Source organism: Pongo abelii, chromosome 5 (genome assembly GCF_028885655.2).
Source record: "Pongo abelii isolate AG06213 chromosome 5, NHGRI_mPonAbe1-v2.0_pri, whole genome shotgun sequence".
Taxonomy (NCBI): Eukaryota; Metazoa; Chordata; class Mammalia; order Primates; family Hominidae; genus Pongo; species Pongo abelii.
Window position 1 is genome coordinate 323,059 of NC_071990.2, and position 288,358 is coordinate 611,416.

Here is a 288,358-nt window from a genome sequence, read left to right on the forward strand (position 1 = left end):
TCAAAATATCTTTTTTGTGCTATACTCACCCTTCTTGTGATGAACAAAGGCTGGAGTGGGACAGCAAGAGATTCATCACACTAGTGAGAATGACATGCAATTTAAGTCTTATAAGTTGTTTGTTTCTGGAATATTCCATTTAATATTTTCAGACCGTGATTGACTGCCAGAAAGGGAAACCCCTACTGAACAAGTTTCACTGTATTGTCTTTGGCCTGCATAATTTTAGATAAGAAATCCGTAATTCTATACATGTTTTTTTCTACAGCTGCCTTTTAAGATTTCTTGTATATCTTTGCAAAATACTAGTTGGACTGTGTGTCATGTGTGTGTCTGTGTGTCGTGTATGTGTATAAATGTATTTATATTGCTTAAGGTTATTGCTTAAGGTTCTCTTAGAGCCTCTTAGATCTGTGGTTTGTTGTATTTCATTAATTTTGGAAAATTTTCAGCTACTATCTCTTCAAATACCTTCACTTCATTTTGTCTCTCTTCTTCTGGAGGTCCAAATAAGGATATGTTAGACCATGTGGTATTCCACATTTCTAGGATGCTGTATTCAGTTCCTGCCATCCCCCCAATCCCTGGTCTTCTCTTTAATTTCCTTTGGATGGTTTCCACTGACTTCTTTACTACATTGTATTCATTCTGCTAAAAGCTCATTGAAGGAATTCTTTGTATCTGACACTATTTTCATTTCTAACATTTCCATTCAACTCTTTATTGTCTCCAACTTTCTGCTAAAATTTTCTATCTGTCCATACATGTTGTTCACTTTTTCCACTAGGTTCTTTCATAGATTAGTCAGTTATTTTAAAGTCCTGTCCAGTACTTCTAACATTTGGTCATCTGTGTGTGTGGTCTGTTGATTGCTTGATTTCTTGAAAATGTTTTTTTTTCTTAAATCTTTATTGTGTCTCAATTTTTGATTGAATGGCACAGATATGTGTAGAAAAGAATTTACTGAGTTAAATAGCATATACATTTGGAAATACGCAGGCTCTTCATTAGGGTGGAGGGTAGAGTCAACTGAGTCAGCAGTTGAGCTGGGTTTGTTTTTTGTTTTTGCTTTCATTACTTTTAGTGACTGTAAAAACCCTCTAGCAGTGGGCTTCTGTAGATTTTGCTTGGTGGGAGCCTGGGTGGTAGAGAATTCCACCCTCACCTTTCAGCTGTCTCTGCAGCCCCCCTCCCCACCATAGAGGGGGGGCTATATTTATGCTTGTTCTCCTTCCCTGAATAGACTGATGCTGTTACTCAATGTTAGGCTCATATCAAGCCTAATATTAATGATGTTAGGGACTTTTCAGTTCTCCAGGTCCAGCCTCAGTCTCAGGCAGGATCTGTGCACTTGGGTCCTGAGAGTGGGGCCGTCTAGTGTACTTTGCGCTCTCACCACTGTCTCTATTGATATTCCAGGACCCATCTTTATTAAGGATTTAGTTAACCCTTAGAATTAGACTCTCGGAGCTGTTTTTAATAGTACTTTCAGCTTTATTGAGGTATAATTGACATTTAAAAATTGTATATATTCAATATGTGCAATGCGATGTTTTGATATATATATATATTGTAATGATTTCCACAATCAAGCTGGTTAACATATCCATCAGCTCACATGGTTACTTTTTGTGGTGAGAATACTTAAGATCTACTCTCATAATGAATTTCGAGTATACAATTCACTATTGTTAACTACAGTAACCATGCTATACATTAGGTCTCCAGAATTTCTCATAACTGCAATTTGTGTCCTTTGACCAACATCTACCCCTTTCCTCCACCAGACCCCAACCCATGATAATCACCCTTTTACTCTGTTTCTGAGTTTGACTTTTTAAGATTCCACATATACGTGAATATGTGGAATTTATCTTTCTCTTGCTGAGCCTGGCTTATTTCACTTGGCATGACATCCTCAAGGTTCATCCATGTTGTTGCAAATGGTAGAATTTCCTTCTTTTTGTGGCTGAATAGTATTCCATTGTGTAGATATACCACAGTCTCTTTCCTCATTCACCTGTTGATGCACACTTGCACTGTTTCTGTATCTTGGCTGTTGTGAATAGTGCTGTAGTAAATATGAGAGTACAGATATCACTTTGAGATAGTAACGTATTTCCTTTGGATAGATACCCAGTAGTGGGATTGTCAGATCATATGGTAGTTCTATTTTTAATTTTTTAAGGAACTTCTATACTGTTCTCCATAATGGCTAAAGCAATTTTCATTCCCACAGTGTACAAGGTTCCTGAAGAGGAACTTCAAGGCTAACTGGTCCAACCATTTACCCAAATTCTCTATCTAATTGTCTGGCCTGTGCATTCATATCTCCTAGAGATAATGGGACTCTCCAGCATTCAGGGCAGCCTATTTTATCTCTGGGCAGCTCTGATTGCCAGAAGATCTGTCAAGTTTCAATTGGTCCTTTCATAATTTTCGCTCGTTAAAGCTATCTCTTTCAGCTAAATGTAAGCTTATTACATGTTCTAATGGCAGCTCTTTTAATATTGGAAGACAAATATTACTCACCCATATATTTAAAAAATTGAGTGTCAATGTGCCAGATACTAGAATAGAAAGCAGGGAATCAGACATGGAACAGGCATAGTCTTGCTTTCCTAGATCTCAGTCTAGTTGTAAAAGCACATAACTGCAATGCAATGTGGTAAGAGTAATGGCGTACATTTTCAAAGCATTTTGGGAACATGAACAAAAACATCTATTTGTGGGGACAAAAAAAAGGAATGGCTAAGAGAGCTGAAACTTATGGAGAGGTCAAATTAGTCACATCTATGAGAGAGAAGCAGGCAAGGTGGTCGGGAGGGTACATCCTGCAGGGGCTGTGTGCTGTATCCCGTATGCAGTAAGAGCATTGGAAAGTCTTGGTGGAGAGTAGCATAGGGTATGGTATCCAATATCCAGATATAGAAATACTTATCTCACTGTGCTGCAGAGGTTGCATTTGGGTCGGAAAAGGGTGGTGGGAAGCAGTGAGGCCACCTGATAGGTTTTCCTGGTGGCAGATGGCCAGGGCCTGCATTAGCCAGGGCAGTGATGATGTAGTCGTCGCCCATTGAACAGGTTGCTCCAGGGTGAAGTTGGTGATGGGTGGTCGTTGGCCAGCTGGGAGGCATGAGGGAGAAGAACACAGGGGAACAGCTGGGTTTGTGGATGATGTGCTGGGTGGACAGCAGTGTACCCCCTGACACAGCTCAGGGAGCCCTGATTGAGGGGCAGGGAGGTGAAATCCACTTTGAGCCCAACAACTTTGAGATCCATAAGTTACACGGGTGGTTCTTGGCAGGCAGCTGGGCAGGTGAATTTGAAGTCTGAGAGAAGGGGTCAAGAACGTCTTAGTGGCTAACACCTTAAAAGTGGGTTGGACCGCCACCCCACCGTACAGGCACAGCGAGTGGGGAGCATAAGCAGAGGAGTGATTTCTGGGGGAAAGCCTGGCGATTGTTGGAATTTAGGGGCTGTGTGGAGGAAGAGAAGCCTAAGGAGACGGAAAGATGAGGAGGAAGGGCTCAAAGGGAAACAGGAAAGTGTGGTTTCACTGAAGCCATGGGGCCAGAGCAATCTCAGGAAGCAGGAAAGCATGGACTTCACATTCAAGATGTCAGTAGCCTTGCGTGTCAGACTTCTTACTAAACCGCTGACCCAGAAGTAAAGTCTCACCGCACCAGCAGCAAAGGCCTGCAGGGAACATAATGCCGGACGCAAGAGGACGCAGTGATGGCCCGGAGGCAGGAGTATGCCGGAGAGATACCAGCTCAGGCTTCCACTTTGTTTTCCAGGCAGAGAAGCGCTGCCACCCTCCCCGGCACCTGTCTCCAGTCCTAGTGCCCGGGTAGGCAGACAGATTTCCCTCCTTCATGGAGGAGTCTGATACTTGAAACCATGTCGCAGCTCTTCCTCCTTCCTTTTCTGCATTTAGGAAAAGGATGCACTCCTAGGAAACAACCATGCAGAAAGGGGATGTGTGGGGGCTAACAGCTGGCAGTGGGGCTTTAACTTCTAGCAATTTTTTCTAAGAAAACAATGAGAGTGAATAGATATGAAGTACTAATGAGTTCATTCATCACAAGATTGTTCTCCAACAAGGAAAATGGGCAACTATCAACATTCCCAAAGGTAGGCGAGTCCATGCCCTGCAACCCAATGCAGCCCCTAAAATGAATGTTTTCATATTCTTAAATACGGCAAGATGATCATATTTTAAAGGTGGTTGCTACATGTTATGTATTATTAATTCCTTAATGTAATCCATTTAATATATAAGCACAGAAGAGTCCGGAAGGCTATTAATAGTGGTTGTTTCTAGGTAGTAGAACTGAGTTTTTCTTTTTTTTGCTTATCTTTATTTTAGCATTTTCTTCAATATTTACCAAAACAACTTTGGTTATGAAAAATTATTTGAAGGACCGATCAAAATGTCAAAAAAGCCTCATGAGATAAGATCTGAAACATGGGTAGGATCTGGCAATTTGGAAGCCACTGGTCATCTTAGTGAGGAGACTTTCGTTAGTGAGCAGAGGGTGGAATACGGGGGATTCCGAAGCCAGTGGTAGGTGGTGACTGACTGTGGGAGGTGTCCAATCTTTTCTATTTTTATTTATTTTATTTTTTATTTTATTTTTTGAGACGGAGTTTTGCTCTTGTTGCCCAGTCTAGAGTGCAGTGGTGCGACCTCGGCTCACTGCATCCTCTGCCTCCCGGGTTCAAGTGATTCTCATGCCTCAGCCTCTGTAGTAGCTGGGATTACAGGTGTGCACCACCATGCCCAGCTAATTTTTTATATTTTTAGTAGAGACGGGGTTTCATCATGTTGGCCAGGCTGGTCATGAGCTCCTGACCTCAGGAAATCCACCTGCCTCAGCCTCCCAAAGTGCTTGGGATTACAGGCATGAGTCACCGCACCCGGACTCTAATCCTTTTTAAAACAAACTTAGCAGAGAATGGGCTGAACTCATCAGCGGCTGGGGTGGTCAAGCTGCCCCTAATGCTTGTGCACCCCTAAAGCTGGGGTCAGAGGTTGGGAGGTGTCTGAGAATAAAGAAGAAGATTGAGCCGTGGCCTGAAGACAGAGGTGAAGGCTACCATGGACACTGTGGGCAGGGCAGGAAGCAGGCAGGGACAGGGCTGGCCTGGACTTAAACATCCAGCTGGAAGCTGATGGGATCCAGGGATCCCAGGCAACATCTCACCAGGAATCCATCCGATGGTACCCACAAACTCGGAGAATTCAGCAATGGTTTAAAAAGGTGGCTGTTTGCAGAGGTGAGAGAAGGTCTTGTGGAAACACAGGACACAGCATGGGGGGAGCTGCAGGCTGCAGAGCTCCTCCCACCCGAGGGCCTGGAGGAGGAAAGTCAGGGGCAGACTCCCCTCCAGTGCAGAGGCTGACTGAAAGGACAGGTGGCCTTCCAACCAGGGGCACGGCTGCTCACGCCACCTGCCCCATCCTCTTTCTTTCTCCTGCCAGGTTCCTGTCATTCACAGGCATCCAGGAGCCAGAATGCTGGGTGCTGGTTTCTAGCATCCACTGTTCGCTGGTTTGCCAAGGCAGAGGTCAGAGCAGGGAAGCCTCGGGGCACAGATGGAACATCCAGCTCCTAGAGCCCGGTTTAGGACTGGGGACTGAAAACTGGGGCTGGTGATCCGGTATTGATGAGACCCAGGAATCTCGATCTTATGTTGCTTGGTGGGTCTTCAAAGACATTCGAATGGCAAGGACTAGGGTAGAAAACGTGACAGTAACCTGTGGAAATCTATGTCTCGTATCCTCTGAAGGAAGGAAGTGAGGCAAGCTTGGCAGTTTATGGTAGAAGAGAGGAGGGTTTCTGTGTTACGAACTGCACGAGTTGGCTGAGCTTGCAGTCTATCACGTGCATGGGGGGCACATGGCCAGACTCCATGTGCCCCGGACTTCAGTGCGGGGGCATGGGGCGGAGCCAGGCTGAAGGAATGTGGACAGGAGGACCATGTCCTGGCCTGGCCCTCACCAGAGAAGTCCTGCCGTGCAAGCCTCAGGTTTCCCATTTCCAGCTGAGGACTGGGTGGAGAGCGCGCCACAGGCCAGTCCAGTGTGGAGCCCCGGGAGAAGGGAGCTGTTATTGAAAGGGGAGCCTCCAAGGAATGACCTGACCAGGAACACCACACCACGTTGGACTTCGTGGGGGCAGGTTATAAACTCGTATTGTGTCAAAGTCACCACGATTTTTATGTTGATACAATAGCTGGATTTCCTTTAGAATGTTATTCTTCCTGGGTCAGGTGAAGGGAACAGTGAGGAAAGGGCTGGATCCAAGAAGCCCTGTTGGAAAGCATGCACAGGACAGGAGGCTGGCCAGGGAGGAGGTGCGGGATGGAGGCGAAATAATTCAAGAAGGTTTCAGGGTGAGTGTGGGGGATCTTTGAAGAAGAACGCTATTCATGGCAACAGGAAAATGAGGAGTGAAATGAATCTGAGGCTGAAGAGCTTGGCTTTGTCATTCGAGGCCGCTGCATTCTGGCTGTCCATGGAGATAGCAGGCGGCATTTGCAGATGAGACCGGAGGAGGTTAATTTGGTCTAACCTGCGTTCACTTGCTTCCTGACAACAAGGAGTTCACCGAGGCACAAAGGGTTCTCTGAGTCACAGGGACATGCCTGCCTATGGTGAGGGGATGGTGGGAGGGGATCAGAATGACAGTCGAGCCTGTACCAGCAGTCAGGGACCCGCGAGACACGGTGCAGCCACATGCTGGCTCTGGACCAGCCATTCGTTTCTGACTAGCAGGGCACTTCACATTAGGAGGCATGCAATAATAGTTGTTGGAAAAAAATGGATGAAAAAAAGTTAGAAATTAATCTGTTTCCTCAGAGGTTTTTTGAGGTATTCTCTCTGGTAAAATTCTGACTCAGGGCACAAGGCTGTCTGTAAGTGGGAAACGTATGTCACCTGTCCTCGAGTCCGGAGATCCATCCTGACCCCAGTCCCATTTGGAGACTGTCAAACCAGGGACAGCAAAGAAGAATGAGGGGCTCTGGGTGGGCTTAGTCGCACAGCTGACAGTGGCGAATGGGAACAGGGTCACAGTCTTTGTGGCGAGGGTCCTAGAGCTAACTGGAGACCGGACCAGCCAGTGTGCAGCTCTGACAGCCGCTCCAACCACCTCCCTGTTCTCATGCTTGCTCCAAACCTTCTGTGGCAAGGGCAAGTGCTGTTTGGGTGTTACTGGAACTTCTAACAGGTCTGGAAAATGGCCCTCAGGTTTCTCCCCAACTATTTATTTTGAAATAATTTCAGACTTAGAGTTGCAAAGTTAGTGCAGAGAGGGTCCATACACCCCTTCATCTAGTTTCCCCAATGTTAACGTTTTATAGAAACAGTACAATTAGGAAAATGATGACATCAATACTACTAAAATACAGATGTTTATTCAGATCTGAATGAAATTAAAATAGAAGTGATTCTTGTGCCATTGGGAAGGAGCCAGGCATTATCACAGTGGCCAGCAAGAGCGCGTCGGGCACCACGCCTTCCTTGGGGACCACGGTGACTTTCAGCTCCTGAAGCTCCAGCTGCAGCTAAGCAGGATGGAGGGAGAAGCGGAGGGGCTTGGTCTGCCACACAAAATGGAGCCTATAGCCGTTCTGGAAGGGATAGTGCAGGTGCAGGGAGTGCCCACCAGACACCTCCGTCCCCACCCCTTGCTCAGGTCCCTGCCCCGAGGGTGAAAGTGCCAGCACACCAGTTCTATTGTGGCTTATTGTGGGAAGAGACCAGCTACCTGATACAGAGAGAGATAATGGTTGTGGGACACTTTACAGTTTACAAACTTTTTCACAAAATGACTAATTGGTGTCCAGAATCCGAGCTTGGTAACCGCAAGTTAGTGACAGAGCTGAGAGGAGCCTTGGGATGCCTGGGTTCTGCTCCACTCGCAGAGGGGAGGACAGCAGCTTCTGTTTGTCCTACCTGGCCGGTGGATGTTCCAACTCCAATCTCCAAGGCACCCTGCTCGTGTGGTAAAACTCACTTCTGAATAAATAGAAATGTGATGGCCTGCTCTTCACGGTGCCTTTTCCATGAAGAGTATTAGGTAGCTGTAATCCCAGCACTTTGGCAGGCCGAGGGGGGAGGATCACCTGAGGTCAGGAGTTCGAGACCAGCCTGGCCAACACGGTGAAACCCCGTCTATTAGAAATACAAAAATTAGCCGGGTGTGGTAGTGCGTGTCTGTAATCCCAGCTACTCTGGAGGCTGAGGCAGGAGAATCACTTGAACCCAGGAGGCAGAGGTTGCAGTGAGCGGAGCTTGCACCACTGCACTCCAGCTTGGGCGACAGAACGAGACTCTGTCTCAAAAAAAGAGTGTCAGGTAGGAGGCAAGGAAATCGGAGGCTTTACATCAGCTCAGCTGGAACAGACCAGTCCAAAGGGAAGGAGAATTTTTGTTTTGAGCCAAGAAGGGGAGGGCTTAGGAAGCTCCTGGTTTTAGAATGTGGAATGTTAGTTTCTTACATTGACCTAAGGCCACGTGCTCGGAGACACTGACTTGGAGTTTTATAAATTCTGCAATGCTTAGGAAGTCTGAATGCCTAATGACTTTCACGTCACTTGTTTTTTGTGTGTTCTTTAAATGACTATCTTCATGTTTTAAAATATCCAAAATTACATGAGTTTATTTTGTGAGCTGAATTATCAAAGATATTGCCTGCTTTTATAAAGAAACACATTTTTTGGAATGAAAGCATTTATGGGATTTTCTTACAAATGAAAGGGTGTTGAGGGTTCCTGAAATGAAGTGTAGCAGGATCTCATTCTGACCTCACCTTGGTGAAGCCTGCAGGGAGTCTCAGTCTGTCTGTTTCCCTCCTGTCCCTGTCTCTCTTCCTCTCTCCTGCCCCTCCCCTCTCCCGCCCCTCCCCCTCCCCCTCCCGCCCCTCCCCCTCCCCCTCCCGCCCCTCCCCCTCCCCCTCCCGCCCCTCCCCCTCCCCCTCCCGCCCCTCCCCGGCCCCTCCCTCCCCTCCCCGGCCCCTCCCCCTCCCTCCCTCCCTCCCCGGCCCCTCCCTCCCTCCCTCCCCGGCCCCTCCCCCCTCCCTCCCTCCCTCCCCGGCCCCTCCCCCCTCCCTCCCTCCCTCCCCGGCCCCTCCCCCCTCCCTCCCTCCCTCCCCGGCCCCTCCCCCCTCCCTCCCTCCCTCCCCGGCCCCTCCCCCCTCCCTCCCTCCCTCCCCGGCCCCTCCCCCCTCCCTCCCTCCCTCCCCGGCCCCTCCCCCCTCCCTCCCTCCCTCCCCGGCCCCTCCCCCCTCCCTCCCTCCCTCCCCGGCCCCTCCCCCCTCCCTCTCCCTCCCCGCCTCCGCCTCCCTCTCCTTCCTGCCTCCGCGTCTCTGTTGTGCGAAGGTCACAACATGGCTTCTGTAGAGGCTGCTCTCATAGGGTCTCCCAGTGGTACATGGAAAATCTGGGGCCCAGAAGAGCAGTTTCATTGTGGCCCCGCTTGTCAATAAGGGAATATGTTTCCCAGGGATACCTGAAACCATGGAGAGCCCTAAATCCAGTAGCTGTCAACCAGGACACGTGTCTGTTCGTTTTCCGCCCATACGTTTAATGCCTCCTCCTTAACTGAGCACTTACCAGGCCATGTGGCCATAACTTTTGCAATTTGAGATGTGATAGCAAAACGAGCGCAAATTTCCTTTTCCTTCATCACGTTTTCATGAATAGGTTTATTTGTACTGTAGATCTTAGCAAGTTCAGCTTACAAATCTTTTTTTTTTTTGAGACAGGGTCTGGCTCTGTCGCCCAGGCTGGAGTGCACTGGATCAGTTAAGGCTCATTGCAGCCTTGACCTGTGGGGCTCAATCACCCTCCAGCCTCACCCCCCGTACTTGGGATTACAGGCATACCACCATGCCTGGCTACTTTTTGTATTTCTTGTAGAGACACGGTTTTGCTGTGTTGCCCAGACTGGTCTCAAACTCCTGGGCTCAAGTGATCTGCCCACCTCAGCCTCCAAAACTGCTGGGATTACAGTTGTGAGCCACCGTACCTGGCAGCTTTTGATTATTTTCTTAGTCAAGAACGTTCATCTTTTCATGTAAAGAAAATAGCATCACCGCTCTTGCACCTTGGTGCTGTTATTAAGGAAAATACGGGTTCTTTGAACACAAGCACGGTCACCTGGAGAGTCGGCCTCATAAGGGACAGGGCTCCTCAGTGGCTAAGGGACAGACAGCACCTCCATCGTGGATCCCCTGGGCAAAGCGATGAATCACGTCCCAGTGCAAGATCTCATCACACTACTTAGAGCTGTGCACCTTTTAAAACCCAGGAATTATGTATTTCTAGAATTTTCCACTTAATAGATTGGACCATAGTTGAGTGTGGGTTACTGACACAGTGGAAAGTGAAAGCAGGGATAAGGGGGACTGCTGCAGATGCATTTCCTCTGGGTGTCAAGCAGCACACCTCTCCCCCTGCCCCGCCAGGTTGCGGAGGCTGGGCGGTGGCCTCCATACCAAGGGTAGAGGGGAGTGGCCAGGCCACCCTGCCTGTCCCTGTGGGGTGGCCAGCTCAAGGGCCGGTGCACAGCCAGGGGTGGCCTTCTACTGCTGAGGGTTTAACTGGGCACACAAAGACAGGGCAGGCGGTGCTTACTGAACTGTGATCTTTAACAGCAGCATCTTAGCCCGGGTGGGAGAGCCCCAGGGGGACTGGAGGCTGCAGGTGGGGCTTGCACACTCCCAGAGGCTGCCCCACCCCCAGCAATGGGGATGTCTGGGCTGCCAGTTCCGCAGTCGCTGCTTATAAAAAGGAAACTTTAGTATATGGTATTTTCCTGAATAGTGAGGAAAAAACCCATGATAGCTTACAGTAGAAAATCTCTCCCTCACCTTAAAGAAATCCCTGAGGGTTGGGTGTGGGAGAGCCTAGCCTGACAGATGCTTTGGTTATGTAGTTTCCAGTCATCGGCTGTGGCATTCTCTGCAACACCTCGTTGTCCAGATTGTTTCCAGGCACACCTCTTAGCACCTCGCTCACTACCATGCGCTCAACAAGCCAGGCTTCACCTCTGCCCACCTGCCTTTACTTCCTCCTCTTCAGTGAGCTGTGCCGTCCCTGTCCCACCTGGGGACGTCTTTCAACCATCAGGAGCCCCGTCCTCAGTCCCATGCAGCAAGGCCCAGGCAGTGGGCTGGTGGTAGAGAATCGCCCTACTCTCTGTAAGATCTATACCCGAAGCCTGGTTGGAGACACTTGGTTGCAGCCTTGGCCTAAGACTTGATCGTGGAACTTAAAACAACTGAAGATCCCTGCACAGGAAGAAATCAAACCGCCAAGTCCCAGTGTCAGGATTTGCTGTCTTCCAGACTGTCTCCCACATCACAGCTCGAGGCGGGAGTGGAGGGAGGCGACAAGCATGGGCTATGGCGCAGCTGTTCAGGCCCGACGTCGGGCAGGTGCTCAGACCTTCAGAGATAATTCTCTAAAGCAATGGGACTCCACTTCTCTGGGGTTTGCAAATTGGTTCTGAGGGCATTGCTGAAAATTCAATAAATAGATAAACTCCCAGACGGAATGTTCTGACGTCCAGGCGGCAGAGCTCTCGTCTACTCTGAGGATGTGTGATTCATCTACATAAATGTAATGCTGCCATCCTGCTGCAGAAGTCCAGCCCAAATGCCACCTTGTTTTGAGCCTATGTACATCTCCAGGCAGCTTTAAAAACAAGGCCATTTTCTCTCATAGGCCCAATACCGTCCCCACACCTACCAAAACTAACTTCTAAATCTCATCCAATACCTGGACCATATTTAAGAGATCTCTGAATATCTTCAAGGTGATGTCTGCACAGTTGGTTTACCAACTGTTGCATATTAAAATAAATTACATCTAGGGCAGAATTCATTTGGATGTGTAAGTTTTTTTGTTTTTAGTTGGAGTCTTACTCTGTCGTCCAGGCTTGAGTGCAGTGGCTCAGTCTCAGCTCACTACAACTTCTGCCTCCCAAGTTCAAGCGATTCTCCTGCCTCAGCCTCCCGAGTAGCTGGGACTACAGGCATGCACCACCACGCCCAGCTAATTTTTGTATTTTTAGTAGGGACAGGGTTTCACTATGTTGGTCATGCTGGTCTCGAGCTCCTGACCTCATGATGCGCTCGCCTCGGCCTCCGAAAGGGCTGGGATTACAGGCGTGAGCCACCGCGTCCGGCTGGTTGTGTAAGTTTTGATGTGAGTTTAAAACAAGTCTCTCTGGAAAAAAAAAACCATTCCCTTTAGGGCAAGGCCCTGGCGTTTCTAGCCCATAGGTGGAGGGCATTTACTTAGCACTCTGGAGCAAGAAGCTGATCCCAGCTTCTTGAGAATAGTGGCAGGAGCTGCGATATTTCCTGAGGTCACACACTGTCTTCATCCCCACGACCAGAGGCGTTTGCACTAGGACTTGGTGCGTCTTGGTTTCCTTTGCCTTCCTGTCACGAGCTCTTTCGTGATTATAACTAACGCACTAAAGGTCTCCTAGCCTCAGCTTTCTCCTTGGTAAAGTCCAGATGTAAAAATATTCTGTTCACTTCACAGGAACTCAACAATCTTATACATGAAGTTTCTTGGAAAAGCACCGCATTCTATGCCTATGAAAGGCGATGTCAGGGTTAGCAGGAACAGTTAAATATAGGCACACCTGTGCAGACATGCGGGGCAGGAGCTGAGGACATCATTGTGCATGATGATACCAGTTTTGTTATTGGCACAGCTGAATAATTACCTTCTTATATAACAGCACATAGACATCACACCCCTGGTGTCTCCGTGAATGCAGTATTTCTCCCATCAATGCTAGGCGGCATATGTGAAGATACAGGGGCAGCGGGTAGAGAAACTGCTGTGTAGGATTTCCTTGTAAAAACTCTAGGACACTGGTCAGTTAAATGGCTGTTTGAAGATATTTTCTAAACAGTAAACTGTGATGTATCCCTTTCCTTTTGCTTTTGGCCAGACCCTCTGTGCTCCCGGCTCCCTCCTACAGCCCCATCTTTGATCTGCCCTCAGCCCTGGTCCACCTCGTGGTTCTGTCCTAACTTCATCTCATCCCATATGATCTCATCCACCTGCTCCATAGCTGCAGTTCACATCTCTAAGCCCACTGGTTTCTTGCCATCCTCACAGCCATGGGGGTCTCTGAGTAGCACACCCAGCACGTCCAATTTCTTCACACCTAAACAGAAGTCTCAGGGAGTTGGGGAAAATAATCAAACTCATTCCAAACTTCTGTCAGTCCAGCTGTTTTTGGTTAAATGCTTCCCTCTTTTGTGATAATAGATTTGCCCATGGCAAGCAAGGAGAGGGCCAAGAACAGCCCTTTCGTTGCTTGGTGCTTGCACGTCTGCTTGGCGGGGAGCACGTGGGGTACCCCTTCTGTTTCCCCGGAGAGCCTGTGCACCCCCTGAGCAGAACTATATGCCCTTCAGCTCCACAGCCTCCCAGGCCTAGGACTCGCCCGCACCCCGGGGCTGCTCTCAGTTCCCACTGTGGAGTCCCGCAGACTTGAGCATGTGCTTCTGCTATGTGAGGGCTACTCTGACAGTGGGCTCACTCTCAGGAGAGTCTGCTGTGCATGAACAGTGCTACCTCCAGGCACGGTGGTGAGGGGGATGGGTGCTGAGCAAGACTGTTCCAATCTGAGCTGTCTACCTAGTTACGTGACCTTGGGCATTATTTGACCTGTTTACTGCAGTTTCCTCCTGTGTAAAATGGGGATAGTTATGCAGATCTGAAAATGCTATTGTGAGAGTAGCTGCTAATCCATGTAAACGCCGGACGGTGTCTGACAAACAGCCCAGGGGCACCATGACTGAGCCTAGGAAGCACAGATGCTGAAGCTGTTAGCTGTGGCATGCAAGCCTGGGTGCACCTCGGACCACCCGGAGTCCGTGATAAGCGCAGATGCCTGGGTCCCCGCCCCGCGCCGGCTGTTACTTGACTCTGAGTCCAGCAGGTCACTCCAATGCACCGTAAGGCTGCAGAGCCACCTCCTCAGACGAGATTAAGGGTTATCCGCTCCACACACACAACAACTAAAAAGGGAAAAAGCAAGTCGCCAAGGCACTCTTCCCTCATCCTCTGCCTCAGCGAGTCTGTGGAGGAGTTAGCTGTGGGCAGCCTGGCTTTGCACAGGTGTGGGGTAGGGCGTGAGGCGCTGGGCTCCCGCGTGGCTGGGACACCATCATTTGTGTGTCGGCAAGCAGCAGCAGTTTTATTCTCGGTGGCATTTTTCAAACGTCTGATCAGGAACCTACATTTTCAAAACCTACTTGTCATTCAAAATGTCTTCGTGGGTGATATATCATCCATCAGCCTATACACACAATGGGATTCCATGTTATGACTTGGTATGTCAAACCTAGGATAATAAACCTGAAAAAACTCTGTATGTTAGTGTCCCCACTCTCAAAAGAATTTTGTTCTTTTCTGATGAGGATGTGTGTAAGCCGTGTGTGAGTGACTGACGGGACTCGGGGCTGGGGGAGGGCTGGCTTGGTGCTGTTTCCCCTGTGGTCAGGTCACAGCTTCCCGCTCATCCTCCAGCCGAGGTCCCGGTCCCCAGGCTGCTGTGTTCAGGAACTGTTTCATCATAGATACATCTATATTTTCAAAAGCGGGTATATGGTTCCTTGTTTCCCTCTGTATTCCTAACGTTTCTTCTGTATCTCCTCTTTTTCTCCTTTGATAGGATGTGACTGGGAAAAAGAAACACAGGACCACAGGAACATCTGTGATCCATGCTTTCTCTAAAGAAGGCATCAGGGCTTCAATATTTAGAGGGGAAAAAATGGGCAGGAGAGGAAAGAAAAGGGGAGGATATGGTCACCTTCTTGTGAAGCTCTGATTAGGGCTCCATAAATCCATATGCTGCCTGTGAGAACGGGGCAGAGGGACAGTCAGCTGCGTTCCTCCTGCTCAGCGAGTGTGCTTTTGACATGAGACAGCAAACGGGGGGCAGTCACACACGCATTTGTCTCAGGTGAGGGAGAAATGCTGCCCGGTCCTGCCTTTGTCCTGTGCCTGTGAAGATAAGCTGTGAATTCACATTATCAGAGTGAAATTCCACAGAACATTGTTTTAGGGTAAAGATCTTGGGGCCCATAGGGAGGTACCTTGTGAGAAAATTGTGAGGGAGGCCTCCTAGGGAGGTGTGTGGCCTTCTGTCTATCTACTTAGGAACAAAACAGGAGGCAGTTAACCCAAGGTTAACTTTCCCCAATGGCTTAGTGAGTTTTTGGGGTCCCCAGATTTTGATTTTCTGTTTACATGTTCTCAAAGAACCAGCTATTGGCCTTATTGATTTGACTATCTCCATTGCATCTTTGTGTTCTCTTTCATTTGTTTTTATTAGCTCTTTCCCTCTACTTTCGTTGAGCTCATTCTTTTGAGTTTCATGCATAGCTCATGTTCAATCTGTTTTCCTCTTTAACACAGGCACTTAAACTCTACATTTACCTTGAAGTGTTTCTTTAGCTGCAAGCCACATTTTGATATAAAATTTTTCATTACTGTTCAGGTATCAGTTTCTCTAATGTTTAATAGTTTCTTTTTTGACCTATGTGGTATTCAGAAGTCTGTTTTAAAACTTCCAAATGTTGGCCAGGCATGGCTTACACCTGTAATCCAGCCACTTTGGGAGGCTGAGGCGGGAGGATCGCTTGAAGCCAAGAGTTCAAGACCAGTCTGGGCAACATAGTGAGACTCCATTTCTACAAAAAAAAAAATAAATAAAATAAAATTTCCAAATATATGCAGGGTTTTAAAAGTTATCTTCTTGTTACTAATGTCTAATATAATTTTACTGTGGTCAGATAATTTGATACTAATTTTTTATTTCTTGAGACTTGTTTGTGGCTAGAATGTGGTCAGTCTTCTAACTAAAGTCAGAAGGTTCTACAAATTTCTGCCAGATTAAGCTTGCTTATAGTGCTTTTCAAATTTTCTATACATTTGATAATTATTTTGACTGTTTAATCCATCAATATTGAGAAAAATGTGTTAAAAATCTAGTATGTTTATGGATTGCAAATCCCAATAACTAAAAAATTATATCTATTGAAGTGAATATATTATTTACTTTTTTTTTTTTGAGACGGAGTTTTGGTCTTTTTGCCCAAGCTGGGGTGCAATGGCGTGATCTCGGCTCACTACAACCTCTGCCTCCTGGGTTCAAGTGATTCTCCTGCCTCAGTCTCCAAAGTAGCTGGGACTACAGGTGCCTGTCACCATGCCTGGCTAATTCTTCTGTTTTTAATAGAGACAGGGTTTCAGCATGTTGGCCAGGCTGGTCTCGAACTGCTGACCTCAGGGGATCCTCCTGCCTTGGTCTCCCAAAGTGCTGGGATTATGGGCGTGAGCCACCTTGCCCGGCCTGAAGTTATTATTAAATGTACCTAAGTTTAGAAATCGTTTTATCTTCCTGGCAAATTATTACTTTCATCATTACACAATAGCCTTAATATGGTCCTAAATAACATTTTGCCATCAAGTATATTTTGTGTGATATCAACTTAGCACCATTAGCTTTCTTTTCATGAATATTTCCCTAGCAAACATTTTTTTTGGTGGTGGGAGTGGGGTGGGGCTGGCATTCTTTTGCTTTCAATTTTTGAGTCCTTTTATTTAGAATCCAGAAATAGCATATATTTAGAAATACCATATAGATGAATTTTTTGGGGGGGGGGTGGGATCTAATCTGAGGATCTATTTCATCTGAAAACATTAGTTCATTGATATTACTGTGCTAATCCATTAGAAAATATTTTTATCCCTTAGTTTGGATTTTCTATTCACTTTGCTTTTTGTGTGCTTCACCAATCCCCCCCTTCCGTGTTAGTTACTCCTACCAATTTTTTAATTCCTCACCAACATACACTGCTTTGAAAGTTTTCTATTCTACATCTATTCTTCTTTAAAAATTAAAACACAATTTTTCATTTTAAAAGAATTTCAGACATAAAAAGTTTCAAAAATAGAATGAAGAATTCCCATATTCCTTCTCCTCTCCCAGCTTCTCCAAGTATTAATATCTCATAATAGCCACAACACAATGATCAAAAGCGGGAAATTAACATTGATATAATATTATGAGCTAATTTACAGATCTTATGAAAATTTCACCAGTTGGCTCATTGACGTCCTTTTTCTGGTTCAAGATCCAATCCAGGACCACACATTGCATTTAATTGTCACATATCCAATCTGGGGTAGTTCCTCAAGTCTCTGTCTTCTGTGACCTTGATAATTCTGAAGAGTATTGGTTGGGTATTTTGTAAAATGTGCCTCAATTGTGTTTAATGTTTTTGGGGATTAAATTCAAGTTATGAGCATCCTTTCTCTGGTATTTTTGCCAAAAATGTAAGTTAACACTGCTTGTTCTAGAAGAGTGGAATATTAGCAAACTGGAGATGTCTCGGTTCCAATTTGCTTTTTCCTCCAGATACTACGCTCACCACATCCTGTCCTCCTATTCAAACTTCCTAATTCGTGGGCAGGAGGAGACTTAGATCCAGGAGGCCTGACAGCTTCAAGAGGTAGTCCTAGACTGTGATGGCCACGGGCCAACAGCAGACCCCCGTTGACGGCTGTTGGGTGCAGCGGAGTGTGCCGACTCTCCAGAACGGGTCTGGAGAGCATCAAATTAACATTATGTCCCCCACAACCTACAAGGAACAGCAGGGGGCTTCTTTACTCCCTTTAAAGTGTAGAGTTTTAGTGTCGTGCTTCCTCCTGAACCTTACAACCATATTCTCAACTGTCACTTTAAGAATCCAAGTAACTTTAAGGAAGAAACCTGATTTAAAGACAGCTAAGGGGTAAATCAAGGATGGGCCCTCATAGCAGTCTTACCAGAACTTATTTGCATCAGGAAACAATTTGGCTTGCTGAGTGTCTGATTAAGTCTCAAAAATAATGCAGATGGCCGGGCGTGGTGGCTCACGCCTGTAATTCCAGCACTTTGGGAGGCTGAGGTGGGTGGATCACGAGGTCAGGAGTTCGAGACCAGCCTGGACAACATGGTGAAACTCCGTCTCTACTAAAAATACAAAAATTAGCCGGGCCTGGTAGCACATGCCTGTAATCCCAGCTACTTGGGAGGCTGAGGCAGGACAATTGCTTGAACTCAGGAAGCAGAGGTTGCAGTGAGCCAAGGCTGTGCCACTGCACTCCAGCCTGAGTGACAGAGCAAGGCTTTGTCTTTAAAAAAAAAAAAAAAAAAAGCAAAAAAAGCAGACAACTCATATGGGGAAATAGACCCACAGAACAAGGACAATGATTATCCAAAGGCTTCAGGAGACAGTCAAACAGAACACGCTTGGGACCTCTAACTTCTGATTTGCAGTCTGAAACTCTAGCTTGCAGCAGAACAACACTGTTTCTGTGAGTCGTATCTACGCTCATGGTATCTATTCCTCAAGTATTAAAACAGAATGCAAATTAATCGATGTTACAGATTGTGAAAATAAATAGTTGGAGAAGTGACCATAGCCTTTAAGGCTTCATGTACTCATATGCTCAGCGTATTTACTAAGCAATGGCCAGAACAGGCTTATTCTAGAAAATTCCACTATTACTCCTCTTCTGCTTCTACAAGCACCAATTTAGAGCACTTTGTGTATCATTTAAGTCCAACCACCCTTATTACACGCAAGGAAACAGATACAGCCAAAGGCCATGTGACTTTGCCAGCACTGCACAGAGCTGATGACAACTGAAAGGAGAAACCAGCCCATTGTCTTTTGATCTCATTTTCTCTATTATGCATTTTTCTATTTCCTTGACTTCTGCCCTTTCCTTTATGACTTCCATCATTCTACTAACTTGGGGTTGGGGTTGAATTTGTTCTTTGTTAATATCTTAAGATGGAACCTTAGATCACAGAATGTAGATCTGTTTTCTAACGTAAGCATGAAGTTTTACAAATCTCTTCCTGTAAGCACCCTATAGCTGCATCCCTCAAATTTTGATGTTTTAACTTTTCATTCAGTTCAAATATCTTCTAATTTATCTGGTGTTTTCCTCTTCGATTCCTGGGGTATTTGGAAGCGCACTTTTTAACTTCCAAATATTTAGGGCTTTTCTTGATATTTTATTGTTACTGATTTTCAGTTTAATTCCACTGTGGGCAGAGAACATACTGCATAATTTTGAAAATTTTAATTTTCTTTGAGATTTGTTTCATGACACAGCATATCAATCACTATTCAGATCTTCTATGTCTTCAATGATTTTCTTCATCTAGTTCTATCAGCTGCTAAGAGGAGCTTAAAACTTCCAATCTGAGAATGATGATACTGCCAATTTTTCCTTTAATCCTGTAAATTTTGTCTTACGTATTTTAATGATCTTCATGCTTTGTTACTAGATACATACCTGATTGTTATATCTTTCTGAGTGACCATTTTATACTTATGAAAAGTCCTTCTGTTATGACGTTTTATCTTAAAATCTCCATTACCTTATATTGATATAACAACTCCAGCCTTCTTTATGCTTACTATTTGCATAGTGTATTTTTTTCCATCCAGTTCCTTTCAACCTATCTGTGCCATTTTAAAATATAAAGTTCATCTCTTGTATACAGCATATAGTTGGGCCATGCTTCTTTATTCATTCTGACAATCTCTGCCTCTTAATTGAAATACTTAATCCATTAATGTTTAATGAAATTATTGCTATGGTTGTGTCTGGACATATCATTCTGTTTGTTTTCTATCTGTTCTGTTCCTCCTTTTATGTCTTTTTAAAATTACATGACTATTTTAAAAATGCAATTATAATTTTCTTACTGGCTTTTTAGCTATACGCCTCTACATTATCGTTTCAGTGATTGTTCTGGGGACTACAACATGTATCCTTAACTTTTCACAGTCCCTTTACATGTAATAATATTACCACTTCATGTAAAATGTAGAAATCTTGCACCAATATAGGTCCATTCCCCCCCCCCCTTATTTTACATCTATATAGGCTATAAACCCACAGAACAATGCTATACTACTTTATAAACAGTCATATATAAGTACCTCGCGCTAACTGATTGTGCCGCTGGCGCTCGCAATCATATATTATAAAACCTTTAAGGAAAAAAAGCAAGAAGAATTCTGTATTTACCCAGCTGTTTACCATCTCTAATGCTCTTCTTTGCTTTATGAGGATATGCAGTCCCATCAGGTACCATTTCCTTTCCGTTTGAAGAACTTCGTTTAACATTTCTTATATTGCAGGTCTGCTGACAAATTGTCTTAGTTTTATCTAGAAATGTCTTTATTAGCTGAAAGAGTATCTTCACTTAGAAAGTGAAGAACTCTGGATTGACATCTTTTTTCTTCTATCACTTTAAAGATGGCTATTTCACTCTCTCTGGCCTCCATAAATTCTGATGTTAAGCCAGAAGTTGAGTCCAATGTTCTCCTATATGTAGCAGGTAGTTGTTCAACTGCTGCTGACTAGATCTGTTTTTTAGCTTTGGCTTTGACAGTTTGTGGCAGTGTGGCATTTTTTGTCTTTATCTTTTTTGCTGTTTGTTGAGCATCATGAATCTGTAAACTTGCATCTGCCATAAATTTGGGAAATTGCCATTATTTCTTGAAATATTTTTTCCTGCCTGATTCTTTGCTTGCCTTCTAGGACCACAATTATCCATGTTTTAAGACCATTTGATTATATTGAACAGGTCTCTATAAAACTTGCCCAAACATTTCCCTCTCTATTCTTCATATTGGATAATATTCACTGATCTATCTTCAAGTTCCTTTACTCTTCCCTCAGTTATCATCACTGTGCTATTTAAGCCCAGTCACTATTTTTGCTTTATTTCAGAAATTATATTTTTTGGTTCTAAATTTTTCATTTTAAAAATTGTTTCTATGTCTCTGCTGATATCTCCTATTACATTGTTGCTAACATATTTTATTTTACTTCAGTGTGGATAAAGTGCATTAAAACCTTTGTCTGCTGCCTAATTGCCCTGGCCAGAACTTCCAACACTATGTTGAATATGAGTGGTGAGAGAGGGCATCCCTGTCTTGTGCCAGTTTTCAAAGGGAATGCTTCCAGTTTTTGCCCATTCAGTATGATACTGGCTGTGGGTTTGTCATAGATAGCTCTTATTATTTTGAGATACGTGCCATCAATAACTAATTTATTGAGAGTTTTTAGCATGAAGGGTTGTTGAATTTTGTCAAAGGCCTTTTCTGCATCTATTGAGATAATCATGTGGTTTTGTCTTTGGTTCTGTTTATATGCTGGATTACGTTTATTGATTTGCGTATGTTGAACCAGCCTTGCATCCCAGGGATGAAGCCCACTTGATCATGGTGGATAAGCTTTTTGATGTGCTGCTGGATTTGGTTTGCCAGTATTTTATTGAGGATTTTTGCATCAATGTTCATCAAGGATATTGGTCTAAAATTCTCTTTTTTGGTTGTGTCTCTGCCAGGCTTTGGTATCAGGATGATGCTGGCCTCATAAAATGAGTTAGCGGGAGGATTCCCTCTTTTTCTATCAATTGGAATAGTTTCAGAAGAAGTGGTACCAGCTCCTCCTTGTACCTCTGGTAGAATTCGGCTGTGAATCCATCTGGTCCTGGACTTTTTTTGGTTGGTAAGCTATTGCCTCAATTTCAGAGCCTGTTACTGGTTTATTCAGAGATTCAACTTCTTCCTGGTTTAGTCTTGGGAGGGTATATGTGTCGAGGAATTTATCCATTTCTTCTAGATTTTCTAGTTTATTTGCATAGAGGTGTTTGTAGTATTCTCTGATGGTAGTTTGTATTTCTGTGGGATCAGTGGTGATATCCCCTTTATCATTTTTTATTGCGTCTATTTGATTCTTCTCTCTTTCCTTCTTTATTAGTCTTGCTAGTGGTCTATTGATTTTGTTGATCTTTTCAAAAAACCAGTTCCTGGATTCATTGATTTTTTTTTTTTGAAGGGTTTTTTGTGTCTCTCTTTCCTTCAGTTCTGCTCTGATTTTAGTTATTTCTTGCCTTCTGCTAGCTTTTGAATGTGTTTGCTCTTGCTTTTCTAGTTCTTTTAATTGTGACGTTAGGGTGTCAATTTTGGATCTTTCCTGCTTTCTCTTGTGGGCATTTAGTGCTATAAATTTCCCTCTACACACTGCTTTGAATGTGTCCCAGAGATTCTGGTATGTTGTGTCTGTTCTCGTTGGTTTCAAAGAACATCTTTATGTCTGCCTTCATTTCGTTATGTACCCAGTAGTCATTCAGGAGCAGGTTTTTCAGTTTGCATGTAGTTGAGCGGTTTTGAGTGAGTTTCTTAATCCTGAGTTCTAGTTTGATTGCACTGTGGTCTGAGAGAGTTTGTTATAATTTCTGTTCTTTTACATTTGCTGAGGAGTGCTTTACTTCCAGTTATGTGGTCAGTTTTGGAATAGGTGTGGTGTGGTACTGAAAAAAATGTATATTCTGTTGATTTGGGGTGGAGAGTTCTGTAGATATCTATTAGGTCCGTTTGGTACAGAGCTGAGTTAATTCCTGGGTATCCTTGTTAACTTTCTGTCTCGTTGATCTGTCTATCTTCAAGTTCCTTTACTCTTTTCTCAGTTATCATCACTGTGCTATTTAAGCCCAGTCAGTATTTTTGCTTTATTTCAGAAATTATATTGTTTCTAAATTTTTCATTTTAAAAATTATTTCTATGTCTCTGCTGATATCTCCTATTAAATTGTTGCGAACATATTTTATTTTACTTCATTGTGGATAAAGTGGTCTTGGTTCTCAGGGATTTGTGTCTGGCTAGAGGGTTAGTAGGAAGGTTGGTACAAGAATCTTTTTTTAACATGTGAAGAGATGATAATGATAACAACCATGAAAATATCAACAGTGACCACAAGAACAAAACCAATGGGTTCCAGTCATGGTAAAACACTGTTGAAGGCACAAGACAAGCTTAACTGCCCACTTTGTCTAGGATTTTCTGTGCCTAGACAGGAGAAAGACACTGATATCCTACTGCCTTTCATTAGCCAAACTGCAAACAAGTTACCCAAAGACCCAGGTCTTGTCTGTAAGATGTTTATTGCTATATATTTCTAACCTGGCCAGGTACAAAAAGGCTTTCCAGTAATACATGTAATAAACCTCAATGTAATAAGTCCTCCTCTGGGGGAGCAGAAATGAGATGAGATCAGCACACAAAAAGCATAATGGCCCTAGTATAGAGTAATATGCAACTGTGTTTAAAGCAAAGCTAAAATAATTATGGCTGCTGCTCTAATTGAGGAGTGATATATTAAATATATCTTTCAGAGCAGTTCACAGATCTATATGAAAATGTTTACAATAGAACCAACAGATAAATGTTTAGTGACAAAAATGTATGCAAGTTTAGTCTATGCATAATTATTTTATGAATATTACATAAAAAATATTTGACTTTATTTTAGAAATCTAATCTTGATTTAATAACTAGTTAAAATATGTAACTTTTCTGAAAACATTACACAACACTCTTATGAAACTAATAGCAGAATATCCCATTGCACATGATCAAAACAAATACACACCACCACCTTGTACCAAATCCAGAATAAAAATATCATCTTTTCTATTTCTTCCCTTTAAAAAAATCTACATGCAAAGATGACAGAGACAGGAGAATGAGTCAGTGTGCTGAGCCTAAGGCAACGATGCTTGTTTTGCAATGCCCAAATCATTTCTAGAACACGCTCTTTCATGGTACACTGATATAGAAAGTCTTAGTAAAAAACCAAGTGATTTCTAATAGCTCTTTACCATTTCAAGTGAGGCCAACTTAGCTAACTCACATGAAGCCGTGCTGACCCACAAAGAACATGGATGTGCTAAAAACGAAATGCCACCGGAGCATTAAAGTACCTTGAACCTAATTTGTTTTCTCAGCTGCCTTGTTAACTTGCTCCAGGTCCTGGTTTATCTCTCATCATTCATCTAACTTATTTCATATTCATCCATCTCCTCTTACCCACTAAACCAGGGTTCTGTAACTCAAGTAGCTCTTGGAAGAAAGGGGGATTTCAAGAAGTCCCCCCTGACTTGTTGGAATAGTAGTCCTTGAACTCCCTTCACTTGGGTATGGGGTTTTTAGGCCTTCACCTTCCACTCTGAGCCGTAAAAGCACTACCGGTTTCTGTGTTCTACTGTTTGTTAGCCTCTGGAATTGATGAACTTTCTCTGAGCTGTGACCCAGGTGGATGGATGTCAGAAAGCATGTTCCGCTGGAAGGAAGAGCTGAGCGGTGGTGAAGTCAAGGACATACGGAGCCAGAGTGGGAACATGAGTCCTGCTACTCACTGCCTTGCAGTCTTAGAGAAGTCACCAACCTTTCTCTAAGCCCTGATTCCTTCCTCTGCTAAATTGACATGACGGTAAGCTAGCCCACGTGTATCATAAGGCTGCTGTGAGGATTCAACAAGGCACTTCATGGTGTGCCTTGCACATGGTAAGTCCCCAGCAAACAGAATTAGCAGGACCTGACAAATGGTTTCTGACAATGTGTTTACCAATACAGGGTTAACCAGAATGTAAGTATTTTGAGTGTTAACAGTAGAAATATAAAAAGTTATATAGCAAATGAAAATGTTGAAATAAAGACACTTAGGGAAAAATGTCTAAATTACAACTTACATCAAAGGCAGATTCTTTATTGGCTGAATGTGCTGTACTAGATATTTAAAATAACACAAACATTCATGATTGTGGTTTTTAAATGTAGCTCGCAGTTGAGTTAGATACAACAGTTAACATACTTAGGAAAGACAATTCTTAACAGCTTTATCAAGCACATTTGTAAAAGATTAAACTTTCATTTCCAGTTAACATGATGTCCCCCCATACACCAAATGAACCAACACATTTATTTATTTTAAATAATGAAACTGTACATGGTTACACTGCTCTAAAATTACTTGCATTAATGAGGACATTAATTTTAGCATTTAAAAAAGGAGATTTAAAAATAACCATACAAAAATTTGAAAACCCTGAGAAGCTGACTACAAAGAGAATTCCTCAGTTTTCAGATGCAACGGTGCGATGGAGTTGGGTGCGCAGCTGACTGTGAGAGAAGTCACGGTGACCTGAACCTATTCCAGGAAAGCCAGTCAGCAGTGAATATGGGGCAAATGCACGCGGCTGGTCTACAGCTCCCACTGCCTGGTGACCAAGGAGCATCCTGAAGTTTCAGAGAAGAGACTGTGACAGCAGCATTGTTCCAGCTACTGAGCAAGATCCTTCAGCAGGTAAGAAGTGGCAGAGACAAAGTCACCTGCTGAAGGAGCGGGCAGGGAGTTGGCCATCCATGCAGAGCCTGGCCTTTCCTTTAGGCGACCCTGAAGTCTGCAACCGCCCCGCCAACACCTGGGAGTGTAACACAGTGCCTGTAACACATTCACACTCCATCACAGATAACACACAGAGCCTCAGGGACTGCCACACGTGGATGTGAAGTGGCGCACATCAAATTAAGAGTGAGTGAGAATGAAAGCTCGTGCTTAGCTCTGTGAAAAATAAAAATCAGACAGCAAAATGCCAAGTTAAATCACAGACACCTGGACCACAAATAATCTACCCCAGTTGTAATATGTATTTTAATGGAGACCACAAATTTTTCCAAAAACATGCTTGAATTAGAAAACTTAAGGCCATTTATATGAAATAAGGGTTTTAAGCACAGCTGTACAGTTAAGGACAGTAAGAGCTCCAAAGATGTCTACATATAACTTTCCAAATCTCTTATCAGTCTCTCCGTGTGTCGTGGGAGCTGCCTGCGCTTCCGTGAATGGGACACTGAGAAATGGTTCAATATGTGCCACGCCGTTCCAGAACACTCTCTGCAGAAGCAGCTCTTCCCACAGCACTCAACCTTCTGCTGAGATGCAAAATATATTTTAAAATGAATTTTAAAGTCATAACAGGGTCTGATCTAGTAAGAATGGCAAAACAAATACTTCTTGGGCATTTCAAATGAGGTCATTTTAGTTGAAATGTATACAACAATTTTTGAAGTCAGGAAGAAACGAGAAAAATGGCAAACCCAATGTTTAATACACCAAATACCTTTAGGGTACTTAGAAAGTGAACAGTCTTATTATTTTCCTGGACTTCCTTTATTTGGCAGATATTTATGTTTTCATCATGGTTGAAGAAGCTGCTTGGAAACAGGTGAGCTGCAAGTGCATGCTACTCTTGAACTTGTTCAGGAGCTCTTCCAGTAACCTGCAGGAAGGAGATGCTTGTTTTACAGCCTGACAGATGGGGTGGCCTAGCAACGCAAGAAAACACCAGGGGAGCCAGTGTCCGGCTCTGCCTGTGCTTGCTGTGTTGAGAAGGCAGCTGAAAAGTTCTATCTATGGATCCTTAACTCAGCAAAAGAAACATCAAAGAAGTTGGTCAAATAAGATATACTGATATACGTATTTATGTTTGTATAGAAACATCTCCTTCCTATCCCCTCCCAAGATTAATTAGATTCCTCCCTAATACAGACTGATGTTTGGGCCTATTCTTTTTTAGAAATTCAACTCTAAAATAATTTACACACCTTCAAATTCACTTTTTGTTAGACGGTTCCATGAACGTTGGCAAAGCCATACTGGAGTGTAACAGGCAGCACGTGGCATGGTTGCACCCTCTCCCCTGCTGCCCCTCTAGTCAGCCTCTTCCCTAACCCCATCTCCCAGCAGCCACTGCTGACTTTCCCTTCCTCTTATTTTGCATTAACAGATATTAGAGAGTGGGGAGCGAAAGCAGTGAGTTAACCACCAGGGGAAGCAGGGTTACGGCTAATTCCACTAGGCAAATCACTTTGCTACCTGATATCTCAGTCTATTTCCCCGACTGATCTGGATGTAGTCATCTAATTTTTTTTCCTTTTCTTTTTTTTTTTTTTTCAGATGGAGTTTTGCCCTTGTCACCCAGGCTGGAGTTCAGTGGCATGATTTCGGCTCACTGCAACCTCCACCTCCCAGATTCAAGCACTTCTCCTGCCTCAGCCTCCTGAGTAGCTGAAACTACAGGTGCATGCCACCACAGCCAGCTAATTTTTGTATTTTTAGTAGAGACAGGGTTTTACCATGTTGGCCAGGATGGTCTTGATTTCCTGAAGTCGTGATCCGCCCGCCTCAGACTCCCAAAGTGCTGGGATTACAGGCATGAGCCACCGCGCCTGGCCCTAGTCATCTAATTTTAAAGCTAGAAAGGATCTTAGAGTTTTCCTGGTTTGGATGCAGCAACCAAGAACTGGGTTTAACAGTACTGAGGTCAAGAGATTATTTCACGGTTTAACAATGTTCAATATTAGGTTTGCTGTGGGGATAGCATTCTAACATAGTCCTGACCTGGGGCTACTTCAGGGTGTGTATTGTTCTTGACACGCTACCTTTTGAGCCCTGTTCACATACGAAACGTAGCAGTGATTGTTTTAATCTTTTATCATATTTAAAGAAATGAACAGGGTTTGGAACCACTTCAAATAGAGGCTGGAAGTTAGTGAGAGAAGCAGCAAGAAAATGGAAGAAAGGGCTGACTGCAGGCACTGTCTGCACAGCTGCCATGCGCCCACGTCAGACGTGCGTGGGGTGGGGCGGTGATGCCCCCCCCCGGGACTGATGGGCTGGTCGTCTGCCTGCTCTGTGTGTCGATGCCATGTGACAGCTTCCCGGCATCGCCAGCCCATGCGCTCTCGGCCGAGTCTGCCCTGCATTCACGGTGCCAGCATTTCACCCTCAGTGCACCGCATGTGCCTGTCTATGGGCGCCCCATAGCCACGTGCAGAGGGGGTGGTGAAGGAATGAAGACTGCCTCAGCTGGGGGGAGCCTGGGCATTTATGAAATTTACCTGGCCTGGATTTTCTCCTAGGTCCGTTTCCTGTTCTATGAGTAGTAAAGTTTAAATTCAGGTTGAGATCATCAGTGTGGGCTAATGAAATATATATGTATATATAAAACTTAATTATGCCATATGTGCACATCTACTCTTTCATAACATTTTATATTTTATAGAACACAAATACTACTGAATTACTCAAAGATAAAAAAAAATCACTGACTCCTGTGTTTTACTATGCTGTCTTTTTTCCATTACTTCTTATTCAGTAAACTATGTTAGTAGCATACACAAGTCACAGATAGCGTTCTTTAAGACCTTTTCTGTACTAGTCAGTTGAAACGAGAGCCAGCTTCTAAATTCTCCTAAACCCAGAAGAAAGGTCTTACCTTATTCTGTCACTCGGAAGACATGCAAGTTACAGGTGACGAGATGTACCTACTAACGCTATTAAGTAGGTACATCTGCTTATTCTGATTATTTGGATTCTGCTCTTCCTAGAATCCAAATCATTATTATTACTTTTTAAAAGGTACTCTAGGTAACAAAACCTTGTTGAGCACATTCAACTGGCTCCTAAGAACAGCACACAGGACTTACTTTTTATCTGCTCCACTGGAAAGCTGGGGCAGGGCTTCCAAAGCCTGCTTAAAACTTGACCTGGAACACACACAGCCACACTGAAGTTGAAGCCTTGCACAGGAGAACTGCTGACAAATTCTTAAGTATCCCTTAATTATTGAGAAGCCAATAAAAGCCAGTGAAGCAAGGAAATACAAGAAAAAGTAAAAGTGAAAAACAATAGAAAAAGTAAAAGTGAAGGTGTAGCTACCAGGTGGAGGCTTTGTAGCAGCAGGGTCAGAAAAACTCAAATAGGAAATGAAACGCAACTTGAAAAGCTAAAGGAAAAACAGATCATCTCTGAAAGGATGCTACTTGTGATAGAGGAGCGCTTAATGTGAACATGTTTAATTTAAAAGGAGTCTTTCAAAACAAACTGGAGATAGTTTCTTTCCTTTCTTACCAGTTAGTTACTCTAAGAAACGGGGATGACCTTTTGAAAGATGACACACAGTGGGGTGTTTGTTTACAGTATTTGGCATGCACAGGGCCTGATCTACAGCCAATGTCTTATAATAATTAAATACAGTCTACTTAAAACTTGCAGAAAAATGGAGAGCTATATAGATGCTTTAAAAATTCAACAGAAGTTCTTTACATGAAGGTAAAAGGAAAGAATTTTAAAAAGATAACTTTGGGATGTTTAGCTTTTACAAGGAGAAAGTATTAGAAAAATTACCAAACCAAATGAAAAGCATCACAGGGAAGACTGTGTGGTAATAACTTGTACCATTCACAAAGGAACAGTTAACTTTTTTATGATTGGTTAAGGTGAAGAAATACATGTAATTATTCTTGACTTTAGGGAGTCGTTGCTTTTATACTGTAAAAACATCCTCCTCAATCTACCAAGAAATACGTTTTTGAGCAACATTCCTCAAATCAGGGGCAAGTGTCACAGCAACAGGGAGAAAGACTAAAAAGTTCCAACAGAGTCATAAAACCTGGTGCTGGGCATCTCCAGCTGCTCCCAGGAGGGCGCAGTGGGGTGTGGGACGGGTGGCTTGGCACACTCAAGTCCCTTCCCACATTCAGCGGGCTCTTTCCTGGCGTGGAAGCCACTGCCGCTACCTCCACTATCAGCTTGTTTCTTATGAACCTCTTTTTGATTAATTGAAAGATATGTGATGTAATTGTTTTGACAGTATGACGATAATGATAAACACTACGTATTACTGGCAGGGTACTGAAAATTAAAAAGTGATTTGGCACATTTTCTCATTTAACACCCTCAAAAGCTTGCCTAGAATACTTTAATCTTCCTCTATAGATGAGTACCTTATACTCTGTAAAACTAAGTCAGCAGGAAGAAAGAGTAAGCATTTACATGAAGTGTGCACACATCCAACATGGGCTGGGTGCTTTCCATCCTGTTAGCATGTCATGCAGACAAACGATGGCTGGGAAAAGGTGTGGCTAAACAATGAACATGGGGGCCCGCTAAAAAAATGGCTGCTGGTGAGCTGTGACCAACGGGAATGAAAGGCTAACTTCATTTGTTAGGAAAAAATGGAAAAAGTCTTCCATTGCAAAGGTGACAGTAAGAATGATAGCAAGCCATGTTATCAGATGCTGGAAATGAGTGAGTAAGCATATTACAGTGTCCTCAAACATTTCATTTGCATACTACTTGGCTTCTCAGGCACATCAACAATATAACCCAGTATTTCCTAGGTAATGTTGCCCATGTAGTAAACAATTTTGCACAGGCAAACAGTAGTTCTGCTTCACTTCACCTACTGATACTTCAATGGTAGGAAATCCTGACTTTCATTCAAAACAGCTAAAAATTATCAAATTTCCACTACAAAATTTTGCAGAGAAACCACAAGGCTTCCTCTTATACTGATATTTACAGCACTTGAGCTGTCCTTCAGAATCTGCTATGAACAGATTAAAACTCAGTTCTTATCCTCTCTTTAAGAAGTATGTCATACTCTGCTGTATTATAAGACTAAGATTTGTCAGTAGTAAATGAAAAAATTATATTAAACCCCTTTCATTTACATTGTGTTACAAAGTGGCCTTGATATAAACTTTATCACATCACAAATTCATGAGCATGTGCTCTGATCAGTCATCTTTACAGAGGACAGAATTGAATAGTAAGACAACCTTTATTTTTAATAGAGCACTCAACTAAAGAACACTGCCACTTACTTGCTTTCGGGTGTCAGGTAAACAGCCACAGTGTCCCTCAAAGCACAGATTTCAAGTCTCGCCTGAAAATAAAAAGTGACAACAGGAAAATTTATATTATCAAATATAAACAAGTACTGAGGTGAAGGGTCTCCAGTCTGCTCATCATAGGATGGGGTTGGGGTAATACCACCATGGTGACTGCCAGTCATGAGTAGAGTTTCTAAAACAGTCCGAAGAAATTTGCTACCACAAAATGTTCGTTGACTGAAAATTAACTTGTAGTCAAGGATGACTGTGTGAGGGCAGGGAACTAGATATCTCACTATGAAAAGTACAAACTGTGTCATGATTTTCCAGCCATCTGTATTTACTCTCTAACCACTAATTTTTCTTTTAGTCTTGCAAGAGGAAAGACACTTTGAAACACTGCCCTGAAAGGGCCCGTGCCCCACAGAGGTAAGGATGTGGCTTGGTATGCTTCCTGACACCTATGCCCTTCCAGGCACACTGCCTTAATCTCAAAAACTTAACTATGCTCTATGGATTCAATGCAATCTCTATTAAAATCACAGCTTTTTTTTTCCTTAATGGAAATTGGCAAGCTGATTCTAAAATTCATAAGGAAATGCAAGGCAGTCAGAACAGCCAAAACAATCTTAAAAAAGAGTAACACATTTAGAGGCCTCACACTTTCTGACTTCAAACATACTCCAAAGCTAAAATATATTTAAATATTGTATACCCTCATATTTATGATCAACTGCTATTCAACAAGGGTGCCAAGACCACTCAGTGGGGAAAGAACAGTCTCTTCAACAAATGGTGCTATAGGGCAACTGGATATCCACACGCAGAAGAATGAAGTTGAATCCTTTCCTTAACACAAAAATTAACTCAACACGGATCACAAATCTAAATGTAAGAGAAAATTATGAAACTATCAGAAGAAACCCAGTGTAAATCTTTGTGACCTTAGGCTAGGAAACCCTTCTTAGAAATCATGCTGAAAGTATAAACAACAACAAAACAGATAAAGTGGACTTTATTAAAATTAAAAATCCAGTGCTACAAAAGACACCATCCAGAATGTGAAAGGACGACCCACAGAATGAGGTATCACTTCACACCCACTAGGATGGCTATAATCAATAAGAGAGACAATAACAAATGCTGGTGAGGATGTAGAGAAATTGGAACCCTCAAAAATTGCTGGTAGGAATGTCTGCCACTTTGGAGAACAGTCTGGCAGTTCCTCAGAAAATTAAGTATAGAGTAACCATATGACCTAGCAATTCTGCTCCTTTGTATGCACGCACGAGACATGCAAACAGATGTCCACACAAGAACTTGTACAGGAGTGTTCACAGAAGCATTCTGCATATTAATCAAAGGTGGGAAAAAAAAATGCCCATCAACTGATGAATAGATAAATAAAACGTGGCATATTTAAAGTGGGATATTATATGTAAAAAGGAGCGAGGCACTGGCACATGTCACAACATGGATGAACCCTGAAACATTACGCTACATGAAAGAAGCCAGTCACAAAGGGTCATATTTTCATGTTTCCATTTATATGAAATTTTCAGAGTAGACAAATCATAGAGATAGAAAGCCAATTGGTGGTTGTCTGTAGGGGGAAAGGGTTGTTTGGGAGGCAAATGATTAGACTGAGTCTAATCTAGCTTTGGGTCAGGGGTTTCTTTTGGGATGAAATGTTCTAAAATTGATTATGGTGGTGACTGGACAGCTCCTTGAATATACTAAAAATCACTGAATTGTATATTCTTTTTCTATTGTAGACAGATCGTATGCTATATTAAATATTTCATAAAAGTTTTAAGAAAAAAGTTAACCTTTCACTTCTACGCAAGCATGAGTAAGTGTGATCTGACATACAAGTCAGTTTCCTGGGAGCTCCAGCAGACCCACTGATGATAACTTGATTTTCTGAAGTAGGTGCCCACAGTGAGTGGGACACACAGGAGAACATTTAAAAGAAATATCCCTTATTCTCAAGGAGTGGACAAAACATAAAACAATGATAAAAGACAAAGCCAGCTCTTCACAGTTTATTAGAAATTCTGTAAGCCATCTAGATCAAAGCAGATATATATGACACAGGATATTCAGTGACCTTTTCTGTTTGGAAGGCAATTGTTTGGTTTCATTTTTTCAGTCCCTTAGAAGCCTGAAAAACAGTATATAACTAGAAAGTTACAAATGCTAGAAAGTGACAATTTCTGTCTCTATTTTGTTTATGTTCTAGTATAGGTAAAAACAGACCTACCAGGAAAAAAGGTAGAACTTTCAGCTGACCATTTTAGGAGAAAGATTAAATTACTACAAAACCAATCTTCTGGTAGAAATTTTATTCAATCAAGGTGATAGAGTGTTTTAATTAACCTGTAAGTTATGCCAATTATAAAAACTGTGGTTAGCTATATAATACCTACAAAATTGTAATCCAGAAAACATCATGCTAAAAGATCTGCCAAAATCACCAAACTGTCACTCCCCTTTTCACCAAGCTCTCAGGACAGTTCTGGAGTTTGGCACCTAATTGCCTATCAAAGGTTAACCTGCCATCCCTCTCAGAGTTATGGCGTCAAGGAAGGAAGCTCTCAAAGTCATTCTTAGTGGGAGAGTGAAGTGGGGAGTTTAGACTCACGACCTTTTTCAAAATACACGTCTGTCCAGGCCCGAGGAGGTCTCAAAAACTAGAGGCTGGAACAGTTTGGTGGCCAGTAGTTTCTGGACATGTGTATGTGAAAAAATTTTCCAGCTAATTCTGAGATCACTTCCCAACCTCTCCCTGCTGGTTTTGAGAGTGGTTTAGCCATCAGATAAATGGATTACGGAGGTAATGTGTAGAGACAGCAGATGCCTGTTAAAATTCCAAGACTGCCAAGGCCCACAGTAGCCACTGCAACTGCCTGTTAATTCATCTGTAGTATTACACAATTTACACTACTCATCTCCTGTGATGGAACTATTATAATAACCATGACCTTTCAACTTAAACTATAATATCAAAGATCTGATAAATCAATTTTCAGAGAAAACTGGTGGCAAATGGAAATACAGCAGAAGCTTTTGTAACAGATTTTCCCCTAACCAAATTGTCAAGTGCTCTCTGCTCTTTTTTTTTCCCAAATATGTATTTTGAAAAAATTTCAAATGTATGGAGGCTTTGAAAGCACTTTACAGTGAATGCCTGTTTACTCACAGGCTCTCCCAGTAACACAGCCTCACATGACCACATGGCTTCCATCCGTCACTCAGTCCTGTAGCTCTGCTCCACTCAGTGTGCATATCATTAACTACAGTGGACTATTTGCACCATTTTTTTTTAAAGTTAGAATGTACACACCACACAACAGACAAATCTCGAAGTGTGGTATCTGATGAGTTTTGACTGATGTATACACCTGTGATGGAAACCCAGATCACAATACAGAATCAGCACCCTGTGACGATCCCTAAGGCCCCACCCTAGGAACCCCCACCACCCAGAGGAAGCCACTGTTCTGAGTTTCTCAGCACAGTTAGTTTTATTTGTTCTAGAACTTCATGTAAACGGAAACTATACAGTATACGTATATGTCTGTGTAAGGATTCCTTCATTCTGCATAATGCTCCTGGGATTCACTGCGCTGTATCAGTAATTCTCTTTAATGTGGAATAGTATTTAATTGTATGAATATATTAGTTTATTTACTGTATTGATGGACACCTGGGTTTTCAGTTTTTGATTATGAATAAAATGACTACGAACATTCTTATTTTTTTGAGAAAGGGTGTCACCCTGTCGCCCAGTCTGGATGCAGTAGTGCGATCACAGTTCACTGCAGCCTTGACTTCCTAGGCTCAGGCAGGCCTCCCACCTTAGCCTCCCAAACAGCTGGGACCACAGGCACACAGCACCACACTTGGATAATTACAACAATTTTTTTTTTTTTTTTTTTGTAGAGACAAGGTGTTACTATGGTGCCCAGGCTCCTCTGGAACCCATGGTGAACATTCTTTTTTTTTTTTTTTTGAGATGGAGTCTCGCTCTTTCGTCCAGGCCAGACTGCAGTGGCGCTATCTTGGCTCACTGCAGGCTCCACCTCCCGGGCTCACGCCATTCTCCTGTCTCAGCCTCCCGAGTAGCTGGGACTACAGGGACCCACCACCGCGCCCGGCTAGTTTTTTGTATTTTTAGTAGAGGCGGGGTTTCACCGTGTTAGCCAAGATGGTCTCGATCTCCTGACCTCATGATCCACCCGCCTCGGCCTCCCAAAGTGCTGGGATTACAGGCATGAGCCACCACGCCCAGCCTGAACATTCTTATAAATATGTTTTGTGTCTCGAACCCATGGTGAACATTCTTATAAATATGTTTTGTAACATTTATACAACATATACGAAACTGAAAATATGTTTTCAGTTCTCTTGCTTAAATAACTAGGATTGGAATAGCTGGGTCATAGGGTACATATGTGTATGTTTAGTTTGAAAAGAAAGTGCAGGAGCTTTTCCCTAAGTAGTTGCTATATCACGTCCTCAGCGACGTGTGAGAGCTCTAGTTCCACCGCATCTTGCCAACGTCTGCTAGAGTCAGTCTTTAATTTTTATCCTGATGGATGTGCAATGGCATCGCATTGTAGTGTTAATTTTCATTTCCCTGCTAACTAACGATGTTGTTCATCCTTTCATGTGGCTGACGGGTCATTCTTACACTTTTGAAAATCTAATTACATGCATGCTGGATATTGTGACATTGTCCCACGGGTAGGGAGCTCCGCTTATTTTTTTCCCCCAATTATCCTTATTTCTGTTGTCCATACTGGATAATTTCTATTGGTTTCAAGTTAACTGACTTTAAAAAAATTCTATTATTATCATCTAGTAGATTTTTAAAAATTCATCTACTGTGTTTTTCCATTCCAGAAATTCCATTTAGTTCCTGTTTTAGGGTTTCTATTTCTCCGCCGAGATTTCCCACCTACTGATTTATGAGGAGCGCAGTTTCCTTTACATCATCTGATGCAGCTGTGTTAAAATCCTTGTCTGCTAATTCCAATACCTGGGTCATCTTAAGGGTGGCTTCAGGTGATCATTTTTTGTATTAGGAATGAGTCATGTTTTCCTGGTTATTTGTGCATTTCAATTAAATTTTAATTCAATTAAATTTGTATCCCGGACATTGTGAATGTTATGCTGTGGAGGCTGGATTCTGTAATATATCTCTAAGGACTGTTGATTTTTTACTTGTTTGTTTTAGCAAGCAATGAACTGATTTGGACTCTAATAACTCTTGGCTCTTGGGCAGCATCCAATTCTTACTTCAGTTCTTCTAGCCTTAGCTGGGCTGGTTGGAGTGGAGTCTGACCATGCATATGGAGAGACTCCTCTCTGGGATACCTCTCTCACCTACCTGTAGTTGTGGCTGCTCCAAAGCCTGTTTTTCGAGCCAGAAAGCACGTTTTGTATGGAGTTTTAGGCATTCCTGGACCTGCCTTTAGGTTAAAATCCATAAGAAATAAGAAATTCACGCAGGTGCCATTTCCTCTAGAATCTGCCCACCAATGGTCGTTCTCTGGTGTCTTCAGGGATTTTTTCAAAATTAAAAAAAAATTTTATTTTTTGATATTTAAGTTTACAGTTGTTATCTGTGGAGGGCTGGCCTGATAGAAGCTTCCTCAGCCATGACTGGAAGAAGAAGGACACTGCTTTTTGAAACTCACTACCACGCTGCCAGCCATCACATGAGGAGCTCCCAGGCAGAAGTGCACTCTTGCATCTGCAGGCACGCCTCAGCAACTACCAGCTGGTTATGTGCATGCCAAGGGCAACTGGTGTTTATGGCAGTTATAATTACGTAATTTAAACAAAAGAGACAGTTATTTGTTGTTTCTATGCAAACTGCACTGCATGCTTTCAAAAGACTTATTAAAAGCAAGTTGTTAAAAATTTCCTGTGGAACGGAACGTCATGAAGATAGTTGGCAAATAAAAACAAAAATCACAAAACTTTTGAATGATTCTGCATTCAGATAATTTGGCAGAAGTCTTTAAGGTCTTGCTCTACTGTAAAGAAACAGAAACTCTGAAACTTGTAGACAATGCTTCATGGGTATGGCTTATGCAAGAAAGAATATGAACTTCTTCAATCAGTAGATCCATTAAAAGAAGCCTGTCATATCATAAGATTGATGACTAAAAACATTTTATATGCTTTAAATAACAACAGAAGTTCAATATTAAATTGAATGATTTTGTTACCTGTAAAGCTCCATTTTTGCTGAAGGATGAAACACACTGCATCAGTCGACTGAGCTCTTCAGAAACTGCTTCTATCACCTTGGATAGTACCCGAGGGACCAGTTCTTTGGAAATAGTGAACACCTAGTTTGAAATAGGAAGACATGGTGCTTTGTGGGGCTTTCTGACTTGAATTTGTTAAAGACAAAGTAACATTCAAAACAAAAGAAAATCAATAGGACTTCTAAGTCATTTTTAAAAGGCCAAAATTATAAATGAAAGGAAGATACAGACTTATATTTAAATTCTATTGACTGATTAACAACAAAAATTCTCTTAAAAATACAGTATTGGCAAATATAATTTTGAAAGGGATTACTCATGTTGATAAAAACTGTTTTGAACATTTCTTTTTCCTCTTGCCCCTTTCACTGGAAAGAAACACCTCTAAAGAAGAAATTAGAGAAATAAAAACATACTGGGTCAATATTTTACCACAATTTAAAAAAATACCGTGTCAGACTCTTCTTAAACTCTGACAAACACCATTTCATATGGGGTACCCCATTCTGTATTGGACAACAAGCCCCCCCACACAATTTTACACATACTGTACTAAATATGTATTTCATTTTATTTGACTTACATTATTTTCAAACCTTAAAGTTTGAGACTTTCAAACTGAGAGTTACTGTCTTTGGAGATTTACTGAAACATCTGACTCTCCTGATTCATAAATGAAAGTAAATCATATTTTCTTTTTAAGCTTTTCCTTTTTTCAGATTAAGCCACTAGCGTTACATATTTGGATTAACCCAAACATATTGAGTGTCCAAGGACATTTTTGGCAATTTAAGATTATGTAGCAAATAGTAAATATTATGAATGAAGTTCTCCTTTCAGTCATTATAATCCCATGGCAATTGATAATGGACATTAACAAAAGCTGCCTCACTAGGAATCAGCACCATCACTACAATTTCCACAGATCTCACAGTTGTGCCCACCTACTGAAGAAATGCTTCCAACAACTGCACCTAAATTTGCACTTTGGGCTCAAATTCTATAGGATGCTAACATAACAAAAACAGAATTTTTGTATTTTTTATAAGATCACAATTAAAAATATTGCTCATTATAGAAAGATCCATGTGGTGACTTCCTGCCTGAGTTAAATCCTATAAAAACTCTCTTGTTAGAGATGAATTTCTATGTTTCCCTTTCATAAGAACTGGAAACTGTAACGTTCAATAGTTTTCTTTCTGCTCTTGGCGCTTCAAACTTCTAGCCAAATTTAGGAACCGGGTAGTGTTATCTTTGTTTTCTCTGATCATATTTGGGTTTCACTCTTAATTAACCATGTTTTTTCAGTTTACCTTGATGAGCAGGCAGCACAACCCTAAAAACACCCGTCTTGGATGCTTGTCGCCCAAGAGGCACCCGGGCAACAGTGGAAACGATTGAATGGTAGCCTCTTTGATCTGCCCCACTTTCTCTGGTCCCCCATTAGTCTGTGAGCCACAGCCACTCTTAAAGTGTTGGCCAAGCAGTGAGTAACAAATCCTGAAATTACTGAATGAAAACAGGCAGTCATAGATCATGGTGGTAGCTCTGGTCTCTTCTTTCAGTGTTCCTCAGAGGAGTCCTCCTAACCAGGATGTTCACTGAGGATGTTAGCACAAAGCTTAAGATGAAAGCGTGTCAAGTGAGAGCAAGTTTTCACATGGCCCAGAAGCAACAGTACTGTCTGCACAACCCTAAGTCAACCACAGACAGGAAACCACGCATCTGTTCCAGTGTCGGCCTGCCCCGAGTCTCTTCCTAAGCAGTGTCTGCCTTTCTGGAATCCCAGCCACTGCTACAGGAATCAGATACCAGTGCTTATTTGTACACTGGCTAAAAAGAGGTTAATGCATTTTCCAAGATAAGGGATTTACTATTCTTTGAAGGATAAACATCCTTGCAATCTATCTTTACCTTTCAAATATTAATGAATTTAGCTGTAATTATCAAAGAAAACATACAACTTCAGAAAAAGACTCACAGTTAAACACACACACACACAGATAGAGAGACAGACAGAGAGAGACAGACAGACAGTGTGAGCAAGAGCTGAGCTGTATCTTATTTATACCCAAGATACATTCTGAGGGAAAAAAAGACCACCATAAAAATAATCAAATTTGCATCTTTCTTTTTTTTTTTGGTTATCTGTATCTCTTGGGAACATCTAATGATACCTTACCTCTGCATGCACGGCAATTATATTCACCAGTGCTTCTTTTAAATAGTTTCTGACACCTGAAATTGAAATAAAGGAGAGAAAGAAGGCATTAATAACAACACAAGCTCCCCTCCCCTGCTGGCAGGCCCATACCCCATGCCTTAGAGTTTTCTGAGGAGAAACAGAAAGTAACACCACCACTATTTCTTTTCGAGAATCAAATGGTGAAAGGAGTATTTCCATACAGGTCAAAAAGAAAAAAAAAGAAATGAGTTTTCTTTTATTGTTTTTCATTTCTGTCACTGTTTATGCTCTCTATAACTGGCGCTCAGTCGGCCTCAAAATGAAAATTTAAGAATGTTCTTCAATTTCTTCACGCACACACACACAGAATATATATAGATATGTATCTATATATACCGTAAAACATATATGGTAAAACATATATATGCTGTAAAACATACACACACACGCAGTATAAGCAATAACAGACGAAATACAGAGGGTGTTTAACAATGCTTATAAAATGCACATTAAATATCAATTATAGCATCTTACTGCCAAAGGTAAAAGTAAGTTATTGAGCAGAAGGACCATTTTCATCCTAATGAATCACTTTTAGGAGAAACTTCTTATAAAACCACACTGAATTTGATTCTGTAAGCAAGTTAAAGGCTGGACAAAATAAAATATCAGATTTTAGGTACAGGTTGAATGACCCCCACTTTGCTCAAAAGCAGAAACACACAGGATTTAAGAATGCGGGGCCTGAGGTCTGACTATTGGGGACCAAACCCCAGTTTCGACAACTGCTAGCTGTGACTTTTGGCAAGAAGGCTGTGAGCCTCAGTTTTCTCATCTGTCGCAGGAGAATAATAATTGTCCCACCCTTGGGGGGTTGCAGTGAGGATGAAAGGGGATGCATGCCATAGGTCCTGGCATTCACAGGGTTCACTAAGAGCTTTCATTATCATCATTTTGCAGGAAAAAAAACCCCATAAAAACAAAATACTGTTTTATTGTGTTTCCAAAACAATTCCTTTCCCTTGGAGTGGGAGATTCCAGATGCCTTCTAGAGCTGCACACACTGAGAACATCTTCTCTATAGAACAGGGAAAATGCTGCACTGGAAGAGCATGGATGTTCCCAGTAACAACATTAAGGAAAATACTCTCCCAGAGTCTCATCCACGCTACTGGTTAGTTGGGAAAGTTGAGATAGAGATCAAGAACTATAACCAACCTTTTGAACAGGCATTTGCATATTCTAAATATAGAACTAGGTTTTGATTCTGTCACATACTATGGTATACAAATAAGCACACAGTTTTTCTTTTGAGGAGCCAATTTCATATATAGATCAATATCAAGGGCATAGATATATATATCGATATATATATAGGCATATATAGATATATATATGCCTATATATAGAGAGATATATATATGCCTATATATAGATATATAGAGATATAGAGATCTATATATGCCTATATATATAGATACATAGAGATATATATGCCCATATATATATATGAAATTGGTTCCTCAAAAGAGAAACAGTGTGCTTATTAAGTCTATTTTGCTGAGACGGCTGAGTGAAGAGTAATTCAATATAATCCAGAAATTAATGGGTTCTTCCTGAGAAAAAGGGTAATTGCAAGGTAAGAAGTCTTATCTGGGAGGCAGGAGAGAAGAACAGAAAGAGCCTGTTGTAAGTGAAAGTGAAATAAACGAACTTGTCTGGAGACCAGAGAAGCTTTCTTCCTGCGGGAGGAAAGCCACACCCCCAGGTGTCCCCAGACTGCTCCCGCTGCTGTCGGGGGCACTGGGGCCTGGGCTGCGCCACTCATACCCTCCGGGCAGCCCCACCCAGGGGCTGAGATCGACGTGCTCAGGTCTAGAGTCTCTAAGCCGCACGCCATGGAGGACCAGGTCATGTAGACACACAGGTAACATACATACTTACTGAAAATCGAAGCACAATAGTAAGCTTCTATTTTCGATGCTCTAAGGAACAGAATAAAAAGTTCACAGCCTCTGCCCTCAGTGAGAACCGGGGTCCTGTCAACACTCCTGCAAGGACAAGTGTCAGGATTTGGGGCTCTAACGATGTGCTACGGTGCAAGGATGACTGGAAATGCAAGGGCAGTTTTTAACTTTTGAAATTCCTCAGTGTAAAAGAAAAGAGTGGGGGCCAGAGTGCTGACTAAAAAGCAGAAAATTATACTTAGAGTGAAGCCAGGCAGTGTCACATGCTCAGTGACAGCCTGCTGTGAACTCGGCTCCCACTGGGACCCCGACAGCATAAACACTTCCTGGCAAGAACCCACTCGCCTAAGCATTACTAAGACGACGCCCCATAAAAGAGGGTAAGTGTAAACTGCTCAATGCAATTCTGAAGACAAAGCTATGAATGGAAAGAATAAAGGCACAGGACCCTTTGAACCAAAAGAACCATATTTTTGTGGATAGAAAATTTGAAAAAAAAAAAAAAAAAAAAAAAAGCAAGCTTCCTATTTTGGGTTGAGCACAGGTTTCACATGGATAATATAAGGAGCTCAAAGACATAACCTTGGACAAGAAAGAACTTTTGTATTTCTAGGAGATTTTATCTTTTTGAATGAAAAAAAGGAAATAATTGCCTTCTTTCCCCTCATACAAAAAAAACGAAATAACTGCTTCATACAAATAACTGGTAATGTTGGAAAAAGAGAAGGGAAAAATGTGTGGTCCTGGGTGGACAGGAAATGGTGCCGCTAGTCAAACCACACATCAGGCCAGTGAGGTTCAAAGAGACAGCATTCAACTGGATGCATCAGAAAGGGCGGGAGTGAGGCGGAGCTCTGTGAGCTGCCATCATAACCTCCCAGTGCAGTGCCTGTGCTGGTATTATAATTTTTGGTAACAAAAACTTTAATATAAAAATAAATCATTGATTGTCTCTCTCCAAAAAGCTAATCACTGAATTAAATACAGGAGCAAGTACTTTTTTTTTTTTTATTACCGATTGGGCTGAAATTGTTCATTCTAAGGGAATGGCTGAAAGTTCTCATTCATTCAAGTAACATAAATTTATTGAGATCCTACTACATGGAGGATGCCAGTAGGCACATGGCAGAGGTGCTCAAGGCATATGGTGCTCCAAGTAGAACACATATATCTCTCCAGTATATGTAAGACCCCAAAGTGCTTAGTTATCACAAGTTTTACCTGCCAATATATGCAGGATGGTCATATGAATTTTATGTTGTAAAAAACATCTTTGCCCCATTTACCCTGACGTGGTATTATGCATTTGCGAGCCTGTATCAAAATATCTCTTGTAACCCCTAAGTGTATACACCTACTATGAACCCACAAAAACTAAACATAAAAAAATTTATACTTCAATTTAAAATAATTTGTTATATGTTTGGTTGCTATATTTATTATGTGAAGTCCTTAAATGGTTAAAGAATAGTACTGGATAGGAACAGAGGAAGGGCAAAGGGCCTAGAGACCAGATAGTGTCCGTGTCTGGGAAACCGGTAAGATCTCTGTGGTCCTCCTCGTTCAGAATTTCGCTCCCTTTCTCTCTTCACTCCTGCCACAGCTGGGTATCGGCCTAGGGAGGGACAGCCGAGTAGCACGCCTGCACCTCGCCCTCCTCCTCAGCCCGTCCCACGGGCTCTTGGGTCCAAGTAAGACTTTGACTCCCATGAAGCACTCACTTCCAACTGCTTGTTTTCTGTTTCAAAATGTTTCCAAGATCTGTCTGTGGGAGGATGTCAGCTCTTTCAAACACCTGTGTCCAAAGAAGCCCGTGTTGGGACAGGCGCTGGGGTGGCCTGGCTCGTTGGCTCCATGCGGCTCTGATGGCCAACGCCGTTGGCAAGCGGTAGCCATGTGCTTTCCTGACTGAGCAGAGGAAGGTGCTGGGAGCCGGGGCAGAGGCTTGGACATCCACACACTGAGAGGAGACCCAGACCAGGCAGGGGCTGGGAAGGTGACGTGGGGCTCGCCTGTGGCCTCGCAGTCTCTTCCTTAAATGGGAGGTCAGATGCAGAAGGTGAGGGAGAGGCCGTCAGAGAGGGGCTGTGTGTGCATCCGTTATGGAAGCGGCTGAGGCTTCGCAGTGATGGCAGAACAATGTGTGGGATGAGTTTCAAAGGACCTCAGTTATGGCTCCTGGCGGCAGGACCAGAATCTGATTTTTGGTGACAGAACTTTTTTCAAAGGGCCAGTGACGGTGACAAAGGGGTCATGCTGCAATTATTTTTGGTGGTGTATGTTCTCCTCCCATTGAATTTCATTCTAATGTCACTATTATTAACGCTAGTGCTTGATAATTCCTTTTATTTTTGGTGGTGTATGTCCTCCTCCCGTTGAATTTCATTCTAATGTCACTATTATTAACGTTAGTGCTTGATAATTCCTTTTATTTTTGGTGGTGTATGTCCTCCTCCTGTGGAATTTCATTCTAATGTCACTATTATTAACGTTAGTGCTTGATAATTCCTTTTAAGTTTATTGAGGTGACAGAAAGAACACTTGAGATGGAATTTTCTGGCTAACCCATACACCAATTGTATGCCTTTCCACAACTCAGCTTATCTTTCAGACAACTGCCTACTCTGGGAAACGGACAGATCACGAGACCCATTTTGCTAACAAAGCTGTTATGAAAATGCCACGTATGTGCAATTCCCCCATTCTTCCAACACGTGCTGTGTATCTATCACGTGCTGGGCATCAACAGGTGGTGATATAAGAAAGTGGGCAAAACAGACAGGACCCCCCACCCTGAGAGCTTACAGTTCAGTGGGGAGGAGCATCTTGTCAATTCTAAAGTAGTACACATATTTCAGGTGTTAATTTAAAATTAAAGACATAACAGTTGACTAAAAAGCATAATGACTAGAAAAAGCACACTGATTTCTCTTTCTGAAATACAAGGTATTAAGTTTGGACAATGGTCCTGCCATGACTGTCTTTAGCTGCTGCAGATCCTAGCTGTACATTAATTCTTTTGAGTGGTACAAGGAATGGCTAACAGTTGAGTTTGCATATAGGAACACAACAATGGCAAAAAAAAAAAAAGATGAATACAACATGAAATATGGCTGTGATGTGCTAGAACTGGAAACATTTGTCCTTGACAGTACTCCTCATTTTGCTGGTTTCATACATAGTCCTCAGAAGTCAGAATTTCAGTTCAACTCTTGCCATACTTTGCACTGGTGTTGAGGATGGCTCGATGTCAAATGCCGGTGATGGCTGGGGAAGACTTTGCTTCTGTGGCGACATCTGAGCCATGGCCTGAGCGAAGACGATCGGGGGACACTGACAGAATTAGACTGGGCCTCAGACACTCATTACTGAGTAGTCACCTGGGAGCAAGTTTCTGAACTGCTCTGACTTGTAGCTTTCTCCTTGGTAAAACAGAGACAACATTTAAGTGGAATAACGTTTTTAAGAAGCTAGGGAGGCATCTGCCAGACAGCAGGCAGTCAACAAATGGGAGGTGTTCGGACGACCCCGCCCCACCCCACTCTGCATTCCCAGGTGCTGCCTGGATCCACCATTGTCCTCGCGGGCACTGTGTCCCCGGTCCCACTGGGGCAGCTCTGCAGTCATTTGTGTGATCACTCAGTTAACCACTGTCTCCCCTATTGGACCGTACACTCCACAGCACAGGGATCATCTGCCATTCTCCTTCTCATCATAGCCTCAGCTCCCATCTCAGAGGTTGGCACATAGATGGCACAAGATGTTCAAAAATATCCATGAATGACAAAGGAAGGCAAAGACCATGTCTGTCTTGCTCACTACTAAGTTCTGAAGACTTACGCAGTTGATAAGTGAATGAATGAGGGAATAAATACATCAGAGAAACACCTAAATATATGTAGAATTCTATAATGCTCAAGTCAGAAGATATCTGAGTCATCTACTAAAAGCGCCTTGGCATACATGGAAGGAAGGTATTCCTTGGGAAAGCATGCAATCTCTCGCTTCTCATAGGATTTTGGAAAACAAAGACAGTCCTTTTGAGCATCAGGATCCATTTGAAAAATATAGTTTGAATAAAGTAAGTACAGTAGTAGAGAATATTGCTGAGGCTTAATCTATTTGCTTTCCAAAATATGCTTTATTTTTCCAGCAATATACTGAAATAATGTCATTAGGTATTTGCTGAATGCTCCCCACGTACTGAATAGTAGGAAGATGTCCAGATATATTAGGACAGAGTGAACACATAAGTGTGTAAGGAAACCTGAGTTTTAGTTTGTGCTCCAACAACAGTGGGCCATAAAATGCCAAATTTATGGTGCACACAATATTAGGGAAGGGGTCATCAATGTGGACAGTGTGCCAAGAAAAATATAAGGCAAACTGATCTGCTCCTTGGAGTTAAAGGTTACATTATTATGGTGCAGTAATAAGTATTGTTTTTAAAAAGGTTTCCCTTCAATAAACCCCCACAACTTTCCATGTTATTTAAGCGAGGGAATGAGAAACAGTTTCTAAGCATTTACAACATGTATCTCCTCCACTGTCTGAATATGAAATTAGAATGTGTCATGATATTTGACAAAAAGTGTCCCCACCCACACAGTATCAACCTAGACTACCACTTAGCAATTAATCTAGTAGCCCAGTGTGGAAATTCCCCATGGAGAAAACAAGGCTCATCTCTACTGAGCAAGAACTTGTAGGCTGTTTCCTGTAAGCCAGCCGGTATAACCCAGCATATTCTCCAGCAATGAAGATCTTGTTTTCATGCATCAAAATAGTAGAGCAGACTTCTTTCTTGGTATATTTGTCAGTTTCCTCTTTTAATCATACAGGAAGGTCACTCGATTTTGGAACAGGCAAACCGGCACACTATTAAAAATACTTATTGAGTGTCCATTATTATTACATGCAGGACACTTTTCCAGGGGCTGGGGATATAGCAGGGACTACACACACACACACACACACACAGAGCAGTGACTACACACACACACACACACACAGAGTGCTCCTCCACTCACAGGGATTGCACTCTAGTAGGGATATGCCCAGGTTTAATACGACAAATGACCATCTTGCACACGGGAGAGAAGAACCTTACACTGTCTTTAAACAGTGCAAGAAAGAAAGCAAATGCATGAAATACAATTGTTCAGGCAAACAATAAAGCTTACATGAGAAAGAGAGGGCTTTTGCTTGATGAGAATCATTCATGAAAAAATAATCCCCTTTGCACGTGGATGCCCGTGTTCCTTTAGTGCTGATCTCATGGGAATAATGCCCAGCAATACCTGATACCACATAATGTTCAGCTGTGTATTGGAACGACTCGGATTTAAATCTTAGCTGGAAAATCAGTTAATCTGAGCTTCTAATTTTATGGGAAAATGCTCTGTAAAATAAAAAGTGTTCTACAGGCAGACAGGATTCTTCTTCTTAATAATTTGGAGAAACCTCATTAGAGAAGGTAGACATTAAAGAATAAAATATTTAACACTTTGGATTCACCGAGTCTTCGTCCTTAATTTTTTATTCAGAAAATTAAGTAATTAAGTATTTGTTGTAAAGAACACAGTCGCCCAATAAACTTCTCTTTCATCCTTCTTAGGAATAACCACTACTGGCAGGTTAGTGTATGTTCTTCCAGATCTTTTCCTATGAATATATTTTTTTTCCTAAAAAATGAGATGTTACACATTCTCTTCTTGAAAGTTGCTAAATTTCATTCTGTCATCTATAATAATTTTTTAATTGACTATACTTTTTAGAGCAGTTTGAGTTTCACAGCAGAACTGAGCAGAAGGTGCAGAGATTTCACATATGCTGCCCCGCCTGCCACCACATACACACAGCCTCCCCAGCTGTCAACCTCCCCACCAGAGGGGTGCATTTGTTACAGTCGAAAGACCTACACTGACATGTGTCACTATTACCCAAATTCCACAGTTTACATTAGGGTCAATTTTGGTGGTGTAGATGTTACAGGTTTGGACAAATATATAATGACAGGTATCAACCATTACGGTAACACACACACAGTAGCTTCACTGCCCTAAAATTCCTCTGTGCTCCCTCCTTCCCCAATAACCCCTGACAACCACTGATCTTTTTACTCTCTCCATAGTTTCTCCTGTTCCAGAAACTGTCGTATGGTTGGAATCACACAATATGCAGCCTTCTCAGTTTATCTTATTTCACTTGGTAACATGCATTAAGGTTCCTTCCATGCCTTGCTCATTTCATCTTAGTGCCGAGTAGTATTCATTTTCCGGATGGACCGTAACACAGGTATTCACCTACTGAAGGATTACTTGGTTGCTTCCAAGTTTTGGCAATTATGAATAAGATTGCTACAAGCATTGGTGTGCAGTTTTTGTGTGGATGTAACTTTTCCACTCCCTTGGCTAAATGCCAATCATGGATTTTATGGTAAGAGTATGTTTAGTTTCATAAGAGGCTGCCAAACTGTCTTCCAAAGTGGCTGGGTAATTCTGTAGTCCCACTAGCAATGAAGGAGAGATCCTGGTGCTCCACATCCTCACCAGCAGTTGGTGTTTTCAGTGTTCTGGATTTTGGTCATTCTAATAGGTGTGCAATGGTATCAATGGTATCTTACTGTTGTTTTAATTTGCAATTCCCTAATGACACACAATGTGGAACATCTTTTCATATGCTGATTTTCCATCTGCGTATTTACTTTGGTAAGTTGTCTGTTAAGGTCTTTGACTTAAGCAAACAACCTGTTTGCTCTTCAGTGCATACGTATCTGCCTTATAATTTTTGATGGCTGCTTAGTATTCTAGCATGGATGTATCATAATCTATTTGACCATTCTACTATGGGGCACTTATGTTGCCTTTTAATTTACTACCATAAATAATGCTGCAATAAACATAGATTCTTGGATTCTAATACAACAGTTTACGTAAGATATCTTCCCAGAATGCAAAGGTATTCAAGCTATTCAGTTTTCATGGATTCTGCCAACCTATCATACAAAAGGCCACACAAAATTATACTCCTATTTCTTCATGCCTTTTTATTCTCTTAACTTGGATTCTCTGATTACTGTAATTAATAGTATCCCTAATATATGCTCCTCCTCAGCTATGATAGTCTATTTTAAAACATTCTTAACAGCTATTTGACAAAACTTTTCATGAAAATAAAATAAAATTTTAATACGAAAATTGAAGGAAATTTACTAGAAGTTACACAAGATTTACTCTGACTGTATAAAGAGTGTCTGAAAAGTGTTGGAGAGGAAGAACGTGTTGTAATTACAGAAAACAACTGCTACGCCATCTTAACCTATACCAAGAATGCAAACTTTTCCATGAAGTACTTCCTGTCATAATTGGAAAGACGGCTCCTTTAAACACAGGCGGGTTTCAAGGTACTCAGCCTAATGTTGTTTTGATGCATAACACTCTTCATTCAATACTATAAGAAATCAACCCTGGAAACTCTGGAGATACTACCTACTGTATAAACCACATTTCCTGTTTTTAACCCCTATGCCCCAAATCAGTTATCACTCCCAGTCTACTGGTAAAAATAGATTCAAAAATACTATAAATATCCCACAATGTACTTTTTTTTATTGTCAAACTGAAACACTACTGAAAAAACTTCGGTGTATTTTTTTCAAGTGAATTATCTATTCAATTACACTCTGAATACACATTATCGAAATTACTGCCTAATTAAAAAAAAAAAAAAAGATAACCAGAAACTGTATCACTATTAGTAGAACAGAGAGAAAGTCCTAACCATTCTGCAGCAAAATCAGCTCTTGTTGGACTAACGAAAGAGTTTTAAGTTCCACTTCGTCAGGTTTTAGTGCCCTCATTCCCAAATTGATAAATGTCTTTTGCCCTAAAGTGGATTTTTTCAATGACTATTTGAGGAAAGGACAGCCTTCCTATGTAGCACATGAATGGGTACCTTCACCCTCTCCTGCTTTCTATTTTCCATCCCAGGATATTTTTTTTTCATTGCTTTCATCAGTAGGATCTCCTACTGATCAACGTGATCAATCTAAATAGGAAAACTCTTTCCTTGAGAAAAGAGAAAACATTGCCAACAGTGAAAATAACAGTGAAATGGTTACATGGCTTATTTTTTCCCATCTGTAAGAAAGACTTTATATTCATAAGAGTTTAGATTCATAAACTTCATAGACAAACAGCTTTCAAGACTCAAATATACGCAAGTGGAAAAAACTCTCCCTTCCCATTTCAAAATGTAAAGTCTGATGCGTAAAACAGACCATTATCCTAACATAAGATGTTACATAACTCATTACATATTTAGCATAGAATACATTTCACAAACTTGATACACTGAATTTTAGACATAAAGGTAGAAAGTTAATTAACTTAATATAAAGTGACAAACCATTTGTTTGAATTTAGTTTTTAGTCAGAAATTTTTTTTTCATTACAAGGAAACTTCAGTTAGAAAAGTGAAAGTGACAAGAAAACAGGATTCATTCTATACATGCAGATCAATGTGTTTGTTTTATACTGTGAGGTGTTACTTCTGGACATACTACTTCATAAACAGGCTTGGGTTAACTGTTTGATTTCACAATTTCAAGAAGGTGTTTTGTTTTTCTTTGTTGTTAAAGATTTTAATGAGCTGAGATCCAAACCAATGACTGCTATGAGAGAAGCAGGTCTGGAAGCAGCTGGGGTCCTGGCCCCTATTTTCCTGCATGGTCCCTGTGGCTCAATGAGTGAACGGTGGGAAGGGTTCCTGCCATGGCCTGGCACGCGAGATGGTGAAAATGCCAGGCAGTGCCGTGCCTGCTGCTGAGCGGGTGCTGCATCCCTTTGACTGCAGTCATTACCGTGCAGCACGGGAAAGAAGTAATAGGGTATAGTTTCTATTCTCAACATGGTGGGGGTCCATATGCAATTGAAGAAATAGTTGTAAAACCTTCCAAAAAGAAAACACCTTGAAATTAAAAACAATTTTGAGTCATAATAAAATGGAAGGCAAAAAAAAAAAAATCTATGAAAACCCAATTGCTAACTGGGATTTTAAAGTCCCATTTACAGAGTAAGAAATCCAGGTAGAAATGCGTATCTTTTAGAAGACTGATTTTTGAACATGCAACACATCTGTTCAGATAACTGAAACCACGAAGCACTGGCTTTGCACCCTGTTGGGACTGATGACTTTCAAGTGTGAGGCCAAGAGAGGGCCGCACAGGGGCATCTGGATTGAACCCAGCCCGAGCTGGGCAAGCCGCTCACCAGCAGGGGCCTGCATTTCTAAAGCTGCAATGCCAGCTCCGAGTGCGCTCCAAGGATGCCACCAACGAGGCACACAGGCTCAGGGCAGCAAGGGCAGGAACAGTGCCTCGTTTCATAGACTTGTTTCTTTTTCTAAGAAAATCTCATTCAAATAGTGAATTCCACGTTGCTTATTATTTCTCTTGAGATTTTATTAGCAATTACTCATCTGTTCTTCCATCTTCAGTATCAATGATCGCTTGCATCACTCCACCAAATTTGTTGCTTATTATTTCTCTTGAGATTTTATTAGCAATTACTCATCTGTTCTTCCATCTTCGGTATCAATGATCGCTCGCATCACTCCACCAAATTCATTGCTTAGTGCCTGGTACACTGTTGTGCAGATCCTTTACCCAAAACTAAGTGCAACCCCTTTACTCTTCCTGGTATCTTTATCGTTCATTAACAGCTTTGCCATACTTGGAAACTCTCCCTCATGGGTCGGTGTTTGTCAGAAGGGCAAGCTGCATATACACACACGGTCTTCTTCCTTGGGGTTAAGCCACTGTCCTTTTGTCAGCAGGGGAGGGCCACCAGGCCATGGTCCTTGAGCCCCTTCTCAGTTCTGTTAACAGCACCTGGGACTGAGGAAGGCCCACAGTACTTTGCAAACTCAATTCCAGTTGGTCCATGAACAGTACGGGTTTGAACTGCGTGGGTCCACCCATATGTGGGTTTTCTCGTGCCTCTGCTGCCCCTGACACAGCAAACCCAACCCCGATCCTCCTCTTTCTCCTCAGCCTACTCAATGTGAAGACAACAAGGATGAAGACCTTTATGATGATCCACTTCCACTTCATGAGTAGTAAATGTATTTTCCTTTCTTATGATTTTCTTAATAGCATTTTCTTTTCTCTAGCTTAAGAATACAGAATATAGTATATACATAAAATATGTAACAGACTGTTTATGTTATTAATAAGTCGTCTGGGCAACAGCAGGCTATTCCTAGTTAAATTTTGGGGGTGAACAAAGATTTCAGACTGTACAGCAGGTTGGCACCCCAACTATCTGTCGCACAAGGGTCTACTGTATTTACAAACATTAAGATATATAAAACGACACCGTATTGTTAACCCTGTGGTCTGACCCATGCCCTGTACATATGTTTCTTGGTAAGAGTGATAAAGTTAGAATTGGAGATGAACAGTTGGGCCTAGTTCCCTTATTTGAGCAAGTTACACAGCCTTTCCTGATTCTCCAAATTTTAAAAATTTGCCACATGGGGAAAACAGTATCTAACCCCAACATGGTCGGTGTGAAGATAAAATACAAGAATGTATGTGAAAACAGTAAGTAAACTGTAAAATATTTTCATTTGAAAATGGACCAAATGAAACACCTGAATAATCCATCAGGTTTTCTATATGAACCAAAGCAAAATGTCGTCTGGCATTTTATTTTCAACAACGGATGCTTAAACCCCACAAAATAGGCCGGCTCTGCGACTCTGTTTCCCAGCTCCCATTTTCAGGTATTTCCAGCAGAGCTGTTATGAATACAGGGGTGCTGTCTTTTGGTGGGCACAAACACTCATTCTCTTGGGTCACAGGCTGGAATGGAACTGGGTCACTGCATGTGTGTTATCTTCAGTGTGCTTCAGTCCCCGTGGGGAAGAGCCAGACCGTGTGCGTACCAAGAGCACGGCGTGGTCACCCACGGTTTACGTGCAGTGGCTGCACACGGCCCACGAGTCCACGAGCAGCACAGCTCCAGTGAAGCAAAATGATCTGCCGAGCCTGTTTTCCTCAGCAGAATATGAAAAAGGAAGCCACAGCACAAAACAAGGAGGAAAATGAGAAGAAACAAAAGTCCAAGCACACACACCAATTTTTCTTTTCATTAATGCAGCCCGACCACAGAGCGCAGGAATATGAGTTTCTTTCACGTCCATCGTATTTAAAGCCCACGAAGGGAGATCTGTGATTCCACAAAGCCTCTTATTAAATCCCTTCAATACACAAACTTGCTAAAAGTGCTACGCGTTCTATGTATAATCCCTAAAGTCCCTATTACTGTAATCATAGGCTGCCACACCATTTGCAACCAGAAATGACAGCAATTTCAAAAAAAGAAAAATGGGTTTTCAGATATCTTATATTTATGAACTTACTCTGGTTGTCACTCAAACATTTTGATTATTAGTATGTGATATTATGAGAAAATTGAAGTAAATTGATCCAAAAAGAATCTAAGTCCCAAGTAAATATCCTCTGCAATATAAGGATTTTAATAACATTGTCTTTAATTTGCTCCCATAGACACAAAGTGCTTTGTTGATGTCTCTTGCTCCACACACTTAAAAATCTAGCCACAAACTGAGCTTTTTATGCTAATTGTACTATTTTTAGACTCTTGATACAATGTAGAGTTTAAGCACATTGATTAGCTTGCTGAAAAATGATATACTTTTGAAAAGTGTTAGGAGGCAGAGGCAGAAGTCCCAGTTTGTCAACCAAATGCTCCTTGACGGCTGTAGACAGTGTTTCGTCTGGACTTCAGTTTCCTTGGCTGTAAAAGAAAGGGGTGTGATAGGTCTTCTCCGCCTCATCCAGGCTGACAAGTAACCCTTTTACTGTGGTCTTAGGAAATGTTCAAGTTGTTTTCAGTAAACACTCAAAATTTTTCCACCTTGAAGGTTTAGAACAAATAGTAACTATTTATTAGTAACTACTAAGCTGCCCTGTAATTATTTTGGGGTTAGTTTTTGCTGCTTACTAAGAGAAGGTGGTTAAGAAAATTGGAGATGACTACCCAATATTTACCAAGTACCTTTTACCTTGAAGGTTCTATCCTGGTTTTGGGAGAAAGTCACAGAGACGGCATTTCTGACCTCAGAGTAGAAAACAGGAAACATAGAGAGGGTTGCTCTGTGGTTTAACTTTCTTAACAAATTCTATCAGATGCTCATTTTCTACTAAAATGAGTAAATCCATGCGCTGCTCCCACTTTCCCATGCCCTGAGCGCGTGGTTTGCAGCCCCTGGTGCGCATGTGAGGCTTTCCTAGGAGCTGCAGGGCGAGGGCTGTGAAGACACAGATGCTCCAGGGGCTCCAGGGAGGCCAAGGGGGTCGCCCACGGGGCAAATGTCTATGGGAGAAGCCCAAGGGACGCAGAGGCAGGGGAGGAGCACACACCACAGGCAGATGTGTGGGGGAGGAGCCCAAAGGACGGAGAACCAGCAGGCCCTGGGTCAGGCCCGGTGATGTCCCAGGAGGAGCGGAGGAGGGCGGAGTCGGAAGGCAGCGAGGGAGCCAGGGAGGCGGGGCCCTCTGAGGGCAGAGGAGTTCTCAGTGAAGCTCCAGAAGCCAATGACCAGATCAGTGCACGTAAACCGCTTAAAAGAACACGTCAGGAACTGGTGGCTTCGCTCTAACCTAACAGTTCTTAAAACCTTGCTTTCAGTTCTAGCCATAATCAAGGCATTTGAATTATGTTGCTTTTGATGAAACTATAAAGATACTGGCTTTTATACAGTATCATGCCAGAAACAAATTTATAACATTGTTATGGTATAACAGCAGGAACACTTGGAATACACATTTTTCAGCTGAGCTCTAAGAATTACTTTTCCCTTGCCCCAGGTTGGCAATTAAGAACTATAACTTACTTCCACCCCACTCCACCTCACCCTACCCCAGAGACAAAGAAAACAAAGACACTGAAAAACAAACAAGCAAACAAAACCAGGAAGGTAGGTTAGGAAATGTGGGCATTGAAGGTAAATGAAAATATATGAAAAAAAGTTCATGTCTTAACATCTCTCCGTCCTGTCCACACAGTCTTCGGTCCTCCCCATCTGTCCCCTGCTTTCCTGTCACGGCTGTTGCTCTCTACAATCCTTAGAATGTCGGCACCACAGCAGGAGGCAGGCTTACCCAGGGACTGATGCCCTGACGCCCTGAGCACAGACAGCAGGTTCAGGGCTGAATGCAGCCAGTGTGGCTCCAGGGTGCTAGGGTGACAGGGCACATCACGGTCCTGGGAGGGAGCAAGGAGCCAGAAGGACTGTAATCATACAATGATTTCCAACAACAAAGGAGAGACGCACACAGCTGGTGGGTATCTGCAGTGAGCACAAAGTGGCTTCTGGGGGTTTCTTTTAGAAAACTTGCCTGTCCTTAGGTTCACCGTTGTGATTTAATCCCTTAGATTCTGTTAACCAGCAAGTAAACTACCAAGGCGTATGGTGACTTAGTTTGTTAGGAAGTCCAACTATAACATTTGGAAATCATCGGAGCCTCAGCTGTCTACTGTGATGCATGTTATAAATAACTGGGAAAGCACAACATTTTTCACAGTTTTCCAGTTCAAAGGAATAATTTGGAACTGTCTATAACCCTACACTACTCCAGTGCACTCCACCCATCCAAATACTGAGACAATCCTGAAAGTGTTTCATTAAATCTCACCTTACTGCAGAGTGCAAAGATATTAAAGTTAATCAAGTGGTTTTGCTCTAGCAGGCCATCTTTGTTCTTAAGGCTAGGAGAATACGCATTTCTAACTGTGACGTAAGGCTCTGGTTCTGGGGCGGCATTGGAGGAGAGGGAAGACAGCTGCTAGGCCACACGTATACGAAGATGATCCAAACTGCAGCACTCGCTGTCAACTTTCAATGTTCCCACACACAGAGCTAGCTCGTCTAGCTCCATCACTGGACCCCTAGCCCTGGCCCAACAGAGCTGTGTGGCACAGCTGGCTGAGCTGTCATCATGTGTGCAGACACCAGAGGCTCTGCAGGGCAGGCCTGAAGCCAAGGGATCAAAACAAAGGCAGGTTTTCCAATGCCCCACAGTCTTCAGATTAAACTGTTTAAGAAAAGCAACAAATTCAGGGCTAACATTCACACCAAATGTAGCCAAGACCAGGAGGAAATAATAGCTGGGCTGGGGGAAGAGGATGCCAAGACGATAGCATCTATTCAAGTATCTGTCACTATCTGTGTACCACAGGGCACACAGCTGTGAAGCGTGTAAATGAGTTTTGGAGAGAGTCCCTCCATAATTAGATAAACAAAACCAGGTCAAGTGAGAAAAAATCCCTAATGCTTCCCACAGCACCTTAGAAGCCTAAATTTTCAGAGTTCCTAGTACAGATATAGAATATGACAGAAGAAACACGCACACTTTCCCCAGCGCCTCACTGATGGAGGGACCACGGTAGAGGGTAGGCAGGCAGCCTTTCTCGCCTGCCTGGTGGAAGCGGGTCCAGCTGGCAATGACTTCTGAATGGAAGGGATGGTGCTGCTGGAATATGAGAAGGGGCCACGACTGCTGCTGCCACAGCCCATCCAGCTGTAGAACTGACTTTGGGGTGAGACTGAACGAGAGCTATGGGGTTAGAGAAAGCCAGGGCGTAGATAGGGTGGACAGAGACACAGTGTGGAAAGAAATAAAAGAGAAGGAAGATGTTCACATTTCATATTCCATCAATTCCTCCCAACGGCTGATTCTACGAAGCCAGGAAACCACCATGAGTGTGGAACATGGCACCCTATGGCGAGGCTGTACTGTCAGGGCCCAGGGCCCACCTGAAGAGACTCCCCCAAAGAGGGCACAACTAAATTAAAAAAAAATCAACTACAATGAATTGAAGCTCATCAAATTATGTTTACATGACTTCATAAAGGTAATCAAAAAATAAAAAAAAACCTTAGTAATGACCTTTGAGAAATACTAGGAAACCAACTCATTCTGAAAACTGCTGACGAATCAGGCATCTATCCTGCCTCTCCTGTATGAACTGTACTTCAGAGCTTAATGAAAAGAATTTAATTTATTTAGTGTTCCAGCTAACAATTATTATTATTTTCAATTTCTAATAAGGAACAGATTATGAAAACAATTACCAATGGTGCTATAACCATTAGATGACAAGTTTATGGTGAACTTTTAAAGGGTATACCAAGCTGATAACACTTGAATTCAGTTTTCAATCTTATCATCAAAAACAGAGACAACCAAACATAAGGTATCTCCTGATGGAAGTAAACAATATAAAATCAAACCTCAAACTGATAGCTTCCTTACTAACCACAAATTTACAGGAAACACAAGGGACAAAGGAACAGGTTAAATGACACCATGAGGAAGCTATCTGAAAAATCTAGAATGTGAGAAAATCTATAGAACAAAAAACCCAATTTATTCAGCTAAAGATGGGTGGGTAACAGGGAAACAACCACTTCACTGAGCACCAAAAGTGACTCAAGAGAGGTTTATTTTTCTTAATTAAGAGACCTATCAACCAAAAGTAATGTGTAGACCTTGACTGAATCCTGATACAAACAAACTGTCTAAAAAGCTTCTACGAGAATTTGAACATTGACTAAATATCTGATAAAATTAAGGAATTACTGTTAACTTTTTCCAGATCTAATAATGGTATTATGATTATGTTTCTTTAAAAAAAATCAGTCCTTATCTGATGTGTGTATGGATGAAATGATCGAATATCTGGAATTTACTTCAAAATAACAGATCTCAGAGGTAGTGGGGAGCCCAGGGGCACAGATCAGACAAGACTGGCCGTGAGATGATTGCTGCTCAAGTCGGCTAACAGGTCAGCTGGATTTGTCAGACTGTTCGGTTTGGATATATGTCTGAAAATTTCCATAACCAAAAGTTTTTAAATGACTGGGACTGTTTATTTGTACAACAGTATGTTAGTTTACCCTGATGCCAAACAGCATAGTTTACAGCTATCAGTTTAACACATAATAAAATAAATACTTTAGCAGATAAAACATGCAATGAAGAAAATATGTAGGCCACGGGTCATCTTGAAGTTAATAAATTTCACATTTAAGACCATTTGAGCCAACATCTAGCTTTATTGAAAAATGCTTGGCAGACAAAGAAACTATAACCAAATGTCTAAAGCATTGTACAAATGGTTTTACAGCACTGACTCTAATATATCAAACAGCTTATAAAGAAGAAGAAAATGTCTGAAAACAAGCAAGTTTAATGAAACTGTGTTTTTTTTAAAAAAAGATGACCAATGAAAATTATACTCCTTTAGAAAATGTAAAATTGCTTTTTGCTTTAAAGAGATTAAATACAAGACTATTAATATCTACCTCCAAACTTTGTAAATGTACTTAAGAATAGTCCTAGGGATTGACAGTTTTCCATCAGAGTTCAGTAAAGAAAAAAAGATTATTGACTTAGGCTTCTCTCTTCAGAGATGAAGTCCACTCAATTGGTATCTGTTTTGATCAAAAGCAGAGTCGTAAAGTGCCAAAGTACTCAATGACAAGGACACAGAACCCCGTGAGGGATGGGTGGGTGACAGGGAAACAACCACCCACTGAGTGCCGACACTCACAGTCCACACTCGGAGATGAAAACAGATTCTGAAAAGTGTCCCAACAAACAGCACTAGGAATATGATGTTCATGATGGTACCCTTAAAATTCTGTGGGGCTCAAAGAGTCTTTAGAATAATGAAGAAAGGTAGAACTGCATTTAGGAGATCTTTGGTGTTACAGTATTTTATAGTATTTGAATTTTTTTTTTTTTTCTTTTCTGAGACAGGGTCTCAGTCTGTCACCCAGGCTGGTGTGCAGTGATGGGATCTTGGCTCGCCACGCCTTGACCTCCCAGGCTCACGTGATCCTCCCACCTCAGCCTTGAGTAGCTGGGACCACAGGTATATGCCACCATGCCCAGCTAATTTTTGTGTTTTTTTGTAGGGATGGGGTCTCACTATGTTGCCCAGGCTGGTCTCTAACTCCTGGGCTCAAGCGATTCACCTACCTCAGCCTCCCAGAGTGCTGGGATTACAGGTGTGAACCACCATGCCTGGCCTTGAATTCTTTGTAAATGGGGTGTCCATGTTATTTTTGGTTATTTATCCTAATTAATAAACCAAAGTTCTCTTTTTGACATTTATTGACTAAAAAATAGTTGACTCAATTTGACTTTCTGTTGAAAATAACTATTAATATAAAAAACCCAAGGGTAAATTTGGTATTTTATAGATGTTCATTTTCACCTATCATCTATGGCTTGAGTAACCCTTACCAAGGCATTAACCAATCAACTAGTAACTGAATAAATCTATTACTGGATGCTTACTCCAAGGCAGGTGCCTTGCTAGTCATGGATACAGAGAGGAGACACAAGCAGGAAGGTTCACATCCAGATAGGTGGACCAGCAGAACAGTGTGTGGTGAGCACTGTGAGCTGGGCTGGGCTCAGATGAACTGATGGGGACAGCAAGGTGTCTCCAGGACTCAGCCAGGTCTGAGGGGATGAAAGGAAGGTCGCGTGAAGGCAGCAGTGTGCTTAAGGGCATCTGGGAAAGGGAATGGTGGGTCTTTGAGGACTAGCAATGGCCCAGTGTGGACTGAGTATAGATGACCAGGAATGGCTGGTATGAAGAGATGAGGCTTCAGAGCTAAGCAGGTCAGCACATGACCAGTACTAAAGCTGTTTTCCTCCAAAGGCTAGGGGCCATTAAATGACTGTGAGGAATGAAGAAACCTGAACAAAAATGAATTTTGAAAGAATATTTCAGCAGGATTTGAGGGTGTGAGACTGGAGAGGAAGAGATCAGATAGGGAAAAAAAAAATCTGTTCTGATAGGTAATATCTGAAAATCTAAATCTGATAGGTAAGATAAAGAAACCTGAGATGGGATGGCACTATGCAGAAAGGGACATTTAGAGCCTCTGCTGGCCAAGGGGGTGTGTCCAAGTGCTACCAGTCTGGTGTCCTTTAAATGGAGAACATTCAGGGCACACTCTTGAGATCAGTACCCTGGCTCGACAGATGCTGAGGGAGAACACGCGTGCTTACCATCTTGGTTAAGTGAGAACGCAATGCTTCCACCTCCTGCGCAGTACTGTCGGCTTCTCTGTTTACGCTTTAAACCTGGAAATCAGAAACTGCTATTTGAACAACTTGGAAAATTTGGACAGTGCCTTGTATAGTATAGACTTGGTAATATTTGTTGACTTTATGAATGAAAAATGTACTTTCTACCTGTACATGAAGTATTTTATAGACATTGAGTATACAGATTAAGAGATCAATTTCACTTTATTCTACTCTTGCTGTTCCAAACATGTATATTTTCATATCCATGAATTCAAGTTAGACTACGTTTAAACAGGGCAATGAATGTATGGTTTATTTTGGCAGGTGCCAAAGTATAATTAGGTCTTTTAAAAAAATTGTTTGTTTTTGGAGACAGGGTCTCTCCGTGTTGCCCAGGCTGGAGTGCAGTGGTGCAATCATAGCTCACCATAACCCTGAAGCCCTGGCCTCAAATGACCTTACTGGTGATATCACTAACTCACACGATTAAAATGCAGCTTTCTAAATTCTTCTTAAAAGTGTACAATCGGGAATGGAAAACTACCTCTATTTTCCGCTGAATTGATAACGTGAATACAATGTTACTATTTGAAGGTGATGTTTGGGGTAATATGAAGGTGTGGGTGGGGTGCAGAGCTGAACTAAGACATTACAATATAAGTGTATCTAAATGCTTCCACCAAAACTGAAAAAGCAGCAAAGGGAGGAGAACTTGAAGTTTGATTATGTTAAACAGAGGGGGTAGCCCTGCTTATGGATTTATTTTTTTATTGATAGAAAAGTAAGAGCAATATATGCTGAGTGGAAAGAAAAATGTCTTATAATCCTTATTCGGTCATTCATTAGGACATTTACATATGGGGAAGAACCACCAGACCCGGCAATGACTGTAATTACGTAGAGGTGTCATCTTGGGAAGAAGTTACCATGGCTCCTGCCTCTGGTCATCCAATGACTACCAAACGCTACGGCACATCTATATCTATGCAACAAACCTGCATGCTCTGCACATGTGTCCCAGAACTTAAAGGAAAATGAAATAAAATAAAAATAAATAAAACAAAAATTTCAAACATAAAAAGAAGAAACCCTACTTAGTCATAATGAATTAGTGTTCCACTCTATGGACAACAGTGCCTTGATCTGCTAAAAATAATTGTTAGAATTTTTTGTTCCAATGTTCATGAGGGACACTAGTCTGTAATTTTCTTTCCTTGTAATGTTCTTGTCATATTTTTGATTTGGGGTTATGCAGGTTTCATAAAATAAGATTGAATATGCTTCCTATTATATTTTCTGATAAAGTTTGTATAAAATTGGTATTATTTATTCCTTAAATGTTACATAGAACTTATTGGTAAAACCATTTAGACTTGGAATTTTCCACAAAGAAAGGTCTTTGACTGTGAATTCTACTTAATAAATATAGAAATTTTTCTATATTTAATCATCTTTTAAAAAATCAAAAGTCAAAACCCAAAAAGTTTGTCTTTTCTATTTTCCCACATATCAACCATTTCTGATACTTTTTATTCCTTCCTTTAGATTCAAGTTTCCATCAAGTGTGAGTTTCTTTGGCTGCATCCCTCTGTGCCTTCTGCAGGAGTGCTGGGCACCTGCTGCAGCAGTCGTGGACAGCCCTCAGATCGGGCTGGTGCAAGCTCCCCTCCTGCAAGGGTTCAAGCGCCCCCTCCAGTCTGTCTGCTTTTGACGGCTCTCCAGTGCTTCTCACAGCTGGGTTTCTATATTCTGTGCAGAGTTCAATTTTTAACTGTGGAACGGTTAGTCTGATAAGTTCTTCCTCTATTACTGAAACCAAAATTCCTCTGAAGCTTGTACTTTTTATTCTGTGGTAGTTCTAATTAAGAAAGCATGCTACATTTTGTCATTAATTTTAGGACAGTTCCATCACAGGCTTACATAAAGGCATTGTAGAAACTTTCTAAGTGTAAGACAGTGCTACTACTAAGCTAACTTTACTAGGTTTTTCTTCATAAATTTACCCAAAGTGGAATTTATTCCATTTTCAAATGTCTAATAAAATGTTGAACATCATTCAATGAGTGTTCTTGCAATGACTAGAGGCTTTCCTCTAGACTGACATGAAGACATGATGGCAATAAGTCAGCAACTAGGATTCCTGAAAATATCAGGAAAAACTGTCAAACGACTTGCTGAAACCTAAATTCACCATGTATGCCATTTCTCTATCAAACCAAGTGTGTGTCCAAGAAGAAAACAAGTTAGTACCGTATGTGCCTGTTCTTTGTGGGTATGCTGTCTCCATAAAGTTTTTCATTTCTTTAAAATATAGAAATTTCTTTTTTAAAAATAAAAATACATCTATTCCTCCCCAATATTTTTAAAAACAAAATTTTAAAGTAGAAAATTAAAGTTTTCTAGCATGCTCCCTCCTATCCCCTTTCAAGATATGTTTATACATGTCATATTGTACATATGAAATTGATACATTGTCTTTTTCAATAAAAATGAGGAAAGAATGAATGCATGTTTCCTTAACCAACATTTTCTACCAATATATGGACAGTCCCCCACATATAGGTATGCATTTACTTATCCATCTATCCATCTCATCCATTATAAAGAAAGCATAGTATTTGTTTAGATATATAATAAATTATCTAACCAATTCACTACAGATGGGCATTTAGTTTTTCAGATTCTACATATATTAAAAAATGTTTCAATAAACATCACTGTACATAATTCTTTAGTTACTTCTGTAAAACTTTCCTTAAGGCAAATTCTTAGAAACAAAATTTCTAAGTAAATTCTATACATATAAATGCGTGCATACACACACACACACACACACGCACGCATGTATGTGTATAGATGGGCCAATTTACACTCCTAGAAAGATGACAGAGTAGTTTGTTTCTCTGTACCTTTGCCAAAAAGCAGGTATTATCAAGCTTTACAATATGTGTCAATCCAGAGGCTTTTAATAAAATGATACCCTAATGGTATTTTAAATTACAATCTGAGAATTGATGAATTTTATCCTATTCTTATATTTATTGGCCATATTAGTTATTTTGTGAATTTCATGAACTTGTGTCTATTCTACCAGCACATCTGCCTTTTTCTTTGTGGATTTCTTTTTTTTTTTTTTTTTTTTTGAGACGGAGTTTCGCTCTTGTTGCCCCAGGCTGGAGTGCAATGGCGTAATCTCGGCTCACGGCAACCTCTGCCTCCTGGGTTCAAGCGATTCTCCTGCCTCAACCTTCCGAGTAGCTGGGATGACAGGAATGCACCACCACACCCGGTTAATTTTGTATTTTTAGTAGAGATGGGGTTTCTCCATTTTGGTCAGGCTGGTCTTGAACTCCCGACCTCAGGTGATCTGCCTGCCTCACCCTCCCAAAGTGCTGGGATTACAAGAGTGAGACACTGCGCCCGGCTCTTTGTGGATTTCTAATGGAGGCTGTTTATTGTCTAGCAACACAGCACAATGCCTAAAATTAAGGGCTGCCTGGATTTGAACTCGGAACCCCTACCCCACCACTTCCTAGCTACGTGACCTTAAGCAAGTCACTTAACCTCTTTGTGCTCAGTGGCTTCATCTATAAAATGAGAATAAAAATACTGCTTACTCCTTGAGGTGCTGTTATATAGATTAAATCAGGTGATTTACGCAAAGCCCTCTGCCTTGCACATGGTATATATGCAATAAATGCTGACTACGTTACTAAACGTGTACATAGTAATGTGTGTGTATAAATGCATGTATAAGGAATATATGTATAAATTCACATATACATGTAACATACAACTTATTTTATAAGGACCTGAAAACATTTTAATGGTCCATTTTCTCAGAGAGCTACATTAAACTTTGAGGTCTGTCTGCAGTTTTCCATTTTTTTGAAAATCAAACAAAAATTACAATTTCTCCTTATCTCCATTCTTGTAGTATTTTTCTTATTCTCTAGAAATTCTATGCTGGACCTGAGCTTTGAATGATTTAAGTTGCAGGATGCAAGAGATAACCTAATTGTGCAACGTCTCTCGTAAAATTCAGTGAAAACATCTGCAAGATACATTCTAAAAGGTAGAGATCTTAAAATAAAATTCAACAAGCATAGACTCGAGAAGAGCTGTGCTTCTGCCTCTGTCTCCATAATTAGATTTACATTTTCTTTCTCTTCAGTTTGTTGGAATATGCTGCTTGGCACACTGCTTGGACAACACACTTACAAGTCTCTCCCACTGATGGACTGTGCACCCCAAGCCCGTGCTCTGGCACATCACTGACGGGCAGAGGTTACTCTACTCTAGGTTATATGCATCATACATGGAAGCAACCAACTCTGCTGTTATTTTTAGAATGGTCCTAGACATTTATATAATGTCACAAATTATATAAAGTTTTCCCCTTCCCATTATAATTTCAATTACTATAATTAATATAAGAACATTTGAATCAAAAATCAGTTCACTATTTACCTATAGAAAATGATTAAGTTTAGATTCACTTAGTAAATACTTTTAAATAATATATATTAATTTAAATTTTTATGACTTTTTGATAGAAAAAATAAAACCAGTATTCAACAGAAAACTTAAAATACTTTTTTCTTATTTAATGTTCCAAAGACGTGAACTTCAATGTGTATTTGTAAATAAAGACCAACAGTATTCTTAATTTATTTAAAATTTATAAAATTCAAATACTAAGAACTCTTAATAATTGCAGATAACAGAACAATTAAAATCTTAACAGCAGTTTTGTGACTCAGAACTAACCAGAATAATCTTTACTGACATATACACAAATAAAGAGGTGACACCAATTTAAATACCCAACGGTAAGATTTAAAAAAACATAGCTATGGCTTTAACGGATATCTCTTGTTGAATCATGAAATTAATCAACTGGATTTTTTTTTTAATCACTACATACAGTATCGGAAACTAAATTTATTGGTAACTACAGCAATAAGTAATCAGTTACCTACATGATTTGCAAAATTCAGTTTCTGAAGAAGTAAACTCTGAAGATAATACTAAAGTTGTTAATTGAAATTATTTTGGAAGATTAATAGTCAAACTATTTTGGCTGCTCACTTTACACAAGGTCTCAACTTAAGTCAGCTTTAAACAAACTAAAAATCACTATATGACTATGCAAGGCTGAGGTTCAGTTAGTAATCATGAAGTCAAAACTACAAAAAGAACAGAATTAAATAGAGTTTATACAAGTGAAACGAGCACCGACGACTTCTACATGTTTTTGGAATCTGAGAAAGAGTAAATAAATTGCTGATAGTATGGTGCCGTGTGCCATTTGCTTATGAAAGAAAGTTTGTCTTAGGAAAAAAACAAAACCAATAAACGAAGCTATGTTAAAAAAAAAAAAAAGCCTCACCACTTAATGTCACACAGCCAGAAGAATCTTAATTTTGTATTGAAGATTATCTGAGGTTACAGACTCTTATTAAGATCAATCTCAGGATTACATTTAGGCTCTGATCCTAATTCACAACAGAGGTTTGTCTAGTTCAATGTCATGGCTGGAAAATATGAAGGTCACAGAGACGGGACTCTGGGTACCTTAAATAAATCCAGTGAGGACTCTGAAATTCCAAGTCGTGGTAACTAACTGGATGCAGTAGAAACCTAAGATCCCTGTTAGTCTGGCATTGCCTGCCATTTACCCCCCGCGCCCTGGTTACTGCTCACTGAAGTGCTGTCACAGGATTCACAGCCTCGTGATAATGGCCAGCAGCCCCTGCACTTGAAGTACTGCGACCTAACGACGCCCTTCAGGGAACAGGCCTTCATAGATGTCTGTTTTCCAAAGACACCTTGGAGTGGGTGGATGGGAAAGACCTGCCTTTCACCTGACAGACATTCTCGACTGCCCCTGCCTGTGTTCGGCATACACTAAAGATACCTCACTGTTTGTTAAGGGAGGCAGCAGGTCTGAGAGACGGCTGGCAAAGAAAAGTCTTCCTCTGCATCAGGGGCAAATAAATCCTCTTTCTTAGTAACAATCGGAGATTTCAGTGACGACAGAGAAGAATCACTTTGTTGAGACTGAAACTCGGTGGCCCATTCTAAATTTTTATAGTAATCACTGAAGCGCAGGAAACTCAGAGGGGCTGTGTCATGGTTTTTTTCTATTCTCAAAGAAATATCACAAGTGATTTAATAGCCTTGAACATAACCAAATAAGATAAGCATGATTTCAGAGTGAACAGTTAATGTACTTACATGCAAATCACAGGGGAAGATACGAACTTTAACGAAATTCATTTTAACGATTACTGAACAATGTGTTACTTTTTCTGTGGTGATGCAAGGTAATACATTGTTCGGTAAGAGTTTAAATAGTTAAACAGATAGACTTGCTGATGTGTTAGATATACTTGACAGTTGCATTTTAATTGAAATGCAGTTGCTCAAATTTAGCAAGTGTACACAACTACCATATGAGAATTCACAAAGGACAAGAAAATGAGTACTCTAACTCATTTTCATTCAGCAAATATGAATATCCACCATGTACTGTTTATTAAAAAGCGAATCAGAAGAACAGTGGAAGCTAAAACACTGTATAATGTACTTTCCTACTGAGAAAATTTTGAGAAAAATCAAAGGCGTATGGCAAACACTTGGAAGAGAAGGAGCAACTGGCACATTTAGGAAGATGGTATATTATTATAGAAAATGCCAATCTTCATTTACTCCACAAACACACACACAGCATCAGCTGAGTGTCACAAACTGCACTGTGCTAAAAACTCTGAGAACAAGACACCCAAACGACGGCCTTGTGCTGAGACTGTCCAGCAAGGAGGTAGATAATGACAAAACATTTCCTGCGGGCACAGAGAGTGGTAAGAACTGCTCTGGGAGCATCACGAATGGAGGTAGGCCAATTCAACCTGGAGACATGCAGGGGATGGGCTGGGTGAGCTCCCAGAGGACACAGGGCCTGGAAGGGCAGGAGAGGTTAGGAGAGGGGCAGAGGTGAGAGGGACTAGGCACAGGGTTCACAGTGCACAAAGCACCCAGCCTGCCTCCTGCCTGGGGGAGCCCATGGAGAGGGAAGTAACTCATAGCAAGCACAGGGAGTACTGCTGGCCCTCTGCATTTGTGGCCTCTGCATTTGTGGCCTCTGCATCTGTGGCCTCTGCATTTGTGGCCCCCCACAACAGTGGCTTCTGCATCTGTGGATTCAACCAACCATGAATGGAAAATATTCTGGGGTGGGGGGACCAGATGGCTGCATCTGTACTGAGCATGTACAAACTTTCTTCCTTGTCATGACTCCCTAAACGATATAGTATAACAACTATTCACAAAGCATGGGCATTGTATTAGGTGTTATAAGTAATCTAGAAATGATTTAAAGCATACAGGAGGATGTGCATAGGTTACATGCAAATATGACATTTCACACCAGGAACTTGAGCGTCCGTGGAATCTGGTACCTGTGGGGATGCTACCTTGTCTGAGAAGTCTGGGGTTAGCCTCAGGGAGAATGAGCCTCCTGGAAGGTTTTTCAGCAGGGGATTGACAGGATCCAATTTATATTTTAGAAGGATGAGCTTTTCAAAAAGGCAGAGGTTGAGTCCAGCTGGAGAGGGGCTGTGGGGTGGAGCACTGGGGCAGTGGGCAGGGTGCCAGGGCAGAGGCTGGCACAGCACAACTTCCCAGGTTTTACTATCATGAGAAGATGTTGTAAGAATTTTAAGTAAGATACTGATAGAACCTGCCTTAAACTTTAAAAGGATGTACTTTGAGGGTATGAACTGAATGTGGTTTGGGCACAGAAAAGCGTGTGTTCAGAAAAGCACAGGAGGAATAAGGGCTGGCATGACTGCCATGACTGTGAGCTCAGGAAATTCAATAACTGTGGTCACATTAAGTAACCGTGGCTAATTTAATGATCCCAGTTTTTAATTTAGACTTTGGGCATCACTATATGTGAACAGTATACAATAAAAACCAAAGGTGTTTAAACAGTAAACAATTTTATCATCATTTAGTGTAAGCGCTATACGATAAAAACAAAAGGAGGTTAAAGTGATTAGTTAAAACAATGAAGTTACCAAACCTGTTAACAACTCACTGGTGTGTTGTTATATCTGCATATATACACCCATGAAGAACCCGTGTCCGATACCAGCAAGACCACTTCTACATAAACTACTTCTCTACAAAAGTGCCAACGGGCAGCTTGGTTTTAGGTATTCCACACTATTTCACACAAAGAAACAACTATTTGATCAATCAAAAGTTTACTTGATTCAGAAAGCAATAGTTATTTTAAAAATATATATTTTGAAGTGATTCAAGTGACTTTCATTTGAGATCACAAAGATAATACTTGAACTGTGTCATTCACCCTTCTGTGACTCAATTCTCTTTGCGAAATTCCTGTAATAATCTCACTCCTACACGCCTTTCTCCTAGCCTTTGCCTTTACAGCATCACTAATCAGGTCTTACATAGAAGTGACCAGATTTCTTTAACACATTTTTTGATGATGTACACAAGGTCATTGCATGAAACTGTCACTCACAATCACTCTATTATATCTATGTGAAAAGATCATAGGAAGCAGGAATGCATTACTAAAACGATTAATTATTTTAAGTTATAATTAATGATTCTCTAGAATTTAAGAAGAGCTTTAATCCACTGAGTAATAATACAAAGTGTCCAATTTCCAAACTATCCAAGAAATGGGTTTAAGCAAACAAAAAGTTAAAATCAAATTAATCTCTCACTCTCAGCAGATATGAGAAAAATGAGAATAAAATGAAAAGAGTTCAAGCAAGTATCAATTGATAAAAGTATATCCACATCTATTACTCAAGAAACTTTATTACTTACCTGTTGGAGGCAGGCAGTCTTTCCAATCAAAATATCCTGCATAAATTCCAGGTTCTAAGGAGCCAACGATGGGATCTGCCTTCAACTCGATGTAATTTTCAAAGAGTCTTTGATCTAGTTCTTTCAATGAGGCCATGCTAACCTATAAACACATAATGAAGAGTATGAGTTGCCTATTTCAGGGTGATGGAAAAAGTAAAATAATGTTAACCATAAATACTTCAGACTATAATAAAAGCACTTCTCAATTTTCCTACAAAAACTCGTGACTTTTATTTATATATTTTCAGTAATAAAGATCTCTTTTAGCATAGCTATTTTGCAGGAGAAAAAATAATCTCCATATATGGACTATAGGTCATTGTATTAGTCCGTTTTCATACTGCTATAAAGAACTGCCCAAGATTAGGTAATTTATAAAAGAAAGAAGTTTAATTGACTCAATTATGTTATGCATGGCCGGGGAGCCCTCAGGAAACTTACAGTCTTGGTGGAAGGCAAAGGGGAAGCAAGGCATCTTCTTCACAAGAAGAAGGAGAAGGCAGCCAGAAGGAGAAGTACCCAGTGGAAGGGGAAGAGAGCCCCTTATAAAACCATTAGATCCCACTAGAACTTACTATCACGAGAACGGCATGGGGGAAACGGCCACTGCGGTTCAATGACCTCCACCTGGTCTCCCTTGGCACGTGGGGATTGTGGCGATTACAAATCAAGATGAGATTTGGGCACGGACAGAAATCCTAACCGTATCATTCATTTTTGAAAATACTAACCTCTCATTTCTGTACACAGAGCAAGAGGTATTATAAATACTAAATTGTAATAGCCAGTAAACTACAATTAAAAAGGAACCATTTAAAATTATGTTATGTTTCTTCATATTAACTAATTCATTTGAAAAGTGTTACCAATAGAAAATAAGCCTGCTCTGACACTCTAGCAATCCCAGTGCAGCTCCCCTGGATTCTCCCTCCAGTTACAGCTCCACCTGAGTGGTGTGCAGGTCAGGCCTTAGATTCTAAGGCAACTCCATAGGGAGGCCAGACACACGCTCGCTGTCATGGGCAAAAAGAAACAGGAAAGACCCCTATTAGAAAGTCCTGTCCTTGGCACAGTTCAGCTGCATGGACTGTGGGGGCTCCTGATGGGAGTGGGAGCAGAAGAGGGTAAGGAGGCTGGCATCAGCCCTACATGAGTGTGCCTGGTCTCACCAGCAGGCAGGAGGCCAGAAGTGGAAGAGAGGGGAGGCAGAGACCCAAGCATGGAGGATATGGGAAGTCTGGGGTGTGGAGAGTCTGTGGGCCCAGGTCACTCTGCAGGGGGCTGGTGGCCGTTCTGCTTCTGCAGCACTGGCCTGAGAGGGATAGGCTTCTCTCCAATGCCAGGCCTGAGCTGCAACGAACTACAATGAAAAATAAACACACATCTAAGGGAGTCCGCTGCTACGCACAGGAACACCCATCGAGCAGCGAAACTCAGCTGCAGAAGAGACAAGCAACAACTTGAACAGAAAAAAGAAAGAAAACCCTCATGAAGATTAAAGTATAATACAAAACAAGATTTCCAGAGGTGAAGCATACAACTTCCAAAGCTAACAACTGAGTAGATTAACAGAAGAAACTCCTGGTCACTGTTGAGACTGATCTGAAGTGCAAGAACTACTTCAAAGCATAGAATAAAAATGTAAAGACATGAAAATTATGAAGAACAAGACTAGAAGATAAGCCCAGGAGCTCTAACATGCAAAAAATAGAAATTCAAGTAAAGAAATATAAGCAGCTAGAGAAAAGGTATTAATTAAGCAAGCAATAGGAGAAAATTTAACTGGATCTAAAGAAAGACCCAAGTTTGCAACTTGAGTAGGCTTGCAGAGTGCCAGGCTAGACTGGTAAGACAGCCCACATATCTAGGCAACTACTGTTAAAGTTTCTAGTTTCTAATACATTTATTCTAAATGAGAGAGAGACAGAGAGAGAGAGACAGACAGAATGACTTTCAAGCTTCTAGATCAAAAGAATAATTTACTTACAAAGAAGAAAGAACTGGTCTGACGTCAGATTTCTCACATGCAGCTGAAATCACTGGATTAAAATCTACAGGAATGAAAGAACAGAACCCAAGAATCCTGTATTTAGCCAGCGTGTCATTCTCTTAACAGACTCCGAGAAAGATATTTTTGGATATGCAACGGTTCAAAGAGTATTTCACCCATGTAATGAGAAAGGGCTCTAACCTAAAATCAAATACATCAGAACGAAGAAGATGAACTACTGAGGAAAACGGTGACAGGCAATAACTCTGAGTTCCCTCTCGCCCTTCTTTATCTCTCTCTTTCTCTAGTATCTCTAAACACAAACTGAAATAGATGATTAGAGACTCCCTGGGCATGTGAAATACAAGTGCTAAGTAAGATTTCTTCAAAGGAAGGAGGCATCCAAAAGGGAAATACTAATAACACACAATGAAGAGATAACATATCAAAATCTGCGAGAGAGAACCAGTGGCTAGAAATTTATAGCTGAAAATATTTTAAAAGAAAAGTTTAAAAGGAGAAAAACTTAAATTACTGCTCTAATTTTCTGCCCCAAGTATCTAGAAAAAGAGAAAATTAAACCCAAAGAAAATAGAAGGAAAACATAAAGAACAGAAATCAATTTTTTAAAAAGGTAAATATTAAAGAAAACCACCAATGCCAAAAGTAGGTTCTTTGAAAATAATGATAAAAATGATTAGCCAGGCATAGTGGTGCGCATCTGTGGTCCCAGCTACTTGGGGGCTATGGTGACAGAATTACTTTAGCCCAGGAGATTGAGGCTGCAGTGTGGTATGATTCAACTACCGTACTCCAATCTGGGTAACAGAGCAAGACCCTGTCTCTTAAAAAATTGGAGATTTTTTAAAAATTAAAAAGGAGTAATGACAAAAACAATAAGCTCCTGGGCAAGACTGATGAAGAAATAAAGAAAAAAACCCACATATTGCCAAGAACAGAAATGAAAAAAGAAACATTCCTATAGATCCTGAAGACATTAAAGGATAGTAAAAGGACATTACAGTTTTATGCCATCAAGTCTTCACAACATAGAGGAAATTGCTAATCTGCTGAAAAACACAACCTTCAAAAACTGGCACAACTAGTCCTATATTTATTAAACTAATTGAATCCATTACAGGCAAGGGTTTGACAATGAAAACTTCGGGTCCAGGTGGTTTCACCTGTGACTCTACCAAGCATGTAAGGAAGAAATTACAGCACACACAAACACTTTCATAGAATAGAGGCTGAAAGCATTTCCTATTTTGTTTAATGAAGCCAGTATAACCCTAATATCCAAACTGAGCAAGATATTATAAGAAAAAAATCACACGCCAATAGCCTTCATGAACAAAGACATAAAAATCCAAACAAACTATTGGCAAATAAAAACTATAAATAAATTTTAAAAACATATCACGCAGAGGTGGTATTTTTTCAACAGATGAAAAAGCACTTGAGAAAATTCAGTATACTTTCATGACAAAAATTCTCAGTAAACTAAGACTAGAAAGAAAATCAGCTGTGTAAAGGGCATCTACAAAATGGTACAAATATAGAATGCTTTCTCCAGAAGATCAGGAATAAGGCAAAGTTGTCCCCTTTCACCACTATTTCAAGATTATACCAGAGGTCCTAGTCCATGAGATCCAGCAAGAAATAATACCAAAAAAGAAGAAGTAAAACTGTTTTTATTAACAGAAGACATGATTACGTATTTAGAAATTCTAAGCAGGTTGACATACTAATGGAATAAGTAAATTTATGGAGGCAGCAGAGTCAATAACAAAAATCAATTATATTTCTATATAATAGACACAGAAGAATTATAATACAATACCATAAAAAATAAAATACCTAGGAATAAACTTAACAAAAGACATGGAAAATCTCTAATGGAAACTACAAAACATTGCTGAAAGAAATTAAAGATGGCCTAAACAAATAAATAGGATGATCAATATTGGTAATTTTCTCCAAATTCAATGAACTCCTAAAAGGCCTTTTCTTGGTAAAAATTCACAGGCTAAAATTTATATATAAATGGAAAGGAACTAAAATAGCCCAAACAATTTAAAAAGAACAAAGTTGGAAGACTCATACTACATGATATCAAGACTGACTATAAACCTATAATAAATAAAACAATGCAATACTGGCATAAGGGTGGACATCATAGACCTAAACATAAAAGTTAACGTTACAAAACTTCTGGGAAAAAACATTCAGGACATTGAAGCAGGTAAAGATTCTGACAACATATGAAAGGCATTAAACATTTTAAAAGCTTGATACAGTGGATCTCATCAAAATTAAACAGTTCTGCTCAAAAGATATTATAAAAACAAAACAGCAAGCCATGCACTGAAAAAATATGTATGAGTGACAAAGTACTTATTTAGAGCCTTCTAAAAATCATCAATAGAAAGATGACTGATCCAGTTTAAAAATGAGCTGGGGTTAAACAAGCACTTCAAGAAACAAGCTACCTGAATGTGAGTATCTGAATATACAAGAAAAGGTACTTAACATCATTATTAGGGAAAGCCAAATAAAGCAACAATGAGATTGGCTAAAATAAACAAGATTGGTAATATTAAGTGTTGGCTAGGATGCAGTTTATAACCGAGTTTATAACCGACGGAGCGTACACTCAAGTTTATAACCGACGGAGCGCACGCTCGAGCTGATGACCGACGGAGCGCACGCGCGAGCTGATGACCGATGGAGCGCACGCTCGAGCTGATGACCGACGGAGCACACGCTAGAGCTGATGACCGACGGAGCGCACGCGCGAGCTGATGACCGACGGAGCACACGCTAGAGCTGATGACCGACGGAGCGCACGCGCGAGCTGATGACCGACGGAGCGCACGCTCGAGCTGATGACCGACGGAGCGCACGCTAGAGCTGATGACCGACGGAGCGCACGCTAGAGCTGATGACCGACGGAGCGCACGCTAGAGCTGATGACCGACGGAGCGCACGCTAGAGCTGATGACCGACGGAGCGCACGCGCGAGCTGATGACTGACGGAGCGCACGCTCGAGCTGATGACTGACGGAGCGCACGCTAGAGCTGATGACCGACGGAGCACACGCTAGAGCTGATGACCGACGGAGCGCACGCTCGAGCTGATGACCGACGGAGCGCACGCTCGAGCTGATGACCGATGGAGTGTACACTATGGAAAACTACTCAGAGTTCCTAATCAGCTTGCGCCACGACCAGCTATTGCACTTCAAGGTTTATATCCAAGATCAGTGAGTACAAACGTCCACAAAGAGACTTGCAAGAATATTCACCGCAACTTTATCCATAAAGGCCTAAAACTGGAGACAACCCCATGTCCATCACCATGAGAATGATTAAACAAAATCTGGTTATCCAAACTCAGCAATAAAAGAAAATGAATCACTGGTACACACAATTGGATGAATCTCAAAAAATTAATTTGGAGCAAAAGAAGCCAGATACAAAAGACAACAAACTGCATGGAATTCCACGTAAAGTTCTGGGACAGGCAAAATGATTCTCTGCAAACAGCAGCTGGAACGTTGTTGAGAAGGGAGCCTACTGAAACAGGGCACAAGGGAAGGTTTTGTATTTTCATCTGGTGGTGGATACTGGAACGTGTGCATATGTAAAAAGCCATCAATCCATAAGCTTAAGATTTATGTCTTTTACTGTAGGTAAATTACACCTCATTTTTTAAAAAAAGAAGGGAAAAGAGGAGTTGAAAATAAACAGATGTGCAAACAGTTAATAGGCAAATGCTACAAAAAGAGAGTAGAATGGCAGTATTAATGTGTGATAAGGCAGGACCAATGTCAGGAGTACACAGCTCATACTTTTTGTTACAAAGATTTAAACAGATAATTCAGGAAACTTGCATAGCACACTGAAAGCAAATACATAATAAATGCTAGCAGCTATTTCTATTAACTCAACAGCCTCATTTTCACTAACACCCTGTTCATACTGGCTGCTGAACATAGATGTTAACTGGGTCTGCTTGATTCCTGCTCAAAAAGCAAGGGTCAGATCCATCTACCATTAATCACCACCTGAGAGTGAGGAAGAAAGATTAACTTTAAAAACATCCTGACACTAAGGAAATCAGTCTAATAGGAAAGGAAGAAAAGAAAGCATTTATAAAACGATGTGTTTAAGGAATGCAGTGGTTAAACGGAAAGGGAGTGCTGAAGGGTCACTGATGGGGGCGAGAAAGGCTGCAGAGTGGAGATGCCTGAGGGTACAGTGGCCTTTTAGGGCAGGTGTCTCTAACAAAAACACAGTGCCTTCTTTAAAGAAGGTAACAATTTAATTGTTTACAGACAGTCCCAACTTAACGATAGTTCAACTCATGATTTTCCCACTTCACCAAGGTGTAAGAGCAATACGCATTCAGTATGCTCCCCGGCTTATGATGTGCTACATCAGGTTAAACCCACTGTTAGCAGAAAATATCTGGCCGGGCACGGTGGCTCACGCCTATAATCCTAGCACATTGGGAGGCCGAGGCAGGGGTTCAAGACCAGCCTGGCCAAGATGATGAAACCCTGTCTCTACTAAAAATACAAAAATCAGCTGGGTGTGGTGACGGATGCCTATAATCCCAGCTACTAGGGAGGCTGAGGCAGGGAATCGCTTGAACCCGGGAGGCCGAGGTTGCAGTGAGCCAAGATCGCACCACTGCACTCCAGCCTGGGTGACAGAGCGAGACTCTGTCTGAAAAAAAAAAAAAAAAGAAAATATCATAAGTAGAAAATGTGCTTACGATTATTTTCAATTTTGTAAGGGTTTATCTGGAGGTAGCCCCATCATAAGTTCAGGAATATCTGTATTCAGAAACAGACTTACTCACTGAATTCATACATATTAGCACTGAGGAGGGTCTTTCGAAGCATTAAAAAACTGTTGGTAATAACTTACAGAAGTAAGGCATATGCTGGAGGCAGAATTTTGGTGTAGTGGACAATACTCCCAAGATAAGCCACCGTTCTACCTTTCTTAGCAGCAATCATGTATATTCAACAACATTTTCATCTCGCGCACCAGGCATTGATTCCAGCCAGTGCTCCCAACGGACAGTCCTGGAGAAGAGATGCCTAAGTCGATTGTCATATTTCTCTAACTTCTTTACTGTTGTCTTCAACACAGTCACGATAGTTTAAAAGGTAACATCATTATTTTGATGTATTTTAATGTTTCCAATTTAAAATTTCCAATTTGTGATTTTAAAAACTTTTTGGTAATAATGCTTTTTAAAAATTATGCTTCCAAGAAAGAAAATAAACAACAAACAATTATTTTCATTCCAAACATGACAGAAAGACTGCCTTTAATTTGGCCATCTGTATAGAAATAAGGTCATCAAACTATCATCAGAACATCTATCCAAGTGAATCTGGATAACTAGATTCAGACAAATTAATTTTTTTTTAGCTCTTTTCAAATGGATGGCAGGACAGGTGGCAAACTGACATTCCTTTGTATTACTGAATCACAACTTGTCAAATGTGGGCAAAATAAATGCCAAGTAAATAACTAATTAAAAAAAAACTCTTAATTCCTAGGAGAAGTATTAACATAAAAAAGAAAACCACAGATGAAACAGGATATACTGTCACCTGAAACAGAAGGACAGCCCATGTCTCCAGGACTTGTTAGTGAGGGCTTCCAAGCCACACATGCGCACACCATGCCCAGCTAATTTTTTTATTTTTAGTAGAGATGGGGTTTCACCATGTTGGCCAGGCTCGTCTTGAACTCCTCACCTTAGGTGGTCCGCCCACCTCAGCCTCCCAGAGTGCAGGGATTACAGGCAGGAGCCACTGCACCCAGCCATGAATTTTTAATAATCAAGTTAGTCACCTCACATCGTATATATGAGGCTTCACTTGTTTGCTCCACTATTCTCAATAGGATAATCTTGTACTTGACGATAGCTTGTATTTGCTTTTCTATCTATACAGAATAATCGGTGAGACTTTGGAAAGAACTTTGCTGCTACTACAATCTCCTTCCCTGATCTCTGAAATTACACCATGTTAGAGTAAGTTAATAATTCCCCCTTACTTAGTAACAAAAAACAAAGTTTCTGGAGAAGAAACACAACTGAAATAACATTTCAATACACAGTAAATTTCAGCAAGATTAGACACAACTGAAGTAACAAGGGACAAAAAGAGAGAGCTGAGGAGATTACCCCAATCAGTACAGAAAATTAAAGATGAGGAGGAAAAAAAAAAGAAAAAATTAAGAGATGTGAAGAATAGAGTGAGAAGGTCTAACATACGCCCAATAGGAGATCCTGAAGGACAGAAAAGTGTGAATGGAGAAGAAAAAATATTTGAAGAGATAATGGCTTAGAAATTTCCAGAGTTGATTAAAGACATCAATCACAGCCAAGGGAACAAAAAGGCCAAAAACATAATAATACCAAGACACATAATAAAAATACAGAACAGAAAAGGCAAATAAAATATCTAAAAAGGAGCCAAGGAAAAACCTTACTACATTTTTCTCAGTAATCAAGAGATCAAAGTCCAAACCAAACAAACAAAAGGAATGGATATCCAAGACTGAACAACATAATCCACAAACCCAGTGTGATAGACATCTGTGGAATGTGGTATCCAAAACATAAGGACACGATCTTTTCAACTGAGGTAGGGTTTCACAAAACTGTCCACATATGAGCTTACAAAGCAAGCCTCAGCAAACCTAAAAACATGATATTCTCTGACCTCAGAACAATGATGTTAGAAATCTCCAACAAAGAGAAAACTAATTCCAACTACTCCTCTGCTCCCTTAACTTGGAAATTTAAAATCATACTTCTAGCCAAGGCTAAAATAGGATATTAAAATTCAAAACTAAAAAAACTGAAGAATAACTAAAATACCACTTGTTAAAATATGGGAAACACAGCTAAAAAGACACTTAGAGGGAAATTCACAGCCTTAAATGTTCATATTAAAAGACAGAAAGGTTTAGAATCAATGAACTATGTAAATAAACAAGATTAGAGTCCAAATTACTGCAAGAGAAAGCAAGGATATAACGAGAGAGCACTACTAAAGTCAAAAGTTGATTCTCTGAAAAAGACTCTGGCAAGAAACAAAGAATAAAAATACAAACAAGCGATAGTAAGTACAAATAAGGACCACATCGCAGCTGAGGTTGAAGTAATGAAATAAAACTATTATAAAACAATTTTACACCAACAGATTTGAAAATTTAAGCAAAATGGGCAAAGTCCTAGAAAAATATAGATGACTACAACTAACATGAAGAAATAAAAAAGCTGGATGGTTCTATAACCATTAAAGAAATTGGACCAGTCATTAGCAATCATCTCACAAAGAAAATACTGGGCATACAGAAAATACCATTACCAGAGCGTTTTTCTAAATATTCAAAGAATAAACAATTCCAATCTTATGCAAACTCTTTCAAAGAAGAAAAAGGAACATATTCTTTAATTCATGTTACAAACGAGCATGACCTACATGCTACAACATGGATATATCTCAAAATAATACTGAGTGGGAAAAGAAAGTCACAGAAAAACACACACCATATAATCTTATTTATGCTAATGTAAAAGTCAAAAAAGGTAATTTCAAACAAAATATTGTTTAGAAACCACACAGTTCAGAAGCAGTTCTCTATAGGAGAAGGTGGGTGGCATGGCTGTGCAGGGGCACGAGCGGGCATAAGGCCTCTGGGATGCTTTGTTCCTTCAGCTTGGTGGCGTGGGAGCACGTGGGTTCATTTTATCACTCTCTTACCTCCTACATTACGCGATATCTATTCTATTATATGGATAAAATATTTAACATGAAAACATTTAAAAATAATGTACATCTAGAAAAGAAGTGCATCTCCATTAAACTAATCATAATGCAATGTGTGAAATGCTGTTCTAGTGCCGACAACAAAGCATCAAAGGAGAAAGACAACGATATGGTGCACTCTGCACTTTGGGAATGGATGAGGAGAGGCCCTACAGCTCAACACAGGATGAGACACCTGCGTCTGAAGTGGGCTTTGGTGGAGGATCAAGATTCTGTGAAGTCCAGATTGACTGAGGAAAAGGCAGTCCTAGAAAAATATAGATGACTACAACTAACAGGAAGAAATAAAACAGCTGAATGGTTTTATAACCACTTAAGAAATTGGACCAGTCATTAACAGTCACCTCATAGAGAAAATATTGGGCCTAGAGAGTACAACACAAGCTACAGATAAATGTTCCTACAATAGAGCACCTTAGTAAGCTGGCATTGAATGTGTATTTATTGAATGAGTGAATCAACAGACAAAGTATATGAAATGTTCAAGGAAAGATGAGCAGGTGCCCAGGCTAAATGATAAGGTGTTGGAGTAGAGGGACAAAAAGCCATGAGAGAAAGACAGATGAAAATTCTACACAAACGCTAGCCTACGGAGCTTAGCTCTTCAGGCAGTAAGGAGCCCTGAAACTCAGGAGGAGGAAGAACAAGAGCAGCTCTGGGTTTTTGAAAGCCCATCCTGGACACTCTGGATGATACGCTGGAGAGTGGAAACATTTAGACATTAAGCAAAGCACCCGCTAGGAAGGTTCCTACAACACCATGGCTGTCGGATGACGCAAAAGGGCTAAGCTTGGACAGGAACAGCAAATTAGAGAGGTAGAGAAGGGATTTGGAAGATGGTTCAGGGGTTGAGTTGAGAAGAAAGACTTGGCAAAAACCATCATGAAGAATGATGTCAAGAATAATTCCCAGTAATGGATGAATGCATTTTTAAAATGTGGTGAATATATACAATAGAATACTATACAGCCTTAAAGAAGAAGGAAATTCTGTCGTCTGCAACATGGATGGTACTGGAGGACCTTATGCTCAGTGAAATAAACCAGGCACGGAAAGACAAATACAGTGATCTCACTTATATGTGCAATCTACAAAAGCCATTATCATAGAAACAGAGAGTAGAATGGTAGTTACCGGGGGCAGAGGGCAGCATGGGGCCGGGAAAGGGGAGGTGTTGATCAAAGGGCATGGCATGGTAACCACAGTTAATAATAATGTATATTTCAAAAGTGCTAAAAGATTTTTAATGTCCTCAACAAAAAGGTAAGTTGGTGAGGTGATGAATATGTTAATTAGTTCGACTGACTCTTTCTATAATGTATGCATAGATTGAACATTACATTGTGCACCATAAATATGCATAATTATTATTTGTCAATTAAAAATAAATTAAAAAAAAACAGAAAAAAAGGAGCCATTCCCAAGTTGTGGCTGAGTGATTCAAGTGGCTACTGACTAAGTCAGGGAACACACAAAAGAGAAGCTGTTTTGAAGGAGGAAGATGACTGGTTTGCCCAGGTTGCTTTGAAATCTCGATGGAAACTTCCAGGGAGGATGTCTGGTAGGCAACAGATCTAAGGTATCAGAATGACATGCAGGTCAAAAATGAAGAATTTGGGAATCACGGGCATCCGTCAGTGATGGGTAAAGCTGCGGAGGCAGATGAGGTTGTCTACAGAAACTACAGATGAGGTCGTCTGAGTATGAAGAGGAAGCAGACAAATCAAATGCTCAGAGAACAGAAATACAGGGGATGGTAAAACAATTATTTACATTTTACTGGCTTGGGTTCAAGGTTTTTGGCTTAGGAATGCCACACCCTACCCAACTGGAGAACCAGCTGTTTTACTCCTGATTTCCTGCACTTTCCAGCTTTCCAAAGAGATGTGGTGCCTTTCCTCTGCTCTCTGAAACAGCATCTGGAATGTGAAATCTTACGTTCTTTCTTGCTTTGTGAAACCTTTTCTCAGGTACTTTCTGTATTGGGGAGGTAACACTTTGTAAATTACAAGGTCTCTGAGTCCTTCTGATGGTGTATCTCTCTAAGTATGTATGTTTATTCTTTCCCTTCCTGTTTGTACAAGAAACTCAAGGCAGCCAAATAGGGTCAAAAATTAGGCTCAGTGTTTTGAAAGCAGAAACACATCTGATCAAGCTGTAATTTCTGTCTGTAAGATCTTAAACTCTGAAACAGATTAATTTACAACTTATTTATTACATAAAATAGCCTCTAAACAAAATTTAGCTGATTTTGTTTATATGTATAACACAAGGAAAATGAAACACATAGATATAGAGATAATACAGTAGTGAAGACACAAAACTGTACTCATTCACATGTAGGTATTCAAATGGTTTCCAACTTGAAATTTAATTATATTCAAATAAGCTAAAATAATCAAATATGTAAAATACAGTATATGCAGTTAAAGCAATGCAAAACTCTTTAGATAGAATCAGCTGCTCCGTATAAAGGAACTTCCCTAGACATATAAGAAAAAGGAGCTGCCCCTCCACACCTTTCACGCTGGAGTTTCTGAAAAAGATTTACAGGCTTAAAATAGAACTTCAATTAAAAATTTAATGCCAGGCTTGTTTAATGTCTACAGGTTTCATCAGGTGAAAATCTGCAAGTATACAAATTCTGAACTAGATGCTTATTTTTTAAAGACTGGGACAGATTAAAAAAGTATTTTATATATGTAAAAACACTGCCTGGAATTATGTAATTATACCTACCACAATAAAATTATACGCTGAGTTTATTAACCATACAGCTCTGGTTTTCCTTTCTCAAAGGTATGAAAGAATTTGTTTGGTGGCAAATTTGGTTCGCACACTTAAATTGCAACTTACTTGCAACATATTAACTCTCTAAGAGCCTTCAAAATTAGCTCTTCTAGAATATAAACAGTCAATAAACAGAAGAAAAAGCGCTAACCTCCTAAATAGAAAAAGGCATGCAAATTAAAATACAATGAAAGCCTATTTTAACCTATTGAATTAAACATCGTAATTAAAAAGATGACAGAAATGTGATGAGATCAGCTTCCAAAAAGCTATCTGGCAATATTTACCAAGTATCTTTGGGGCTGTGAATCTACTTCAGGATTCTATCGTGAGGAAGTAATTAGACATGTGATCAAAGATTATCTTCACTTCTCAGTAACAACAACAAAAATTAAAAATAACCTTAAGGTTACTAGTATGAGAGAGGTTAAAAATACTATGTATACCCATATTATCAAATGTTATAAAGCCATAAAACACATTTTACAAAAATATTAAATAAAAATGGAAAAGTACTCACAATAGAATATATTCAGTAGAAAAATACAATGTCAAGTGAATTCAGAAAAATGTTTCTTTTTTCTCAAATTCCTTTTCACCATGTTTCATATTTTTATAACATATAGATAAGATATATAAGGTCATGGTTACTATAAATATTAAAATAGTAGTGTCTACCTTTGGTTGGTGCATTATAGATTATTTTAATTTTTATTTTTTTTTAAGACTTCCCAATACTTCTCTTTTTAAAAATAACGGTTGGGTCTTACTTTTATAAGTTGAAAAAAAAAATGCACGACTGGAGAAAGACATCTCCAGGACTTGAGCAAAAGCTAAATGGTACGGGCAATATTAATGAAAATGCATGCACATGGCAGGACGCTCCCTGTTGGCACATACTGTCTGGATTCAAACAGCACCCGAGTCCACCAAAGGTTTATAATGGGGCTTATTTTTAAGGAGGAACCTTGTAGAACAAGATGATTTGGATACCCTGATCTCATGAATTACCATTCAATGTGGTTTCATAAAGGCCAAAACAATTTACACTAATCAACCAGCTTCATGTCCTATTTTCACTTCTTTGGTGTACAGGTGACCCTTGAACAACATGGGTCTGAAATCCTTGAACAACATGGGTCTGAAATACGTGGGTCCACTTATACATTTTCTTCTGCCTCTGCCACCCCTGACACAGCAAGACCAACTCCTCCTCTTGCTCTTCCTCAGCCTAGTCCACATGAAGATGAGGAGGATGAAGACCTTCATAATAATTATTCACTTCCACTTCATGAATAGTGTTAATATATTTTCTCTTCCTAATAATTGTCTTAACATTCTCTTTTCTCCAGCTTATTACAAGAATACAGTATGCAATAGATACACAAAATACATGTTGATGCGCTGTTTTATTCACAAGGCTTCCAGCCAACAGGAGGCTACTAGTAGTTCGGTTTTGGGGTAGTCAAAAGTTATACTTAGATTTTCGACTGCACAGGAGGTTGGCACCCAACCTCTGAGTTGTTTAGGGGTCAACTGTATTATCATGAGACCAATTTTATCTTTAAGATGCGTGGTGCTGGACCAGAAAGCATTCTGGATTTAGAATGAGAAAATGTAACTTTGAGTCCTGCCTTGCTGTGCTCTTACAGGTCAAGTCCTTGACCTCTCTGGGCATCTTTCCCTATGAAGATTATGGAGCTGATGATACCATCCCTGATTTCGTGCACCAAATAAAAGTGTATGTATAAAATCATTCTAGCTTCAAATGTCACCGATCATTACATTTTAATAATCCCCTAAAAACATTTATTTGTCTCCTGTTCCTATATTAAGACTAATTTATCTCCATGTTCCAAGGTGAGGAACAGGTGAAGAGAATGAAAAACTGGCCGTTTCATGCCTCTCCTGGCATAAGTACCAGTAAGAAAGCAGGAGGAAATATCCCCGGAAGAAACACTTGGCCATCCCTGGCTCACACCAGAGGAGCCTGAGAGGAGGTCTCACGCCCAGTGACATGAGGACCCCCTATGAGAGACCCTCATCTTCAAGTGTGGAAACAGAGAGGGAATGAACAAGCCATCCACTGTGACCTGTACCCTGTGACTCTTCTGGGATCGACGTCCCTAGAATTATTTGTCTTTTGGATGGAAAACTATGAAAAACAGTGGCAGAGTCAGCAGACCTTTCCTTTTGATGCCAGAAATAGACTTTACTTGGTTGGAATCATGAAATTAACAGATTCATAAATTAATAAAATCAGTGCAAATGTTATCTAAATCTAGTCTACTATCTATTCATTTTAAACACAACTGAATTTCAAAATATTCAAGATGGTCGATGAAAAAAAAATCCGAAATCTGAGTGGGAAAGAGCCTACCATTTATCCTGCTAAATCTCCAGATCCTTTGTATTATCTCGGTCTCAAAATGATCTGGACAAAGACAAGGAAAGATATGAAAAAAATCTTTTTAAAAATTAATTTAATTCTACTTCTTAATGATATAAAGTGAAGCAACAGTTCCTACTTAGTACTGCAAAAAACCTAGAGAAAACCAAACTTGCTTCTTTTACATGCAATTCCTAATCATTTCACATATTTTAAAATGATAAATACCATTTCTCCAATAAATATATTCATGTCATTATTGTTGTTACATAAAAACAGAGCAACCGCCTTCTACAAACAGCCACTTTCTTACTGCAAGACAGCACCTTGCAATTCTTAACACAAAAATTTCTGGAAATAAACTAGACATTTGGCCCCAAAGGCTTAAGTCACAACATTTCTCATCAGGATGATTAATCTTTACGAAAAGGCAGGAAAACAAGACAGGGCCGCCCACTTTGACATTTTCATTCTTTGAAAAAAAAATCCCAATGTAGTTCATGAACTGGAACCACCATTTATAAAAAGTAGGTAACCCTGAGTGCATGTTGATTATAAGATTAACCAGATCACTATCGTTCTCATTCTTCGCATTGAGAAAACTGTACTGACATTAAAAAGTGGTACTAGCATAGTTTTACTGAGAAATCTGATAAACCTTTGCCCAGGAACCAATTAACCTTAATAACAAGGTGACTTCATTTTTTCCTTTTCTGCTTAGTTGAAAAAAATATAAACAACAAAGTGTAACATTAAAAAGAAAACTCACTCCATTAATTTCTACTGGACTCCCTTTGGCCCAACCTTTCTGCATGCAGTGATTGGAAAGTGGGGAGGACGTATTTTTCAGGTAGGATGCAGAGCACCCTGCAGCTGTTCTGAGCCAGAGGGTGTTTGTGCACGTGTGCATGCGCAAAGCAGCAAAGCAAAAGCATCCTTGAGGTCATACAGAAAGGGAGAGAGGAAGGAGAGGTGTGAATAAGCAGGAAGAGGTTTTTCTGCAGGCTCAGGGAGTTTGCTGCTGGCTGTATCTAAAGCGTTCACCTAAAAGAAGTCAAATATGAGATAATTCTGAAAGATCTGGGTTTGCTGCCTTTCCCTCCTTATTTTCTTCCCTCACTTTTGAACAGCTCAGGTGAGGAGTAAACCAGCTCTAACCTTGAGGGAGCTCTGCTCTAGAGAAAAGAAAAGAGTATTAAATTAACCATTCAAGGTGAACCATGGGAAGGAAGGGAATCATCCAAAGATGGAGCAGGGTGAAGGCGGGGAAGCAGTGTGGGTGTGGGGGCGGCACGCAGAGGGAATGGGCACTGACAGCAGAAGAACACAGGCTACAGCTTGAAAACTGAGCTAGTAAAACCACCAACTTGTGCGTTTTACATGAACTCACTTACCTGTGTGATTTTTTCTATTCCCTGGAAGTTGTGCTTTTCAAAATGTTCTGCGATATTTAGGAAGGTGTGACGTTCTAGATAGCAGCAATTACTTAGGACTATCAAAAGGCGCTGTTCCTAAAAGCAAAACAGATTTTTAGAAAATCACCTTTACAGTGCCAGAGAGAATAGCTGATTAACACTTGTCAAGTTTAATTATAATCTCTGCTCTTTGACGTCAACATTCAATGCTTTGCTTTTCTTGGCTGCTTCTTTCCCAATATTATAAAGAGAAACACAGTAAAATCCTGCAACTCTACTATTTGCTTATAATTACATGTAATACACTAAAGAATCAAATATTTCCTTAAGACTTAACAGCTTGGATGGAAAAACAGACTGATAAAATCCCGTTAACTAGGATCAGCTGGGAACTGGGATCAGCGTTTCTTATGAAAAGTGTTCTACTATATTGTTTACTTAATACTTTGTATACAAGAAAAGGCTACAGGAATATTTTTAATAACTATTTACATTTAAAATGTAGACACTGTTATAAAATAGTTTATAAATTTTTATAACCTGGAAGAGAATTATACTGCCATACATCTGTATGACGGGCTCCTTTAAATACCTTAGGGCATTAAGAATTGTTTGTGTTTGCAGAAGAAAACAAGGAATAATCTCCCTCTAATGGGGAGTGAGGGTCCCTGAGGGTGGAGGACTCCACCTTAGGACGTGGTCAGTGTTGCCAAGAGGAAGGGGTACAAGCCAGTTACTTCTACATTCTCCAGGGTTCTGTCCACCTAAAGTAATTTCTTACGAAAACTACCAGACACAAATGCTGATAAATACAGTATCCTTTCACAGTTCAAAACTACCTGGTAAATAAAATTCCAGGAATTGCCCTTATGCTGCTGGTGTGGTTCACGGAGGCACCGACCCACCGCCCGCTGGGTTCTTCTCTGGAACAACTTTGTTCTCCCACCAGCGGGCGGCCTTCTCTGGAACAACTTTGACTAATCTAGAGCCTTGAGTTAGATCCTTTGACTAAACCTTTGGCAAAAAATACTTTCCATCACATACTCCGCATGCTCTTTCTGTGCATAACCAGAATAACTTACAGGGAAGTAATTCCATATAGTAAATGTGGAAAGAGGTTCATATTTTTTTGAATATGTGAAAAAAAGATAACATCCTTGAATTTAGTTGCCGAGTATTTTATATCTCCCAATAATTTCATTTAGCTCAGCAGTTTCCAAAAACTTTCTAGATTCTTTTATTTTGAATGTTCCCATCTTTATTCTGGCAGAGGGTGTAGCCTATTCACTGCCTGTTTTTAGGCATCAACAAATGTAAGTAAAAGGCTTAGGGAGTATTAAAGGGTCTTCAAACAAGTGAATGGCCTTGAACTACTCTATAGCTAGGAAACGGGGCACAAGACAAGGTAAACAGGGTTGTATTATGCGTAATACTCCTCCACGTTTCGTGAATAAACGGCCAGAAGGATAACAGTGAATAAGCACTGGAAACTCGCCCAGGTGAGGGAGGGACGAGGACACCACATTCCCCTCCAGTCCCTGGGCCTGGAGTCACCATGACGTAGTCCCTGTAAGGACAAGGAGGAAGTAAACCTCACATTTCATCAGCTGCCCTCAACACGCTGTTCGCCTCAAAAACCTCAGCTGGTTGCTCAGTTTTGAAAATCAATCCTTAGTTACTTTTTTTCCTTCCAGAGTCAAGCCTCCTTATCTAGCAGAACTGAGCCTGCCACATCTTCTCTGCCCTGTTAATTCTCTTTGTTTTTCCCATTGTAATTTGCATGGCTCTTAAAAAACAGAAAAGCTATTTGAGTGATTTAAAGTCGTACTCCTATAAGTACATTTGTTGCTCAAATGTAATCATTCAGATGCAATAAAGTGGAAAGAAAAACTGAACAGCACAGACTCTCAACCGTGGATGACTAATCAAAAGCTTATTAACAACTAAGATGGAGACGCACATTTGAAAACAACTCCACCTATCAAATGTAGCACGTGCAGGTGACGAATACGGTCTTATATTATTTCAGTGATCCCCCACAGCATCTCTGTGATGCAGGTGTCACCATCACAGTTTTGTTCAGGAGAACCCGCTCAGTGATGTGCCTGAGGTCACACAGGATGCGAACCAGCGTCTTCTGACTCCGAATCTAGATATCTTCCTTACCACAGCTGCTTCCCTTCTGGATAACAGAACAAGACCCTAAGAAGATTGCACCAAATCTAACGAGATAGCTTTCAATGGAGAAGACAGAGGAACTGAATTTGGTCACAAAAAAACACTGGAGAGTAAGGCAGGAGAGAGGAGGCCCTGCAACCTGCAGAGGCACATGTGAGGTGCCTGGGGGGATAGCTGAGAACAGGCTCAATGGGAGTCAGCTGAGAGCTGCAGCATCATGGGTCACAGGGAGTCCAGGGCTGACTCCTGTGCTCCACCCACTGGAAGAGGCACAAGAGCAGGACCACCCCAAGTGCAGGGACACAGCACACCAGGAGGGAGTGCCCAAGGATTCAGAGTGCCAGCAAGGGGAAGACTCCAGCAGTCTCCATTCGGGAGGCCCTCTCCTGCAGCCCTGTCTCCACAGGACTCCCCTAGCCCGCTGCATTTCCATCCTCCACAAGGCCCTCAGCCCTTGAGGCTGCTAAGCATTCCTTTGTTTAAATGAGATTTTCCATCCCTCTCAGGAGTGCTGCTCTATCTGGATTTCCTTCCATCTCTCTGATTAACCCTTTTCAGGGCAAACTGAGGCTCTCTGCTACTGGTGAGCCCATAAATACTGGCACCCTCAACATTATTTTTCTCTATTTGGCCCTTCTCTCATCCAATGAGGGTAGGGTTCCCCAGCTTCCCTCGCTTCCTCTCCGTGCCCTGCTGGAGGAGCACAGAGTGCCTTGGTGGCTCTGACTGGGCCAGCTGACTGCCTTCCCCTGCAGGCTTGCACCCAGGTGGGGACCCTGACCTCCCAGGCACTGATGAAGCTCTTTAAGCTATAGTGGAAAACATTGAGAGATCAACCACGTTGCTAAATAGCAGAAATCAGCCTCGCCCTGAGGCAAACGCTTTAAACCCTCCTATAAAGTCCACACCCAGGCCCCCTCATTGCCGACATACCTAGGTAGGACATCGCTGCCTGCTGTTCCTTGTGAGGACTGAGTGCCGCCCCCTCTGTGTGTCGTTCCCTAATGCTTTGCACCGATCACCCTGCATTTCACGCTTCTTTCTTTGGAATGCCAGCTGACCTCATTTCGGGATGGCTCGGGATGGCCTGCCACCACTCTTGGGGCGACTCCACCTGCAATTCTGGCTGAACAGAAGAACTAGCATTTTTCTTTTGTTCAGCCAGAATTCTTAGTGTTCTTATCTACTCCCAGGCCTTATATATTGCTTATGTACTGCTGATTCACAAATCTGTATCTAGATTTCTCTCCTGGGATCTAAACAAGGACATTCAATCACCCACTGGATATCTCTACCTGTACGTCACCCATTCAACAACAACAACAACAACAACAACAACAACAAAACCCAGGTTCTCTTGAACCTGTTTTTTCCCTGAATTTCTATCTCAGTGAATGGTATCATTCTCTACCTACTCATCCAAGGAATTGAATCTAGAATAATTTTTTAAATTACTTTGACCAAACTATATTTTTTCTAACATACCAAATCCCTTATTTAGGTATTCATACTTACATATATAGTAGAAAATTTGGGTCAAACAGTTTTACCTTGAGACAGACAGACACACAACACAAACACACACACACACACACACACACACACACACACACCCTTCAAACTCATGACAAACCAGAGAGGGTTATTTATTATTATTATTATTTTTTTGAGATGGAGTCTCACTCTGTCACCCAGGCTGGAGTACAGTGGAGCCATCTTGGCTCACTGCAAGCTCCTCCTCTTGGGCTGAAGCGATTCTCCTGCCTCAGCCTCCCGAGTAGCTGGGATTACAGGCACCCGACACCACACCAAACTAATTTTTGTACTCAGTACAGATGAGGTTTTGCCATGCTGGCCAGGCTGGTCTCGAATTCCTGACCTCAAGTGATCCACTTGCCTCGGCCTCCTAAAGTGCTGGGATTACAGGCATGACAACCATGCCTGGCCAGAAAGGGTTATTTTATTTATGATAGCTAGAGTTTGAGTTTCAACAGATGAATTTCTACACGTGATAATATATGTTTGTGAATCTCCTTAAATACATGTATACATTTTAAAAAGTATGTGTGTATATTTACATATGTATATATGCAGTGTATGCATACATCTGTTTGTGTATAAGTGTGTGTGTGTGTGTGTGTGTGTCTATTTGAGGCTGTGCCCAAATAAAAGGCTATGAGGGAACTTATAAAACAGAGAAAAGCAGAACTACTCTGGTTGAAGGGGCAAGAGCTGTGAGGGGGATGGGCACCCTTGTCCTCTGCCTGCTCCCCAACCCATCCTGGCAACTCTCAAACACCAGGGAACTACAAGGGCACCCATTTAACACTCGGAAACCACACAGATGCAGACAGTATATGGAATGACTGAAATTGCAACTCCAGCTAAAAATGTTAATTGTGAAATTCATATAAATTATACTTTCCTGAAAATTTCACATAATAGAGCTCCAAAGCACAGCACAGTGTCCTATACCACATGCTACAACAATGATGCAGGAACACAGTCATTAGATTTGTGAAATTGTTGTTACACAGTTTTAAAATGGTTTACTTTCTAGTTATCGTCTGACTTACTGAGGTCAAGCTGAAGTCTTCATGGATACTTCCAAACAAGTCAGGGGAAGAAACATCAACAGAGAGACTGAACATAGAAGCAAGTAGGAAGAGTTACAAATAAAGCACTCAAGTTCAAAAATGCAATGAACTATACGCAAATTTAAAAGTGCAATGAATTATATGGAAAACATTTGGTGAAAGTCACATAACTTTGTTTTTTTTCTGAGATGAAGTCTTGTTCTTGTCCCGCAGGCTGGAGTGCAATGGTACGTTCTTGGCTCACTGCAACCTCCTCCTCCTGGGTTCATCCCATTCTTCTGCCTCAGCCTCCTGAGTAGCTGGGATTACAGGCGCCTGCCACCATGCCTGGCTAATTTTTATATTTTCAGTAGAGACAGGGTTTCACCATGTTGGCCAGGCTGGTCTCAAACTCCTGACCTCGTGATCCGCCTGCCTCGGCCTCCCAAAGTGCTGGAATTACAGGCATGAGCCACCACACCCGGCCAGAAACTTTTAGTAAGTGTTTTAGACTTAACAGTTAACAGCTCAAAGAAGGTACTATGGATAATCTGTTAACATGGGCAACATGAAATTTAATCCATAATATTAGGGATCTGACTAACAACAAATTCCTGGTGAAATAATGAGCTAAAAATATGAAATCAAATAAAAGAATACCTAGAAGAATTAAAAACTTATTGGGTCTCTAGGGAGGTGATAGTTTTATATACTGAAAAGCAAAAGCCAAAACCAGTAAACAGACAAACATGGATAAATTCCCAAATTGTCAACTGAAGATATAAGAGGCATTTATTTCAGTATTATCTGTGTCAGAGCATAAAGTACACAGAAGTTACACATGCCAAGTATAATTCAGAAGGAACGGATTTCTTAAAAAAAAAAAAACAGCACTTTACAATGCTGTTCTATACAACAGCATTATAAAAGAATTACCATATGGATTTGTAAACATCAAGAGTTAACATGTGTCCACTGGAGCTCCAATAACTAAGCGTGACCCAGACATAATTCTACCAACATTCTTAGTCTCTAACAAGAGTAATGGTGCCTTCCCCTAACACCAGAATTGTAAAAATAATCAACTAGGAGTTATATATTTACATTTAATACTTTATTATTTATAAAACCTGTTCTTTGGATAATTAATAAGCTAATCATGTCTTCAATTTGCTTGATTTGTCTCTAATAAGGCAAAGATGAGTTGAAAAGATAAACTATGGAAAGAATATAGGTCAAATATAAAAAAAAACTATTACTTCGATATGAACAATCTTTCTTTCTTACTAGAAGTCTTAGGATATAAGATCAAGTATAAAACTTGAGCCTGTATTTTTAATTCTCCTAAATGCATTAATGAGATTAATTTAATTTTTACTTACTGTGTAGTATCTATATCTGCATCAGGCTTGGTGCTCAACTGTTCCAGACAGTATATAAAAACCTAAGTGAAAAAATAAGTTTCAGGACTCTCAGAGGAATGAACTCCTAGATATTAATCTATTTGGACATTACAGATAACTTTACATAAAGTAGAATTATATATCTCATTAGTGGTGTGGTGTTGTGTGCATGTATGAATATGTGTATATATTGTATATGCCCCATTAATGACACAAATATATATCCCATCCATATCTATCACATAAGTAACAGAAAATTAGAAGTGCCTACGTTTTGATCAATTATTAAGTTTGTAAAGATATTTTCGGAAAAAGACTTTCTCTCATTCATTCACCCACATTCTCAACTTTATGTGCCTGCAAAGCACTGGTCCCAATAACAATACTTTATACCCTAGATATAATGTGAACAACTAATTATCATTTAATTTACGTTGTGCTCTAACCGAATACATAGAAAGTACCAAGAGAACACAAAAAAGGGGAGCATAACATAAATGAAACATTTGGGTATTGCTAAAACAAGATGGAATTAATCTTACATTAAACTTTGTTACCCACTTACCTTAAACTATTATGTACACAGACAAGATGAAAAAAGAATACATATTTGGTGAATGTCATCTGCAGATTATAAATAGGAGAGGGGTTGACTGATAACTTAGTATTATTTGAGGCTTTGGGCATTACTGCTTTCTATTATTACCTGCATTATATTGATGCTTAGCTGGCAAACCTCCTCCTGTGTTTTAGGTTGTTGGAAGACCTGTAAGGAAGAATTTTGATTAAAATTTTTGGACTTTGCTAAGAAAACAAGGCTTTTTGTGTATGAAGTTAGATATAAATAGTTAAAACGTGGAACACTGCTGCAGGAGTGGTGTCCTTACTCTAAAAGAAGGGTATGCGTGAAGAGTGGGCCTATTCGGGCTGGAGAAGACAACGCAGTCCTGGGCTGATGGTCAAGAGCCAGGCCCATCAATCGCTGTCCACAAAGTGCTATCACTGTGACCACTCCACCTGCAACACCTGCACTCACACTTTAGCTTGCGTCAGCCTGGCTTGGAATCAGAAATCAGCACATCTACGCAGTTAAACTAAATGGAACAAGCAAGCAAAGAGGGAGAAAAGGTCTTGCAATATGATGAGTCAAAAATTTACAAGTATGATTCCCAAGGCTCCCTGGGAAACTGGAGTCCAGGTGGAGCTGGAATACTTACACTGGCCTCTCCCGGCTTGCACTCCAGAACCCCCTTCAGTGACTGCAGAGAACACACGATGCACTGTTCAAACTGACATGGCTGAAGGGAAAACAGCATATTGTAAAATTCAAAAACAAGCACTGGCTATGAAGACATATTTAACACAAGTGAATATGGCCCCAAGCTCCACATTTTCCAGATTAATGGAATGGAACAGAAACACAATCTGAAAAGTAATCTCCCAGTCATTGAGTTTCAGGTTTGGCATATGTTTTGTACTTCGTATTTTAGAATGAATCAATCTTGAGACTCCAAAGCATATCTAATTCAACTAAAATAAAACTCAGATACGACTAAAAATTTTCTTCAAAAAATTCTAGTCTTCTAAGAGGCCAATATACAACGAGGAGCAGATATAATGAGTTTATATTTTGAATGCTAATTCTGAAGTATATTCTGGGATGAGCTGAGTCTCCTAGATCTTCCACATCTCTGGAACTATTAAACAAAATTTAATGTTAATAATAATGACCTAGAAGATGTACAGGATCTTTATATCAGATAGATTGTAAACAGTCATTTTCTATCTACATTAAGTCAGAAAATGAAACTTGAAAATATGCCCAACCAATGGCATTTCAAGAGAAGCTAGAATGAATCTTAGCTCCTAAGGGTGTTTAAGTTTTCACTTTGTGCCAGGAACTACTCTAGGTTAAGGAAGATACAGGAGTAAGTAAGACAGAATTCTCATTATGTGTATATTTCAGGCAGGAGACACGACCATGAAAGTCAAAGTTGACAAAATGGTTTAAAACAGTATAGAAATAAAATAATTAAAATAGTAAGTGTCATGAATAAAAGAAGTAGAACTTGGCCGGGCGCAGTGGCTCACGCCTGTAATCCCAGCATTTTGGGAGGCTGAGGCGGGTGGATCACGAGGTCAAGAGACCATCCTGGCCAACATGGTGAAACCCCATCTCTACTAAAAATACAAAAATTAGCCAGGTGTGGTGGCACGCACCTATAGTTCCAGCTACTCGGGAGGCTGAGACAGGAGAATTGCTTGAACCCAGGAGGCGGAGGTTGCAGTGAGCCAAGATCGCGCCACTGCACACCAGCCAGGGTGACAGAGAGAAACTTCGTCTCAAAAAAAAAAAAGAAAAGAAGTAGAACTGAGAGAACAATCATGATGGGGGATCTGCTCTAAATAGGATGGTCATAGAAGGCCCCCAAGACTGTGAGAACATTGATGCTGAGACGGGAAGGGCAAGGGGGACCAGCCCTTTGAAGGAACAGGGAAGGAGAGGAGCAAGCTCTCAGAGGACAGTGCACACAGCCCGCAGAGTGGGTAAGAAACCACCGGAAAAGCAGGACCAGAGGAAAAGCAGCGCGTCACAGCCACCAAACATGAGCACAGGTCTTGAGAGATGGGGTAGGCGGCCGGGCTTCATCCGGAGCAGCGAGACATGGAAGGCTCAAGGCTCAACCAAGCAGTTGTGTGCAAAACACTGGGAGTGAGAACCTCTCTTCAACACATGCATTAATTTTTAAAAGACTTTGGGAAAAAAACTGAAGAGAAGAAAGGAAGTGACATCTATATACATCTTTTAAAAAGACAAGTTTATTTTCTTATGGAAAGGAACCCAGACTTAATGAAAGCTAAAACAGTGCCTCAGCTTTAATGTTATTACTGCACTTTGAAACCACCAGAGGGCATTATAAAGAATACTTGAAAGTACAACAACAGTAATAAAATAAGAAATAGAGAATGAAATACCAACTGCACAGAAAGCATTTAAAGAGGCAAAATGTTTGTTAGGTTACTGACCTTACTCATCTAACCTACCCACCTCAGAAGGTATGAAAATTTAAGACGTTACAATGATAATTATTACTATAATATTGACAATCGAATCTGAAATTCAACCGTGGGCCATTAAATGTTGATGTTTGGCCGGGTGCGGTGGCTCACGCCTGTAATCCCGGCACTTTGGGAGGCTGAGAGGTGGGTGGATTGCTTGAGGTCAGAAGTTCGAGACCAGCCTGGCCAACATGATGAAACCCCGTCTCTACTAAAAATACAAAAAATTAGCTGGGTGTGGTGGTGCATGCCTGTAGTCCTAGGTACTCAGGAGGCTGAGGCAGGAGAATCACTTGAACCAGGGAGGCGGATGTTGCAGTAAGCCGAGATCATGCCACTGCACTCCAGCCTGGGTGACAGAGCAAGACTCCGGCTCAAAAAAATGAAAAATTAAAAAAATAAATAAGTAAATGTTGATGTTCATGTGTGGTTGTTTAGATTTGTTCTATTAAAATTTGGACTCAACTTTCTTATTAATTTTATTTTTATACCCATACTAATATAATAAGTAGAAACAGAATACTAGAAAGTTCAATGAGTGCTTTCAGTTGAACCGGGAGTAGGTGATAGTCTACACATTCACTATTTCTTTTTTCTCAAAAGAAAGAAATAGTCCTATCTCTGTGTATTGTCAGTGAGTCATCCAATTTAGATGACTGTCAAAAGTTATCACAAATCATTCCAGTTCTTCTGAAAGAAGAAAATTCTCAGAATCTCAGAATTATCCAAATTGAAAAAAGGCAGAAACCATTTTCAACATGAGAAGAAAACAGGATGCTTTCGAGTGAGCTGTTTCTGAGCTCTGAAGCGAAGCTCTAATCAGAGAGAATGCCTCAGCTGAGGGACAGTCATAGTGAGGCAGTGCTTGACCCTCATGTCCTTAATGGGATAAGCAGCATTTTCCTATCCCAGTCACAAGGAAAGAAAAAAGTTTTCTCGTCTCAAACACATGGGACTGGCACTATGGAAATCTTAAGAAAATATACATTTTCTTATATTGGTATGTGATAAGAGGTTAGGATTATACAATTTAAGTCCTTGTTCAAAGTCTAAGAATTTTATATACACACTGGATTAAAATACTAACACTCCAAGCTGGAATCTAGACTTGTGCTCTAAACATTGATTCACGTTTTCTCTTAAGAGGTCCACGTGGAATAGCTAAAAAACTGACTCAGTGTTATCAAGTCTATTGTGGTAGGACACTTCTTCAAGGACCTCTGGCTAGACAATGTCTTGGCTGACTCCATACGTGCCATTTCCTAGGGCTCATTCATTCGCAAGGTGCACTGGGGGTCAGTTCTTTCGTCCCTGCAGATAGTTATGTGGCTTGTGTGAGAGATCAAACATGAAATCAGTTATCTTATGGTTGCAGTTGCACTAGTTAAAGTTTAAAAATAAACTACAAAGAAGCTTCTGAAGTAACTATTTCAGAGCATTTTCACAGAGGCTGATGTACTACAATCAGGCAAACGAGGTCCGGAGGCTTCCAGAGAAGCACACACTGGCTGACCACGTGTACCTGAGGCACTGACCTGAAGAAGGACCTGAAGCCAATCCCTGTTTTTATGGCTCAGAGTTACTGAATTTATGGCAGATTTTAAGAACGAGGAATAGGACCTTGACAGCAGACTCTGCCTTCTCAAACTGAACATATAATTTTTTTCCATTTGCACGTAACTGATTTGAGGCAGGTATGTCTAACCTGCCTGCACCTGTTTCATCTCGGGCAAGTGATTCAGTGGACGGTGGCCCAATGATCCCTTTTGGCCTGTCTTCAAGGCTTGCTGTGATAATTAAGATAGGTCTATATAAAAGAGCTCTGAACATAGTAAACTTAATGTATTATTATCATAGTAGCCCAGTGATCACAAGTATTAATTTAACAAATAAAAATCCTTTATGTTTGTCCAGAGCTTTGCAGTTTCCAGATGCTTTGGTCCACAGTATCTCATTGTATCCTAACCCACATCACTGTGAAGATGTGTTCTGCTCCTTGTTTACAAACTAAGACTCTAGGGTCAGACAGACTACATGGCTTCTTTAGGATTGCATGGAAGACTGAACTAGGTTCTGATTCCAAATCAAGTGCAATAAATTTTCACTTTATACCAGTGCTGTCCAATAGGTGTATAATGTTAGCCACAAACATAAGCCATGTAAGAAATTTTAGATTTACCAGTAATCACATTTTAAAAAGCTTTTAAAAAATAAACTCATAAAGTCAATTTTCATATAATCTATTTAATGCAATCTATCCAAATATTATTATTTCCCATGTAGTCAATATAAAAAGTGGAGATGGTTTACATTCTGTCTTTTTGTGCAGTGGTGCAGGTCCACACCTTGCTCTAAAGATTTAGTGTGGGGGAGAATTAGCTATAGACTAGTTACTATTTAAATACAAATAATTGTGACGAATAGAAACCCAATCAATTAAAATTTTCTTTTTTTTTTTTTTTTTTTTTTGAGATGGGAGTTTTGCTCTTATTGCCCAGGCTGGAGTGCAATGGCGCAGTCTCGGCTCACTGCAACCTCTGCCTCCCAGGTTCAAGTGATTCTCCTGTCTCAGCCTCCCAGGTAGCTGGGATTATAGGCATGTAGCACTGTGCCTGGCTAATTTTTGTATTTTTAGTAGAGACAGGGTTTCACCATGTTGGTCAGGCTGGTCTCAAACTCCTGACTTCAGGTGATCCACCTGCCTGAGCCTCTCAAAGTGTTGGGATGACAGGCATGAGCCACAGTGCCCGGCCCAATTAAAATATTTTTATAAAAAATAAGGCATTCAAAATAGAATGTTGATTGACTTATTAAAAATAATAAACTTCCCTAACTCATTTCAAGCATGATTTAATTTGCAAAAAACTGTTAGTAAGCATTGCTTTTCTAAATCACCTTGTTATATATCAAGTAAGGTACAATGATGTATTAACTTAAGATAGGACCTTGAAGTTTGGAGGAAGAGAATGAGTCAAAAATTCCCCAGCCCCCAGAGAAGACGGTCCATGAGAAGCACTGTCAGCCCTTCATGCTCCCAGGTTCTGCATCTGTGAACTCCACCAGTGGAGGACCTGGCTGGATAGAGTCCAAGGACACAGAAAGCCAACTTTTAGGGGCTTGAGAATCCTCAGACCTCGGTATCATGAAGGGATCTGGAACCAGCCTTTGCTGAGGATACCAAGGGATGACTACATAGAAATTCAAGGGAATTTAAAAATACTGTGCAGGATCATTGTTTCCTGACAGCCTGACTCATCACTGGTTTGTAAATCTGGGCAAGTCAAGACCATTTCATTCTAGTTTTCTTATCTGAGGCAGAAACTGCTAGTTGCCTCCTAGGATTGCTATCTTTTTTTCTTTCTTTTTTTTTTGACAGTCTCACTCTGTCACCAGGCTGGAGTACAGTGGCGCGATCTCGGCTCACTGCAACCTCTGCTTCCTGGGTTCAAGCGATTCTCCTGCCTCAGCCTCCTGAGTAGCTGGGATTACAGGCGCCCACCACCACGCCCAGCAAAATTTTGTATTTTTAGTAGAGAGGGGGTTTCTGCATGTTGGCCAGGATGGTCTTGATCTCTTGACCTCATGATCCGCCCGCCTCAGCCTCCAAAAGTGCTGGGATTACAGGCGTGGGCCACTGCGCCCAGCCTATCCTTTTTTCTTAATAAGGTAAGACAGAAAACAGGAGCAGCCACGTGCTCTCCTGGCTTCTGTTGCCGACAGGGACAGGCATGGAATGTGTTCCGACCAATTAGATGGAGGAGAGTTGCAAGCTATGGCTCCTGGGAGGGGACTGGACTTTCTTCCTGACAGCAGCCAGGCCACGAGCGACCACGAGGCCAGCCTGAGCAGAAGGCAGTGTGAAGGGTCACAGGGAAGAAGGAGGGAGGCAGCCCTGGGCACTGACTGTGTGACCACGCTGCCAGGCTGCTGTGAGAGACAGAAGTCCCTCCCTGGTGAAAGCCACTGGGATGTGTCGGCCGCTGCCTGGCCATCGTCACTGGCACAGCTACCCACAGGACCGCGAGGAGCACCCAGAAACAAGTGTGAAAACCCGTGAAATCATGAAGATGATTTTCAAACCTAAAAGTCCCAGCTGAAAAGATGAAGATTCTAGAAACAGGTCACAGTTGGCTGCCCGGCCTGAGAATGTATCTGTAGTGGTCTGTGGTGGTTGTTTTTGTTTGTTTGGCTTGTTTTGGCTTCGGAGCCAGCAACGTCATCTCTTCTATCCTGCTTTTTGGACAAGCTCAAGTTGCTGAGTAATTTAGAATTAAGCATACTCTGTTTTCAAAAAAGTAATTCAAACAAAAATCATAAGTTACACAGGATGAAAAAGGTCAAGTCTAAAAGAAACGCATTGTTTTAATTTTTTAATATTTATGGTTAGTGTTAAGCAAAAATGTCTCTGAGAAGAAAAACTTTAAGAAGCTTACATTTCTCTTTAGAGCTGCAACATATGGAGCACATGCTCCCTATTAATATGATAAACCATTTATTTTAAATATACACTAATGACTAATAATTGAAAAGAATTTAAACTTACTAGAGAAGTCAGTCCTTCATTATCAACAACCCAGTCTTCTTTTTCAGCTAATCTCTTTATTTCTATATGAAAAGAAGCACACAAATACTTTATAATTATCTCACTAAATTTTATACACATTAAAAATTTATACAGGTTATGGTTTTTCATTGTTTTATATAGGTTTGTAAAAACTTGATGAAAGTAGGCAAAGAATATAATTTTGGTAGACTTGATGACTTAACTACATATTGTTCACTGGATTATTCTAATAAGATATTAATGTAAATAAAAGTTTTTACTGCATAGCCCAATTTGGGGAATTCTAGGTTAGATTTAATGACAACTTGAGACAATGATTTATTACTTATTCAGGATTCTTCACAACACAAGGCATGTACAAAATAAGTCATACAGTATTTTTTTTCCTAAAATTTCTGATGAATAATTTGGCTGTTTTTTGAATCCTATAGATTCCTGACAAGGGCAATATGATTCTCAGTTGGCTAAGGGAATGCCACCTGCTCAAATCTTCAGCGTTGGGGCAGACTCAGGTTCCTAGGTGAGGAGGAGGTAATCAACTAAGAGGGGAATATCCCACTTCTCACCTGGGTTCCATTCCCTTCCCATTTACACAGCATCGCCCACCAATTTTGCAGAGATGTAAGCTTCCTATCTAAAAAGCCTGGTAGTAGATAGTAAACGCCTGTGCCATTTTAGCAATGTTCTTGATTGTTTTTGAAAATATTTAATAACCAAAAGGCTGCTTTGTAAAGAAAACCTTTATGGTTTTTTTATGATTTTATGTAGAAAAGCCTGAAAAATTTAAAAAGTATAAAGAAAACAAGAATCATCTATAATTTCTGGAATCCAGAGAACCAACACTAACAGAGTTTCCTTTGATTGGACATTGATTTCTGTAAATTAAAATTTAAAAATATACATCCATATATTTTCAAAACCGAGATCAGACTTTATGTACATTTTATACCCTATGTTTTCTACTTAACATTTATCATAACAATATTCTTATATCTTTAAACATTTTCAAGTGTATCCATCTTAGTTTCTGCATGGTCTTAATTCTCAACTAAATTGATTTGAAAATACATCACAAGAAGAAAAAACACTCTATTGAGCAGCTAGAAATAAGATGAACTAATATATTCAAATTTCCAGAAGAGTAATTTTCCCTTGTTTTCAGGGATTTGGACACTGAAAGGAGGTGGCACATTCAGTTAATCGTTGCACAGTAAACGCCACCGATTTATCTAAACACACCTTCCGCCGTGTGCTGCAACGTGACCATTATGCAACGTACTCGGAGATCCAAGATGAGATCCTGGATAGTCTGTAACAGGTCATTAGGAATTTCAAGGGCAGTCAACGATTCATGAGTAAGTCTGCGAACAAACACATCCAAACAAAAGTGAGCAGAGTGGGATCGCAAAGCTATTCCTAGCATCTCTTTCACTGTATAATCATTCCTCATGGAGCTTACAAGCTACAGCATTAGGCTGAAAACAGAAACAGACCACAATAGGGATTGTACTGTAAGAGTAATACTGAGTTAAACAACGGAGAAGATGCGTAAACACAAGAACATTCTAGTCCAACATAAAAACCAGGAACAGTGAGGAGCTTAGCTGTCAGATGATGAACAGGAAACAGTGGAGGCAAAAGGACAAAAAGAAGAAAAAGAAGAATTTCTTCTTCACTGAATGTATTAACTCTTTCCAAAAAGTTAAAAAAAAAAAAAGTATGCCTTTCTCTGAGAATGTGTCCATACTCACCTTACGGTCTGGATGGCATGAGCGAGCCACTGTCCGGAGAGCTCGCACTTCAGCTCCCAGCCTCCGTACTGCTTGGCTTCCCCATCCCGGATGCTGAGGGGAAGCAGGGCTCCACGGGTCAGCTTCACCAGGGAGTGCATTACTTCTTGAATCATTTTCTAGAAAACCAGGAACAAGCATAACTGTGTTCAAATGTAATTAATCGGGTTACATTAACTAAAAGACGCTGCCTGGGCAATAATGGATGTCTTGAATACAAAGTGAGAAAGGAAAAACCCTAACCTGTGAAAAAGTCTACATACTTATTACTACTTACTCACCTTAAAATCATTTTGTCTTTGCCTTACATTCTTTGATCTTTCAATCTGGCCTGACTTCTCAGCAGTCTTAAAAATTAAAAAAACAAAATAAAACATATTAGAAATAATTTATAAAAATAAGAAATGCTTTAGCACTTGTACATCAAGAGAACATTAAATATGGTTATAACTTGATTAAAAGAAATGCTTAAGACATAATCTATGTTTCTGATTAAAGAATGATTAATTAGAAAACCTTTCTTATCCCAATGAGAAGTTATTTATCTTTCTAAAACCTTTAAGTACAATTCCCATGAATGAATCTAAGAATTAAGTTGAAACTACCGATTTTATAGGTGAATTTCATCTGCCATTTTCATCAACGATGTCGTATGGTTAAACCATCAAGTATCATACCCAAGACAGCACTGTCAACATCTTTTCTCATTAGCTAGTAAAGAAACCAAAGGAAGCCTAAGCTCTGAAATCTGTCATTTTAGTTTTAAATACTATAAACTGTGGCTCTTCCTTCAGAGATTTCAGTGTAATTTAGGATAAAATACATTCTATCATTCTAGAATTAATTTTTGTTTGTTTACTGATATAACTCATTTTTTTTTCCAATGTCTCTTTCTCCTTAATGTATGGAAAACTACTTTATATTGACTAAAAGAGAAGCCTGTTCAATTGGATTTCAGAGAACTGTTTATTAACACATTTTCTAACTAAATATTATTATATAAAATACCCTAGAAGGACAAGCCTAGGAAGCTTTCTAAATAAATAAGCATTAACAAAATCATACAATGTAAAATAAAATTCTGACACTTCATTGACATAATGCAAAAGTTACCCTTTAAGGTTAAAATGCTCATGCACTATTGGTTAACGCATGACAAGTCAAGAGAACTTTCAAGTTAAGAAGAGTTGCATTATAAATTATCATGATATTGACTTTAAGTTAGTTTTAAAATACAAGCAATGTTATGTGCGTTGTATATATATTTCTGTATAAGCTATAAAAACTGCGTGTAGGGTTAGTTTATATAATGAACATGTCAATGTAAGTAAAATATGAGTTAGGATTGTCGGGTGTTTTCAATGGAACTATCAGACAAACCTGACAAAAAAACAGGCAGCACATACACAGACCAACATCCTTCAAACTGTAGTTTCCATTCATTTTTAAATTTTATATTAAACTATGCAGCTTTTATCATTTTTTTCTTTGTAGAAATACATTTTTGTCTTGAAAGAATTAAAGGTATGTATAAAAACTAAACCTGCAATTCATCTCAATAATCATTCAAAAAGCTAGCTCCTGAGTTCACTGGTCAATGACACTTAAAATTCATCCCAATAATCATTCAAAAAGCTAGCTCCTGAGTTCACTGGTCAATGACACTTAAAATTCATCCCAATAATCATTCAAAAAGCTAGCTCCTGAGTTCACTGGTCAATGACACTTAAAATTCATCCCAATAATCATTCAAAAAGCTAGCTCCTGAGTTCACTGGTCAATGACACTTAAAATTCTTTGTATCCCAGGGTTAAACTCATACGTTGATTTTTCCTTTATTTTTAAGACAAATGAGAAGGAACTGAAGTGTTTTAAGCAGCGGAGTGCTGTGAGGCCTACGTTAAGAAGAAGGAATGAGGGGCCAGTGTGCGAGTATGACCAGCCAGCAGGATGTTGCAGTGGCCCAGGTGAGCACAGCCACACTGAGACAGCAGCAGGTGAGCCCAGGTGGCTGAGACAGGCCACCTGAAGGAGAACGTACTGCCCTGGTGCTGCAGTGAGGAAGGAGGCATGCGCAGAGGGACCCCCACCTAATGCGTGCCCACTCGGCTAACACCAGCGGCTCTGAATGTCTGTTCAGCTGCTTTCTGTATGCCCAGTGTGATGATCAGAATCAGAACACGGTTGGTGGTGTGGGGAATGGGCATAGAGCAAATGAATGCCCTGCTCACTGAGGTGACAAAGAGCTCTTTCCTACATGTCGCAGTTTGTTAGGTCTTAGGCTTGGGTACTTTTTTCTTTGCTGTCTACACTGTCTAGTTTGTTCCCATGGCTTCAAATATCATTTCTATCTCATGCCTCCAAATGTCTATCTCCAGCCCGAATATCTCCTCTGTGACCCAGATGTAAATACTGAATAACTCCCAGGAATCTCAATCTACCACATTATCCATGGAAATCTGAAGCTTCCTCCAAGCATGCTCTCCCTTAGGTCTTCCTGGCTTGGCAAATGGCAACTCCCGCTCACTCAGGAGCCCGCTGGGAGCAACATCAGAAGCCTTGCTTTCCTCTCCCTCACTTGAACACCACTTCCAAAATACAACCAAACCTACCCACTGCTCTCCAACTCCACTGACGAAACCTTATCCAAACCACCACCGTTTCCTGCCTGGATGACCTCCATGGTTTCCCCCACATTTGTCCCCCACCAATTCATTCTGAACACACCACCAAGGTGGGTTTTTTAAAAGTGGAAAGCTGGTCTGTTCCCCGCCCCATGGCCTGGGATGAAGCCACTGCCAGCTGGGCCTGTCCGTCCCAGCCCTCCCACTGCTCAGGACGCCTCTTCCTTTTCTGATAAGCTGAGCTGCCCTCCTGGTGCTGCAGGCGTCCTTCTCGCTGCCTGGGGCCTGCTTCCCCCCATCCTCTGTGTGGTTGTGTCCTTCTCTTGTGCCACGTGTCAGTTTCAGTATCACCTCCAGGGAGAGGCCTTCCCTGACCTCCAACCTATTGCTGATATTCTATCTTACAACCCTATTTGTTTCTTTTATAGCTGTTGCCAGAATTTTTAAAATAATAATTTAAAAAAATTATTTGGGTTCTGTCTCTAGAAGAGGAAAGGTCATGCTTATTTTGGTGACTTTTATTTATATTGTAGATATGTATACGTGTAAATTTATGTGTATGTCTACATATTGAGAGTATATGCATGCATTTATATGCATGTGTTATATATTGTTTCATATATGTCTACATATGTGTACATGATGTATTGTGTGTGCATCATGTATGTGCATGTGTATATCATGTGTGCATGCATGCGTGTCTCAGTACCTGGTCCCTGGTGAATAAATGATCACCTAGTGTTAGGGTTCCCCAAGACCTTCTTGAATATACTTAAGAAAGTGTAACTGCCCCGAATACTCTGGGTCCCGACGTGAGAGTGGCCCTGGGAGGCAGATCTGCCAGGCGTAACCCTATGATTTGCTCCTGAAAAACCTAACACGCCCAATTCTTCTCCCCGAGATGTCAGATGTCAGCAAATGGGATGAGCAGAGGTTGGAGAGCTTTGTGTGACGGTCGGGGGTCAGGAGGACTGCTTTGCTTGTTGAATTCAGACACTGCTGCAGAGCCCAGCACCTACTGGAATGTCAGGAGCTAAATCTTTGTTAAGGACCTGTGATGGTTAATTTTGTGTCATCTTGGCTGGGCCACAGGGTGCTAGACATTTGGTGAAACATTACTCTAGGTGTGTCTGTGAGGTGTTTCTGGATAGATTAACATGCGCATCAATGCACTGTGCATGGCAGAACCTCTCCGGGATGTGGATGGGCCTCACTCAATCAGTTGAAGGCCTGAACAGCACAAAAGAGCTGATCCTCCCATGAGTTAGAGGTACTCCTCCTGTCTGACTGCCTTCAAGCTGGGACACTGTGGGCTTTATGTGCCTTCATAGTTGAACCGAAACATCTGCTCTCCTTAGGTCTTGAGCCGGCTGGCATTCAAACTGGAACTTACAGCATCGGCCATCCAGCTGCGCAATGCATCCTGCAGACCCTTGGGGCTTGTCAGTCTCCATAATGACATGTGCCAACCCCTTAGGATAGATCTCCTCGTGTATGTGTGTGTGTGAGTGCAGGGATATGCATACACACCCTATTGGTTCTATTGCCCTGGAGCACCCTGATTCCTGCACACTTGCTCCACCATGCTGTGGAGGGAGGCACATGCCAGTATAAAACTGCAAGAGTCTTGACTGTCAAAGGGCATCTCCTTTGCTTGTATCCTCCACAGTACCTGATACCAAACTTTGTACATAGTAAGACTGTGCAATGTGAAGATTATTTCAGTCATTTGTTCTATTACATATTTTTAAATCAAAGAAAAGCGTAAAATCTGTTGTTAAAAAATATACAAAAATTAAGGCTAAATTTTGCCACAATTTTGCCCAACAAACAGGTGTTCATGAGTGCATGATGAAATCTACTGGACAGTAATTTTGTAAAATTCAAGGATTTGTCTCCAAATACATGAAAAGTAGAGGGGGAAGGGAATTAGTTGTGGGGCAGACCCCTTTCAGTTGTTACTTACTGTTTTAATTTAATAGAGTTGAATATCTCCAACACAATGGATTATGTAAAGTTTGCCCTATTTTTAAAAGAAAATCTAATTTTGGAATATGTAAGGCATTTTAATTTACATATTATTGAGTTATGTAACTTTTTAAAATGCTGACTTAATATTTAACAATTATTTGGCTGTTTTAAAGATTTTTATCTAAAAATACACTATATTTAAGATATATCTAAAGGTGAGATCTTAACCTACCATTAACCATTTCGTTAACTAGAAACCTTAACTCTTTCCTGCACACACAGACCAAAACTGCTTTGTGGTGAGAGCAACGGCTGATTTCACTGTTTTGATTCACATTTGTTACTTCACATGGCCTTCACTGGCTTGAAGAACTGACTATTTTTTAAACTGTTGGAAACTTCATCTAAATTTTTAACGGATGGGTTCTTAATACAACAAGACAGTTTTATAACAAGAAAAATAAGAAAATTCAAATAAATTGTGTTTAAAAACTATCATGCTTTCTTCTGTGAGATTAAACAGCTACCGAAAGCCCCAGAACTCTTCCCAGAATTCAATCCAGCTTCTGGGTTTCACTTGCAGACCGGCAAGGGGAGCAAGTGTCCCCAGCTCCTCTGCTCCTTCCTACAGCCCTGCGCTGTCCTCTAGCTCTTCAGAAGAGCGCACATAGTTTCAAAATATGCCCCAATCTGTAGAGCAAATTACACGTAATTAATAATTATTGCTATAAGCTTTTAAGTTTATAAACACAGATAGGTAGACATATAGGCATATCCAATTCAGCACAACCAATTAAGAGTTATTTTTTCATTTCAACATTAACGTTGTGCATGAGTTCTCAAGTAGATGATTTATTTCTCATCCACAACCAAATATTTCATTTATATGTTCGGTATACAATCTGTAAGAAAGCAAAACATACCCCCTTTTCACTAAAATATCCTAGATCAAAAATTCTTAGGAATCTTATGATTCAAAAAAGACTCCAGGGAAGGTAACTATTGTCCATCTGTGGTGGGCCACTTGTAGGAACTGATGCAAATGAGGGAAAAACACTTGGCTGGAAACAAACACTACGGTTTAAAATCCATGTCCTAAAAGACTAATCCTTTTTTTTTTTTTTTTTTTTGAGACGGAGTCTCACTCTGTTGCCCAGGCTGGAGTGTAGTGGTGGGATCTCGGCTCACCACAAGCTCCGCCTCCCGGGTTCACGCCATTCTCCTGCCTCAGCCTCCCGAGTAGCTGGGACTACAGGCACCCGCCACCACGCCTGGTTAATTTTTTGTATTTTTAGTAGAGACGGGTTTCACTGTGTTAGCCAGGATGGTTTCAATCTCCTGACCTCGTGGATCCACCCGCCTCGGCCTCCCAAAGTGCTGGGATTATAGGCATGAGCCACCGCGCCTGGCCCTAAAAGAGTAATTCTAATTCTTTAGATGAGTTGATTCAGCTTGACATTATTCAATTCTACTCCAGCAGTTCATCAGTCTACTATTTTCTAATGTTACAAAATTTTGTTCACCGAACACCTATTGTGTGCCAGGCCGATGAGATTTCAAATAGTGGAAATACTGGAATAAATTTTATTCCAAATAATAAGAGCAAACTCTTACTTATCTGTCAGACATTATTATAAGCACTTCACTTATGCTAACTCATTGAATTCTCAAACCAGCCCTATGGAAGTAGGTGCAGAGAAGTAATTTGCCTAAGGTCACAGCTAGTAAGTGATAGACACTGGATGTTTCTATTACGCTCCTAGTGTTCTGCGCGAAAACCTATGAATGCCATCTGTCCAAAGGCATGACAGGGGAGCATCTAATCTTTCCTGCCCACGTGAACAATTTGGTTTAGGGACAGAGCAGACACAGACAGGAAGCTGGTGCCTGCGGTGCCACTGTCACTGTGCAGAGGGCAAGGGACCCAAGGCTTGACCTCAGCATGGTGAGCCCCACAGCTCACCCAGCTGAGATCACAGAGACACAAACTGATGGTGACACACAGAAGCAGAGCACTGGAAAGACTTATCCAGACAAAACTGAAATTATTCTCTTCCCAAGCCAGCAATAAGCAACTCTCATTATGTAGACCTGCGAAACCTGACGTTCGTTTCCTGAAGAACTTCCTCTGTATAGTCAACTTTTCAATAGAGTTTATACATAACTAACAAAGAAAAGAAAGTTGTGTATTGCTTTAATATTTGAATGTTCACTTATAAAGTAACTGATTACTGAAATTAAAGAAAAAATGCATTGATAAGTTGTGCTTACACGATTTGTTTTTTCTGCACTAAGGAGTTTGTGTTCATGCATTACACATTTCTGTTTTTACGCACATAGTAAATTTTATAGGTTAGAAAACCAACCATTCATATAAACGAGGCTGCAGGAATCCAGCGGGTTTACAACAGAGATAGTAGGCACTTGGAGTTCAAATATACAAAGAAAAAAGTTCCAGAGCACATCTCTATTTCCTTAATATCAGCATGAATTTATGGCCATGGCCAAATGAAACTCCAAAGACACCTGAGGTACTCCGATACTTAGCCACTTTCCGCCGAGGAGAGGTTTAAACCACAAAGGCTGTGCCTTTGTGCAAAAAAACCAAAAATGGTTTTAGCCTTTGTCCATGTCCATTTTGTGTGTTGCCAAGTTAAAAAGAAGCAGAAAGTAGCCTTTACTCTAAGAAGACCCCTATCTCCCCCAGAGCCCTTGGTGTAGAGTCGGTCTCCTGCAGAGACAGGAAACACCTGTCTTCTCAGTCTCCCAGGTGGGTGCCCTTGGCATCCTAGGACAAAGGGCGTTAGAATCTATGTCTAGGAGCTGGAGGCCTTTCATGGCGCACTTGAGGCGAGGTTAGAAACTGACTGACTTCCATGTGCCACACATAACAGAGTCATTCCTTTATGTTCCTGCCTTCTATGCTATCAGTCATATGATGATGAAGATACTAAAGCATTAATAAATGTGTGACCACAGAAGATGGACGGGCTTATAAAACCTTCTGTAAGCTGATAACAATGGGGCTAGATTGCAGAATGTTTACATTCTTTCCAAGGGAAATTGCATACTCTACGGATGACTTTGTTCCGGGTGCCGGCTGCCAAGGTGCTATCCTTGTTTCATCATTTGTTCACAGTCTACCGCACATCACCCAGAATTTGGCCTGAATGGCAATATCTCAATTCGGAGTCCCTGAAAAGAGTTCGAGCTTTCTTTTTTCTTTAATTGCCTATCTCATTTAATCCCTACAACCACCTTTTGAGACAGGTGCCCAGACTATTCTCTTTTTGTACATGAGGAAAAGTGACTTGTTCGAGGTCACACAGCTACTAAGTGAGAGGGCTTTATAACGCTTTAACTAATCTTAAACTATGACGATGGCTAGAGATGTTGGGCCTCTACATTTTAAAAAATCACTTAAATCTAACATTTTTAAGACCAGAAATGCACAGTGAAAATGCACAGTCAGTCAGCTCCACCTCTAGCCGAGTCCGTATACACACCTCACTGAAGAGGCTTCCATTAACGTAGGAGATCCAGAGTTTCCAGAAGTTAGGCAGCTGGCTCAAGACGAGTTTGGTCAGTTTTTCAACAAAGGCCACCCTATGGGGAGTTTTGTATCTCCATGCTAAGGGGGAAAAGAATAAAATACTATGATTATACTTTTGGATCAAGAAAACATCTTTGAGCACACTGGTGCACCCCCTCCACCCCTGCAAAACTCAAACATGCACTAAGAATAGCCTGAGTCTGCGTGGAAGCTCGCGGCCCACCTGGCTGACACCGGCAACGGTACGCTCGTCACCAGACACCCCCACATTTCTCCTTGCCCTCTGGCAAGGAAGACCCCCTCTCCATCATGGCTGACCAGCAAGCCAGGGTGAGGGACCGGGTGGCCACAGCCTCAGTACTGGGAGGGCTACCAAGAGGAGGTGGCTTTGACTTGTCAGCCTTGTCCTCTGGATAGTATACGTCTCTTCAAAAAGTCATGCCTTCCAACAGCAAAGGCAGGGGCTGCTCTGCAGCCAATTGTGAAATTCCAGCTAATACCAGCCTGTGAGAAATGCCATCATACACCCTGGGAAGTGAGAATGCAGGAAGGAATCCAGTTGTCACAAGGAAACATTCTAGTGCAATCACATACTAAATAACCCCGCCTAAAATAAAGAAATTTAAGAAAAACTAGAAACATTGAAACCTCTTTGGCTATATATCATTTAACACAGCTATTGCTGTAACTGGGAAATAAGGGCTTAGAATTCTTGTGGGAAGAACAGGTTCACGGGAATAAAGCAAGTGTAGAAATTCAGGACCCATTAACCATCTCCTCTGTCTCCCTTCTTTCTTTTCACCCCCAGGGCCATGCCTTCGCCCTGCTGCCTCCTACCTGCCTCCTGCCCTGCACTGCACTCGGTGGCCACGGCAGGGGCGCTGCAGAGTCCACCCCGCCCAGTCCACAGCACAGCGACGCTGCGGATCAGGCTCTAACTCCTACTCAGCAACTTCAGGGGCAGGCGGACCCCCATGAGAACGTTTATTCCCTCGCCCAGGCTAACTGCTAGCTTCCCTTCCAAATACCCCCAAGCAAAAGGATTTGCTGTTGTTAGTCCAGTGAAGGAGGGGCAAATTTTATAAACTGTATTAATAAAATATCTTAATTTTATTAAGAAATTTTATTAATAAAATTGTATTAATAATTTATTAATGATTTAATCATTTAAATAGTTATTTGATCAGGTAATACATGGTTAGAAAATGACACCTGAAAGGTACACAGTGAAAAGTCTACCTCCTGCCCTGCCACTCCCACGTGCCTAGTTCCCAGCCGGAAGAAACCACTGTCACTAGTTACTTGTGACTCTTTCTGAAGTATTTTTTATATACACAAGCAAGTATAAATGTGTTTTTCTCCCTCCCAACTGTTCTTTACACGTTTTTGGTTTTTACACAAACGAAAGGCCAAACACACTCTTTTGAAGCTTGGCTTCTTCCATTTAGCGATGGATCCTGGAGTTCTTCTGTATTCAAACATAAGGCAAAGGCTTCCTCTTTTTCTCCCCACAGTTACACTACCTTTCACATTTTTGATGTATCGTAATTTAACAAGTTCCCTTCCAATTGACAAGACTGTCTTCAGTCTTTTGCAATTAAAATTAATGTTTCAACCAATAACTGTATACCTATATCATTTAGCACATGCTCAAGTGTAAGCATAGAAAACTTCCAGAACAAGAATTGCTGGGACAAAGAGCACCTCTGGTTGTAATTTTGATAGATACTACTGAACTGCCCTCTAAAGGGGTTATTTACACTTCCACCGGTGACATGCGCAAGTAGTGGCCTCATCAATGAACAAACATAGAAAACCCAAAACAAAATGATAAACACTCAGAGTTTTTGCCAACCTCATATCTCACTGCAGTGTTACGCGACCTTTCTTCTTAGTATTGTGAGGTTGAGTGTCTATTCACATGTGTAAGAACCACTCATACTTCTTCTGTGTAGGCCATAGAGCCTCTTTATTTATTAGGCATATTAGCCCTTTGTCTGTGCTAGGAGTTGCAGGAAAAAGTTTTAAACTCATTTTCACAGGTATGAAAGGAATGGTTCTTTACTTAAGGGCACACTGTAAACTTTTATTTTTCATTCAGCCAATATTTATTGAGGATTAACCATGTGCTTATCATGTGGCTCCACCCAAGATCAAAACTCACTCTGAATGCTGAACACAGCAGGCTCTGCCTTCACAGCTTACAATCTAACAGAACAGTCAATTAACCAATTGAATACATCATGATGGTAATCTGAGGTGAGTGGGTTTCATCTGGAGACAGCAGTTACAGACTCTTCTCCCCAACAGTAGTTGGTAATGCCTGTTTTCCAGATGGCAGGTGGCATGCCACAGGGTGAGGCCATGGCCAGCTGCATCAAGGGTCCAATGACAAGGTGAAAGACAAGACAAGAAAATCTAAAAATGGAAGCACTGAAAGAGTTGCCTTTGATCGATTTGGATGTTTTGTCCCCACCAAATCTCATGTTGAAATGTGATCCCCAATGTTGCAGGAGAGTCATGGGGGCGGGCCCCTCATGAAGGGCTTGGTGTCCTTGCAATAATGAGTGAGTTCTTGCTCTATGAGTTCACACAATATCTAGTTGTTTCACCCATTGCCCGTGTGCCCGAGGACACTCTTGTCTCTAATCCTAATGGAACACCATATACATTTCTATTACATTAGGATTAGAGACGAATTCTGTTTAGAAATAATTACAAGAACAGTTTTTATATTTTGTTTTCACACTGAAAATCAGTGAGATTTGCTTCAGCCTCAAAGAGCATGTTTATGTAAATTAAGTGAGCACCAGCAGTGAGCTGCACCTTTTTTCCCTAAATGGGAAACGGGTTACAAGAGCCTGGTATCTCCATCCTCTCCCTCTCTCCCTCTCCGTCCTCTCCCTCGCTCCCTCTCCGTCCTCTCCCTCGCTCCCTCTCCGTCCTCTCCCTCGCTCCCTCTCCGTCCTCTCCCTCGCTCCCTCTCCGTCCTCTCCCTCGCTCCCTCTCCGTCCTCTCCCTCTCTCCCTCTCCGTCCTCTCCCTCTCTCCCTCTCCGTCCTCTCCCTCGCTCCCTCTCCGTCCTCTCCCTCTCTCCCTCTCCGTCCTCTCCCTCTCTCCCTCTCCGTCCTCTCCGTCCTCTCCCTCTCTCCCTCTCCGTCCTCTCCCTCTCTCCCTCTCCGTCCTCTCCCTCTCTCCCTCTCCGTCCTCTCCCTCTCTCCCTCTCCGTCCTCTCCCTCGCTTCCTCTCCATCCTCTCCATCCTCTCCCTCTCCATCCTCTCCCTCTCTCCCTCTCCATCCTCTCCATCCTCTCCCTCTCCATCCTCTCCCTCGCTCCCTCGCTCCCTCTCCGTCCTCTCCATTCTCTCCCTCTCCATCCTCTCCCTCGCTCCCTCTCTGTCCTCTCCCTCTCCCTCGCTCCCTCTCCGTCCTCTCCCTCGCTCCCTCTCCGTCCTCTCCCTCTCTCCCTCTCCGTCCTCTCCCTCGCTCCCTCTCCGTCCTCTCCCTCGCTCCCTCTCCGTCCTCTCCCTCTCTCCCTCTCCGTCCTCTCCCTCGCTCCCTTTCCGTCCTCTCCCTCGCTCCCTCTCCGTCCTCTCCCTCTCTCCATCCTCTCTCTCTCTCCCTCTCCGTCCTCTCCCTCGCTTCCTCTCCTGCCATGCGACACGCTGGCTCCCCTTTTGCCTTCTGCCATGACTGGAAGCTTCCTGAGGCCTCCCAGTAGCAGACGCCGGCGCAACACTTCCTGTACAGCCTGCAGAACTGTGAGCCAATAAACCTCTTTTCTTTATAAACTACCCAGTCTCAGTGTTCCTTTATAGCAACACAAACAGATTAACACAGCTTAGTATGGCAGCAAATGGATTCTTACATGGTATATTTCCCAAGAATAACGTTTCAAAAGATCTCAGCTCCTCTGTGCAATTACACTGAACATTATATAATGTTAGCTGCTGTCCCACAGAATGTAGGAGCAAACAGTTCTGATCTAACATTGTTTATTCTAATGTTTGGTAAGCTGGGAGAGGAATGAGAATCGGACAAGAAGAAGGAATACCAACAGTTACGGAAGCCTTTCATTTAGTACAAATGAATCATCTAATTTTAAGGTGCTCTTATGATGAACATTCATTTATATTAATAAAACCTTAGAAAAATTCTCTACTGCAATGCTTGTAAGAATAATATAAGACATTTTAAAACAACTGTAGAGGTATCTGAATTTAATATAATGTAAGGTATTTCTATTAGTCTATTTGGGTTTCTTATATCTGTTATTGAGATCACAAATGGCTCCTGACTAGTGGCATCTAATCGATCATGTTGTATCTCAAATAGGGAAATGGTAAATATCCACTCCAGAAAGTTCAGAAATGCAACATACTTAAAATTTTAGATTCTTCGTCTTAGGAAAAATTATTAGCAAGTGTTTTATTAACAGCCAATCCCTCTTTCCAAACCAAAGTTTAAATTTCATCAAAAAAGGTATACTGATACTACTTTTGTTGCAAATTCCATCTTAATGAAGTTCTCACAGAATTTTTTTCTGTGGCACTTTAAAAAAATTCAACCACAGAAAAAGTAAAACTAGACTTGAACTAAATTTGTTTAACAAACACTGACCTGCACCCAATGACTTAAAAATCAAATAGCATTTCTTTAAATGTAACATATATTTTAATTATTAAATTACTGGTAGTTACTGTAACAAGCAAAAGCGATGATGGCTGATAATACTTAGCACCAGTAACAACACAAATTGGGGAATTTTCCAAGAGAAGAATGTTTGAAATTACACAAGTACAAATTTAAAAGACTCAGTGGCAGTGGAGGGAGATACTTACTGTCGTCTCGACCAGACTGAAAGCTGCTGCCCCTCTTCAGGGATGCTGTCTGACTGAGATGGCCCAACACTGAAGGACGTGTATCATTATCGAGATCCAACATGGGACTGTGCAGGCCTGGGTTACCTGGGGAAGAAAGGAGAGATACACAGAGTATATAGCATGCTCTATATACTCTTGCTTAGTTGATTTAACGGTCTGCTTCTCTAAGGCTATTTCTTGCTCAATTGCTCCACTCTTAAATAAGGCATTTATTAAATAAAATAAAAACTATTTTCTCTAAATAGATTTTAAAAGTTATTCTCAGTTCAGCAAAACTGGGTGGTGGTGGGAGGATAATGCTATAAACACAAAAAGTAGCAGGAAAAAATCATATTTTGCAAAACAACTTTTGGCACTAGGAAAGACAATGGAGTTCAGACTCTTCTGTTTCTTTAAATGTAGGGGACTTACACATTTTTGTAGCATAAATCTCCTGTGACTTCTCCCTTAATGCCACACTTTACATTTAAATCCCCAAATCCCACCATTTGTTTCCTGGACACATGGGATTTCACTCCCTATCGCTTTTCTTGATGCCAGTCATCTAGTGTGGATCCTTTTCACCTCACACTTCATATTCCAGAAGCCAGAACATTCTATCACTATCAAGAAATGGTCTTTATTGTCTCACACTCAAATACTGCTTTTCTGATTCTCATCTGAGAAGTCTTCCAGAAAACCGGCAGGATAAAGTCTACCCCAATGTTTTCGAATCCAAATTATGCTGAGAATTAGGGAACAATTTTTCTAAAATGGATCACAAAAGCCATTAGGAATAGAATTCCATGTTGCCAAACACGTTAGTAAGGACATTGGCTTGAAGAGGTAAAATTGACCTTGTTAGTCTGAAACACCACTCTAAGCTCTTTAGCTGAGTATTCAAAGAGCTTCAAAATAAACTGAATTCAATGTGCATTTACAGAGTACTTACAGTACTGTGCACGGGACACTTAAATACTCTCCCTACAGAAATGCACCTTACATTTTGCTGCCTTATTTGCTATCCTCTCTACTGGAAAGGCCTCACTCATTTTTTCCTCTTCATCCATTTAAACCCACATCCTGAAAGATGCCACTTGAAATACAGCTATTACACAAGGTCACCTCTTACTCTTATCTACCTAAATTGCTACCTATCTTTTCTGCCCTCTGACAGCAGTGAGAACGTATATAATTTAATCGACTTCACATTCTACCGTCTGTAGTTCATTAACAGCTAGGTCTTGCCTATCTCCACCAAAGACCGCTGTTTTCTCAGGGATAAGAAGTAAATATATCTCCATGTTCCCCATAGTCATTGGACCTTACACGAGTAACTCTCGCCACATGTAGTAAGTGACTAACACTAAAAAATATATTTTTTATTTTATAACTTAATAGAATATTAAAAGCCTACAGAGTTGTTTTCAGGTGCTAATATAAAATATATTTACAAATTAAAGTAATATTTTGGTGCCTCTGATAATGCAAACTATTCAAGAATATTTAACAGGTATTTCCTGAGCTCCCTCCCGCATGTGAGGAACTGCAGGCCTGGGGGATAAAGTGATGAATAATATCTAAGGCCATGCTCTCAAGACATTTACATTCTGGTAGTGGAGGCAGAAAATAAATCAACAGATAAATAAACAACAAAACTATAGCAAAAACCCGCTAAGCAGAGGAGGTAAATAGTGATTGTGTGGTGAGAAAAGGCCTGATCTGACTGAGGCCCTCCTATCGTGTGCCCCTGGACATGACACACTATCACCTCTCTCTCCGCATCCCCACAAATTCTAGCCAGTAGGTCTTAGATAAATAGAAATTAAATCATTTGAACAAATTTTTTAGTGCAACAGAAATTTTTTTGAAGACTTATTATGTTTTGGCCACTGTGCTAAATAAATGCTGTGCATACATTTGTATTTTGGAAAATATTAAAGCTAAGAAGACTTACATAATCCACTATGCTACCAAAAAAATGTGATACAGAGTAAAAAAATACAGTGAAGAAAGTATTTTTTTCTAATTGACTTTTTCTCATATAAAAATATGTTTGTGTGTGGATGTTTTAGTGATTTATGACATTTTCCTTCGAAGTTCATACAGCTGTCACTTCTATCAATTGTGGAATTCAGGAAACGAATATCAAAATATGAATTTTCTAACATACTTTAAAGAGAAAAATAAAGGGTCCCAAACTCGGCATCACATTAAAAATACATATAAAAACTTATAATTTATATTAAAATGTACATTTTTAAAGTATAAAAGAAGAATGCTTTAAAATGTTATATTTCACTTACTCTTGAAGGTTTTAGGACTATGAATTTATGATTAAGAAGGGAAACACTTCCTAGTTTCCTGAAAATATGCATATACCGTTCCTGCAAAAATACAATTATTTCAGAAAAAGTTTTTTCCTCATAACTGGTATTTTTATAACTTTAAACTGTTTAATATTAAACCATTTGTATAGTTTAAGTACATCTTGAGTTTTGTAATGGTTAAAAGATTGACTTATCTTTTCCTTTAATAACAGAAACTGTATTACTATGCTTTTGTTCTATTAGAAACCACATCATCAGTTTTCTATATCAGGAAAAGAAAGGTAACCGTGAACGAATTTTCCAATTGGTACCCTGGCATTACCAGAAGTACAACACAGCAGCAGGGAGCTAGAACAGCACATGCCCCTCCGGACTATCGGCATCTGGAATACATTTGGAAGATGTATTTCTGCTGGGTGTCCAGAAGGTGGCGCTTCACAGCTGCACACAAATGCATAATATGTCCTGTCAACTAAACAGTGGGCACTAGCTTAGAAATGTATTTCTCTCCCTAACACTCATACTTTTCTTACTGTCAAAAAATAATCTCAGAACGAGTTATTTTATAGAGAATTAGAAAGCTTATGTTTTGAAGAGAAAAGCATCACAAACATTTTAAATATCAGTTGTCACAAATTATGTATGACCAAGTGTCAAAAAAAAAAACACCTTGATAATTCTGACACTCCTTTTAAATTACATGACTTAATATTTCTAACACACAAAATTATTACAAGTATGAACTGGTTTCATGAGTAAGCATTTCTATAAAAAAAAGAAAACAGTTTCTATAAAATATAAAATCAGCAAAAGGCTTTAAATATTTCACGTATCAGTCTATTTTGTCTTGTTTCACCTTACAATATGATAGCAATATCTCATTTAAAAAACTATACACATTACATAAAGCATATGGTGGCCGGGTACAGTTTTTTTTGTTGTTGTTTTTTGTTTTGAGATGAAGTGTCACTCTGTTGCCCAAGCTGGAGCCCAGTGGCACGATCTTGGCTCACTGCAACCTCCAACTCCCGGGTTCAAGCGATTCTCCTGCCTCAGCCTCTCAAGTAGCTGGGACTACAGGCATGTGCCACCATGCCTAGCTAATTTTTGTATTTTTAGTAGAGACAGGGTTTCACTATGTTGGCCAGGCTGGTCTTGAACTCCTGACCTTGTGATCTGCCTGCGTCAGCCTCCCCAAGTGCTGGGATTACAGGCGTGAGCCACCACGCCCAGCCCCGGGTGCAGTTCTTAACATCCCGTAACAACATAAAACTGTGTTTGACTCTGCCCTTTTCAAACTAATGCTGCATTGATGGGAGTTTTCAGAGGTTACTTGTTTTCTTGGCAGTAAATTTTCTCTAAAAATTAACTGTTCCTAGAATTTTTTTTCTGGATGAAAATTTTTAAAAAGCCTTTTTTTCAAGCAGGAAATCATTACCTTGGGCCCTGATGAAAAGGTTATAACTATGTTTTCATTTGGGCCAATACTACCAAATTGTTCCCTAAGTTTGAAATTGAGGCAGGGACTAATTTTATTAAGAATTTCCATGGTCATGCAGTTGTATCAGGTTCGGTGGCAGCTCACGGAGCCACTGACCTACCCTGTAAGATATACCTGTAAAGATTAGGGCTTTATACTACGCAATTTTAAAAGTCTTTTTAGCTATAAAACTCTGACTCTATGATTCAAAGTTTAAATCAGAACCTTCAACACCACTGAGAACAACACAGAAAAGACGTTTATTCCGATCACTGTTCATACAGTTTAGGACACTGATCAGTGGTGGTGTCATTTTAAATGTATAAAAAGTTTGCCTCTACACATGGAGCAAATGTGAAAATTATGTGTTAAAATGGAAATTACATCACAAAAATACTAAAAGCAATAAAAAAGTAACAGTGTGGCCAGGCGTGGTGGCTCATGCCTGTAATCCCAGCACTTTGGGAGGCCAAGGTGCGCGGATCATTTGAGGTCAGGAGTTCGAGACCAGCCTGACCAACATAGTGAAAACCCCATCTCTACTAAAAATACAAAAAAATTAGCCAGCGTGGTGGCACATGCCTGTAGTCCCAGCTAATCGAGAGGCTGAGGCAGGAGAACTGCTTGAACCCGGGAGACAGAGATTGCAGTATGCCAAGATCACGTCACTGCACTCCGGCCTGGGAGACACAGCGAGACTCTGTCTCAAAAAAAAAAGTAACAGTGAAAACTGTATCAGAATTTTATAATATTTGTTATGGACTTCAGGCTGGCTATTTTCAAGATAGTAAGCACAGTAATAAACATACGCAAATGAGTGAGTGCTTGTAAGATCAAAAACATTTGGTTGTATCTCTCAACATTACCTGAGGAATAACTACAGATTACTCTGAATACAAAATTGCAAACAGGCACATCACCCTATAGTGTGGGAAATCATCACCGTAGTATTTCTAATTACAAAATTCTATGTGATGTTTGCAGGAAAAATGATATAAAAAAAATTCTGGAAATAAATATTCTTAGGATCTAGCTATATCTTTTAACTTCCCCACATTAGTATTTGAGTTATTATTTTGTCAATATATCAAAGAAAAGATACATATGTTATCACAAATGCCTGGAATTAGTATCTTGGAAGGAAAAAAAAAATCCTTTAACCACTTAACATTAAAAAAAAGACACAACTGTTTGTAACTACTGGAAGTCAAAAGTTAGTATTTATTTTTCCAGTTAAATAATGCTTCTATAACATATGCTTGCAACATCCTCAAAATTCTTTTTCTAATTTTAAGTATGCAGATACATATAACAAATTATAAACTAACATAAAATTAGAAAAAAATACCTCTAGAAATTTTAACAAGAGAAAAACAGTTGGAAATTTGTTTTCAGAAGTTGCAGAAATAATTTTCTTCAGAAAACTAATGAAACAATCCTAGTCACTTCACTAGAAGTGTAGAAATAATCAAAAATTTAAAATTTATTATTTTTCTAAAAGAAAGTAAACAATCTTTGACAATTGAGACTCTATAGAAAATGCTTATTATACCTAGAATTCTGTGGGACTTCCAGGAAACCATATCAGTCAAATCCTTTCCACTCAAAGCTGTGCAAGTCTTTCTGATTTTAAATAGTCAGTATTTTTTTTTTTAACAGACTCTATACCACAAAAAGGGCAGAAGAGACCCTTCTTAAGGGAAGCCTGCAGATGCGAAGCCAGGTCAATAAGATTACTGTATTTTCTCATCCTTCATGCCTACTACAGCCAGTTTTCTCACAGTCTACAATAGTGTAGGGAACACTGATCTGCAGCCTCAGACTCTCAGAAGGGTGGCTGACTTCCTCATGGCCCTTAAACACCTTTGAACACATTTCCCTGCACACAGCGGGCCCTTGTCCTGCGCAGCAGCCCGACCACCCACTGTTGCTTGTTGACTAAACACGGGCCGGGAGCCTCCGCAGACACAGGCAGGATGGGATTCCTTTCAAGCACACCAGACACAAGAATTTCAGTGCCAAAGCTGGGGGTGGGGGTGGGGGTGGGGTGGGCGTATCAAGGCAGAGTTACAAATTCCTCAGGAATTAGACCTGTGTCAACAGATAAAAATGCTTTTTGATCTTCTGATTATACATGTATACATACACATATATATGTGTATATATATAACATTTTTAAAGTTCTGACAGGGGTATTTCCTTAATTTAAAGAGAATCATTTAATCCAAATTAAACAAAGGGAGGCACAGTTAAGAAGCCCCTGTTAACTCACTCACTCAGGACTGTCCTTCACAGGCTCCAGGCAGCATTTCAGATGTGCATTTCAGCATCATTCAAAGCAAGAGTTCACAAAAGGAAATGTAAATTAAAAGCAAAACTACAGGTATAAACTTTGAAGAAGCATTTATTAGCTACCATTGGCCAGTTACGCGAGAATCATATATTTGTAATAAGTAAGCTGGATAAGTGAATAACCAAAATGAAATGTATGTTTTTGTCAAAGTCCTATGTCTTTTAGCAGTTTCATATAGATTTACATGCAGAAAAATGCTTAGAACATATAAAGGAATTACAAAAATAACAGAATACAGAACAAAAATACTTATAATTATCAGTATTTTTAAATTACCAAGTAAAGTTAGCATTCAATGTGTGTTTGACATTCATCATCAAAATTTTTTTTCTATGAAGGACGGGGACAAGCTTAGACATGAAATGACTTCCGGCTGCCAGAAGTCTTCTTCCAGATGCACAGTAAGCCAGGGCAGTAGAAAAGAACCAGCTGCTACAATCACAAATTGAAAAGGTCCTTTTCACATAGCCTTTTTGGCCTGTCTGATCTAAAAAAGATAGATTATTCATTGTAAGGTGAATAGAATCTATTATAAAACAGGAGACACAAAAAAAAGAGACCTTAATCCAACCTTTTCTTGTGATATTCAACAGCTGTTACTTTACTACATGGGGATCTACAAATGAGTGCTATGCTGTTCCAAAAGAAATCAAATTCTCAAGTCCCAGGTTACTGACTTAAAAAAAAAAACTGCTTAATAATTACAAGTATTAATTATTAGTCTTAATTTTAATTTGGGGGATAAATTGCTTTCAAATTAGATTTTAAATCAAATCATTATGTAAAATGATTATGTAAAAACTTGCTGATCTGCATTCTGGTAATTAAAACTGCTTATATAAACGTATACTATTCACAAATAACAGTAACCGTTTCTAATGATATGCATTTCAAGTCTAAGTTGTGGCATATGAAATACTACCTGGGTTTTTTTCTTTCTCTGAAAAAGTGACAAAAGGAAAAGGAAAATCAGATCACTGGCTTGCCAGAGGAAAGATAATTTTGATTGCAATCATAAACTGGTACTCTTCTTCCACTTCCCTCTCCTGAATCTACTTTCTCACTGTGTGCATATACACTGCATACATAGCACAGCTTACACATCTTAAAGCAGGTAAATAAAACCCCACTAAGCATTTCATCTTCTAAAGACAATTTGGAAAAACTCTGTCATCACAGCATGTAAACGAACAAGTGCATAGCAGAAGCTTTCCCTGGAGGTCAGCCCACTGGCAGCTGCACGCAGGTCACAAAGGCACCACCCCAGCGCTGAGCTGCAGGGAGGAGAAGACGGGAAGAAACTAGCATCTCATGTTTGTACTTGCTGCAGTTGTGCCTTTCCTTTTTTTAAACCAACCTCTCTCATCCTGGGTTCATGCTGTGATAAATATTCAGGAGAGAAACCATTTTTTAAATCTCTAGAAAATTAACTCCATAAAAAAAGAAGCTTCCTAATGTACAACCTCATTATGATAACTTTAAAATTAAAATTATAATTTTATTAAAAGATTTAGCATATATACAACAATACACTTATACTGACTTTTTAACTGTGAAAATATTTGCATGGTTCCATAGAAAATTCAATGAATCTGCTAGCGGTTTCCTAATGGAGGCTGTAATTTAATCTCGCATACAGGAAGTCTACCTAACCCTGCATTATGGTAATACCAGAATTATATGTAATATTAACCCCAATAATATTTGTAAAAATGATATAAAATATGTACATAAAGGTCCTAGCTGTATTTTTTTAAATAGCAAGATATGACAGTTTAATTATACTATGTAAATTCAAAATCATAAATTGTAATACTATGATTTATGCTTGTATGTTATGAGCTTGTGTTGAAAATACGGACTTTGTGTATCTTAAGGTTCTTGGAGTAACATAAATGTTTTTATTTCTGTCAGCAAGTAATTACTACTCTTGTGAGTGTTAGAAATTATTAAAAGGGTAGATATTTAGCACAGCCTGTTATTCAGTTTTCTTTCTATAATAGCTCTACCGCTGTGATGACTCAAAATAAACCACTCGGATGGAACAGATCATCTCTAAGTTTTCAAAGAGAACCTGAGCCAGGTATAAATGTCTTTTCTTCTGCTCTGTGAGTTTCTGGAGAACTTACTGCTTACTTAACAGTGTGGCTCATGTTCTAAATGTTGCCTATTGAACCCTAATTCTAATTATGTCCTTTTGAGAAGTTCTAATTAAGTATATCTCTGAAAGAAGGTAACACTTAACTCTATGAGTAGCCTGATGCCTTCTCCCTTAAGTTATCAGACATAGCCAGCATATATTTTAACTCACATTCAGAACAAAGAAAAAAACACCTTTGAAGACCACCTTTAAAAATCCTGTTTGTGAATGTCAGTAGGGGGTTAACCAAAGGCTTTTCCTGGCAGGAAACCTCTGAAGACTCAGTCTAATTTTGGACCTATTTCACAGGAATTTTAAGAGACGGGTGACACTTCTTATAAGGTAGTAAAAGTTTAACATGTATAACAATTCAGAACACAAGGCTGCTTTGAACATAGGGGAAGAGAAGCAAAATGGTTAACCTGTTCAGGCTGGAAAAACACAATAAACTCTTCCATCAGTATTTAAAAGGTTTCAAGATGAGTTTTTAAAATATTAACCTTAGTTTTGCTCTTGTTTTTCCCATCTTTTTTCACCCTTAGAAAAACCTAAATGATCATATTTGGGCTACAGAGTTAGAGGATGGAAGAGGCATGTGGAGCGTTTGGGGGAAAGGACCAGGTGTGTGTAAGGTGCAAGGGTAAGCTCCTGTCCTGGCCTCGTGTTATACTCCGAAGAGCACCATCTGCTAGCACCAGTGTATATTATTACTACAAAAACGAGTCCAGAGAAGGATCTAATGCAGGACTCATAGAAATATCAATTGTACGGCAAACTCTGCTGCCAAATGCTTCATCTACAAAAGGATCTTTCCTGGAAAAAGGCAGCTTTGTATGTAGGACTGCTGTCTCTGAAAATCTACCACCATCTTTGCTCATAAAATTTTCTCTGAATACCACAGGGCTACATACAATTAACATTTTTTTCCCAAACCATCAAAGTGAAAAGCAAAAGTCTTTGCTTTAAAAAAGCAGACTTAAAAAAATATTTATATGTTAGATTTCTTAGATTCATGCACAAAGACCACATTTACTTTAAAAAGACCTCAAGAATTATTTTTGTTTGAAATATTTATAGTCTATCCATTTAAAATTACATTTCATTTCACAAAGCTATTCTTGTTCTTATCCATTGTTCTGCTAGTGGATTTACTTAAACAATTTTACAGTGTTAGTAGTCTAAGTACAGATATTACAATAAAGGAACTACTTACAACTTGTTTTCTTTACACTGGAATGTAGTAAGCTTTCATTTTAAAGGCAGGTTCCTGAGAAAACCCGCATAAAAACAATGCAGCTTTATAACAAAGTACCAGATAAAATGTAGGCAGTCCTTTTACGGCAAATCATTTCTAAGCAATTTCTTACTGTAGTAATTGCGTTTTCAAATGCTCTAGCCTTCAGTGGACAGCTATAATCAATTCAAGGAAACAGCAGGTGCCAAGCAAACAAGTAAGTACTCTGTCACCGAGCCCTGGGCATCAGAAAATAACCAGACACACTCGAGTCAAGAGAGAGGTGGCATCTGCTGCAGGCTGCCGGCTCCTCAGCTTTACATCCAACTTATGTGCCATGAGTTCCTTTGGCTCTGATGGGGGCACTGCAGGCCTTCCCAGGGACAGCCTTACATTTCCCAGGATCCCTCCTAGGTGACTGGATGCTCTCTCACTCACCTCCATCTTCTTAACTTGCTCATTCTCAGAGCATTTATTTACATTGCATATATAATTTTAGAAGTGAGTGATGAGGTCTATGTAAAATTCCCTTAATAGAATTCACCTATGTATAGCAAAATAGCATAAAAGTAATAAAGACCAGAAGCACTTCATCTAGCTTGGTTAGTTTCAGGTGCAGCTCTTCATGAATCCCCAAATACCAGCCAGCCTTCCCTTACCAGGGGAATGCTCATCTGCTCTGACATCACATTGAGAAATCCCGTTTGATGCAATATTTGCTCCAACAATGTAACTCAGAGGGAGGTGTTCAGTAACCTATTCCATAACTCACTGGTCTGGAGGGAGTGTGATCAGGTGAGAGGAGGAGCGATCTGGACACCCACTAGTCCCACCCCTACTCAGGATACGGAGGACGTGGGTCTGTCCTGTGGCTTCTCTGAGACACCTTTGTCACATGCGAAATAGATCTAAAGGCATCCACAAAACTAGACAGTTTCCCAGATTTCTTCCACATCTAAAATGTCACAATTATGAGAGGATGCTCAAAGGAAATTCCAAACAATATTTAGTAGGCATTCCCCCATATTACATTTATATTATATATAATTAGGACAATAATAAAACATCCACCAAGGGTCCCTCGTCAACAACAGTTGTAGATCACATAAAAGAAAATTTGTGTGTATTCCCAGCAAACTTATAATTAAGGCAAATATTTTATATAAACACACGCACACATACACATACATAGATATGACATTACCTGTAGATGTAAATGTAGATATGTGTATTTTCTTTTCTTTTTTTTTTTTTTTGAGACCAGAGTCTCGCTCTGTTGCCCAGGCTGGAGTGCAGTGGCACAATCTCGGCTCACTGCAAGCTCCGCCTCCCGGGTTCCTGCCATTCTCCTGCCTCAGCCTCCTGAGGAGATAGGACCACAGGCACCCGTCACGCCTGGCTAATTTTTTGTATTTTTAGTAGAGACGGGGTTTCACTGTGTTAGCCAGGATGGTCTCGATCTCCTGACCTCATGATCCACCCACCTCAGCCTCCCAAAGTGCTGGAATTACAGGCATGAGCCACCGCACCCGGCCATAGATACGTGTATATTAAAGTTAACATGTGTGCAATGATATACACATATAGAAATGATCACATACAGAAAAACATCGAAGTGCAAACTGGCCAAAGCACACTCTATTTCACTAATGGCGAATTCTCCTTCCATTCGAGGAAACGTTCTGTCCGCGTCTGTGCCACATTTCATTTATCATTTGCCTATGCACCGAGTATCAGCTCAAAGGCAATGCTATTGATGCACTCAGAAAGATACTGAAGAAATTAAACTTTCTGAATTTGAAACTGGAATATTTCATATTTTAAAAATATTCATATTTTAGGTAATGGTCATGGTATTTTGGCTACAGTTTTTAAAAAGAATCCTTATTTCTAAGAATTACATACTGAATTAATTATGGATAAAATGATGTGATCTGTTTTAAAATAATCCAGGGTGAGGAAGGGGAGAGAAGCAGGTAAGACTGGCAATGAGCTGATAAAATGAGATTGGCTATGAGTTGGTAACTGCTGAAGTCAGGGTGAGTACATGGGGTATTGTTACATTATCCTTTCTGCTTTTAAATATAAGTGGGATTTTCCAAAATTTAATAGTGAAAATCGCTTCTGACCTAAGTTCAAAAAACCACCCCAGTTTTCCAGTTAAAAGCCTCTCATGTGCTAGAATTACCTACATTAGATTAGCAGTGTTTACTGACAACGACAGAGGGAGCAGTTAAGCATGTTCTGAATGTCAAAAGAAAAAATAAAATGTGAATTTAAGACATTTATATTGCATTGTCATTAAAATTGTAAAGTTCAAAGAGTTGTAAGGAATTGTTTCCACTTTTCTTTTTTTTTTTTGAGATGGAGTGAGTCTCCCTCTGTTGCCCAGGCTGGAGTGCAGTGGTGCGATCCTGGCTCACCATAACCTCTGCCTCCTGGGTTCAACTGATTCTCCAGCCACCATGCCTGGCTAGTTTTTGTATTTTTAGTAGAGACAGGCTTTCACTATGTTGGCCAGGCTGGTGTCGAACTCCTGACCTTGTGATCCACCCGCCTGGGCCTCCCAAAGTGTTGGGATTACAGGCGTGAGCCACTGCACCGGCCCTCCACTTTCTAATGAAAAGATGAAGTAATGAAAGTAACCTGAGGCACTGCTCCCATTCCATGCACATTCTTTCGATTATTTCCCAAGTGATGAACAAGGTGCGCAACAAGCTTGCTCAGAGTAAGTGAGTTACACAAAAGCTTCTGTCACCTTTTCTTTTTTCAAAACGCTGATTTTAAGCAATTTAGAATGAACATATATATAGCCATAAATTAAGATGTCAGGGAAGGAAAGATGACGGTGTGTTTCCCTCTATCTTTGAGAAAGATTCAGACCTTTGGTGATGGAATACTGGTTATCAGATATTTGAAGTAAAGATATGACAAGATAGATGAAATTTTCTGGAATTTTTCCAATTTCAAAAAGTCCATATGTTGTCTTCATAAATTACACACATATTCCAGAAATTCAAATATTTTCATACCAAATTAGGTATTCAGTTTGTTTCCTGAAAGTATAAGTAGGAAAATCCTTGGTCAGACCACATATCCTATCTGTATCCAGTGAATATGGTGACTGCATTCATCACCACCTTTGCTGGAGAGCAGTGACATTTGTGGAACACCTGCAAAGTGTCTAGAACGCTTCTCAATGCTGATCTAGAGAACTGACTGTCAAGCACCTGCAAAGTGTCTAGAACGCTTCTCAATGCTGATCTAGAGAACTGACTGTCGAGCACCTGTACGGTGTCTAGAGAATGCTTCTCAATGCTGATCTAGAGAACTGACTGTCGAGCACCTGCATGGTGTCTAGAACGCTTCTCAATGCTGATCTAGAGAACTGACTGTGGAGCACCTGCATGGTGTCTAGAACGCTTCTCAATGCTGATCTAGAGAACTGACTGTCGAGCACCTGCACGGTGTCTAGAGAACGCTTCTCAATGCTGATCTAGAGAACTGACTGTCGAGCACCTGCACGGTGTCTGGAAGGCTTCTCAATGCCTATCCAGAGAACTGACTGTCGTTGTTTAGGTTCAACTGAGATTTCACCTCCTCTAGGAAACTTCCCTGGACTTCCCCTCAACCAGACTGCACCCTCCTATCATACATTTTCATACAATTTTGTACTCCCCACTTCCTCACACTTTTCACTATTCCAACTGAATACATGCCTATGTGATTTTTTAGATGGTGTGTTTCTCACTAGACCACAAGCTCCAAGAGGCCAGATCGCACTGCACTTCCTGCTCCTGGCACAGCACCCAGCACCTTGGTGATCAGCCCTGGCTGCACCTGAATCGCCCGGGAGCTTGAAAATGCCTACGCCTGGACTCCAGCCACAGAGATTAGAATGTGCTTGGCACGCAGGGAAGGGGTAAGGCCAAGAATTGATAACTGGTTGTTAAAAAGCCCCGGTGGACACGTGGTGGTTCACGTTTGTAATCCCAGCACTTTGGGAGGCCGAGGCAGGTGGATCACGAGGTCAGGAGATCGAGACCATCCTGGCTAACACCCTGACGGGGTTTCACCCCGTCTCTACTAAAAATACAAAAAAATTAGCCAGGCGTGGTAGCGGGCGCCTGTAGTCCCAGTTACTCGGGAGGCTGAGGCAGGAGAATGGCGTGAACCCGGGAGGCGGAGCTTGCAGTGAGCCGAGATTATGCCACTGCCCTCCAGCCTGCGTGACAAAGCGAGACTCCGTCTCAAAAAAAAAAAAAAAAAAAAAAAAAATTCCCCAGTGGACTCTGATGGGCCCTTAAGGTTGAGAGCTCTGCCAAACAGAGTAGACTCAAAAATTATTAGTTGAATCAACAGAGAAATAAATATGTAAGGCTTTCTAAATATTCCCAAAGACTGCAGACTGTGTGTAACATTTGCTGTCATCTTCACTTGCTAAAAATACAAAATAATTAATGACATTAATGGGGATGTTGACACGGCTTCAGCAGAGATACTTGGGTTTTCTTAAATATCAAACATAGAAAAAAATGGAATCAGAGCTGGAAAGTACTCAAACCCAAGCCAACTAATTCATGACAAAACTATGCTAGAAAGAAACAACGGCGACCTCTCCATTGTACTTCCTTCTCTACCGAGACTGCTCTCCTGTTACAGCTCCTGATCCTCCCCGGGACCTGATGAGGCCATTACTCCTTTTCATGTCATCCAGTTAGGGGTTCAGGCCACCGGCCCTGCATTTGCCAGAGTCACCACCAACAGCGTAAGAGCAATCCTAAGGACATGTCTCTTCCATCTTCTGCTTCGTCTTGGAAGTTCTGCTGACTACTCCCTTCTGTTTTCCTCCTACCATGGACACCCCGTCTTCGTTTCCTCTGCAGGCTTCTCTTCTTCCACCAGCCCCTAAAACTTCACTTGTCAGGACTCTTTCCTGGGTTTGCTTCTTTTTTCATCTTCTTGGGTAAATGCACGAGTTCCAAGGGACCACCTGTACGTCCACCATGCTCAAATTTCTCAGCCTCTAAATCCAACTACTTCCATCTCTATTTACATGTCAGACAACCCCAAGTCAAGCTGTCCAAACAAAGAGGCGGAATCGCTTTTCTCCCCGATGTTCCCTAACTCAATGGCACCATCACCCTAACTAGCTGCCAGTCAGCCACCGGAAATCACTGCCCATCCCTTCCTCCTCTTCATTTGTCCATCATCCAGCCCTATCAGTTCTATTCCTGAACAGCCCTGGAGTCCATGCTCTTCTTCACATTCCCACTACCTCCACATCGGGTGGGGTGCCTGTCTCCTCACCAGCTTCACTGCTCTGGGCTTGCTCCCTCTCATCCACCCACTATGGGCGGCCAGAGTCGTCATCTTTTCAAAAGTTAAGTCTGAGCTTGCCTTCCCCCAATCCACCGATCCCCGCTTAAAATCCGTCAGCGACTCCCCATCGCACTCTGGGTGAAGTCCAAACCTGTCATAGCGGCCAAGAAAGTTCATCTCTTCACTCCACCTCCACGCTCTAAGCTCCAACCACACAGGATTCGGAGGCCTTCTTGTGCTTGTAACCTGTGCACATTCTCCCTTCCTGGGACAGTCTTAAATGCTTTCCTCCTCTATTTCAACTGGCAAGTACAGACACCCTTCTGATCTCAAAAGAGATGTCACTTCCTTCAGCTCTCCGAATGTCACTCCCCTGACCTCAAAACCCTGGATCAGAGGCTACTCCTAAGCACTCCAATGTCACTGAGAACTTCCCCAGTCATAGGAAACAGCACATAATATTCTAACAGCTGGCTGGTTACCTGTCTACCCTACTATTTTGTGAGCTTGCATGAGCCAGGCCCTTGTCTGTTGTCCTGACTACTGTGACATTAGCACCCCAACAGTGTCTGGAGCATAGCAGGCATTCAATATACTCAATATTCTCCAAATGATAGTATACAAACAAAAGCCAATACACCTGCATGCAAATAGACCTTTGACTTCCCTCCCCCAGCTTCCCTCAGGGCCTCCACGCAGGTGGTCCCTTTCTCAAGCTGAGGTGGCTAGTAAGCTACCTTTCATCCTTCCCGTTCTAATATGGAGGCTTCTCTGAGACATTCCCACACCAGCCATCTAAAGCATTCTCCTCAGTTACTCCCTTTTGGGACATCCTGATTTTCTTTTTTCTTTTCATCACCTGTCCCAGCATTTTATTTGGTTAGTTACATGTTTAGTGGCTTTTCCTTCCTCTAGCGGTAACTCCGGGAGGCAGCGGCTATGTCTTGCTAGCGATGGGTGCAGTGCCTGGCACAGAGCAGGACTCAACATACACGTGACGAGACGATGTGCAGACCGATAGTCACCAAAGACCAATGTCACTTCCTCGGCATCACGCTGCCTGCCCTGAAATGTCAACACTGTCCACCAACCGCAAAAACACACATGATAAAAGAGTTGTCCCTTTTCATTAGTACAATGCTAACCAGTGGCTAAAAAACCACAAAACAAGCAAAAGACAATAATAACAGATACCAAGTAAATTAGGTAGTCAGTGCCTTCATCATTAAACGTTCCCAAAATGTATCAAAATGACACGAAGGAATCACATAACACATTGGAAGAGAAATCCTTGCCTTTCAGTTCTTTCACATAGCCCTCTTTGCAACTGTGCATGAGCTGAAGGATCCACTTGTGTTGGGCTCCAATGCATTGCCAAGCGGGGTCACCAGGGGCGTGAAGGTCAGACAGGTACCTGAAAAACCAAGTCCAAGGTTGAGGCCAAAGGGAAATGCTGGCATATTTTAAAATCATTACTTTTTAAAGGCTAAAATTTTATCAACTAGTCTTGTCCCCTGTCAAATATTAGTCTTTAATATTTAATTCTCAATAAAATATATTCGAATTTCTTGGCTAGGTGAGATGGCTCCTGCCTGTAATCCCAGCACTTTGGGAAGCTGAGGTGGGTGGATCACCTGAGGTCAGGAGTTCGAGACCAGCCTGGCCAACGTGCTGAAACCCTGTCGCTACTAAAAAATACAAAAATTAGCCAAGTGTGTTGGTGTAAGCCTGTAATCCCAGCTACTCGGGCGGCTGAGGCAGGAGAATCGCTTGAACCCGAGAGGCAGAGGTTGCAGTGAGCTGAGATCTCACCACTGCACTGCAGCCTGGGCGACAGAGTGAGACGCCATCTCCAAACAAACAAACAAGCAAACAAACAAACAAAAAAAAAACAAACAGCAGAGCGTGAAAATTTTTTCATATAAATGATAAAACTATTAAAAACAGCTCTTTGTAAAAAGATAAGGACAATTTGCAGTGACCCTATCTACTTGATGAGCATTTTTCTTTATATTTATATTTAGTTCACAAGAGTTTTTCTACTTAGTTCAGAGTCATGTATGAGACACAGGTGGGAGCCAGCAGATACTGGGCAAATATTTTTAAAATTTCAGATGTTTTTTAATTCCTTTCTGATATGAAATATGGCCACGAGATGGCAGTATGGCACCGCTTTCTAAAACTAGCTAAATGAGGGCTAACCGAACTGTGAAGAGATTTGGTGACAACACTCACCTCTAAAGTCTACACTCATGACTGAGAAAATATTTCTCTAGGAAATATAGTATAGTTTGGTGTTTTTCTTAGTTTCTAAATATTCTTAAAATATATCAAGTCTTTGTCTATAAAACACCCAAATCCATAGAGACTATTTAAATATATTTCCATAGAAAAATTTCTGTCAAATATTATTTAAGATTTGGCCCTCAGCCCTCACAAAATATATAAATATAGCCAGCTAAATCCAATTAAATCAACTCCAAAAGCATGTCCAGATGAATTTATTGTCTTAAAACTGTTGTTCAGCCATATGCCATTCTTTGTCTCTGGGTTAGAGGTTTTTGTTCAGTGGTAAATCATCATCAATGTCTCCAGGCTGACCTTGGGCCAGACCTCAATCCCTCAGGGGTGCACCCATGCTTCCAGCCCATTCCTCCAGTAGTGACTGTGTGTTACTCAGGTATCTCAATCAGCAGCCAATCAGAGGAGAAACAAATCCACTTTGTAATATGTTAGCAACAAATAAAATGCTGAGAACACTGACATTCCCAGCTGACGGGGAGGGACTGGGTGCTGTGGAGAGCCGGATATCCAGGCATCTGCAGAGGGGCCACACTCAGGCTGCCCAGAGGTGGCCGAGAGCTGCCATCTCCTCCTCCTTGTGACCACCTACAGGTTGCAAACAGGATGCGTCTCTGTGCTGAGAAAGTGGCAGGTCAATTAGAAGGAAGAGCTTTACTCAGATTAAGAAGTCACCAGCACTCCTCCTCATAAATGAGAATAGTATCCTGGGAAGAAAACTACAATCTAACAAGTTACATTTAGCTTGGCACAGGGAATTCATTTCAGATTCCAAAATGCAGTCTGATTCTTTCTCTCACACAAGGCTTTCTTCTTTTATTACCTGAACGATAAATATAACAAATAGTACACTGTGTCTTTCTTCCCAAAGAACGTGATTCTATGCTTTCTTGCTGGGGATGATGCATTTCAGCGTTCTCCCTAAATAGGCTTGTTTTGCCTCCAAACACCTCTGCAACGCTTTTTCCTAACACTTTCACTCATGTAGCCCTCAGATTCGGTGTTAATAGTAAAATAAAGAGATACTCTTTTAGGGACGGTGTTCCTTTTAATGTTTAAATTACTGAATAGGAATGTACACAGTTCGGTACAAGGGTTCTTTCTCCAGGAGTACAGCAAGAGGAATCAATAAGCTTTGCTTAGTAACTTTTTACATTATACGTCTCTTTAAAATGTTGACTGCGTCCTTGCAAAACCTAATAACAAAAGACTTTTTCTATCATCTTATTAACGGGTATTAAAGTAAAGGAGTTTATAAGAGTTTTACAAAGCAAGATAAAGTTGTTCTCTTAGAAATTCTAGACTCAGTTCAAAAGTATGACAACTTGTGCTAGGCTCTTCAAATAAGTTTCTTGTTTCCTTTTAGTATGCAGCTAAAAATAAGTAGTTACATTTCAAAGCTCTTTGTTTAGAATGATACATGTTATTGCCATTTCTTTTAAAACTGCATATTGAGAACACTCTTTAAAAAGGCTTTTTAGATTAAAAAGCAATGTAAAGAATGTTAATTATGATGAACACAGGCTCAGTATTTTAAAATTTAAGAATAAAGGAAGTTTTTAGTCATATTTTGACATGATCTTCTCACAGCTACCAGGGATAAGATCATACTGCTGTGGAAAGGAATATGCAGAGCTTTGCTTCCTGCCAACATCAAGACAGAAATAAGGAGAGGGAGAAGAATCGGGAAGGTTTAAATTAGATAAAATAGTGAACGATATTAGAAAAAATTGTGACCAAGAGTAAGACAATACAGTGGTAATCTGATTTTCCCTTCTCCCATATGCATAATCTGGACCATGTAAGAAAACTAATACATTTCGTTCATGATAAAGCTATCTCTATTCCTGCTTGATGTTCCTAATTTCAAAGTCCAACAGGTATTTGACCTGGTTCTGATCTTATTTTTCTATTTCTTAGTGACTAAAAATTTAATTTAAAAAGGTAACAATTGCTCAGTATTTTCTCAAAGCATCATAAATAAAATAATCATTAATGAATACATAAACTATTGTTGACTTGTTTATATTTTTGCTCTTTTGCCTTTAAGATGACAGGAAAAATGGTAATTAAAAGGCTCCTTAAAAGAATCTTTTTTGGCACCACCACCTTTTAAAGGATATCCAGTAAGTTATATACTCATAAAAGCTGCACGAGTTATCCATATAGATGGTAACCCACAACATAAAGAATTTGTACACTCAACAAGATTTAACACATTACTATAGGCAAGTTTAACATAACAAATGTAAACAGTCCAGAAATACACAAAGCACACACAGTGAAGGAGCAGGGCAGGAAACAGCAGCCTCAGGACGTCTGGCGCTACCCAGCTGCATGTCCTGGACACGACGCTCAACCTCCCTGCAACTCTGTCGCTTTCTAGGTAGAAAATACAGCAGTTGGATAACTAATGTGTGGTTTATTTCCAGCTTTACATTTCTAGGATTCTACAAACCAGGAAAATCCCCCATATACATTCTTTCTTATGGAGGCAGCTTAGAGAGAAACAAGGGTGGGCTCTGACGCCAAACAGGCGTCCCGTTCCCCTGGTCACTGTGTGTGCTGGGCAAGCTTCCGTGTTTTCACCTGTACAATGGGCACCACACAGGCATCCTTTCACGGTGGTGATCAGGATTAGAGAGGACACGTAGAACACACCCCGCACAGCGCCTGAGCATGCTGCACACATGCGGGGGTGGCAGCATGCAAACACAGCACCCTCTCTTCATCCCACCGCCAGTGCCTCTGCTTGCTTCCTCCTGGGCAATACTAGTGTGCTGCCAGTGACGACGGCTCCCGCTCCCGCCGTACGCCTCGTCGCTAGGACGCAGGTCCAGGTGCGGATCTTTTCCCCGTTCACACCTGCACACACAGCAGCTTTCAGGCCAGACCCTCTTTCCAAGACAGTCTTTTCTTTTCAGAGACAGGATCTTGCTGTCACCCAGGCTCGAGTGCAGTGGTACGATCACATCTCACTGCAGTCTCGAACTCCTGGGCTCAAGAGATCCTACTGCCTCAGCCTCCTGAGTGGCTGGGACTACAGGCATGCATCCCCACATCTGGCTAATTTTTGATTTTTTGCAGAGACCAGGTTTTGCTATATTGCCCAGGCTAGTCTTGAACTCTTAGACTCAAACAATCCTTCTGCCTTGGCCTCCCGAAGTGCTGGGATCACAGGTCTGGGCCACTGTGCCTGTTCCTGAGACATTATTTTCAAAGGCCACAGCTAAATTCATAAATACATAGTCTATCATTTTACAACCACTGAATATTCAACAAACTTCACTAATTCAAGTGGAAAAACCATTAAATTTGGAAAATAACTTATTCTGAGAACAAAGGCCATACTCAAAAAACCCTAGCAGAAAATGAAGTTAATATTTTTAATCACAGATACAAAAAACTTAAAATTTATATGCTTTATCTCCAAACCCTGACATAAACCACATGTACATAAAATTTACTGACTACTTTTTATGTGCCGGGTGAAGTATGAAATCCTTAAATGTATTTCTGATGATCTTTGCAACCATCCTGAGATGCAGATTTGATTACCATGTCCGTTTCACAGATGAAGGAACCGAAAAACAGAACTCAAGTCGGTTGCCCACAATTAACAGCTAGTTTCCATTATGTGATACTGTTTCTCTCTAAGGCCTTCTCTTCATAGCCTGTGAAATTCACCTCTCTTAATACCACTGCATTTTTTTTTTTTTTTTTTTTGAGACAGAGTCTCACTCTGTTGCCCAGGCTGGAGTGCAGTGGCGTGAGATCTCGGTTCACTGCAACCTCTGCCTCCTGGGTTCAAGCGATTCTCCTGCCTCAGCCTCCTGAGTAGCTGGGATTACAGGCGCACATCACCACGCCCAGCTGATTTTTGTATTTTTAGTAGAGATGGGGTTTCACCACGTTGGTCAGGCTGGTCTCCAACTCCTGACCTAGTAATCCGCCCGCCTCGGCCTCCCACAGTGCTGTGCTGGGATTACAGGCATGAGCCACGGTGCCTGGCCCAATATTACTGCAATTTTTTTAGAAAGTATGCTCACTTAGTGACTTTATTTCTCTTTCACTGACCACTAAAGGCTTGGAAATCAGAAAGCTATTCAAGGCTAAAACCTTCCAGAACTTACTCTACTGTTAAGCAGCAGCACATTCTTGTGGCATAATGCATTTCCCACCCAGTGTGTGACAGTATTCTGCTTTAAGCCATGCAGGGAGCCCCTCCTTCACAGATTATGGGTACCCACACCATCCCACTAGGCAAGGTACCCCTTGCTCAGCAGGAGGAAGAGGTTGAGACTACCTTTCCTTTCCCGAAAATGGCAGAGTTTTCTCAAAAAGTAACTCCATAACTACTCCCAAATCTATTAGTATTCAAAAGAATTTTGATGTCCTACACCAGATAACCCTAAATTTCTGCTATTTGTCTTCCCCTTCACCATTTCATCCATCTCCTAAGTCCCTCAAGTTAGCCTTAAGGGTTACAAGATGCAGACAGTACCAAACAGATATACACGTGATTCAACAAAATGTTTGCAGAAGATTTACCTTATGTAACGTTTTTGGTCATGTAAGGTTGATGGTGTCTCAAGCAATTTATCCAGAAGTAATTCTCTTAAAGCTTCAATCCTTGTTTCTACTTCAGCATAATCTATTTAAAAAGAAAAGAATACACAAGATTTACAGAATGAAAATTTAATATCAAATTTCAAAAAGCAGAATAGTAGTTGCTTTTGTGGGGTGAGGGCTGACTAAGATAGAGGCACCAGGGCCGTGTCTAGAGTGATCAGAACACTATCTCCGGTGTACGTTACAAGGGTGTATATATTTGTCAAAACTCACTGACCTCTAACACGTAAGGTCTGTACATTTTACTGCATGTATATTTTACCACAATAAAAAAATAAATTTAGTTTTCTGGGTCCTTACAGATTTCATTTTTAAATTTAATAAAGCCCTGTGATATTTCTCCTGGTGGATAAGGCTTAAACCAAAGAGCATTTTAAACTTTCATATTTTTCTGTAACTCTGGCATTAGAAATAATTTCAAAAGTTGTTGAGTTTCCTTTAAATGAGGTTAGAATTCTTAAGTCTATTGGTCTCTCTGAAGACGGGAAGATTAAAATGTAGGTTTCCATCTCTATAAAATACTTGTCATTGATTCTTTCCAGTAAACTAAGACTTTCTAATAGCGTGATGGTTAACAAACGGCAGAGAACGTCTCAGGCGAACAACCTGGAGTGGTGGTTGCTCATTTTCACTGCATATCAAATAAGAAAAGTCATACTGTTATTTTTGAAGTAATTGCTTTACATTTTAAAGAGAGCCTCATATAAACAAAAACTAAAAACTCATATAACATTCTTTGCAGAACACATTCCACATTCTTCCTATAAAAGGAAAGGAGAAGATCTAAAAGTAATACATGAATCTTACATTTCTTGAAAACTTGCACCTCCGTTTTCCCAAAAAGTGACTTGGCCTTTTCATAATCATTAATAACCACATCATAATCACCCTTTAAAATAAAGAAACATTTTGAAAACTGTCAGTAATGCAAAATGAAGACATTTGGTTAATATAAAAAACATCTTAAAAAACCTTAAAAATGTATGACATCTATAACCATATGTACATAAATAAATATGTACTCTACCTTTTGAATATTCCTTTCAATATTTAGAGGAAGGTTGAAAAGAAACTTAAATCGCTGAAGCACATTGAGTGCATTTCTAGTAGAATCTGCCTTGTCCTTCCGACCTAATACTTCTTGAAACAATGTGTCCGCAGTATTACTTGCTCCTGTTTTAAAAGGAGGAAAGGAAACTTAGATGAAAGCTGATTTTAATCAGAAAATGTGTAACTGGGCACTAGAAACAAAACGTTAATACTGCTATTGTAGTTTTACATTAAAACTCAACAGACTGTTTTTCAGGTTAGGGGATCTTTTATGGTTTGCTAAAATAAAATTTCCATTTTGCCTAAGTCTTTTCATATGTTAAGAATGGTATCCAATATAAAAACAACCATATTTACCATGCCCAAATAAATTCTCTAATGTGAACCTACATTTATTTTCATTACTCTTCTAAATTTTGTAGCAATTATGGGCCCTTAGGTTATTTCAGAACTTCATACAATAGGGTAAAACACACACATACGCATGTGTGTGCCACACACGTGTACACTGGCTAAATTCTGTGGACTCAATATCTACATATGGGATAATAAACAAAACAAGGAAATCATTTTCAGGAAAGTTGCTCAAAAGAAATATTTAAAACGAATTCTATTCCTTGGCAGAATTATCTCTACGTAGCAGGCAAAGAAAATTATATAAGTAATTTACAAATGACAAATGTGAAGGCAGCATCACGAATATTTCTTAAATCAGCTAATCTTATAAAAGTATACATGAGCTGCACATTTCCTAAGTTTTTTTTGTTTTTTTTTTACCTAAAAGACCCCAAACTATATGAATCACTGTAATTAAAGAGCTGCTTTATCTAAAGCAAAATTTGCTGTGTACAAAAATAGTTTAAATTTTGCAACTTGTGAATTAGTTTTAATTAACCACAACGAAAGGAGAGAGAAAAGATAAACTGTTTTTGGCTGTGTGATCGCTGCTTGTAAAAAGTTTCTGCATTATCTGGTGTAAAGATGAAAAAATTGCCTGAGTCTCACTGGGTGGCTCGCATGCAATATTCTCTAGTGCACACTGTGGGTGGCCTGGTCCTGTTAAAAGTCATCTTCGTAACATGATTGTTTTATCTAAATAATGTTTAAATTCTGTTGAAATTTTAAAGGCCTGATATAAAGACTTTGTTTTGTCAAGATAACTGTTTTCACCACATGCTATTTAAGTAGAATGCTACATTTCTATTATAAGATGAGAAAAAATATATTTCCTTCTTGCCACCAAACCACATAATGGAGGCTAAATTAGTATTTGAAATCTGATTAGGGTCAAAACTTTTGGTCATCAAAGAAAATTATTTTAAAGTATTTATCACTTAAAAAATATAAATTTCAAGGATTGAGGCTCATAAATGAATAGATATGTAAAGGAAACTAAATCTTTTTAAAAGGTTAATTACTTATATGTTAGGTTTGGATGTTAAATCAATCACCAAGCACTGTTGTTTTACATTTTTTATTAGTTTTTGGTATAATGAAATTTGGGGCAAAAAGTATGAGTTCAAAATTAGATTTTTCTCGTCTTAAAGTTGTAAAATATTATCAACTAATAATTTTAACTCCTCTAAAAAGTATGAAAACAGGTACAGGAAGAAAACTCACTTATAATTAAATAAAATAGAGACATAGAGAAAAATTTATATGTAGAAATTATAAACTATAAAATTATGTTTATTTATGCCAAAATACATGTGCTTTATATGTTGAAAATTTTATGTGAATACTGAGAAATTATAAGTTATGAGATTATAATTTTTAATTTAGATAACTTCTGTCTATAAATTATTGTTCTGCTATAAATTTTATTGTATTCACAATAAAACTGAAGTTCCTAACTTTGATTATTAGATAATATATTCGGTAATAAAATACATGAGGGCAGTGAAACCAAGATCTGTGCAAACAGATAAAAATCACCAGTAGCTCACAAAATGCATTTTATGTCTTTCTTCTCTAGGGCTACTAATAAGAAAACAAAACTATTAAAGAAAAGGGGTGCTCTTCACATGTGAGGCTGATGTCACAGATAACGCTACCAGGAAGGCATCAACAAAGGTCATCCCATAAAATCCCCTTGTGCTAATCCACAATGCATTCTCACACCAAGAACACCCTGTGTGCTAATCCACACACATTCTCACACCAAGAACACCCCGTGTGCTAATCCACACACATTCTCACACCAAGAACACCCCGTGTGCAAATTCACACACATTTTCACACCAAGAACACCCCTTGTGCTAATCCACACGCATTCTCACACCAAGAACACCCTGTGTGCGAATCCACACGCATTCTCACACCAAGAACACCCCGTGTGCTAATCCACACACATTCTCACACCAAGAACACCCCGTGTGCGAATCCACACACATTTTCACACCAAGAACACCCCTCGTGCTAATCCACACACATTCTCACACCAAGAACACCCAATTTTAAGGCAGCTGGTAGGGGTTTGAACATCAGTGTCCAACCACAGAACAAGTCTAACTGGAGTGGATGGCCATGACTTTGGCCTCATAGGCTGTAGAACAAACCCTGATCTACATTTGCCAGCCTTGGGCAAACCAAGGTCTGGAACTCCGTCCTTTCTCCTCACCCAAAGATGGTCTCCAGCACCAGTGAATTTGGACAATGCCTCTCACTGTCTCAGTCACACAGGAACTGCAAGAACTAACAGCAATGCTGTTGTAAAAACCACAGCATGGTTGCCACCAGTGTAGTGGGGTCTGTGGAGCAGTAAAATTTTCCTACAGTGCAAGATGGGAAGGAAAGTCCAGGTAGCATTACACACCAGTCGGTGGAACTCATACCTGCCCAGTGATCTTACACCCTTAACAATGGAACAAACATTTGTATATGTGCCAGGAACTCCGGTCATCTAGAAAACCTAGTCCTGTAATTCTGATGGTGTCTTATAATTTCAAGCATGTTTATTTAAAGTAAATATTATGCTTTCTCTTATTTTAAAGTGACCATTTGGTCCTTTCCTTGGTATTGACACTTGAGACAGATCACGGAAGTGATTTCTAATCTGCTCTCCACTTGCTGGGAATTGGAGAGGTCAGAGGCAGGACAGAAGGAACGCCCCCTCACCTGCTGCCCCACCCACCACAGCACAATGTATCCCAGGAATAAGCAAGTTAAATGAGATCAGGAAGTGAAACATTACGGCGCCTGGAATATCAGAGTAACCCTAAAATGTACAAATTCACAAAGAGACCTAACTACCTCAATTTCAACAGGCTAGAAAATGACGAGATAGGCTGCCGGCTATACCATAACGATGCTACACGGACAGGATCATTAACAGAACTGAAAGCCTGTTCACAGCACCATGCCTGACACTCTATGTGGAGTACACGGAACTGGAACCTGGGGGATGAGGAAAGAGCTGAAGTCAGCACGTGCCCCTCTCAAGAGCAACTGTCAGCATCTCTTCACCTCCAAGCTGAGTTGCCAGCTTGAAACCAACCCCAATGGGAGTATTTACACCTTGGAAATTGGGAAATGCTAATATTAGGTTAATTTTTTCTATCTTCTTCTTCTTTTTTTTTGAATGCCTGTTGTGAAATATTTGCCAGCCAGCCACTGAGCAAACATCAGTTTCTTTTCCACATCCTGGCCCTTCTGGATATGCCCTAATGTTCCAAATCCTTAGCTTTCTTCTTTCATTTTGCACGTAGTACTTGGGTTAAATCATTCAATCCTGTTTGTCCAACTACCATCTTTATGCTGGTGACTCCCAAATCTGTGTTTCAAGATGTGTCTGCGAGCGTAAGGCCCATCCTTAAAAATATTTTCACTAGACATACAATAATGATAGCTAATAACGACAGGAAGCACTGATGCTATGCCAGGTGTGATTCAAAAACCCTCATGGGTATTAGTTCACCTGCACACGGTTATGTCGCTGTAAGACAGGCACTGCTTTTACCCCCGTTTTATGGTGGAGGCAACTGAGACACAGAGGTTATTCAACTTGCCCAGCGTGACATCGTGGGGACATAGCGAGAGCTAGCAAAAGCCATCCGCATGACCCTCAGGAATCTCAAATTCAACATGTTGAACTGAATGTTCTCATCTCTATGCCTCTCCTTATGCGCTAAACATGCTCCTTCATCCATCTGAGGCCAGACATCTGTAAATCACCAATGACTACTTCCTTTTCCCTACGTAACATACCAAACCTTCCCTGTCCCTTCACCTTTCTCACCTGCCACTCGCTCTACCTTCACTAGCAGCCACGTCACCCTTACATTACTTCATTCCATTACTACACACATTACTGCTGACACGGCTTAACATGCCTACCGTCCACTTCTGGCTGCTCTCCTCTTGCCTCTGGCGTACCTCCCTTCTCGTCCATTCTCTATACAGATGGCAGACTGCTCTTTAAAAATCTCCTGTCGTTCGTTAAACTCCTGAGATGGCTCACTATTTGTCTTCAGAATAAAGACAGATTCCACACTACTGCACAGCAAGTTCGTCAGGGGCAGACCTCGTCTACCCTGCGGCCACACCTCTCCTATCTGCACACAGCCACACTGGACCCTGCTTCCTGGGCTGCGGCCTATCTCCTCTCTGAACTCACGCACTGGCCCTGCGGGGACACACCTGCCTCCCTCCACTCAGCTGCCCACCGCCGGCCTCTGCTTGTCTCTGAACTCACGCGCTGGCCCTGCGGGGACACACCTGCCTCCCTCCACTCAGCTGCCCACCACTGGCCTCTGCTTGTCTGGCTACTTCCTGCTCCTCTCTTAAAGCTTCTGTGATCTCCCCTGGTATTCTCTGTACTCAACTTTTTGGCTTCCTTCCCCTTTTGTGGGCTCTAGCCACACCTGAGGACTCCCACCAGAGCAGTATTATCACACCATCATTTGATCACCTGAATATGTCTCTGTATTTTCCATTCAGTTATAATCTCTAGAAGTAAAGTACAAGTTTTATTTTTATATCCCTAGGATAAAACAAACATGTGCTCAATAAATGCTCACAGAGGAAGGACTAAAAATTGCTGTCTGAATCAATGACCAGTATTCTGACTACTCAGAGAGGTGGTGCAACACCCCATGGGCAGGCCTGGCTTTGCACAGCATGCAGGACTGTGACAGGGGCTGTGCAGGCTAAAACCCAGCAAGATCATCTAATAATCAATGGGAAAATTAATTTGTTCTGTGATATCCAAAAATGTTTGTTGAAACATTAAAAACTCACTTATTGTTGGTTACGAATGAATAACAACATTTTTTAAAGTACAACTAATATTTAATATACAATTTAAAACATCAGAGATTCAACTTCTTCCTGGTTTAGTCTTGGGAGAGTGTATGTGTCCAGGAATTTATCCATTTCTTCTAGATTTTCTAGTTCATTTGCATAGAGGTGTTTATAGTATTCTCTGATGGTAGTCTGTATTTCTGTGGGATCGGTGGTGATATCCCCTTTATCATTTTTTATTGCATCTATTTGATTCTTCTATCTTTTCTTATTAGTTTTGCTATCGGTTTATCAAGTTTGTCGATCTTTTCAAAAGCCAGCTCCTGGATTCACTGATTTTTTGAAGGGTTTTTTGTGTCTCTGTCTCCTTCAGTTCTGCTCTGATCTTAGTTATTTCTTGCCTTCTGCTAGCTTTTGAATGTGTTTGCTCTTGCTTCTCTAGTTCTTTTAATTGTGATGTTAGGGTGTCAATTTTAGATCTTTCCTGCTTTCTCTTGTGGGCATTTAGTGCTATAAATTCCCCTCTACACACTGCTTTTAAATGTGTCCCAGATATTCTGGTATGTTGTGTCTTTGTTCTTGTTGGTTTCAAAGAACATCTTTATTTCTGCCTTCATTTCGTTATGTACCCAGTAGTCATTCAGGAGCAGGTTGTTCAGTTTCCATGTAGTTGAGTGGTTTTCAGTGAGTTTCCATCAATGACAGACTGGATTAAGAAAATGTGGCACATATACACCAGGGAATACTATGCAGCCATAAAAAAGGATGAGTTCATGTCCTTCATAGGGACATGGATGAAGCTGGAAACCATCATTCTCAGCAAACTATCGCAAGGACAGAAAACCAAACACCATCTGTTCTCACTCATAGGTGGGAATTGAACAATGAGAACACCTGGACACAGGAAAGGGACCATCACACACCCGGGACCATCGTGGGGTGGGGGGAGGAGGGAGGGATAGCATTAGGAGACATACCTAATGTAAATGACGAGTTAATGGGTGCAGCACACCAACATGGCACATGTATACACATGTAACAAACCTGCACGTTGTGCACATGTACCCTAGAACTTAAAGTATAATAATAAAAAAAAACTCCACATCACAAGAAAAAAAATAAAAAATAAAACCTCAGAAACATTTAAAGTGTTATATTTCTTTGTAGAAAAACTTATCAAGAGTGTTTGCCTTTGTAAAATTTGCAATATGAATCAAGCCTCTTTTCTGTGCTCTGACAGATTATCCTACTCCTTTCTAAGCGTGAATCAACTTCTGATATTTTTTCCTTTGCACCGTCCACATCACGAAACATCTCTGAGATTCTCTGAGCATTGCTTCCTTTAAGACATCTCATGCTTTTCTTCACATTTGCTCACCTTTGTTAGGAAGTTCCCCTCCACCGAGTTACTCTTGAGTCTCCAACAGCAACAGGACCTACATTCCCCACAGCCAGCTATTCCTTCCGTCACTCTCCATTTGTTGGATTTGCGTTTCACTTCCAGTGTCAGAGCTTCCTGGTTTTTGATGCACTTTCATCTTTATCAACCGATCCCTTCCCGATCATCCATTTTTGTAAAATGTCAGGAGGGTTTGCCACTGGGAGATAAGGAGGTAGCACAACTGCACACTTTGCTGTCTGCTGAGAACTGGTAACAGACGTACAGTGACTATTGCTGGTGGCCTTGAAGGAGGCAGTGTGGCTGATCATCTAGAGCACATGTCATTTACACAGTGACCTGTGAATTAAAGAGCTAGAGGGGAACTGTACTTTATGCAGCTATGGTGACTGCCCTGTGGGAACTGCAGTTCTGCACGGTGTTGCTGGGGGATGGCTGTTATGAACTGAACCGTGATGACTGAAACCTGTGCCTATCAAAACCACATACACAGCACGGCCTGCCTGCAGTTCAAAGCACAAGTCTGGAGCCAGATTTCTGGATATAAATTGCAGCTCTGCTACTTACTATTTATATAACCTTACGTGGCTCAATTAAACTTCTGGGCTTTAGTTTTTTCATCAATAAAGTGAAGATAATAGCACAAACCTCAAAGGGTTGTTGTGAGGACTAAACATACCTAGATAGTTTCGAGCAACACCTGCCCTGCAGTAGGCCCTCCACAAGTGTGAGCCATGACTGCCACAGCTACTACTACAAATACTTACACAGCATGTCTACACCTGCACTGTTTAACACAGTAACTACCAGCCACACGGGACTATTTCAATTTAAAGCAGAATTAATTAAAATCAAATAAAAATTTAAAATTCAATTCCTCAGTTGTACTAGTCACATTGGAAGTGCTCAGTAGCTACATTTTCATCATTGCAGAAATTCTATTGAACAATGCTGTTCTATATACTTGAAACAGGTAAGAACACAGAGTTGAATATGCAAATTTGATGTAAACAAACTAATAGTCATCATTGGCTTGAAATCAAGAATAAGTTATTAAGTTCATACACAGACATGAGACACACGTATCATGAAAATAAAAAAACAATTTCTTTTTTTTAACAATTTCAAAAGAAAGTGTCAAAACTGATAAACTCTGAATAAATGACCTAAGTTTCTTGCAGCCAACAGTATCCTTTAGAAACTTAGCTTAAAAGTCAGAAAGATTGGCCAATTTAAAAATATATATATTTTAAAACAACTAAAGAAATATCCATATACATTAGTATATAATTATACATAAGGTAAAAAGCATTAGTAATAATCTAAGTGAACTAAATTATGCTCGTACTCATTTATTCTTTCCTTCCTTTCTACAATAAAATAAATTCAATTTTCAACAGAACTGACTGAATTTTTGTGACATTAGTTCTGTGTTTTCACCAGTTCTGCAGTACTCAAGTCCCAGATAACTACAAACCCGCCTGGGCAGGACTCTCTCGGGGCCAGAGCTGCATCCCCTCCGGCTTTGTTCCCAGGCTGGCTTAGCACGGGACTTGACACAACCAGAGTTAAATAAACATTTGTCAAGTTGACCTGAATTAGGAAAAACATATCCTAAGACAGCAATCAACATCATGTTGTTAAAAAATGTTTCTGGAAAAGGGGGAATTGTTATAAAGAAATATATTTTAGGGAAATTTTAATAGCAAAAAGTCCTGACAGATGGTCTCATAAAGAAGTGACCATTTATATTAAGCTGAACTTTATCCAAAAAGAGCAAACTTCAATAGAAAGATAATATGACACTTTTCTGGAAAAAAAATTCATGGTTATAAAGGAATGTATGGAAAAAGGCAATTTTTAATACCCCAAGTCCCAAGGGACACTTTCTCAAACTACTCCTTTAAAGAAAAAAAAAAATCACATTACCACACTATGCTAAGCCTAACACATGAAACACACCCTAGAATTTCCCAAACCGGAACAACGATCTCCTTCTCTGATACCATCATATACTTACTATGTCAACTGTTCCTATAAGCCACCTTTTTAAAGTTACTGAAGTAAACGTGTTTTTTACACAGATATCATAGTTTGATAACTTCTCCAGGGCAAATAACATCCTTGAGTAGAAAATATCCTTCCAAGATCTTAAAATGTCTGACTATGCTAATATAGAAAAGCTTCAATAAGTGTTTGTGTTGAATTCAGAATATCTTCATTTTAACAAAATCTGTGACTTAGTTCTCAAAGATAAAAACAAGGGAAAATCTCAGGGCAATTAAGTAATAATAATCAGAGGAAAAAAATTAAGTGCTGTTAAATTCCTAAATTTAGAATGAAATCCAAGTACTCAAATGCTACTACCAAGAGAACACTTCTTTCTAGAAAATGCTTTCTTTTAGGGATCACTCAGGTTTGTGAAAAGACATTCACATACAGGCTCAGAACATTCCACCCACGGGACTCACTTAAGCTGGAAGGGCAAAACTAGCTTCACGTCACAGCCTTACATTCACAGAATCTTTAAAGATCTGGTGTGAGGTTTCTTCATTCTTCCAATGATTCTTAACTCTACTTCATGATGAGATCGTACATTATATTTAAAACTAAGCAGATTCCCATGGGCATTCCTATCAAATGTAAACTACAGGTGTGAAAAGATTTATTTTAAATGATTTATTTTTAAGCCACTAATATCATAGTAAGGATTAATTCATCTGATCACTTTCTTCTAAATCAACAGGATAAGTAGCTGGGACCTAGGATGTCAGAAAAAAGATAGACAAGAGAGGTGGACAGAACTCAAAACTTTGCACATAGCCATTTTCCCCGGGCCTATAATTTTTACAAAATATCTCAGATTTAGACACCTTAAATAGCCAGCTGCCTTAAATTCTTTTTTGGAAAAAGGCAAGTTATACACAAATAAATGACCCCTAAGAATCTGTTACTCTTGTAGCTGAGGTTATTTGCATTAACTCTGGGAGACACCTGATGATGGCTCCTCCATGTTGCTGGTCAGTGACAATCCTGGCTACTGCTTCAGTGCTTTCCTAGCTTCGAAGATGCTGTTTATATGCTGGTTGGTTTTATGGTAGGAAACTTTATTTCTTAAGAAGTATACTGGATTGTTTTCAAATTATGATTTCTCATAAATAAAATGCAAGCAGAAACAGAACATTCATTTTCAATGTTTCTATTCTCCTTTGTGTTCATTAAATCACTACTATTTTATTTATTTAGAAATAAATACTAAAATGCAACTTACTGCCTTGTCCCGCGATATCAGGTCCAAGAACTAATTTTAAAGCATGTTGTAAAGTCCATAAATAGTTCTGGGTAGTAGGACAAAACTTACTGTTCAGAACATTCTCCAGTTTCTGCGTCATGGATCCTTCTACTTTTTCCGTTCCATCTGCTTCTAGTTTTTGATGGATGGCTAGAAAAAAAAATCTAGTTAAAATGTGGGCCATTTTAATGGGTGGAGACACATTAAATCAAAATGATATTTTTAAACAGCTTTTTAAAATGGTCATATTATTTTCACTGCTGAAAAGGAGCAAAAACATGCTCCCCTGTACAAGGTACCCAGCAGACACCAGTCTAAGTTATTCACAGTTTAACACTATTAAAATAGTACCTAACACACATAATCATCTGTCTTCAAGAACAAGTAGTAAAAACAGTTGAACTGAAAAAGAAAAGGGAGACTTGAGGCATCCTGGGTCTCATTACACAGGTTGAGTATCTCCAATCCAAAAATCCAAAATGCTCCAAAATCTGAAACTTGAAGCACTCACATGACATTCAAAGGAAATGTTCATTGGAGCACTTCACATTTCAGATGTTCAGATTTGGGATGTTCAACCAGTAACTATGTAATGCAAATATTTAAAAATCTGAAAAAATCTGAAATCTGAAACATTGCTGGGTCCCAAGCATTTCAGATAATTGGTCAGAAAATTCTGAGTAAACTCCGTACTCAAATGCACTATGAATACACACTCAATGCCTGCTAATATCTATCTCTCTGCTCCTTTTAGTTTCTAATTATGATCTTATTATTTTTCATCTTTTTTTTCTTTCTGTAAGCCACCTCAAAGTTTCTTTGAAATTCTAAAATAAACAGACTGCTCCTCTATCAAAGAAACACATTCAGAGAAAGAAGGAGTATATTTGGGGAAGAACCCAGCTACTGCAGTTGAATTGTCTTGGTTGACTCCGAGTGAGGAGAAAGTAATTTCTGTAATGTTTCAAAATTTGAATTGTGTGGTAACAGTGACATAAAATGTTTCTACATACCAAAGCTGAAACTGGGGTTCAACTTACTGAGTGAAACGGAAAGGAACTTCCTTCCCTCTCTGTAAGGGAAGGAGACGGACTATGCCTAAGCATTAGAAAGCTCAACTGGAAAGACTTCCATGCTGTACGTGTGCAGATCTGCTCTCCCTCTTGGTTTAAATGCTGCTGTGATGTTCTGACAGTCCTGGCTGAGAAGGACACCTGGCACCCACTGCAGCTGCACCGAGCGGGCACCCACTGCAGCTTCACTGAGTGGGCACTGCGCTGAGATGTCACACCCCACAGTAGCCCTGCTCCACAGGTTGCTTTCTAAGTCAAAATTAGCTTTAAAGGAAATTATGTAGCCACATTTTCTGATGCTGACAAAACCCATCACTGATGAGCAGGTCAAGATGAGGTGACCCTGGTCCCCCGGCTCAGTTTACAGCCCTTTTTGCTGACAGACTAACTTCCTCCACCCATCTCCACCACAGCAGAGCCACCGTCAAGCTGTCAGCCAAGCATGAGGACTGAGAGACACTGGGATCTGATAAGGCAATCCTATTTTCCAGAAAATTAAACCAAATAACCCAATGTCTGGTTCACTTGACCTTTTATTTTCTCTGAAAACATCTTTAAGTAGAATAACTCAATAAGCAACTTGGTACATGATCATAGGTTTGTTATTATTTCTAATTTATTAAAACTTAAATATGTGAAGCAGTTGAACATTATGTTTGTATTTGAGAAACAAAAAAAAGTATGTACAACAGTACTTCTCAAAGAAAAATCAAGGTTATAGAAAGACTGCCTATTAGTTCACTACAATTATTTGATCATTTTAACACTCAAATAAAATGTAGACATCAAATTTGCAATTACAATAAGAAATTCATAATATCTATCCATGCATTTATGTAAATACCATTGTTAAACGAGGCACCAAGGAATAATGTCTGTGTAGGGCAGGATCTAAAGGATCCAGTGTTGGGCACAGAAGCATGTATATGCTCTAACCAATCTATGTTAATGCTAGCCTGTGTGAGACAGGAATATTCAAGCCAGATCACAGATGAGCAAACTATTGCTATGAAGAACCAAATAGTCAATACTTTAGGCTTTGTGGGCCACATACGGCCTCTATCACATATTCTTCTTTTTTTGTTTTTAGTATGGGAAAACACAGCCATGCTTAGCTCCCGGCCTGTACAAAGGCTGTGGCCTAATTTGGCTCACATGCTGACCTCTGAGTAGGATTATATTTACTAAAGTAGGAGAAGAGGAAGGGTTAGTGTAAGATGCATTAATATTTTAAATTGATAAAGAGCTCTTCAAACATTTAGTTTCTGTTTCTTATTTTACCAAACTTTTATCAGAGTAGACAAATCATATATAAATTATATTTAAACTGGTTAAGTAATCTGTGGTTCCTTTTCTTCCCAAATTATACTAAAGAAAATCAACAAACAGTAAAATAATTGCAACTATTACACAGAAGACTAACAGGAATGATTCTCACTTAGATAACTGAGTCCTAGAAAATGATACCTACCTGAATTATCTTCATACATCAATAGACACTAACAACAGAATGTGTCAAAAAATCAATTACGGCTCAAGCCACACAGAGTTAAGCAGCAGCAATAAAAGGAACAGGGGAAGGAAGACAAATAAGACAAAGAGTGCAGGGAGCAACACGTGTAATTTACTCTGTTTCAGCTTTTTACTCTAGTGTCCCATAACGAACATTCGTTCACACAGTTCTGACCCACAGTTGTTCTTGAAAGGAGCAAGTGATAATGCTGGACTTGCCGCTAAAAACAAGAGATTATACAGGTCACTAAATACACAAGCTCAAGGGGTATTCAGGGAAATCGCTACCAAAACAAAGGAGGTGCTCAGAGGCAGGCAGGAGCTCAGGAAGGCCTTTCACACTACAAACAGCTCCAGGAACCTCACCACCATGCAGGAGGACCAGCGTGAGCAGTATCTGCTAACAACCCACAGGTCACTCCCACTTCAAGGGAACAGAAGGGAATGGCAGAGGGAAGGCCATGGCAAAACGAAGTCTGGTGCTAGAGACATTTTTGCAGAATAAGGAAAAAAACTGTACTAAACAGACCAAGGCTGCTACTGGCAGGTGTCAACAGATACACTTTTTGTCAAGTTCTAATTAAAATACCTGTGGGGACACACAGGAAGAAACAAAACTGACAATGGCATAAAAACTTAAGGATGAACAAAAGCTACTAATGGCATACCGGGTTGGGATGGACTGAAAAAAAAACAGACTTGGACTGGGTATGAAATAGTCCACTGGATGGAACTGAAGAATGCAGATGATGTAAAAAAAAAAAAAAAAAAAGAAAAGAAAAGAAAACCAACAACAAAAAAAGAGCAGAGAAAGGCTCTGATTTGTACCTGTCCCCTATGCCCAACTCTGGAACACAAGGATGGCACAGACCAGAAACATCTTCCAATGTTTCCGTAACTATCTTCAGAACTACAGTTCTGTTCCCCCATTTTTCTTAACTACACAGCTCGTTTCCTTTGATAACCATTTAGAGAACAATTCCCCACATCCCAGAATGGCAGGAAAACAGAAGGAAACCAGGAAGAGGCATCCACTGCTGGTCAACTCAGAGCAAAGGCTCTCAGAATAGTATTTGGATAGCATCAGGAGATACACCTAATGTTAAATGATGAGTTAATGGGTGCAGCACACCAACATGGCACATGTATACACATGTAACAAACCTGCACATAGTGCACATATACCCTAAAACTTAGAGTATAATAAAAACAAATAAAATAAAATAATAAAAAATAAAAATCCTGCCACATGTAGCAACACAAGACACATGCCAAAAGAAAAATTTCTAAAAGGTTACAAAGAATATTACAAATAATATATTAAGCAAATGCATATAAAAGGAAGCATATAAAATGTTAATATTATGTTATTGTGCATCAAAGAATTTAATCTTGCCCCCCAAAAGGTCTGGCCTTTGCCCTTAGGTCCTGGGAGGTAATCTCTAAACTCTTGAAATGTTCTGCCTGATAAGAGTGTCTTTGTTTGCCTGTGGACCACGGGCCACACTAGATAATCTAACAATGGAATTTACGGTGAGGACTTAGGGTCACTCAATATCAGCCTGATCTGAGGGAATGAAGATTGAAGTCAGCCTTGACCATGTCCATGTGACGGGGCCCTACTAAAGACTCTGGATCTGGACAACAAGGTTTGGGTAGCTTCCTTGGATAGAAGCACTCCATGTGTGTTGTCACGCACTGTTACCAGGAAAGTCAGTGCTGCCTGCAATTCCACTGGAAAACTACTGGAAGCTCCATGGATGAAAATTTCCTAGACCTGCTCCATGAATCTCTATCCCTGGCTGACTATAACCTGTAATTTCCCTGTAATGAACCATAACTCTGAGTACAACGGCTTTCACTGAGTTCTGTGAGTCCTTCTAGCAAAACACCAAACTGAGGGTAATCTTGGGGACTACTTATAAATATATTATCATTAAGAGAATCTAAACCATCAAAAATGACAAATTAAATACATGCTTTACATATGAAGAAAAGCTGACAGAATCCAAATTAAAGAAGGAGATTTGTCTGTCATGTTAAATATAAATAAGCTATACTTAAATAATATAATTAATCAGGCATTGATACTATATCAAATAGTGGACCCTGAAGAAAACACATCCGTCCGTCCTTTTTAACTTTCGGCATACTTACAAAAACTTAAATATATATTAAGAAACATATTCTCTGTTCACAATACCATAAGAACAGAGACTATGAAAACAAAAATTTACTAAAAATTACTAAGGAGGAAAATTAAAATTACACATTTTAAAAACATAAAAAAGATATCTCTGAAGAATCAATGTTAAAAAAATCACACAGAACATACAAATACTAAACAGATAATGAAAGGGCCTATAACATGAATTTTAAATGATTTAAAAATTAGAATGCAATGCTAATAAAACATGAAAATCTGGATAAAATAGAGAATTTCAGGGAAAACAAACCAAAATAAAGCAGAGACAGTAGAGGTTTGAAAAGTATACGTGTGTGTGTGTGTGTGTGTGTGTGTGTACATACATATTTATCTATCTGTCTCACCTGTTCGTTCCCAATCCCCCCTTGAAGCTACTGATCCACTGCAGTGTCTCTTCAGGAGACCCCAGACACTAATGCACTCCTGCCTGGTGTGATGAAATAGGAAGCACAGTACTATCCGTGCCTAAAAGTGTTGAAAGTGAATCTTATCTAATATCCAATTAGCTGAGTCGAAGCAATTTAATGGCAAGAAAAATAAATTAAATGACACCATGAGGAAGTCATCAGTCAAATTCAGAGTGGGGGATATCTTCCAGGACAAATGACCTTGTTTCTTCAACAAATCAATGGCATGAAAAACCAGAAACAGGCTGGGCGTGGAAATTAGCCGGGCGTGGTGGTGTACACCTGTAATCCCAGCTACTTGGGAGGTTGAGGCAGGAGAATCGTGTGAACCCAGGAGGCAGAGGTTGCAGTAAGCTGAGATCGCGCCACTGCACTCCAGCCTGGGCAACAGGGTGAGACTCCAACTCAAAACAAAAAAAAAAAGAAAAACCAGAAACAGGGTAAGAAAGGTGAGGGGATGGTTTTAGTTTAAAAGAGGCTTAAGAGATTTAAAAATTAAGTGAAATGCCTGAATTTTATTTGAATCTTGATTTGGACATATCAACTATAAAAAAAAAAAAAGTTTGGGGGTAATTTGAGAAATCTGAACTGGGAATGAGATGATATTAAACAATTACTGCTAATTTGGTTAACTATGATAATATCATTGTAATTATGCACATAAATGTCCTTACCCTTACTTGGGAGACTGACACTCAGGTATTTAGGAGGAAATCATGCTGCTTGAGATTTGCTTTAAAATACATCAGCAAAATGCAAAAAAAGCAACCTCAAAAGCAAGTATAAAAAAAGAGTAATAATTGTTAAATCTAGGTGATAGGTATACAGAAGTTGATTATACTTTCATCTCCACTTTTCACGTTTGAAAATTTTCATAATAGAAAAGTAAAAACAACTTACCCGAGCAACTTTACATATCAGCTCTGTCAAATTTGAACCATGGAATTCCTAGTCTACATAGTCCACTGACAGCACACAGAGCAACACAGAGAGATCCACACGTTACCATGTAACAGTAACACTCAAACCTGACCAAAAAAGCCTTTTACAGAACTACGGATCAATTTCATTTAAGGCTACAGTTAGAAAAAGTTATAAAAAGCTATTAGGCCGGAAGCGGCAGCTCTCGCCTGTAATCCAGCACTTTGGGAGGCCAAGGATCATGAGGTCAGGAGATCAAGACCATCCTGTCCAACATGGTGAAACCCCGTCTCTACTAAAATACAAAAAATTAGCCAGGTGTGGTGGCACACGCCTGTAGTCCCAGCTACTCTGGAGGCTGAGGCAGGGGAACTGCTTGAACCCAGGAGGCAGAGGTTGCAGTGAGCCGAGATCGTGCCACTGCACTCAAGCCTGGTGACAGAACAAGACTCCTTCTCAAAAAAAAAAAAAAAAAAAGTGTTAATACTGTAGTAAATTAACATACTCACTTAGAGGCGTGCAACAGGTTTTACCTAAAGAATAAAAGGTTTCTAGCACACACTATTCTACATACGATATAAACCCAACTTTGTCATAGGTACTCATATAAGCTAAGAGAAGATAAAAGGAAATACATTAAAATGTGAATGTGATTATATCTATAATAGACGTTCTTGCTAATTACCTGTTTAGTGTTTTCTATAATATGCATTTCCTTTATTTCAAAAAACATAAAAGCTAAATACACGTGTCTAAAGTTTTCAAATTTACTATTATAATCACTTCCTATATGCCATAAGGTCATTTGTTCATTAGCAGCTGGTCAGCATTATCTTTATTAAACTTTCAGTTGCTAACATATTTCTAGGGTGAATGACTAATAAATGTGACTACATAAATTTAGTGTACCAAATAAAACTTCTTAAGATCTGCCAAGAGTGAAGCCATTTACAGAAGCAAAAAGCATAAAAACAAATATATATGCATATGTAAATATATTTTTTAAAAAGGGTGGAGAGAAAAGTCAAACCTGTCTTGTTGCTAAGTTAAATCATTTTAATTACAATAATTTGTGGGAAACATTTGTGCAGCTACTGGGCATATGACTAACCACATTTACTTGATTTATACTAAACTCTGTTCACACATGCTCAGGTCTTCTTCCTGACATGGTAAGATTAACTATTGGTAATTTAGAGACAACAGCAACAAGCACAAATAAAGAATGGCACACCATCAAGAAACATAAGGCACACATATTTATCAGGAAGAGCACCTACCTTCTCTGTTCCCTCTTAGACACTCACATTTTACCCCTTCAAAAACCTAACTTCTACCTGCAAGGAAGAAGCTGCATCATGGGACACACATTTAATGTATTGGAGGTCAATTAAGTACATATGGCACAGGAAGAGGCGGGCTTATTTATTTATTTATTTATTTATTTATTTATTTATTTAGAGACGGAGTCTCGCTCTGTCACCCAGGCTGGACTGCAGTGGCGCGATCTCGGCTCACTGCAACCTCCGCCTCCCACGCTCAAGCAATTCTCCAGCCTCAGCCTCCCAAGGAGCTAGGACTACAGGCACCCTCTACGCCTGGCTAATTTTTTGTATTTTTAGTAGAGACGGGGGAGGGGGACTTTTAAAACAATAAAAGAAGGTCTATACTTTAGGAATAAAAATAATTTTTAAAATTTACCTTCCTGAATTGAAGAAGATGTGGCCTCAATGTACGGTTAGAGTTATGGATACTTAAGCTATATGGGTACTTAGTTTTAAGTATCTTAGCTATTAAAAAGAATTGAGTTAACTTTTATTAAAATAGATTACTTTTTACTAAATAGCAATAATTAAACTTTCATTAAAAGCAGTTTTATAAAAAAAAAAACTCTACCAACATCTTGCATTAAAATGTCTAAAGCTATGACATCTGTACTCCATACAACGTCCCTCCCATACACAGCACAGTGACAGCTACCTGCGTGCATGTGTGGGGGCCTGTGCGATAAGGGCTGGAGACTGGTATCCCGTCATCAGCCTTTCCAAAGTGAACACACAATGGGTCGCATTTATAGAATTAGTCACATATGTAAGATACTGGTGGTTGTGCATTGGGATTTAATTTCGTATCAGCCCTGGAGTGTGGACATCACAGAGAGTTAAAGTACTCTCCCATTTCACACATGTAAGATGGGTTAACAAAAGCCTCAGAGATAAATTTTTAAAGTACCAAGTCTTCAAAGAGATGCCAGCCTACTCTGCAACAAATATTTATAGCACATTTTAGATCTCTACTTTGAAAAAAAACAGACCGAATGTCACACCCTGTAAACACCCTGCAGGCAGTGGCGGGTTTCCATGGCGGAAGCTGCCAGCAGATGGCTCTGAGGATCGCCTTACCTGAGAGGGCATCCTGTGCTTCAAAGAAAGTACTGAGACCGCCTTTCACATAGGCCAGGCTGCCCTCGCTCTTCTTGTTAGCCTGTCTCTTTAGGTTGGTGACTGCCATTTTGAGCTGCTCAAAACTGAAATGAAATAAAGAAACCAAAGTTTGACACTTCCAACATGCAAGAAAGAAAAAAAATTCCTTCAGTGGAAAACACCTAATATACTAAAACCGATGCTAAGTAGCACACGATTAATATCACATGAAGCCAGATGAAATCAAAACGCTTTCAAATTGTTACACAGATCTAAACCTTTTATTTATTATGAATGCCTAAATTACAACAGCTATTAAGACTTTTGGAGCCCTCAATGGTAATTCCAAATACATTAGACCCCTAAGAAGTAAATGTGTAGATGTTTTTATAACCTATATATAACATATACAATTTACCAGATAAAGAGTTTTGAACATCCTGTACTAGATAAGAAGACATAGATCATCCAGTGATAGCCAACATTTCAAAGGTGTAACTGCTTTGTACATTCACTGAAGCATTGTGGAACACTGAGCATAAGGTTATACTTATCAGTATCCAGTCCTCTGTCCTTAGTAATAAAATACATGAATCCTGTAGGTCAATTCACAACTTAAATAACTAGGAAGACCACAATATCTTATCTCAATATCTAAAGCAGAGAAAACTAAAGACAGTCCTCTGTATTTCAGAAGTTTTATGTCCATTTGAGCTAAGAAAATCTGGCTATAAAACTTTAAACGTAGTCTTGATAGACCTACACAAGAAACAGAGCTCAATTCTGACTTATAATAAATTTTACATTTGTAATGTAAAATCAGAATCATCTTCTACAATGAAAAAATTCACCTTGGACATTTGCTTTAAAAAGCCATCAGGTTAAATTTACCCTGTGTATTAAAATGCCAACTTTTCCTCATGTTTTCTAGTAATGCTTTTCACCCTAATAAATGAATGAAACATTTATATTAAGGTACATTTTAACACACTAATTTATCAATAATTTTAAGTTTTAAGCAATAAAACATTGATTTATCCAAACATTTTTTGCTGAATATAATTATTTTAAATCAATCTTGCAAATAAGCTACAAACCTGCTCTTGTACAGAGTAAAATGTAATTAGAAGACAAAAGGGAATCTTCAAATTGGATATATGACCTAGTCTACTTTTTTGCTAATTTTAAGCCAGGTCCTTACATGATGATAAACCAACTCATCTTCCTTTGCCCTATGGTCAGAGAAGGCAGTGTGTTCCATGTTTTACACCAGAACTTAAAATTTTTATGTTATTTCAGTAGGGAGAGATCACATGCATACATGTCAGTTTAAGTCCCCAGCTAAGGCTCCATAAATTTTTAATAACCTGCACCAATAATGAAATATATTGAACACAAAATGACAGTAGGAAATGAGAGACCTCTAAAGAATTATCCCATTGCACAAATAGGGAAACAGACACCCTGAGATGTTCACGGGCAAACGCAAAGTCAAAGAGCTCACAGACCTAAAACGATGTAACTGTATGCAGAGCCAGATCTAAAACTCGAGTTACCGTGTAATTCCATCTTTAGCATCTGAGTGAAACCCTTCACAGTTGACAGTCCCATATCCACTAACCTGGTGTTTGAGTGATTCTCTATAAGATACCAGGCAGCTGAGAAATTCTCACTTGTAAAATCAGCACTCATTCCATGGAATAGCATTTCTAAGTCCTTCTGCGAAAATTTACTTCTGAGGGGAAAAAAGGTTTAAAATATATTTCAGTGGTTATTATGACAAAAATGGAACAGGTATCACTAAGTATCCGGTATAACACATATGAATACAAACCATTACAATAATACATATTAATCATACATTATCCAGAACATGTTTGTATATATGTAGAAAATATATTTCCCACATTATGGCTGATTTTTCTGTCATGTAAACTTTGATTTTATATAGAAAAGATAGGAAACTAGTTGAAATACAGAAATTACATCAATAAAAGAATATAAGGTTTAAAGAGGATTAAGACATCAGGCTGAGTTGACGGTTTTATTAAACCTATCAAAATATGACATCAATCCCCATTCAATGTATAAAAATCAAAATTTGAATACAGTGAAATTCTAAAATGTTAAATCACTTTGTTAAAATGATTTTTGTTAAAACCTATATGAAAGTTGTTTTAAGACATACTGTCTAAGAAATCATCAAAGTACTAATAAACCCACATCTAATCAGAAAGCACTCACATTTGCGTCCGTGTCTAGAATGACTTTAAGAAAAGCTTGTGATAACAACAGGGTATATACATGATCTGCTGCTCCCTCATCTTGCTTACATGTTTAAGACTGACTTCTGCATCAATTCATTTATATATTCATTCGAATACCAATCAAGTATCGACTATAGGTCAGGTTCCATGCTGGGATGCCAGATGTGCCAGGGAGGCTCACAACCTGGCAGCCTTTGCTGGCCCCCACTGCCCCATTTGCAGGATGAAATCCAAGCATGTCTACGAACTGAATCTGCTTATCTCTCAGGGCTCATTTCTGCCACTCTAGGCATGAAACCTGACGCTTCGGCAGCCTCAAAGGGACTATACTGTCCCGCACGTTGGTCTCCACCATCTTGGTGTTTACTTTGTCCGTCTGATTTGCCGTCCCCTCTAAGATGTGTCCCCTACCCCAAAACACTGGACAAGCCCAATTCATAAGGTATAAACCAGACACAGATCATCTGATAGGGTAGTATCTCTTTAACACTTATGCAGTGGGGAAAACACTCCTACCCCAAAAGAATTTTAAAGTGGGTAGGTCCAACGACTTTCGTACTCTCTGGGAGAGTCTTGCTGTCTCCTCATTATAAACACAGCCTCAATTCAGAAATTAGGCAGCTTAGTTTGTGATCCACACCCCACCTTCACCCAAAGGTAACAGTTTTTTCTTCCCTCTTCCCAGCCAAGGTCAATAGTTAATAGGCTGCTTACTCGTTTGGGGGAAAAATGGCAGCTCTCTCATAGAGGTTAAGGGTGGGATGGACAGAGACAAGAATGGAAGGTCCTTCGGGGCCTGTGCCTGGTACTGCCACAGGTGGCCTGTGCTCTCTGCCTGCCAGGTATTCGAACCTACTTGAGTCTTGTGGGCATTTTCACGGGTTCCCTAAAGGGCTCTGGAGGACTCCTCCAGCCATGACTCATGGATGCATCTGCTTCCTTCTGCCACTCCTCAGCCTCCAGTGGTCTCTCAGTCTTACTGCAGACACTCCCTGCTGGAGCCCCTCCATGTTCAGGTGGCCAGTGCCCGTAGGCACAACTTCCAATGGCCTGGAGCCCACTCTCTCTAGCAAGTTGCTTGCTCACCTGGACGTGGAGAACACGCCTAAAATGCAGCCACCTCTACTGTCCATGCAGGCTCTGGGTCTCACAGCTGCAGGGAACACCGTCACCTGGAGGTCCCACTCACCAGGCCTCCGTGAAGACGGTCACATGCTCTGTGTCCTGCCACTTCATGGTCCAGCCCCGCCCTCCCCACAGACATCTCTGCACAAACCCTCCTTGCCTCTCTACACATCCTCTCCCTCTGTGGTCCCTAGAAGAACAGGGAATGTGAGCTGCAAAACCAGATCTCACGGAGTTCCTCTATCAACCCTGCACAGCGAGACGCCACTCACTGTAAAGTCTAATGACTACTGCGCGAGCATCTCAGCCAGGACAGGGCGTCCCGTTCACGTTCTGTAACGCTGCCCTTCTTCACTATGTTCCTTTTTTGACTGGGTGGGGGATGCCTTGCTTAGAATTATGATAACAGAAAAGAAGACAGATGAGATTTTAGGAGGTGGCACCCTTCCACTGAGACTGAGTTGATCTTGCATCTTTTCTCACTAGCTTCACAAGTTAAAAGATTTATAGTCTGAATCTTCCTGATACATGCGTGTGGCATTCATTACTTGCTGGTCGTTTTCACCGGTCAGCAGTCTCTGGGAGGGAGGTGGAGAACTTTGAGTTTTTAGAAGTTTATTTTGGTTTGGATTCTTCATGCTGATTCTCATACTTTACTTAGTAAGAAAATCCTTTCACCTTTGGAAGTTTTTCTCACTTTATTTATTTGCACCCCATGCCTCCAAGTTAGAGCTTTGGGGGAATATAGAGACTGAGTGGAGGCTTAGGCTAAGCTGTGACATGCTGAACCCCAGCTAAGTGACCCAGAAGTGCCTCCTTCTGCAGTCCTGCTCTAACTGGCAGGCAGCATCTGCCTGGAGTACTGTGTGAGGGATCACGGGCTTTGTCTCAACTCGGCTAGAAAGAATGACATGACCAAGTAGTAAGGCGTGTCATCGCGGGCAGGAGAAGTCATGGTGGCTGCAGACCATATTTCTGTCGACCTTCCTTCTAGACATGGCCATTCAATGTGGTGTCTCACACTTCACTTGGTCAGAGTTAAATGGTCCAAACGGAATCAAAATGCACTACTGATATCAACTAAATTCCTACCAACAACAGTCTTTACACATTGTTTAAGTACAAGAAATCCTCATCGAGCAGGGATCAAGTCCAAGTAACATAAGGACCCAGCTGAGAAAAAAGAAACGAAAGAAGGCTGAGAAGTCAACCAGCGTCTGTGCCCTCCCCCATGCCCGTGGTGCTGCACTGTGCCTCAGTGTTCCTCTGCCCATAATCAAACAGGGAATGAATGGAGGATGCTAGTGTTAAGAGCTGACGACGTGAAGAAAGGATCTGTGACACAATGGTAGCAAGTAACGCAAGAAAGTATAAATGCAGACACAAAACTCAAAAATACAGCAGCTGCACACCCTGGAGACACAGTTAAGAACACACAGTCCCCATGGGTCTGGCAGCTAAATCATACTCCACGTGTTTAGCCAAAATAAAAAATGTTTTAAAAAATAGAATGTACACAGCACATATAGAAAAGGGCTCTGTCCTAAGCAGTTACAATGCTTAAATGGGTGGTACTGATGGTACTGAACAATGTAAACCAGCAGCTCAAAGCTTTCCATTCTGTACTCCATTTTTAAAATTCCCCTGATACTTAAACTCTGGTAACATCTCACTTACAATGCATTACTAAATTGTTATTTTTACAAATCTAAACTGCTCTCAGTTATATCTTAATATAAAGGCCTGATGTCTAGTGGAGGGCTCCAGGAAAGGGATTGTTAAGATTTTAAGAAACTCTCCTACCCCCAGGAGTCCCTCCCTCCCTCATCCTCAGAAGGAGCAGGGATGGGTCTAGCCAGTCCCTAGCAGTGGGGCCCCTGGCCAGAAAGCAGTGGGTTTGGTGAGGTCCCCACTGGCCCTGCACTCCCAGCTCTTCAGCCATGAACATCCCGTGCACCACAGGCCACTGGGAGGACATGGGTGGCAGAACCTGAGACTCGGCTTCTGCATTGGAGTGAGCTGGGAGGCCCAAGCTCCCAGAGCGGGATGCTGAGATTTGAGCCCCACCCGCCAGCACCCCTCCCGGCATGCGTCGTTCCTTCAGGCCCCTAAAGTGGGCCAGGTGCAATTTGAAAAGCACTACATCTCTTGGTCAAAATACCACCTCCCCTAAGACGGAGCTGATTATTCTGAGAGTTCTTACTCTTTCGCTGATCTTAATTGGAAGACATGTATTGAGACTTATAGCAGAAATCAGCCTTACAAGAACAAGACAGACATTATTTTCAAGATGGTGAAATTCTAACACAGATGTCAAATAATCGTCCCCAAATCACACAATTAAGGCCAGGACTAACCTTGCCTGAACACACAGAGCCAACAGTGGACCCTGTTGGCTATGACCCACCAATCACCCTGGATCCTCTCTGCTGGAACACAGCCCACCACTTGCCCCTTAACTGGGGAGGGATCAACCACCATGAGCCAACCGCGTTTGTCATATTCCCCCTGCTCTTGATTGGGTAACCTTGTTTTTGAACAGTGATGTCGGAGGAAAGGTCTGTTGGAGCACATCTGGGAAAGGTCTCCATACTTTCAAGAAGGGAAACCAAGAAGACACAGCATCTTTCTGCCTGAGAACATCATTATGTCCAGTTTCTACCACAATTGCTAAGGAAATGTGTTTTACGCTAAGGGCAACAGAACAGCCAGCAAACTCAGGCTCCTCACATCTTGGTGACACGACTGACTCAACCCACCTTTGGAGTCTGCCATCAATGAATATTGTATATTATCAAAAAGTAGATTTTATTTTTGTTTAAATCAAATGATTCATTTTCTCTTAACTGCAGGTGAAGGCATCCTGATTCCATATTCTATTAGAAAATATACAAACACCTCACAAATGTGAAATACCAATGCCAGAGTCCATGAAGCTCCGTGGGTAACACAGCTGCAAAAGTACAGGTGGCTCATCTCAGTATTCCCAACGGGAGGCAGCAGTAATGCGCAGTGGCTAAGAGCACAGGCTCTGGGTTGAGTCTCAATGTTTGCTCAATCCGCCTGTATAATCTCGAGAAGTTATTCCATTATGAAGGGGTCACCACACACCTTCCTCCTAGGAATGTTCTGAACATCAGAGGAGATAATGCTTGTGGAAGCCTAGCAGTTTCTGTCACATGATAAACGCTCAAAAATGTTATTTGCTATTATTTTTATTATTTATACTTATTTATATCTTACAGACTAATTTCCTAAGTATTATTTGATTCTCATGACAATAACTGAGTTAAATATTTCCATATTCCAGATGAGGAAGTGGCCTCTGAGAGGTTACATGTAAACAGTCGAGATTCGAACCTGGTACTTCCATTGTCAAACAGAGAACCAGAGGGTCTTAGATAGGAAATACAATCATAACTACAAATCCGTAAAGATGACAATGCAGGAGAGTGTGAAAGGGAAGCTGCTTGCAAATGAAAAGAATTGCTAATACCCTTAATAACAGTAAGAGGAAAGGAAGAGGTAGTATATCAACACAGCTAACGAAGCACAGAGTAAAAACTCTTATGTTTGTTCAGAATAACTGGATTTCGGACTCTAAATTTCCAAGTGAAGTGCTGGCTCAGACACATCAGAAAAAGCAACATACGCTCTGAGTAATTCAAACCAAGCCTGCATTCTAAATCCACTAGCACAGAGTTAGAGACTGAAAGTGACAGAGATCCTACTGTGTAAACTCACGAAATGTTTTCATCGAGGAATCGAAACACACAGTTTCAGTCACTAAAAATTCCTGCCACCCTGAACAGATATGTTTTCCATTAGATGGCAGCGTAAGGTCAGATTTAAACCTTCTAAAAAACAGCTAGCCCCAAGCCAGGAGAAGACCCAGGCCCGTGGACTGAGCGAAGAGACACAAACAGGCACGTTCTTCACACCTCAGCACTCACTTTCCAGTATGAGGACTCTGCAGCAATGACCCATGTAGCATGCAAATCAATGAGACTCCTTCGGAGACCGCCCCAGCCACCCCACACACAGTGAGGCCTGGCTGCAGTTGTGTTATTCTGCGTTTACGTCAAAGAGAACACACTTTCTTGATTTGGCGGACGGAAGACGGAGCGGGGAGGCCAACAGTGAAAGTGGGCATCGCTAGTTCTTTGTGTGCATGCTATACATATCTCTTGTAGCTTTAAATTTTTACCAACATTGTTTACACTCTGTTGTATTACGTATTATAAGTTTGTTTCCGTTCTTTTTTTTTTTTTTGTCTGACCCAGTTTCTGGACTTGAAGGCATTCTCACTGCCCATCTATTTTTACACGAGTTCTAAAGGTAAAGTCACCTAAGGCTCTTTTCTTCTGCACTCATATTAAGAATTAATTTGCTGTCAGTTTTCCTGTTTTACAATACAGTCTTCTAAATTTGGTGGGAAAATTGAAATTGGTCTTTTCTTTCTGTTTGAAAGCCAGGCCGATTAGAAGAAAATCAGGTTTGCATTGCCCATAACACCCATGTAGAAATAAAAGATACTAGTGGTGCAACAACTGACTACTCTAGACAGCCATTCCCAGGTGATAATTCACAAAAACAGCTGAGATCATATAAAAACAGTACAAAGCTCCTGTTTTCTGCCCCTGCGCCCATATACAGACTGTCTCCTACAAATTACCCATAAATACCCTCTTGTTAGGCAACTGAGTATTGATTTCAAGAAACAAAGCCTAGCAAAGGTTTTTACTTAACATGAACCTGTTTTTACCTTCCTTTTTGGTTTAAATAGCTTGTCATCATTACAACTGAAGTCATGCAAAGACCACATATATTTGTGACAACTGCCATTGTAAATCAGAAATATAGACCTTTTACAAGCAAATCCTAGTCTCAATTCAGTGAAGTTATTTTTTCTGAGCAATTAGTAACATTTTTATAAGTATCATGACACCCTGTGTGCAAAAACGTCAGTTAAAAATTTAGGAATATGAAGGGTCTTAACAGTCAAAGACAGCCAATAAACGCCAAGTTGTTAAACTTGTAGGCTGAAAGAAAAAAATATGCATGCTGGGTCCACCGGTAAAATATTTATTAAACTCTGACTCACCCCAAAGACCCATAAGGCAACAGTACTGTGTTACTCTCACTAGCTTTGCCATCTTCAGCTGAACCGGACACCACACGCAAGGCCCCTCAGGTTCCCAGTTTGCACACTAGACCATCAGCTGTCGAGAATTTATCACCACAAACTGACTTATCTCCTGAAGGTTGCCTCCCCACTGCAATCTGATAACTCACTAGAACCACGGGGGAGCATTTGATGACCAGCACTCACAATTCTTCAAACCTTTTTTTTTTTGAGACAGACTCTCACTCTGTCACCAAGGTTGAAGTGCAGTGACCCAACCTCTGCTCACTGCAACTTCCACCTCCTGAGTTCAAGCGATTCTCCTGCCTCAGCCTCCCAAGTAGCTGAGATTACAGGCGCCTGCCACCACGCCCAGCTAATTTTTTGTATTTTCAGTAGAGATGGGGTTTCACCACGTTGGCCAGGCTGGTCTCGAACTCCTGACCTCAAGTGATCCGCCCGTCTCGGCCTCTCAATGTGCTGGGATTACAGGCATGAGCCACCACGCCCAGCCTCAAACCTTTTTAAATATGTTTCCACAAACAAATAATACTAAAACCCTATTATTCCTTCAATATTGACATTTTCAAAAAGTAGGTGCTCTCTAGGTTTTTAATTATTTTTTTAAAAACCCCAAATGACATTAATAAACAGAACTAAAAGATAGTATGGATCCTGACCTGAGTACAATACCATCCTCTACAAAGACCAAAGCCTTCATCTGAAAAATAGTAAGTAAATCAGCAAAATAAAACCCACATCAACATTTTACAGTCTGCCTTTCCTTCCTTTTATCTTTCTCTAAAATAAGATTTCTCTAACAGAGGTCAAAGAATTCAGTAAGATAAACACAGCTTTCTTGACAGTATCCCCCCCCAAAAAAAAAGGGAGCCTGGAAAAGCATTTTTCTGGCCAAAAGCATTTTCTTCTCTTGGTTTTCTTCTCTTGGTTTCTATACCTATTCTTACTTTCATCTTTCATTTTCTTGCTTCCTGGAATCTCTACATCTAGCCTCTCTTTCTTTTGAAAGTCTTTTGCCAAACACTTTCAGACGGACAGAAGGATGACTGGATGTTTGTTCACGCCTACAGGGCCCTCCCCGTGTTGCCTGACGCTACAGGATCCGTGCCTTTCTCTGATCATTGGCTATTCTGAGTCTCTATTAGAAAGACAGAGCTGGCTTGCGGAGGGCTAATGGCGATGCCAGGGATTCCTGTCCACGGAAATGCACGTCAGGTGAGTATACCACTGGCTTCTCCGAGACGGAGTGATGGTCTTGCATCTTTTGGCATTTCTCATTGTGTATGTCTCCCCTCTGGACTTTCCTTTGAGCTGGATTTAACATCTTATTGGTTCTTTCCTTAATTATGAGTTAAATAAAAGCTCTGACATCTATTTATTTTATATTTGTATAAGAATCATGATTTTCCCTTTTTCAAAAATTATCCTTTAATATTTTACTTTATCCCATGGCTGAGCAAATATTTCTGAAACTTAAGTAACAATCTGTACAGTAACATCAAAATCTGTTAATTTTATTCCCACTGAAGTACTTATTGAATAAATGTACATAATGTTATTTTAAAATTTTAAATCACTTTAGTACCCTGGAATCTTAAGTCATTCAAAAAAAACTTTTCCTATGTGGCAGAACAATGAATGGTATATATCCAAGAAGAGCAAAGAATCCTGTAAGGATGAACACTTGTGAGGCACTTGCTATGCTCCAAGTTGTTTACCTCCTTACTCCCTGATTTCTCACGTCGACCCTAAGGAACAGGTACTGCATTGTACACCTGAGGAAACAGAGGCAAAAGGAATCTAAGTAACTTACTCAATGTCATATTGCTAGTAAGTGGCAGAGTCCAAGTTCAAATTGAGAGAGTTCTGCCCCACACAAAACCAAACTACCTCTCAGAGAAGAAAAGAACATTTTAAGAAAGCTAAGTACTTTTAGTGCCATTATTCTTCACTGCCATTACCAATGTTATCAATTAACCTGAAACTTATTAGGAACACTGCTGTTAGAGGCAGTTCACGCCAAACCACATTGTGGGTAGCAGCAACAGGAATAATAAAGACAGTCAAAGGCTGAGAAGGTGTGAGGAAGTAGAGAGAACAGGGGTGGGGGGTATACACCAAAACAAAAGTTGAAGAAATCACGTTTATGATAGTAAACATCTGAATGAATCCTAACTTTGATAATTTTGTCCAAGTCTCATACAAAATATATTTTGTATATCTCCATATTCCTTTTGCCCATGTATAAAACTGGCTCTTGGTTATGAAGAGCAGCTCAGAGGGCCTCCTGCTCCACACTTCTGAGGCAGGTTGGAAAGAGACTGGCTTTCCAGAGCCTTGAAGCGCCCATAAGGGGCTTACTATCAACTAACTGCAAGTCTATTCATGCTTAAAACTGTGCTCAAATAAATACCCAACTGTTACCATTCTTTTCGAAACCTTCTCAATCTTTAAACTCTTAATTTTGGAGGCACTGGAATCCTTAAACAGCTCTAGAATGACACATACTGCAAAAATGTTTCAAAGATGTTACCTAGAACAGTCCAAGCTCACCCGAAGCTGCTAAGCCCCAGACTTTTTCAACACACGCTACTTTCCCAAGACAAACATGCTGCCTCCCCTCAGCCAGGGGCAAACCCCAGCAGGTGAAAATCAAACGTGCTATCTGAATTACTAATGATCTTCAAGAGTAGGCTTGAAGATTATATAGAGAGAGATTATTGGAGAATTTTCCCCATTCCTCAAAAATCCTAAACTAAAACCATGGTTAAAGTATTAACAGTGCTAATTTGTCACTTTTGGTAAGAGTTTACAGAGCAATACTCAGTATACAATTCCATAAGCAGAATCACTAAGGTCAGAAGACAAATTAGCAGCGACTAACACATTAGGTGAATTGTTTAAGTAGAAAGGCACTAATTATAAAAGTTACTAAAACACTGTACCAGGCATTTGGAAAAAAACTCTAGATTCAGTTATAAGGCATCTTGAAAGTTATCATTTACCTGGCAGAACTGTGATGATTAAAGTTAAATAAGTCTGGATTAAGCAAGAATGAGTAGACATTATAGACAAAATTAAAGACCAGATTAGACCTGGCTATTCTAAAATAGTTCTAGAAAAATCAAGAAAACAGATAGATTATATATTCCATTTTGACTTCAGGTGCCATCTACCTATTTAAACTTAACTATCTCTAGATAACATACTAAAGACTTTTCTTTTTCACAAAATGCAAAATCAAAAAACTAAAGAGGTAAAAGTAGTTTTAGCCACAAGTTTTAACTAACTGCAAAGTTTACTTGTAGCATAGCTAACCAGGCTTCATAAAAAACACCCATCTCCAAACAACTGAGGTGTCCTCAACTGTGCTTCCTGGGATATTTCTGGAGTTGAGTCCCTTTCCTGTAAGTATGTAAAACTTTTCAGGAACTGAAAAATAAAGAAGACTGAAAGCAAGATGGTACTCACTTTTCAATCTCAATGCCAAGCGGGTTAGCAGGACGTAAGGACAAGGGCGGAATTCCTTTGTTCCTGTCAGTACGCATATCATAATAATTCATTTCATCGACCCACACAGCAGACTGATCCAAAATGCCTACAGAAATGAGGAGCATATGCTTAATAAGATGAAGTCCACCCCAGGCACCTTCTACGTCTGGCCTATTGCCTGACTTCTTAAAGACCTAATACAAAATGCCTGTTGGAAAATCTTTAAGAGATTTGAGGACATAACAGCTAAATTTTTAAAAAATGACTAGTAGTTTAATTATAAGCACTCAAAAAATTTATAAAAAGGCAAAAATAACACCTCTTGGCTTATGGTTTCATTGTACATTACTCAACAGAGAAGAAAAATTAAGCTGCTTAGACAAAGTTTTGCAATAACAAACGTATTTTACAAATAATAAACACTACAATTAAACGTTGTTAAATGTAGCTGATTAAATCTGCACAAAAAATTCAGAAAGTCAGTAAGATGAAATAATATGACCTATAATATCTGTTTATTCAAGAGAATATTCTGAAATCATGTAAACTCTTAGAAAATGTCTGGGAAATATCCAAGCACAAAACATTTGAGTTAAATGTTAGCTCAGTGGAAAGCTTCTGGTTTATGATAAATGCCGAAAAACCATTATGCATATATGATTTTATATTTAATACTGTGAGTTTCTGCTTCTGGGTTCCATAAGCTACCTAAGGACATTTCACTACAAATGAAAACCAAATGTTTTTTAAATGGTTCTTGAAAGCTCTCAAGAAACATCTTTTATTTTCTTTTCCTCTACAAACACTGGCATGTTTCCATGAATAGTTATGCAAAAATAATATGCTACTTGCTATTTCTCATTCTTTTTGCTGTTATCAGTGCTGGAAATGTCCTAGATGGTAGAAACAGCAGGGTTTTTTTTTCCGTATTAGGCTGAAATCAATTTGGTAAATTCAATAAAATATCTAACGATTAAATCAAACGCCTTTCAAGGAACGCATGGCTTGTGTAATGGAAACAACCAGGTTTTTCAGGGAAAACTGACTGGGTGTGGATCCTGTAAACAGGACAACACAAGCTCTAAAAACAGCATCTTCCTTTATGGGACTGAACTCCTTATCATTCAACCTAGCACAGGGCTTACCAGCTAGGCCTCCAAGGCCCTGGGCTGCAACCGAAAAAGAGCCAAGTGCCAGGGAGCACAGACAAAGCGCGCCTGCCTCCCCAGGCGAGGATCAGAAGGCTTCATGGGAGAAGGCTGTCTGAATACCAGGCAACCTGTAGCTGCAAGGCCCTCTATGAACCCACTCATTCTCTCAGCACTCGTGGTTCTGCCAGCATGCAACAGGGGCTTCTGCTCAAGTCCAGACACTCTTGAGTTCAGTTCAAGAAAGCTTTACTGGCCAGGTGTGGTAGCTCACGCCTGTAATCCCAGCATTTTGGGAGGCCGAGGTGGGCGAATCACAAGGTCCGGAGTTCAAGACCAGCCTGACCAACATGGTAAAACCCCGTCTCTACTAAAAATACAAAAATTAGCTGGGCGTGGTGGTGTGCACCTGTAATCCCAGCTACTGCAGAGGCTGAGGCAGAATTGCTTGAACCTGGGAGGCGGAGGTTGCAGTGAGCCGAGATCAAGATTGTGCCATTGCACGCCAGCATGGGTGACAGAGCAAGACTGTCTCAAAACAAAAAGAAAAAAAAAAAGAAACCTTTACTAAGCCTACTATGTGCTAGGTCCTGGGCTGAGTATTCCAGAATAATAAAATTACCACTTTTGCCTAAGTTTTCTTTATCTGCTATATAAATAAATCATATTAGATTTTTATCAAAATGTTTAAGTCCCTCTAAAAAACTGTACAACAAGTTCCTGCTTTAGTTTCAGTTTAGTTTTTGAAGACACTAAATAAAAAGAGTAAACAAAAATAGAAATGTTATATATGTATATGTACACATGCATGTACGTGTACATACATAAAGTCCACTCTGAATTTTCCCTGAAATTCCCTGAATTTTTATTTATAAAAATAATCTACGAATTTGTGGAGAAGAATGCTGCAGAAAGCCTCTATGCTCTAAGAGTAAAAAAAAAATTTGCAAAATTATTTATTTTCTTTATAAAGAGAAGTACTGGCTGTGTTTAATTATGCCTCTGATATTCCTACATTATACAAATATTTATCAAATGCTGACCATGTGCAAGACATTACAGGACCACAAAGATGAATCTGACATTACTCTTATTCTAAAAAGGGAAACAGACATGCACAGAAATAGCTACAAGAAAGATCATCAGAAATTATTAATTTGCTGGGTAAGGGACTACGCTAAGCACTTTACATTTATGTTCTAACTCACCCAATCCTATGAGGTAGCCAATATTATTCCACTTTTGCTCATGGATAAACAAGGCATTAAAGTTACATACTCAGTCACGGTAAGAGTCCAGGTTAGAATTCAAAGAGCATGACTTCTCAGACCAAGTTCCTAACGCTGCTAACGTAAGGCAGCCAGTTGCTAACGCTGCTAACGTAAGGCAGCCAGTTGCTAACGCTGCTAACGTAAGGCAGCCAGTTCGTAACGCTGCTAACGTAAGGCAGCCAGTTCGTAACGCTGCTAACGTAAGGCAGCCAGTTCGTAACGCTGCTAACCTAAGGCAGCCAGTTCGTAACGCTGCTAACCTAAGGCAGCCAGTTCCTAACGCTGCTAACGTAAGGCAGCCAGTTCCTAACGCTGCTAACGTAAGGCAGCCAGTTCCTAACGCTGCTAACGTAAGGCAGCCAGTTCCTAACGCTGCTAACGTAAGGCAGCCAGTTCCTAACGCTGCTAACGTAAGGCAACAAGTTGCTAAAGCTGCTAACGTAAGGCAGCAAGTTCGTAACGCTGCTAACGTAAGGCAGCAAGTTGCTAAAGCTGCTAACGTAAGGCAGCCAGTTGCTAAAGCTGCTAACGTAAGGCAGCCAGTTCCTAACGCTGCTAACGTAAGGTAACAAGTTGATAAAGCTGCTAACGTAAGGCAGCCAGTTCCTAACGCTGCTAACGTAAGGCAGCCAGTTGCTAACGCTGCTAACGTAAGGCAGCAAGTTGCTAAAGCTGCTAACGTAAGGCAGCAAGTGGTCAGTGGGTAAAGAAGGAAAACAAAGTGCTATGTGGTTCAAAGAAGAGTGAGTATTACTAACAGGGGGGTTAAAAGCAGCCAAGCTAGGAAATGTATCATCTGGGCCTTGAAGGACGGATAAAATGAAGGAAAAGGGAATCTTATTTAGATATATTATTACTAATTTGGCCAAATCAGGATTTTTCACCTCAAATCTTGTTTAAGAGTCTTAAAGCAATGTCATATTCAAGATCAAGGAACTGAAACTGGTTTATCAAGTGAACGAACAGATTTTAAGAACTGAGAAGAGTAGTTCTCATACAATTGTCACCCTTAGGCTTCACTGACTGTTACTTCAGCACACTGCCCTCCCGAAAGTAATACAAATATTAACCAACATCCCAACCCTGTCAAAATAAACATAAACTCAATCTAAGTTGAGATATGCAAGTAGGTAAGTTTTACACGAATCTACCAGTTTTACAGCTTAAAAGACAAACTCATTTTTACTTTCTTCTTTAGAATAAACCCATGAAAGACTTTACCTATTTTCTCAGGTCTGAGTAGCTTGAAAGAGACTGTTGAGGTTCCTCTGCCACCTGACTTAGTGGTGACAATAATGTCTCCTTTGTCATTTTTGGCTTGTCCCACTCGACATACTATTTTACTTGCAGACATCCATTCTGCCGTCAGGAGGCAATTATGTCCACAAATTGTCAAGCCTGAAAATAAACGCATGTGCAGAACAAAATTCAAAGACAAGAACAGTAAGACCTTAATCGTGTAGATTACATTTTTTAAATCTAGTCTTGTTCAATAATGACATTATTGAATATACCCAATATTATTTGCAGATACACTGTTATCTCTATTGACTTTTCCTCTTATCTATTTTTTTCTCTAATATTTAAGACTTCTTTTAGGCTAGATTTAAGTTTCTTCAAACATCAGTAGAATTAGAAAACGAACAACCACAATAACTATGTTCCAGGAATTCCAGATTACTTCGATTATGAGAATCTTAAAGTGCTTTCAGAGGTAATAAAAGGGAAACTACTGCTATTATTTGAAGTCTCAGTTATTAACGTAGAATTTTAAAGTGTATTAATACATGTATGTATCATTTTCTAAAAACATTCTATATTCACCCATCTTCCTGAGAAAAATCTTCATGTACTTTTTTTAGTGTTCACTTACACATGGTATTATAGAATGAACTAAAGTAGGTTTTTTATTTAAGCATAACCAAGAGTATGGTAATCTAGTGAAGTGTGCTCAGGCATTATGGGATTACTATCTCACTTTTACATCGGTGTATCAGCTGCTGGCATGGTAGTTCCTCCTGCCCTAGTGCCTTCCTAATGAAACTGTCACTACGCTACATTCTGCTCTTACAGAAAACCTACACTCCCAAAAGGTCAACTCATGATGTCACCTCCCTCATACCATGTAAAACAAAATTTAGGTGATGAACAGAGAGGCACTGAAAGATGCAGTGAGTAAGGCACACACCTCAGGGGGAATACCAGCATGGCACCACACTGGTCAGCTAGCCTTCCAACTTACTTCCTTTAGATTTTCCGTTTCCACAAAACAAAGACCAATGTAATTAATATTTATGGAGAAAAGAAATCAGAATGTATGTGGCACAGACACAGGCACTTGACGTTTTCTTTTTTTTTTGAGACAGGGTCTTGCTCTGTTGCCCAGGCTGGAATGCAGTGGCGTGATCTTGGCTCAATGCAACCTCCATCTCCCATGCTCAAGCAATTCTCCAGCCTCAGCCTCCCAAGGAGCTGGGACTACAGGTGAGCGCCACCACGCCCGGCTAGTTATTTTTTTGTTGTTGTTTTTGTTTTTGTATTTTTTTTAGAGACACGGTTTCGTCATGTTGGTCAGGCTAGTCTCAAACTCCTGGCCTCACGTGATCTACCTGCCTTGGCCTCCCATAGTGCTGGGATTACAGGCGTGAGCCACCATGCCCGGCAGAGACTTCATACTTTCTTTTCTCATTATTTAACTTTCTATAATGTTCAGCAGTAAGGTTTAGCAATTGCAATGTTTTCTTTTGGCTTTTTTTCAGATACCAGAAATACATCAACTAATGCCAAATCTGACTTTTAAAATGGAGGCACAAAGTCAAATCATCTTTTGTCCCAACTTAAAGAACTATTTAGTAAGAATGTTAAACCATAAAGGAATAAAAGCAACTACGCTTTAAAGATACATTGCTTGAAATAATGAATTTTAGGGGTTTCTCTAAAATACCTATAATTCACTACTGTCTGCAACTTTGTTTTTCTAATAATGGCATTTAAAGGTTTCCTTGGGACTATGGTTTCTATTGGTATATTTTAATTATAATAACACATTTTAAAATATATTCATTATTCAAAATTATGTTTTTCAAAATGGGCATGTCTTTGATATTTTTTCTAATAATTTTTGTTATGAAAAACTCAAATATCCTAAGAGATTGAAAGCCTCTCCAAACTCCACCTTGCAAGAGAAATACTGCTAACATGTCGATGTTCACTTGCTCAAGTGATTTTGTGCATATAAAAACCAGTCTGTATGTTTTCTAAACAACTGTTTCAATTTATAACCTGCTTAATTATCGACAGTAGATATTTTGGTATCACTCCAGGTCAACAGACAACTTAATATTTTTAAGTATTTTAATATCAGATTTTTGTGATTTTAAATATTAACTCACTTCAGAATGAAGAATAACCCAACAATTAATGTCAGGTAGCAATGTAAAAATACAAATAGTATCTTCATTAAAAGAAAAAAGTCATCCCTAATGAAATTTCCTTGCTAGAGAACTACCTTATTTTTAAAACTGAGGAATAAGAGCAAATTTCTGATATAAAGTATTAAAACATGTTCACATGAGCAAACCTGAATGATATGCATGGAGGTCCACGTTGGCACAAAAGTGCCCCTAGAACAATAGCTGATTCATTGGGTCTCAGCTGCTTTCACGATTCCTCTGATTTAATATCTGTTGTGCATTTTTACTCCAAAAAAATGAATAATCAGCAAATAATTTAAACATAGATTCAAGTAGATCATTTTAAATGTTATGAAAAGAAAAAAGATCGTAAGACCTATTTCTTGATTTCTTAAGCACATGTTTGCTAAGCTACGCTAAGAAATCTGCTTCATGAAATATAATAGCACCTTTTTGAAAAAAAAAAAAAAAGTAACTCATAGAATTCCAAGTAAAGTACTTTTTATAGTGCTTTGCTTGGCTAGTGTAGATATCATCTGAGTTAAAAACACTTAAATTATTTAGCAGGCTAAGTTTGCTTTTTTAAAAAATGGTTTCTTGGCAATATATAAGGCAGGTTGAAAGCTGAACTAGCATGGTTTAGAAAAGTAATACACAGGCCAGGCAAGGCAGCGCATGCCTGTAATGCCAGCACTTTGGGAGACCAAGGCAGGTGGATCACGAGGTCAAGAGATTGCGACCATCCTGGCCAATGTGGTGAAACCCCATCTCTACTAAAAATACAAACATTAGCTGGGTATGGCAGCGTGCGCCTGTAGTCCCAGCTACTCGGGAGGCTGAGGCAGGAGAATCGCTTGAACCCAGAAGGCGGAGGTTGCAGTCAGCCAAGATTACGCCACTGCACTCTAGCCTGGCAACAGAGCGAGACTCCGTCTCAAAACAAAAAACAACAACAACAAAAAGAAAAGTAATACACGCTTGGTCAAGTAAGAATAGCATTGCCTGAAGCTAAAACAAGATTAAAATTTACCTAGACTATTGTCATGTTTGGGAGCTCACAATGACTGCCAGCAAAAATTCTGGACAGAACCCCTACCTGTATGAGTAGATTTCTATGCATTCTGGGGATTTTTCCACTTAGGTAAAGAAACGTCTGGAATGAGCTTTATCAAAAACCAAGGCATAGGATTAGGTAAGACTACTTTTGCAGGAATAAATTGATGTTTACTAAACAATCAAAAACTACCCAGGTTTTCTCCCGATTGTAACCTTTGTCCATGGTATCCCTTCATTTGGAGAGATGCCGGTCACAGTTAGAGAAAACAATATCAAATGAGACATAACACTAGCAAAAAGAATTGGCTAGGCAGTGCAAAACTCAGTCACTAAACACAGTGCTGAGCTCCCGTTCACTTTTTCTTTTTAAAGAGTTTTCTGGATGGCCAAAAACCAATCTATCAACCAGCAGTCATAATGCAGGAAAAGCAAGTTCCAACTCGTGATTTCAGAACCTTACTAACAGGTCTGTCATCAGTGCAGAAATGAGTCAAGAGAATGTCTGAGTCCAGAAAAAATGTATATGGGAAGCCAGAATATACATTCAGTAGCCCACAGAGGGGTCTTTCCCTTCCTCATTCTGAATGCATCTGTATACCCACCCGAGCAGTTCACAGGCAAGTAATCGTAACTGGCCATACAATTATATTTAAAACTCTCTACCCTGGCTGTCCCTAATACCCATGTATATTTTTAAAAATAATGTTTAGGCTCCATCTTTAGAGACTGAAACTTAGTAGGCCAAATGATTTACGTTTAAAGTTCTAGAGAGATTCAGAAAAGCCAGGGCTGAGAAGCACGGGCAGACCTGAGAGCTTCGAGAACACGCCATGAGTAAAGGTCGCCACCTCATGGAAGGGCGAAGGCTACCACGCAAGCCAACATCCAAAAATACTTCTAGCGCCCCAGCTGGACGTGTGGTGTCCTAACCATTCATGACCTTGAGCTTAAACTCTGCTAGAAAAGATAAAAAACATAAACTGCCCCTAAAAACTAAACTTTGGCTTGCTCCAGATAGGATCCACAGATCACGATGAGGACACATGCCCGCCAGGTGGAGTGAAGACAGAGCCAACTGCTGCCCGTGTCACCAGGAGACAGGGCTGAGACTTGCTTTGAAGAGCAATAAGGAACAGAAAAGGTGTAATTCACAGAGCCCCTGAGAAGCAACAGACAAGTCAGACAAGGGAAGGAAAACTAATGAGAGCAAAAATATAAAAGCAGCTCTTTTGACAATCAAGGCATCAAAGCTGCGGAAAATTCAGAGGCGAATCTCAGCCCTGGGAAACCTTCTGAAGGATTTGAAAGACAATATAAGGCAAGATTTGACAAAATAATGATTTTCACACAAAACTCAGCCAGATAATTCTTTCATCTTTTTGGAGCATTCTGTAGAGATCACACAGATGTTTGTTCTATCACCTTCACTATTTGAAAATTACATGTCTTGTCTCCCTTGTCCACATAAAAATCCGATTAGCAGGGTGCATCGCAGGGCCGCTGCCCTTACCTATGAGGTCGGTGGGGCCAGTCCCCAGGTTTTCACCCCTGATTGTAACCTTTGTCCATGGTATCCCTTCATTTGGAGAGATGCCGGTCACAAGGGGGGGCTGTCGTGATCGAGACATTGTGCTTCGTGGAGCAAACTGGTGATCCTGTTACAGAAGTAATCTGTTAAAAGAGAAAGAAAAAAGGATTAGTACCAGCTGAGATAAGCATTGACTGCTAGGCAGTCAGTACCAAAATATAAAAAGTATTCTTAAACAGAGTTTTGAATTTTTTAGGGGTCATTTAGCCAATCAGCCAACATCTACTGACATTAAGTTACTAAGGACACTTTGGTTAGTATTGCAAGAGAGACATAAGAATAACAGAATGCTAAGCCCTGGGTTCTAAATAGTTTCAGCACAAGGGCAGAGAGAAACTAATGTCACCACGTAGCTCCATGACTGCCTCTGCTGAATCCTAAATTGATACTAGGAACTATTCTACTGTTCTACCCCAGGGCTGTTTAAAGGAGATATTCTGATTAACTATACTCACAAAATAAAAACACACTTACATTCCCAGGGGTGTACTGAATTTCACTTTACTTTTGTATTTATATAGTATAGCAACTCTTTTTTAATATGCTCAAATCAATGCAATATACTGACATTTCTACAAAACCTAGAATGTAGATACAGGCAGAAGCATGAATTTGCTAACTGTTGTGAGTATAACAGAGGAGGGAAAAGTGTAGTTTCTGAGACCAGGTAGACTTGTGTTCAAGTACTGTTGCTCCCATTTACTAAATCTGTTCTAAATCTCCCTCTTCTTGGATGTAAAATGGAGCTAGAAACAGAAAACATTTCATGAGGTTGTTGTAAAGAACATACAGGATAATCCCTGAAAAGCCCAGAACCTGGCATACAGGAGGCAAGCAATAAATAATAAAAGTTGGCCGGGCACAGTGGCTCACGCCTGTAATCCCAGCACTGTGGGAGGCCAGGCGCGGTGGCTCACCCCTGTAATCCCAGCACTTTGGGAGGCCGGGCACAGTGGCTCACGCCTGTAATCCCAGCACTGTGGGAGGCCGAGGCGGGTGGATCACAAGTCAGGAGTTCGAGACCAGCCTGACCAACATGGTGAAACCCTGTCTTTACTAAAAATACAAAAATTAGCCGGGCATGGTGGTGCACGCCTGTAATCCCAGCTACTCAGGAGGCTGAGGCAAGAGAACTGCTTGAACCCAGGAGGCGGAGGTGGCAGTGAGCCGAGATTGCACCACTGCACTCTAGCCTGGGTGAGAGTGAGACTCTATCTCAAATAATAATAATAATAATAAAATTTCACTAATAAACCCCTAAAAACTCAAGTGTCAGGGCTTCAGATGCCCCAGAAGGTGGGGTGAGGCTACAGCAAAACAGTGAGACTTGCTGGTGACCTTTATGGACTAAAAAGTTAGACGCCCTGGCCCCTGACTCCATCCTTCACAGTCAGGAGAACAGAAGTTTAGTCTTTTAAGAAACCAAGCAAGAGCACCAGGACTCAGAGGCCCCCAGCACAGCAGAGGTGTGGGAAACTTGGGGGCAGGCTGACCAGGGATTTCGGGTGAAACTGTGCAGCAATTCCTGGGACTCAGGCGGCCTCCCTTCTCCTGCCCTTGCCACTGTGAGCAGGTGTGCAAGCCCCTCCTGCCAATCCCACCCTGTCCACACAACTGAAGCATTATTCCCTGCAGAAACTGGAGAGTCCTAGGAAAATAAGACCCAAAGATCCTGATACCTGAGTGTCTTCCCTGCAAAAAGGGAAGGGCTGCTTGTCCTCCCATCACCTGAGGGAAAAGCCGCTCACTGTAAACTGCCCACACACAAACTCAATCAAATCAGTGGTTAATAGCCTCACTCTAAGACGTGGGAGGTGTAGGGGCCATGAGTGAAAGCTTCCCCTCTGCCATCTAAAGGGTTGCTGGAGATGAATGAGGCTGGCTAACAGGAGCAAAGGGCAGACACATTTCTTTAATGTGCACGGACTCGCGGGAGCACGGTTACCTATCAAACCGGTGAGGTCCAGATGCTTACAGACCCTTCTTCGAAGGGAAAGGCAGGACAGGCGAAATGTGGCCATCTGGAGGGTAGTAAATAATTTTTAGGGGGGATGAATGGACCCAATGCTCAGATGGTAGTTAATAAATAATTCTGAGAATTAAATGGGACCTGAGAACAGGCAACAGTTTGGACAAAGCCCATCTGGGCTCCAGGTGTAGTGTTTGATTTTCAGTCTCTTTTTCTATGATATGAGTTTTAATCTTCTCTGATTAATGACATTTCAGGGAGGAAATTGAAGGCAAATGTGTTCTTCTTTGGTCGGTCTAGTTTCTCCGTAGGTAAGGGAACTTCAGATAAACAGCCTCATCCTGCGCTTTGGGAGAGACAGAAGGGGTGCGGGGAGACCTTGAGGCTGCTTCCTTAGCACAGAATATCAAAGCACCATATTTTAGGGTATCGTTTTCTGACCCCCAGCATTGTACAGCCAAAGGGAATGAAGAAAGATACATAAGACAGAGATGGAAGAAAGACAAACAAGAAAAAAACACAGAACAAACATATTGCAGGTGTTGTATGGCCTGAATTATGCCCACCCACCTCACTCCGCCACAGCCAAATTTCATATGTTAAACCCAGCCCCAGTACCCCAGGATGTGGCTGTATTTAGAAAGGGGGCCTTTAAAGAGGTGACAAAGGTGAAACGAGGTCACAGGGGTTGGCCCTAATCCAGTATGATTGGTGTCCTTATTAGAAGAATTTGGACAGAGACACACACAGAGGGAAGGACGTATGAAGACTCAGGAGAAGACGCTGTCTACAAGCCAAGGAGAGAGGCCTAAAACAGATCATTCCTCACGGCCCTCAAAAGAAACCAACCCCACTGACTCCCTCATCTCAGACTTCTAGCTTCCGAAAGGGTGAGAAAATAAATGTATGTTGTTTAAGCCACTCGGTCTAGCTTACTTTGTTATAACAGCCCTAGCAAACTACTAACAGCAGGTACAGAAAAAAAAACTTCGAAATCATTCTGAAGTTTGATCCCAAATCAATATCTAGAGAGAAATTTTTTACCCCTAAAAGAACTAGATGCCACGAAAATAAATCAATCCAAGAATAAAAGCTCTTGAAATTTTCAAAAAGGTCCAAAGAAACACGACTTACACAGTCCTAATAATGTAGTAAATGTAGTAACTGACCACCGGTTTAAACAAAATTGAAATAAGGCACAAAAGGCGGATGTGTGTTTGGAGGCAGGCAAGACAGGTAAACCAGGGAGTGACCACCTTTTATCTCACATAATGGGAGGCTGACAGCTAATGTCTAAAACGGACCAGCAGGAAATGGCTGATTAGAAGAATCTGGAAATGTTGCAGTGGATGGCAGGAGAGAGTGGAATGAGTCTGGGGTATGTTGTATAATAGAGTATTTGACCTCTGTCCCTGGTTTCTGGGAGCGAGTCTTAAATCCTTGGTGTTTTCCCGGCAATAGGAGTGTCTTTGTTATTCACGATCCTCTCAAACCACGCTCTAGTATAGGCCAACAAGATGACTCAACAGCAGGACTGGCCATTCCAGAGAGACCATGGGATTAGAGGGTTAGGGTTTTGAGCAAAGCACCAGCAAACCAACCTCCTGTGGAGAGGCGGGGCTGCAGATTAGGTTCAGTCCAACACGATTTAATCAATCATGCCTATGTAACTTATTTAATACAAATAAAATGGCAAAACAATGAAAAAGGAAGTCCAGAAAAACATTATCATTCATCCAATAAACCCAATGAGACAACTCAAGGTTACCTTGAGTTCCTCTCCTTCCCTCTGGCACCCCCTGAATCAAATAATCAGTATCTTTTGTCTGAATCAAAAATCAACTATTCCTCTCAATCCTACTATTTCCTCCTGTTGCTCTCCCACTTAAGACCTTCGTCTTCTCCCCTCAATGCTGCAACAGACATATAACTGGTAACTCTGCCCCATTTTCTCTCCACTGCAATCCACCCTCAGCAAGTGCTAGAGTTAGTTCTCTAAAATATGGAGCTAATCAGTATTATCCCTACCTTTAAAATAATCTTCTATGAAATCCACTGTTTTGTGGTCTGCACAGCCCACAACCTCCTCCACATCCTGTTCAAAGCCTGTCACAGCTAGACCCGTCCACACTGTCTACTTCATCTCCACCATTCCTCTCCTGACACTCCCCACATGAGCCCATTCACCTCTTATGAACCTGCCATGTGCTTGTATTCATGTAATTCAACCTCTTTCCACTAAAGAGAAATTTCCAAGTTTATTAAATCTTTACCAATATTTCAAGTCATGCTCAAATGTTATTTTAATCTCCCTGATCCCTCCTTCTATTAAACTTCTACCACATAATATTAATATTCACTGTGTTAAATTTTAGATATTTTGTTTGTTTCTTCTTTGAAAACACATCTTTAATCAATTTTATATCCCCACTCCTCAAGCTGTGGGATCTGACATGATCATGTCAGGACTGAACTGAATTAGAGGACATCTAGCTGGTGTCCGCTGGAGAGCTGCTTGCTTGGTGTGTGGGGAAAACTTCACACACACCTGGTATCAGGAGTGTGTACCGAGTTAGTGGCTGTGTGAACGTAGAAAGTAGGAAAAACACTTGGATTTTTTCCTATCTCTTTATAAGCAAATAAGCAGATAACCGAAACGGACCCCAAGATGAACCAGACAGAAGGATTAGTAGATAAGAACTTAAAAGAGTCTATAACAAATGTTAAAATACATGTAATCATAATGAATAAACAGATGGCTATTCTAAACAGAGGAATTAAAATTATAAAATTATTTTTTAAAAAGAAATGCAATGCAAATTCTAGAACTGAAAGGTATACTATCTGAAATGAAAAATACACTGATCAGGCTGCACAGTAGGTAGAAGATATTTGAAGAAACAGTGAACATGATTATAGGTCAATATAGTTATAGAAATAGATTTATCTAAAGATATATATAGTTCTTTAAAGTACTGAAAGAAAAAAAGTCCAAAATTAAAGTTGTAAAAGGCATTTCCAAGTAAAAAAAAAAAAAAAAGTTCATTGCAAACAAATCTGTATGACAAGAAATGCTGAAAGAAGTTCTTCAATCTGAAGGGGAAGGGATACCACAAAGCAATTTGGTAGAGAGTTTATAATGATGAAAGGACAAATTCATCAGAAAGACATAACAATCAAAACTGTATACACCTAATACAATAGCTTCAAAACATTAAACAAAAACTGATTGATAGGGAGAGATAAATACACAATCATAATTTGAGGTTTTAATATTCCCTTTCAATATTAATAACTAGATTTTAAAAAACAAGCAAAAAACATAGAAGATATGCAGAGCACTGTTGGTCATCCTGACCTGACATCTATAAAACTCCTTTTCAGGTGTCCATGGAATGTTCACCAAGATAGACCATATGCTGGGCCATAAAATAAGTCACAGGCAATTCCAAAGACTGAAATTCCAAAGATTACCAAGGAATTAAGTTAGCAATAGCAATACAATATCCAGAAAAGTATCCAAGTATTTGGAAATTAATATACTTCTAAATAACCCAACATTCAAAGTAGAAATTAAGAAGGAAACAAAACATTTTGAAATGAATGATAAGAAACATATATCAAAATTTGTGGAATGCCACCAAAGCAGTAACTTAAAATCTTAGGGAAAAAATATTTAAAATTAAGAATCTACGTTTCCACCTTTTAAAAAAAACTAGAAAAATGAGGGTTAAATAAACTCAAAGTAAAGGGGAAGGAGGACAGGAAAAGGAAGGAGAATGACAGAAACAGGAAAAAAATAAAAGTGGAAACCAATAACGTAAGTAAAAAGAATTTGAAAAAAATTAAAGCCAAAAGTTCTTCACCAATAATTAATAAATTGATGTTTCAAAAAAACTCTCTAGAAATGAAACAAAAATTATCAATTTCAGTAATGAAGGAGGGAATAACCATAGATACTAAAGACATTTAAATAGCAATAAAGAAAGACAATGAACAGCTTTATGCCGATAAATTTTACAACTTAGATGAAATGAATTCCTTGAAAGACAAGTTACCCAAACTAAACAAGATGAAATAGAAAATCTCAATATCTTCATAAAGATTAAATAAATTAAATTCATTATCAAAACTTTCCTACAAAGAAAACTCAAACCTAGATGCCTTCACAGATGGATTTCGTAAAACATTTAAGGAAGAAGAAATATCAAGCCTGTATGAATTATTTCAAAACGCAAAAAAGGAATACACCATGATCAAGTAGAGTTTATTCCAACCAAGCAAGGCCAGTTTTTCAAATATAAATCACTGTAAATTACCATGTTAAAAGTAAAGGAAAAACCGTATGTTACTCTAAATAGATGTCAAAGAAGCCTTTGACAAAACTCATGGTTAAAAACTATTCATGATTAAAAACTCTCAACAAACTAAGACTAAGTAGCATCTCCTCAATCTAATAAAGAACTATTTGAGTGGGGAGGATCACCTAACATCCTACTTAATGGTGAAATACAGAATGCTTTCCCTCTTTCGAACAGTAACATAGAAAAGATATCTCTCTTTCCTTGCCTATTCAACACTGTTCTAGAAGTTCTAGCAGTGCAACAGGGTGAATTAAAGAAATAAAAAGCAGAAAGATGGCAAAGGAAGAAGTAAACATCTATTTGCAGATGACATGATTGCTTATATAGAAAATCCTAAGAAATCTACTAAACAACTAACAGCACTAATAGCTGAATTTAGCAAAGTCTTAGTATTCATGGTCAATATACAAAAATCAGTTATTTACTTATTTTAGTACAAAATGATTAGAAAATAAAATTTTTTTAATTCATTTTGAAAATACCATTATAAAACCAAATACCTAAAAATACACTTAATAAAAGAAATGTACAAGACTTCTACATTAAAAACTACAATATACTGTAGAGAGAAAATAAAGACCCAAATAAGTGAAGATCTATATCATGACCATGGATCAGAGGACTCAATGTTGTTAAAGTATCAATTCTCCCCAAACTGATTATAAATTCATGCAAGCTTATATAGAGATATTGTCAAGGTCATTCTAAAATTCCAGTAGATATATTCAAAGGATTTAGAAGAGCCAAACCAATTTTAGGAGGAAGAAAAAAGTTGTAACACAGTACATGACTTCAAGACTTACTACAAATCTACAGTAATCAAGACAGTGTTGTTGACATTAGGATAAACTAATGGATGAATGAAATAGACTAGAATCCAGAAACAAACACATATGATTACATGAGTTTTGACAAGGCACCAAAGTAATTCAATGGGAAAAATATTTTAAATGGTGTTGAAAAAAACTGGATAACTACATAGAAAAAAAAAAAGGAATGTTAACTGCAACCTCACATCACTTACAAAAATTATTTCAAAATGGCTCATAAACATAAAAACTAAAATTATAAACTATAAAGAAGATAACATAGGAGATTATCTCCATTACCTGGGCATAGGTAAAGACTTGTGTTCAATATGACAAACACAAGTACAATGAAAAACACTAAATTTTCTGACTTCTTCCGAATTAAAATCTTCTGCTTATCAAGAGAAAATAAATAGGCAATTACTGCCTGGAAGGAAATATTCACAATAGATACAAATGACAAAGGACTTTATACAAACAACATATAAAGAACTTTTGCAATTTGATAACAAAGGAAGCAACCCTTTTTTTTTTTGAGCAAAAGATTTGAGGAGACTCTTCATAAAGGCAGATATATGAACTCAGTTTTTAATATGGTATGTGACGAAGTGTACTGGTAGATCTATGTGTGTGTGCAAGTGTGTATTTTCCAGCTTTGTACACTGAGAGAGGCTAGAAGCAATAATACAACAGTAGCAATGAGCATATCTAACTCCCAAATACCATTTTTCAATGAAAGGAACCAGTGACCTTGGAGAAATGGCTGACTGCAGGGCTGAGGCAGGGCAAGGACAAGATAAGCCTGAAAGATTCTGCTATGCCAGTAAGGAAGTGTATGTCAAAAGGCCACAGAGCCAGACTGAAGCAGTGCCCACTGTCCAAACCAGACAATCTGAGCACCAAAAATTAGTATTTTCTTGACCTTGACATTTTCAAAGAGTACAGGTTATTTTATGGAATGCCTATCAATTTGGCTTTGTCTGATCATCCCTGTTGATTTGATTCGGGTTATGTATTTTTCACAGGGACTTCACAGATCCTTCTCAGTGATTCATATCAAGAAAGGCTCCTCATGTTTGTCTGTTTCAACTTTGGATTAGACAGTATGGTACCAATATTTTATTTCCTGATTTTGGTAACTGTACTATAATATAAGAGAATGTCCTTATTCTTAATAACTACATACTAAAGTATTTAGGAGTCAAGGAATGATGCTTCATCCCACTTTCAAATGCTTCACAAAAACATATGCAGACAGATGGACAGAATGATACAGAAATTGGGGAAAAAGGAAACAACTGGTGCGCGTGGTTAAAGGGCTTACTGGAGTTACTATTCACCAAAATGAAGGAAGGAAGTAAGGGGTTCATAGGAGTTACTTTTACTACTCTGGAAAGTTTTCTATAAGTTTGAAGTTATAGCAAAATAAAAAGTTATCAAATATAATGCTTTGGTAATATTTTGAAATTAAACACAAACACATCCCATTAACATTAGCCTGCTAAGCTAAACAACATATTAGGCTCATTGTTCCTGAAAATTGAAAGATAAATATTTATTTTCACATCTGACATCAGCAAAATGCACAAATAAGCAATGAATAAACTGATATTACATAAACATACTAGGTAACTTAATAGTTAAGTTTATATAAAATTATATGTTTTAGAATTATTATTTTATTGGAATATATTATTGCTACCTCTTTAAACATGCTTCTAAATGCAGACAAAAGTGTGGAAAGCTTGTTTTGCCAATGTGCTAGAAAACTATTATAAACTGATAAACATGAGATTTAGTATGGTAGCATATTAATAAAAAATTATAGGACAGCAAAGATATATTTCAACACAAAGTTCTTTAACAACTGCTTCAATAAACAGACATCATGTTGCTCCAAAGATACCAAAACACTGCAGGGAAAGCAAATATTATGAAAAATGTGGATAATTAACCCACCACATTAATTAATGCTTACAAACCAACTTGTGAGAGGAAAATACTTTCTTCAATTGGCACGAAAATTAGGCTGCCACTGAGTGGTGATTCAATTATTTTCTTGACACTATTAAGGTATGTCCTCAGTATTACAGCACAAATTAAATAAGCATGTGGTTAAAAGTGAGTACTTTCAGATTCTGGTCTAGATCACATAAAGAACCAAATTTTTAAGTAGAAATACGCTGCTCTCCTTGTTTCCAGAAAAACAGTAGTATTAAAACTTAATAAAAATAATTACCATTGACATTAATGGTACTGAAAAGATGAGTAGTAGAAACATCAGACTGTCAGAGATCCTTAGCGGTTTTGATTATCAGCAGGGGTGGTATTTCACAGACCCAGAGACAAAAGAGACCTGACCCAACTGGTATCTAGTCTCTTCACCTGAAGACACTGTAACCTAGAGATGCTGAGTGTCTTTTTCAAGAGCACACACCTGATGAGTTGTCAAACAGACCAGATCCTTGGTGCCCTGATTTGTAAGAGTCTAGTATCCTCTTCCTCCTATACCACCATATGTCCTGTGAGGTCATTTGTGAATGTGGACCGCTCACCTTCTAAGAACCTTCACTGTGTCTCCAGTGACTGGGGCTCTGGCTCACTCTGGTGTGAAACATAACTGCAATTAGAATACCTCTGGTCTCAAAGAAAGCAAAACTAAAAAACGAGGACAGGGCAATTCCAATTTACTCCCACTATTTCAAATCCATTTTGAGGTCATTTACACAGGGCTCTTAATCTTAACTATGTTACCCTCAAAATTTGTCCAACTAAAAGTAATGTCTGGTAATAAAAGGTAATGTCCGAGCCACCATGGATAGTCATGAATCAAAAAGTCTGATCTATTTTCTTATTTATGACTGAAGAGTACAGGTAGGTGTCTTCCAGATGCACAAAGCAGACAACTGAAAAGCCAACAGGCATTACACTGGTTCATTTGCAACAATCCTATTTCCTTACCATGAAGAATTACCTACATATATCCAAACCAGAACAGACCATTATGCCAGGAAGACCTGTCATTTAATTTACAAATATAAATACCTGCTTTTCACACTGCAGTATCCGTAGCACATACAACAGTGCCTGCGACATAATATACACTCAGTAATTTGTGAATGAACTATAGGAAGAGATGTCTCTTCTCAACCTGCTTTCAGTTAAAAACATACTACAAGGTAGTATGTTCTTATGTTTGTTGATATGTACTTATCAGTAAGTAATGCTCTTATGTTTAAAATCACAAATAAAAGAAATAATTTCTTATCACTTTCAGGAAAGAGTCTAAGGCTTTAAGGAAACAGAATTCAGTTTCTGAACATTTTCAGTTTGACAATCCATGCCAGACTCCCTTGAGTTTAAAGGAACGCTCTAGTCTACAGTTGTCATTGTCTACAAATTTTCCTCACAAATATTCCAATTGCCATAAAACAATGACATAAAAAATGTGTCATAAGGTCTTTCTTATATAAATACACTAAACGGAGGTCAACAAAAGTCTGACTTTGCCTGTCATAAACCTCATTTGTTTAACTAAAGCAATATATAGTCTTTTATTTTAACTTCATAGCCATTTAAGACAATTAAGAAAGCACTAAGGAATAAAGTGAATAAGCCTATCCTAAAAGCACATACCACGAACTTTTAAAAACTCTTCTTTTCTTTTTCTTTTTTTTTTTTTTTTTTGAGACAAGGTATCGCTCCGTCAACCGGGCTGGAGAGCAGTAACGTGACCACGACTCACTGCAGCCTTGAACTCCTGGGCTCATGCAATCCTTCCACCTCAGCCTTACAAGTAGCTGGGACCACAGGTATGCACCACCATGCCTGCCTAATTTTTGTATTTTTTTTTTAAATAGAGACAGGGTCTTGCTCTTGAACTCCTAGGCTCAAGCAATCTGCCCGCTTCCGCCTCCCACTGTGCTGGGATTACAGGCGTGAGCCACTGCACTGGGCCCTAACTCTTTTCATTTTAAGAGACGGAGCCTCATTGTGTTTCCCATGCTGGAGGGCCGTGGAAATTCACAGGTGTGATCAGGGTGCATTACTGCCTCCAACTTCTGGCTTCCAGTGATCCTCCTTCCTCAGCCTCCAGAGTAGCTGGAACTACAGGCCCGCACCACTGTGCCCGGCCACAAACTAATTTTATCTCTGGAAAGCAGAGGGATAAAGAGGTATAACAGCTATTATTACTCATGTAAGGAAAGTTACTACAGATAAGAATCAGGAACTTGTATTAGGTCAGACTCTGGCACAAGAAAACTAATAATATACAAAGTACGAAATAATGCAAATGGGCAAATAATAAACGTTGGGAGAATGGGAGTACTTACTGGGAACTGCACATATATACACAGGTATATAAGATGGGCTACAAATTATTACTTACTGGCTCCTAGCCTAAGAACCACACTACACACTTACATACTATCCATTACCAAAGAGAGTTACTGGTTTGCTTAAAAAAAAAAAAAAAATCATAATTCTGATGTGTTTCCAGACTCATGTTAATTCACCAAGTATTTCTCAAATGCCTGGACCCGAATGGGGACAACCAGAACTAGGAGGGTCCTTATGGAAATTAACCAGGGAAAGAGACACTTGTCTGATTTCTTTTGATAATGGCAACCTATTCACTGAATAAATATACACTCGAGTAATTTCTTTTTAGCAGTAAAATGTTTAAAAAGTACAACTCTGTCATATGAATAAGCCAGTTTAGCTTTCAGCAAATGGTATCTAGTGGGACAATAAATTCTGGATATAAGAAAGCACTTTAATACATTTTCCAATGATTTATTTTCTACAGATACAGTGAAACATAAAAGGCATAGTGTTTTCTTGCTTCTCAGTAGTCTCCCTATGAGGAACAATGGAAGATGCTTAAATAATTTGTAAACTTGAGACTTTGACTTTTTTTAATGTTAAGACTTTATTTTCATTGATTATCATCTTGTGTGGCAAATAAATTCCTTCCTGCCTGCAAGAGCAAAGGACATCTTCAAACAAGGACAAAATGACAATGCCCTTCCAAAAGGTTTGAGATTTTTTAAATTTAAATTTTATCTTTATAGATTAAAACATTCATATGGTACTCTAGATTTATTGTAATGAACAAAAGTATATCCAAGCTGTCAGTCTATTGAAACATTTATGAACAGTCTGGAGACTGGGTTCTAAACTGAGTTCTGGCATTAGGAAATAAAAACGCTTGTTGACTTTTACGCACTGTGAAACTTTTCTTATCTATAAACAAGATGATTGGATGAGATCAGCTCTAAGGCATCTCTGAGCTCTTGTTCCTATGAGAGTCCTTTACAAAGCTTTTAAATTCAGCAACTAATGCATGACTATAGAAACAGGCACTCTCTAGTTTTTCACAATTAAACTAAAAACTTTAATAATAGCTTGCTATTCATTTTAAAATTTCTGTATTGTAAAATGTTTTTACTGTATAATTATACAATATTAGTTAAAACATTATATTTAGATGGTCTATTGATGTTTAATATTACAGGCAACGTATCTCTGCAGATTAGGGAATAACCTAAGTAGAAGAATAAATTATCTTTTCCATTTTCAAAAGCTACACTACAAAACTAGGCTATAAAACTTTTGATAGGTACTCCTTGTTAATGAATTACTAAAAGTAAACCATAATAATTCATGAAAGACTAAACTGTAAAATTATTTATGTTCTAAAACAAACCATTAGATTTTTCATTTCTGTTGGTTTTATTAAGTATATAAAGACAAAGCAACAGAACTAGAGACAGACAACTGGAGGAAAGAAGAGGAGGGTATGAAACTAGTAAAAAATATCTTTTATTATAGCTTGAAAATTTTCATTTAATTTTTCTAAAAAGGGAAAAAATTTGGAAGAGATGCCTGAAACAAACATGATAAGGAATTTGTTATATCAAAATCAAAACCTGCAGATCTTACAACTTCCTCACTGTAGTAAGGCATGTGTTCTCCCTTTTTTTTTTTTTTTTTTTTTTTCCAGGCAGAGTCTTGCTCTGTTGCCCAGGCTGGAGTGCAGTGGCGTGCGATTTCAGCTCACTGCAAGCTCTGCCTCGCAGGTTCACGCCATTCTCCTGCCTCAGCCTCCTAAATAGCTGGGACTACGGGCGCCCGCCACCATGCCCGGCTAATTTTTTTTGTATTTTTAGTAGAGACGGGGTTTCACTATGTTAGCCAGGATGACCTCGATCTCCTGACCTCGTGATCCTCCTGCCTTGGCCTCCCAAAGTGCTGGGATTACAGGCGTGAGCCACCACGCCCAGCCATGTTCTCCATTTTTATCTTGCATTTAAAGTCAACAAAAGGCCAGGCATGGTGGCTGATGCCTGTAATCCCAACACTTTGGGAGGCTGAGGCGGGCAGATAACTTGAGGTCAGGAGTTTGAGACCAGCCTGGCCAACATGGTGAAACCCCATCTCTAATAAAAATACAAAAATTATCTGGGTGTGATGGTGGGCGCCTGTAATCCCAGCTACTCGGGAAGCTGAGGCATGAGAATCACTTGAACCCAGGAGGCCGAGGTTAGGGTAAGCCACTGCACTCCAACCTGGGCAACAGAGCAAGACTCTGTCTCAGAAAAATAAATAAATAATAAAAAAATAAAGTCTACCAAAGTGCTCATGAAGGCAGATTTTTTAAATGAACCAAAAAATGGCTTGATTAAAAATCTTCACAGGCTGGGCACAGTGGCTCACGCCTGTAACCCCAGCACTTTGGGAGGCCAAGGCGGGCAGATCACAAGGTCAGGAGTTCGAGACCAGTCTGATGAACATGGTGAAACCCCAAGTCTACCAAAAATACAAAAATTAGCCAGGCGTGGTGGTGCGCGCCTGTAATCCCAGCTACTCAGGAGGCTGAGGCAGGAGAATTGCTTGAATCCGGGAGGCGGAGGTTGCAGTGAGTCAAGATTACACCACTGTACTCCAGCCTGGGCGACAGAGTGAGATTCCACTTCAAAAAAAAAAAAAACTTCACAAACAGCTCTGAAAATACTCACCAAACAAAATATTTACATATTTTTGTATGTAACTCAGAAGATATAGTTTCAAAGAGCGTACACTATACCTCCAAAGTAGTTATTAATAATTTTTAAAGACTACTTCAGAAATACTTTTGAAAACAACTGTTTAAACTTCCCATGTTATAACTTTAATAGCATTAAATCGGAATCTAGCCCATCGGAAACAGATCTTAATAAGCCAGAGGGTTCAAGTGACTTGCCTGGGTCCAATGTTTGTGTGTTCTTTCCACACGACCACAGGTGGAATTTAGAAATCATCAAAACAAAATAAATTAACAAGTTTAAGTGTTTTATCACCAAATCTAGTAGGAAACTTCATTACTGATAAAAATGTAGTCATGGGAATTTACTAACTATGCAAATATAAAGGTTGCCAAGTTAATGGCTTATCTTACTGCATAGGCCACCAAAAAAACTAAACTAAAATTTAATATAAAAGAATATAAGCTACTCCTCTCCCTGAGACTGTTCATCACTATACCATCCTTTTATAACCTCTCTTCCTTTTTTCTCAAAACAATGAAACATTAAGAATTATTTTCTAAGTAAAGTACTGGAATACTGGTGGGGCTGGGGGTGGGGAAGGGAAGAGGATGAATGGAAATCTGATTTATCCAAAAATTACCCTTAAAGCAACATTTTGGTTAACATGAACTTGACTACAGTTTACCTCCTTTTATTGTGCTTCACTTTACTGTACTACTCAGATACTGCACTTTTTACAAATTGAAGGTTTGTGGCAACCCTGCATCAAGCAAGCCTATCAGTGCCATTCTTCTAAAAGCATGTGCTCACTCCATGTCTCTGTGTCACATTTTGGTAATTCTTGCATTATCTCAAACTTATTCATTATCATTATATCTGTCATAGTGATCTGTGATGAGTGTTCTTTGATGTTACTATTGTAACTGTTCCGGGACACCACAAACCATGCTCATATGAGACAGGGAACTTAATTGATAAATGTATGTGTGACTGCTCCACCAACCAGCATTCTCTCTCCCTCTCCTCAAGCCTCCCTATTCCCTGAGATATGACAATATTGAAAGTAGGCTAATTCATAATCCTACAATGGCCTCTAAGTGCTCAAGTGAAAGCAAGAGTTTCAAGTCTCTCACTTTAAATCAAAAGCTAGAAATAATTAAGCTTAGTAAGGAAGCCATGTCTAATGACCTGACATCCTAAAGCCAGGCCTTCTTGTGGCAAACAATTGGCCAAGCTGTGAATGCAAAGGAAAAATTATTGATGGAAATTAAAAGTGCTACTCCAGTGAACACATGAATGATAACAAACTAAAACAGCCTTATTGCTGATATAGAGAAAGTATGAGTGATCTAGATTGAAGATAAACCAGCCACAACATTCCGTTAAGCCAAAACCTAACACAGTGTAAAGCCCTAACTCTCTTCAATGCTATGAAGGCTTAGAGAAATGAGGAAGCCGCAGAAGAAAAGGCTGTAGTTAGAGGATGGTTCATAAGGATTACGGAAAGAAGCTATTTCCAGAACATAAAAATGCAAGGTGAAGCAGCGAGTACTTATGCAGAAGCTGCAGCAAGTTATCCAGAAGATCTAGCTATTATAAGATCACTGATGAAGGTGGCTACACTCAACGACACATTTTCACTGAAGACAAACAGCCTTCAATTGGAAGAAGATGCCATCTAGGACTTTCATAGCTAGAGAGGAGAAGTCAATACCTGGCTTCAAAGCTTCAAGGACAGGCTGACTCTGTTGTTAGGGGCTAATGTAGCTTGGTGATTTTCAGTTGAAGCCAACGCTCACTTACCATTCTGAAAATCCTAGGGCCCTTAAGAATTATGATAAATCTACTCTGCCTGTGTCCTATCAATAGAACAACAGAGCCTAGATGACAGCACATCTGTTTACAGCATCTGGTTTAGTGAATACTTTAAGCCCACTGTTGAAACCTAATCCTCAGAAAAAAAGATTTCTTTCAGAATATCACTGTTCATTGACAATGCACCTGGTCACTCAAGAGTTCTGGTGGAGATACAAAAGGAGATGAATGTTTTCATGACTGCTAACACAATATCCATTCCGCAGTTCATGGATCAAGGAGTTATTTCATCTTGCAAGTCTTATTATTTCAGAAATAAATTTTGTACATTTATAGCTGCCATGGATACTGATTCTCTAATGGATCTTGGCAAAGTGAATGGAAAACTTTCTGGAAAGGATTCATCATTCTAGATGGCATTAAGAACACTGATGATTCATGGGAAGAGGTCAAAATATCAACATTAACAGGAATAAAAAAGAAGTTGATTCCAACCAGCACGGATGACTTTAAGGAGTTCAAGACTTTGGTGGAGGATGTCACCGCAAGTGTGGTGGAAGTAGCAGGAGAACTAGAATTAGAAGTGGAAGCTAGGCAGGGTGGCTCATGCCTGTAATCTCAGCACTATGGAAGGCCAAGGCGGGAGGATTGCTTGAGGACAGAAGTTCAAAACCAGCCTGGTCAACATAGTGAGACTCCCTCTCTACAAAAGAAAAATTAAAAAGTTAGCTGGGCATGGTGGCATGCGCCTGTAGTCCCAGCTACGGGGGAGGCTGTGGCAGGAGGATCATTTAAGCTCAGAAGTTTGAAGCTGCAGTGAGCCATGATTGTACCACTGCATTCCAGTCTGGGTGACAGAGTAAGACCCTGTCTCAAAAAAAAAAAAAAAAAAAAGTAGAGCCTTAAGGAATTGCTACACTCTTAAGATAAAACAAACAGATGAAGAGTTGCTTCTTATAGATAAGCAAAGAAAGTGACTTTTTTGAGATGGAATCTACTCCTGGTGAAGATGCTGTGAATACCGTTGAAATAACAACAAAAGATTTAGTACAGTGTATAAACTTGGTTGATAAACCAGCGGCAGGGTTTGAGAGGACTGACTGTTTTGAAAGAAATTCTACTGTGGATAAAATACCCAAAGCATCCCATGCTAAAGAAAATTCTTTCATGGAAGTCAATCGATCCAGCAAGTTAACTACTTTAAGAAATTGCCACAGCTACCTGAGCCTTCAACAACCACCACTGGAATCGGTCAGCAGCTATCAAGAGGGAGGTAAAGACCTCCCACCAGCAAAAAGATTATGACTTGCTGAGGGCTCAGATGATGCGCAGCATTTTTTACCAATGACGTATTTTAAAATTAAGATGTGTACATTTTTTAGACATAGTACTATTGTACTCTCAACAGACTACAGTATAATGCAAACATAACTTTTATATGTACTGAAAATCCAAAAAACTCATCTGTCTTTATTGCAATATTTGCTTTTTGCAGTGGTCTGGAACCAAACTTGGAGTATCTCTGAGATATGCCTTTATTTCCTTGATTCCTAATGTGAATATGATACATGTGAAAAATGAACCTAATAAATAAGCAATACAAACTATGTAGATAATAAATCTAAAAACCATGTACACTGATATATTCTTTGATATATCCTATGACAAAACACGGCTTAACAAAGAATATGTAATGCACACACATGCTAAATATCTTTTATCTTACAGATATATTTAGCTCTCTACATAAGAAATGCCCTCGGAAAACATTTATACATATTTTAAAAGAAGAACTTTCCCGCTTTACACAGCAGCATTTTATAATAAAATACTGATGCAATTGTTTCAGGATTCAAAAATACTTATTTCATTACAACGCTGTTTTACCCCCCCCAGAAAAAAAGAGTTGAAGAATACCTTTCTTGATAGAATCTTAAGCAGGAAAAAAACCTCACAAACCTAATAAACAAAACATGAACTACCCAACTGTTTTACCAATGCTTTAATATAAATTTTGCAAAGGAGGAAGGGCTCAACAAAATATACGCCCTGCATAAGTCAATGAAGGTGCAAACTTTCAACCCAATTAACTCAGGGTCTGTTTTAGTTTTGAAAAGATCATAAGCTTTAAAAAAAAAAAAAATCTAAGCTGGCTGAATTTTTACAAGGCAGGAATGAAATACTGAAGAGAGACATCTTCTTGAACCAAAACAAGCTGAAGAAGAGTATTGTCCCAAATATTGCACAGGGCCGTCGTAGGATGTATTTGCTGTCCCTCCAAACACTGCAGAAGCTTCCGATTATCTACCCGCACTTGCACCATGCTCTCCAGGTCTCTGTTTTGAGGCACACCCACAGCCGACTTGGGAGGGTTTCCAAGATTTTTAAAATAACTTTGAATGGACACCACCTCCGTCTCTATACTCAGGGTCATCCTGCCACTGAGGTTTGCTTCCACCAGCACGTGATCGCCCACGTTCGCCATCCTCTCCACGATGCTCCTCAGCGTCCTCCAGCGCGGCAGGTAGATGCTCGCGTCGGAGGCGCGCAGGCTGGGCGGCAGGCAGTCCCGCCACACTCTTCTGGGAAGCACCCGCACGGGCAGATCGTGCAACACGCTGCGAGAGCGGCCCAGGGACGAGACCAGCTCCACCGCCACCGTGAGGCAGGGGCGCCGCTTGTGGGTCAGCTGCAGCTTCAGGGAGGACGCGCCCGCTGCGCTTCTCGCCGCCCGGGACAGGTGCTCCGCCGTCAGCTCCAGGTGGATCTCATTGAGGTCTTCCGAGACACCTTCCATGCGAAACTGCTGGAAGGCCCCCTGCCGCACCTCGCACCACAGCCTGGCCTCGCGGAGGCCGCCGGAGCCCGCGGGGCCGAAGCACAGGCTGTCAGGGCACACGCGGAGCACGCACACCTTCGCCAGCCTCGCGACGGTGCCGCTGACGTGGATGAACAGCTCTAGACAGCCTTGGCCGGTGATCTTGGCGCGAAACTTCATGATGCCACGCGGAAGGCAGCTCTGGGCCCTCTGACGGGGATTCCGCGTGCCACAAGCCCTTCCGGTCCGCTGGGGTCCGCGGCGCTGCCCTCCCCGCCCTCCCTCCGGCCCCCAGCTGGGCAGGCACTTGGGTTCCGGGTTGCGGGTTCTGTTCTGGGTTCCGCAGCCCTAGGCCTGGAGCCACGGAAGGGCCTCCCAACGCCCGTTCTCACCTTCCCTCCAGCCCTCTCACAAAATGCTTCCGTTTCCACTCTGGTTAGAAGAAGAGTAGGCATTCCACTGCTGAAACTTCTTAGTATTCTAAACACTATGAAGACAAAATCATCACTCAGATAAATAACCACTTTTAATCTCTTTGGTATATACACTGATACCATCTTCATCAATCAGCATATAAGAAGATATGGTTCCACGTGTCTTATGAAATCATAGCATACTAGGCATACATTTTACAACCTCATCTTCACACTTAAATATGTAACAGGCACCTTTCCATGCTGGTGAAACAAATCTACATCATCTTCATGGCTGCTCACTTTTCCAGTGTATGGAGTTATAACACAAGTGACGTTTGGATGATTTCCAACTTTTTGCTATTATGAACACAATGAATATTTTTGTATAAAATAGTTTTGCCCATTTACCCAACTATTTCCTTGCGTTAAATTCAGAAGTGAAGTGCTAGTCAATGAATGCACTTTTAAAATCCTAATATTCTCAAACTGGCCTGCAGAAAGCTACATGAACACTCTAGCCCACCAGCAACACTGGGTATTAGCAATCTGTTTTATCTGTAGCACTCTGGCAGGCAAAGAAAAAAAAAAAAATTCAACTTGCACTGTGTGAATTCCATCTTATGCCCTTTGCATCTTTTTGTACTGAGTTTATTTTTCTTGATTTTAAGTTATCTAGCAAGAACATTAACCCTCTGTCCATTATATGTACTGTAAATATTCTCCCCAGTTTATCATGTGACTTTTCACACTGTTTTTGGTACTCTTTGTCCTTGGGAAATATTGAATCTTTTCATGTCAAATCTATTGACCTTTTCTCTACTACTTCTAGGGTCATGCTTTCAAAGTCCTGTTTCTGGTACTTTAATATTATCTGTTTTTATGACTTAGTTGTTTGACTCAGCTGAAATCTTTTTTGAAGTACCGAATACCTAGCTGATACACATAATTCACTAAACAATCCACTTCTCCACTAACCTGAAATGTCAAATTTTATTTTAGACAAAAATTCTCATTTTTGCCTAAATGTTTCCTGACCCTCTCTATATTTTCTCCCACTGCCCTATCTTGAACCTGTACCAGTGATTTAATTTCTGTATTATATTTCAATATCGAGTAGGACAATCTTTCAGAACTTCTCTCATTCTCTCACAGATACTGCTCCAGATGAATTCTGAAGTATTTTGTCAGAGTCTAAAAATAATCTTCCTGTAATTTTGATGGGAATTATCACCAGCCTGACATAGTACATACTTACACTTCTTTGTTTGCCGTCTAGCTCTAACCACAATGATGTAAATTAGAGGAGTTCTTATCTGTTCCATATACTGCTGTACACCCAGCATTTAGAACAGTATTTGCCATGCAACTGGTGTTCAACACAAATTTTTAAATGAATGTATGAAATGTATAAATTTCAAGATAATTTCAGGATATTTTATATATATATTTTTTTTATATATATATATATATTTATTTATTTATTTTTGAGACGAAGTCTTACTTTTGTCACCCAGGCTAGAGTGCAATGGCGTGATCTCGGCTCACTGCAACCTCCACCTCTCGGGTTCAAGCGATTCTCTTGCCTCAGCCTCCCGAGTAGCTGGGATTACAGGCGCCTGCTACCACGCCCAGCTAATTTTTGTATTTTTAGTAAAGACGAGGTTTCACCATGTTGGCCAGGCTGGTCTTGAACTCCTGATCTCAGGTAATCTGCCCACCTTGGCCTCCCAAAGTGCTGGGATTATAGGCGTGAGCCACCACGCCCAGCCAAGATATTTAAAATATTTACATTAAATCCTTCCACTTATTCAAACCATTTTTTATGACTGTCAATGAATTATTCAGTTCTGTTCTTAGGGAGTTCACATAATATACAGTATCTTGAAGTCAGTCAAGTCACTGAGCTCTCCTGAAATCGTTTTTCAATTGACCTTTTATGTCTCTAATGTAGAAAATCTTACTATCTTCATGTACTGTAATTATGGCTTTTACTCTTCAAGGTTTATGTCATTTATTTAACTGACATTGCGTTTGCTGTAATTTTCAAAACACTGCTGAATAACAGTGGTGCCAGCAAGCATCTCTGTCTTATTTGTAACTAATGAGGAATCCTCTAGAGCAGTGTTTCCCAAAACTGTCATTAGCGCCCCCAAGAGTCTTTTTAGGTGTTTTCCCTAACTGCCCTCCATGGAATTTTAGATCACAGGTCCAGACACAGCAGCATGCGAAGGCTCGCATTGTGAATTTTAGCCCCAGATAGACTGCAAGAACAAACCAGCAATCTCAGACCCTCTGAAGGAAGTAAACTGCTCTTGCAGGACCTGGGAGACACTCCAAATACTGTGAGTGCCCCAGCTGTGGAAGTGGGAAAAAGAGCCCTTCCTCTCCCGAACACACACTCCCACTGGAGAAGCTGAAGGTCTGTATGCGGGAGAAGTTTCCGACTTTACCTGGAGCTGAGTCAGTCTGGAGAGGTGAGCAAAACACAGGGGTAGAGGAAGCAGCAGAAAAGCCCTGGGAGCTCACCGTGTCCCCTTGCAGGCCATTCCTGCCTGGCACCACAGGGATCCATCCGGAAGGTGGCCTGAGGAGCAGGGGGTACAACTCCACAGGGAGAAGGAAATCTCTAACTGAACTTTGTAACAATTTCAAGGGAGTGAGAAGCCTCCTGGCCAGAACTTGGGAGAGGACACAAATCCGGTGTGCAGACTCCACCGGCGGGGATAGAACCCAGCCTTTTTAGTTCGCAGCTGGGAGGCAGGTAGCCTGGGGCAGATTTTCAAGCCGTCTTGCCACTCGGGGCAAGTTGTCGGGGGGGCACGGTGGTTGTGAGACCGGCCCTTCAGTCTTGCGTGGGAGCTGGGTGAGGCCTGTGACTGCAGGCTTTCCCCCACTTCCCTGACAACCTGCATCACTCAGCAGAGACAGCCATAATCCCCCTAGGTACAGAACTCCACCCCCATCCCCCAAGACCCACCCATCCCCCCCAACCTGATGATCCTTCCCTATCCAACCTGGTAGCGGAAGACAAAGGACATATAATCTTGGGAGTTCTAGGGCCCCGCCCACTGCCAGTCCCTCTCCACACTACTACAGCTGATGCTTTCTGGAAAGCACCCCCTCCTGGCAAAAGGCCAACTAGCACCAAAATAGAGCATTAAACCACCAAAGCTAAGGACCCTCCCTCACGGAGTCCACTGCACCCTCTGCCACCTCCACTGAAACAGGCTGGGAGACCACAGATGGTTCACATCACAGGACTCTCTGTGCAGGCAACCCCCAGTACCAGCACAGAGCTGGGTAGACTCGCTGGGTGCTAGACCCAGAAGAGAGACAACAATCATGCAGTTTGGCTCACAGGAAGCCACATCCACAGGAAGACGGGGAGAGCACTACATCAGGGGAACACTTTGTGAGACAAAAGAATCTGAACAACAGCTTTCAGCCCTAGATCTTCCCTCTGACAAAGGCTACCCAAATGAGAAGGAACCAGAAAACCAACCCTGGTAATATGACAAAACAAGGCTCTTCAACACCCCCGAAAAAATCACACTAGTTCACCAGCAGTGGATCTAAACCATGAAGAAATCCCTGATTTACCTGAAAAAAAAATTCAGGAGGTTAGTTATTAAGCTAATCAAGGAGGGATCAGGGAAAGGCAGAGCCCAATGCAAGGAAATCAAATAAACAATACAAAAAGTAAAGGGAGAAATATTCAAGGAAATAGATAGCTTAAAGAAAAAACAATCAAAAATTCAGGAAACTTTGGACACACTTTTAGAAATGCAAAATACTCTGGAAAGTCTCAGCAATGGAATTGAACAAGTAGAAGGAAGAAATTCAGAGCTCGAAGGTCTACAAATTAACCAGTCCAACAATGACAAAGAAAAAAGAATAAGAAAATATGAACAAAGCCTCCAAGGAGTCTGAGGTTATGTTAAATGACCAAACCTAATAATCAGTGTTCCTGAGGAAGAAGAGAATTCTAAAAGCTTGGAAAACATGGGGAATAATCATGGAAAACTTCCCCAGCCCTGATAGAGACCCAGACTCCAAATACAAGAAGCACAAAGAACACCTGAGAAATTCATTGCAAAAAGATCATCACCTAGGCACACTGTCATCAGGTTATACACAGTTCAGACTAAGGAAAGAGCTAAGACTAAGAGCTGTGAGACAGAAGCACCAGGTAGTCTATAAAGGAAAACCTATCAGATTAACAGCAGATTTCTCAGCAGAAACCCTACAGGCTAGAAGGGATTGAGGCTCTATCTTCAGCCTCCTCAAACCAATTATCAACAAAGAATTTTGTATCCATTGAACCTATGCATCATATATGAAGGAAAGATACAGTTGTTTTCAGACAAATGCTGAGAGAATTCACCATTACCAAGCCACCACTACAAGAACTGCTAAAAGGAGCTCTAACTCTTGAAACAAATCCGGAAACACAACAAAACAGAACCTCTTTAAAGCATAAATCACACAGGACCTATAACAAAAATACACGTTACAAAGCAAAAACAAAACAACAAAAAAAGAAGTACACAGGCAACAAAGAGCATGATGAAAGCAACAGCACCTCACATTTCAATACTAACATTGAATGTAAATGGCCTAAATGCTCCACTTAAAAGATACACAACCACAGAATGGATCAGAACTCACCAACCAACGATCTGCTGCCTTCAGGAGACTCAGCTCACACATAAGGACTCACATAAAGTTAAAGTAAAGGGGTGGAAAAAGGCATTTCATGCAAATGGACACCAAAAGCGAGCAGGGGTAGCTATTCTTATAGCTACAAAACAAACTTTAAAGCAACAGCAGTTAAAAGAGACAAAGAGGGACATTACATAATGGTAAAAGGCCTTATTCAACAGGAAAATATCACAATCCTAAACATATATGCACCTAAAACTGGAGCTCCCAAATTTATAAAACAATTACTAACAGACCTAAGCAATGAGACGAACAGAAACACAATAATAGTGGGGGACTTCAATACTCCACTGACAGCACTAGACTGGTCATCAAGACAGAAAGTCAACAAAGAAACAATGGATTTAAATGATACCTTGGAACAAATGGACTTAACAGATATATACAAAACATGTCATCCAACAACTGCAGAATATACATTCTATTCAACAGTGCATGGAACTTTCTCCAAGATAGACTATATGATAGGCCATAAAATGAGCCTCAATAAATTTAAGAAAATTGAAATTATATGAAGCACTCTCTCAGACCACAGTAAAATAAAACTGGAAATCAACTCCAAACAGAACCTTCAAAACCATGCAAATACACGGAAATTAAATAACCTGCTCCTGAATGAGCATTGGGTCAAAAACAAAATCAAGATGGGAATTAAAAAATTCTTCGAACTGAATGACAATAATGACACAACCTATCAAAACCTCTGGGATACAGCAAAGGTGGTGCCATGAGGAATGTTCATAGCCCCAAGTACCTGTATCAAAAAGTCTGAAAGAGCACAAACAGATGCTCTAAGGTCACACCTCAAGGAACTAGAGAAACAAGAACAAACCAAACCCAAACCCAGCGGAAAAAAGGAAATAACCATGATCAGAGCAGAATTAAATGAAATTGAAAAAACACCAACAAAATACAAAAGATAAATGAAACAAAAAGCTGGTTCTAAGAGGCTGAGGCAGGAGAACTGCTTGAACCTGGGAGGTGGAGGCTGCAGTGAGCTGAGATCATGCCACTGCACTCCAGCCTGGGTGACAGAGCAAGACTTTGTCTCAAAAAAAACAAATCCTGGTTCTTCGAAAAGATAAATAAAATTGACAGACCATGAGCGCGATTAACCAACAAAAGAAGAGAGAAAAGCCAAATGATCTCACTAAGAAATGCAACAGGAGATATTACAACGGACACCACTGAAATACAAAAGATCCCTCAAGGCTACTATGAACACCTTTACACACATAAACTAGAAACCTAGAAGAGATGGATAAATTCCTGGATAAATACAACCATCCTAGCTTAAATCAGGAAGAAATAGACACCCTGAACAGACCAATAACAAGCAGCAAGATTGAAATGGTAATTAAGAAATTACCACCAAAGAAAAGTTCAGGACCAGAGGGATTCACAGCAGAATTCTACCAAACACTGAAAGAACTGGTACCAATCCCTTTGACATTATTCCACAAGATAGAGAAAGAAGGAACCCTCCCTAATTCATTCTATGAAACCAGCATCACCCTAATATCAAAACCAGGAAAGGACATAACAAAAAAGAAAACTACAGACCGATATCCTTGATAGATGCTAAAATCCTTAACAAAATACTAGCTAACTGAATCCAGCGACATATCAAAAAGATAATCTACCATGATCAAGGGAGTTTCATACCAGGGATGCAGGGGTAGTTTAACATACACAAGTCAATAAATATGATACACCACATAAACAGAATTAAAAACAAAAATCACATGATCATCTCAATTAAGACACAGAAAAAGCATTTGACAAAATCCAACTTCCCTTTATAATTAAAACTCTCAGCAAAATTGGCATACAAGGGACATACCTTAATGTAATAAAAGCCATGTATGACAAACCCACAGCCAACATAATACTGAATGAGGAAAAGTTGAAAGCATTCCCTCTGAGAACGGGAACAAGACAAGGATGCCCACTCTCACCAGTCCTCTCCAACATAGTACTGCAAGTCCTAGCCAGAGCAATCAGACAAGAGAAAGAAATAAAGGCATCCAAATCGGTAAAGAGGAAGTCTATCTGTTACTGCTGAAGATATTATCGTTTACCTTGAAAACTCTAAGGACTCCACCAGAAAGCTCCTAGAACTGATAAAAGAATTCAGCAAAGTTTCCGGATACAAGTTTAATGTACACAAATCAGTAGCTCTTCTATATACCAAAAGCGACCAAATGGAGAATCAAATCAAGAACTCAACCCCTTTTACAATAGCTGAAAAATAAAATAATAAAATACTTAGGAATACACCTAACCAAAAACTTATGTCTTTCGGAAGACCTCTACAGAGAAAACTACAAAACCCTGCTGAAAGAAATTGTAGGTGACACAAAAAAATGAAAACACATCCCATGCTCATGGATGAGTAGAATCAATATTGTGAAAATGACCATACTGTCAAAAGCAATCTATAAATTCCATGCAATCCTACCACCATCATTCTACATAAAATTAGAAAAAGCAATTCTAAAATTCATATGAAACCAAAAAAGAGCCCGCATAGCCAAAGCAAGACTAAGCAAAAACAACAAATCTGGAGGCATCACACTACCTGATTTCAAACTATACTATAAGGCCATAGTCACCAAAACAGTGTGGTACTGGTATAAAAACAGACACCCAGACCAGTGGAACAGAATAGAGAACCCAGAAATAAAGCCAAATACTTACAGCCAACTGATCCTTGACAAGGCAAACAAAAACAAAGTGGGGAAAGGACACCCATTTCAACAAATGGTGCTAGGATAACTGGCTAGCCACATGTAGGAGAATAAAACTGGATCCTCATCTCTCACCTTATACAAAAATCAACTCAAGGTGGATTAAGGACTTAAACCTAAGACCTGAAACTATAAAAATTCTAGAAGATAATGTTGGAAAACCTCTTCTAGACATTGGCTTAGGCAAGGATTTCATGCCAAGAACCCGAAAGCAAAGACAGTAAAAACAAAGATAAATAGCTGGGACCTAACTAAACTAAAGAGCTTTTGCATGGCAAAAGAAACAGCAGAGTAAACAGACAACACACAGAGGGGGAGAAAATCTTCACAATCTATACATCTGACAAAGGACTAATATCCAGAATCTACAACGAACTCAAACAAATCAGTAAGAAAAAAAACAAACAAACAATCACATCAAAAAATGGGCTAAGGACATGAATAGACAACTCTCAAAAGAAGATATACAAATGGCCAACAAACATATGAAAAAAATGCTCAACATCACTAATGATCAGGGAAATGCAAATCAAAACCACAATGAGATACCATCTTACTCCTACAAGAATGGCCATAATCGAAAAATCAAAAACCAGTACATGTTGGTGTAGATGCAGTGAACAGGGAACACTTCTACACTGCTGGTGGGAATGCAAACTAGTACAGCTGCTATGGAAAACAGTGTGGAGATTCCTTAAACAACTAAAAGTAGAACTACCATTTGATCGAGCAATCCCACTACTGGGTATCTACCCAGAGGAAAATAACTCAATATTCAAAAAAGATTCTTGCACACACGTTTATAGCAGCACAATTCACAATTGCAAAATCGTGGAAAACCCAAATGCCCATCAATCAATGAGCTGATAAAGAAACTGTGGTATATATATACAATGGAATACTATGCAGCCATAAAAAGGAATGAATTTATAGCATTTGCAGTGACGTGGATGAGATTGGAGACAATTATTCTAAGAGAAGTAAATCAGGAATGGAAAACCAAACATCGTATGTTCTCACTGATATGTGGGATCTAAGCTACAAGGATGCAAAGGCATGAGAATGATACAATGAACTTTGGGTACTTGGGGGGAAGACGGGGAGAGGGTTGAGGGATAAAAGACTACAGGATATGGTGCAGTGTACACTGCTTGGGTGACAGGTGCACCAAAATCTCACAAATCGCCACTAAGAACTTACTCATGTAACCAAATACCACCTGTACCCCAATAACTTACAGAAAATAAAAATAAAAATAAGAGTCAAGAAATTATAGTAATCAAGAGAAATCTGGTCTGCTACTTATTCTTGCCAATAAAGTTTTATCAGAACACAGCCACATTCATTTGATTCCATGTCATCTAAGGCTGCTTTCTCACTAAAAGAGTAGAGCTGAGTAATAGCAACTGAGACCTCATGGCCAAAAACTACTACATTGCCCTTCACAAAAAGAGTGTGCCAATCCGTTAGGTGATAGCAAGTCAGCATCCTTTCTCCCAATAACATTCTCACATGAAACATTTTCAGCTGTAACTCCTTAATTTTCAGATGTAGAAGACACTTCTCTTGTTTCCAGCATTGGTATTTTCCTCATATTGACCGGAATATATCAGAAACTAGGAGGAAAAGTCAAAACCATCGGAAAATATGTAAAGGCATCTTCACCATGGCAGTCATACTGATGCAAAATTGAGCAAATGATTCAAATGTTACTTATGTTTACAACAGGAATTTCAAAAACTGTTCAGCATCCCTTCCAGAAAATTTCCAGAAAATTTAGGTCTATTAAATTAATATTATTATTTAGAATTGGGAAACTTGGTGCTTTACTGTTTTGTTTTGGCACTTTACAACTTTTTTTTTCTGAGCAGCTTTAATAAGTTTACAGAAAAATTAAATCAAAATTAGAGTTTCCATATACCCCTTCGCTACCACTCCCTCCTGTTTCCTCTGTTATTAACATCTTGCATTAGTGTGGCACAGCCGTTACAACTGAGGAGCCAATACTGATACACTATTAACTAAGTTCCATAGTTTACATTGGGGCTCTTTGTGTTCTACATTCTATGAGTTTTGACAAACGTATAACTTATCATTACATGTATCCAACATTACAGTATCATACTGAATACTTTCACTGCCTTAAAAGTCCCATTTTCCCTCTTCTCTTAGCATAGCGATTATGATTTTTTTAAAAAAACTTTTTTTCAATGGCTATCTTAAGAGTTTGCAATATGCATTTACAACTAAACCAAGTCCACTCTCAAATAACACCTTCCCATTCATGGATAGTGGAAGTACCTTATAACAAAGTATTTCCACTTTCTTTTTCTCATCCTTTACAACACTGGTGTCATTCATTTTAATTATCTACAAGCTATAATCACCTTAAGTTTTGTTGCTGTTATTCTTCAGAACAAACTGTTGTCTGTCAGATCAATTAAGAATAAGAAAAACTAAGAACTGTATTTTACCTTCATTCATCTATAATGCTCCTCCTTTCTTCATGTAGATCTGAGTTTCTAATCTACATCATTATCATTTTGTTGTTTTTTGATGAATATCTTTTAGTGTTTCTTACAAGGAAGGTTTACTGGTAACAAATTTCCTCAACTTTTGTTTATCTGAGAAAGTATTTCTCATTCGCTTCTGAAGGATAATTTCATTTGTATACAGAATTTGACAGTGATAAGTGTGATGACTGGAAGAAGAGATACCCAGACAGCTGAGCTGGTAAAGCGTTATTTCTGGGTGTGTCTGTGAGGGTGTTTGGGGAAGTAACTGGCATTTGAATCAGTGGACCGAGTAAGAAAGCTCTGTTGTCACCCACTGTGAGCAGGCACCACAAAGCCGGCTGAGGGTCTTGATCAAAGAAAAAGGCAGGGAAAAGGCAAATTATCTCTTTTTTGGAACTGGGACACCCATCTTTTCCTGCTCTTGAATCACCAGAATGCCACGGTCTTCTGAGCTTTGGATTCCCAGGCTTATACCAGTGACCCCCGCCCCCTAGGTTCTGAGGCCTTTGACCTCAGACTGAGAGATACACTGGGGGCTCCCCTGGTTCTGAGGCCTTCAAACTTAGACTGAGCCGTGCTACTGGCTTCTCTGATTCTGTGGCTTGCCGACGCCTGTCATGGGACTTCTCAGCCTCCATAGTCATGTAAGCCAGTTCCCTAATAAATCCCCTCCCGTCCGTCCATCCGTCCGTCCGTCCGTCCGTCCATCCATCCATCCATCCATCCATCCACATCCTGTTGATTCTGTTTCTCTGGAAAGCCCTAATACACTGGGTTTTTTTCTTTCAGCACTTTATTTCACTCCACTCTATTCTTCCTTGCATGGTTTCTGAAGAAACATCTCATATAACTCTGATCTGTGCTCCCCTATAGTAAGGTGCTTCTTTCAAGAGTTTCTATTGGTTTTTGATTTTCTGCAATTGGAATAGGATACGTCTGAGCGTAGATTTTTTGGTATTTGACTTGCTCCATGTTCTCTGAGCTCCCAGGATCTATGGATAGTTGTCTATTATGAATTTTGGAAAATTTTCAGGCATTAATGCTTTAAGTCATTCCCAGGAAGATACTCAGCCATGCTGTGCCTCCATCATGTCTCTCCTACAGTCCCCTCATTGTCTCCCACACTGTCTTCTGGGTGATGCATGATTTCTCCCTCTGTTGGCCTCCAGCACTCCAGAACTTAATTCCTCTGCCCTACCTCTCCAGGTGAAAGAAGCGCGTTCTCATTGCCGGCACAGCCCTGTGCTCACGGCTGAAATCTGCATTCTACTGTCACTCTCAGCGTCAGGTCCCTCAACACCCATCCCACCTGCTTCTTAGCCAACTAACTTCCACCATTCACCCATTCAGTCATCACTTTCTGTGGGAGGCTACACCTTCCCTCACCTCACTTCCACCAACCTAACCTCCCTCAGCCCCAGGCTGGATTAACCGTACCCCCTCTATACTTATCTCTACCATTCAACCAGTAAAAGCAGAGATACTGTGGCCTCTTGGGATCTACGAGTAATTGGTCCTAAGACATTCTGTGGATACGAAAACCTGGGGATGCTCAGGTTCCCTACATAAAATCGCACGGTATTTGCATATAACCCACGCACATCCACCAGCATACTCTAGATTACTAATCATCTCTAGATTACTTATAATTCATAATACAATGTAAGTTATCAAACTGTATTGTTTTTGTTATTTTTTGTTGCTGCATTGTTTTTTTCTGAACATTTTCCATCTGTGATTGGTTGAATCTGTCCATGCAGAACCCATGGATATGGAGAGCTGACTGTATTTCTTTATTACCTACTTGGTGCTAGGCACCTGAAGGTGCAGAATAAACGCTTATGAATAAACCTCCAACTGGTATGTTTGCTCCTCGAGGACAAGTATTACCACCTGCAACTGTCTGCATCCCATACCTGGCTGATCTCCTGCACCATGTCCTTGGACTCCATGGAGCTCAGGATCTTCCTGCTCCATGTGAAATGCAGCCAGCACAGCTTGAACTCCCCACATATCAGCTACATGCCAGATCTTTACAGCCAACCTGAAACACAGGCATCTGTGGATGAAGATAAGGAACCTCCTGTGGCCCCCTGCCAGCCCTGAATGTTGCTAGAGGGAACGGCTGAGGTTTTACATTCTGGCAAATTCTGCTGGTCCTAACCAAAGCTGCCCAGTATGAAGGGAGTCTCCTTTGGAGGACACACCCTAGGAACAGTTGATTCTGTCTGGGGTTCCACCACTGCTGCTGGTGCTGTGGGTGGAGGGGGAGGCCACAGGCCATGCTGGAGGCTGTGCTGGGCCAGTCTTCATCTCAAGGTGAGGTAGAAGACTGGCAGGCACTTTGACTGTTCTGCTGACCTTTCAACCTGACTCCTGATCCTCCTCAAGCCACTGATTTTCTATCAGAGGAAAAAGAAAATGTGGGAAGAGCAGGCTCGCTGCTTTGGGCTGGCAGACACCCTAGGCTCTACCTGGAAGGACGGAGAAGGACGGCAACAGCTGGTGGGATCAGCTAAGGAAAGGACTTCACGGTGATGGTGTGGCCCTCCAGCTGAGGTGTCCTGTAGCCCATTAATGAGTCCAGAATTTCCCTTACATGTAGCCCAAGGACAGCATTAACTCAGTGTGCCAGGGGTCCTTGGAGTCAGAGAGTGGCTGTATGTAGTTTCAATTCCTCTTCATAGCCCACATTTATCCACAGGTCCCTCATGATTTCCTCTGAAGTGCCTCTCTTACTGGGGTTTGGGAGCAGGAATTTCTTTAGGTGTTCATACTCCATAGACATGTAAAGGGAATGTGGTATATACCTGCTTTGGAAGCTCTGCAATAGTTCTGTCCATTGTAAGACAGAAACCTGATGATCACCGACCACTGCACAGAGAATGACTCCTAGGCTGCCAACATCCATTTCAGAGCCATCGTACTTTTGCGTACGTTGCCTAGAAGAGTTCCAGGACAGTGTAAGAAGCACTGACACAGAAGTTATCTACCCTGTTGCCAAAGGTGAGCTCGTTGCTAAAGCCAAAGTCTGCAAACGTGAGGTTCAGTTCAGCGTCCACACAAGCAGGTTCTTTGGCTGTATGTCCCTGTGCCGGATCCCCTTCTGGTAGCAGTACTATCTGTTGGATTCTGCCTTGGGCCAAAAACTTAGGCAGAGCCAGGGACGAAAATAGGTGTTTGGCATTTTACAATAATGACTCCTACTGAGGTCATAGCAAGAAATGGACCAATCACAGCTGAGGATAATCCACTGTGGTTTTCTCATTTTTGGTCTGAAGAACTCTTTACTTTAATTAAAAAAAAAAAAAAGGAAGGAGGACTTCAAAGGGCTTTCTGTTCACATAGGTTAAAGTGATCAATACTTTACAATATGGCAAATTAAATCCATAGAATGCTTCAGTGACCTTTCATTTCCAGTCTGAAAATCTGTAATAATTTTTGACGTTTAAAAACTCATAGTGTCTACGCTGAAAATATTCAATTCCTTTCTCTTTAATCTCTGAATGCTTGGTCTCAAAATGATGCCACAACTTGCATCACATAAGAAAATGTTCTGTTGCATAAGAAACAATAAGGTAATTATTAACATCTATAGAGCTGAGGGTAAGACATATTTTCATTTCTTATTTAGAGTTTTGCCAAGTCTCTGGAATAAATTCCTGTCTTCCATGAGTCCACTGGGGTAGCTTTAAATGTAGAAGTTGCAACTGTAGGTCAAGAAAGTAAGTCTTTTTCAGCCAGGCACAGTGATGCACACCTATAGTCCCAGCTACTTAGGAGGCTGAGGCAGAAGGACCACCTGAGCCCAGGAGTTCAAGACCAGCCTGGGTAACATCTTGAGACTCCATCTCAAAAAAAAAAAAAAAAAAAATTAAGGCTGGGCATGGTGGCTCACGCCTGTAATCCCAACACTTTGTGAGGCTAAGGCAGGCAGATCACTTGAGGTCAGGAGTTAGAGACCAATCTGGCCAACATGGCAAAATCCTGTCTCTACTAAAAGTACAAAAACTAGCCAGGCTTCGTGATGCACTCCTGTAGTCCCAGCTACCTGGGAGGCTGAGGCAGGAGGATCACTTGAACCTGGGAGGTGGAGGCTGCAGTGAGCCGAGCCTGGGTGACAGAGTGAGACTGTCTCAAAACAACAACAACAACAACAACAACGAAAACTATTTGTTTTTTAAGCCAACAATTCATTACATTCCACATCCATATCACTCAGCATGAATGTGGGGTGTAGGTGCTGGGCATGGTGCCAGGGGAGGGAACCCAGAAGCCACATCATTTACTCCTTCTCTAAAACTCATCCTTGAATTTTTCAGATCCAAGTATTTGACCTATATCATTTTGCTTCTCCCTAAAGAACAACTTTTAACATTTTAACTTCTTTTAATAGTTAAGGTAAATCTAATGGCAATAAATCCCCTCAATTTCATCTGGAAAAAGTTTATTTCTCCTTCATGTTTGAAGGATAATTTGAAGGATAATTTCACTGGATACGGAATTCTATGTAGGTGGGTCTTTTTTCCTTGCTTGCATGGTTGCTGAAAAAAAGTCTGATGTAATTTCCATTCTTGTCTCTCTTTATGTAAGGTGTCCATCTCATCCCCAACCCCAGCTTCCTTCAGTATCCTTCAGTATTTTTTACATTTTTCTACAGTTTGAATACAATATGCTAAGTGTAGGTTTTTTATTTTTTATTTGTTTATTTATTTTTTGGTACTTGCCTGCCTACTGTTCTCTGAGCTATCCAGATCTGGGACTATCATTAATTACGAAAAACTCTCAGCCATTATTATGGCAAATATTTCTTCTGTTCTTTTTTCCTTCCCCTTATTGGTTCCCACTATACATATATTACACTTTGTGTAACTGTCCCACAATTCTTGGCTGTTCCATTCCATTTTCTTCAACCTTTTTTCTCTATTATAGTTTCTGAAGACTCTATTGACGTTTCTTCCAGTTCACTGATTCTTTCCTCAGCCATGTCTGGCCTATTGATGTGCCCATCAATGGCACTCTTCTCTTCTGTTAGTGTTATTTCTACCATTTCTTTTTTATTCCTTCTTAAAGTTTCCATCTCTCTGTTCACATTACTTACCTGCTGCATGTTGCCCACTTTTCCCATTAGGACCCTTAGCATATAATCATAGTTGTTTTAAACTGCTGGTTTGATCATTCTAATATCCTCCACCATACCTGAATCTGGTTCTAATGCTTGCTCTGTTTCTTCAAAATGTGGTTTTTGTCTTTAATTTTTGCCTTGTAATTTTTTGTTCAAAGCTGGATATGCTGTATTAGTTAAAGCAACTCAATACTGGTTTCCCACAGAAACTTCCATTCCTAGGCTTCTGCACTAAGAAGTTGGGATGCTCTGTATCTGCCTGTTGTCTCTACCATTTAGGGGACAGTGGTTTACCCTGTGGCCTCGATTTTCTGAGGGATATAAGGGAAGTTGTTGATTTTCAGTCTGTTTAGCTTTTTCCTTATTGTGAGGATTCGAGTGGTGACTTCCAAGCTCCTACGTCTCAGACCAGAAACTGCAAGAGCTTTGTTTTCAATATTTACATAAGTAAGTTGCGTTCTTATAAAATTAAAGTACATTTTACAATTTACTCAGAGCTTTAGTGTATGTGATCTAAATGATAAGGTAAATTTCATTAAGTTTGTAGACTCTGTTTTAAAATTCACGACCGGGTACGGTGGCTCACCCCTGTAATCCCAGCACTTTGGAAGGCCAAGGTGGGCAGATCACTTGAAGTCAGTAGTTTGAGACCAGCCTGGCCAACATGGTGAAACCCCATCTCTAGTAAAAATACGAAAAAATTAGCTGGGCGTGGTGGCGGGCACCTGTGATACCAGCTACTCAGGAGGCTGAGGCAGGAGAATCACTTGAATCTGGGTTCCAGTGAGGCAAGATCACGCCATTGCACTCCAGCCTGGGTGACAAAAGTGAGACTCCATCGCAAAAAAAAAAAAAAAAAAAAAAAAATTCACATTTATCTAAGAAAAAATATAACAATACAATTGTCTTTTATTTGCACTGGTTAGTGTTCCATTAAATTAGTCCACTTAAGCCTCAACAGTATTTGGCTTAACAGAAGTTAAGCTATGAAACTGCAGCAGTGTATAGTCATATATTTTATTTATTCAGAAATATAAAGTGCAATTTTTAAACTATCTGGAAATAGAAAAGATTTCTATTTCTTGGAATAACAGATTCCTTGGGGTGAGGAGGAGCAAAACCTTTTCTAACAGCACAGATGTGGAGATCTAGGTCTTCAGAAGTACAGCATAATGCACCAAGGCCTCATTTACTAGACGCCATCGGCAATGAGGGGTTCTGCCTAGAGGAAATCTCCAAACAAAGCAGACTTACACTTCAAAACTCAAAAAACATATAACTTTTTACTATTTTGGCAGGGATCTCTCTCATCTGTATTTGCCTTCCCAATATGAACCACAACTGAACTTAAAAATATGATAATTAAGAAGTGTGAAATATTGCAAGAAATACCAAAATGTGACACAGAGACATGAAGTGAGCACATGCTGTTGGAAAAATGATACTGAGACACTTGCTTAATACAGGGTTACCACAAACCTTCATTTTGTTTTTTTTAAAAAAAGCATTATCTGTGAAATGCAGTGTCTACAAGGCACAATAAAGCGAACTGCACTCAAGCAAGTTATGACTGAAAACTCTCCAAACTCCTAACAATCCAAAAATGAGAAATTGAGAACTACCAGCACTTTTAATCAAATTTTATATTACGATGCTTGGTTCAAAGCATAACAGAACTAACAAACTCTGAGCTAGAAATTAAACAAAAATACCAAATTGATCATAATTCACATGCAATTAGCCAAATTTGAATCATTATACCAAAATACATAAGGCCAAAATGAGTTTTTTATTGCCATGATAATTACAGAACAAGTGTTGGTTCCAAATGAATGATACAGACTGCTGACATGATTACTTCCTTTCCCTCAATAATTCTATAAAAAAAAAATAAAGACAGAATTTGTTTAGCCTTGGAAGTGACTTATTTATTTATTCTTTCAGCTAGCTAGCATTTGGGTCATGTTTCCTCAAAAAAGTTCACGTACCCTGTTAAAAAAAAATTACCTTGTACTAAATATGAACTGTGAACACTTCTCAAAGCCTTGCAGTAATAATGACGGTAAGCTATGGTGGAAACAAAGAAAATGTGCAAAACACAATAATTTCAAAAATTGCTGGGAGAAATGAGTAAGCTATTGTTAAGGCTTTCTCTCATACTCTTTTCTAGGTCAAATTTATGCCTCTTCTCCTTGGCAATAAGAAACACTACTGTACTGATATTTTCTCCTCTCTGCTACTAAATCCTGAAGCTGTGGTACAAAAAGGCCTGGCCCTTGTATTAACCATGTTCATTTGTTTGTTTTTAGTGCTTTATGATGCTTTGACATTTTAGAGCCTGTGGACCAGGGAAGGGACTGCCCCTCTGAGAATGGCTAATTCCTAGAGGTCACAAACTACTTGCCTGGACTGAATATCCATCTTCAATTAGGCTCCTCCAATCAGGGACACTGCCCCCAGCCCTACCTACCCCAGGTGCCAGCCAACTAGGGACCACTCCTACAGCCCAGAGCCCTCCAAAAAGTCATTCAAATGATCCAATCCTAAACTTGCTCAGCTTGCCTACCCTGCCTAGCCATTCCTTCCCGGGAAAACCATAACAAAGGGTCTGGCCCATGCTTTCCCTCGCTCCCTCTGCCTCCTGACCTACCCCCAGTGCTTCCTGTGTGGTGCAGCTTGCCCACCCTCTTGGAACTGTGAGTAATACAATTTTCAACAACAATCTTATCCTGCTTGATGATAATAAAACCTACATTTTAAAAGTCTTCCCTTTTCAACCTTTCCGAGCCACTGTGACTCAATACTAATTCTCCCTCTTCACCAAAAAAGAGACTCTCAGGCTGGGGGTGGAGGAAAGAAAGCAAAAAACACTTAGAAATTCTCAACTGCTTTAAGTACTTTAGGGGGAACCATGGTAACAGCATTGTTTTTTGCTTTTCTTTTTCATTTATTCAAATGATCAAGGAAGGTCAGTGACAGTGTGCAGACATGCAGGAGTGCATGAAGAGACGCGTTCTCCATTCTAAAAGAAATGGGCGCCCCATCAACCCATTGCTTTAAACCTCTTCAACATTACAGAAAGGACAGGTTCCTCTGGAGACACTGTGGTTTCCCATACTCTTCAACATTACAGAAAGGACAGGTTCCTCTGGAGACACTGTGGTTTCCCATACTCTTCAACATTACAGAAAGGACAGGTTCCTCTGGAGACTCTGCAGTTCCCCCATACTCTTCAACATTACAGAAAGGACAGGTTCCTCTGGAGACTCTGCAGTTTCCCATATTCTTCAACGTTACGGAAAGGACAGGTTCCTCTGGAGACTCTGCGGTTCCCCCATAGTCTTCACCATTACGAAAAGGACAGGTTCCTCTGGAGACTCTGCAGTTTCCCATACTCTTCAACATTACGAAAAGGACACGTTCCTCTGGAGACTCTGCGGTTCCCCATACTCTTCAACATTACAGAAAGGACAGGTTCCTCTGGAGACTCTGCAGTTTCCCATACTCTTCAACATTACGAAAAGGACAGTTTCCTCTGGAGACTCTGCGGTTTCCCATACTCTTCAACATTACGAAAAGGACAGGTTCCTCTGGAGACTCTGCGGTTCCCCCATACTCTTCAACATTACAGAAAGGACAGGTTCCTCTGGAGACTCTGCAGTTCCCCATACTCTTCAACATTACAGAAAGGACAGGTTCCTCTGGAGACTCTGCAGTTCCCCATACTCTTCAACATTACAGAAAGGACAGGTTCCTCCGGAGACTCTGCGGTTTCCCATATTACACTTTATGGGGATTTTGACCCCTTCATTAGTGGGTTGAAGTTTTTGTTTTTAGTGCACAGTTAGCATTTGAGGTGGTATATGTGGGAATAAACATGGCTCTTGCCTTTATTTAAAATATTTTTCAATACAAAATCAGAAACAATACCAATTACATTAGGACACAACTAGCCATCAATCAACAGATAATATATCTTAGATATTAAGCAAACATTGATGACTTATTTTATCCAGGTAGTTTTTTAATTTTTTTTTTTTTGAGACAGAGTCTGCCTCCCGGGTTCAAGCGATTCTCCTGCCTCAGCCTCCTGAGTAGCTGGGATAACAGGCGTGCATCACCATGCCTGACTAATTTTTGTATTTTTAGTAGAGATGGGGTTTCGCCATGTTGGTCGGGCTGGTCTAAAATTCCTGACCTTGTGATCTGCCCGCCTTGGCCTCCCAAAGTGCTGGGATTACAGGCATGAGCCACTGTGCCCAGCCTTATCCAAGTACTTTTCTATGTTCTTGCCATGCAATAACTTTTAATCCTCAAAACTCCCCTATGAGGATGGCTCATTAAATACTTTGCCCAATACTCCATAACCAATAACTATCACAGCAGGAATCACACCTAGGCAGTTTGCATCAGGGGCTGTGCTTATAATCTCTCTCTCTGTCTCTTACACACACACACACACACACACTCTTCACACTGTCATTCACATATGAAAAAGGCCCCCCAAAAGAACTGTTTTCCCCAAAGTGCCTCCCTCTCTGACCAGTTCTTCAGTGTGACCGTGAGCATGCAATGAGAGATGCTAACTGGCACGAAGGACACGACCAACAGTTTTTAATCAGTGCAAAGTGGATTGACCAATATGGGGTAAAGAACACTGGTGTCATTAACACCACACTTTTGCCAGACAAATCAACTTGTTCAGCTATGGAGAGGGAGAAAAGACACTTAACCAAGAGTCAGAAGGCAGAAATTTAGATCCTAACTATATGATTTATTCAGGTCCCTTTAATTTCTATCAGTTTTCTCATCTTAAAATAGGAATAATAACTAACTTCACAAGAATCTTCTAAGGATTAAATGGAATCATGTGTACCAAAGCTCTCTGCAAACTTTAAAGCCCAAAATAAAAGTAACCTAGTATTGCTACCATTCATGCATCAAAAACCAACTGTAAGTGAATTCTTGGGCCAGGTGTGTCATTAGCTGCGCTGCCATGCCAGAGACTGGGTGAGCAACCTTATAGGAGAATGGTCTTCAATTGTTTTAAGATAGAAAGTATTTTAGTTAGAAAAAATAGAGAAAATTCTAAGATTTGTGCTGCATAACTTAAGAAAGATGAAAGCAGCAGGCAGAGAGGGCTGACACAATACAGTAACAGTACACAATCGTGATTATCTCCCAGAACCAGGGCACAGGGCTCCAGGGCAAGAGGGGAAAGTGCTTCTTTAAAGCCACAGCACTGCACTACGTAACACGGTGGGAAAATTCCAAACACTGATGATGGGCCGTAGTCAGGACAGCCAAAGATTAAGCTGAATTTTATTCTAAACAAACAACTGCTTTATTTTCTTGCCTCTTAATTTTTAGCATATTAACTCCAATCCCAGAAATGTTTCAGTTACAGTCCAAAAGCATAATGTTCTTGCTTACATAACTTCAAACATCTATAGAGTTAAAGAATTCCTGGTGATTTAAAAAGTCAAATATACATATAATTTTAATTATATGTATATTAAAAAAACTAGAAGAACATAAAGTAAGTGTATATTGCAGCTGTTGGGGTGGAAGGACAACATTTGGACTTGACAGAAAAATCACAACGGTGAACACACTAAGTTCTTGGCCATAAAGAAATATACATCTTCTATAAGTTAATAAATAAAAGATAACAAATTTAAAAGCCAAACTGGAAGTCTGCAAATATATTCAAAATGTCAAAATACAAATAACTTTATTATATAAACAGCTCACAAAAATCAATCAAGAAAACACCAAGAGCTTCAAAAAAAAATTGAGAAGGTATAAGCTTACAGTTCACAAGAGAGAAGATGCAACCAACCAACGAACATATGGACAAACTCAACCTCAGAGAAACATCAACTAAAACAGAGGTTCCACTGCTGGCCTATTAATAACACAAGATATTTAACACGATCTCGAAGGCTCATAGTTGTCGGCTGAATCTCTACACAGCTCCCACGCATCACTGGCAGCAGCACAAACTGTTCCAATACTCTGAAAAATAATTCGGCCACATGTGTCAAAGCCTTAGATATGCTTCCACAGTTCGACTCAAAATGTATTCCTGAAAAGTGAACAATGACTAAAATAATTCTAACCATGGGGACTGCTATTAGGCATGAAGATTCCCATAACTGCAAAAATGTATTACAGCAAGACGGGGAAAAAAATGCAAACATCCACCAAAACATCCAGTAAAATGTGAAGGTTCAGTCAAGGAAACATTATGCAGCCAGTGAAACAATACGAAAAACATGCGAGACCAAGAGAATACTTACAACGAATTAGTAAAATAGAAAGACATATGTCTAAACAAATAGGCAGATAGGTATGAACAGACAGATGCACAGAAAAGTTCCTAGAAGGAAGTATTCTAAAATGCCAAATGGTTTATTAACAAGGGTAGGATTATCAGAGATTAAACAGCTTGTCAAAAATCACAGCTATTAAGTGAAAGACGTGGGATTCAAAACCAGGCCCTTGCTCTATGCTATTCTCCGGATGACTATTTTTTTTTTTTATTTTTAGTATTTATTATGGAAATCTTAAGCATACATAAGAGAGACTAGCATAAAGAACCTCCAAGTTCCCATCACCCAGCTTCAACATTCTGTCTCTTGTTTTAGCTGCCTCTCCCCCTCAACATACTTTTATGTTGTTTGTTGAGGGAGCTCTTTAAAGCATTGTATCATTTCATCCATAAATGATTTAGTTTGTATCTCTACAAATGACATTGCACCCAGCCCCAGGTCAATTTTTCCATATGGTCTAAAAGTTATTTTACAGTTGATGTGTTAGAATTAGGACCCAATCAATGTTTCTATTTAAAAAAGAAGAACAAAAGCTACCTTTATACAAACAAGGGCCTATGCTTATATGAATACAAAGAAAGGGCTAGAAGGATGCACGCCAGGGGTTAATTATCCTGAGAATGAGATTGGAGAAGGGTGGAGGGGCCAGGGAAATTGTGCTTTTAAATATTTTTATATTGCCTTCCCTGTGGCAATAAGCATGTATATACATGTTTTAGAAATGTAGGTAGGCCTTAGACCACACAGAAAAGCCCATTTCCAGAGCCCTGCAGGGCAGCTGCTGGCTGGAGATCCAGGCAGCAGAGGGTCTCCTTAAGAACGCTGACCACATGAGGCTTCCTCTTGGCAGCTCTGAGTTATATGCATTTTTTTGGGCTGGGGGTGGTGCTCATTTCTCCTGTAAATTAACTATCTTAAGAAAGTGATTGTAACAAATGATAGTATCCTTTACATTAAAGAAAAAGGGATAAAAAAAAATTACTGTGCCAAGCTCTCTGACAGCAATCTTCAGTGGGCTTGCCTGGGCTTGTCATCATATTTTCTTCACTCTAGTGTCTAGTCCAGTGCCAGACGCTCAGTGAAACGGTGGCCGGGCTGACTGGATCTGGGGATGCACGGGCTCTTCTTTCATCTCCTTAACAACAGCAGCAGAGACCTCAAAGGCTGTGTGAAATTCCTGCCATAAGAAGCTATAAGATGCGGCTTCTGAGAGGGGTGTCAGCTAGATTTGTTTCACAGGACAGATGCCATTCCTTGATTCTGTACTGTGTGCCATGCACTGTCTTTTAAACCAATAAATCTGGTCACAAGAGCAACTGCCAAAACCACTATAAAACCTGAGTGCCCTAATCACACCCTAAAAGGTCACAATCAACCCATGACGGCTCCTCCTGATCTTCAACACAATTCATGCCAAGGAAAACAATCAGATAAATCCAAATTAACCAAACATCTAAGCAGAACAACTCCTTTTCTACGGGTCACCTCTGGGTGACAAGACGTCCAGTTCAAATCTGACCTTTAACTGAAAGGTCCAAGAGGTGAACAGTTTGATATTCTATTACCACTTCCACACAGAATTACACGAAAAGCAGAAATTCTAATTTGTAGGTGCAGATCTTTAATGCTGTGTCTCCTTTCTCCCCCCACAAAAGATGTATTTTAAATGTTTAAACCAAGATGAATTTTGCCCCTAATAAATTTTAAAATATTACTAAGATATTTATAATGAAAGTTACCAGAGAAACTTGTTTTTCAACTATTCTTTAGTCCTATAAAAACTAGGCCAAAACTCATTTAAGCTTGATTTTTCCATTTAAAAAATCCAGCCATAAAAGAGAACGGGCTAGTACTGAGAACATATAAAACAATTCTAACTTTTCAGTTCTAATGAAAAGTCCAAATAAAGGTAGTAATCTTTTTCTTAAAGATAAAATTGTTTTCAACAGAAATGCACTTGGAAATAGGATTTTTTAAAGTGCTGTCAAGGTACTGTGGTTCTACAGATACTTTGCTTCTCTGCCCTTGCAAGAGAATCAACTGCTCTGGAGGATAATTCCCCCTTTAGTTACCAGACAGCAAAACCCTGATCCTTTTCCTGCTCACTGTTAACTCCTGGAGGATTCTGGCCAGTAAAAGCTAAGGTAGAAATGGAGGGAATCTGTTCAATCAAGATTTATTCATTTAGAGTTCTACATTGAATTTTAAACAACCAATTAGCACTGGCATTGGTGAAACTCCAGAAGGGTTGGGAACAGGAACCTGCATGACACAGCACTGCAGGAAAGTGCTGGTGACTAACAGCCAGTCACACATAGGGCACTTCTATCCAACACAAGCCTTGAGCATTCCACAGTTCCTATTAAATATTTCCGAGTTTCTTTTTTTTTTTTTTTTTTTTTTTGAGACGGAGTCTTGCTCTGTCACCCATGCTGGAGTGCAGTAGCAGGATCTGGGGTCAGTACAAGCTCTGCCTTCTGGGTTCATGCCATTCTCCTGCCTCCGCCTCCTGAATAGCTGGGACTACAGGCACCCACTACCATGCCTGGCTAATTTTTTTGTATTTTTAGTAGAGACAGGGTTTTTCTGTGTTAGCCAGGATGGTCTAGATCTCCTGACCTCGTGATCTGCCCGCCTTGGCCTCCCAAAGTGCTGGGATTACAGGTGTGAGCCACCGCGCCCAGCCCTGAGTTTCTAAAATACAAGTTCATTTCCACACATGATTACTTGACTATAACCATCATTTATCAGTATTTTTTCCTCTCTCTCTCCAAAGAATTTTCACTTCCTAGGTAAAAGTCATACAGTAATGACTAATAATACTATGCATACATTTTGTCATAATTGACATAAAAGGCCACATATATGATTCCACTTATATGAAAGTTCAGAATAAGTAAATCTGTGGATGCAGAAAGTGGGAAAGGATTGATAATGGATTCAGGGTTTTCTTTGGGTGTGATGAAACTGTTCTGGACTTAGATAACGGTGATGGTTGTACAACTTTGTGAATAACTGTGCTTCAGAATTCCTCTGAGCATTAGGTTAACATCATTAGCACCATAAACACAGAACCCCAAAAAACTGAACACAAAAAGAAATACAAGATGATATCATTTCTTAAAAAGTACCCAACATGACTAAATTCCTGAAGTCTGATTCCAGATCAGTTGAGGCTAAGGTACACCAGGGCCAGGAGTGAAAAGGTACCAGGAGGATAGGAGAAAGCTTTACCCTCGCAGTGACGGAAACAGAGCTCAGGTACTGAATCCCAGGGGGAAGAGTAGCAAATAAAGCAGCAGAACAACTCCAAGCTAAATAGACTGACCTTGCGGGAAGATGTGAGTGGCCTAGACTTTCTAATCCTTGACAAACACCAACACCACCAACTCCATTCCAGCAAGACTGCCAGGAAGACACAGAAATAAAGAAGCTAAACAAGCAAAATCCCAAGTGATATCAAGAGTCTACATATGTTTATTCAAATAACAAAATACTTGACCATCTCAACAAGAATGTTCAGGAATGAGAGAGGAACAAAATCAAGAAAATATTACTAAGCTATTCATAATGAAAGGATTGGATAAAAAGATATTCTCCTAAATTTATACTATTACATAAAAACAAAGTTTCATTTGTCTCGACTTGTCAAATCTTTAGGATGAAATAAACCAATATAACCACTGACAAATATAATAACTATGGTAAAGAGGCATGCCAAAATCAATGCAGAGTTTCAGAAAAGGTCAAGAAACCAACCGTCAGCTTAAATTGGTTAATTTCATTAAAACTGTTAAACATGACAGGATGTCACTAACTCCCAGGTTCTTTTACATGAGCAAAGCTGGATTAATTTCACCCAAATTTTGTATAATAGCTTTTCCAATTTCCAAAAATACATCAACTTTGTCACTGATCTTACAAATTCTGCTTTCCTTCTCTAGCTCTATCTCAAAAGAAACTTCTCGAAGGCCATAAATCTTGACATAGTGAAAGCAAAATAATCACAGCACTCAACAGTGCCGTTAACATTTCTGAGCCACGAGGGATTAAGCAGGCAGATGCTATGGAAAGTGCCTGTCAGGAGAGGACAGCCCAGAGTTCAGAATGCACCACAGCTGCCAAGGATTGAAGCTGCTAGCTATGGAATCAGGCTCAGGAGAAACTCTGGGCACAATTCCGGCATCCTAAATAAATTAAAGTAAACAGTGTTGCTCTCTCTCTCATCCACCCTGTTAGCAGCCTCTCGGCTGAGCGGGAGACCACACACTCGGACCACACAGCGCCAGCTGAACTTGCTCGCACGCAACATCTACAAGCTGTCACTCTGCAGCAGCCCAGAGAGGGAGAAGGATGAGGTTAGGGAGGGGGAGACAGGACCGCAGGAAGAGGGGGAGGGGAGACAGGAGAGTCTTCCCTGCGTGCAGCTGGAGAGAGTGATGTGTGGTTTGGAGAAGGGGGAGGGGTGGAATCCATAAACCTCCCTGAGAAAACAAGCTGGTCATGGCCTTGTGTAGTCTTGACCTGTACTCCCCCATACCAATTTAGTAGCTGATGAAGGATTAACAAAGCATCCATTTAACATCAATTAACCTCCTATCCATCACAGGTCAAAAGAGAAAATTACTATTACAAAAGCATTTCACTAAAATCAAGACAAAAGGCCACATTTTCTTACAATTTATACTGTACACTTAAGTAAATACATTTTCCTTATAGATGTACTATACTAATTTTAAACCATCTGCCTCTTTTCCTTTAATGAAGCACACAGGGATGGATTTAAAGTGTTTTCTGCAATAGAAGTCAGAAAATTTTAATTCTGTAATTTTCCCATATTTAATTTCTCAAATTAAAACGGTGGCACAATTTTAATTTTCCAAAATATTTACTACTAGAAAAAAAAGACAGTAAGTTGTTATTTTTCACAGAACTTCAGACTAAAAATACATAGAAAAAGTTAGCAGTAATAATATAAAGAAAAAAATCAGAAAATGAAACCACAACTGAAAGCAGTTTTAGAATCATAAAAGCAGTACTTTTTACTATTTAGTAAAGAAAAGTTTCGCTGATTTCAATAGCAGACAAGAAATCTGAACAAAATGAGTGATCACAGTCTCACCTTGTCATGCTCCCAGATGCTCTTCTCAGCTAGAGAAGGCCAGGAACCGGAAAAATACAGAAGTTCTGACTCACTGAAGACTAGGATAACCTCTACTCAACAGGCTACGGAAGGCCTCATGATGTTAAAACACTATTTCCCTAACAGAGCAGACTATAGAAAGGTGATTTTCCCCACAATCATTTGAAAACACACACACACACACACACACACACACACACACACACACACCCCTCCCAAAAGTCCACCCTTCCCCATATATGACTCAACCTGGCAGCACTGGCATCACCAGGGAACAAATCAAGCAGAATCTCAGTAGCCTTAGCTGTCCAGAACCACCTTGGGTCCAGAGGACCCCAGAAGAATCCTGTTGCAGAGCTGCCTAGTGAGTTTCAACAGTAAAATTAGACTCAGCCAGACTCTCAGGGCACCCTAAAATATAATCAAAGTAGAGAATTCACCAAATGTTTCTAGAGTCAGGCCCAACCTACCCTAAGACAGACTTGTCCCTGCTGGGCTGCGTTGGGCTGGACCCAAAGGGATCGCCCAGAGAGAATGGGAAAAGGGTTTGGGAAAATGGTGATTTTTCTTCCCCAGTTCTCTATAAACACAGACTCCACTCTTCCTGAGTGAGATCAAGAGCAAGTTACATTAGCACTGCCACAAATTCCACCATGTAACAGCACACAGTGGGACAAGTCTCAGAGACAGGGTCATGAACTCTATAATCCAGTTTTCCAAATTAATCCTCTTGCTCCTCCTGCTCCATCCCCAAATCATAGTTAACAAAAATACAAGCATGCACAGATCTGAAAGAACTCATGGGGTCCAAATTGTATAGAGTTAGGGCCTGATAAGGGCAGAAGACTCGCTGAGTCTCAGCAGGGCCATTTGCAGAAGGGGGGGACTCAACAGGTAAGAAGTAATGTATCCTGCTTTCCTGGACCTTTTTTTTTTTTTTTTTCTTTTTTTTTTTTTTGAGATGGAGTTTTACTCTGTCGCTAGGCTGAAGTGCAGTGGGGCTCACTGCAACCTCCGACTCCTTGGTTCAAGCAATTCTCCTGCCTCAGCCTCCCAAGTAGCTGGGATTACAGGCATGCGCCACCACGCCCAGCTAATTTTTTTGTATTTTTAGTAGAGACGGGGTTTCATCATATTGGCCAGGATGGTCTCAAACTCCTGACCTCGTGATTCGCCCTCCTGGGCCTCCCAAAGTGCTGGGATTACAAGTGTGAGTCACCGTGCCCAGCCTCCTGGACCTCTTTTTATACTTCTTTTCCTTCTCTACCTCTACAAACAAAAAATAAATGAACTACTATCTATGGTTTCAAATGAAGGCATATTTGTTTATATTTTAATTCTTTTGGGAAAATAATCCAATAATTTAAACCATATAACTGATAAATGACATTTGATTTTTATTTATTTATTTTGGGAATGGGAATAAAGACCTTCCCTCCTGCTACAATGTTTGAAGGTAAGAGATTAAGGGGACGAGAATGTGCATGAGATGACTAGAAAGCAATACTGGAAGCTAGACCAGTATACAGGGAATGCCTGACAACTTAGCTCTCAGAGCCCCCATATAAGAGATCTGTTACATAAATACTGGATTACTCAGCTGTTCTCATAAAACAAGCACTGGATTCTATCTTAACTGGAAGAGTTACTTAGAGGTCTCCTTTATTCCCCAGGAACCATAAAGCCCTCTGCCTTAGCATGCCACGTCTCTTCCTAGAGGACAAGGACTGTCACTATGTTGCACAGGGAAAGGCTGCAGGTCTAAAGGTGACTGGACTTCCAACCGATGCCACTGGACATTGATGACATGTCAAAAATGAACCAGGCCAGTGCAAATTCATGCCCCTCCACCCACCCCCAACAAATAAATGAAGACAAAAACTTCAAAGAAGATACACTACTTAATAGGAAAACAAGAGTTTCATACAAGAGCATAGCATTATTTATTCACAAATCTATTGCCAGTAGTACCCAATGCCCTACTACTCTCTTTATTAGATCTGTATGGATAGATAAAAACAGTAAGTCTTAGTATTTTAGGAAGTATAGTTTTTCAGAAAAAAAGATGTCAGGGTTTTATTTTCCCAGAAAGACAGATCACCTGAACAAGACTGAAGAAATCATATCAAATAATATTCTTTTTTTTTTTTTTTTTTTTTGAGACAGGGTCTCACTCAGTCACCCAGGCTGCTGGAGTGCAGTGGTGCAATCACGGCTCACTGCAGCCTCAGGTGATGCAGGCTCAAGTGATCCTCCCACTTCAGCCTCCTGAGTAACTGGGACCACAGATGTGTACCATCACACTCGGCTAACTTTTCTGTATTTTTTGTAGAAAAGGGGTCTCACTATATTGCCCAGGCTGGTCTCAAACTCCTGGGCTCAAGCTATCCTTCCACCTCAGCCTCTCAAAGTGCTGGGATTACAGGCATTGAGCCACTGAACTTATCCTCAAATAATATTTATTTCTATCTTTACCTAGTCCATCAAGAAGATTTGCGATACAATGACTAGTCACCCAGATCCTCAAAAGGAGACAGTATTGGACTCCTATACCCCAGAAAAACAGATAAACTAGGGCTGTGAAAAGGAAACATCCTTGGATTTATTCAGTCAAATAAATGTTTATTATACACTTGCTATGTCCCAGGCACTACCCTGAGGAAATGACAGGAACAAGATTTTGTGACCAGAAGCTCAAGAATGACTTTGGCCTTCAGTAGAGTGATCATAGCTGAAACCAGATGGCACTGGGATGGGGGAGAAGTTGGCTACAAACACCTATTTCAAGAAATGTGGCCAGAAAGCGAAAAAGAGAGGAATTTTAAAAGGGCAATGTGAAATCAAGGGAGGATTCTACTTTTTTCTGTTTTGCTTTATTGTTGTCTATCTCTAAGCATGTATAAAGGCCAAGGAAGGCTTTAGTAAGACGTGAACACCTGAGTGAAGTCCTCACAAAGGCAGGGGTAGATGGGATCCACAGCCCAGGTATGGGATTGGTCTTAGCATAAACACAACCTCTTCCACTGTGACTGGGGAGGAGGAACAGTTTTTGGCAGGAAGCCCCTGGGATTCTCCACTTACATCTCTTTTATTTATGATGTAGGTGGCAAGGCCACTTGCTAAGAGTGTGTGTAAATGATGTGAAAGGATGAGAGGTTTGAAAAGCGTGAAAATGCTGAAAGTACATTCTGCAGAGATTAGAAGCGGGTACTGATGAGGAAAATTCTAGAAGATTCCTTGATGGCCCAGCTGAGCTGGTGACCATGGATTTATAGGGGCACAGATCTGGATACTGTGATTTTCCCCAGCTGGCCCCAGCAACTCAGGTCAAGCATTACAGGAGGCAGAGTTGAGACTGCCCAAGGCTGAGAAGCTGCCAGGCAGATGCTACAGAAGAACAACGATACAACTGAGCACACTGGCAGAAGAACAACGATACAACTGGGCACACCGGCAGAAGAACAACGATACAACTGGGCACACCGGCAGAAGAACAACGATACAACTGGGCACACCGGCAGAAGAACAACGATACAACTGGGCACACCGGCAGAAGAACAACGATACAACTGGGCACACCGGCAGAAGAACAACGATACAACTGGGCACACCGGCAGAAGAACAACGATACAACTGGGCACACCGGCAGAAGAACAACGATACAACTGGGCACACCGGCAGAAGAACAACGATACAACTGGGCACACCGGCAGAAGAACAACGATACAACTGGGCACACCGGCAGAAGAACAACGATACAACTGGGCACACCGGCAGAAGAACAACGATACAACTGGGCACACCGGCAGAAGAACAACGATACAACTGGGCACACCGGCAGAAGAACAACGATACAACTGGGCACACCGGCAGAAGAACAACGATACAACTGGGCACACCGGCAGAAGAACAACGATACAACTGGGCACACCGGCAGAACAACGATACAACTGGGCACACCGGCAGAAGAACAACGATACAACTGGGCACACCGGCAGAACAATAATACAACTGGGCACACTGGCATGACAGTGACTGAAGATCACAGAAGCTCCTGATAGGTGCAGTGGGGGTGAATGAGACTGAGAAATTGAGAGACTATAAGCAAACAGTGGGAGGCCTGCACTTTGGATTTCAGAAGTGGACCAGTTCCAACACTGAGGCAGTTCGGTGTTACTCTTCCAGCCCCCAGCACTACTTCTCTGGCAACAGTCGGACCCTCCTCCAGACAGCCCTACTTTCTCCTTCTGTCCTTTCCGGTTACTGTTAGCTTCCCTTTGCTCCTCACCACTCCTTGTATATTCCCTAATCCCCTCTGCACCCTTCTTCATTTGAGCTATCTGGCATGATTTCTGATTCCTGCTGAGACATACATCATATCACTCACATGGGGTTTTCATTAAAATTAAACTAAAGCCAAACATGGCCTTTTGTCTCGTTTTGTCTTTTGCTAAAATTATAATACAATGAAAGTTAAATCATATGCCCTCCAAAATCACAAACCTTTAAAATGAGAAAAGGCCTTTAAAAATTCATCCATGCTTACAAATGAAACGAAGGGGCAGCCTTGTGGCACTGTCAGCAAGCAGTAAAGGGAAAAAAGGCCTTCAACGCTGCACTTGTCACTGAGTGCTTAAGATGTGCCGGGTACTAGTCTTGAAGCTCTCTGAATCCACCCTGAGCAGCTCACCTTCTCCTAAACTGAAATCCAGTCTTCCCCAGTCCTGTGTCCAGTGTTCTCTCCATTATTGGCACCAAGATTTACTGTGGAAAATATTACATAGAAAAACTGATAAACCCAAAAACAAAAATAAAGCAAACTGGATGATGTATTTTTAATCTGAAATGCTACCAAGGGAATTAAGGTAAAGGATGTTCAGGAAGCTTTTGAGCTGGCCTAATAAAACTCTCCAGGAAAAACAAAAAAAAAAAGAACTGTCTAACAACTCAGTTCCAAACTCTTCTGCCTGTCAGTCAAGGCACTCCACCCATAATCCAAAATACACTCGCTTACCAGCCCCTGGGCCTTTGCTCCTGGCATGCAGCCCAGGTGTTCACATGCCTTCCTTCATCAAGCTCTTATCATCAAAGCTTCTCAATTACTCTAGCCCCAATGGATCCTTCCCACCTCTGAGCTTCTGCTGGACTTACACTCAATACTACAGAGTTTAATTCTTAGCTATTCTTTAACTGAGAGGGCAAAAATACCCCTTATGAATCCAGGCTAATATTATTTGATTTTTAATATATGTGTCAGGCATACAGTAAGACTGGAAGACACAAAAATAATTAAAACTAATCCCGATCCAGAATGAGCTTATAGTCTTTTACTGGTGTATGTAAGCACCATTAATAATATTGCCCCTAACACAACACAAGTGCTATAAGACAAGTGCTAAGTGGTTATAGGATTCACTGAGTTGGAAAATTTCAAGGCAGGAAGGATTTCAGAGATAATCTAACTGCATGTATTCTCTGAATACACAAAAAAGGAAACAGTCCAAAGCATCTAAGCAACTCAGCCAGTACTATGAAGCAGACTAGATTAGACCAAGGACCAGTGTATAGTTGCTTTGACGCCTAAGCCAAAAATACCTTTTGACTCTGTGATTTTCAAATTGAGATCAGCCAGGCACAGTGGGTCACACCTATAATCCCAGCACTGGGAAGCTGAGGCCAGTGGATCACTTGAGTTCAGGAGTTCAAGACCAGCCTGGGCAACATAGTAAGACCTCACCTCCACAAATAATTTTTAAAATGAGCCGAACCCAGTGGCACGCACCTATAGTCCCAGCTACTTGGGAGGCTGAGGTAGAAGGATTTCTGGAACCATGGCGGTCAAGGCTGCAGTGTGTTGTGATTGTGCCACTGCACTCTAGCCTGGGTGACAGAACAAGACCCCCTTTCAATCAATCAATAAACAAACTGAGATCGAAGGATGCCGATGTGTCACCCACCGCTTTAAGATTGATAATTTCCCGGCCCGGCGCAGTGGTTCACGCCTGTAATCCCAGCACTCTAGGAGGTGGGTGGATCACGAGGTCAGGAGATCGCGACGGTGAAACCCCGTCTCTACTAAAAACACAAAAAAATTAGTCGGGCGTGGTGGCGGGCGCCTGTAGTCCCAGCTACACGGGAGGCTGAGGCAGGAGAATGGCGTGAACCCGGGAGGCAGAGCTTGCACTGAGCAGAGATCTCGCCACTGCACTTCAGCCTAGGCGACAGGGTGAGACTCTGTTCTAAAAAAAAAAAAGGTTCATAATTTCCCTACAATTACTTTTAAGTTTGTGTATTCATATCAATAATAATTTTTAACTAATATAAACATACTCTAAAGCATATGATTAGAAGTCCACACTATCACCATGTGATTTCAGCAGGCAGTCCAGAGGGTCCAAGAACATATTCCCCAGGATCTGAGTACAATCAACATCCTAGCACACTGCTTAGCAGGGTGATCAATGAATGTTATTTCCCAGTTTCAAAATCCTCTCAACAGTGACCTAAAATTCATCCATTCAATAAACATTTAAGCACCTACTATGTGGCAGACGCTGGACTAGGAACCCAGGCTGGATTAAGATGGGTAAACTGGAGAATGAGTGGAAAAGTAACTGAGAGAACACCTCTGTAACTAGCACTTCCTGTATGGCCTAATCTTGCTGCTGCTTGACACTAGAAATATTAAAAGTTCTTTGCTAGAAGACTATTTTTTCAGTACCAACGTCATTTCCCATATGATTCTTACATAATGGGCTCCCAAGAACTTAGCAAGTTAATAACCATCTTTTAGAAAAGTAATACAGTTGACCCTTAAGCAACATGGGTTTGAATGAGACAGATCCACTTATATACGGATTTTTTCAACAAAAGTTGCACTGAGTGTGCCTGCATCTCCCACTCCCCTTTCACTTCCTCCATCTCTTCCATCTCTGCCACTCCTAAGACAATCCCTCCTCTTCTTCCTCCTCCACAATCTACTCATGAAGACTATGAGGATAATAACCTTCATGATTCTCCACTTCCATTTAAAGAAGAGTAAATACATTTGTTGTGATTTTAACATTTTCCTCTCTCAGCTTACTTTAAGAATACAGTATGTAATACGTATAACATACAAAATACATGTAAGTCAACTGTTTATGTATCAGTAAGGCTTCTGGTCAACAGTAGGCTATTAGTAAAGTCCTGGGAAAGTCAAAAGTTATATGGAAATTTTTGACTGCGTGGCACCCCTAACCCCAGTGTTGTTCAAGGGTCAACTGTAGTTCAAAATGGCATTCAATACAGGAAATTAAATACTTGACAAGAAAAAAAGATCACTTTCTAAAACTTCCAAGAGTTGCTCCAAGTCACACTGGGGGAACTCTGCCTCTCTGCTTAAATTTATTAAGTTTCTACTTAGACAAACAAGTGAACATGTAAGTACTAAGCACACATCACCCTCTTTCTATTACTACTCTGGGAATCGCCAACTTTTAGCACAAAAAAAATCATCTTTGAGAAGATTCTGGCTTTCAGTTGATTTGTCATTAAAGGAGTCAGTTACACAAAGCATGGGCCAGTACATACTAACATTCATAAACAAAACATTATTATGCATTAGAAGACAGATCCACATTAGCTCAGAACTAACCTTTCAATATTGCAGAGTGCACACAAAAGATTTAATTAAAGTGTGGCTAACTTAGAAAAAATATTTTTTAAGTGTTCCTTGTAAGTTTACTCACAGATTCATAAAGGCATCAAACTTAAAATTTCTCAGACTTATCAGTATACTGACCTTTGGCAGATTAAAAATAACTTACTTCCATTCAAAGACGAGTTCTTTGAAGAACTATTTCTTGGAATTACTAAAGTGTTTTCTTAACAATCTTGGGATACAAGGTTACGCATCACCAGGCTTCCAGGCTGCTGGTGTGCGGATCTGGAGCCGGCGCGCAAGGTCTCAATGGCAACTACAACAGGACCTCAGGCTCTTTGCTCAAGCACTCTGAGCCGCCGCTCCCCTATCCGTAAAATGGGTCACACGGCAGCGTACACCCGCGCGAGGATCAAGTACGTGCACGCAAACGCTGACAACAGTGGCAGGCGCCTCTTAAGCGCTCAGGACAGCCGGAGCGGGAGGCACGCCTAGGCAGACAGGTAAAACCTGCCTCGCGTTCACTTTTCCGGAGAAATTCTCCAATCTCACGGAGTGGCAACCGCGCAAGGGCGAAGCGGCGCAGTCGGGGGCCAGCTCCAGCGGGCGGGGCCTGGAGTGAGCCCTCTGCAGCCCTCGCCCCTCACCGGCGCAGGTGGGGACCGCGGGGGTGGGAACTTGGGGGGTGGACGCGGAGCCCAGCAGGCGGTTGACGGCAGGGATGGGGGCGGCGGGGCTGGGAACCGCGGGGGGTCGCGGGGCCCCGCAGGTGACCACCGGCGCGAGTGGGCGCGGCTGTCCCTTCACAGCTGAGGCCTGGACGGACGCCGCAGGCGGCCACCTCCGTGCAGCCGACGTCCATGTCCCGCTGGCCTTCGGCCAGGCCCACCAGCCTCCCACACATACCTCCAGCCGTCCTTCCGCAGCTCACGGCCGGCACAGACAGGGCCCGGTAGGTCTCGCCGAAGACTCCGCGGCCGCCAGCTGCCGGCACCTCACTTCCGCCCGCCGCGAGCGCCGAGCGCGTAGATTCGCCTGGCAGTCGAGCGCCGAGTCCTCGATGGGCGGAGCCTTCAGGGGAGGGTAGAGGAGGGGAGGAGACCGGCGCGGGTGCTGGAGGTCAGCAGGGGCCGTGGGCGGTGGACGCTGGAATGCCTTGGGTTCCGAGGGATCCAGCTGCCTGAATGGACACGAGTAGGAGGTTTTTGCTGGGCGTCTTTGCGGTGGCGGGAAGCGGTGAGGGAGGGAAAGAAGGATACAAGCTCAAGGGGCGGGCCGGGTGCACCATCCATCCCCGTGCCCTCGGGTCATCTCAGGGAGACTGTGGGATGATAGTGCGTTTGTGGGCCACAGTTCACAACGATGGGCCCTGCATCGGGTCAAAGGACCCCTCCGGAACAGGGGGATGCACAAGGTCAAGAGAATGCATGGAATCAGAGGGCTGCACCAGGTCAGGGGGGCTGCACCGAGACCAGAGGAAGCATCAGGTCAGGAGGATGCACTGGAGTGTGCATCCCCAGGGGGCCACACTGGGTAAGGAGGATGCACCAGGTTAGGAGGCAGCACTGGGTCAGAAGGATGCACTGGAATCAGGGGACTGTACCAGGTCGGGGGCGGTGCATCAAGTCAGGAGGAGGCACTGGGGTCAGGGGGCAACACTGAGTCAGGGGCAGCCCTAGGTCAGGAGGATGCATGGGGTCAGGGGGCTGCAGGGGTTTGAGGGCTGCACTGGGTCAGGGCGCCGTACCAGGTCAGGGGATGCGCAGGATCGGGGGAGATGCCCGGGGTTGTGGGATGCTGGGGGTTGGGGGGATGATCGGGGTCGGGGGATGCTCGGCATCAGGGAGTTCTCGAGGTCGGGGGGATGCTTGAGGTCGGGGGGTTCTCAAGGTCAGGGGGGGATGCTTGGGGTCGGGGGATTCTCGAGGTCGGGGGATACTCAGGGTCAGGGGGTTCTCGGGGTCGGGGGGATACTTAGGGTTGGGGGATGCTCTAGGTCGGGGGAAGCTCGGGTTCAGGAGCTATGGCCAGGGAGGAAGGACAATCAGGAAAGTGGGGGTAGCGGATTCTGGAAGCTAAATAGTTTCAGGAAGAAGGAATTGATAGCCAATGTTCAGAAGTACCGTGAGGCCAAGACTCCAGAGACAATTGAGTTTGGCATATGCCAGTCATTGACATCCTTGACAAAAGCAGTTTCAAAGGAGTGTGGGGAAGCTACATCTTGTCAGAGTGGACTGTGAAAAGAATATTAAGTGAAGTGGAAAAAAGTAAGTTTCAACAACCTAGGCTGGCAGGTTTAGCAATAAAAATACAAATACCCAGTAAAGTTTAATTTCAGGTAAACAACAAGTAATTTGTAGTATAGATATATCACTAAACTAATGTTGCATGGGATATACTTCTACTAAAACATTGTTTTGAGAGGTGACACCGTGCTGGCAGCCCTCACAGCCCTCGCTTGCTCTCAGCACCTCCTCGGCCTTGGCGCCCACTCTGGCTGCGTTTGAAGAGCCCTTCAGCCCGCCGCTGCACTGTGGGAGCCCCTTTCTGGGCTGGCCAAGGCTTGCTGGGAGGTGTGGAGGGAGAGGCGCGGGCGGGAGCCCAGGCTGCGCGCAGCGCTTGCGGGCCAGCGCCGGCCCTGGGCAGTGAGGGGCTTAGCACCTGGGCCAGCAGCTGCTGTGCTCAATTTCTGGCCGGGCCTTAGCTGCCTTCCCGCGGGGCAGGGCTCCGGACCTGCAGCCTGCCATGCCTGAGCCAACCCCCCGCCACGGGCTTCTGTGCGCCCGAGCCTCCCTGACGAGGGCCGCCCCCTGCTTCACGGCGCCCAGTCCCATCGATCACCCAAGGGCTGAGGAGTGCGGGCGCATGGTGCGGGACTGGCAGGCGGCTCCACCTGCGGCCCCAGGGAGAAATCCACTGGGTGAAGCCAGCTGGGCTCCTGAGTCTGATGGGGACTTGGAGAACCGTTATGTCTAGCCCAGGGATTATAAATACACCAATCGGCACTCTGTATCTGGCTCAAGGTTTGTAAACACACCAATCAGCACCCTGTGTGTAGCTCAGGGTTTGTGAATGCACCAATCGACACTCTGTATCTAGCTACTCTGGTGGGGACTTGGAGAACCTTTGTGTCCACAATCTGTGTCTAGCTTATCTAGTGGAGAGGTGGAGGACTTTTGTGTCTAGCTCAGGGATTGTAAACGCACCAATCAGCACCCTGTCAAAATGGACCAATCAGCTCTCTGTAAAATGGACCAATCTGCTTGGACCAATTGGCTCTCTGTAAAATGGACCAATCAGCAGGATGTGGGTGGGGGCCAGATAAGAGAATAAAAGCAGGCTGCCCGAGCTGGCGGTGGTAGTTTGCTCGGGTTTCTTTCTGTGGTGTGGAGGGTTTGTTTTTTCGCTGTTTGGGGTAAATCTGGCTGCTGCTTATACTTTGGGTCCACACTGCTTCTATGAGCTGTAACAATTGCCGCGAAGGTCTGTAGCTTCACTTTTGAAGCCAGGGAGATCAAGAACCCACCAGGAGGATGGAACAGCTCCAGACACGCCACTTTAGGAACTGTAACGCTCACTGCGAAGGTCTGCAGTTTCACTCCTGAGCCAGCAAGATCACGTCCCTACCAGAAGGAAAAGACTCTGAACACATCTGAACATCAGAAGGAGCAAACTCCAGACACGCCGCCTTTAAGAGCTGTAACACCTACCGCCAGGGTCCGCGGCTTCATTCTTGAAGTCAGTGAGACCAAGAACCTACCAATTCCAGACACAGTTTTAGTATTTGTTAGTAAAAGTATGGCCCAAATATTGCACGGGACATATGTATACTAAGTTATTATTATCTGAAATTCACATTTGACTGGATGTTCTGTATTTTTTTATTTATTTATTTTTTATTATACTTTAGGTTTTAGGATACATGTGCGCAATGTGCAGGTTAGTTACATATGTATACATGTGCCATGCTGGTGTGCTGCAGCCACTAACTCGTCATCTAGCATTAGGTATATCTCCAAATGCTATCCCTCCCCACTCCCCCCACCCCACAACAGTCCCCAGAGTGTGATGTTCCCCTTCCTGTGTCCATGTGTTCTCATTGTTCAATTCCCACCTATGAGTGAGAATATGCAGTGTTTGGTTTTTTGTTCTTGCGATAGTTTACTGAGAATGATGATTTCCAATTTCATCCATGTCCATACAAAGGACGTGAACTCATCATTTTTTATGGCTGCATAGTATTCCATGGTGTATATGTGCCACGTTTTCTTAATCCAGTCTATCATTGTTGGACATTTGGGTTGGTTCCAAGTCTTTGCTATTGTGAATAGTGCCGCAATAAACATACGTGTGCATGTGTCTTTATAGCAGCATGATTTATAGTCCTTTGGGTATATACCCAGTAATGGGATGGCTGGGTCAAATGGTATTTCTAGTTCTAGATCCCTGAGGAATCGCCACACTGACTTCCACAATGGTTAAACTAGTTTACAGTCCCACCAACAGTGTAAAAGTGTTCCTATTTCTCCACATCCTCTCCAGCACCTGTTGTTTCCTGACTTTTTAATGATTGCCATTCTAACTGGTGCGAGATGGTATCTCATTGTGGTTTTGATTTGCATTTCTCTGATGGCCAGTGACGGTGAGCATTTTTTCATGTGTTTTTTGGCTGCATAAATGTCTTCTTTTGAGAAGTGTCTGTTCATGTCCTTCGCCCACTTTTTGATGGGGTTGTTTGTTTTTTTCTTGTAAATTTGTTGGAGTTCATTGTAGATTCTGGATATTAGCCCTTTGTCAGATGAGTAGGTTGCGAAAATTTTCTCCCATTTTGTAGGTTGCCTGTTCACTCTGATGGTAGTTTCTTTTGCTGTGCAGAAGCTCTTGAGTTTAATTAGATCCCATTTGTCAATTTTGGCTTTTGTTGCCATTGCTTTTGGTGTTTTAGACATGAAGTCCTTGCCCATGCCTATGTCCTGAATGGTAATGCCTAGGTTTTCTTCTAGGGTTTTTATGGTTTTAGGTCTAACATTTAAGTCTTTAATCCATCTTGAGTTGATTTTTGTATAAGGTGTAAGGAAGGGATCCAGTTTCAGCTTTCTCCATATGGCTAGCCAGTTTTCCCAGCACCATTTATTAAATAGGGAATCCTTTCCCCATTTCTTGTTTTTCTCAGGTTTGTCAAAGATCAGATAGTTGTAGATATGCGGTGTTATTTCTGAGGGCTCTGTTGTGTTCCATTGATCTATATCTCTGTTTTGGTTGTTCTGTATTTTCATCTGGCTACTTTGACAACCACTCTGAGGAGTTTTGTGACAAAGGGAGCAGAGTTGGGAGGTAGTTGCTAGAGAGGCATGGTATCAAGGAAAAAGTCTGTTTTAAGATGGGAGCTATTAACGAAATGGGTAAAGAGGGAACTGCTGTTGCAGGAGAGAGGGAGCAACTGCAGAGCAAAGTCTTTGAGAAAGGTAAGAGAGGATAGGATCTATTGCACGAGGGCAGAGGTTGTTCTTAGAAAGGAGCCACCAGAGTTGAGCTGTGTAGTAGGAGAGTGAGCGGAATGTGAAGCTCTAGTTGTGGGTTGGTAGACATGGTGAGGAGAAAGTGAGAAAATACTCTTCTGGTTGCTTCTATATTAACAAAGGAGCCAACAAGATCATCTGTGAGCGGGGGGTGGAGGCAAGGGGGAATTGAGAAGGGGTGAGGTTGTCATCTTCGACATTGTAAGGTGAATTACTAAGGATATGTAGTCAGATTGCCAGGGAGGGCAGAATGCCCACTTGGGATGTGTGGTCTTAAGTTTCAAATGGAACCAGTCAGCCTGCTTGTGTTGTTTCGGCTGCTCTGGTGCAGGCAGGGAGTTAGTAGAAAATTAGATGTAGCTGAGATTGGAGTTCGACACAGAAGATGGAGCAGGGAACAGGAGTTCGGAGTCTATGCAGAGAAATGACATCAGACAGGATCATGGGGTTTAAGCTGGTGTGACAGGATATTTAGATGGGTTTTTCTGGTTATCCTGGAATTGGCCACTTGAACTGGCAAAGAAGGCAGATAACTAAGGTGACCACATGTTCCACTTTGCCTGGAATGACTGATTTGTGTCTGTCATGATGGCTTAATTATTGAGTGCCCTTTTTACTGTCACAAGTGTTCCTTTTAGACACTATGTGGTCACCCTAAAGTCTTCCCGCACTATAGAGAAAGCCCCCAGGCCGGGCGCGGTGGCTCATGCTTGTAATCCCAGCGCTTTGGGAGGCCAAGGCGGGTGGATCATGAGGCCAGGAGGCTAAGACCATCCTGGCTAACATGGTGAAATGCCATCTCTACTAAAAATACAAAAAATTAGCCGGGCGTGGTTGCACGTGCCTGTAGTCCCGGCTACTTGGGAGGCTGAGGCAGGAGAATCGCTTGAACCCTGGAGGCGGAGGTTGCAGTGAGCCGAGATCATGCCACTGCACTCCAGCCTAGGCTACAGAGTGAGATGCTGTCAAAAAAAAAGAAAAGGAAGAAAAGAAAGCCACCTAGCAATTGGGTAAGATACCTCTTGGAGCTTATGAGGAATTCACTCAGCTGTTTTAATCTGGGTTAGTAGTTGCTGGCCGGAGGCACCCGTGAGCCTGTGCTTGCTGCTGTCAGAGTGGAGCTGAGCATCACTGTGGAGTTCTTGGCGGAGTTGGGCTGCCCTCAGGACTATATGTGACCAAGAGTATGTGCCTGCTTTTGGTGCAGAAATTCCCAAAGGTAGGAGACCTGCTGGAGAAACATAAGAGCTGGATGGAGAGGAGGGTGGCCGGGAAGCAGCTGCACAACCATGCTGTGGATATCACAACCTCTCAGCTCAAGAACTCACACATGCTCCTCACACAAACTTAGTATTTGGCCCATCTATGTGTCTTACACGAATGCCTGCCCGGCAGACAGCATCCACAGCAGAGCACAGAGCAAATGGGATGATTCAGCTAGGGCAGGTCAGGCAGCCTCTGCACAATGGGCCTGTGAATGGAATGGCCATTCACAGGGTTGAAGGCTCCAGGGACCCACTAAACAAGGCAGATCTAGACAGTGCCTCTGCCCTCTCCAGCTGCAGAGGCCAATGGGCAGCCCGTGGTATGGTGGCTGCCGTCCCTCAAGAAGACCAAGCAGCCAGTTGGTGGCAAGTTGATTTCCATAGGCCCAGATGTATATTCTGGGTTTGGGTTTGTCTTCCTTGCTTGTAGAGCCTTGCAGGCATGACTACCCAATTGTTTACAGAATGTCTTGCCTTATCATCACAGGGTTTCCCATAATACCACCTTGGACCAAGCACCCTTGTAAGAGCAAAAGAGGCAGACAAAGGGGATGTGACCGCAAGCTCCACTGGTTCCACCATAGATCGCACACCCCAAACTGCCACCCTGATAGGACACCAGCATGGCCCCACAAAGGCACAGTGAATGCTCCAGCAGGGTTGGAAGCTGTGCTGTGGGATGCAGTATATATTCAGAACCTAATATCAGTGTATGGTGCTGCATCCCCAGTAGCTAGAGTCCTGGCCCTTGGGATGTGCTGAAGATGCTCTCCTGGGTGACACAAGGTTCACTAAATCTAAAAGCCTGTCCTTATTTGAGATCCTCATGGATCCCAGGCAACAAAATTTGGTCCTGGTTATGAGTAGGAAACGGGAGGGAGGATTATTCCTGGAATGCAGGGGACTCACCGGGCATCTTTTCCTTGCCTGGTGATACCAGTAAACTGGCAATGCAGCAACCCTGGCCTGACAAGGAATGATAACCAAGGGCTCAGACCTCACAGGGAAGAAGGTCTGGGTCACTTCGTTGAGGAAGCAGCCTGGGCCACAGAAGTGCTAGCTGCAGGTGAAGAGAACCAAGCGAAGTGATTAAGGAAGAAGATGATGAAAATCACTATAGCCTTAGAACTAACTGCAGCAGTGGGCAGTATAGCCCGACCTACTGACCCTCCTGAGGTGGGTTTTTTCCCCCAATAAAGTATGACTGGATACTATCATGAGGAATCAGGGCCAGGACACAGATCTGTAGCCATGGATCTGCCATGCCAGGCAGGACAGTAGATCTGTAGCCGTGGATCTGCCATGCCAGGCAGGACAGTAGATCTGTAGCCGTGGATCTGCCATGCCAGGCAGGACAGTAGATCTGTAGCCGTGGATCTGTCATGCCAGGCAGGATGGTAGATCTGTAGCCGTGGATCTGCCATGCCAGGCAGGACAGTAACAGAGGCCATCAGTGCCCATCCAGATTCCCCCAACTGAAGGCTGCTTTCTGGGAACACCTGCATCTCTCTTTGTGCTTGAGGGATTTCTTTCTGGAGCAGAGGAAGCTGGAAGCCCTAGAGAATTAATTCAGAAGAAGGCCTCGGCCAATGGCAGGCAAAGAGTTGGTGTGTAAATGCCCTGGCGTGGCTGCTCCTGGCAGGGGTAGCTTGGCTGGTTGCACGTGCCCCATTGCATGGCAGAGTCCCAGGGAGCTGCTCCAGTCTCCCTCGGGGAAGTGCCCCATAGCACACCTTTATTGGCCTCCCCACTCCCCTCCTGCTCTTTCCTGCTGTCACCTCCCAGGTGAAATGCTAGCCCTGGATCAGCTTCTGGGGGAATCCAGTCAAGGTTGTTATTATCACAGACTAAAAACAACCTATACTTATTACAATTCAAAGATATATATATTTGTTATTAGAGACAGGGTCTCACTCTGTCACCCAGGCTGGGTTGCAATTATGAGATCCTAGCTCACTGTAGCCTTGAACTACTGGGCTTAAGGGATCCTCCTCCTCAGCTTCCAGAGTAACTAGGACTACAGATGCGTGCCACCATGCCTGCGTAATTTTTGTTGCTGTTTTTCGTAGAAATGGGATCTCGCTCTGCTGCCCAGGCTAGTCCCGAACTCCTGTGCTCAAGCAATCCTCCCACATGGCATGAGCCACCACACCCAGCCTCAAATATGTGTGTGCTGAATTGCACACTTTTTAGGGAAATACATCCTGGAACAAAAAAGTGATGTGGAATCTAGCATGACTTCATTTTCCTCTCCTTTTTATCAGAGGATGTGTTGAAGTGCAGCCCCAGTATGCAATCACTTGACTGTCCCCAGCATCATCAATTATAAAGAGCAAGGGGGAAGCTAGGAAATGTGAATCCGAGGCTTGGCGGCAGCATTTGAAAAAAATAAAGTGAGAAATCCCTGACAGCGGCACGCCCCCTTCACAGTGAAACCAAACCCTCTGGGTCTCAGTGACATGCCGTTTCCCAGGTTAGGTGATCCTGCCATTAAGCCAGGATGTATGGGCCTTGAGAACACACAGATTTTTCCTGGATTAAAAAAATAACGAATAACACTGTATTCCTGAAACAAAAACACTCAGAAGAGGAAAGAGACTCTTTTGTTAATATAAAGAGTACTGGTGGTTTTTCTTTCTTTTTTCTTACATTTCTGGTCCTAATTCCAAAGCCAGCTAGCAAACATTAGTGCAGTATATGCAGAAGTTGGCAGCAAATAAAATCATTAAACCTAAAATTGCAGTGGTAGCTGTTAGAGTGATTGAATATCGTTGCATAGCTTTGTGTTTTCAATTCTGTCTCAAGTTTTGTTTGACCTGGAGAGAAAGAATAACTTTGAAGCATGAAATCCCTTTGCAAACAGTCTTTAGAAGTACTAGGAGAGACGCAATTCCCTGTTCTAAGATTTTTTTTATGTTAAATCAACACCTTTTGTGTTCTGTACTGTATGGCACATCAGTATGTGGTAAACCATAATTAGTACAGAACCTAACCCTCAAAACTACTGTAATTTGCTGTATCTTAGAGATCCTTTTTACTGAAGACTAATGATTATTTGGTCTTCTGTTATTCACAGGCTCTCAACTCCATGCTTGCAGATTCCTGCCTTATTCTCTGTTGTAGATACCACAGAGCTTCCCAGCACAGTTATTCAATACATCAGGCTGACCATTCAGTAACAGCACTCACCACAACCTGTAAATACAGTATTATCTATTTGTTTTCTAAAAATGTTTCTCTCCCCTCACTAGAATATAAACTTAAGAGGAGGGATGCTGTAATGCTCATCCATGCCTCACACATAATAGATGCTCAATAAATACATGTTGCCTCAAAAACAAAAATGAAATAAGAATACAGTACATTATGATAGTAGCAGAGTTGGAGGAGATGCCTGTTTCTAGTTGTCTAGTTCAAAATATGCTGAGTGGCCACTTAAAGACAAAATTATCAGCAAAATTTGATATGTACACATCTTGACAATAAATGGATGATTGAGGTGTTTCACCAAATACCACCCAGCATTGCCATGCTTTGCTGGAGCCTTTTGTGTTTTAGGATTACAGGACAATTTGAAATTCTGCAGGACTGCAACAGTTTCAACTCTGTTTTAGCAGTTCCTGGATTGGACCTGTTGGTTAAGGAAGCCCCTTACATCCTTTTGTTTTAACCTTCATCTTACTATGGTGTGCTCCTAGCAAATGCCTTTAAGTGGACTTAACCAGCTTCTTTTATGTTAGCTTCAGGGCTTTTTATATTCAGAGCTCTGTATATCAGAAGTCCTTAAAATAGTCAAATGTCTCCAATCAATTTTACAGCAAAACAGAGCTCTGTGGTTTTCTATTTACTTGCTATTTGCATATTTTAATAAGAAAATTGTAAATAAAGCTGGTTCTACAGCAGGGATATGGTATTACAATAGTGTTACTCCAACCATATGGCCGTGCTGCCATCCAGCACAATAATGCAGATGTGTTTTGCACCTGTGTTTATATCTGGGCGTCTCTGGCAGTGGGTTATGTCTGTAGGTGGTCCAGAAGGAAAGGAGAAATTGAGGAGAGGCACACACTGCCAGAGATACGAGAGCCCAGTACCTGGAGAGAAGGAGCAACTCAGTCACAATGTGAAAATGTCTGTGCTTAATGAGGACCTGGGTTCTGTCCCGGCCCTGCCAGCCCTGCCCTGTGCTGCAGAGGGCAGGAATAACCTAATTATGTGATTTTCTGTGAAAAAGGATTTAGATCTCTTTATGTTCTAAATGAAGGATTTCTAACGGACCGCATGATAGCATTTTAACTTAAATTGCTAGCTGGGAGTGGGTGGTTGATTTTTTGTTTTGGAGTGGTTTGTTTGTTTTGTCTTGTCTTTTAGAATTCTCCATTTGAAGGTCCTCTTTATTCAGTGGGAACAAGGCCAATTTGCATTTTGTCAGTGATGTCAGCAGTAATAGGAAAGACATGGGAAATGGCACCATCTTCCCAGTTTTACCCACTGATGTGATGGTGTGCCGTGTGGACTGGGTCTTATGGCAGCAGCCGCTGGCTTGCCACTCTGCAGCTCCGCTGTCCAGGCATATCACCCCACCGGGAGCAGAAGCACCAGCTGCAGCTGCACGTCAGAGGGAGACACGGTGCTGGCCTCTGGCCTTTGCTGCAGGATCTGAGCCTTGCTGACACTCATTTATGAAGGCTTCCCACTGCCCAGGAGCATCAGGATTGCCTTGCATATGAAACGTGGTATAAAGCCTGTCTTTATACCTCATTTCTTTTGATCTAACATGACATGAATTTTATCTGAGTTTTTCATTGCTCCCTTGGTTTCGCACAAACCTAATGAAATATTTTTCACTCCTTAACAGCAAGTTTCTCACCCTTTGTGTTTGGTAGGTTTCCCCTAAGATGCCAACTGAGCTGTGTTCCCCTCGCAGGCACGCACTATAATTTCTGAAGGTGATGGCATGCACCAGAGTGCCCACCAGTTGTGTCCTGGCCACTCTCCAGTGGAGGTCCCTGGATGTCTGTCCTGCCCCCTGCAGGTAGTTGCCTCCTGTGAGCTCATCTTTGTACTCTCTGTGGTACTAAAGGACGAGGAGTACATGCAGGATTGAAGATAATTTTCAGGACACACTTTAGCCAACAGTCTGAACCTTTGTTCTTCCTGACTGAGCCCTTGTAACAAAGATGAGAACGTAGAACATAGCCAGTTAATTTGAGTATGAATTTATTTTTTCACCCCTGGTGAAGAAAATAATAAAAATGTTTAGCAGTGAGAAACTAAAAATGAAGAAACAAAAATATCCACAGCCCCTGAAAAATCAAGAGTTGACTATAGGACTGTTGGTTTAAAAAAAAAATTACATTGAAAATTCCAAACCTTACATTCTGGATCCTGCCTGATACTGACCCTGATTGTTTGACCTCTTGAGAGTTCCAGTTATCTCATCTGAAAAGTAAGATAGTTGGATAGGAGAAACTCAAAAGTCCCTTTAAGCTCAAAAATCCCATGACTGCCCTTTTCTTTTTCTTTTTCTTTTTTTTTTTTTTTGTGACAGAGTCTGGCTGTGTTGCCCAGGCTGGAGTGCAGTGGTGCAATCTCTGCTCACTGCAACCTCTGCCTCCGGGATTCAAGCTATTCTCCTGCCTCAGCCTCCCAAGTAGCTGGGACTACAGGTGTCCACCACCACGCTTGGCTAATTTTTTGTATTTTTAGTAGAGACGGGGTTTCACCATGTTAGCCAGCATGGTCTTGATTTCCTGACCTCGTGATCCACCTGCCTCGACCTCCCAAAATGCTGGGATTACAGGCGTGAGCCACCGCGCCCGGCTGCACTTTTTAATAAACAACGATTCTGCCGTAAGTCTTGGCTGAACTGTGGGGACTTCTCTTCTGGCGACTTTATCTGGCCATCTGCGTAGAACAGGACATATGGGTGGTGGTAGTGGAGTTTTTCCAAATAACTCTGTATGCCAGCAGCGGTAGTAGATCACACTAATTGTTCTGCTATTCAATTAAAGGGTTTTTTTTTCTTCCAGGTGCTTCATTCTTTAAATGTGTTAGCTATAGGGCAATCCATTTTAAACTGGGAACTTGGTTACTTTCTCTGATCTTAAAGCAGATTGCTGGTACTTTTCTGTTTCTATGACTTTTTGCTCCTCTGTCCTTTCCACTTCCACACCTCCCCAAAGCCTCTGCTCCGTGAACTAATAACGTTGCTTTTTTGTCCCTGGCTAGGTTATGGACATAGAAAGCCAAACCACAATAGGTTAGATGTGAAGTATAGTGATAAAGAGGAAAACAATATAATGTTAAATATGTGGGTTGCATTATCAATTTTGCATTTTTATTGAATTCCTGGTTTTCCATAAAGTAATTCTCCCTGAGCTTGGCCACATTTTTTTCTGACCCCAGATATGTGTGTCTGTGTTGATTTGCAATATTGTTGTGGTTTATGTATATGTTTGACAGGATGCCTATTCATTCCACTAACATTCATTAGAACTCAAATGAATGCACAGACATGAATGATAGATTTAAGCACACGTGTCTGCTTTCCTTCTGATAAACAATAGCTTTTCAGGACTCTGTAGACTAGTGAGGATTTTCAACAGAGTTTTATTTGAGAACAAATGGAGAATCTCTCTTCAATTAAATAATTAGAATTAAATCCTAGAAAGGCACCTCAATGGATGGTAAATGTTTTGCAGACTTCATTTTGTGAAAGAAAATGCCAGTAATTGCTGCTTGTTCCTGCACATTGTTTTGTTTTGGATATGTTCAAATATAATTGTTTCTGCTGTTAAGTGACCTCCTGTTTGCAAGCATGTATTTGTTAAACACATTGAGAAGGAAGTTTTCATTTTTTAGGAAAATCAGTTTTGAACTAGAATTCATAGACCATGCTTTCCTTGGTGACAGTGCTGGATTGCTTCAAAGCACTGGTCCTCTTGCACTGCCGAGTGGAACGATGACTAGGCACTGTGTGATGAGGCACGATGCTGATTAGTATCCAGAAAAAAAGTCCTAAATGCCATGTAGCTTTCTAAGCTCTTGCTTTACATAAATATGCTGGTAACTACTGACTCTCAGTTTTGGCAGTGATTTTGCTAGTAAACATATTTTCAGGCCAGAAACTCTACAATGTAAAGTAGGATATTGCCACCTCTCCCCAGCCAAAAAAAAAAAAAAAAAAGGAATGAAATGCATGGCTGTATCAGCCCTTGCCCCTCAAATGGGTTTTGGCATGCTTTAAGAGAAATAAAATATAAGTTAATTCTCAAAGAATTTAGGATGCTCTTCCAGAAAGAGACGAGTCAGCTTCCCACATCAAACAGGGGAGTCTTTCACATATTTAGTCCATCTTCTGTATTTACAGAATTTTCACATTACTTTCTTTTCTTGGTTTACAACAATTCAATAATTATTTTCTTTGAAGCTGTCTAAGAAATCTGTGTTTCACAGATCCTAGAGGCAGTGCAATTCTCGACAGCACTTACAAAGAAGGTTTATTTTCACACAAATTGTCTAGCTACTAATTCAGAGAGGTCTTCTGTGTATGCATGTTGGAGTAATTTAAGCTCAACTGTTTTCAAGTCAACAAATATTGACATTTGCCTGTTACACCCCAGGCGTTGTTCCTTTTTCTACACGTTCTTTCTTGCTTTCTATAAGTTAGGCTAATCCACTATTAAAGTACAGACACGATAATACAAATTATTATTGAAATATTAATTTTCCAAAAACAAAATAAGGAAAACATATTTTGAATGGTGGGAGGTGTGGACAATAAATGGAAAATCCAGGTTTGTCTCCTTTTTATTTTTTGTGCCAGGTCTTGTTTGCTCAATGTTTACAATTGGGATTGATACAAGTCAGTTACCTAAGAAACTCTGTTGGAGAAAATAGCCACTAAAACTCTGAAGAATCTGTCTTTCCTGCTTATTTTTCAAGCACACTCTAACATATTTAAATCAGCAGATTTCTAGCGGAACTGAATAAAGGTCTGTCCTATTGGTCAGGCTTATGTGTAAACACAGTTATGTAAGCAGTACTTGAGGGCAGAAATTGTCCCAGGCAGAAGCTATTGTCACAACTTATCTTTTTACAACTCAAGGATGAATAAACTCACGACTTTAAAATGTTGTGCCCCGTAGTCTATTAATCTTTCCATCTTTTAATGCAAACTTATTCATACTGGAAAAAATATATATTATAATTCACATTATATGTGTACATTTACATACACATTATTGAGACTTCTATTGGAAATATGTAGAAATACTATGTAGGCATTTGTAAGCTTCAAATGATAAGTATACAATTAAATACATACCATGATGACTATTTTTGTAAAATGATTATAGCTAATTATTCAAAAGTGTTTGAAATCTGTATGTACATCCTGATTAGGAATCTAATAACTACATATTAAAATTTTAAATTATTAGGAATGTTGTGTTTCACAACATTTAATGAACCTAAATAATTTAGAATACTGACCTTACAAAACATAATTATAGAATGCAGGTAGTTTTTAATGGAATCAAGGCTTTCTAGTTTATTCAATGAAATTTCATGTTTTCTTAGCTTACAAACTAATAGTAACATCAGTTTAACTTTTATAAACCTAAGCTCCCTTACATTTTAAAGTAGAAATTAGAATATTTCCCATTGTAGAAACATTTTGTGGTGTAAAAACATAGCATTTAGTGAAGTACTTCCATGAAGTCTTAGCAATCTGCTTATTTAAATATGAAATAAATATAAAAACTTTTAGTAATTTTAATCAGTGAGCTTATGCTAACATCCTTTTTGCATATCTGTAATATAATTAATAAATTGCTAATATTTATAATTTAAAATAGTTTCCAATTGCTAAGGAGCACTTAGAGATGAAAGCCTTCTTTCGTGTATAAAAATTATGGGAGTCCCAGATGTGAAAATTGCCATCTATTTTTTGGTTACGGACACACCCCAAGTTCTCCTCAGGCCATGGTAAACATAATGCACAGAGATCCTAATGTCCAGTCCAGGAATGCCCCGCGTCCGGAAGCACTGAGTAGATGATGGCCATCAGAACATTCCACAAAGTTGAAGTGAGCACTTCAGTCTGCAGATGAGGGTGGTGACAGACATCAATTAGGAAATTGATGTCAATTAAAAAATTCCTTTTGCATGAAAAATTCATCTTCACTTTATAAGGATTATTATTCCTGTGCCTTTTTATTTCCTGAAAGTCACACTTCAATATTAAGAAGAAAGAATTTTACAAATCCAAAAATAGCTGACAGCAGGCAAGTGAGAACTATTAGTTAACTGATGAAAAAAAAAAAATGAGTGGAAGTGGACAGAGACGAAAACTGGCAATAAACTGATTATAAGTTCCTCTGTGCCTTCCTCCCTTCTTCTAGCCCGCCTTTATATTATTTTTTAACAGAACAAATTTCCCTGGGAAAACTAGAAGTTTTTTTATTCTGAAACAGTAACAAGTAACTTCCATGACTTTGTCGTTTTAGCTTTCACTCTTGGTGAAGCTCAAGGCAGTGGCAGATGAAGGCAGGCCTCCTGCAGCTGCCAGTCACTTTTCCCTGCTCAAAGGGCCTCCCACTTCATCATGGGCAAGCCTCACCTGGCAGGTAGCCCAAGGGAGGGCTGTGGGTCACTGCCCACCACTGTACATCCACATCCACACATGTACACATGCATACCCCACCTGCTGCATACACACACCTGCATTCACATGCTGTGGGTCACTGCCCACCACTGTACATCCACATCCACACATGTACACATGCATACCCCACCCACTGCATACACACACCTGCATTCACATGCATGGATACACACATGCACATATGCAAGCACACATGTGAACATGCACACACCACCCCCCACGTACACACACCTGCTCTCACAGGTACACGCAGATGCAGACATGCACACCCACCCACACACATGCATACATCCACACATCCATGCATACACGTACACATGCAAACATTCCTACATCCTCACGTCCACACTCACATGCACATACGCACAGATGCATACACGTACCCACACACATGCATACATCCACGTCCACATCCACACCCACACACACTATTAAGAAAAGATTGAAAACTTAAACTGAATTTGGAGGTAGCAGCTACTAATAAGAGTTGCAGTGAGCTAACTGGGGACAGGTCCCACTGGAAATCACAATCGTGGGTGTCAGGAACTGGGGGGAAGAGGCTGCAGGGGCTCCGGGCCTTTAGGATGTTTAGATTCCATTGTGTCTTAGCCTTGTTTTAACCTACCTTGCATCATTCTGTCTCGTCAATCATAATTTAAATATTTGTTTTCTCCACATCTCTTTGATCTTTTCTGTAAATTGTGGTCTTTGACAGAATTTTATGTAAAAAGAATGCTGACAGTGGCATTCGAATTTTTTAAAAAATTCTCTCTGATTAACACATTTCTCTTTTGTGGCTGAACCACTCATCATAGGAGGATTGTTCACTAGTCCTTTGCTTTCAACAGCTCTTAAGATCATTTGTGGATTGTGTAACTGGAGAATTGTGTTTGGAAGGGTTTCGGCTTCCTGGCCACAAGGCATCTTCTCTCCCATTTTGCAGTAAGTTGACCGTCTTTGCACTGGATGATCCGCAGGCCTGGTGGTCTGAGAGGTACCTTGCTCTCTTAGTTATAGTACCTCTTTCTGCGTGTGTTACGAGAAAGTGTTCAGAAGAACCAATGTATTTTCCCAAGAAAAAGAAATCAGGAACCTGGTATATTTTGCCTGATGCTTTAGATAAACTAATCCAAATCAGGTGAGTTGTCTGTTGTTTACAGCTGAATGTCAAACAGAGAAATCTGATACACAGATCCAATAACTCTGTTATCCCACATTGTACATAGACTCCAACTTTCTGTCTAAGTCGCTAAGTTTCAAGGGAAAGCAAAGATGAGAAGGTAGTTCATACTTACGCTTTCCTGTTTTGTTTTTTTTGCGTACCATTCAGCAACCTTGTCCCTCCTTGGTGTGCTCTGCAGGTGGTGGTCCACCCTCTGTCATATAAATCCTCCCGCCTTGACTTCGCATTTTGTGAGGCGTAGTTTAGAAATTTTAGAAATTAATTGCTTTTGGGCAATGCCTAGATTCAGCTGTGAATGAGTCTGTGCACAGATTGTAAAACATGCTCTGGCCTCATTCGTCTCTGTTGAAAGGAAATGGCAGCCTCTTGCCATACCAGGAAAGGGTAAGTCACAAAAAGTGATTTTGCTCTTGTTTATTGTGTGATGTACATTTCTTTGAAAAACATTTTAGTTTTTCAACCCCAGAAGGGAAACCATCAGCCGTGCTAAAATTTATTGTTAAGCCTAGCAAAGTGGAAATGATAGTGGAAAATATTAGAGAGGTATAATTTTTATTTTTTGAGACTTTGTACAAATAGTAAAACATGCCTTTCCCCATATCAGTTCGGACTTATCCACAAAAGCCCAAGCAGCCAAATGGACTATAACAACCCAGGTGTCATTTATTTTCTTAAGATTTAATTTAATGTAACAAGACAGAAACAGCAAGAGGTTCACTACCAGGAAAAAAAATGATATGGCCATGAATAGTGTGATTTGCATTTAACTTTTTATTTTAGAACGGCTAAATGAAAAGAAAAAATGCTAAATATATGTTAATCTACCAAGTGAATGAATGCTTTCTAGCTTGTTTTCTGAACTGCTCAGAAGAGTGGAACTGCTGTAAGAACCCTCCTCTGTACTGGATTAAATATTCTGCGGGGCCATCCAAGGTTAAGTCTCTTCTTTATTTAAACTGCAGCACATTTCCTTTTTTTCATACTCGCTTCTATTACTGTGTGTATATTTTTAATAAACAAACTTATTTTCCTTTATCTTTTTCTTATTTAGTTTAATATATTTTTTAAACAAGTGAGCCCCAGAGAATTATTATGAATCTCAATTGCATATGTAAAAATACTTTCATAGTCTATGAAGATCTATAAAAACATAAAGTATTGCCATTATTATATGTGCAGCATATCTTATGATTCTGCATTTCAAATGCATAATCAGTATCATGTGAAAAACTCTAATTGTCTTATTTAGCTCACACGGGTATATTCAAAATAAGTGGTTCAGCTTAGCAATATTTGCATAGTCCAAACAGATTTTTTACCCTCTTTGACACTTTTAATTTTAGGGCAAAATATGTATGGAAAAAATTCTATTTATGAATTACAGTAAGGCATTAATAAGTTATTTCAGCCAAGAATTCAGATACCTTTACATGTTTTGTTAAATGTAAAGATAAAATTTGATTGTTTGACAGTTTAGTGCTATCACCAATTTATAAAAAGTAACTAAAAATAGCAAATTTATACCATTAATTTTTTGATTAATATGTACAGATGAAGTTTCTTTTCTTTCTTAAAGCAGTTGCCCACATGAGAGATCCAATGTTTTTCCAGCTTTTACTTTCAGCTCAGAGACATGGGCACCTTTTGCTCCACAGAAAGTTCTTATCGTTTTCCATTTCAAGGTAAATTGATGTGCAATTACCATGCTCATCAATTACACCAATAGCAGAAATGCATATAAACCAAGAGAAAGTAGCTCTCAAGATTAAGAAAATGACCTAAATTCAGTGTCATTTTAAAGACAGAAAAATGGAAATGTATTTGCCTTTCAGTGGACACACTTTCAGGGTATTGAATAAAAGTAATCATCTTTGATAACTAAGTCTACCAAACGTGTACATATTTTCAACCATTCTAAATCTTTTAAAAAATATGTATCATGCAAAATGCATCAGATTTTAACAATTTATTCTCTCTACATTAGTTTAGAAATTAAAGATGCATACATCCAAGATGAAATCAAAAGTCAGTTCTAAGGTATAAATTATCTAAGCCAGGTATATAAATTTAATTTTTGCCAAAATTGTGTTTTTACATGAATCCGTTGAAATAGAGCCTTCTGTGAATGGTATAGGCAATACAAAATTTATAGCAGTGGTAGATTATTAGAGCGACATAGTATAGCATCTTGAGAAAATAAAATATTTCACCATCAACCTTCATATTCCTAACAATGCTAGTGTAACACGCACATTTTGAAATTTGTGTGAAGCCCCAGTGCTACAGTGATGAAGCAAGCTCTTTTTTAATTTTAGTTTTTTTATATTAATCTGACCAAAATTTAGATTCCGTCCATTTTGTGATGATTTTAGACACTCGGCATCAGTTGTTCAATGGTACCAAATAACTTTTTATATTACCTCTTATTTATCTTTTGCTTTTCACAGCAACTGAGCACATCACTGTGTTTTCCCCTTTTCCCTGAAGAAGCAAACTTGTCTTTTTAGTTTCATGACACAAGCAGGCAACTCTGGTGGCTTATATTTAGTTACAATTTAGAAAGGCAGGACTGCGAGTCAAACCCGGGACGTTTTTTTCTGTTGTGTGTTTGCGTGCTGACGGGGTACTGGCTTTTCTTCTTATTGTTGTAGTTTGAAATGGAAACGCTGCACTGCTGAGAAAATACCGTGGAAATAGAACCCACTGCATTCCAGGAAAATAAATAAGCAAGGCCACCCAAATTTTCAATTAGTGCTCCTGCAGAATGCAGGAAATGGCAAGAGATCCGTCCAAGGCACCCTAGGCCGGGTCGTGGGTAGAGAGCAGGGACGAAGGCTGGGAGGGGACACAGGCACAGTGTGAGGGTGGCCCGTCTCCAAGGAAAACTGCATGCGAATAGGCTGGGCTGGCTTCCTGGATCAGCCCGGCCGGGCTGTAGGTTCTGACCGAGGGTACGGCTGTGCTTCACTCAGGACGGGACGCTGTGTACTGAAGTGACACTTGGTTCCAGTGGCATTTCCCACCTTCTACGATAAGCTTCATCAACGTTCTGCATAACCCCCTCCCCGCCATGGGAAACGTCAGCCACCTGAAACAGCCGGATTCTGGTCGGTTGTAAAAAGTATCAGATGCTTTTGATTGAAAAAGCGTTAGGCCTAAGAATCGCTGTTTCTCCCTCTGTGGGCATGCCCTGCTAACATGGACCGGGGAGGCCACTGGCCATAATGGGGTGAGGCACAGGGGTGTCTTCCCTCCCCACAGTGAATGTCAGGGAAGAAGCCAGGTCTTCCAGGGGGCTGACAAGGCAGGGCGCACAGGCTCCTTCCCTCGACTGTGTTTCTCTGAAATGTTCAAATCACTGGTGTGACAGGAGCACTTGAAAGCCGAAAAAGGAAAGATGAAAGCAAAGGATTCTTCAGGGCACATGCATACAGACTCCTGCTTCCCCTCACTTGCTTTCTGTTTCACTTCTCAGATCATCACTACAGCGTTTGCAGCTTTCCAGCTCATCATGGTTAATTTAAGACAAGAGGGAAGAACAAGGTTGGGTTTTTCCGCAGCACGGTGGTGTCCCAGCTTGGGATACATTTTATCTGTTGTGAGCCTAAACCTTTTTTACTTCTCAAACCAGGCTAAATTTTTGGATCCCCTTCAGGTTTCATTGGTAAACAAGAAGTAAATATACACATTCTATTTATTCTTACAACCAAGAAATGAACTAATTGAGTAGCTAGTGTGGACCACAGTTGCAAAGGAAGGAACTCATAAGCGAGCCCTTCAAGCTGTGATTATGTGGGCAGGAACAATGGCCTGGATAAAGAGAAAATGAATAGCCATCACTCCAGCCAAACAGCAAATATGAAACTCAAATTATGCTTTGTAATTTTTCAAATAGCAATGCTGTGTATTTGTGGGAGTCATAGGAGAGATTTTTTAAAAATTCTTATCTGCAAAGGTAGAATGAATGGGAACAAAAGCACTGACTATATATTTCTTCTTAGCAGCTTCTTCCAGTTGAGCCCATTTTCTTGGCAAATCAACTATTTTGTTAGGTTAAAAAGGGTATCGTTTCCTTTTCACAGTAAAATCAGGAATTTCATTTTTGTACAGTACTACAGCATTTCCTATCATTTAATTCTAATGGTTTGGGAGTGTGTTCTTTACCTAGCTTTCCAATACAAAGTAAGGAACAGAAAAAAAAAGTCTCTTTCCATTTGCAATAGTTTCAAAATATACATGGCTCGAGATTTTGTAAGTTTAGGAATTTCCAGCCACAGGGAAATCAAGAACTGTGACCTGCCGTAGCATCTGCTCTCACTCCCAGGGAGGGCAGCTCTGGGAGGAATGGCCCACGGAGCCTGGGCAGCTGTGGCCTCTTCCAGCCTGCCCCTCTGGCCCTCAGGTGCCGCTGTCTGCTTCTCTTTTTGTCTTCTGTCTTTTTACCACCATACCCGCAGCTCTCGGCATTTGTTAGCACCTTCCATCCATCCAAGCGGCTTCCAGAGAATTACCTAATGAATTTATACCAGTGTAAGTTATTCATAGGGTTTAACTGATTTATTCAGCAAATGTGCAAATGTTTCCAAGCACCCTACTTGTTGAGGTCTCTGAGAAATACAGAAATGATGCTGGCACTTGATAAAATACCAAAATAAATCACCACCCTGCAAGGCTTTGGGCTCAGTGTCAGAGATGGAAGGGACCTTGACACCACGCAGACCAAACCTCTGATTTCATAGATGAGAAAGTTAAGGCCTAGAACTAGCCAGTGACATCAGCAGATTTCCACTAAAACTCCGTAGAAACCTGCTGGTCTCTCTGCTGCTTTTTCTGGGTTGCATCAATATCCAAATCTTTCTCACATGTTGTGGTAGATGAAATTGCTGTTAAAATATTCACTGCCCCTCTGACAGGCTTCTCCCACTGAGGGAATGACACACCCTCATCCCACTAACGTCAGCCTTGGCCCTGACTTGCTTTGAGAGCGGAATGAGAGCAGAAGTGACCTATGCCATGGCACGACAGAAGCTATCTGCCTTTGTTTTTTTTTTCTTCCAGGGCATCCACACTAATCTGGATAAAGGCTGCTTCTTCAGCCACAGCTAAGATGCATGTCATAGGAATGAGAGCCACCTCTGTTTCAGGAAGCCCCTGGGATTTTAGAGCTGCTTGTAACTGCAGCCTAACACAGCCTCAGCCGACTGATACATCCAGTGTCGTCAAAACACAGCAGGTATTGTTCCTTCTGTACAGTTTAACCTTAATTAGGACCCTCATGTGCACTGGGATCCTAATTTGGGTTCATGGATGGAAGACGCCCATGTACTGTGTGCTCCAGGGCTCCATGGACAGTCTGATCTTTTCCCAGGCCGGGCATGGACAGAGAAGGGCACAGCTGGAAAGCCAGGGACTCTGCTGTCCTGGAGTGGCCAGGTTTACCCACGCCTTGAGGGGCTTTCATTTGAAATTCAGGGCCCCAACTTAGCTGTCCAGGTGGGAGAGACTCTCCAGAAAAAAAGGATGAAGATGTGCTTTCTATCTTTCTATTTTTAGTAACTTCAGATAGCCTCAACGTGAGCCACGTGTTCCTAAAGAAAAAATCAGAAAACATATCCATGACATAGGCCAGTAGGGAACGTATTTATGAGAAAGCAGGAAAGCAGGCCCAAGGCATACAGAGCTTATCTGGGGAGGTGGCTTTTCTACTGGACTTTGAAGAATGAATAAGAATTTGACATTCAGAGATAGCAGGAAACAGCCATTTGTGGTAAAGGCTCATTGTGATGAGAGACATTAGAACAGAAAGGCCTGGGATGTTTCAGAAAGTTGGTAGTGCAGTTTTTATTAGTTCTTACAGGAACATGTTCCTCTTAACAGCAGAAAAAGCCTTAACCCAAAGAATTTAATTGCTAACTATACAATTATGTTTACTAGATTAGGCCAAGTATTTTGTTGTCTGTTTTTGTTTTATGAAGGAGAGGAGGTTGCTCTGGTTCACCACACATGTGTCTACCTAGTCTTTGATGGCTTACAGCATTTTACTGGTATTTAGGCACTAATCATGTATAAGGATAACTCATCCACTTTTATCTGTGTTCTCTATCCTGGACACTGAGCTACTCAAGGGCAGGGTGAGTGTCTTGCTGAACTGATATCCTGAAGCTGAGCACAGTTCTTGACACAAATGGGAATGCAACAAATGCTTATTGAGGAATAAATCAATAAATATGGCTAGCCTGCCTTAATCTTAAAATGTAGAAAATGTGCCTGTTTTCTGAAGTGGAGGTATTATATGCCTCTCTTCAACATGTAGAAAAATCAAAATCATCATCATGATTCACCCAACATGTGTAATGGCCGACCCTGAACAGCGAGTCAGATGTTTTCCTTTAGAAGAGGGTTCACAGCTGTGCTGTGCATCTTCCTGTTTTATTTGTGACCATGGGTGCCTTTGCAAATCCGTTTGTGACTAAATTCACAAAAATTTAGTCACCAAAAAAATGAGAAGAAGCAATATGTAATTGTCCTTTGAAATTGATTTGCAAACCATTGTTTATTTCAGCTCAGGGTTTTAAAATGATATTCACAATAGCGTGAACATCTCTCTCTGCCCCAGCTCATTCGATGGTCCACGCATGTTTCTGAGTCACGTGGCTGAGCTATAACCCTCAGAAACCAGGGACAGCTGTCCGTGGACGGACGTGCTTTTCTGGAAGGATCTCTCCACTGGACAACTTACAGCTGGTGGGAATTACCTGAGCCACGGTGATATGGAAAACCCCACATCAGTCAGGATGCTATGACTAATAGAGTCGAATATAGTTTTTTAAAAGAGGTAATTAATTTGTTAGCACAAAATGGCCAGAATGATTTATAGAAATAAAATAAATAGATACTGCATATAAATAAGTACCTATTGTTGATGTTGTCATTGGAGGCAGTGTAGACATGCATAAACAGGTGGAAAATGGGGCTGTTGATTAGATACTGGTTCTGCCCTCTATTGCCTTGGGGAAATTAACCACTCTAAGCTTCAGTTTTTTAATGTGTCTGATGGAGATAATGTTTTCTACTTGTCTGCATCGTGGTGCATGGCACAAGCAGGTACCTTAAATATTTGTTTCCTTTTCTTTTTCCATCATAAATAAGGATTTATTATGTGCTGTAACAAATTATTCTTCATGATGATTACTTAATTATTTTTTATTGACATGGTTTTTATTTGATTTTTGATGATATTTTAAATTATTACATAATCAGTTGCCTTTGATCATGACTGTATTTGGTAAATACAAAATAGTTACCGTTCCTTCTGTGAGCAAAGCAATCGGCTCAGTGCTAATGTTCACTGGCACGATGCTTACCCAGGGCTTTCCTCCTTCCTTCCCAGCCCTTAAATCTCCTCCCTCCCACCATCTCCTGATGAAATACATTCCCAAACCATAGCCTGTTTAGAGGTTGTGGCACATGGCCATCTTCAATACAGCAGTCCACTCTGAATTTAAATTTGTCACCATTTTCCTTAGAGGGAATGAGAAGGAAAATGAATTTAATTTAGTATAAAAAATAAACATTTCTGGGCACTAGAAACGTCTGTGGTGTTTTAAGAGCTGTTATCATTAATCAGTCAAGCATGTTTACCCAGAGCCAGGATTGCTTATGAAACTGAACCGCACGCCCCGGAGCCCTTCAATGAGAGATGACCACCAAAAGCTGAGGCAGGGAGTGCGTGTTCCCGGTCATCGTCACAGGCCCCAGCTGCTCACGGGGGTGGCATCTTTCAGAGCATGTTCCTCGTGGCTGAAAGGAGGTGACACAAAGCAGTAGTTGGAAGTATTGGAAAGCACCACATGTACTATTGTTACCTTGTTGCTCTCCAGTTCTGGCCAGAGTATTTTCTTGCGGTTGTGCTTTTAATAGTTTATCCTGTTATAATTTTCAAAGGCAACATTGTCTGCATGAATTCTTTTTATGCCAGTTGTAAAACAGCCATGATAATTATTATCATTAGGTGATTCTCACCACACAAAAGGGGGCGTGGCATCTGCCGGGCGGGGAAGGTTATTTAGGAGCCAACAAAGCCAGGAGGTGGGCAGGCAGCACTCGCAGTCCGCGCTGGAACAGTGGAGTCTGGGTCAGGGAGAGCTGGTGCGTGTGTCACTTGAGTGTGCGCCTCCACTGCCCACAAGGCACTTCCCTTAGAAACAAAGGCAAAAAGGAAGCTCAACATAGAAAACGTGAAACCAAAAAACAGCAGATTCATTCCTTCAGTACACATGGATTGAGCTCTAATTATGTGCTTGACACAGGTCTAGGCTCTAGTGAGGAACCTGAAATGAGGCAACACTCCTCCCTGCCCAGGTAGCACAGGCATTCCAGAGGGAGAGAGCGATAATGAGCACTTGCATATTTAATATAACGCCCGACGGGGCAGCATTCACTGAGAAAGCAGAGAGCAAGGGGAGGAGACAAAGGCTGACCGGAGGGCAGGGGGCCTATTTCACCTGGAGGTCATGGGAAACATCTGAGGGAGATGACATTTGGGAAGAGACCTAATGAAGTGAGTAAGTTGTGAGAATTCAGGGGAGAAGGGAAATGTTCTAAGTGGGAAGGACAAGCAAGTGCAAAGGCCCTGAGGCATCCACGAATGTGATCCGGGAAGAGCAAAGGCCCTGAGGCATCCCCGAATGTGATCCAGGAAGAGCAAAGGCCCTGAGGCATCCACGAATGTGATCCGGGAAGTGCAAAGGCCCTGAGGCATCCACGAATGTGATCCAGGAAGAGCAAAGGCCCTGAGGCATCCACGAATGTGATCCAGGAAGTGCAAAGGCCCTGAGGCATCCACGAATGTGATCTGGGAAGAGCAAAGGCCCTGAGGCATACATGAATGTGATCCGGGAAGAGCAAAGTGGTCCTCCAGGCAATCACAGAAAGAGAGGGCAAGAACAATGGGGTGGAGGTCGATGAGCTACGCAGGAAGCAAGTCAGGGCGGATCCCACGGGCTGCACGGTGAGGAGTTTGGATGGAATTCTGGGATTGTGGTGGGCAGAACAGAGGATGATATGATTTGTGTGTATAGAGATTGGCTATAGGGTTGCAAGAGTCTGAAACATGGAGAAGAATTTGCAGGCATTTGCATTAGCCTAGTCCAGCAATGGTGATGGCTCTGAAAGGAGTGGAGGCAAATGTGAGGAGCAGGTGCATTTGGGCTGTGCTTTGCAGGTAGAACGGGGGGCCTTGCTGATGGAGTGAATGTGGGGAGGGTGAGAAACAAGATAAACTATTACAGCATAGTGCTTACGAGCAAAGACTAACCCTAGGGTTAGGAGATGATAAGAGCCTGCGTTGTTCAAGTCCTGTCTTTGCTCCTTACTAGCTGCGTAAATTTGGGCGAGGTATTTAACCTGTCTGTGCTCATCTGTAAAGTGGGGATGATGATCATAGTATCTCCTTCGACTGGGGATTGTGAGTGTGCATGGGACACACACACACACACGTGTTTAGAACACAATCTGGCCTCCAATAAGAATATATGTATTAGTAATTATTATTATTGGTGAATTAAGCAATTAGGTGAATTTGGTGCCATTTACTGAGATGGAGAAGACTGGAGGAGGAGTGAATTTTGGGGAAAATCTTAAGAATTCTGTTTCGGAAGTGTTCAGTTTAAGATGTTTATCAGACTTATACACAGAGGTGTTGAGCTGGACATAAGAATCTGAAGGTCCAGGGAAAAAGGAACTAGAAATAGAGATGTGATCTTCAAAGCGTGACTCCTGAAAGAGATCAGGAACATTGAGAGCTTGGGGAAAGGAGGAAGAGTCAGCAAAGGGAGTTAAAAGAAAGGGCCGACAATGTTGGAGGGAATTAAGTGTTCATTTTCTAAGAGAAACAGTGCTTCAAGAAAGACGCAAGGCCAGCTCACGAAGTCCAGTAAAGTTTGGAGCCATGGACGCTGCCACTTGTACAAGAGGCTTCAGTGTTGTGTGAGGTCAGACGCCTTTGCGGAGTGGGCCTGGAGAGCAGGCAGGTGAGAAAGAGCAGATGGTGTATTAGAAAGGCAGCCACCAGGGTGCCTCTGCCCGGATGCGTGCACACTTGAGCTTTACAAACCCTTCATTTTCACGTTGACACTGCTGTAAGGCCCATGGTTTTCTTGTTCCCTCCCTATTCTTTCAGGAAGGAATCAGAGTCAGCAATGATGGTTCTGTTGCTTAAAACTAGTGACACTGACTGGCACACTCACCTGAATGGTGCACAATTTGGCACAAACGGATTTGTGGATGTGAGCTGGAAATTGAGAGATTCTGTGTCCTAAAACCAATCTATAGATGATGATCTCCAGGTAATAGAAAGTTTTCCTGCCCTCTAAAATGATCCTGTGTGTTTAATATGAATGTGCACAATAAGTAAGACATCTGTACTAGCAATGAAAAGCAATCAGACAAATCATGTAATTTTGGAAATCCTCACTAATGCTTCTTGTTTTTGTTTTGTTTTGTTTTTGAGACGGAGTTTCGCTCTTGTTGCCCAGGCTGGAGGCATGATCTCGGCTCACTGCAACCTCCGCCTCCCGGGTTCAAGCAATTGTCCTGTCTCAGCCTCCTGAGTAGCTGGGATTACAGGCACCCGCCACTACGCCCGGCTAACTTTTTGTATTTTTAATAGAGAGGCGGTTTCACCATGTTGGCCAGGCTGGTCTCGAACTCCCGACCTCAGGTGATCCACCCGCCTCGGCCTCCCAAAATGCTGGGATTACAGGCGTGAGTTACCACACCCGGCCCACTAATGCTTCTTAACCTGTCCCTTCCTTTATGAACTTAATTGTGTCTCCCCAACTTTCACATGTTGAAGTATGTGACTGTATGTGGAGATGGGACCTATAAGGAGGTAACCAAGGTTAAATGAGATTGGAAGGGTAGGGCCTTGATCCAACAGGACTGATGTCCTCATAAGAAGAGAGAGAGGCATGAGGGCAATGGGAGAACACAGCAAGGGGCGCCATCTGCAAGACAAGGAGAGGTCTCAGAAGAAACCAGGCATGCCGATCTTGATCTTAATCTCTGACTTGCAGCCTCTGGAACTGAAAAACGTGTTGTTTAAGCCAACCTGTCTTTGGTACTTTGTCACAGCAGCTGGAGCTGACTAATACACTTAACCTCACATACCTATTTGAATGATGCGCTTTAATCTCTTTAATCATGATATTTCTTTAATCTCTTCCCTCTCCAGCAACCCCACTGTTGGTGCCCTCCTTCAGGCACTCACTACCTTCTTCCTGCACCATTAGAAAAGTCTTCATATTGGTTTCATGTCTGCCCTAATCAACCCATTCCCTACACTCTTTCCAAGTCATCTGTCTTAGGACCAGAGCCAGGAATAGGATTAATTGGAGTCAGAGCTTCCCTTTAAGGCACTTCACCTGTTGGAGAACTGGAGAAAATTTGAAGAGGATGCTCACTATGGGTGCAGGTTCTTAAGCACCACAGGAGTGTTGAAAGACAGAAACAAGCTGTAAACCCAGAGACACGCTGGGAAGAGTGAGCCCCAGCAGCCACTGCAGTGAGCTGGCCACGTGGCCAGGCACAGGAAGTGGAATTTATTCATTCATTGATTTGCTCAATAATGTTGAATTAGCACAAATATATCTCTGACTTTGTTGAGCTTCTATCCTGGTGGGTGGAGACACTTAACACAGGCATAAGTCAATGAGATGATTTGGAGTAGAGAGGGGTGCTATGAAGATTCTGAAAGGGGCAGTGGGATGGTGGGAAGGGGTGCTTCTGGTAGCATGGTCAAATAAGTGGACAGAGGAAGTGACAGGACTCCTGGGATATGAAAGATGAGAGGTAGCTGGCCATGCAGGGGAATAATATCCCATGTAGAGGAAACTGCTCCTGCAAAAGTAGATAAGATGGATGGAGCCTACAGGCAGGGTCAGAGGGATTTCAGGTGTTGTGGACTGAGAAGCGCTAGATATAGCATCTTGTTGGCCATGGGAGGTGTGTTTTATCCTAATTAGACTGGTGGCCTCTGGGGGGTTGTGAACTGGGAGATGATAAGATTTTATCTCTATTTTAAGGTGGTCCTAGCTGCTGAGGGTGGAGGTGTTGCTGCTACACTGGGGTGTCAGCAATAGGAATCGGCAGGGGATGGAAGGCTCAGGGTTTATTTTGGTAGTTAAGCTGCTGGGATTTGCTATTAGGTGGAATATGTTTGTGAGTGAAAGACGGGCATTAAGTGTCGAGGAGGACGGTGGTGCCATGAACTGAGAGAAGCAGGTTTGGGTGTGCTGACTGAGAGCTGCAATTTAGCTTGGGTAAGTTTCAGATACAGTCATGCGTTACTTAACGATGGGACACACTCCGAGAAATTGATCATTTACAGGTTTTGTCGTTGTGTGAACATCAAAGAGTGAACTTGCACAAACCTGATACAGCACTAGCTTGTCCAGCCTGCTGACTACGGGCCACTTGTATAGCCCAACACAAACTTGTAAACTTTCTTAACACATTTTTTTTTTCGATTTTTTTTTTAGCTCCCCAGCTATCATTAGTGTTAGTGTATTTTATGTGTGACCCAAGACAATTCTTTTTCCAGTGTGGCCCAGGGAAGCCAAAAGATTGGACACTTCTAGTATAGCCTGTTGCTCCTAGGCGAAGGCATGAGCAGGTTGTGACACAATGGTATTTGTGTATCTTAACATAGAAAGGTAGAGTAAACATATGGTATCTTATTATCTTATGGGCCCACCATCATAGATGCAGTCTATCATTGACCAAAATTTTGTTATGTGTCACACGATGTTAGTACTAGATGTTACAGAAAGGGAGACTGGCCAGTGTTCACAGATACCACTTAGGAAGTAAGAAAAGGGTCCAGATGGAGCGCTGGATTTGGCCAGAGGAACGTAGTTGGTGCTTTTGATAAGAGCCGTTTTAGCTGAGCCGTGAAGATGAAAACTGCTCTCACCAGAGCATGTTCAAGAGAGAATGTGAGGCCAGAAGGTGGAAAGTTTTGTGGAGAAGAGTAGAGACGTGGGGGTAGGGAATCTCCAAGGGATGTGGGGTGAAAGAAGGAGTTATTTATGCTGAACTAGAGCAAGGCTTGCTTGTCTGCTGCCGGGAATGAAGCCTTCCAACTGGTGGTGCAGGAGACGGGGCCTATCAGAAGGAGCTGGGTTCTCCCACGGCTGGTGAGGTGGGGCACGGGGGACACGTGATGGTGCTGAAAAAGCTAAAGTTGGGGAATGGCGGTTTTTTCCATTAGAAGAAATTTTTCTCCTAATGATATTAGGAGGATTTTTCCTCCTAATATCACTATATGATACTTTTATGCTGTGAATATTAAATGCCGTTTGATTTTAATGATACTATATAAACATGATGTATAATGCAAGTACTAACATCATAATTGTAATTTTAAAGAATAATTTAATGAATGTAATGACTATTCAAATATTGCGCTAAAAATTTACCACGAAGTAACAACTTTTCACTATGTTTATAGCAGATTAAGAAAAATGTCCCTTTTGGGGAGAATAGCAATAGACCAATTTCTGGATTTGAAAATCAGCGTCAATTTCCACTGCAGACTTTGGAAATGACCCTTTGCTTATGAGCTCCAAGCACCCACTAGAGGGCGCATGCAACGGCCTTTCCAGGCACGCGAAGGAACCGCCAGAGCCCTTTCCTCAGGAGGCGGACCTTAAACCAAATGTAAACAATTTTGCTTCATAGCAATGATTACTTACTTGTTGCTATTTCCTAGGCAGCGAATTTAAGGGTAATGATCAAAAAGATAAAGTTAGACGATTGAAGTTTTCTCCTTACTTGAACATTTCTTTTGTAAAAGCACATCTGTTAAACAAAAAAGATGAATATTGTTGCAGAGGTATATAAGTTCCTGAAGTCTTTTGAGATGAAAAAATGAAATCAAAATGCAAAATGTAATAATGATATATTCTGAAAGAAACTCCTCTTTGGTATTCTGTTATCAAGCAGCCTTGGTGGGAAATGAATATGGAGAGTCCAACTACCATTTCTCTATGGAAATAAAGCCAACGAGGTCTTTCCTTTCTTGCCCAGTCCCCTCCCTGATTTTAAACATTCAATAAGTTCCAAGCCAAGAAATGCATTTTTCTTCCTTTTGATGATTTTCAGTGGTTCCTTAGGATGGTTTGTAGAATATATTATGGCTCTGTTGACCTCTGCAGGCAGTTTCCAGATCTTCGTGGTTTCCTACATCTGTGGGTATTTCTCTTGTGAAACCACAGGTCAGTTCAGAACCACAGAACTTATCCTAACAATTAGAATTTTAGCCACTGTCCTGTGGGATTTTCAGAGCCACAAGGACTCCATGCTTTCAATCCAGATCCTTAAATTAGTACCATCTGATGCCTGAAACATTCATGCATTATCCAAGGATCCAAGGTCAACCTTTCTCAATTTTTTATTGAAAGTTAGCTTGTGCCCATCTCCTACACGTCCCCACAAATAGCGTCCCTAGAATGCAAGATCATGAGAATGAGGATTTGGCCTTCCCTTTGTGTTCTCGTGCCTGCCCCTTTGCCTAGTACCTTGCCTTTGTAGCATGGCTGAGTCCTTCCTTAGGGTCTCATTTAGAGCAGTGGGTTTCAAACGTCAGATTGCATCCCACTCTGCTAGAGGGCTGGAAAAAACACGGATTTCTGGGCCCTATCCCCAGAGTTTCTGATTCATAAAGTCTGGGGAGTGGAAGAAAATCTGTATTCTAACAAGTTTCCAAGTGATGTTCTTGACGTGACAACTAAGTTTTGAATCCTACAGGGTTTAGAACATTATGAGTTCCATCAGAAAGAAGAAAAGGACATGCCTGATGCTGCAGAATTCAGTTTAGACTGAGGGAGGGAACATGGCTAGTCTTCACATGGAAAGATAACCCTCATCAAGGGCATCACTGATCTTTGAGCCACGTTAAACGTGTAATGCCTGTCAACTGGATAGGACCTATGGGCATGGAGAGAGGATGGTATGGAAATAGGCAAGTTGTTTGTTTGAAACTGGGTATGCAGTCACTTCTCACTGATTTCCCTGTGCTATTGTATTAACACTATGACAGTGTTTAAAGAATGAATTATTAACTACTTATACTTTTTAGCAAAGGAAGTATTTGTCTCAATGATATCTACAATGGAAGTATTCATTTCTCCATTCACTTTTCGGAGGCGTGGGTTTGGTCCTGGCTTTGCAATTGCAGGCAGGAATCAGTAGGAGAACTGATCATCTGCCCCCATGTCGTATGTCTGCTGGAGGCAATATTTTGCCTTTCCATCTCCAAGTGAAGTCTGCCTGGCCCTCCCTGTCTCAGCCTGGACTCTTGGAAGCTGAGCTTCGACTGAATCAGTTTCTGCAAGGTCTAGGCTTTTTCTTTTTTTTCTTTCTTTCTTTTTTTTTTTGAGATGGAGTCTTACTCTGTCACCCAGGCTGGAGTGCAGTGGTGCTATCTCGGCTCACTGCAAGCTCCACCTCCCAGGTTCGTGCCATTCTCCTGTCTCAGCCTCCTGAGTAGCTGGGACTACAGGTGCCCGCCACCACACCTGGCTAATTTTTTGTATTTTCAGTAGAGATGGGGTTTCACCGTGTTAGCCAGGATGCTCTCGATCTCCTGACCTTGTGATCCACCTACCTCGGCCTCCCAAAGTGCTGAGATTACAGGCGTGAGCCACTGTGCCTGGCCTAGGCTTTTTCCACCAGTTTGGATATCTGTTTCTTTAAAGAATCCAACATATGCAGCTTCTAAGTTTATGCTTTTCAAACAGGTGTGTGTGTGTCTCCTGCCATGTGCCAGGGGATATAAAAGAGCACAAAGTCAGCATGGCACTTCCTGGAGCAGGGATTCCAGGATTAGCCAAGTTGGAGGTTTTGGGTGGGACTGGCCTGCTGCCTGTGCCCTGAACTATGCCATCTCTGTTGCAGCAGAGTGGACAGTCCCCATGCATGCCTTCACCTGAGGGCTCATGGAATCTCTCAGCTTCTTTACCAACGATCTTTCTCTAGAGTGGAAATATCTTTTCAGCCAGCAATTAGCCACTGTGGAGGTGCCAAGGGAGTTAATGCCCCTGGGAGCAACTCTTTGTCCTTGGAGGCAGGAGTCAGCACCCATTGAATGTCAGCATACATTTCCCACCTTCCAGCCTTTCCAAGGGATGATTCTCAGAAGTGTGTTCTGCTGGGTTCCTCCAAAGCTCTCGGTGAGACCCAGCTCCAGTTGCCCATAGTCGCAACCCAGCTCAACCATACCCTCCTAACGGCTTTTCGTTCTTCCCTGACCTTTCTGCCTGCACTCAAGTCTTTTCTCAGTTTGCAGAACCAGGACACACAATATTTAGTATCTCCCAAATGTAAAATAAGTGGAGTGCAAAATTCAAAGAAAATTCAAGACGCATAGTAGTGTTTAGACAACAACATGGGGCTGTCATGATATATTAGACACTTGCTTTCCCTTCCATGAAAAAAATATTGGAAAATAATTGCTCTGTGTTCTAAAGAAGATTCATTATCTGCTGTCTCTTTACTTACTGCATACATACACCTCAGACTTCCGCAATTTGGCTTCAGACCCCACTTTCCGCTGAAACTCCTAATCAGTAGTTTCTGAATCTTCCTCTCCATAAGTATGGACTTCTTTTCCATTTGTTTGTGTCATCTTTGATTTCTTTGAAGAGTGCTTTGCATTCTCATTGCAGGGATCTTTCACCTCCCTGGTTGGCTGTGTTCCTAAGTGTTTATTCTTTCTGTGGCAATTGTGAATGGCATTGCCTTCCTGATTCGGCTCTGAGCTTGGCTGTTGTTGGTGTACAGAAATGCTACTGATTTTTGTCCATTGATTTTGTATACTGAAACTTTGCTGAAGTTGTTTATTAGCTGAAGGAGCTTTTGGGCTGAGACGGTGGGGTTTTCTAGACGTAGAATCATGTAGTCTGCAAACAGAGATAATTCGACTTCCTTTCTTCCTATTAGGATGCCCTTTATTTCTTTCTCTTGTCTGATTGCCCTGGCCAGGACTTTCAATACTATGTTGAATAGGAGTGGTGAGAGAGGGCATCCTTGCCCTGTGCCAGTTTTCAAGGGGAATGCTTCCAGCTTTTGCCCATTCAGTATGATACTGGCTGTGGGTTTGTCATAGATGGCTCTTATTATATTGAGGGCAACCTAGGCAATACCATTCAGGACACAGGGACTGGCAAAGATTTCATTACAAAGATGCCAAAAGCAATCACAACAGAAGCAAAAATTGACAAATGGGATCTAATTAAACTAAAGAGCTTCTGCACAGCAAAAGAAACTATCAACAGAATAAACAGACAACCTGAAGAATGGGAGAAAATTTTTGCAAACTATGTATTTGACAAAGGTCTAATATCTAGCATGTATAAGGAACTTAAAAAATTTGCAAGAAAAAAAACAAACAACCCCATTAAAAAGTGAGCAAAGGACGTCAACAGACACATTTTGAAAGAAGACATACATGTGGCCAACCAGCATATGAAAAAAATCTAAGTATCACTAATCATTAGAGAAATGCAAATCAAAACCACGTTGAAATACCATCTCGCATCAGTCAGAATGGCTATTATAAAAGAGTAAAAAACTAACAGATGCTGGTGAGGTTGCAAAGAAAAGGAAACGCTTACACATTGTTGGTGGGAGTGTAAATTAGTTCAGCCATTGTGGAAATCAGTGTGGGGATTCTTGAAAGAGCTAAAAATGGAACTCTTTAACCCAACAATCTCATTACTGGGTATATACCCAAAGGAATATAAATCATTCTGTCATAAAGACATGTGCATGTGTGTTCATTGCATCACTATTCACAATAGCAAAGACATGGAATCAACCTAAATGCCCATGAATGGCAGACTGGATTAAAAAAATGTGGTAGATATACACCATGGAATACTATGCAGCCATTAAAAAGAATGAAATAATATGCTTTGCAGGAACATGGATGGAGCTGGAGGTCATTATTCTTCGCAAACTAATTCAGGAACAGAAAACCGAATACTACATGTTCTCACTGATAAGTGAGAGCTGAATAAAGAGAACCAGTGGACACAGAGGAGAACAACACACACTGGGGCCTACTTGAGGGTGGAGGGTGAGAGGAGGGAGAGGAGCAGAAAAAATAACTGTTGGGTATTAGGCTTAGTACTGGCATGATGAAATAATCTGTACAACAAACCCTTGTGACATGGGTTTACCTACATAACAAACCTGTACATGTATTCCTGAACCTAAAATAAAAGTTAAAAAAGAAAATTAGCCAGGGATGGTGGCACGTGCCTGTAGTACCAGCTACTTGTGAGGCTGAGGTGGGAGGATCACTTAAACCTGGAGGGTGAGACTGCAGTGAGTGTCATGATCTGTGATCATGCCACTGCACTCCAGCCTGGGTGACAGAGCGAAACCTTGTCTTTAAAAAACAGAAATTGTTCTAAAGTAGTCACAGAGATCCCCATATTTTCTGTCTATAATTTACCTGTCATAGGCAAGGCGGTCTTCTCCTTCTTTTTTTATTTTGACACAGCGTCTTGCTCTGTTGCTCAGGCTGGAGCGCAGAGGTTCCATCTAGACTCACTGCAGCCTTGACCTCCTGGGCTGAAGCAGTCTCTCCACTTCAGCCTTCCAAGTAGCTGAGACCACCAGTGTGTGTCACTGTGTCTGGCTACTTAAAAAAAAATATTTTGTAGAGATGAGGTCTCATTATGTTGCCCAGGCTGGTCTCAAAACTCCCGGGCTCAAGCAGTCCTCCTGCTTCAGCCTCCCAAAGTGTTGGGATTACAGGCATGAGCCACCATGCCTGGCTCATTTTTCAGAAGCAAGGTCACTAATGATTTTACCTGTGCTTCTTCCTCTGTGATCTGGTGGCGCCCTCTCCTCTCTTCTGCCCTCCTCCTTCCTTCTCTCCCCTTCCCTCATCCCCTTTCCTCATCCCTCCTTGCAGCTTTGAGTGCTCAAATGCTGTGTGGACTCTTCCTTCTTATAAACATCGTGCTTTTCTCTTTAGCTCATGGCCGAGTTTCTTAGCAAAGTGCTTTATGGAAGTGTAGGGAATAGAGATGTCACATAAAAATGGAATGAGTTGTGAAAACAGGCAGTTCTCATCTCTCCCAAGATAGGCAAATCTTTTAATGACCTCCCTGGGAGGAGGGAGCCAAGGGCATATTCAGATTTTATAGCACCATGGTTCAGGATATTGAATGAATACAGTTATTTCATGATTAGAAATAAAATGCACTTCAGAAAATCTTTAAAATGCCCAACTGTGCAAAGATAAATTTTACTATATTCATGACTATTCATTTTAATAGTTCTTTTTCCAGTTACTTACCATAGGTCTTATGTAATACTTTTGGCAGAATAAAACAAAGTACTATTTCTGCTTTCAAAACAGATCAGTTAATACATTCGAAGCTATTGTCTTTTTCCTCGTCAAAGATGGCATTGTTAGAGCCAGCATATATAAACTTTCTTCCCTGCTGAGTAGACCACGTGGAAAAACGCTTATTTTTTCTTATAAGAATAAAATTGCAATCTTTCAACAGAACATGTTGATTATGCCATCTGGCACATAATTTCTTTGCTTAAATTAAGCTGAGAAATCAATTCAGTGTTGAAAGATATTATCCGTTTAGCATTTTTTTTTTTACCTCCAGGCAATTTGAGAGAGGGAAAAAAATAAGTTGTTTTCTTTTCTAAGTATGTGAATTATATAGGTCTTGAATATTTTCTTCTACATAGGGGAAAATTATAATTTATAAGTAGATAGCTACGATCCACTGGGATTTCTTGTTCTGAAGTTATGCCAAAGCTGTACTGCATTACCGGAACCTGCCCTGGAAGACCAGGTGACTGTCCATTGAAGATTAGCATCAGTTGATAGATGGTGTGATCAAATAATAGTAAAGGCCTGTCCTAAGAGTTGTCTACATTTTGCTCAGACTTTTCTTTGTTAAGTAGTTTGTGGGTTCAGGTTGTTGCCGACAGTAAAGGCACAAATAAATGAGCTTAATACACAAATCCGGCTGCCCCCTAGGGCTACCTAGCAACATTAAGGAACTAACAGGTGGTGGGAACTCATAAGAACGGAGTGGAAATGACCACTTCTTAACTGGACAGCGGAGGACTGCTCCAGCAGGATCCCATTGTCAGTTTCTTCCTTGCGTCTCTCATACCACACGTCTGTGGAGGTGTAAATCAACACCCAGTCGCCAAAGACCTTCCAGGTGAATAGCTGAAACCACGAATAACCCTTGACCATTCTATAGCCACTGAATCAGAGTTAAGCTGATCATGAGAGATGCTATTGGGAAGCTCAAACAGATGCAACAAATGCCAGAGAAAAGTGAGCCTTGAACTGGAAGTTGTTCATACGGCAGAAAAGTGGGGAAAAGACACAAATTAGTTGGAATTTTTGCCTTCATCTCTTTGAGTTATTTTAAAAAGTCATCTTTAAAATAACAATTGAATGTTAAGTTTTGTTATTTAAATAGTGATTTATTAAAATTAAGAAATAAAGAATGGGAAATTCACATTTATGGAGAGGTATCATACAGAAATCAACCATCTGGGGTCTCACAAAAACACACCTATCCTGAGTCTTTGATGGCCACCTGTTGATGTCATTATCCACCTGTCAACCGCCTGGGGCATTTGGGAGAAAAGAAAACTTAAGTGTTTTCATACCCAAGGAAGTTTATGAAGTAAGTGCAAGCATCACAAATGGAGTTTTAAGAAAGCCTAGATCCAAACTCTAGTGCAGCAATGGGTTCATAATATATTTGGAAAAAGGATAATGTAATTTTTGCTGCAAGGACTTTGCATAATAGTAGTAATAATACTTTTCATCACACGTAGGTTTCAAAGCCTATTCGTGTGAATTATGTGCTGTGCTTCTCATTAACCTCCTGCAAATCTAATATAATGGAGACACAGAACATAACAGTAGATGCTGAGTTGGAGTGAGATCCAAGGTTTTGGAGCTGAGGAAGTTGAAGCCATTGAGAAATGGCCTGTAATACTTGGCATGTGTGCTTAAGGCATGCTCGTTCACCATGGTACCAATTTAAGTCATAGCTAATTGCATGCATTTATAAAAATGACGGCAGTGTATCCCGGAATCTTGCAGTGACAGCTTTCTCTCAGGGTGATCCCTCTATCACACCATCTGAGACACAGGATTAAAGAGCAGATGGGCAGAAGCCAGTCAGTCTCCTGATCGATGGTGGAGTGCCCTGTTCTGAGGCAGGGCTCCCACGCTGCAGCTCTGCCTGGCTAGCTCCCTGTAACACTCAAAAACATGTCTCTGCACTTTGTGGGAGTCTGATTCCGTACTCCTGCATCTTAACAAACGAGAGAGAGAGAGAGAGAGAGAGAGAGAGAGAGAGAGATGAGGCAAGAAAGTAGAAAAGAGCAAAGGCACATTGGCAAGAATGATTTCAAAGTCTCACCACTCCTGCTGGAAAACCCCAGTTCCTGAAATATTTTGGAAGGATCTGTATATAAGTGCCCCTGGGAAATAATTTCTCTGATTGGCGCCTTAGCTTTTTGATTCTTTTAGCAGTGAATCAACAAGTCCATCTGTGGAAAGAAGAAAGCTAATATAATGAGGCATTTAAAGCACAGCCCAAGAGACTCCACCTACTTGCTTCAGAGAAGCCAGCCCCACCTTCCCTGACCTGGCCAACCATTTCTCTCAAGAGTCCAGAACCACTGGAGCTACCAGGGGGCTTCTCCAATTCGTCTCTTTGTTCAACAGAAACGTGGAGAATTCCTAAGGGCGAGAACTTGATTTTAAATAGCAAATTAGAAGACTATTAAGTCCAAACTCAATCTGTTCCATCTCTTCACCGTGGCTTATGGTCCCACCAGTGCCACTGGGCTCTCCTGACCACCTTTGTTGACTATTGCCAAACACCATGAGATACAAAAAAGAAACAATATTAGTAGAAAATGGATTGCCCACATTTTCCAGGCTGGGGAAAGGCATGAGCTGAAGAATTTCTAATAAAATTCTGACTCTCACACAGTTTGAACTTCCTACCTTTGCAATATGAAATGTACATTTTATATACAATTTCCATGCCAATTTACAGGTGTTAAATTGGGAACAGGAGTAGAGTACAGACAAAGGGGGATAATGTAATCTAACAGCTACAGAGTTCAAACAAAGTTTGCTTCCTTTTTTTAATATCATCTGGATGTCTGCAACACTTCATGCAAATCAATCTTAATTTACTATGTGTTTTGGCTCTTTCATAAAATAGTCTAACCATGCTATTTCTACATTTTAGCTGTAAAATTATCCATAAATAGGGCACTTATTAAATTTTTAATATGTGGATTGATTCAGTTAGTATAAGAGTCTAGAAGAAGAAAGAGTCCAGTTAGAGAAATCTAGCCCTTTACCAATTCCCCAAAGCATTTCTGACACCAGCGTGTCATTTAAACTCAGGAGACCAGGTTGGAAAGAGTGTGTCCTTGGAGTTTCTCTGGTATTTTTTGCTACCACAAGCCTAGGTTAACTTTGGCCTAACTCTGCAGATCTACTCATTGTCAACCTAAGTGAGAACTTTGCAAGAACTCTCAGGTAAATTTGGGCCGCAGTGAACGATTTTGTCAGTGACCTGGGTAACCCACTCACTGGGCTCAGCTCGACTCTGAAATTCGGCATTTCATGTTGGAGAATCTGTGAAGTAGGGCCACCCCCATGCCAATGACTGGAAGGAAGTGTAGCATTCGGCTGGGGAGGCCGCCCCGGATGGTGATTGATTTGGTTGGTCAAGTGAGTCTCAAGTCAGGAAAGCACAGGGAAGCCCAGTACTTGCTATTTCTTCATGAAAGTTTGGGAACTTAGAGAGCTCTTCCGTTGCAGTTGGAGGAATCGGAGGTGGCGGCACAGAGATTCCTTGGAAGGCCTCCTCCGAGAAGTTTTATAAGCATGTGTGTGTATACACCCTGGTTTTTACAGGAGGATCACATCCTCCAGACCACCCATCCATCTCATGCAGGCACAGCATGTCACTGTGCCCGTCTCCTGACGGCGAGTCTGACATTATTGGGGCTTTTGCTATTGTATTGACTTGTGGCTGAGAGAGATCAGCATTGCGTTACTTGGATTTAGTATGCTCAAACTCATTTCTTTTCCACATTCCAAGAGGATTTCTTCCCTGACAAAAAAAAAGGGGCATAGGGAAGCAAGTTCCAAAGTTTCTATTCAAATGTAATCCCTCATATCCTCTCTGGGCGCCCCGCTAAAGGACAGTTGTTTTTAAAAGGAAAATATCAGTTAAGACATACCATGTCACTAAAGGGACCTTTAAAAAGTCATTTGGCCTCCTGGCAGGACCACACTCTGAGCAGAGATCACAATCTATCCCTTTCTTTAAATCTCTGAAGTGTTTTTGAAACGGTTAATAATAATAAACGAGATAAGGGAATCCAGGTGGCACGGTCACGCGGACACCAACAGCGGTGCCTCTATGTTAGGTGTCAGCCAATTTGCAGTACAAAGCTGACCACGTTTTATAAGTAGTATTCTAAGAAGCAAAGTCTTATGGACCTTTCAGAACATGTGCTTCTATTTATTCTTTGTCAGCATGCTGGGACACCTGTGTTAGTTTTATGCCACTGCATGCAGACTCTTTGAGGAGGAGAATTCTGGTAAGTTCCAGCTGTTGTTTCACCTGTGAGAGCAAAAAAAAAAAAAAAAACCCAAAAGAAAAAAAAACCTTCCTGGAACTTTCAACCTGAAGCACTAAAATTATTTGGGAACCAATACTACCACCAATTGAGATGGGAGAACAGTTGATATTTCAATATGTGAATTCCGTTTATTAAATGCCCAGTATAAAAAAGAAAAACATTGGTTCTTCTTAGGGATAAGGACAGCAGTAACTAAAAATTAACACATATATTTATAAGATTAACGTAGTGCTGTTTGTGGTTATTGTGAGAAGAACTGGGTGTCACCATTAATTATATTGCTTACAGTTATTCAATGGTTACTTGTTATTATTTATGAAGTACTCTGCTAAGTACTACATACACATTGTCCCACTAAATACTTACAATAGCCCTGTGAGTGAACTATCAGCATCCTGCTTATCTAGGCAAAGACATCGAAGCTTTGAAAGGTGAAGTAGTTTGCAAAAGCTGTGTCAGGCAATAAGCTAGGTAACTGGGAGTAAAACCCAAGCATCTGCTTCTAGAGCCTGGGTTCAAAGCACTGAACTAGCGTCTCACAAACGAAGGGTCCCTGAAAACTCTGTGCGATCCTTATGATAGAATGTGGAGGAACTTCACGTGTGTGGGAATGTCATATATTTATTTGTTTTTTGACTCTCTTCTCCATTAAAATGTAACCTCTGTGAGATAGGGCCTTTGTCTGGCCTATTCACAGCTATATTTCCAGCTCCCCAGAATGTGTGTCACAAAGTAGATGCTCAAATAAATACTTGCTAAATGAAACAATGACTAAAACTGATGATTTTCATTACTTGGAATGAAGACAAAAGTAGGTTTGTAAAGAAAATTATTGACGGAATGTAAAGGGAACTATTAAAAAATGAAAGTACAGATGATGTGATGTAGATGATGAGAACCCCGAGGGGAATGAGAAGACATCAAGTGTGGGCAGCGTTGTGTGCAGTGTGTTCCCTTCTACATGCACTTAGTTAAAAGTGAGGCTATGGCATTTTCCGTGCACTCGAAGTCATGCGCAAGATTCGTACGTAAAATGAGCCCCATCCATCAGGGATATAGACATGTCTGTGTAGATCTAGGAGATTCTGTAGGAGGTTAGTTTTGCATCTAGTTTGAGTAATTAGCACTATTGAATAAACTCAAAAAATGTTATATTTTCTTTTGAATCTCCCAGCACAAATGACAGTAACCATCACACACTGATCTGCAGATAAATAGGGAAGCTATTTTTTTTCACCGTTTCTGTCTGATTTGGAAGCCGAGCAGTGGCTGGTTAGTAATATCATCTTGTTTCCATTCCACTGTGTGTGATTGTCATCCAATACCTGTGCACTCTCAGCTTCCATAATGTGGCAAATTGTGTTGGATTAATAGCTCAATGGAACACGGCCAAGAAGCCAGTGTGTTAAAGGAGAAAATGTTGGTTATTCTATTTATATTCATTTTACCGTCGAGCCAGCCAATGAAGCTGAGTTATGGATGGATGTCATAGTACAAGGAAATAATTTTCAGTTTGAGCAACTCCACCTTATTTCTTCAGAAGTAGCACACAGAGGAGGAAAAACATAGTAACAACAATTGGCTTTTCAATGCTGAATGTTTGCACTAAGATTTTATCATTGAGCATTTTAAGAGAGGATCATGCTGAAAATGAAATCATCTGATACTCTGGGGGATTCTGAGCTGACGGATGGCTGTGTGGGCTTGGGGTCTCCTGCCTAGGTGACGGGTGCTGCTGCACGCAGCCCCCAGTCCCACTCATTTCCATCATCACCACTGCCTGCTCACAGCTCTCAGTGAGGATTCCAGGCGCCTTTCATCATTCCTGTAGTGAACATGCACCACTCAAAATACCAGTAATTAAATCTCTCATCAGATGAAATGCACAGAACTTGAAGGCTTAAGCATTTTACATGGGGAGAGAAAAACAGACATGGAAAGCAACCTGAGAAAGACAGCCATATGAAGAAAGCCTTCTTTGGAGAGTTGGTGTTGAAACATCCTTTAGGAGGTTTTGGCAAGATCGATAGGAACAAGGGATGTTTCTATAATGCTTGTTTGATTCAGAGAGTGGGCAAAAGGAGAAACTCTTTGCGCAAGTGTGCCCTGCTCTCTAATTCTGATTGGGCAGCGCAGCTGGGAAGCCAGGGGGTGGCTGGGGGTGCTGCCGTCACCGTGCTGGTAGACCCTCATAACCAAGGTGACTGGAAGGCTGGGCTCACTTTCAAAGATTCTTACCTGTAAGCTTCCCCATTATAATTGTTTGAAATAGGTGAGCATAGGCAGTCTCCTTTCACTCATTCATTCAAGTACCTTTAGTGCAGATTGACACACGCCAGGTGCACTTCCTAGGGGCTGGACATGAACACACAGTGTGACCAAAATCATGAAATCCCTGCACCCACACAGCTTACCTTCCAGTGTGAGAGAGAGAGAAAATAAAAACACATGCAAAAGTACAGTATATAGATGTGACCACTGGTTTGGAGAAATAAAGAAGGAATGGGGTATTGAGAATCCTGGAGGAAGGGGTTCAGTGGTGAACAGCATAGTAGGGATGGCTCACAGAAAAAAGAAGACAATTTGCAAAAGAGCTAAAGAGTCGGGTGGATGAGCCATTGAGCCCTGTAGGTACCAGGCTGAAGGGTGATTCAGGCAAAAGGAACAGCAGGTACAAACGTCCTGAGGAGGAATATGCCTGATGTTGTTTGGGAAGAACCAAGAGGCCAAAGAAACTGGAATGGAGGTCTTCCTTTAAGAATACAGCTGGTGGGGAGTGGGGTCGACTCTGAGTTTAGATTATACCCTGGGATGCTAGGTCTCAAGGCTACAGATTGTATTTTAAAAGAATTGAATTAAAATTGCAAATGGCAAGTTTTTTTTTTTATATCTTCAAATACTCAAAATAAAAAGAGTTAACTTTAATATTTTAATAGCTGGCATTTTCTCTAACTAGTTTGTGGATTGTCAGAGACAATTTTTCATTAATAAAGCACCATTTGGGTATAACGACTTGAAACCAATTCTTTAGAAACATACCACAAGGTTTCTGATATTCTAATGAATGTTGGCCTTTTCAGAGTTGTCCTTTGGGAAGCTGAACACATAGTCTGGTAAGAGGCTATTGCTAAAAATATTTTGCATTTCTTACTTCGTATTTTTTTTTTTGACGGAGTTTCACTCTTGTCACCCAGGCTGGAGTGCAATGGTGAGATCTTGGCTCACTGCAACCTCCGCCTCCTGGGCTCAAGCAATTCTCCTGCCTCAGTCTCTCAAGTAGCTGGAACTACAGGCACCTGCCACCATGCCTGGCTAATTTTTTATATTTTTAGTAGAGATGGGGTTTCACCATGTTGGCTAGGCTGGTCTCGTACTCCTGACCTCATGATCCGCCTGCCTCGACCTCCCAAAGTGCTGGGATTGGAATTGTTTTCCAAAGATGGGAAAATTAAAATAAAACTTTTGATCACTGTTTGCATTGGACATATGAATTTGATTTTTGAAAGCCTGCAAATTATTCCCAACCAGTCCTGATGATGAGAGGGTCATCTGTTAGAAACTGACAGCAAAACAATGAGTGTAGTGACACTGGAGCTTTAGCTAATTGAACAAGCCATGGCTCAGCATTTTCCCTGATTTTTTGCAAGTAATGATGAGGCACAGGAGGAGGATGATTATGAAACTGACATTAAAGCATGTCCCCTGCAATGAAATAAGATGTACAGATATTTTAACGTATTAGCTGGCCGGGCGTGGTGGCTCACGCCTGTAATCCCAGCACTATGGGAGGCTGAGGTGGGTGGATCACCTGAGGTCAGGAGGTCAAAACCAGCCTGACCAACATGGCGAAACCCCATCTCTACTAAAAAAAAAAAAAATACAAAAATTAGCCGGGCGTGGTGGCAGCGCCTGTAGTCCCAGCTACTCGGGAGGTTGAGGCGGGAGAATGGCGTGAACCCGGGAGGCGGAGCTTGCAGTGAGTGGAGATCGCACCGCTGCACCCCAGCCTGGGGGACTGAGCGAGACTCCGTCTCAAAATCAAAGCAGAACATACTAGCTGTGCTTTTTTTTTGGATGGAGTCTCGCTCTGTCGCCCAGGCTGGAGTGCAGCGGCTCGATCTGGGCTCACTGCAGGCTCCGCCTCCCGGGTTCCCGCCATTCTCCTGCCTCAACCTCCCGAGTAGCTGGGACTACAGGCGTCCACTACTACGCCCAGCTAAGTTTTTGTATTTTTAGTAGAGACGGGGTTTCACCGTGTTAGCCAGGATGGTCTCGATCTCCTGACCTCGTGATCCACCCGCCTCGGCCTCCCAAAGTGCTGGGATTACAGGCCTGAGCCACCGCGCCCGGCCCAGCTGTGCTTTTTATGGGCAACAAAAATTGTTTTCTGAATTGAAATTGCCCTTGATATTTTGACGTGGGTTTGACGTCTGCAGAGCTATTTCATATTACACTAAAAAGTGTCATGGAAAGAATACGCCCCGGGTACCCACCACGCAACTGAACAGTAACGCGGCACGAGCAGCATGGGAGGCTCCGGTTTGTTTCTCCACCCCTGTGTTTCCGCCTAACTCGCAGCAGCCACCGCTCCCCTGTAGATATGTCTGTGCTCTGATCTAATCTTCTAGCCCGTTCAGGTCCCAGTTTTGCCTCTTCTCTTCTGGGGGGTGGTCCCTTACAATCCAGGAGCTCGGCCACCAGGATTGTGCATAAGCTCCAAGGCACAGCCCGGCTCTGGTGAACACCTGCTTACTTCCCGGGATAAGGACTTTCTATTCGGAGCTCCCTTCCCTTCTGCCAGCTCAGTCACGCATTGTACTAGATCTTCCTACGTCTTCTCTTTTAATGGTGTTGCACCAGGAGTGGTTTCTGGGAAGGTTCAGTTTACTCTATCTTATATTCGATTTTCAATCACATGCTTTAAGCATAATAACCGGTTCTGAAAAGAAAACCTTGTCATAGCTTTGGCTGCTTCTTACCCAGTGTGCACTTTTCTAGGCCACATGACTTCAATAATTCATGATGAGGGAAACAGTGAGCTTCAGGGCATCACCATTAGAGGAATGTTCTTGTTCTATAACGGGGAAAAACAAGATATCTTTTAAAGATGCTACAATGTGGCAAGGGGAATGAGAACAAGGAGAATTTAGGTGCTGCTGAGACCAGGTCGCTTTAAAAGTCACATGTTTCTTTCTAGTGCCAATTTCATGACAGCATCAAAGCAAGACAATCATCTGTTTTTCCTGATATGACATATTAGAAAGAGCCTAGGAAGTTTCTAGTGGGAAAAATTCTATATCAATTTTCACCTCATATTAAAACTTTAGTACCTTTGTACTTATAAACGTTATCTCCAGCTCATGAAACTTAGCTGATAGGGAACATTCTTTCTACACTTAGGCTTAGAAAAGTGAGTTGATTTACACAATTCTTTCATTGGGTTTGAAGTTCTGGCAGAAGTATGTTAATTACTGCATTTGATTACAGTTCATTTGATAAGTTGTAGGACTGTCAACTAAAGTTTGTAATGATTTAAAATTGTAATTAGCAAAGAAATGATCTAATAAAATATTTACTTCCTTATCAGCAAGTGGAGACCAGGTTAAAGAGAAGAGCATATTATCACAACTACACGGAAGCAAGGGAAACGCATGGTTTTTTTGCATCTATAATTTGGGCTTTCACATGTGGTTATAATTCCTTGTCTAAATAGAAGTTTGATTACTTTTGTGAATTTCTTGTTTAATTTTGAGTGAACTCCTCTATATTCTGAACATTTTTTAAAACAATTTTTCCTACTTCCATACCTGAAATGAAGCCTGGTTTTCCCTGGGGAAAATCTGGTCACTCCAAGACATTGCCAGAGAGAATCATCTGTTCCCCATTATGCTGGTGAATGTGTTGCTTTTCCCTCCCAAGCCTGAGCAGGAGATTAAGCTCTGTTTGATGCAAATAATAGTATCTTGCCTGGCATCCCACCAACGAGATTGGTTCATTCATTCTTTAATTTTTTTATTATAATTTTATATAATATTTGATATTAAAGAATATATGTAACACATATGGAAACTGATGCATAATGGTAGAATATAAAGCCACACAGAAACCAATGGTGTTTCCACTAACTGGCATTTCCCCACGCGTGCCTCTTAGGTGCCAGAAGTGAGTACTATCTCAATTTTTAAATTTTTATCATCTTCTTACCTTAAAAATATAATCTTGTTTGTCTACATTTCTAAACAATATATTGTTCAACTTTTTTGGGCTTGATAATTATAATTTTAAGTGGTCTGAGACTTTCTTTTTACACTCAATATTATATTTCTATGAGTCTTCCATGTCATGTAGAATTAATTTATTTTAAACTGTTGTACAATAGTCCATTGTCTAAATAGAAAGAAAATCAGTGTACCAATTTTCCTACCATTGGATATTTGGGCTGTTTTTAGTTTTTTGCTCTTATGAACAATATTGCTATAAACATTCTTCTACATGCCTCATGGTACACATGTGTGAGACTTTATCTATGGTATATAGGTAGTCATTGGGTAAATGTTAAATTTTATAAGATGATGCCAAATTGGTTTCCAAAGTGGCTTTCACTTCTACTGGCAGTCTGTAAGAGTTCCCATTGGTCCCCTTCTCTGCAACATTTTATATCGTCAGATCTTTCTTTCTTTCTTTTTCTTTTTTTCTTTTTCTCCTTCCTTCCTTCCTTCCTTCCTTCCTTCCTTCCTTCCTTCCTTCCTTCTTTCTTTCTTTCTCTTTCTCTCTCTCTCTTTCTTTCTTTCTTTCTTTCTTTCTTTCTCTCTCTCTCTCTCTCTCTTTCTTTTTTTGAGACAGACTTTCGCTCTTGTCCCCCATGCTGGAGTGCAATGGTGCAATCTCAGCTCACTGCAACCTCCACCTCTTGGGTTCCAATGATTCTCCTGCCTTGGCATTCCGAGTAGCTGAGATTACAGGTGCCCGCCACCACACCTGGCTAATTTTTGTATTTTTAGTAGAGACGGGGTTTCACCTGTTGGCCAGGCTAGTCTCAAACTCCTAACCTCAGGTGATACACCCGCCTCAGCCTCCCAAAGTGCGAGATTACAGGCGTGAGCCACCTCGCCCAGCCCAGATTTCTTAACTCTTGCCAGGTTTTGCCTCTTACTGTGGTCGTAATCTACACTCCCATGATTACTCAGGCTGAGGGCACTGCCATATGTATTTCCTCCTCTGTGGAGCACCTGTTTTAATCTTTTACTCATAATTCTAGTGGGTCATTTGTCCTCATCTTGATTTTTAGAATTTCTTCATATATTTGAGATATGAATCATTTGTCAGTTTTACAAGCATACCTTGATATTGCAGGTTTGGTTCCAGACCACCACAATAAAGCAAATCTCACAATACAACTGAGAATTTTGGGGTTTGTCAGTGCATAGAAACGTTATGTTTACGCTATATGGTAGTCTATTAGGTGTGAAATAGCATATGTTTCAATGCTGTATATATAAAAATGTGTATAGATATAAAAATATATGTGGTATTTTACATATTATATATTTATACATAATATATATTATATATATACACACACATACTGTAACTATTGCTAAAAATGCTAACAATCATTTGAGCCTTCAGCAAGTCATAATTTTTTTGCTGGTGAAGGGTTTCATCTCAATGTCGATGGCTGCTGACCAATCAGGGTGGTGGTTGCTGAAGGCTTGGCCTGTGGTAATTTCTAAAAATAGGACAACAATAAAGTTTGCTATATCAATTGACTCTTCCTACATTTATTTATTTATTTATTTGAGACGGAGTCTCACTCTGTCCACTAGGCAAGAGAGCAAGTGGCACAGTCTTGGCTCACTGCAAACTCCGCCTCCCGGGTCCAAGCAATTCTCCTGCCTCAGCCTCCTGAGTAGTTGGGATTACAGGCACATGCCACCACACTCAGCTAATTTTTTGTAGTCTTCTTTTTTGTTTTCTTTTTTGTTTTTTTTTTTTTTTTTTTAGCAGAGATGGGGTTTCACCATGTTGGCCAGGCTGATCTCGAACTCCTGACCTCAGATGATCCACTTACTTTGGCCTCCCAAAGTGCTGGGACTACAGGCATGAGCCACCGCGCCCAGCCAACTCTTACTTTCATAAAAGATTCTCTGTAGCATGTGATGCTGTTTGACAGCACTTTAGCCACAGTAGAACTTTCAAAATTGGAGTCAATCCTCACAAACTCTGCTGTTGCTTTATCAACTAAGTTGATTTAACATTCTACATCCTTTGTTGTCTTTTCAACAATGTTCAGAACATCTTCTCCAGAAGTAGATTTCACCTCAAGGAACCATGTTCTTTGTTCCTCCATAAGAAGCAACTCTTCATCCATTCAAGTTTGATCACGAGATTGCAGCAATTCAGTGACGTTTTCAGGCTCCACTTCTAATTCTAGTTATCTTGCTATTTCCGTCACATCTGCAGTTCCTTTTTCTACTGAAGTCTTGAACCCTTCAAAGTCATCCATAGTGGCTGGAATCAACTTCTTCCAAATTCCTGTTAATGTTGATATTCTGACCTCCTCCCATGAATCACAAATGTTTTTAATGGCATTCAGAACAGTGAATCCTTTCCAGGATTTCAATTCACTTTGCCCGACCAAATCCATTAGAAGAATTACTATCTGTGGCAGCTATAGCCTTTATAAAATATGTTTCTGAGATTGTAGGACTTGAAAGTTGAGATTACTACTTGATACATAGAATGCAGAATGGATGTTGTGTTAGCAGGTGTAGAAACAACATTCATATTCTTGTATATCTCCATCAGAACTCTTGGGTGATTAGGTGCCTTGTTAACGAGTGGTAATATTTTGAAAGAAATATTTTTTTCTGAGCAATTACTCTCAAGAGTGGGATTAAAATATTCTGTAAACCATGCTGTAAACAGATATGCTGTCACGTGGCTTTGTTTTTCCATTTATAAAGCACAGGCAGAGTAGTTTTAATATAATTCTTAAGCATTCTAGGATTTTCAGATAGTAAATAATCACTGGCTTCAACTGAAAGTCACTGGATACATTGGCCTCTAACAGGAGAGTCAGCTTGTCTTTTGAAGCTTTGAAGCAGATGTTGACTTCTTCTCTCTAACTGTGAAAGTCCTGGATGACATCTTCTTCCAAAAGAAGCCTGGTTCATCTACACTGAAAATGTGTTGTTTCACATAGCCACATTCATCAGTGATCTTAGCTAGATCTTCTGGATAACTTGCTGCAGCTTCTGCATAAGTGCTTGCTGCCTTATTTGTAATTGTACATTCTAGAAACAACTTCTTTCCGTAAACCTCATGAACCAACCTCTGCTAGCTTCAACCTTTTTTTCTGCAGCTCCTCTCAGTCTTCAAAAGATTGAAGAGAGTTAAAGCAGTGTTCTGGATTAGGCTTTGGCCTAAGAGAATGTTGTAGCTGGTTTGTTGTGGTCTGGTCTACCTAGACTACTCACACTTCTCCATATCAGCAGTAGGGTTATCTTGCTTTGTTATCATTTAAATGTTCACTGGAGTAGCATTTTTAATTTTCATCAAGAACTTTTCCTTTGCATTCAGAACTTGGCTAATTGTTTACCACAAGAGGCCTAGCTTTAGGCTATCTCATCATTGGACATGCCTTCCTCACTAAGCTTAATTATTTCTAGCTTTTGATTTAAAATGAGAGACGACTCTTCCTTTCACTTGAGCACTTAGAGGCCATTGTAGGGTTATGAGTTGGCCTACTTTCAATATTATTATGTCTCAGAGAATAGGGAGGCCTGAGGAGAGGGCGGAAGATGGGGAAAGCCAGCTGATGGAGCTGTTAGAACACACACAACATTTATCAATTAAGTTCACCTTCTTATATGGGCTCAGTCTGTGGCACCATTACAATGGTAACAACAACTGTCACTGATCACAGATTACCATAACAGAAATAATAATAATTTAAAAGTTTGAACCACTGTGTGAATTACCAAAATGTGACAGAAGGACACAAGGTGAGCCCATGCTGCTGGAAAAATGGCGCTGGTAGACTTTCTGGATGCAGCATTGCCACAGACCTTCAATTTTCAAAAATAAAAGCAGTATCTGCAAAGTGCAATATAGTGAAACACAATAAAATAAGGTATGCCTGTATGGATTGCAAATAATTTCTCCTTGTTTACCAACATAATTTCCCTTTTAAGGAGTGCTGTTTGATTAATAGAAGTATTTAATTTTAGCATATATTAAGTTTTATATTTATGGTTCTAAAAATTTTAGAGAATTGTTTCATACATTTATGCCTTTGATTTTTGTTTATGGTGTGATGTAGGGATCCAATGTTATTTTTTTCCATACTGATAATTAATTGCCCCGGCACCATTTATTAATTAGCCTCCAATTTTCCCACTGGCTGATTTTTAATGCCACCTCCAACAACTATTATAGTTCATCAAATGCACAAACCTCTTTCAGGCTCTCTTTTCTGTTATTTTTTTTTCAATGTTTATATAAATACTACGTTTTCTTAATTTCAGTAGCTTTATATTTATTCTTGATGTCTGATGGGGTGTACCCCTCCACTTTCTTCATTTTCCTCATTAGAAGTACTGTATCTGTTTTTGGTCTTTCATTATGTTATATAAATTTAAGAATTATTTTATCAAATTCCACAGAAGCCCTGTTGAGATTTTGGTTGGAATTCCTTAGCATGTGTTTGTTAAATAAGGATAATATTTAATTTTCTCCTAAATTTTTCATTCATTTTCAACATTTAATAATCACTCATTGAGTCACTATAGTAGGTCCTGTGAATAAGAAAGTGAAGGAACATGACCTTCAAACTCAGTTAAATAGCAGTATAGTAGGAGTGGGGCATCCAGACATAACTATAATACAACAATCATAGCAAACTTCTTATTGGATGTATCATGTGTCAGACACATTTTCAAGCAGTTGACATATATTGTCTTATTTAATCCGTAAAAACATATAAAGTAGATAGTATTATATTCTGTAGATGAGGAAATTGAAGTCCCAAAGTAGAAACAGCCCAAATATTTATTGACGATAAAATGGATACATAGGTTTTTAAAAAATGTTGACACATCAAAATATTATGCAATGGCTGAAAGTGAATGAAGTACACACAATAACAGGAAAGACTCAGAAATATAATAAATTTGAGTAGTTAACACATTGGAAGAGGGAACAGGTTATAGTGCAATTTTTAATAAGGATTAAATAAATTCGAGGAGCCTAGATTCCCTAATTAGCAGGGGTAAGCAAACCATAACCCTTGGTGCAAATCTGATCTGCTGCCTGTTTTTATGAATAAAGTTTTATTGGAATACAGCCATGGCTGTTCATTTATGCATTGTCTGTGGTTGCTTTTGCACTACAAGAGGCAGAGTTGAGTGACAGAGACCATCTGGCCTGCAGAGCCTCAACTGTTTACTGTATGAGTCTTTGCAGAAAAAGTTTGTCAATCCCTGAATCTGGCTTGGGTAATTGGGTGAATGAAATTCACTAAGTTTGGAAATCCACAAGATAAGTAGTTTACCTTGGGACAAGATGAATTGGCAACATTTGACTCTTGATTCTCAAGTGAGTGTGTAGGCTTCTCTACTTTGAGCGTTTATTATAATATTTGCATAGATCATTTGATGTCAACTCCAATATTGTACTCTGATTTCAATGTCCTTTTTAATTTAGGGCACAAAGGATTTTTAAAATTCTTACTTTTGAGGTTGGCTATATGTTTAAAATGTCAAGAAGAGAAGATTTTAAATGCTCCCAACTCAAATAAATGATAAATGTTTGAGGTGAAGGGTATCCTAAATACCAAGATCTGATCACTGCACATTATATGCATATATCAAACTATTACATGTACCCCACAAATATGTATAATTATTATGTATAAATAAAAAAATTAAAATGTGTTTAAATGACCAAATCCAACTGTCTTTGGTTTTGAGTAAGCTGAAGGATCCTTCAGCTGTCTGTCATAACAATGAGAAATTCTCACACTTCTTATGTCTATTTCTTACATGGATTTTTAATAAAATACAATTAGACATTCTTTGGGGCATCAAAGATAGTATAATAAAGGCAAGCATTTCTGGTGCTTTAGCTTGAAACAAGGTCTGCACTTAATGACCTAGCAGAATGAGAAGTTGGTATGGTTCATATATTATTCCAATATAATATTAATTCTGTCCACAGTAGTATAGAAAGAAATGGTGTGTAAGTCACGATGAGATTTTCTGCTGGTGGAAGCATAAATTTGTGCAGCCACTTTAGAAAACTGTTTTACAGTACATCAAAAGCTACACATACACATGCCCATTGTAGGTAATATCCAAGCAAAAGAAGTGCTTATGTCTACCAAAAGATATGCACCAGAATGTTTACAGCAGCTTTTTCATAGAGCCAGAAACTGGTAGCAGCTCAGATGTCCATCAAAGGAAGATGAATTCATGAACTGCGGTATATTTATATGATGGAATACTGCACAATAAGAAGGGACAAGCTACTGACACATGCAACAACATGGATGAATCTTGAAAACAATGTGTTGAAGAAAGAAGCCAGATAAAAAAGATACTGTGTGATTCCACTTATATTTCAAGAACAGGCAAAGCAACTCTGTGGCAACAGAGGTCAGAACAGTGTTTATCTGTAGCGTCCAGGTCAGTGGTTACTGGGTAAATACATGGGGAATACTTTTGGATGTTGAAAATGTTCTCTGTCTTGCCTTGGTGATTGCACAGGTGTATACACATGTAAGAGTTCAAATAGTGATGCATGTCTAGGTGTGTGCATTTTATGTAAGTTACACCTCATTAAACAAAGAAAACATTGAGCAGTTTTCTGAGGTGCCTGGGGTGCATATATTCTATGTGCGTGAGAGAGAGGAGTTCCCATGGACATCAGATACTGATATATGAATCTTAAAGTTTATGATCTTTTATGAAAACGGCAGATCCTACAGCAGACACCAGGGCCTACTTGAGGGTAAACGGTGGGAGGAAGGTGAAGATTGAAAAGCTACCTATTGGGTACTATGCCTCTGACCTGGGTGATGAATTAATTAAATCTGAATAGCAAACCTCATGACATGCAATTTACCTATGTAAGAAACCTGCACATGTACCACTGAACCTCAAAGTTAGAAAATGACAGGTCCTGACTTTTATTCTTGTCCCAAGGAGGTTCCACTTCACTTCCCAATGGAAGTTAGCTATAGAGAGAAAAAAAAAAGTCAACTTTTTATTCCTAAAGAAAGTTTTTGATTTGCTTATGTATTTGAGCAATTATTATTTGAGATCCTGGAATTCCATACACAGAAAATGGAAAATCCTAGGGGTAGACTTAGTTGCCTTAACTGTAGATGAACCTGAGGATCTGTCTCTTGTGCAGCTCTTTTGTAATGGGCCTGCCAAGATGAGCTAGCTGCAAATATATTTCCATGAAGTTAAAGAGTTAACCTGGCTTAACTCTGTGTTACTTAGTATCTCCCATTTGAATGTAATTTAGATTTTGGCATAGTTAATATTGAGCTATTCTTTCTTGTGGTAACTTGGCTTTTTAAGGTCATCCTTAGTTCACGATAGTCAAACTACGTCATCAATACAGTTCAGTTCTACTTTTAAATGCATTTTATTATATACTAACTTTGAAATGTATGCTCCACATATGAGCTAGATGGCGATTATTACTTAAGATATTTAACTACTGAATCTATAATATCCAGTCCGGCTGCATATCAATTTTCTAAAATGAACATGTGTTATTTTAATCAAATAATTTATATATATGCATATATATGTGTATATATACATTATACATTCTCTCTCTCTCTCTTTTTCTCTCTCTCTTTCCGTAGTTATCCTTCATGAATTCCACTGGGGATTCTGCTGTACAGCTTCATAAGAAGCTCTGGGGTATCATATCTCAAACCAAGCTCCATCTTCTTCCTCCAATTTAAAAGACTAGCATCTTCATGGAGACAGTGACTGAAACCAAAAAGGTGCTCTCCATCACCATCCCCATTCTATCAAACAAGGAGGCCTGTGTATGCTAACTTTGCAGAATTTCTCCTATCCATGTTGTTTCTTCATCCTTATGTTATTATCCGTCCAATCCATTCTTCTAAAATTGTAAGGGTGAGCGTTCTAAAACACAAAGCTGATCATATTATACCCTTGTCAAAAGTACCATTGCCTCTTGGTTTAAATTCAAACTTCACAGCCTGCCGGGGACTTGATTACCTGACTCCTGCCTAGTTAATTTCTTTATTGCTTGTTAAATCTCTTCTTATCCAAGATTTGTGCTTCAGCCATGCCAAGCTTCTTGCAGTAGTCTTTGCTCATCAGGTTAATGTAAGCCATTATACACATGGTTCTCTTATGTTACGTGCTTTCACCCTCCACCTACACAATGTTCAAGACTGAACACAACTCCTGCTCTGACTGGCTTCAGCCACTCATTTTTCACCACCCTGTGAACACCAACACTTGTGTTCATATGCTATTCCCCAACTTGATTGTCCCTATCAATTCTCTTCATCTTTCCAGGCCTATTTTAATAGATAGTGGAGATTCCGAGGCTATTTTAATAGATAGTGGAGATAGTTTAGATTCAGAACCCTGTTCAGGGACTATAGAATTTGGATCTCTCCTCTTGCCCAGGGCCTTCCTGACAAACTAGAAGAGCCTTTGTGTGGATGAGCGGAAGAGCAGGAGCGAGACCTCTGGTCATGTCTTGTCACGCCATGGTTGTATGGGAGGGAGCCACTAAAGAAAACAGGAAGCTGAGAAATTGGCCAACTGGGGACATTCTTGATAACCACTCTGGATATTTCAGAGGAACGAAAGCCTTCAGAGCTGGGCTTGGATGAAGGGAACTGGCCTGACAACTGTTGCTTTGCTATGTAGATACAGCTGGTGTTAGACATTTGCATTTGATTATATTTTACTTGTTCTGATGTCTAAATCTATTTTTTGACAGGAATACCTAAAAGAACAAAAGTTCTGCATTGAAGGTTCCTTGGGAAACACTCGGGGTTATAGGCAACTTCTTTTTCCCTATGAATCAAAATCTTGCCGTTAAATTAATAAAGAGTTCTCAGGGTGCAGGAGAGCCAAGTTTCTGTCGTGCTCCATTACACATTGGGAAATGGGAAAGAGAAGAAAGAAACGTGCTGGAACGTGGAGAGCCAGCCACTCTGCTGAGCCTCTTCCTGTGACCTAGTCACAGTCACTTTGTGAGGGTCAGTCATCTAGTAGATAAAATCAAGAGATTCCTAAAACTAAGACATTCTGTGTAGAGCAAAAGCCCTTTAGCAAGCAGAACAATATCACCTAGGTATTAATTTCTTACCTGTTTGTGGTGTCTTAGAGGCCAAATAAATTTGTTATATAAAATATTAAGCTTCTCGTAATATTATGACAAATGGCCATTATATTACATGTATTTAAAAAAATTTTTTTTTCTTTTTACTTTCACAATAATTTGAAGTGAACCAAGCAGCTGTCTCATTGTTTGAGAAACAGTTGTTTCACGGGTGAATTGACCTCATCTTCGGCAGCCACTGGTTTGCTAAGCATTTACTTTGAACATTTCTATGACAAGTGACAGAGTCCTCATGTTTAAGTATATTCTGATGTGAGTCGCATCCAGAAAACTTGGGAAAGGGAAAAAGAAAAAAAGGAACATGCTGGTCAAGATTTTTGTTTGTTTGTTTCAACGTTCCACATAAGGCTGCTGCCAGATGTTCACATTTCATCTTGCCTGAATAAAAATCTTTCTTATTTAAGAATGTCAATATCATTTAACAGCAAAAGCAATATAATTACACTATTCAATAAACATTTAACAAGACACAGACATTTTCAGCTAAAAGAGGACTTACCAGAATGTACCTCTTAGCGATTTAGTACTTAAATTAGTTTTTAAAAATCTATTTTTTTTAAACAACATCTGGTGAACAGTCTCTAATTTCTACAGTTTTGGAATGAAAAGGCACTGCACCAGTCCATTGCTATGAACAATTTGCTAGTTGTTTACCTTAATGCCAATCTTACCCCCCTGCCAGACACATATATTTCAAATGTGTTTTCTATATTTAAAAAAACCCCAGCAAATTCAGATTCCTGGGCATGAAATTAATGCCATTGAGTTCACCAACTGTCACCTATGCTTTAAGATGTCATGCTTCTCTTGGCACAGTGGAATCAGTCACATTGTAAAGAAAAATGATTTACTGGCTATACCTTCGCTTCAATTTGCCACAGTATCCTGACAGGCAAAGTGCTTGGAGAAGGGAGAGAAGAGGTGAGACTGATTATCCACTTGATCTCAGCTGGTAGTTTCAATTTCCTCTTCTTCTTTGAGCTGATGCAGTTTGAGATAAATTAATACGAATGATCTGAAAGGGTTAAAAATACCTACTAACCCATAGCAGAGTCACCAGTCCTACTCGGGCTTGTCGGTGTCATAACAGTAGCATACAGGATGGCAGTGAGGAGCACCAACAGCCTGAAACACTTACGTGGTTCTGTATTTTAATCTAGTTGCCAAAGCCCCCTCCTTTAATTTTTTTAAAGGTTTTATGGCTGAGTTAATTTACATGCCTGGTTTACCAGGACAATATTGGGCTGCATTTTGCTTTGAAATATATGACAACAGTCATTGACGTATATCAGAGGTCAAAACATAGATCGTTGTTAGAGAAACACCTTGTATTGATTAAATATATTTCTTTTCTGAAACACAAAGCATGCACACATTCACAGTATGGATCCTTGTATAATTTTCAAGGATAAGGTGCAGCTTCAGTTTATGGATGAGAAAATAAAGATTAAGGACCTAATGCAAGCAGAAACGTTGGTCCTTGCTGGGAGGCAGAGCTCCTTAGTGGGAAGAAAGTTGGGCTATAAGTCAGAGGACTAGGTTATGGTGTAAATGTTGCCATTAGCTATGGCATATTGGATAATTCCTCTATTTTTTCAGTGCTCTTGTTTCGGCATCTGTGAGTTCAGTGCATTTTTGTATCTTCAGAACTGTAGATGTATAGTTGCAGTGAGTATTGAATCATATGACTTCCATAAAACCCTTTGGAAACAAGTTCAATTGTGTTTGCACAGAATGGGAAAAGATCTTTTCTCCCTCTCCTAGGGAGGTGTGTTGTGAGAGGCTGCTTGTCCTGGGAGGTGAGATCCCTCAGGGTACTGCTAGCGAGAAGATGATAGATTGCCACTGTAAACCTCGCTGTGGGGTTTTGTTCTCCGGAGTGGGTTTGCAAAGTGAGGACAAGAGCTTAATATTTGGATTAGGTCTTATTAGGGAAGAGAAGACAAGGGTTGAGATAGTTGTCAGGGAAGAGAAACTTTAAGAGAGAGAACAAAACTGCTTAATGGGGGTTTGGATTCAATTTCCTCTGGGAAGCGCGACTTGGTCTTTTATCTTAAGTGAACCATCCCATTTGTGTCCATGCATTGCCTCGTTGGACTGTTTTGAAGACAGGTAGAAGTGCTGAGTGTGGTTTTCAGATGACACTGCATTTCAGCTAGGGCTGCCCTATTTCGCGGGCTTGCCTACATGTTAACAAATAGTCATGGAGAGGAAATGTCGTGTCAGGCATCTGAAGGATATGGCAAGGTGAGCTACAAGGAGAGTGTCCTATTACTGTGGTGGAATGGAATATGGCTTTAAAAATATTCCCAGGATTATTTAAGTTCTTCGTAATTTAGGTTTCATGCCACTGGGAGCATACAAAATAGATAGCTTTCCATTCTGCTTCATCCTCCTTTTGTGTGTGGACAAGTGCCATGTCTTCAATTTTGTTTTCCAAATTAAACATAACCAAGTGAGTGTATTTTATCTTCTCAAAGAGCAAGAAGAACTAGTTATACATGAAGAAGCTGAGAATGTAGCTTTGTGTAAAGAAGCTGATGTTTTACTACATCTTCTATTACTTGGTAGGCACTGTGCAAGTATTAGCTATGACTGTTGTTGTTAGCATTTTTCTGTGAAAGGTGAGCTTGTCAAAAATATGAAATAAGGCTGGGCGCGGTGGCTCATGCCTGTAATCCCAGCACTTTGGGAGGCTGAGTTGGGCAGATCACAAGGTCAGGAGTTTGAGATCAGCCTGGCCAACATGGCGAAACCCGATCTCTACTAAAAATACAAAAAGAAAAAAAAAATAGCTGGGCGTGGTGGCTTGAACCTGTAATCCCAGCTACTTGGGAGGCTGAGGCAGGAAAATTGCTTGAACCCAGGAGACAGAGGTTGCAGTGAGCCGAGATCACGCCACTGCACTCCAGCCTGGACAACAGAGCAAGACTCTATCTTGGAAAAAAAAGACAAAAAAATGAAATAGGAGAAATGCATCTTCCAGTGATAATTATCTTCTTAAGTAAGCTAAACTCAAAATCCTCCAAGGATTCTGATTTTACTGGCAGGACATTTTTAGAGCTCCCAGATGATCTAAGGCGCAGTCGAGGATAAAGAGCCACATCCTTCAAAAGA

At 40.8% G+C, this 288,358-nt stretch overlaps 2 protein-coding genes and 1 long non-coding RNA gene across 10 annotated transcripts; 1 reads left to right on the forward strand and 2 right to left on the reverse strand.

Moving 5' to 3' along the window:
* Positions 1-24,643: 24,643 nt before the first annotated feature.
* On the reverse strand, positions 24,644-229,502 carry EXOC2 (exocyst complex component 2). Of its 8 annotated transcripts, none has more exons than XR_008525798.2 (29): positions 229,355-229,502; positions 174,916-175,076; positions 170,158-170,334; positions 166,497-166,623; positions 156,109-156,222; positions 154,467-154,591; positions 146,015-146,095; positions 135,991-136,136; positions 135,771-135,852; positions 134,883-134,985; positions 129,326-129,444; positions 113,151-113,276; positions 108,263-108,387; positions 100,443-100,508; positions 100,123-100,280; positions 99,611-99,732; positions 98,351-98,412; positions 91,965-92,045; positions 91,454-91,513; positions 90,727-90,788; positions 89,345-89,411; positions 84,570-84,686; positions 68,097-68,238; positions 39,114-39,169; positions 36,890-37,012; positions 30,639-30,700; positions 28,458-28,517; positions 26,090-26,248; positions 24,644-25,898 (listed from the first exon to the last, which is right to left on the reverse strand). XR_008525798.2 is itself a non-coding variant. In XM_054556853.2 (28 exons), exons 2-28 carry the CDS (start codon positions 175,031-175,033, stop codon positions 26,155-26,157), a joined length of 2,775 nt encoding a protein of 924 aa, XP_054412828.2. In that variant the 5' UTR covers positions 175,034-175,076; positions 228,615-229,471; the 3' UTR covers positions 24,644-26,154.
* On the forward strand, positions 169,550-171,838 carry LOC129059841 (uncharacterized). The gene is made up of 3 exons (XR_008525903.2): positions 169,550-169,679; positions 171,303-171,420; positions 171,696-171,838. It is a non-coding gene; the product is annotated as an uncharacterized LOC129059841 (long non-coding RNA).
* Positions 188,774-222,972, reverse strand: HUS1B (HUS1 checkpoint clamp component B). The gene has a single exon (XM_054557125.2). It carries the CDS (start codon positions 193,977-193,979, stop codon positions 193,143-193,145), a length of 837 nt encoding a protein of 278 aa, XP_054413100.1. The 5' UTR covers positions 193,980-222,972; the 3' UTR covers positions 188,774-193,142.
* Positions 229,503-288,358: the final 58,856 nt, after the last annotated feature.

Bases quoted from the DNA above. Each gene is read 5' to 3' on its own strand.
- EXOC2 (XM_054556853.2), bottom strand. From the start codon at position 175,033: ATGTCTCGATCACGACAGCCCCCCCTTGTGACCGGCATCTCTCCAAAT. The intron at 90,789-91,453 runs GTAATAATAGAA...TTTTTCACTTAG, and splicing joins TAAGCATCAATATAATGCAG to GTTTTTATATACTGTCTGGA. The intron at 39,170-68,096 runs GTAAGTAATAAA...TTTCAATTTCAG, and splicing joins AGACTGCCTGCCTCCAACAG to GTGTCAGAAACTATTTAAAA.
- HUS1B (XM_054557125.2), bottom strand. From the start codon at position 193,979: ATGAAGTTTCGCGCCAAGATCACCGGCCAAGGCTGTCTAGAGCTGTTC.